The sequence below is a fragment of the Nomascus leucogenys genome, chromosome 2 (assembly GCF_006542625.1).
Source record: "Nomascus leucogenys isolate Asia chromosome 2, Asia_NLE_v1, whole genome shotgun sequence".
Classification (NCBI taxonomy): domain Eukaryota; kingdom Metazoa; phylum Chordata; class Mammalia; order Primates; family Hylobatidae; genus Nomascus; species Nomascus leucogenys.
In genome coordinates, this window is record NC_044382.1 from 29,714,734 (window position 1) to 30,003,091 (window position 288,358).

At 40.7% G+C, this 288,358-nt stretch overlaps 1 protein-coding gene across 1 annotated transcript; it reads right to left on the reverse strand.

Annotated features, from left to right (window-relative positions):
• Nucleotides 1-138,695: 138,695 nt before the first annotated feature.
• ADRB2 (adrenoceptor beta 2) lies at nt 138,696-140,726 on the reverse strand. The gene has a single exon (XM_003266361.3). It carries the CDS (start codon nt 140,491-140,493, stop codon nt 139,246-139,248), a length of 1,248 nt encoding a protein of 415 aa, XP_003266409.3. The 5' UTR covers nt 140,494-140,726; the 3' UTR covers nt 138,696-139,245.
• Nucleotides 140,727-288,358: the final 147,632 nt, after the last annotated feature.

Below are 288,358 nucleotides of genomic sequence, written 5' to 3' on the forward strand. Positions count from 1 at the left end.
CACAGAAATTTTAACTTTTTTAGTGGTGGAATAAGTTTTTCAAACAATAGTTTCATGCAGGACTATGGTATACAAAACAGATCCGAGCTGTTCTTCTGAAGTCACCTCTGATATACAGCATCCCCCTTAACCCTCCTACCTGGGTCCCTGAAAAACCTGAAAAAAATCACAAGACTTGAGGAGCCATTAGAGAACTACTGGCTCAGCACCTAGTTTGAACAGAATAGGATTCAGTGGACATGGAGTGAACATCATAGGATTCAGTGGACATGGGATGAACATCATAGGATTCAGTGGACATGGGATGAACATCATAGGATTCAGTGGACATGGGATGAACATCATTTGTGGTAGGAAGTTTGCATTTTTTTTTCTCTCTCTCTTTCTTTCTCTCATCCCTCCCTTTCTCCACCCCCAAATATAGCTGAGGGAATCAAAAGAGTGGTTTTCGGTGATCTTCAGAGACGAGGTGAGAGGGAATCTTTGCAACACAAATAGGTGGCACTTAGGTTGATGTCTTCACTAGCAAGTTATGGATGTGGGTGTAGAGTCCTTGGTAAAATGAGCAGACATCAAACTAGCTCCTTAAAAAAGAGGAGGCCTTGCACAGGGTGGGCTGGAGCCTGATGCTGGTGGTCCCAGTGGAGCTGAGGGTCTGAAGGTGGAGCATGTCCAGAGACATCAGAAAAGGCAGGTCAGTGCAACCTTTGAAGTGGAGGACCTAGGCAAATAGGGCAGAAGGCAGGAAGGTATAGAGCTGAACCAAGTGAGAGAGAAGCTCAAGGCAAATACTGAGGATGCTGTAGATTTACAGGAACTGGAGAGAGAGGCAAAGAAGTCAGTGAACAGGTGAGAACACAGGCTGAAAGACAGCCAAGGACAGAATGTCCCAAGCTGAGCTGTCTGTAGCCCGGGGCCTTTCAGTGGCGCCTGGGCTTCCACAGGGCAGCATTGGACACAGCTTAAGGGCCTTTGTACCAGGAGGAAATCTGGTTGAGAGTCCTTCTGCTTTGTGTCTGTCCTGTTTGTCATGCTTCTGGGGTTTTTTGGATCTCTCTAAAGAATATGCTTATTATTGGAGGATATGAGTTCGTGTTTGGGGCTGGGGAAGCCAGAAACCAATCTAGTTGATGTCTGTGTGGTTTCATGGCTTGTTAAGTCCCTTTCATATGATCTCATTGCTTCTCTGAAGTATGTCAGGAGGGTCCATATGATGAATATTACATGGCATCTGATGTCACAGGGCACTGATTATGCCAACACTGCTTATAGAAAGCAGAGGACTAGTGAGGCAGGGAGAGAATTACAGTCCAGACTTGGAGTGGCTGTGCACATGCAGCTCATTGCAGTCATGCATTCGAATGGCCTCCCACATACTCAGCCACTGGGCAGGACAGCGGCAGTTATGCATTCCATTAGCAATAGGTCAGACTGGCGTTGGGCTAAGTTTCCTGGATCATGCCACTCAAATGTGTCATGTGTACTCCGTTGTCATAGCACATTGCTCAGGAAGGGTGATCTAGGCCAGAGGACACACACTGGCTGCCCCTAAACTGTGCTGGCCCCCAGATGTTTTTTTTTCAATTAGGTCTGCACCAGGTTTAAAATTTTGAATGCGTGCCAATATTTAAAAATGAGAAGATGCCCTCAATATTTGCATTTCTGGTTTTCCTAAAATACTGGAGGGTCTTATTACATTGGTTTTTGCAACTGCCTCCTTTCCATGAGTCATATGTTCTCCACATGTCAAAGTCCCCACCCAGCCTACTTTACTTCTTTACCTCTCCAGCCCTATGGGCACTAGAGTTTGAGTCCCTTGGCTTAGGTTGTTGTCTTATGTAACTTGCCATGTAGAACCAGGGTTGGCAAACTGCTGTCCGTGGGCCCAATGTGGCCCTCCACCTGTTTCTATAAATAAAGTATTATGGCCGGGCACGGTGGCTCATGCCTGTAATCCCAGCACTTTGGGAGGCCAAGGCAGGTGGATCTCGAGGTCAGGAGTTCGCGACTAGCCTGACCAACATGGTGAAACCCCATCTCTACTAAAAATACAAAAATCAGGGGGCGGTTGAGAAGCGGAGTGACAAACAGGGGAAACTGGGAAGGGAGCGTGCCTGTATTCCCAGCTACTCGGGAGGCTGAGGCAGGAGAATTGCTTGAACCCGGGAGATGGAGGTTGCAGTGAGCTGAGATCATGCCACTGCACTCCGGCCTGGGTGACAGAGCGAGACTCCTTCTCAAAAGTAAAAAATGAAAAATTAAAAAAATAAAGTTTTACCGGAATGCAGCCACACTCATTTGTTGACACACTGTCATTGCCTATACTACCCAGAGTAGAGTAGTTGTGGCAGGGGCCATATTGCCTGAAAATTCTACAGTATTTATTATGTGGCCCTTTAGAGAAAATGTTTGCTGAGCTCAGATCTAGACTATGGCCAGAGGGCTGACTTTTCACTACAGAATGGCCCACAAGGTATTTTCTAAATAAAGGTTTTCTGCTTTCAGAGGAATCCTTTTTTTTTGAGACAGAGTCTGGCTCTTTCACCCAGGCCAGACTGCAGTGGTGCTATCTGGGATCATTGCAAGCTCTGCCTCCCGGGTTCATGCCCTTCTCCTGCCTCAGCCTCCCAAGTAGCTGGGACTACAGGCGCCTGCCACAGCACCCGGCTAATTTTTTGTATTTTTAGTAGAGACGGGGTTTTACCGTGTTAGCCAGGATGGTCTCGATCTCCTGACCTCATGATCCGCCCGCCTCGGCCTTCCAAAGTGCTGGGATTACAGGCGTGAGCCACTGCGCCTGGCCAGAGGAATCCTATCACTATTCTTAAACTAATTTCATTACTTTCCCTCCAGGCTTTATTTATAATCCACCAAAATGAGAGGGGAAGTTGGTGATCTATTGTTTTCCAGGCCTGGGTTATTATGAGGCCATACAATGTCAGTTTCAGTGTCAGGGCAGTTGGTTTCCTTTTATTTTTCCCTTGCCTGCCATATCCATGGGGAAAGAACAGGACAACCTAGAATTATTGGCGTCCTGCATTTCTATTTTTGTTTGTTTGAGACGGAGTATTTCTCTGTCACCCAGGCTGGAGTGCAATGGCGTGATCTCAGCTCATTGCAACCTCCACCTCCCAGGTTCAAGCAATTCTCCTGCCTCAGCCTCCCAAGTAACTGGGATTACAGGTGCATGCCGCCACGCCCAGCTAATTTTTTTGTATTTTAGTAGAGACGGGGCATCCTGCATTTCTATAGACTCTACCTCTAACCCATAGGGAGAAACATTGCTATTGATATGATTATTTCTGAGAACAATATCTTACATAGGTACAGTGGAAGTGGTTAACTCTTTCACAGTGTTCCTGCACTTTTCCCCACATTTCCTTCTTAAGACTGTCTTGCAAGGCTTGCTGATTGCCTATTCAACTACTCTTCTTCCTCCCATCTTCTTTGCTGTGGAGCCCAGCTCTATATTATGACAGAAATGCCAGGATATTGCTTTGCTAGCCTTCTACAGGGCCTGGAGGTGGTCACATGACCCTGTTCTGGCTAATGACAGAAAAAGGAAGTCTTCAGAGAGGCTTCTAGGAAATAGTTTCTCTTTCATAAGACAGCCATAGTGCAAGAGATTCCCTATTCCTTACTTTCTGTTTCTAGATGTAGCTTTGTGACATTTGGATGTGATACTTGGCTTTGTGGTAATGAGATGTGATATTTGGAGCCATGGCAGCCATCTTGGGCCAGGATGGGAAATGATTTGTGGAAGACCATCAAAGGGAGGGTGAGAGATAAGAAGATCCTGAGCTCCTGGGACCTCCCTGAGCCTGGAACCATCTCCATTTGGAGGATTCTCATTACACTAATGAGAAACGAATACTAAAAACTTTCTATTAAAACCACTTAGGATCAGATATTCTGTTACTTTGCAGCCAAAAGCATCTTTTTTTTTTTTTTTTTTTTCTTTGAGACGGAGTCTCGCTCTGTCGCCCAGGCTGGAGTGCAGTGGCGCAATCTCGGCTCACTGCAAGCTCCGCCTCCCGGGTTCACGCCATTCTCCTGCCTCAGCCTCTCTGAATAGCTGGGACTACAGGCGCCCGCCACCATGCCCGGCTAATTTTTTTTTGTATTTTTAGTAGAGACGGGGTTTCACCGTGGTCTCGATCTCCTGACTTCGTGATCCGCCCGCCTCGGCCTCCCAAAGTGCTGGGATTACAAGCGTGAGCCACCGCGCCCGGCCTGCCAAAAGCATCTTAATTCAAACAGTTGGGTACTACAACCTCTAGTTTACATAATTTTTAAACATTTAGCAAAAATGCATATAGTTCTTACTATGTGTTAGGTACTGTCCTGAGGGTATTCTGTGTGTTAACTCATTTAGTTTTCATAATGATACTATGAGACAGGTATTATTATGCCCATTTTACAGAAGAGGAAGCTAATGCCTAGTATGCTAAATACTGTATGAAGTCACACACCTGGTAAGAGGCAGAGCTAGGGTTTCATCCTGGGTTGTCTGGCTTCAGAGGCTATGGGCTTAATTGTTATGCCGTGCTCCCTCTCTAGTAGATAGGAAATGGTTTGCCCCAGGTCACATGACACAGGTATTCTTCTAGCACCTGGTGCCACCCTTCATTTGGAGCAGACACTGGAACAGTCTGTAGACCCACCCATCCATCTCTTCACCAGTGTGCTCTCCACTGCTGTCTTTCTTCATCATCCTTAAGCTCATTATAGTCCTGGATTTTAGTGGGTGCTAAAGCCAAGGACTAGATTTGAAGCCTCTTTTCTGCCCACCTGCTGCTCTTTCTTCCTCCCTCCTAGCTGCAGGCATCAAACTGTTTCTGGCCAGGTAAGCACAGGAGGAGGGTACAGGAGGGCGGGTCCCCTGTGCTGTGCGTCCCACCGAGGGGATATTGTGTGGTGGCCATGTGCACTGGGTTTGGAGTCAGATAAAGTTAAGTTCTGCAACTTCTAGCTGTGTTAACATGGGAAAATCCCTTCTCCTCTCTGAACCTCAGTGTCCTCTTCTGTACAATGGGATAATAATGACCTAACCAATAATGTTCTTTGAATGTTAGATGAGGCATACCATATAAAATGTTTAACGAAGAATCTGACACCCAGAAATCACCCAGTAAGTGAAAGATACTGTTATGAGTGATACTACTTTTTCAGTTCTCATTATCACTATGTTTTAAGTCATTTGTGAGCTAAAATATCTGGAGACCACCTGCTCTGTGTGAAGTGGAGGAAATCTTGGGGCATCTAGGAGGGAGGGAGAGGTGCAGATCTAGGGCAGGATCTTAGCTCAGCTGTGAGATCTCAGTGGCTGTAAAGGGTGTGTGTTGCCCGAGACAATCCCCAAGTGCCTTTCCCAGCTGGAACAGACCACATTGTGATATGCATCAAACAGATGGCCTGCATTCTCTGTAGGAGCCTGCACAGCCCAGGTGCAGCTACCGTCATTGAGGGCCCTGATTCGGTTGTTTCTCCAAAACTGGCCAAAGCTGCTAGCAGGTTTCTGTCCCATTAGCCACCAGCATGACCAGTGCCTGGTGTCTGGCATGAGGTGAATGGTTAATAAGCCTGAGCTGGATGAATGAATGAACTCCAGTATGTGAGGGAGTGGTGCCTGTGACCCCTGAAGGTGGAGCAGGTTTGGTTTCTTTTAGTATAAATATTTAGAATATGACCATGATTGCAGTTTTTGGCAAGAGTGAATCACTTACTCATGGTCATGGCCTTGAACCTAACCAAACCACCAGCCAGCACCAGAATAAACTGCACAGAACCGCAGGCCTCAGGAGCCAAAAGGAAATTGAATTTCTATTGACCCATGAGACAGGTCCAGTTTTTTTTTTTTTCTTTTAAATTTTTTACAAACAGTACAATGTCTAGTAAATCTGACCAAACCAGATACCTCTATTTATTTTTTTCTAAAACCTTGAACTGGAGCAAAATTAGACCCCACATAATCCTTATTTATAATATTACTCAATATGTGCAAATAGTAATGATGTTAACTAACATTCATAGGGCAATGCTATGTGTATTATCTCATGTATTCCTCAAACACACCTATGAAGTAGGTGCTATTTTAATTCCCATTTTACAAGCAAGGAAAATTTGACAGCTAAATAACTTTTGCCAAGGTCACGCAGCCATTAGAAGGCAAAGTGAGCATTTTAATCATTTGAATCCAGGTCCACTTGATTCCCAAGCTGGTGCTCTCGGCTCTCTGGCTCTCCTGTGTTCTCAGTATCAGCGACAGCTGCAGTTTATTTGGCATACATTGTGAGGCAGTCACAGGGCTAAGCATTCTTCACACATGAGCTTGGTCAGTCCCTCCACAGTACTATCAGGAGTTCACCATTGTTAGCTCCATTTTAGCGATGAGGAAACAGGCATTTCATGAGATTATGTAACCTGCCTGCCTTCTGTGGATGGTGGTGCTAAGCTCTACATGTGGAGTGATGGAGCTCAGCAAGCTCCAGGGCAACAAAGAGTGGGAGACTTTTCCAGTGTCACACAGTGAATCAGTGGTTGAGCTGGAACAGAACTTCATTGAAGACTTTTCATTCACTGCTAGGAGAATGTTGTAGTTAACAGTGGGAGGGGGACCAGCTATAAGGTCAATCTGCTGTGTCACTTGCTCTGGTGGCAGGAAAGAGTTTAGTGGATTAGAGCATATACTTTGGATCATACAGACGTGTGCTCAGGGCCACCATGGGAAAGAGCCTTCCTCTCCCTGAGCCTCTGTTTCTTCTTCTGTAGAATGGAACAATAACCATAGGCCTGCCTCTTGGGTTTGCTGGAGAAGAAAATGAGAGAACACACATTAAATGTCTGGCACAATGACTGCCATGCAGTTAATATGGAATAGCTGTTGTTGTTATGTTGTTAATTGAAATGATACATGATCCAAAAGAGGCTTGGAAACACTGCACCATATGGAGAAGGCTTGAAATCCACTTCGCAATGACTGACTTGTGATAGGAAGGAGATGTAAAGGCTGAAGAGTGTCTATAAGCGGTACACAGGCACTTGGGACACATGAACACATACACACATACATGCTTCTGAAACCTGCACACACATGTACTTGTGGCATATGTACACTCATATACACGTGCACACACATGTACACACAATATACTTGTACACACATGCTCACATACATGCACCTGCATATGCTCTCACATGGACACACACATATATGGACAATATACTCATGGCATCTATGTTTTCATACATGCATCTGCAACCCGCACACACATGCACACACAACATACTTGTGGCATACAGATGCTCTTACACATGCACACACATGCATGGATACATGTGTCACACACAATACACTTGTAGCATACACATGTTCACATGCATATGCACACACATACGTGCACACACACATGCACGTGCACACACATGCATGTGCACACACACATTGCATCTGCACACACTGTCTCCCTTCCTTAGCCTAGGGAACACCTACACATCCTTTAGCTCTCAGCCCAAAGGTCACAGCTTTAGGGCAGCCACTTTGACCCAGGCCAGGACACTCAGGCTGAGCTATCTTGGCACCTAGCCCTCCACCTCTCATCCAAACTGTCCTCTCTCAGCCCATGGGTACTTCAGTCCCAGGCTCTGTTGCCGTCACTCTAGGGAGCTTCAGGGTGCTCAGGGATCCTCCTCAGTTTGCATCTCATTGCATGTCACTGAATAATTGTAATAAGTTGCTTAATTCTACAATTTCTGCTAGAAGGCCAGTTCTGTGAAAGGCAGGAATAAAGCTGACTCTTCTCTACAGATCAGAATCATTTGATGCAGACTGGCACATAGTATGTCTTCAATACATAGATGCCATTGATTGAACAGAACCACCAGGATCTCATTTGCATGCAAGCTGAAGAATAAGCTTATTCATATTGGGGTTACCCTGCACAAGATGTCTCATATGGGGTTTTTAGCCACGGGGTCTCTAATGATTTGGAGGCTCACTCAGAGGAAGCCAAGCTTCAGAATGTTGTATAAATTGGTAAAAAAACAAAAAAAAATCTAACTTTCAAATGTTTTCCTAGTCGCCAGGAAAACACATTTTGGGGGAGAGAATGTCTAACAAGTCTGAAATGTAGACAACTCCTTATTGCTTCTGACTGCACTTTCTCCTGGGAGGTTAGGGGACACCAGCAGTTGCCATGAGTAAGACTGACCAGTCACTGTCTGGGCTGAGGCAGACTGCTTTCTTTATTTTACAGCAGTAGGGAGGCCCTTGTTAGACATAATGAAGGCAGAGGTTGATGGGCAGATGGAGATGAGAAAGACAATGCATGGTGGTAAAAAGCAGGTGGCTCAGCTTAGAGTCATTTATTTTAATTCATTCATTTATTTAAGAAATAGGTCTGGGCACTTTCTAAGTGCCCAGGCACCGTGTTAGCTGCTTGGGATATAGGAGAAAATGGGATAGACGTAGTCCTTGACCTGGGGGTGCTCAAGTTTAGCTGGGGAGGTGGACAAGGAAATAGGAAACCAATATGCAGTGTGATCAGTGCTCCAGGGGGATTCAGAAGAGGAGCTCCAGGGAGAGTGGTGCTGGCTTCTGGAAGAAGGGATGTCTAAGCCAAGATCTGGAGGATAAGCCAGGCTAGGAGATGGGGAAATGTGGTATGAAGAAGGAGAACAGTCAGTGGGCAGACCTCAAAAGGAGAGACATGGCAGGAGTTCAGAGTGGCAGCAGCAGGGTGGGCGTGGTGGCAGGGAGGGCAGGGTCCCGTCATGCACAGCTCATTCCTGAGGACTGCTCCCTCGGGTGATGGCAACAGAGCCTGGGACTGAAGAGCGCATGGGCTGAGAGAGGACAGTTTGGATGAGAGATGGAGGTGCTCACGGGAACTGGAGCTTTGCATGAGGCTGTGGGAGCCTGGTGGGAGTGTCTCTGGGGAGCAGTGATGCGGACCCAGCTGCTGCAGGCCTGGCTACTGGGGATGTGGGTGAAGGAGATTTGCTGTTCACTGCTTTCTCCCCTGGCAAATGGACAAGGAGGCCTAGATGACTGCTGAGTCCCTCCCAGAACTGCTGTCTGAACACTGGGAACTGTGTGTCTCCCTCCCTCCCACAAACCACCCCATGCCTCTGTCTCCCCAGCCCAGCTCTTTCCATCCTGCAGTATCCACTTTGGCTGCACCAGGCCCCCTTTTCTCTATCACTACCCAGAAGCTGCATCACCATGACCAGCTCATGTCACATCTCCGGGCCTCAGTTTCCACATTAGTGAGAAACTGATGGGAATAATAACACCACCTACTTCTTCAGCCTTGTCTTCTGCTCGTTACCCAGGCAACCCTGGCCCGCTCTCACTACCTCAAGCTCACGGGGCTCTTTCTTGCCTAGAGTTCTTTGCCTTTTCCTTCCTTCCAATCCCTCTCCCACTTTTGCCTTGGTAATTATTCCTCATGTTTCAAACCCAAGCTGAAATGTTGTTTCTTCAGAGAAGCCTTCCTGAAGAGGGGCCACCACTCATATTCTTCATGAATGCTCTGCATATTTCCTTCCTGACTCTCACCCCAGTGGTGTACACCTTACTTTTGCATAATTTCTGAATGTCTCCTTCCCTCCTTAGGATATAAGCACCATGGGCAGTGAAGATCCCTGACATGCTCATTGCTATATCCTTTCACCTGGCACTGTCCCAGGTATAGATTAGGCACTGGGCCATGAGTTGCTGAATTAATAAACGACAATCTCAATGGGTTTAATACTCTCCACATGTATGTAAGTTACTAATTATACTCAAGCCAGACCTCTAAACTAACTTAAGCTCAGTTTAATAACACTCAGTTATTAACTCAGCTAAATAACTGATTGCAGCTCAATTTGATAAGCAAAGACCATCACAAAAGTATAGTGAAACATGGCCCTGGCCACTAGAGGGAGCTGTGAAGCCATAAAGCCGGGTGGCCTCTAGGACCCCAACCCCCTGTAGAGAGGTGGAAGTCTAATGTTCAGTCATTTTCTATTCAATCCATTCTCTAAAGTCTATAGACTGTTATGAGTTGGAACGCTAGGGAGAGCCTGTTTAGTTCAATCTGGACACTGAGGCCCGAGGGAGAGCGAGTTCCTTCTGCCTCCCAGGGCTTCATGGCATAGACTTGTTTCTAGCCATGGCAAAACTCTCTCTCTTTTTTTTTTTTTCAATATTTCTATTTTCTATTATGTAGAAGAGATCATTGTAACTTCTGTCTGTCCATATGTATTGACTTTCTACTATGCGCTGGGCGCTGTGTTAGGTGCTAGACACTCTGGTGTACAAAACAGGCCCCTGTCTCAATAAGTCCATCGTCTAGTTGGAAAGACAAATGTCAAAAAATACTACATAGCTACCAACTGTGACTGGTGTGAAGTAGAAAGACAATGTTTGGAGACAGATAATAACAGGAACACCTGATTCATTCTCAAGTTCATCCTGAGAGGAAGAGCCATGTAGCAGAAACCTGGAGGCTGTGCAGGGCTGGCAGAGGGACCAGAAGAGCAGGCCTTCTGCCCCACATGGCTCTCTGGCTTGCCCACTGCTGCTGGGTGAGTCCTGCCTCACCTGTGGCCTTCTGCTTTGCCATCTGTGTAATTGTGCACGCATTTCAAGCCTGAGGTTTTGATTAGGAGGGGCTTGTACCTTAGCTATCTGGGGCAGCTGGTGTGTGGCTTTTGCAGCTGGTGTCAAAGGAGCCTGGGGTCCAGCTCTTGAGTGGAAGGGGGCTTCTGCATGGATGGCCTCACACTGAGCAATGGGCCAGGAGCTGTGGGGCGGCTTTGTTCCAGGCATAGGAATACTGCAGCTTTAAGACCTAGCACAGGTGTGGCTCTTGGACTGCCTGCATCCAGTCACCTGGAGAGTTGCTTAAGTAGAGAGATTACTGGGCTCCACCCCCACAGATAATGATAAGGCAGCTCTGGAGGAGGGCCCAGGAATCTGCATGTTAATGAGCTCTCTAGGTGACTCTGATGCATACTGAGGTCTGGGAACCATTTCCTTGGATCGTCTTGTAGAAAGGATCTGTGACACTCAGGCTTTGAACTGACCTTCATTGTGTGCTCTATGTGTATTCCAAAAGAGTTGTGGTTAAGCAAAGATATTTTACAATTCAAATCATATCCTGAGTATACTTAGGGCTCTCACTTAAAAGAAGCTCCGTTTGTAATGTGAATTTCTATACCAAAGTATAGTTCTTTGGTTCTTGTGTGTTAATTTTCCTAAATGATGGGCATACCTAACTATATACTTCGCGGACTGATTAATTAAATAATGAATTGAAAACACCTGGAATCCAGCTTTGTAGGTTGCGGGAAGTCAGGGACCCCGAACGGAGGGACCGACTGAAGCCATGGGAGAAGAACGTGGATTGTGAAGATTTCATGGACATTTATTAGTTCCCCAAATTAATACTTTTATAATTTCTTATGCCTGTCTTTACTGCAGTCTCTAAACATAAATTGTGAAGATTTCATGGGCACTTATCACTTCCCCAATCAATACCCTTGTGATTTCCTATGCCTGTCTTTACTTTAATCTCCTAATCCTGTCAGCTGAGGATGATGTATGTCGCCTCAGGACCCTGTGATAATTGCATTAACTGCACAAATTGTAGAGCATGTGTGTTTGAACAATATGAAATCTGGGCACCTTAAAAAAAGAACAGGATAACAGCAATTGTTCAGGGAATAAGAGAGGTAACCTTAAACCCTGACCGCCGGTGAGCCGGGTGGAACAGAGCTATATTTCTCTTTTTTCAAAAGCAAATGGAGAAATATCACTGAATTCTTCTTCTCAGCAAGGAACATCCCTGAGAAAGAGAATGTGCCCCTGAGGGTGGGTCTCTAAAATGGCCCCCTTGGGTGTGGCCGTCTTCTATGGTCGAAACTATAGGGATGAAATAAATCCCAGTCTCCCATAGCACTCCCAGGCTTATTAGGAAGAGGAAATTCCTGCCTAATAAATTTTGGTCAGACTGGTTGCTCTCAAACCCTGTCTCCTGATAAGATGTTATCAATGACAATGGTGCCCGAAACTTCATTAGCAATTTTAATTTCACCCCAGTCCTGTGGTCCTATGATCTTGCCCTGCCTCCATTTGCCTTGTGATATTCTATTACCTTGTGAAGTACGTGATCTTTGTGACCCATACCATATTCATACATGCCCTCCCTTTTTGAAAGTCCCTAATAAAAACTTGCTGGTTTTACGGCTCAGGGGGCATCACGGAACCTACTGACATGTGCTGTCTCCCCTGGATGCCCAGCTTTAAAATTTATCTCTTTTGTACTCTGTCCCTTTATTTCTCAACCCGGCCGATGCTTAGGGAAAATAGAAAAGAACCTACATGACTATTGGGGCGGGTTCCCTGATATTGTAGAAAATCTACAGCCTTCATTTCCAGAGAGGGGAGAGGAGAAGATCTGTGGCAGAGGCACAAAGAATTAAATTTCAAAGCTCAGAGTTAAGCTCCTTCAGGATAAAGCATTTATTTATTGTCAGATTTATAATCACTGCCCATCTGGGACAGGTGAGCCCTGGCCCAGTGTCCCCCAAATGCAGCTAAAAGTCTAATGCCCTTGAATTTGCCATTGCTGAGGAGGCTTCAATCCCATGGCTCCTGCCAAGGACAACAATCTCTGGGGTTGGGAACACTCTGATCCCCCTCATTCTGGGTTGCAAAAGAGCTCAGGTGGAGATATCTTGAATCATGGAAAAGTCTTGGCCCTTGGCAAGGAATATTTCATTCAGAGCCCTTATCTCCTTGATCTACTGCTCCAGTCTCCTGGCTCATCTATAATTTTCCCATTTGTAGGGCAGTTGCAGGCTGGCCCAGGGCAGACCCAGCTGAGGGCAATGGTCCTTAGAGCTATGGCCACCCTGATGAGGATGCCTGGTGAGAGGCTTGTGAATAGAGAAGACTAACTGTGGAGATGCTGACCCATTTAGCTTTTACCTGTCCCAAGATGGCTGGAGATCTCTGGGAGAGAGAGAGAGGTAATGACCAAGGAAAGGTTTTGATCAAGGAAAGGTAAGTAAGAACTAAGGTGACAGGTCTCTTTTCTCTGGTGGCTATTCCAAGTCATGCCAAATCACTGACCCAACCTGTTGGATCAGAGAGAACAAGCCACTGGATTTAGGGCCTAAAGATGCCCTATAATTTGCACTAGTGGAGAGAAAGGAGATGGAATTCAGAGGGACTTGGGAGACAAAATAAAAATGACAGAAATAGGAGATCAGTAATAATGGAAGAAAGGACCCATGGAAGAGAAGAATGGAGAAGAAGTAGTTATAAATGCTAGAGAAAGCATTGCTTTTAGTGTAATTCTTCATTGTACATATGAATTTTGTTGACATGTACACTTCACGTATGCTTCATGTGTGTGCATGAATATTATTCACTCTCTCTCCTTTGACCTCCACTAGAGCTGTAAGACAGGCTGATCATTTCCAAGTTATCGACTGTATAATAAAGATGAAGCAGACTCCCTCTCTTGGTATGGCTGTCTCCTTGAAGCCCCACTGTGGAACTCCATTAAGAAGCCACCAAGTTTGCTTTTGGCATAGGTCACCCAGAACCACTGCCACTCCTTGGCAGGAGAAGGGGTACTGGCTCCCTGTGACAAAATGAAGACTGTGGCCAGGGTACATTAATCTACTGATGCATTCATGAGGCATCAGAAGGAAAAGATAGGAGGGGAGAAGACTGAAAAGGAAGTTGACAGTTGCAAGAGAGCTAAGGCCTGTGCTGTGAATGTCTTATCAGGAATCTTATTCAGTTGGTCATAGGACAAGCGACAGAGCCTGTGGAGCAGACTGGGCAGCTAGCTCAGGGCCTGCAGGAGTAGTGATCACGGAACCTGTTTCAGGAACTCCCTGCCATCGGGGATGAGAACATGGTTCCTGGAGTCAGACAGACTTGAGTTCAAGTCCCTGCTCTGCCACTTTCTAGTTGTGTTCTTGGACAAGACACATCATCTCAATGGACTGTAACTTCCTCTTGTGTAAAGTGGGAATAATAATGACTGTGAGGACTAAATAAAATCAAGCTTAAAAAGCACTTCACACAATAGTAACCACTAAATAAGTATCAGCTAGAGTCATTATAAACATACTGAGTGCCATGAGTGGGTGGCTTCTTTCCTTTTGCTTTTAAACATGCTCCTCTCCTCCAATTGGCAAATTCTTCCCTTGACTCCAACATTTCTGGGCCACCATTTTACATCTCTTCTGCCTTCCCCACTCAAGTGAATTTTGACATTTTTTTTTGGTTTTGAGATTCCATTTACTGAAGAACAATTAACCTCATTTTTGTGGACAAAGGAACTGAGTCTTAGAGATGTGAAGTAACATTGTTAAGTGGCTCACTGTGCCAGCACCGTTACTCAAACCCAGTGACGGGCAATATGCTCAGCCACTGCCTTTACCAGGGATGACAGACTTCACTAGGGTTACAGAAAAGCACTGTAAATGCCTTGATAGGAACATGCAGAGGGAGCTAGTCTCATGCACAGTGTCAGAAAACTTCCCCAGGGGTTATCCAGGCTGCCAGGGATCTGGGATTTTCACAGTGGAATGCCAGGGCTGGAGGGCCTTCAGGGATCATCTAGGCTAAGAGTTTCCCTATGAGAGTCTGAGGGATGCTTGAAGGAGCCTGGCACGTGAGAGTTTTTTCAGTTGCAAGAACTATGTATTCATTATAATAAATTATGAACCCCAAAGGTTGTGCTTTCACATTTATGAGGTGATCATTTCCTTTTACAATAAATACCTGCAAAAAAGCAATATTATGTTAAAAATAGCAGCTGTGGTGCTTATGTATGGCAGCTCATGATCCCAGAAATCTCCTACCTGAAGTTTGGGAAACTCTGATTTTGTACAACTTTGTTATTTTGAGGAAGAGAAACAGATGCTCAGAGAGGCTCCATGACTTGCTCAACATTATAGAGTCAGTTAGTGGCTGAATTTTGTCATATAAAAATGTATTTCATTTCCCCCAAATCCTAAGATAAGAGGAAAAGTGATACATTAAGTTTGAGTTTCAGGAGGCATTTGATAAATGACTTGCAGTTCTGCCAGCAGCCCGATTCTCTGATTAGGATCTGGCTGATGCTTTCCTGTTCTTTCAAATTAATTTCTCCTTCCAGTCTTTATCTGTCTCCCAGTTCTCCGTGGTGGTGAGACACTCAACTTTGGAGGGAGAGTTTGTGGCTGATGTCCTTTTGCTCTGCTGGCCCCTCGATCAGGAGGTTAAGTTCTGAACGTCAGCACCCTTACCTTCTGGTGAGGAGGACAGATGCTGGACTTCGAGTCTCATGGGCTCTGCTCTGCCTCCAACTTGTGGTGTAGACATGAGGATCCCCCTCTCTCTGGGTTGCCTCCCTTGGAGGGCTATTATGAAGGGAAAATGAGACTGGGTATTTCAGAACCTGAAAGCAGTGCCATCAAAGTGGTTGTGATCAGATCAATGCTCTCCTGTTTAGCAGCGTGAGGCACATGAGCCGTGGCTGTGAACCATCTGCACTGACCCCATAGCACTGCCAGGACTGACCCTGCTCCGACCCGAGCCCAGAAACAGCTTCTATTCACTCCTCAGCTTTGCCTGGTCTTTCTTCGAGGAAAACACTGCCACTCAGAAAATACTATCCCATGTGGGATTTTATTTTGATTTTTACAATAAGCCTCAGAATAATGACTATTATTGCTTTTTTAGTACATAAGAAACTAAAGTTTAGACTGTGAAAGAGATCTGGCCCAGGTTACCCACCTGGTGGGTGGCTTGCAATCCTGGCTTTCAGACAGGTGCTCTTTTGCAGCTACCTGCAAGGTCGCCAGCCATCCTGCTCAGACTGAGAGTGCACTCCTCCTTCATTCCTGCATTTATCATGCAAACATCCTGAGGTCTTCAATTTGTGCATGGGGAAATAGATTACCATCCTCAGAAATGGTGATGCATGCCTGTAAGCCCAGCTACTTTGGAGGATGAGGCGAGAGAATCACTTGAACCCAGGAGTTCGAGGCCACAGTGAGCTGCGTTTGCACTACTGCACTCTAGTCTGGGCAATAGCGAGACTGTCTGAAAAAAAAATATGGATCTTGCAACTATATTAGGAAAATCAGCTCTTTTCATACAAGGGGACCTGTTTGTGACAGTTGTAGGCAATATCATAGTTAATATTTTTCATTAGAAGCTGGATTTCTAGAAGAATTCAGGCAGTATACATTCTTTGCATCTAATATAGACATTCCTTTTATCTGCTCATCCAGTTATTATTATTATTATGAATATATATTTGTAGTAGTGAAGCTTCTGACAACAGAACCAACAGGATGTATATCTACAGGCTACAGATATCTCTATCTCTGCCTCTATTTTTATCTCTACCTCTACACACAGAGAGAGATTTTAGGGAATTTGGTCACTTGATTGTGGAGTTGACAAACCCAAAACCTGCCAGGTTAACTGGCATGCTAGAGACCCAGGGAAGAGCTGATATTGCAGTTTGAATCTGAAGGTGGTCGGCTGGCAGAATTCCCTCTTCCTTGGGAGACCTCATCCTTTTTCTCTGAAGGCCCTTAGCTGATTAGATAAAGCCCTTCCACATGACTAAAGGCAAATTGCTTCACTCAAAGTCTACAGATTGAAGTGTTGTTCTCATCTAAAGAATCCTTTCACTGCAACATCCAGTTATGTTTGACCAAATAGCTGAGAACTGTGGCCTAGATGAGCTGGCACCTAGATTAACCATCACAATGTTTAAATATATAATATGTAGAATAACACAAACTAATCTGTACTGAATATTTATTATCAGCAAGGAACCATTATTTCATTGAATAATTCCTAATTATGATTATTGTACAGTACCTGATACATAAATAGAAATAAATTCTGGTTTCAAGTTTAGAAGGTAATTCAGAGTGGAGGGAAGGAAGGGGGGTTGGCATCAGGTAGACTTGAGTTCAAGTTCTAACTGCCAATGTCTAAGTTGGGCAAGTTACTTAATCCCTCTAAATCTCTTTTTCCTCATCTGTGAAACAGAGTTAAAAATAGTGCTCACTTCATCAACACAGCGTGTGCTTGATACATATTTGTTGACCAAATGAATGCTGAGGGAATCTCTAGAGTTGTTAAAAGATTTAAAGGAGATAATTTATCTAAAGCTCCCATAAGCTGCCAGGCACATGAGGAGAAGACAGTTGAGCTACCTTTATATTACGGTTATTTTTCCTCCTAACATCTGCAAACAACAGAGTCATGGCTCGCTGCTGCTGGGATTCACCTAACAGGGACTCAGGGACAGGAGTGGTTTTCTGGGAGGTCTTGCTTCTAAAGGCCAGGATTAAACAGAAATCTCCCTGGCCTGAGTCAAGGGCTGTTTTTTTCTTACTTCCTTGGCATCCCTCTCAGGGCAGCCGGTTCTCACTGCTCCAGAACTCCTTTCTTGGAGCTCTGGCTGTGACTGGGCTTGGCAGGGAGCAGTCTCTGAAGAACCAGGTAATGTGGTCTGGAGCCTGGTGAGTTTCCTACATCTCTGCCAGCACACTCTGCTTCTCTTTTGCAACTCTGCCATCAGCCCTGCTTCACAAAGCTCAATTTACTGCCTCTCCATAGAAAATAGCTGCCTCCTCCTCCTAAGGTATACGACCTACCATTAGAGACTCTATCAGTTAGGCTAATCACTCCCATTTATTCTGAAACAACTTGTACTGTGTATGGGATTAATTAATTATGAGGACATCAAGAGTACTATAAAGTGCTTTGTATTCATAATTGATTCATCATTCAATAAGTATTATGGTGTACTAATGGGTGGAATCCAAGCTCTGACACTTACTGGCTGTGATCTTGGTCAAATTTCTATTTTTCTTATTCATAAGTTTCTTTATCTGTAAAATAAGAATAATACTAATGCCATCTTAAAAGGGTTATTAGGATGCTGGAGTGAATTAGTATATATAAAGCACATAAAAACATATCTGCACACAGTAAGTGCTCAATAAATAGTAGCAATTCCTATTCTCCCCAGACTTTATTACAGATTGAGACAAGTGTTCTACAAAAGCCAACAGGATGCTTTGACATAGACACACATAGTGGGCCAGGGAAACAACTTAGAAGTGCAGGTAAGGGAAAGGCTCACTGAGCTGGTAATATTAATTTGAACACTGAAGGATGAGAAAGAGAGGGAAAAAAGAAATAATAAGGAACAGTATGCGTGAAAACTTTGAGGCCTCAAATAACTTGGCATATTTATGAGATTAAAAAAAGGCTCATGTGGCTGGAGCAAAGGGAAGGAAACAATAGCAGTAGTTAACACTTACAAAGTACTCACCATATGTCAAATGCTGTCTGGGTGGTTTATTTATGTTTACTTACCCGATCCTCAATGACAACCATAGGAGAAGGCACTATCATAGCCTAGACTGGGTCATGTCATGACCGTTCACACTTCATACCTTCTTGCTGCCTATAGAATTAAGTGCAAACTCTTATCTTGGTACATCAGATGCCTCGAAATGTAGTTTCAACATAACTTTCCCATTCCATGTCTTTTCTTTGTTTTGCTGTCTACCTTGAAATTAATTTTTACTTACACAAGTAATACATAAATATACTTTTCTTGTAAAAACTTAAAACAATATAGTAAAATTAAGGTTCTCCTACTCCACTTCTATCTTAGGTACCTCACAAAGGAAATAATGCAATTAGTTTGCCATAAATCCTTCCAGATATTTCTATACATGTATCGATTTATATATAAACCTAAAGATTATATAAAACTATAGAAAACATATGCAATTGGTTTATTATTTTTAAAGAATAAACATTAATCAAACACTACAGGACATATTGGTCTGCAACTTCCTTTTTTCCATCAATATATATTCCATGTTGCAGATTTATGTCAACTTAAAAAATTGCTGCAGAGTATTCTGTACTATTTCTCAAATAGTGAACATCTGAGATATTTCTAACTTTTTGCTCTTACCACTAATGCTGAAACAAACACTGTTATCAGTTAGGGTCTAGTCAGGAAAACAGAAAACCTTCTTAGGCACTTCAAACAGAGGAGATTTAATGCAGAGAATTGGTCACCAAGGGGATAAGAGACTTGAGAAGCCAAGTAGGAAGGTGAGGCTATTTAGAGACTAGGAACAACAGGAAGATGTGACCCCCCCTACAGCTGGAGGGCACTCCTAGGAGGAAGTGGTCTTGGCAGAGCACAGAAGTCAGGGCAGGCGCTGTGTTGGGAGCTAGGACTGTGAAAGGTGCTCTGGGACAGAAGGGAAGAAACACCTTAGTTTCTCTTTTCCTCCCTCTAGCTTTTCGCCAGTGCCTCCCATTGGCCAAATCTGCCCAGAAGCCAGTGGGCAAGGAATCCTGGGAATATAGTTCCCAGCAATGAACAGAGCAGGGAGTGCATTTGACAGCAAAGTGGCAACAGATAGCTTTATGAATACCTCTTGGTACAATTGTTTGTGTTTTTCTAGCACAGGCAATGCCAGGAGTGGGGTTACTGAATCATAGGATCATATACCTTTTAATTTAGTACATGCTGCCAAATTGCTCTTCAAAGTGGTTGTACAAATGTACCTTCCCACTAGCATTGTATGTGTGTACCCATTTTCCAACCTTTGCCAGCACTCAATATTAACAAATGTGTTCATTTTTGCTAATATGATTAGTATCTACACTTATTTCACCCTCCACACAGCCAATTGTCCAGGCAGGTCAAGGCCCTGGGGGTGCTTGCATTACTCTATTCCAGTCCTAGGAAAGAGTCAAGACAGGGCTTTAGAAGCTTCTTTTCAAAAACCCAACCCTAGGGGCTCTGGAGCTTTCACCAGCTCCTTTTGTCTCAGCCTATTTTTGTCCCCAAAGGATTTATGAATTAGATCTCTGTTTATTTTCATGATGTCCCAGGGCCTTGGAGGAGGTGAGGACTAGGTGTCCTTGGCACACCTCAGGACTTAGGCAGGTTCTCTGAAGTCCTCATTGTGATGTGGCATCTCACCTCTCTGGGAGCAGGCCACAGTAGTTTTTCAGTGGCCACCAGAGAGTGGCCAGTATAAGAAGGAGAGGGTGGAGGCAGGTATAAGGAGTGGAGGAGGGTCGTCGGTGTATTGAGGAATTACCAGTCAAAAGATGTGGGCTCTGCTCTAGTTTCTGCCATTAAGTAATCCTTGAGAACCTCTTGCTTTGGGTTACATGTGCCCTTTAGGGGCATGGAGGAGACCTCCTACTATCCAGGGAACTCCTACTGCCAAAGTTGGAAGAACCCTCTGGAATCATCTCTTGCAGACCCTCTCATTTTGCCAGAGGGAAACCTAGGCTCAGAGAGGTAAATGAACTTGCCTAAGAGGTCAGCTCAAGCTGGTGGTAGACCTTGAACTAGACTTTCCATGGTAGGCTGAAGAATGCACACATCCCCACCCCATCCACCAACCTATCCATGTCCTAATCTCAGGAACCTGTAAATGTTACCTTATCTGAAAAAATGGTCTTTGCTGATGTGATGAAATTCCCAAGAGTGTGAGAATTAAGAGATTATTTTAGATTATCCAGGCAGGCCTTATATGCTACCCCAGTATCCTTACCAAATAGAGGCAGTTAGAGATTACTGAAGCAGACAGTTGAGCGAAGCAGTCACAAGTCAAGGAGTGCTCACAGCCACCAGAAGCTGGAAGAGGCAAGGAAGAGTTTCTTCCCTTGAGCCAGTCCTGCCAACGCCTTTGGGCCCAGGGATAGTGATTTCAGATTTCTAAGATGGTGAGAGAATAAGCTACCAAGTTTGTCGGAATATGTTACAGCAGCCACAGGAAACTAATTCATTCTCCATCTCCTGGTTTCTCCTTCACTATACTAGCTGTTTCTTTATGTTTTCTTTAATTACCCACTTCCACAGTTCTCTGCACAAATGATATCAGAGTGGACTTTGTATTTGCCTTTGAGTTTCCTGACCTCAGGATCCCATCCCTGACCATTCCTTTCAGCAACCCCCTACATGTCATGTTAGGAGCCTGGGTTTCTGCAGTAATACCATGAGCTGAATTGGGGATGTATAGCTGCTGAAAGACTGAAGGTTGTTGGGTGTTGGGAAAATAAGTGCCCATGATCAGGGCTTGTGGGAGACCTGGGTTCTTGTCTGAGTTCTGCCTCTAATTTGCTGTGTAACCATGGACAAGGACATTCACAGTTCTGGACCACAGCTTTCCACAAACACAAGACAAAGAGGTTGATCCGATCAATTTTCCCAAAGGGTGGCTCACATAACCCTAGTGGTATCTGAGATGATTTCAGGCAGTAAAATGCTGAGTCACTGAATAGCACTGATTAGCAGAGTCAATATTCCCTTTCCAATTCTGAGTCAGTTCTTCCTCAAGGAAAAAGTCTTAGTTAATGCTAACATCTCCTTAACCACATTTTAAAATGTGCTGATCTCCCCTTTTACTGAAATTTGAGTAGACTCCAGGCTGAAAGCCTTTAGCAGGTGATAACCGTCAAATTTAATAGAACTATTTTTATGATGTTTGTACTTTACAGTTACCTTCTATTTTTGGCAAAGTATACTTGTTTTTCATTTCTAGTAGTGTATCAGTCAGGATAAGCTAGGTTATATCCTGGTGACAAACACTCCAGCTATCTCAATGGCTTAATACAACAAAGTTTTTTTCTTGCTCATACAAAGTCTGTTGTAGGGCCACATGACCCTATAGACCTTAGAAAACTTAGGCCATTGCTTTCATCAGAATCCCCTGTCCAAACACAGATTGCTGCCTCCTCCTGCCCGGAGTTTCTGATTCAGTAGCTCTTGGGTGGGGCCAGAAAATCTGCATCTGTAACAAGTTCCCAGGTGATAATGATGCTGCTGATTTGGGAACCACACTTTGAAAAACTACAGCTCTACAGCAACTACTCTCAGCTGGTGACTTAGCAATCCAGGTTCAAGGTGAATCCTTGAGCATCTCCACCTGGAACATGCAGCCTGCTTGTCAGAAGCAGTAGCACTGGAAAGATTCCCAGTAGTAATTAATTGCTCTGGCTGGCTGGGAAGTGACACAAGTCTCTTCTTCCCAGCCAGAATCATCATGAGGCGCCACCTAACTCAAGGCAGAGTTCAAGGAGGAGGCAGGAGGTATAGGGAGTTATCATCCTCCCAGGTGTCTAGAGAGACAAGAGGACCGAAGAGGGTGAGCAACTGGGGAGAAATCTCATCTAAAACTAGGCATTTTAATAACAGATAATGATTAAAAATTTCCTTTAAAGAAAAAGTTCTTAAAGCAAAATGTCACTTAAAGAAAAATTTAAGGTAAAGAATGGTAGAGAGGGTACATGCTATGGCAAAAATAAAAAAGGGGGTATGAAAATGGGCAGTCGGAAAGGTCTGTCATCCTGTGCTCCTATTGCACTGTCATAGTCAGTGACAGAGACTATAGAAATCACCCTGCAGAGATGTTCAGGCCACGCACTGCTGCCAGGAATCCCCGCCTGAGCTTTCCAGGAGTTACAGCCTGGAGGGATGCTGACCTCGTATCTCCTCCCTTTTTGTGCTCAGAACTTTCTATTCTCTCTTTCTCTTCTTATACCCCATCCTCTATTGTCTATTTCAACATGTTGGAAAAAACAAAAACAAAGACAAAGGATGATTGAATACTTTTGTCCCCTAGGTAACAGCCTTTTGCTAGTCACCACCAGCCTTCATACCTGGCTGACTCCTTTTCCCTCAGTCTCCCATGGCTCCTGAAAATATAAAATGAGACTATGCTTTGGACAGAAGAGGCTCAAGTGTATTGGAATAAAGCCAGAATGTGGATCAGCTGGGGATAGAGTTGGGAGAAAGAGATAGACACAGAGAGAGAGAGAGAGAGAGGGATAAAGAGACAGAGAGAGAGAAAGAGAGAACCCTGACTCTTGTTCTTGGTGCTTCATGTTTCTTTCCATTTTTCATATTTTAAAATAGCCGCTTTGAACAGTGTCTGTCAAGCAGCATGAACAAGGCAGCTTCATAATGGTAAATGGTGTTAGGCTCAAAGCCTGCCAGTCTGCGGCGGACTCTAGGCCTGGAGAGGGGTCTGGGGGAGATGACTGGTGCCTGGGGAGCTGAGAGTAGCAGAAGCAGTTTTGTTTGGGTGGAGGTGGGCATGTGCTGAGATTCTGGCTCTGCGCCCTGTTATATTCCAGGAACAACTGCTTGTCATTTATTTCTGTGCTCTTTCCCATGCTTTAGAAGAACCATTTATTAGTAAATAGTAAAAAACTATTTATTAGTAAAGATGTCATAGGTACAAAAGCCGTAGAAATCAACTTCAAGCCCAATTCCTTCATTTGACAAACAGGTGCATAGTGTATTGGCTTTCTATCACTGTTGTAACATATTACCATAAACTAATGGCTTGAAGCATGCAAATTTATTATCTTGCACCTCTGTATGTCAGAAGTCCAATATGCATCGCATTGGACTAAAATCAAGATGCTAGCAGGGCTGCCTTCCTTTCTAGAGGCTACTTGCATTCCTTGGCTCATGGCCTCTTTTTTCCGTTTTCAAAGTGAGCAATGCAGAGTGAGTCTGTCTCACGTCACATCACTGTGACCTCCTCTTCTGCTGCCCTCTTCTGCTTTTAGGGACCCTTTTGATTCAGGTAGACCTACTTGGATAATTTGGGATACTCTATCTTAAGGTCAGCTGCTTAACAACGGTAATCCATCTGCAACCTGAATTCTGCTTTGGCATGTGTCATACCATATTCATAGGTTCCAGAGATTAGGGTGTGGATATCTTTGGAGGCCGTTATTATGTCTTCCACACATGGGATCCCGGAGAGTGTCAATGACTCACTTGAGGCAGAGCTAGGAATACATCTAATGCTCAGTATTCTTCCCAGTCTACAACAATGTTTTTAATATATAAGGCATAGAGCAGAGTGGTTAAAAGCACAGGCCTTGGGGTCAGATAATCAGGGATCCGGGCTCAAGATCTAGCTCACCCTTACTAGTTGTGAGAACCTGGGATAATTACTTAAACTCTCAGCACCTCAGATTCCTCATCTGTTAAGCAGAGAAAATAATATGAGCTGCTTAAGGTGAAAGATCAAGTATGAAAGTCCATGAAAAATGCTTAGCAATGTTTACAGGACACAGCACCAGCCAATGATATCACTTAGTATGATCTATAATGAAACATTATACTTGGTTCTCCTAACACCCCTTGTGATAACATATAAGTTATCGTAGCCATTTGACAGATGTGGAAACTGAAGCTGAATATGTTAAAATGACTGGAGAGAGGTCATTTAGCCAATTGGTGTTGGTGAATCAGGTCAGGAACAAGGTCTATGGCCCTTCAAACCATGACATCCTGCCTCTGTTTAACTTCCAGTATGTGATCGAAAAAAGAGGCTTGTCTGATTTTTTTCTAAACCTATACTAGAGGAAAAGACCCTTTAATCTTTTTAGAAATGTCTTATAGTCCTCACACTCAAAATATTCAGCTGCATTCCTAACACAAAATACACCGACGTTAAGTTCATTAGCTTCTCCCTTGTATAAACATGCTCTGGCATACTGTGAAGGCAATATTCTTTCATGCAGTTTAAAGCAGTTTTTAAGTCACTTTGTTCATGGCCTCATGCCCATAGCTCCTTCCCATTGTCCCTGGTGAGCTTCAGTGAAGCCTTCCATAGAATATATATACCTAATTCTTATTGGTGGGAGTCTATCTTTTAGATAGAGAAATATGCATTTATTTGACCATTTCTGTATGCAATGGCAGTTGCTGATATTCTTGAGTACTGAGAAACTGATACATTAAGACACTGTAAGCTTTTGGATTCTGAGTGTTAGGTTATTTTGGAGGCCTTGAAAAATAACATTTCTCTTCCCTGCCCAAGTTCAGAACTAACTGAGTGTCAGGTAGGATAGTGGAGTTAGATTGACAAAGATCAAAATGTCATCATTCTTGCTGATTCAAGCTAGATTGGGGGATGTTGCTTAGCTGTGGGGCTAAATGGGCTTGGAAATGCTCCCTACCCAGTCCTGGAAGGCAAGTCCACCAATGTCTTCCTGGAGGGGACAGCATTGGCCCCAACAAGCTTTCTGCATGGCTCTGAGCATAGACCAAATGGTGGTCTCATTTCCTTTGGGAGGCCATCCTGAGAGAAGAGAGGGTGCCCAGAATCTCAGATCTCTTCTCTTAAACTGATCAGTCAGATAACTCCCTCTTCCTCCTATGAGAAGGGCTATTTGAAGAGATGTGACAAGTGTTTTCTAGATGAAGTTCTTCCACTTAGAGATATGGGTAATGAGGAAGACAAATTCTCATCTAAAAGTGGGAAAGGAGTAAAAGAATGTTCTGTATAACTAACTGGTTACAGCCAGTTCTCTGGGAATTGTTCCCAGTCCATGGCCTAGGTAACCACTATATACTGAAGAATGTTAGAATCTGGGCAGACCACATCTGGAGTGCCTGTGTTGCAAAGGAACAATAACTGAACACTGAGAGTGAAAAAACACATCCCAAACCCTGGTTTGGCATCCAAGGCTGGTGCAAGCTGGGTTCACAGAAGTGGATGTGAAGATGGGGCTTGTAGTGGAAAATGTTTACACAAATCAATACCTATGAAAGGACTGGGGAGGACACAGAACTGGGCAGATGAAGAAGTTGAAGCAGGCCCAACAAACCCTCAGACAACCCAGTAAGGAGTGAATATTGTCCTTCAGTGTCACCCACAGAGGGGCAAAATGGCCAGGCCCTCAGGGCACCAGCTCATTCAGTTGCTGGAGGGGACTCAGGCCAGGCCAGGGGCTCCCTGCAGCAGATACAGACCCTGAAGGAGAGGCAGTGGGGCAGCAGAATCCTGGCAGTTCCCTCCAGTGCCCAGCCCTGACTGTGTCTGCTTTCTCATCCTCTGCCTCTTCCTACCTTTTTCTTGACATTTTAGTCATGCCCAGTTGCCTGCAGTTCCCAGCAGGTCATATGCCTTTTCATGTCTCTGGTCGTTGTCTAGGATATCTTTTATGCTAACTCATTCCCATTTTTCATGACTCAGCTCAGGCATCATCTCTTCTAGGAAGGTTTCCCTAAGTCCCAGGCTGGGCTGAGTATCACCCTGCTGCATACACATAGGATTCTCTCAGCACTTATCAAGTGATATTACATTTTTTTGTGAACGGACCTGTCTCCACCAGGTCTCAGTTTTTTTTGCAGGATTATATCTTGTTCCCCTTTGTACCTAGATGCCTAATAAGGTCCTAGTACGTGGCAGGTGTTCAACAGATGCTTGTCTTCTCATCTCTCCTTTTAGGGCCATGTCCTCATTCAACAAACATATATTGATCACTTTTGTGCAGGTGCTACAAGAACTCACAGATCAGTGGGCCTAGTATTTTTGTAGCCATTGCAGGGCCCAGAACAGAATCTCGTACATTATCATTTCTCAGGAAATACTCTTTTTAAAATCAGAGCCAATCTTCTCCTGCCAAAATTGCATCAACACAGGATCTAGAGGCAGTAGGGGACTTAAGTAGGTATTGCCAGGCACAGGGGCAAGCAAGGTCTTTAAAGTATTTGAAATAATTTCTTAGGAAAGGAAACTTCTAAGGCCAATGCCCTTCTGATTTGCTTTTATCTCTCCCATGGAGGAATTTCTCAGGGCTCAAAGATAAATGAACCCCGGACTGTTAGATCTGTAAGGACTTTAAGGGTGATGAGGTGGGGACAGATAGAGAGAAAGAATAACAAAGGGGCTGGAGAAAGTTGGACTTGGTCTCTCTGCTTAAACTCAGTTCTATGGGGATAGGAACTATCCTAGTTCCACTGAGTTCCCAGAAATAACCAGAGAGGCAACAAAGTGTCAACCTGCTCACCCTAGATCAGCAGGGAAATATGGAAATAAATGCCCTTTGGTCCACTGGCTGGGCCACAAAGGCTGAACAGAGGTGAAATCTGTTATGCAAAAGAATCAGGAGTTTCACATCAGCCAAATAGGAAGAGGAAAGGCCCTTGCAATTGTTCAGAGGAGAATAGGAAGACCAATGGCAATATAATCTTTCATCAGCCACCTTGTCGGGGGAATAAGCTTTCATGCAGCCTTCTCCCTTCTCTTAGCAGGGCAGCACAGAGACTAGAATTGCCTGGGGTCAAATCAAAGTCACAGTCATTTACTTGGCATTGGTTGCCTTCTCTGTCCATCCAGTCTGTGTGGGGACTTATTAGATTTCACTGCAGAGGTTTACCAGGTTTGTAAGGTGTCTTGGCTTCTGTGCTGTGAGCTGGGGGTATAAATCTGGTGTCTTAGTTGATTTGTGTTGCTATAAAAGAATACCTGAGGTTGAGTAATTAATAAAGAAAAGAGGTCTATTTGGCATACAGTTCTATAGACTGTACAAGAAACATGGCATCAGCATCTGCTCCTGGTGAGGCCTCAGGAAGCTTCCAATCATAGAAGAAGGTGAAGGGGAGCCAGCATGTCACATGGTAAGAGGTGAAAGAAGAGAGAGGGAGGGAAGAGGTGCCATGCCCTTTTAAACAACCAGCTCTTACCTGAACTGCAGAGTGAGAACTCATTCATTACCTCAGGAAGGCACAAAGTCATTCATGAGGAATCTGCTCCCATGACCCAGACACCTCTCACCCTCTCATGAGGCCCCAACTCCAACTCTGGGGGTCAACATTCAAACTGAAGTTTGGAGGGGTCAAATATCCAAACTATAGCATGTGATTATGGGCCAGTTCCTGTTCCCAAAGGGCTAGTGGCCAGTTGGAGAGACATATGTGATGATAATAGTGTCAGCAATAATCACCGTGTTATTGAGAACTTACTATGGACTGGTTGCTATCTCATTTATTCCTCTAACAACACTACAAGATGATGTTGATAACATCCCCATTTCACCTATGAGGAAACGGAGGCTCAGAGAGCTTAGTTTCTTATTCAAAATCACGATGGCAAGTAAATAAATGAGGGGAGACTCAAACCCAAATCTATGCAACAGCAAAGCCCATACTCTATGCCAGGGCTTCCCAGCTGGAGATGATTGGCCCTCTCATGCTCTCCCAGGGACATTAACAATGTCTTGGAGACATTTTGGATTGTTGCAGTGTGGTTGGGGATGGCTACTAGCATTTGGGGGGCAGAGGCCAGGGATGCTGCTAAATGTCATTCAATGCACAAGACAGTCCCTCCATACTCCAGCAAATAAGTATTAGGCCAAAATGTGGATAGCACTGGGGCTATCTCTAAGCCAATGCAGCTCTAAGCCATCTCTGTGCACCATATTGAAATAGGTATCTCTACTTTCTCCCACCTTGTTATTGCTTAGCCTAGCTCCTGAATGTTTTATTCATAGTACTCATCACAACTTATTATTTTTGTTTGTTTGCTTGTAATTTCAGTTGTTAGATATCTCCTCCACTCTAAGCTGCTTGTGGGCAAGGGCTATGCCTGCCTTGTTCACCACTTCATCTCTGATAACTAGCACAGCATCTGGAATGTTGTAGAGGCTCAATGAATATTTGTTGAGTGAGCAAATAGGCAAATGGACATAGTGAAATTAAATAATCTGTGCAAGGTCATAAGAACAAAGTGCCAAAGGCAGTATTTAAATCTAGGTCCTTTTGAATCCAAATTCTCTGAGTTAAGGCATCTCAGGGTAATTAAAGGATTGTAAACATGTCCCTGCTCATGTCCCTGAGAGTTCAGAGTTCAGCAGAGGAGCGAGAAAATTCTGTGGGTGTCAGGGCGTGATGCCAAATTCAGGCTGGGAAAGAAACAAGGGACAGAAGAAGGATGAGAAGAACTTCAGGACTCAGCTGAGTCCTCATGCTAGTAGATTGAGAGAGGACTTAGTGGAGAGTTGCCCAGATATTAAAAGAACTGTTTAAAATGGCCAGAATCAATCTTGCTCACTTTTAAGCAAAGATGGGCAATACAACATTTATCTTCTCTCAGTCCTCAGGGACTTTGGGCCTCTTAGAGTTCCCAAAAATAATGGCTAGTGGCTCCACAAATGTAATTTAAGTCCTAGAAATACCCTAAAGTCAAGTACTGGTTTAGCTAATAGATCCCAGCCCTGGGAGCAGCTAAGACTGAGTCTGTTCCTGCAGGGGAGCCACTGTGGGAGCCAACTCCATATGGGCTCAGGCCTGGGGAGGCTGTCAGGGTAAGGGGAGGTAGGGACTGAGGTACATGCAGGCAAGGGCAAGGGAGTGAGGGGAGACAGAAAGAAGAGAGAGTGAAAGGCAAGGAGGAAGTAAGGGTTAGTGGCAGAGCAGGGAGGAAGGAAGCAAGGGAGGAAATGAGGGGAGGAGAAAGAGAGGGAAGGAAAGAGGGAAGGAAAAAGAGAAAGGAAGAGCAGGTGGGAAGGAGGGAGGGAGAAAGAGGAAAGGAGGGAGAGAGAAGGGAAAGAAAAGGAGAAAGAGAGGGAGGAAGGAAAACAAGGGGTGAGGAAGGAGAAAGGGAGAGAAAGAGAGAGGGAGGGAGGGAAGAAAGAAAGAAGAGAAAGAGAGGAGGAAGGAAGTAGGTAGGAAGGAGGGAGGGAGAAAGAAAAGGAGGGAGGGAGGAAGGGAAAAAGAAGGGGAAGAGAGAAGAAGGGAAGAAGGAAAGAAGGAAGGGAGGAGGAAAGAAGGAAAAATTGGTAATAGTAACAATAGGAAATACTTCCTAAGTATTTATAATTGCCTCAAATTGTGTGAAATCCTTAAAATGAATAACAACCTTTACTGCTGAAAACAATCCTGTGGGGGTAGATTCTTTCATCATGTCCTTTTTATGGATTAAAATAATCCCAAGTACATACAGTGAGGTAGAATAAATAACTTCGAATGTTCGATAGCAGAGTAGGGTGACTATAGTTAGCAACAATGTATTGCATATTTCAAAATAGCTAGAAGAGAGGATTTAAAATATTCCTAACACATAGAAATGCTAAATACTCAAAGTTATGGATATTCTAAATACCTTGACTTGATCATTCCCATTCTATGCATGTAACGAAATATTATGTGTACCCCAAAATATAGGTACCACAAATATTTTGTATCTATAGAAATTTTAAGAAACAAAGCACAGAGACCTTAACCAACATGACTGAGGACACACTGAGGCAATAAGTGGTGAATTCAGATGTGAAAAAAGTGTGGTCTGGGGAAGAGCTGCTGTGGTGGGGATGGGAGAGAGGACAGTGGGAAGGGCAGAGCCGGGCTCTATCATGGGGTCTATGGGAATAAACTGAAAGCTCCTAGGTGTCTAGGGATAGACAGTAGGGGTCTGGAGGCTGGACTGTAGATCAGAATGGCTGTCTTTGACAGGAGAGAGCCCAGCCTGCTCTTTTTGGATCTTAGGGCAGCCCAAAGAGGCTCTTTGTTTGAATGGGCTTTGCTGACAGATTGTATTGGACATTCCTTGGTGACACTATGAGCCCAAAAGAATTGTAATGCCATTGTTAGATACTTATCCTTTTTTCTTGAAAGGAAAGAAACAGGAGCGATGAAAATGATCCAGTTATTATCATTTTATTATGCATGGGGACAAGAAAAACAAAGAAACAGAGAAAGGAGGTTATTAAAATAAATACAAATGGCTTATATATGCTGTAACATCTACAGGTTGTGTTCCCACCCGTTATTTCATAGGATATTCCCGTTTTGTGGTGGGTGTCAGATCTGCCCTCCCCAGTTTTACCAAAGAAGAAACTGGTTCAGAGAGAGGAAGTTCAATTAGTAAGAAGCTGGCATTCAAACTCAGGTCTTCTTATTCAAATCGTTAGCTCTTTCCTGTGTACCATACTCAAGTCACGCTCAGTTTCCTTTAAATGAAATTGTCTTTTTTTTTTTTTTCAAATTAACTTCCCAGAATGAATGTTGTGTGAAACAAGATTCTGGTCTATTAATCATAAAGAGAAGATTAATTCTAGAATGAGTTTAAGATTTGCTTATGACAAATGTCCCTTCAATAATTGTTTATGTAAGAGCTTATTTTTTAAAAAGTTGGTGCCCAAAAAACTAGTATGTGTCCTCTTTGGAGCAAATTAATGGAAGCAAACAATAGTGTTCTTGGAAATCTCTTGGATAAATAACTTGTACATGCTGTTCTCTGTACCCACCTCACCTGAGATTACACGCTTATTCCTCTCTTGAATCCAGCTCTGCTGAAGTCTTGACTTTTCATCCCTACTCCACCTTCCTAATCCTTGGCACCTGTGGATCTTCCCTTCCATGTCATTTCCAGGGCCCTTTCTACCTCTACCCCATACAAAGCAAGCTCCGCAGGGCTGGGGCTTGGTGTTTCTTTTTTTCTGAGGCAGAGTCTTGCTCAGTCGCCAAGGCTGGGGTGCAGTGGCGCGATCTCGGCTCACTGCAATCTCCGCCTCCTGGGTTCATGCCATTCTCCTGCCTCAGCCTCCTGAGTAGCTGGGACTACAGGCACCCGCCACCACTAATTTTTTGTATTTTTAGTAGAGATGGGATTTCACTGTGTTAGCCAGGATGGTCTCGATCTCCTGACCTCGTGATCCTCCCGCCTCAGCCTCCCAAAGTGGTGTTTCTTGACTGTGGCTGCATCCTTAGCATACTGTGTGGCTCACAGTCAATGCACAATATTTGCAGGATGAATGACTGCATGGGTCACCAGCCACAAAACATAGACTGGTATCATTATTGTGAGTTCTCTAGGCTCAACTTATATTCCTAGCCTCAACCCTGGCACACAGAATGAGAGCTCTGTAAATGTTTGCCAAATAAATCAAGGAGTGACCGAAATATTGTTTTATAAAACACATGCTTTCAGTAGAAACAGAATTTGCCCATCTTGTGAAATAACATGTTATTCTGAACTGTGTCCGTGAAGATGATGGAGTGGGGTGGTGAGTGGTGGGGGCAATTAACAATCTCCGTGCATTTGCGTGTTTTCATGGTGCCTCTAAAGGTCACAGGTACCTAATGCTTGTGGCTGGCAGACACCTTAATCAAGTGGCAGCAGTAATAACAGTGACACCCAACAGTTACTGAGCACTTATGTTAGGCCAGGCACTGTGCCAAGGGCTTTATCTATATTAACTCATTTTATTTTTCTTTGAATTAGAATTAGTTATTATCCTCTTTCAACAGGTAAGGAATAAGGCACAAAGAGGTTACTTAAATGGAACTCTATGAAGCCTTATGGATGTGCATGGGAGCTTCCAGGCTGCCCTGGGGATGAGAGGAAGGGGCAAGACCAGGAGAAGATGAGAAAGGGCATCAGGCACAAGTCTGTCCTCCCCTCCTATAGTTGTAGCAGATTGTATTTGGTTAAATATTTTATATATTGTCTTTTGCAAAAGATTTATTAGAGGGAAAGAGTTTTGTCTAGCTAGAATAAAAGGTTTATACATTTTTAGAATTAATGTTTTAGTTCTACGGCTAGGAAGCCTAAAGGCTTGGCAATTGTCATAGTGGCACAGCCAGGTCTAAAAAAATCTCAGCCTCCAATGGTCCAGGCATCTATTTCTTTGGCACCTATTGCTTAGATGCCCAGGTGTCTCTGTAATGGCACTTGAATTTAGTATACTTGTTGACCAAGAGACTTCCTTTTCCAGAACTTTTGCTTGCAGAGCTATGTCCTGAGGAATATTAAGTAAAATAAGGTAAATGTGAAAGTATCTGTCTTGTAGAATTGTTGGAGAAAGGAAAACAAGATGAGCAAGGCAAGGGTTAGACAAGGCAGGAAGTGGAAAGAATGCCCAGGGAATTTGGACAAGGCTAGGTTGGGTGGGGGGTATGGCTTCTGGCTCTGGAATACAAAGGGCAATAACAATAACATGACTTTTTGAATGCCTAACCTGTTGCATGCACACTAAGCTACATGCTTCACATGCATCGACACTTTTCATACTGAGGGCAGTGAATTCTATTTCTCTGAAGAGAAAACAGAAACTCACACAGCTGGTAAGTGGCAGAGAGAAACTCAACCAAGGCCTGTCTGGCATCAAAGTACATTCTCGGAACCCCTCAGCTACCCTGCTACTTTAAACCTTTTTAGGCCACGGGGCCTAAAAGACTTTCTTGAACCTGGTAGCAAATTTTGGGACTAAGTCTGGTTTAAAGTTATGGTTCCTGACCCAAACTCAGGAACATATAGAAGTCTTGAATTAGATCTGCCTTTAGGGCCAGTCCAGGGCGATTCAACCACCTGCTACCCAGATGCCTGAGACTTTTTGACCTGAGGACCAAACTTTTCATTCTCCAATTAGAGATAAAATAGAAACTCCAGGTGGCCTCTTGAGTAACCCTTTAGTTAGTGAACAAGTCGGAAATAATGGCCAAAAGCAATCCGTGCATTTGTATGGCCCTTTAAGGTTTAAAAAATGTTTCCTCTGTGTGTTTTCTCAATGTCATTAGAGGCCAGCTATAACCCCTATGCAACAGAGCTGAGAATATGGATCACAAGGAAGGAAATATTTATGGAGAGTTACACACATTTCAGCGGTGGCTGACCTAGAACTCAGTCCCTGGTCTTCTCAGGGCATTTCCTTTTTGTAAGGCACTAGAAAACAGAAAGGCACTAGAAGGGAATCGAAGTTCGAAGGGTGGGAGAGAAGGGCCCATTGAGGGGCCCTGTACAGAAAGAAAATTCTGACCACTGATTTTTCAGAAGGCCCAGTGCTGGCTGGCCCTGTTTCTGTTAAGCTGGGTGGGGAGAGGAACAGTGCCCAGAGGTATTTTTGTCTTGTTGCTTCAACCCAGGCAGCTCCACTTGGAATGATTTATGATGATTTCTTGGGTTTATTATGTAAACACGGCCCACACCAAGGAGGGGACTTACATTCCCAGGGTCTTCCTTCCTGAGTGGCATTGCTCTAAAATTATTTTGCTTTAGGCTGAAGCTATACCATAAGTGTCCTCAAGTTGTCAAACCTGGAACATTAGAATCATGAGAGAACTCAGAGGTTACTCAGCCCAGCTGTCTTATTTTGCAGTTGGGGAAACTGAGGCCGAGATGTCAGAAGGGAGTTGTTTGAGGCACAGAACTGACTAGAGTAAGTGGCTGGGCTAGAACACCTACATAACTCTGAACTATGTCCTCCATGATTACTACAGCTCTTGGGAGAGAATGGTGAGCACATCAGATATACCTGTGTGGAGCTTAGATTCTATCAGGGAAGATAAACTTTAAACAAATAATTGGAAGTGGGTAGTGAAGGAATAGAGGTGCTTTATGGGCCTATAACCAGGGACCACAACCTGGCCTGGGGCTAAGGGATAGCTTCACTGAGGTAATGAGGTTTAGATGGAGACTCAAAGGAGGAGCAAGAGTTGGTCCCCGTGGAGCATAGGAAAGAATACATTCTGGATAGAAGGACTAGCATGCACCTGAGGCAGGCAGGAGGGAGGCTCTGAAAATTGGCCAGTGCAGGAATGAAGGGGCATGAAATGAGGCTGGGAAGGTGGTGGTGGGGGGAGGTCTGGTGGACCTCACAGGAGTTTAGATTATATTTTATATGCAAGGGAGAGCCGTGAGAGTTTCAAGCGGAACAGAAAGTGGTGAAATTGATTTGCTTTTTAAGTAAGATCTCTCTGGCTGCTTTGAAAAGAATGGCTGGTGAGCACAGGTCTGATGTAAACATTGGCTCCTTACCCAGTCCAACATGGCCTCTGTGGCTCAGTGTCCCCATTAGCATGCACACACCTGGGATATTGGAATCCGGCTGTGATTTCTTTTGGTGTAGGTGTTACTCATGAAGCTGGGCACAGGAAATGTGCCCTGTAAAGCCCTTGTGGCCTGCATTGGGATAAAACCAGACAACGGTGCTCTTGCTAGTGTTCAAAGGGCACAGTGGAAGTGGGAAGGGCCTAGAAGAAATGCCAGGGTTGGAGGAAGCGAATGCCAAGAAGCCAGGGTGCCCAATGGAACTGGTCTAGAGGGTCCTCCTTCCACACAGACAGGCCTCAATGCTTCCTGTAACAGAAAATTTCACAGTTCACAAAGCTATCTTATAATACATGCATTTTCTTTTTCCAGTCACTTTGTCTTTCTGTCTGCATCCTGTCTATTTTTCCTTGTTTCCTTCACGAGATATTGTGATGCTTTTGAAAGCATGGGCTTTAGAGAAAGGCAAGTCTGGGTTTGAATCATGGCTTTTCCACTTACTAACTGAGTCACTTTGGGCAAGTTTCTTAACCTCTCAGATTCTCAGTTACCTCATCTGTAAAATGGGTATGTTCATATTTTAATCATGAAGTTGTAAGGTTTGAATAAGGACGTATGTACCTTAAGTACTTAATATGTACCTTAAGTAGAACATACTTAAGTACTTGGAACTTAGTAGGTGCACCATAAGTTTCTCTTGCTCATTCATTTGTTCAGTGTTTATCGGGTAGCTATTGTGGGCCAGGCTCTGGCTAGGTACTGATGTCATAATGGTAATCCCCAAAACTCCTCTTTCAAGTCTGGGGCAGCGATCAATGTTCCCCAACTTTAGCATGTGGGGAAAATACCTCTTGCCGTGGAGGATCTGGAAAAGGGGCCCAGATCATGAGATAGATGTAGATGCTGCCTAAGCAATGCTGTCAAGGGCCCAGGTTACCAATTTTCCCATATTTTCCTCTTGCAGTTTCTGAGTTCAATTCAAATAATCACACTGTGTTTGTAACTGTGTGGCAGGCCTCTGACTAGGTCCCATAAACAACACCATGGTCAGTGAGTTGTAGGCCTTGGCCAGTATGATAATGCCAACAGGATGGTGACTGAGATGGTGAAGGGACAAAACTTGTCACAAGGAAGTTTAAATTGGCCATAAAAGACTCAATTAGTCTTCTAATTTCTGATTCCTGTCATAGGAAAGGGGGTCAAATGGCATTTTCAGGTTTTTTGGAGGCGGATCAAGGACCTTTGGTAAAAATCACCATAAGGCATATTTTGTCTCGTTAAAAGAAACATAGCTTTCTAATATCTTTAGGTGTCCAGCAATAAAACAGGCTGTCTAATATGTAGAGCAAACTGTATCTCTGGGAATCTATAGGAAAAGGCTGGATAAACACCCACAGGGTGTTATAAAGGGAGTGCCTTGTTTGGGTGAAAGGTTTGATGGAATGACCTCTAGGTTTCCTAGTAGTTCAGAGACACAGGATTCTAAGTTTCCATTGTCAGGCTCACACCACCTTCCCTTGGCTGCCTGCCAGTTTCCTCCCTCTGGGACTCACCCTGAAGCTTACCTCACTCTTTCCTGAACCCAACTCGGGAAACTTGCTGTGCCAACTCACCAACCCTGGGATCCACATGTCAGGCTCCAGGGGCACACATGAAATAGATTCCCGTCTGTGTTCTGGCTGAACAATTTAATTTTGCTATTATAACCTGACCCTTTAGAAGTCTTGCCCCTTTAGGTGTTTATATTTCCTTTCTTAGATTTGTATTTCACACACATTTCATATCATAACAAGATATGCACACCAGCATCTGTTACAAAATTTTTAAGCTTAGTATTTTGGAAAATCAACAGTGTAGTGGCGCTAGATTCAGACAGCTGGATTAAAATCCCAGCTCTATTACTTACTAACAGTGTTGTGTTGGCTAAGCCACTTAATCTTTCTAAACCTCAGTGTCCTTATCTATAAAACAAGGTAATAATAACACCTAGCTTATAGGGATGCTGTAAGACTAAACAGATAATAAATACAAAGTCTTGGAAAAATGTCGGGTACTTTGTAACATTTCCAATAAATGTTAATGGTAAATAAATAGTTATTCAATATTGATTTTGTTAATAATCCTTCACTTCCTCTTTTATGTATTAGTTTTAAAATTATTTCTTGCATCTTTTAGAAGTGAGAATAATATTAGCATTGAAAGGATTCTAAAGGGTACTGAATCTAACCCATTTTTTACTGCTAAGGAAATTGAGCCTCAGGGCTCATTGAACAGTAGAGCCAGTAATAGGATCCATGGGCCTTTGCTTTTGTCTGATGCCCTTTTATTTATCATAATTTTCCTAATGAGTATTAATTAAGAGTTATCTTGTTTTTCTGATCGATGGCTTCAAAAAAATAACAAATGCCTTGGCAATGATTTCTTGGACATAATACCAAAAGCACAGGCAACAAAAGCAAAAACAGATGAGTAACACTACATCAAACTAAAAACTTCTGCACAGCAAAGGAAACAACCAACAAAATGAGAAGGCAACTTACAGAATGGAAAAAAGTATTTGAAAACCATATATCTGATAAAGGGTTAATATCCAAAATATACAAGAAATCTCTAGAACTCAATAGCAAAAAAGTAAATAATGTGATTTAAAAAATGGTCAAAGGAACTTGCCAGAGTTTGAATATTTGTCCCCTCTAAAACTCATGTTGAGCTGATGTAACTTAATGTCTAATATAACAATATTGAGAGGATGGATTAATGGAGTATTACAAGAGTGGGTTTGTTATAAAAGCCATTTTGGCTCTCAGTGTGCCTCTCTCACCCAGTGATGCCTTTTGCTATGTTATCACATAGCAAAAGACTCCCACCGGAAGCCAACCAGATGTGGCTGCCTAATCTTGGACTTCCAAGTCTCCAGAACTGTAAGAAATAAATTTCTTTTCCTTATAAACTACCCAGTCTGAGAGATGCTGTTACAGCAATGCAGAACGGACTAAGACAGAAAATTGGTACTGAGAGCTGACACTGTTGCTAGTAACAAATACCTCAAAATGTGGAAGAAACTTTGGAACTGGTAGGGGTAGAGGCTGAAACAGTTTTGAAGTTAATCCTGGAAAAAGTCTATATTGACATGAATGGAATGTTAAAGGTGATTCTGGTGAGGGCTCAGAAGAAAAGACTAGAGAAAGTCTGGAACTTCTTAGAGATTACCAAAAATGTCGACAGAAATATAGACCATAAAGGCCATTCTGATGTATCTTGGATGGAAACGAGAAGCAAGATGTTGAATCCTGGAATAAAGGCCATCCTTGTTAATAAAGTAGCAAAGAATTTGTCTACATTATGTCATGCTTTAGGGCTTTGTGGGAGGTTGGGAGTGATGAACCAGGATTCCTGGTGGAAGAAATACCTTAGCAGCAAATCATTCAAGATGCTTTGTGGTTACCTTTGGCTGCTCACAATGAGATGCAGGAGGAAAGGGATGATTAAAAGACAGAAATTTATAATTAAAAGGGAAGTAGACCATAATTATTTGGAAAATTTGCAGCTTGGCCATGAAAAGAACAAAAAAGCATGTATGCAAGAACAAAATAAGGATGTGGCTGAGTTACCAGTTACTAAAAAGATTACTATGACTAGAAGGGAGCCAAGTGTTCTTCATCAGGACTATGGGAGAAAGGCCACACAGCCATTTCAGAGGTCCTAGAAGCTGCTTCCAAGATACAATGGCCTAGGCCCAGAAGTGTAAGACGGCAGAATGGTTTTGCAAGATGGCCCCAGGAACCCTCCACAGCCTAATTGCCCATGGCCATGCTGGGACTCTGTTCCCTGAATCCTAGTGCAGAACAATTTGGCAACTCCAGCTGTGGCTCAAGCAGTCTCAGGTGAAGATAGACTTTCCACTCCAAAAGGCTTAAGCTGTAAACCTTGGCATCACACTGTAGCTAAAGTGGGCCCAGATGTGGTTTACACCACTGCTCTAGAGGGTGCAAGCAATAAGCCTTGGCAGTGTCCCTGTGGTACTAATTCTGCAGGCATGCAGAATGCAAGAGCTGTGGCGCTATGGTGGCCACCACGTACATTTTAGAGTTTGTATTGAGAAGCCTGGGAGCCCAGGCAGAAATGACTGGAGGCACAGAGCCACCACAGAGTATCTACCAGGGCAGTGCCTTGTGCAGCTGTGGGAGTAGGGCTGCCACTGGGACCCTGGAACTGTCAAGCCACCAGCAGCATGCAACATCTACCTGGGAAAGCCACAGGTACTGGACTGCAACCTGGGAGAGCAGCCATATGGGCTGCACCAGCAAAGCCAGAGGGGTGGGGCTGCCCAAAACCTCAGGGGCTTAACCCCTATCCCAGAGTCCACAGGATATTGGATATAAGGTCAAAAGATATTATTCTCTAGCTTTAAGATTTAATGTCTGCCCTGCTGGGTCTGGGACTTGCTTGGGGCCTGTTACTCCTTTCTTCTGGCTTATTTCTTCCTTTTGTAATGGGAATGCGCACCCTTTGCCTGTGCCACCATTTGTCTGGGAAGTAGATAACTTGTAGTTTCACAGGCTAACAGAGGAGACTCTGTACTTTGGATTTTTGAGTTGGTGCTGAAATAAGTTAAGACTCTGGGGCTATGGGAATGGAATGAATGCTATTTATATGTGAGAAAGACATGGGGTTTGGGAGTCCACAGTCAGAATTCTATGGTTTGAATATGTGTCCCCTCCGAAACTCATGTTGAAACTTAATCTTCAATGTAATAGTATTAAGAGATGGGCCTTTAATAGGTGAATAGACCATGAGGGATTTTGCCTAATAAATGGATTAATCCATTTAATAGGTCAATGGATTAATGAATTAATGGGTCATCATGAGAGTGGGTCTGTTATGAAAGCCAGTTTGGCTCTCAGTGTGCCCCTTGCCCAGTGATGCCCAGTGATGGTCACCAGAAGCTGACCAGATAAGGCTGCCTGATCTGGGATTGCTCAGCCTCCAAAACTATAAGAAAAAAGGTTATTTTCTTTATAAATTATCCAGTCTGTGATATTTTGTTATAGCAATGCAGAACAGACCAAGACAGCACTGAATAAACATTTCTCCAATGAAGACATACACATATCCAACAGGTATATGACAAGGTGCTCAATATCACTAATCATCAGGGAAATGTAAATCAAAACCACAGTGAGATATCATCTCACACCTGTTAGATGGCTATTATCAAAAAAATTAAAACAGTTCCACACTTAATTTCTAATAGAAAGAAAAGATAGCAAATATTGTCAAGAGTGTGGAAGAAAGGGAACTCTTGTATGCTGTTGGTGAGAATGTAAATTGGTGTAGCCAGTATGGAAAAACACTATGGAGATTCTTCAAAAAATTAAAAATAAAACTACACATCATCCAGCAATTCCACTTCTGGGTGCATATCCAAAGAGATTAAAATCAGGATCTCTAAGAGATCTACATTCCCATGTTCATTGCAGCATTATTCATAATAGCTAAGACATGGAAGCAAGTTAAATATCTATAGACTGATAAATGGACAAAAAAATTTGGTATCTACATACAATGAAATATTTTCAGTCTCAAAAAAGAAGGATATCCTGCTCTTCGCAACAAAATGGATGAACCTTGAGGACATTATGGTAGTGAAATAAGCTAGGCATAGAAAGAAAAACACTACATGATACCACTTATGTGATGCATCTAAAATAGGTTCATAGAAGCAGAAAGCGGAATGGTGGTTACCAGAGGCAGGAGAGAAGGGGGACTGGAGTGGTATCAGTTAAAGCATACAATGTTTTAGTTACACAACATGAATAAATCCTGGAAATTTATACTGCCTATAGTTAACAATACTTATTTTATACTTTAAAATTTGCTGAGGATAGAGCTTATGTTAAGTGTTCTTATCAAACACACATACACAGACACACACACATGCAATAGATTGGGAGGGAACTTTTGGGGGTGATGGATAGGTTTATGGCATAGATTTGTGGTGATGATTTTATAGGTAGATGCTTATCTCCAAAATCATCAAGTTGTATATATTAAATATGTACGGCTTTTTGTATGTCAATCATAATCAATAAAGTGATTAAAAACAATCATGCAATTAAATAAGCATTTTCCCATTTCAGTTAAATTTGTATAGATAATTGAAAACAAGGAAATGAGATTTATAAGCTACTTTGTATCTCTGTGTTTCAGAGGACTTTGAACACCAACTTCCAGGGGTCCAGCAGCCCTACACCACTCCTTCCTGCAGCCTCCCAGCCTCTTGAGAAGCAAAGCTGGCCCTGAGCTTGCTTCACACAAATGCCTGTTTTTAACAGTCCTCCTGGTTTACTTCTTGGAATACCAGTTCCAGGGTGGGTGCTCTCAACCGGTGTGGTTTAAATTGTTTACAGATGTGCTGCCAAACATTTTTCCGTGTGTGTAAAATTTATTTTTGCTTCAGCTGCAGATCACACTGTTGCCATGTTGCCTGCTGGGGAGAACTCTGGGCTGAGTGGGTGGCATGATGTTGCCCAAGTGGGGTCAACTGGCTGCCAAGAGGTGTGCTGTGATGCCATGGCATTCCAAGGAAGAGGAGATTTTTCTGGAATGGGTGGCAACTTGGATTTGGGAGTTTATAAGAAAGAATGGCCATGGAGGAGCCAAGTTCAAGTCAACCTTCAAGCAGTACTGAAGGGCACTGAGTAAACCATGTAGTTCTGACTGTCCCATCAAGAGAACTTGTTAAACAGTAGACTTGTTTAAACAGTGATATGCACATTGTACATATCACTGGTTTCAAGTGTGCTGCCCCAACTTCCAGGATTTATGTACTGTAAGCAAAAAAATCTGAGAGCTATTGTCCTAAGTGTGGCATGGAACAAGTGTTCTCTAGGGACATAATTTTGTGCAATACTGGGTTGAACAAAGTTCAACTGGTTTTCTCACTGCAGGATTTCTCAGTGCCTTTAGTGTGCTAATGCACATGGTGAGTCCCCTAAAGGAAGTATAGAATGTAGCATTCATCCATCTTTCTTGGCCACAGAGCCATGTTTTTCTTTCCAAGAACATATGTGGGCACTAGTGTTCTGAGAAAACATTTTGGCAAATACTGTTGCAGAAGGAGTTCACCTTCTCTGTTTTCATCTGAGGAAAGTCCAGAGACTGTTATACAAAGGGTTAATCTAAAGATTCATCCTTTTTAGTTCCTGATACACAACTCAGCCTCTCACCTCGGCACTGGCACCAAGCCTTACTCAAGGTACTTTCTGAACACATCTGAGAAGGCTCAAAGGGCTCATTACTCCCCTTAGAGAGGAGATGGGGGCTTTTCTTCATGCAAAACTGAAAAATGGTGATTCATACACTCTACCACAGGGTTAGAGTCAGAAACTGGTAATTTTTTTCTGCTTACAACATTCAGCAAAAGCTTACATTCCAAAACCTAGCTCCCAAGTTGCCTCTGCACAGGACATGCTGTGTGATGGAAGTGATTTCTCTCCATCTCCCTGGACACTGTGGAAAACCTTCGTGTTTTCACCTGAACACAACAGGCTGAGCTAAGCCTTTGGTCAGTGTATTGTTAGGCTGAGCAAGTTAGTAGCTTGGAATGTCTCTTCAGGTGTTTGGACTATTTTTTACTCATCAGTAAAATGAGAGGGTAAGATAGGAGGTAACAAACACAAACATCCACTAAACCTGTTCTGTGCTAGATGCCATGCTTTGACAATGCAACAGTGGAGAAAATATGTTTTTTTGATAGATGCATGGCAATAAATTACAATACATCATGCTATCTTCAAAAAGTGCTACAGAGACAGAGGAGGAAGCGATGAATTGTGTTTCGATGATCTTTAAGATTCCTTTCACCGGGCGCTGTGGCTCACGCCTATATTCCCAGCACTTTGGGAGGCTAAGGCAGGTGGATCGCTTGAGGTCAGGAGTATGAGACCAGCCTGGCCAACATGGTGAAACTCCGTCTGTACTAAAAATACAAAAATTAGCTGGGTGTGGTGGCAGGAACCTGTAATCCCAGTTAATTGGGAGGCCGAGGCAGGAGAATCACTTGAATTAGGGAGGCAGAGGTTGCAGTGAGCCGAGATCGCGCCACTCTACTCCAGACTGGGTGACAGAGTGAGCAAGGCTCCATCTCAAAAAAATAAATTCTTTTCAGCTCTCATATTCTTAGATACCAAGCCTTCTTTTCTTAGTATCTTAGATCTTTTCTTCTTGTTGCAGCTGGCCCAGAGCCTTCTGAATCTCAACACAGCAATAGAGAAGATTCAACCTTGCCATCACCAGGTACTGGTCTGCTTCTGACTGAATTTCATCTGGTGTAGATGTCATTTTAGTCTAGTTCGGCAGAGTTATCCTGACTCACGTTTTAAAATTCAGGTGGATGCTCCTGCTAAACATAAGTCTACCTTAGAAGCCTGGGCTAGGGCAGAGGAGGAACTGGGTGCAGGTCAGTCATTCTCCTGAGCCAGCCTCCAAGTATGAGGGGAAGAAGATGGGTCCTTAGTAGCAAAAATCGTAGGCTCCTACCACTTCTTATTGCTTAAAGTAAATAACTAAAGTGCTTCACTCTGTACTCTAAACCCTCTGGCTCCAGGGCACACATTCAGTTTATCATCTCCCTCTCTTTACTTCCTTCTGAAATTTGTGCTTGCAGTACTGGATACTGCTAATCTCTCTCTCCCCCATTTTTCGATACTTCTCACCTCCTCCTTTTTTGTTCTCATGTCTTCTCCCTCCTCCTTTTCCTCCTTCTCTCCTTCCACATTCCAAATGCCATTTCCTGAGGATGATTTCGGCAATAATAAAATCATCAATACTAGTGAGTTACTGGTTAGTTTCAGACAGAAAACCCAGATGCATGGTCTGATAATCTCCAGCTGACCCAGGGTGTGAGGAAAGATGGGCTCTGAGGACCTTCAGGCACTTCTAGCCCACTCTACTGAGCCTTACCCATTCTCCTTCCCTTAACAAAATGTCCCATTCCACTAGGGACAAAATACTCGGAAGCAGCATTGTTAGCAGTAGCAGCCACAGGCCACCCACCCTCTTGCCCCTCCTTACCTTCACATCCCCAGGGATACTATAGAAAACAAAAAGCCGTGGCTGCAGGGTGCCAAAGGTGGCTGGCACAACGAGGTCTGGAAACCTGGACTGTGGAGTCCAGGAATGGGAGGACCACCCAGTTCTGCTAGTGGGAAGAGCCTTAGCTGGGGGTTAATGAGGAGAAACTCCCTCCCACACTTTCTGAGCACAGTCAGAAGTCAAGCACTCTAATCTTCTCCAGCCTCCAGCCCAAGCCCACCACTACCCCACTCCACATCACCTGATCTCAGGAAATAACCTCCTGCCCACTTTACTGATAAGTCTGAGGCCACCCATCAATCTCTCAGAACTCTCTGGACTGTCATCCACCATCTCCCTGCCTTCCTTCCTTCACTACTAAATGTGCCCTTCCACTGGATTGATTTTATCTTTCCCTTCCTCCTCCCCAGACCTCCCTTCAAGGGCTTTTGCAGTACCCCTCAATCTCTTCTCTTCCCTGGCTCCCTCTCTTCCATCTGACATACAAGCACAGAGGAGCCACCACTTGCTAATTCCACTGTCACCTCCCTCCTGTGTTCCTCTTCTCTGAGCTGCCACTTTGCCACTGACTCTGCTTTTTGATAAGTAGCCAAAGACCTCCCAATCGCCTCTTTTTTTTTAAATATCCCATTCCACATCTTTGGGGCATTAACATTTAATAAAAATTTTATTATAAACATAATATAAAAATAACTCTTGTTATACATAATTCAAACGTTGGAGATGTGATGTATCTCAAAATAATAAGAGCTATTTATGACAAACCCACAGCCAATATCATACTGAAGGGGCAAATACTGGAAGCATTCCCTTTGAAAACTGGCACAAGACAGGGATGCCCTCTCTCACCACTCCTATTCAACATAGTGTTGGAAGTTCTGGCCAGGGCAATCAGGCAGGAGAAATAAATAAAGGGTATTCAATTAGGAAAGGAGGAAGTCAAATTGTCCCTGTTTGCAGATGACATGATTGTATATTTAGAAAACCCTGTCGTCTCAGCCCAAAATCTCCTTAAGCTGATAAGCAACTTCAGCAAAGTCTCAGGATACAAAATCAATGTGCAAAAATCACAAGCATTCCTATACACCAATCACAGACAGACAGAGAGCCAAATCATGAGTGAACTCCTATTCACAATTGGTTCAAAGAGAATAAAATACCTAGGAATCCAACTTACAAGGGACGTGAAGGACCTCTTCAAGGAGAACTACAAACCACTGCTCAACGAAATAAAAGAGGACACAAACAAATGGAAGAACATTCCATGCTCATGGATAGGAGGAATCAATATCGTGAAAATGGCCATACTGCCCAAGGTAATTTATAGATTCAATGCCATCCCCGTCAAGCTACCAATGACTTTCTTCACAGAATTGGAAAAAACTACTTTAAAGTTCATGGAACTTTTCATGGAACCAAAAAAGAGCCTGCATTGCCAAGACAATCCTAAGCCAAAAGAACAAAGCTAGAGGCATCGCACTACCTGACTTCAAATTATACTGCAAGGCTACAGTAACCAAAACAGCATGGTACTGGTACCAAAACAGAGATATAGACCAATGGAACAGAACAGAGCCTCAGAAATAATACCACACATCTACAACCATCTGATCTTTGACAAACCTGACAAAAACAAAAAATTGGGAAAGGATTCCCTATTTAATAAATGGTGCTGGGAAAACTGGCTAGCCATATGTAGAAAGCTGAAACTGGATCCCTTCCCTACACCTTATACAACAATTAATTCCAGATGGAGTAAAGACTTAAACATTAGACATAAAACCATAAAACCCCTAGAAGAAAACCTAGTCAATACCACTCAGGACATAGGCATGGGCAAGGACTTCATGACTAACACACCAAAAGCAATGGCAACAAAAGCCAGAATTGACAAATGGTGTCTAATTAAACTAAAGAGCTTCTGCACAGCAAAAGAAAGTACCATCAGAGTGAACAGGCAACCTACAGAATGGGAGAAAATTTTTACAATCTACCCATCTGACAAAGGGCTAATATCCAGAATCTACAAAGAACTTAAACAAATTTACAAGAAAAAAGTCAAACAACCCCATCAAAAAGTGGGCAAAGGATATGAACAGAAGCTCCACAAAAGAAGACATTTATGCAGCCAACAAACACATGAAAAAATGCTCATCATCACTGGCCATCAGAGAAATGCAAATCAAAACCACAAAGAGATACCATCTCGCACCAGTTAGAATGGCAATCATTAAAAAGTCAGGAAACAACAGGTGCTGGAGAGGATGTGGACAAATAGGAACACTTTTACACTGTTGGTGGGACTGTAAACTAGTTTAACCATTGTGGAAGTCAGTGTGGTGATTCCTCAGGGATCTAGAACTAGAAATACCATTTGACCCAGCCATCCCATTACTGGGTATATACCCAAAGGATTATAAATCATGCTGCTATAAAGACACATGCACACGTATGTTTATTGTGGCACTATTCACAATAGCAAAGACTTGGAACCAACTCAAATGTCCATCAGTGATAGACTGGATTAAGAAAATGTGGCACATATACACTATGGAATACTAGGCAGCCATAAAAAAGGATGAGTTCACGTCCTTTGTAGGGACATGGATGAAGCTGGAAACCATCATTCTGAGCAAACTATCGCAAGGACAGAAAACCAAACACCACATGTTCTCACTCCTAGGTGGGAATTGAACAATGAGAACACTTGGTCACAGGGTGGGGAACATCACACACTGGGGCCTGTCATGGGGTGGGAGGATCGGGGAGGGATAGCATCAGAAGATATACCTAATGTAGATGACAAGTGAATGGGTGCAGCACACCAACATGGCATATGTATATATATGTAACAAACCTGCACGTTGTGCATGTTACCCTAGAACTTAAAGTATAATTTAAAAAAAAAAAGAAAGTGAAATATCACCAATACCCTTTTGCCTCAATGCCAATCCCTAGAGGTAACCACTATAAAGAGTTTGGTAAAAATTTTTCTGCACCATTGCTTACGTATTTAAAAATTTGAGGTCATTTTAATATGCCGTTTTGCAACTGGCATTTTTACTTAACACTACGCTGCCCATGTCTTTCCATGTAAGTCTATATAGACATATCTCATTTTTCAAATATCCAAATAGTTTTATTCCACGATGATGTGGCTATATCATAATTTATTTAGCCAATCTCCTTTGGATGTTGAGGTTGTTTCTACTTATTTATGTATTCAATCATGTATTCATTCATTTCTGTTTCAAACAACACTGCAATCAATTCCTAGCACATATATCTTTGCATACCTGTGCTTGGAGTACTGGATACCACTAATCTCTCTCTCCTCCATTTCTTTTCTTTTTCAACATTTCTTGCATCTCCAGCTTCTGTCTTGGCTCTTTTCTGAAATAGCAAACCACTTTCTTCCCTGAGCACACAGATACAGATGCACATTCACCCCTTCTTGCTTCTGTCCAAAGTTTTTCCTCCTGAAACGATCACTTCCTACTTACGTTTCTGCCCAAGTCTTGTGTAGACCCATCTCTGGTTTCCCAGACTAGTCTTCCTTGATGGCTTCCTATAACAGCAGGGCGAGGTATAGACCATATTGCTGTCAGCATTTAAAAAGTGATAAAAACTGAAGCTTAGAAGATTAAGGAACTTGTTCGGCTTGTCTAGCTAGTTAAATGATGGAGCCGGGATTTGCTCTCAGGCCTGATTTTCTGTAGAGTCTATGAACTTAAATAACTACCATGTTACATTGTTCCTTTGGTCCTGGTCCTCAAAGGACCTTGCACGCACACCTACAACCACAGCTACCCAACGGAATGGTGGTAACTGATTAACAAGTCAGTTCCCTCTACTAGACTGGGAAATCTCGGAGGGTAGCCCCTTTGTCTTTTCTTTCCACATACCCTATATTTAGTACAGATCCTATTCTGGGTGCTGATATGGATTTGAATGAATGAACCTATGTTTGCGGAATGAAGAATGCCAGCACTCCCCGAACCAGATTCAGAGACAAATTTCATCACTCAGCAACACACAATGAGCTTAAAATTTAGTCCCTGCTAGTTTGTGAAAATAAAAAACCCCTCTCTTCCAGTGCCCTAATGCACTCAATTATAAGAGGCTCTTAAAACTGGCAGGGGGTAGAACATAATGGTTTAAAAAACACAGGCTGTGAAGTTGGAAGGCATAGGTTCTGATCCCAGAGTAGCCGCTCTGCTACTTACTAGGCAAGTTATTCAAGTTCCATAATCCTTAATTCCCTCTCCAGTAATTTGGAGCTAATAACAATTACCTGCTCACAGAGTTACCCTGAGGATTTAATAAGATAGCCAAAATGAAGCACTTAGCACAGTGTCTGGCATACAGGAGGCACTCAATAAATGTTAGTTGCATTATGGTGCTTAGGATCAGTAGTAGCCACTTTCAGTCTGTTGAAAGTCAATTTAGATCAGACATTCATTTCTCCTACACGTCTCCAAGCTTTGAACAGGATGAGTTTTTAGTTTAAATTGCATAAAAAGCTCACTTTCTTGCCCTTATTTGTAACACAAAACATTTACTGAGTGATTTCTGTGTATTCAACCCTTTCCTGGTAGTACCTTGTTGGTCCTTTACCATTGCGGAGAGTCTACAATAGGAAGAATAATCTTGCTTGGGTTAGAGTTTGGGGAGGACAAAATTTTCCTGCTGTTTGTAGTTTAGAACATTGCATAATCTTCTGAAAAGCACACCTTTCTTTTTCTTTTTAAACTTCAAGGATTCGTTTTAAAACATTTTCTCACAAAAGTCTGAAGTTTTCATACCTTGATTCATGAAGGGACGGGTAGTAGCTTCTGGAGCCTGATTCATGGAGGTGCCTGTGCTATTCTTTGTCTTTGAGACAAAAAGCTTTCCTATACCAGCAGCTCCTGAAGGTGACTTTAGGAAACAGCACTTGTTTTGTTATTTTGTGCTCAGTTTTGACCCACATCCAAGTATTAATTTTTTGAAGGGGAGGGGTGGTGGCTGTTGTTTGTGTCTAAGTGGGTCTTTCCAAGGACTATATATTAGGGTAAGACTCCACTCCTGGCAAACAAAACAAAAAACTTCTCTGACTCCAATTCAAATCTCAACAGAAGCAAATGACTCAGTTCAAGCAAACTTTATAGATTATTCAATTCTGGAACTATATGTTCTCGGAGAACCATACCCAACATTGAAATTAAACTACTCTCTAAAGAAGGAAATTCCTTAGTAACGTCACTCAGCTCCAAAACTTGGGACTGTCTTTCCTTGCATCTAACTTACATGTCTCCAATCACAAATTAAGCTGTTCATTCTCCAGCTGACATATCTGGGCAGGAGATCCAGCTTCAGATGCTGGGAGGCGTGAAGAGGAGAAAAGCTCATTTCTGGTTTTGGTGGGTGTGTGTTTGATGTAGGCGTGGTTTCGTGTTATGTAAGCATCTGGCTCTAGGCACTAGGATACCTGCACCGTCAGGGGACAGGGACTTCTGGGTGCCAGGTGCTCCTAGAAGCTCAGTCACTAAGGGGCTGCTTGGTGCCTCTTCTCTCTGCTCACTGTCCTGGAGCTCTGGCTTCTTTGTCACATGCTCTGTTATCTGAACTCCTCAGGCTACCACTTTAGGATCAAAGGAGATTGTGGGCCAAAGGAACAAAATTCTCACTTTTCGAGCCCGCAGTGTGACCTCGGACAAGCCCCTTCCTCTTCCTGGGCCTTAGTTCCTGCAGCTGAGAGGTATGGAGTTTCATCAGAACGTGTCTGAGCTCCTGCCCAGCACTGACAATCTGGGGCTCCAGAATCTGTCGTCCAGCCAGGCCAGTGACCTAGGTGGGAAGGGCAGTGAGAACGGAGCCGCTGTTTGGAATTCACAGGCTTGTTTGGTGGGACAACTCCTAATAGATTTGATTGGGGATCAGAGCAACCTATTTCTCCGAACCTCTGGTGAGAGCTGATCCAGGTCTGCCACTCCTCGGTCAGGGCTGCAGAGGCATGTAAAATGCACTTGTCAGAGAGCATTGGCTCAGAAGCCTGACATTTCCACCATCTGAATACCAAAAAAGACAAAAATTGCACAAGAAATGGGGCCCAGATGATCTGCTGATCAAATCAGTATTTCAACTCTGGTGTCCTCAGGAGTTCTTATCTGAGGGAACACCCTCCTCTGCCATTTCGAAAGACTTAATACATTTTACTCCCTGAGTGATTTTGTCCGCAAGAGGACCTATGGGAGGGACCATGTGGATTTTGAAAGCTTAGTGCTGAACTAATTCTGTACCCTAATGATTTTGAAAGCCTGTGTAAATAGGGAGGCAGTGGCAGGGAGCCTGGGGCTGGAAGTCAGGAGGCTTGAATTCCAGTTCTGGCTTTGCCACTCTCTGGCTGTGCAGCTTTAAGAAAATTGCTTCACCTCTCTGGGCCTCGGTGTTCTCATAGAGCAGCATCTCTCTACGGTCTCTAAGACAGAAACCTCTCATCTTGATGGTAGAATGGGGCCAGATATACCTGTGTGTGTGTGTGGTGTGTGTGTGTGTGTGTGTGTGTTAGCCCAATTCTCCCCTTGTGTGGAGACATAGCTCTTATGGAGGTTACATTCCTTCCCCAAGTTCCTCTTCTTTGAAGGCCTTTGGGATGCATCCAAGAGAGTAGGTGAACTCATGGATTCTTGAGGATTGGAAGGGGCTTTGAGGATAATTACCCAGCTATTGCAAGAATGCCTCTCACCCCAATTATCTGGTGGGAGGTGCTTGGCATGTTTGAGAACCAGCATTCCATGAAAGTTAAGAGCCCCAGCTCTGGAGTTATTCAGTCTTTGTTTTATATCCCAGCCTTGCCAGTCATCTCAGTTTGTCATTCAGCAAATATTTATCAAGTGCCTATTTTCTGCCAAGTACTTAGATAAGCTATTTTGCATATATTATCACACTTAGTCCTCACAACCCTATGAAACAGGTAGAGGTTTTGTCTCCATGTCACAGATGAGGAAACTGAAACTCAGAGAGGTGATGTGACTTATTGCTAGCAAGAGGCAAACCTGGGGTTTGAATCCAGGTCTACTGACACCAGCGCTGTAGCTCTCAGCCACTACACTGTACTGTCTCCAAGACCTCATCTTCTTAATGTAAACATCTATGATGTAGGCATTATTGTATCTATTTTAAAACTAGATATTGATGGTCAGAGTTTAAGTAGCATCATTTGGTCAAAGTCAATGAAAGCAGAGCCAGGACTCAGCTGGGAGCTACTCAACCCCCACATCAGTGCCTCTGACTGCTGTGTGCAATGCCTCTACCTCAGCCTTTTGGAAAAACCTCTGTGCATTTGCCAGTCTACATTACAGACTAAGCAGCATGCCCACTTCTGAAGGAAGGACATGGACCATGCAATGGGAAGAGCCCTGAAGTCTGCATGATGCCAACATCTCAGCTGCTGGTCCTGTCTTCTCCTTACCAGGCACAAGGCCTGAGGCATTTCCAGCCTCTGCACTTTACCAGCCTTGCTTTCCTCGCAAGGATATTTATTGTACCAATAATTGAGAGCCTGGCTATGAAAGGACTTTATAAATTAGAAGGTGATGAAAGTGAAATTATTATTGTTGTAGTCCCACTTCTCTGTTTTTCTCCATCAAACTGGACAGTAAATTGCATGTTGCCTTCGGGAATCTTGAAATGCACCATCTAATAGCCTGAGCCCCGTAATCCCAGGATGAAGCAGCACAAGGCAGGCTTTCCTCTCTCACAGCCGGCACTCCTGCCTGACTCATTCAGGGATGCCACATTCCAGGATGTGAGGCATTACAATGGCTGCCACTGTCACATGTAGTCATCCCAGAAAGGCTGGGATGTAACATTCCTGAGCAGATTCAGGCATGAGAAGAGAGAGGAGAGAAAATTTGTAAACAGGCAGCCTGGGGCTTAGGAGAGGCAGGAGAAGTTGCTCATTTTCTGTGCTCTTGTTTTGAAAGTCTTTGGAGGTGTAGCTGTCCGTCCATCACGCTGATCTTATCATCCTTTGGGAAGCATGCATCTCCAGATGCCTGTGGACTCCTCACACCAGGGCCTTGCACTCTCGGACCACCGATTCCAGGAGGGCTGGGTCAGAAATCATTTGCCGACTTCACTACTCACTCCTCTAAGGAGTGAGAGGAAAGGAAAACCAGAGGTGCCATCTGCAGGTGGTTGGAGGAGCTCCGGATGATTTGTCCCTGAGTTTTTCCACTTAAGTATTTGCTCTCTCCCCTCTCACCCTATTGTGCTAAGGGTGGCACAGAAAAAGAATTTTATTTATTTTGGGTCTTTCTTTGTACCTGTTTGCAGCCCAAGGGAAAGAGAGAGGCAAACTCTCTGGTTCAGGCTTGGGTGAGAGCCTTCTTTTACTCAAAGAGACTGTGGAGGATGCCAGAGAGCAAGTCAAGGAGTTGAGAGGTGCAGCCTGCCTTGGGCAGGGCAGCAGGGGCTTGTGGGATGAGCTATGGCTCCCTTAGGACTCTCCTCATCTGGAAACAGGACTGTGGGAGACATTGCCATCCCTCCTATCTAACAATTCGATGTTGGAAAACTCCCTGCTTTGGGTAGCACCAAGAAATTAGTGGTAATTATGGAAATGAAGAAGGTGGCACTGAAAGAAAGCACCACCAGGGGAAAGGGCCCTGCAGGTGGAGGTGGAGACCGGGGCTCCAGGTGTAGCCTTGCCACAGGCTCTGTGTGAACGTGGACTCTCTCCGGGGCTGTATTTATGAAAAAGGGGGTTGGGCAATGATCTCTAAGGTCCCTTCCAACTAGGCCAGTTTATGAAAGACTTTCCTTGATTTCAGTATTGAAAGTTTTGTGTCCAGAAATCCTTGCTTCCAATAGGAAGCTTCCCTTTCTGGTTGTTCTAGTAACTTCCCTCTGGGATCTCAATCCCTTTTCTCTCTGTATTGCAGAAGCCTTTTCTCTGGATTAGGAAATCATTGTGATAACTCCTGCTAAAGGGTGGTGGGCAGGGGTGATACTCAAAACATGAACATCCTCTATGGTAAGGGCACAAACCCATCAGAATGAACCAGGCCATAAACCCCAGACCATTCTGGGAGTGCCATCCACTCCCCGTCCCCAGGAGTGGGCAACCCCACATTGAAACTGGGCCTCTATCTCCAGGTCTATGACAATTCCACCTGTTTCTATTCCACCTCTTCAGTCGGTGACGTGAAGTCATGTCAATCACTTCAGCACCAGTAGAACTGAAGGATTTTCCAGCTTCTCTTTTACTGCTTGTTCTCAGATTAAAGGTGGTGACTTCCCCTTCACTGGTCAGTTCCAGCCTCAGTCCAGTTTCCTATGGTTTTTTAGGGTGAGACTGCTCTGAGTGATGCTGCCCAAATCCGGACAATAGTGTCTTTGCGGATGGGTTGACAGTTGTGTTTTTATTCAGAGAGCAGCTGCTAAACTGTCTGGGATGACAGAAGTTCAGTTTCAAATAATAGTAAACATACATGTATCACGGGGCGGAGAAAAGCAGAGTCCGTGTGACCTCTGGCTCCCATTCACCTCCACACCAGCTGAGCCCATTTCACATGACCTTTCTGCCTTTGTTTGTCTTTCCTTCGATGTGCTCCATCCTCACTTGTTTATGTTGCTTCCTGAGCACAGTGACTTGCATCAGGCACTGTGCTAAAGGTTGGTGAATGCAAGCTGGATCCAACCCCTATGGTGAACCTGTATTGTGGGAGGGCAGACGGATGCATAAGCAGCTGCTTTGTGATGGGACATGTGTGCTGTGATACATTTGAGTGTCATGGCCACATACAGCAGGGCCTGGCTCCTTCTGCAGTGATATCAAGGCTGGGCCTGGGTGAGGAGGAGTCACAGGTAGACAATGGGTGGGAGGAAGCTCGCATGCCAGGCATGGGGAAATGGCATGCACAAAGACACCCCTCTGTTTGTCTCCCTTTGTCATCCACTGTGGGTGGTGCTGTGGGCAGCAGTGGGTCAGGGATTGCTGGGCAGGAGGCCAAGGCAGGCAGAGTCAGCCCTAAGGAACCACCAGGTCGGGGAGCACTGGCACGCCCAAGAACCCACTTCCTATTTCCCAGAGCAGATGGAGGCCCTAGACTCAAGTTTTTCTCCCCATTTTCCCCCTTATTCCTCAGAATACCTGCCCCTTCCTATGTCACAGGCCAGCTCTGACCTGGTCTCCATCCCCCAGGCCCCTGACAAGTCACCAGTCATTGTTGACCCTTCCTTTCCTCATCTTCTGCCTTCCATTTCCTCCTGTTCACAGCTTCTGCTATGGTTCAAATCCCGGTCACCCATCTCCCACCTGGTTGGTTGCATCAACCGCCTCATCAGTCTCCGGGATTCAAGTCTGTTTGTGCCCCACCATCCTTGGTGTGCTGCCAGATGAGTCTTTCCAAAACAGTGTTTTGTCAGCCTCCTGTGCCTGTTCTGAAATCTTTCTAAGCACATTTCCTCAGCCCCCACCACCCGCTGTGTACAAACAGGACCACATCCATAATCATGACCCACTTGTCTTTGGCTTCTGCCTCTGTTTGCTTACATGGCACCTTGGTCTCTTCCAGAGTGCACCCCCAGTAGTTCCAGGAACCCCCAGGGCAGTGTTGCTGAAAGTGTGTTCTGTGCACCAGCGCCAGTCTGTGCACGTTGCTGATGATCTGTGATGAGATTAAGACATACATGGAGAATAAGTTGAACTTTCATAGCAATTCATTTCTGTGACCTCTAGCAGATGGGATTTTTTTTTTTTTTTTTTTTAGTTTTACAAAACAAATAAACAAACAAGCAACAGAAACAAAAGGCACCTGGCCCTTCACAGATCATTTGAGCCCTGCCCTAGGGTGTGTCATACCCAATCAAGTCTGGCTTCGCCACACACTCCTGCCTCACCTCCCTGCTATCCACTGGCAGCTCTTGGAGCTGTTTTTTCAGGAAATCAGTCCCTACTGCCTCTCTTCCTGGAGCACAGCTATCCAGAGTGTTCATGTGAGAAACAGTTTGCTTTAAAAATACTGCTGCAATCCAGAATATCCACTCTTTTGACATTAAATTAGGACTCATATTTAAAATCACTATTTACCTTCTTTGTTTAAAGCATTTTTTTCTTGGTTTAGTTTGGTAATTTTTCAAAAGAACTTTAAAAGTCAACTTTATTAAAATGTAAATTACATACAATAAAATGCACTTATTTTCACTGTACAGTGATGAGTTTTGACCAAGGTATACATTTGTTAGATCACCACCCCAATTAAGATACAGAACAATTCTATCATTCTAGAAAGTTCCCTTGTGCCCCTCTGCAGTCAGTCCCACTCCACCTGCAGCCACAGGCAACCACTGACCTGCTTTCTATTTCTACAGATGGGTTTGGCTGTTTCTAGGATCTATAAATGGGATCATCCAGGATGTACTCTGACATCCATAAAATTTTTGAGATTTATCTACAATGCTGTATGTATTAGTAGTTCAATCCTTTTAATTGCTGAGAAGCATTCCATTGCGTGTACCGTATGACAATTTGTTTATCCATTCTCTTGCTGATAGACATCTGGGTTATTTCCAGTTTTTGGTTACTTGAATAAAGTTCTCTGAACATTCATGTACAGCTCTTTGTTTGGACAAATATTTTCATTTCCTTTGGGCAAATACCTAGTAGTAGAATTGCTGGGTAATATGGTGGAGATTATGTTTAACTTTGTAAGATGCCAAAGTTAGTGCACAGGCCATGCCACTTTTGATGGGAATCGCATGATTTACTTATTCATTTATTTTTAGAGACAGGGATTCGCTCTGTCACCCAGGCTGGAGTGCAGTGACACGATCATAGCTTACTGCAGCCTCGATCTCCTGGGCTCAAGGGATCAGCCTCCGGAGTAGCTAGGATTATAGTAGCGCACCACTATGCCTGGCTAATTTTAAAAGTTTTTGTAGAGGTCTCACTATGTTGCCCAGGTTTGTCTTGAGCTCCTGATCTCAAGTGATCCTCCTGCCTATGCCTCCCAAAGTGCTGGCATTACTGGTATGAACCACTGTGCCCGGCTAAGGAATCACATGATTTCCAACTGGACCCCAGTTCCAGCTGCTCTGGAGAGGCAGCTGTCCTCAGCTTCATGGAGTTACCAATTTGTGTTATATACAGCGTTGTCTACCTTAGTGTCATGACACAAATGATGCTATGATCTGTTGTCACTTGTGTTGCAAGTGAATGTGAAAATATTTGAAAGTACAGATATTTGTGAAAATTTTACCTTAAAAATGTATATGTAAAATGGGTTCAAGGCTTTTTAATACATACCTTCTAATTCATTTACATTACAATAGGCTTATTTTATTCATTGCTACAACTTGTAAGAAGTGACTATATTAGTTAGCATCCAGCTTTAGATGTGTTTAACAAAGACTTAGAAGAACAGTGGCTTAAACAGAGAGAAGTCTACTTCTCTGCCATGTAAAACTCTTCATGTAGACAGTTCATGGCTGGTATGGAGCCTCCACAGGTATCCAGGATCCAGCCTTCGTCCAATTCTCTATTATCCTCAGGTGTGTCCCCCCATTTCACCATCCTGAGTGGAAACCCAACCATCAGATCCATAATCCAGATAGCAGGGAGAAGATGTAGGGGAATAAAGGATACGCCTCCTCCCTTAAGGACACAACCCAGAACCTGACTTTTCTACTTCTGCTTACAACATCCCATTGGCCAGAACTTAGTCACATGGCTGAGCCTAGCTACAGGGAATCCTGGGAAATGTAGCTGTGTTTCAACTTGAAATTTGACAGCCGTATTACAGGGGAAGAATGAAAGAGTGGATATTGGAGGACAGGAAGCAATTTCTGCCGTATTTGCCATTTTTAAAGTGTTATAAATAGTTATTCACAAACTATTGCGGTTTCTTACCCCCCCTCCCCCACAGCATTTTGGTGGGTAATAATAAAAAGTGTGGTTGTAATAATAAAAGTAATAAAACTTGTGGATAAGCCAGTAGGAGTGTGCTGTGCCTGGGAACAATGTCTTGTATGTGACATTGGAAAACACGTAGAGAACTTATCTCACCTCTTTACCCTGACATTCAAGTTTCTCTACAATGGGGCCACAGCCTACTTTTCCAAATATTTAATTCTTCACTTCTGTGCTTGAGAGCTCTATTTTGGCCAAAGGATACTTAAAGGAAACTTAACTTTCTTCCCTCCCTGTCATTTGTCATGTTGCTCCTGTCACTTAGAAGCTTTCCTTGGATTCCTAGAACATGAACTTATGCTCTACCTCAGGTCTTGCTTCTTCCTTTCTCTGGGATGTGTTTTTCCCAGACAGCTTTTTATATAGCCCTCTCCTTTTTGTCATTCAGATCTCAGTTCAAGTACCAAATGGTCAGAGAGCCCATCTCTGATAAACTTTATAAGTACCGTCTCTTCCCCAAACCCTCACCCCACTCTATCACATTACTCTGCTTTATTTTCTTCATAGCATTGTTCAACATCTGAAATTACCTTGTTTTGTTACATGCTTATGCTGCTTCTGCATTTTTTCCCATAGAACGCTCTAGAAAAGCCAAGGCCTGTCAGTTTTCTCACTGCTGCAAATTTAGCTTGATGGCTCATGTTAGAGACTCAATAGCACATTAGTTAAATCAAGAAATGACTGCATACCTGTTTCTCCCTTTCTAACCTACTTAGGCTCTGAGCCAAGCCCACAGCCTCAACTTGCTCTGTCAAGTATGTTTTGATCCTTTTGCCCCATTTGCATCATGCCTGACTTCTTTTCATCTTTCAAACTGAAACTTAAATGTCACTTCCTTGGAAAGCCCATCACTGTTGACCCCAGAGCAGACATGTGTCCCCCTTACTTCATCAGAGAACCCTGCTCCTCATTTCCTTCAGGGTTCTTTTCACAACATGTAATTCTATATTTACTTACATCTACACTTACTTTTTTTTTCTCTCTGTCTCCCCACTAGAGGTTAAGCCATAGAGGTGGAGAGGTCAGACTTTCTTGCCCATATGGTGAATCCCAGGGCACAGTATGGTGTCTGTATGTAGTGGGTGGTCCAGAAACTTGTGGATAAACCAATGAAAGCACAACACGTGCTGCCTATACCGCTTACCTGGATAATAATGATCCCCTCTCTATCTTTAACTGTTCTTTAATACCCATAAGATTCTTCATCTAGGCAATTCTCATCTCTCTTTTGTAAGCTCCTTACAGACAGGGACCAGTTTCCTCTTTATACCTCTTCACTCCAGCATACTGGGTTTCTTTAGATCAGTTTTTCTGACACTGTATTCCAGGAATGTTGGTAAGCATTGCAAGAAAACTGGATTCCATGATCAAAAAGTTTGCTTAGACTAGGTTAAGCTTAAATGGTTGTTTTTTTTGTTTTGTTTTGCTTTTTTAAATCACAGAACTTTACAAGGATTTTGATGTGCTATTACAGGATATAAATTTCCAAGAGGTGAGATAAAGTAGTCAGTATTGTCCAAACGTTTTGGAAACTTTATTTTCTTTTTTCAGAGACTAATTTGAGGTATTCTAAGTGTTTCATGGTACATACTCTCATTCCCTCTAGCTTTTTCTTTATTTCTCTTCTACCTTCTTATTTTTTTCCCTACTTTTTCTCCACTGAGCCTCTCCTCTTTTTAAAACTCCCTTGCAAATGATCTTAACACTGACTGTCATTTGTAGGGTGCAGAGCACAGGTGCAACTACTCAACCTCACTTGTGAAGAGCCTGCATCCAAGGCCTGCAAACCTCAGAATCTGGTGTGCCCAATCTCACAGAAGCCCTCATGCCCCTGGGTCTTAATTTTCCACTGGTATGATTTAGGAAGTAATGCGCTAAATAATAACTTTGCTGGCAAGTACTTGGGGGGACACCAACTAGATTTCAGACTACTGTGGGTTTCATTTCCAATCTGGAAGATGGGATTGGCCATTGATCAGGAGATGTACACAGGATGTCGAATCTACTACACTCCAACCTCATGGTAGAGCAACTGACTCAGACCACTCTGTGAGCCTTCTCCAGCCTCGGTCTCCTGATCTAATAAACTTGAGCAGCAGATCCACCTAATGGGATGTGCTGACCTGACAGGGAGAAATGTTTCCTGGCTTACTGTCTGCTTGTAGTGTTGACTTCACTGGCAGTAGCAGGGTAAGCAAACAACAAAACAAAACAAAACTTCACTCAAATCCACCACGAAAAGCCCCACACAGCTTGAGAAGACTTATTCTACATAACGTAATTCCAGAATAGCAGAGCCAAGAAGAACTTATAGATACCATTGTAAAAAGGGCAAAACTGAGGTCAAGTTGAGGAGATGCCTGCCCAAGGCCACATGATTGAGGCTGGGCCTGAGCAGAGAACAGCATCTGGCTTCCTGATCTTTAAGCTGGTGCTCTTTTAATTTCACCAATCTGTCTCAGTAAAGGATATTTTTAGTACATTGTACTTATTAAATAGTTTTATGATCTATGATCCTGTCTTAAAAGCTTGCAAGCCAAATGTTTAATATTCCTCTAAGAAACAGAAATTAAATGGTTTATTCTGTGTTCCCTAATTTGTCTCACAGATCTGTTTGGGAGCCCAACTCAGGCAGTGGTGAAAGAGCGATATAAAATAACTATAATGAAAGGTGAAGACAGAGGCATTCCCATTGTCATGATTCCTTTGGGTGTCAGGGACAACCTTCATAGTTGTCAGAGAATTTGAGTATTGCAGCCCAGGGGCTATCGGAGAACACTCCTATTTCACAGGTGTGGAAACTGAGGCACAGAAAGGGGCAGAGCCATTTTTAGAGTCACATTATGAGTGAGTTATTTGGCAAGGCAGGTAGGACTTGGGCCTTGGTCCTCCCAGAGTGAAGCACTTCCGTCTATCACACCATTCAGCCTTTTTAAAGTTCCAGACCTGGAGGGAGATAGCTTGTTCTAAACTTGTTTAAGCCATTGTGGGTTAAGCACAGATAAAATAGTCCCACAGGGGTTAGGAAATGCTGTGCCTGGAGCCAGTGGCTGTGTATTTAAGACATTAGGCCTCTCCTTGAGAAGAACAGGCTCCATGGGCCCAGAGAACTGAAGCTGTATTTATCTGGGACTTGGCTTCAGGCATATATCCCCAGGCAACACCCCAGGCCTCCTTTCACACAGGCTCCCTATTGCTGATGAGTGAAGTTCACATTTCCTCAGAATGTTCCTGTAAGTTCCCAGCAGGTCTCCCAGCCAAGCTGGCAGTGGACTCAAAGTGAGAGGCTGGCAGCCAGAAGTTGGGCCTGTCAGTGCTGCCAACACAGTGCTGTGGCTCAGGGCTCTGGGTCTCTCTCTGCCTTGCCATATAGGGCCTAGCCGATATAGGGCTCCCTAGTGCATAAGGACAGAAAGGAAATCTGGAAAGCCCTTTTGGGAGCTGATCCAGTGCTTTTCCTTTACAGATGGAGAACCTGGCCCAAGAAAGAGAGAGGTGACTTTATTACCAGAATTAATCCTAGAATTAATCCTAGAATTAATGACAGACCTAGGAGCTGTCCTAAGCCTCTGGACCCTAATCAATAAATAATGAATGAATGCCAGGTATGCGGCAGGTGCTGTGCTAAGTGCTTTACCACCCATTCATTCATTTCTTCCTAATAAGCCCTTGGAATACATGAGGCAGTCTGTAGGCTATATGCCTACAATGAAAAACACAGGCAATGGTCCTTGCCTACACATAGCTATAGACAGACAAGTGATTGGGCAGTTACAATCCAAGGTGGTACTTGCTGTAATTGGGGAGCTATAAGGTGCTATGGAAAACTTGGGAGGAACATTTAATCTGGGTTGGATTGTGGGAAGAATTACTAGCAGCTTCCTCCAAAGTATAACATCAATGCTAGGACCAAAGGTGAAGTAGGAATTTTGTGAGCCAAAGGTGGATGGGTAAAAGCATTCTGGAAGGGCAGATTGCATATGCAAGGCCTTGGAAACAGAAGCCTGGTACAGTGAGGATTTGGAAGACATGTAGTGTGGCTGGAATGTGGAGCATAAGGTGTGGGAAGAGATGAGGCTGGAGAGAGAAGCAGGACTAGACCACAAAGGCCCATGTAAATAGTACAAGAGGTTTAGACACTTGAGGACAAGATCCTGGGGAGGTGTTATTAGATGGTATCCAGAAGGAAAAAAAAATGGGCTAACTCATAAACTGCTGGGCTGCCCTGCTCCAACAGGTCTCCAGACAAGGCTAGATGACCACTCACTGAGAAGGTATAAAGGGGCTTTGGATATTGAATATAAGGGGCAGCTGATGTCAGCCAGGTAGGAGGAAGCAAGTCTTTGAGCCCCTTGTCTCCCTCACTGGCTCCTGATTCATGTCTATGACATCCTAAGATTTATTTATTTTTTTCAAAAATTCATTTTAGAACCACTGCTCAAGCCAACTTGGTGGTCTCGTGACCACGGCCCCAATCCAATACTTGGAGGGCAGAGATAAAAGCCAGTATTTGGAGCCCCTTGCAAATATGAGCCAATATTTCTTTTCTTTCTTTCTCCTGCCCCCAACCCCTGCCACCTGGACTGGATTCCTCTACCGAGCATAGACACTGAGGGAATGTGGTCACAGGACAGAGAGGCCTTTCTGTTATTGGATCTTTCAATTCTAAAATATGCTTTTGATTTCATTTTATAGATTTCAATTCTGTGGTGAAATTCTCTGCGTGTCATCTACTTTTTTGAACAAATTCATCACAGTTATTTGAAAGTCTGTGTTTGATAACTCATATTTGGAATACCTCAGGATTGCTTTCTGTTGTCTGTTTTTCTTTTTGGTACTGTTTCTTGATATATGAGTTGTATTTGGTATATGCAAGATGACAGATTTTCTTTTCTGGCAGGCATTTAGAGTCATTCAATCCAATTAGGACTCAGCTGAGTAAAGGTTGATTTTGGCCTTTGTTAAGACTGCCTTATCTCTGCCTAATTTCTGTGGTGAGCCTATAGCCTTCCAGGGGTTCTAAGTGAGATCTTAGGTGTTTATCAGGACACTTTCTTACTTGGTTGCTCCTGAATTCCAATTTTTGTTTCCAGAGCACTGTGAGTCTGCTAAAACTTCTCCTGAGCTCTTCCAACACTTTCTGTTTGGCCTTTTAGCCTCTTGCTCTGACAGCTTAAGACTCAGCAAATGCTCCAAGGGGGAAAACAGAAGTGGGGCTCATATCCTCTTTAGAATCTTGTCTCTTAAGTCCTAGTTGCTCTTTGATGGCTTCAAACAGATTTTTAAAATTTTGTATTTTATCCAGGTTTCTCACTGGTTCTTGTGGAAGCTACAAGCTACTCTATCGCAGATAGAGGCAGAGGAATGGAACATTACATCTTGAAGGCTGGGGACAACTATTCTAACTGGGAAGTTGCAATGGTTCTCAGGAGGCGTTCAGAATCGCTTACCAACTGGGCTTTACCAGCTGTTGGTCTTGATCCCAGGGCAGAACTTTGCTGTATCACCTTTCCCCAGACCCCCGATCCCTTTCTCAGTTTAAAAATCCCTTTACTTGGCCCTGAGACTTTGTCTCCAGTGCTGGGGACAAGCAAGAAAGAGGGACCAGATAGAAAATTGTTAGTTGGTACTCAATGGAGCAGTATTGTATCCCACATGAAGTATTTGGAAGTATGTAGGGATTTTTTTCTTTGTTGTCACATGGCTTGCGGAAGAAGATGATTGCTAGAGCCAAGCACACTTGGAAAAGTCCTGTACAATATGATTTTTTTTTTTTTTGCTAAAAATATTACTTTTCCACTACGAAAAATGAAGCCCCTTCCACTATCACTCTGGATTCCATCTACTCTTATATTCTCAATGGCTTTTTTCCCTCTCAAGGGCAAAAAAATCCCTCCTGTATCTCATTTTTTCTTCTCTGTTGGATTAATCCCATAAACATTAAAAACAGGCACAAAATGTCTCCAATTAAAAGCAATATCAAACAGAAAGAAGAACTTCCTTGATTTTACATCATCCTCTAGACTACCATCTAATTTCTCGGCTTTCTTCCATAGAAAACCTTCTTGAAAGTGATCCAGGGTAGGCAAGCTCCAAAATTGGAGCTTAGCCCATGGAGGTTCTTGGTTTCACCCAGTAATGAATTCAAGGGTAAGCCAGTGGTGTTAGAGAGCAACTTTTATTGAAGTGGCAGTGTATAGTAACAGCAGTTACTGCTCCTTGTGGAGCAGAGCTACCCCATAGGCCATGTGCCTAGAGTGGCAGCTCAGAGGCAATTCTGAGTGCCTTCTGCATAGTCTTCTCTTTGATTTGCATATAATTAAAAGTATTTATATGTTTAATGTATGCAAATTTATACTTTAATATATGCAAATTTGCATATATTAAAGTATGAATACTCTTAACTATAAGCAAATTAAAGAGAAGAGTATGCAGACATTTCTAGAAATAGGGAAGTAACTTCTGGGTTGTCAGGTCGTTGCCATTGGAAAGGGGCAGCAACTTCTGGGTGTTGCCATGGCAATGGTAAACTGATATAGCACTGGTGGACGTGTCTCATGGAGTGGTGTTTTTGCCTCTTCCCTGTTTCAGCTAGTCCTCAATCTGGTCTGGTGTCTGAGCCTCACCTCTGGAGTTGAGTCCCACCTCCTACTTCAAAAGGGTCATCTATAATCTTTCTCTACTTCCTTATCTCACATTTGCTCCTCCACCCACTGCAGTCGGTCCCCCCATTCCACTGAGTATGCTTGGAGTGCTAAATCCAAATCACTTCTCTCTTCTCATCTTACTTGACGTCTTAGTAGTATTTATCATGGGTCATCATTCCCTTTTCTGGAAACATTTTTCTGGCTGCTATGAAATCATGCTCTCCTTGGTTGTTTCTTCTCTGGCCATGCCTTCTCTGATATCTCTGTTGGCTCCTGCTTCATTCTCTCTCTTGATGTTTGAATGCCTCAGATCACTGCTCAGTTTCTCTATCTCCTCTTCATCCAGGTAACCTCATCTGGCTCCATGGTTTTACTTATCATACATATGTGAGAATTCCTAAAATTAAACCCAATCTTAACTTCTCCTTTGGACACCATTTGTATCCCATTGGATGTTCAACTTCTCTCATGTATGTCTAATGGGCATCATAAATTTGACCTGCTGAAATGGGAATTCTTGGTTTATCTTCCCAACATACATGCTTTTTCCTAGTGTTCCAAGATCCCTAAGTTGTTCAAATCAAAAGTCTTGGAATTTTCATGAAATTCTCTTTCCCTTTTTCCTCTATATCTGATCCATAAACAAATACCTCCAAATTATATCCCTAGTATTCCCAGTCTTCTCTAGTTCACGCCACTGTTATCTCTGGTCTGGATTTAGGCACTTGTTTTCTAACAGATCTTCCTGCTTCCATGCTTGCTTTGCTATGATCCATTCTCTTCACAGCAGGCAGAGTGAGTTTCTCAAAACGTAATCATGTCATGTCACTTTCCTCACCTGCCTAAAAATTCTCTAGTGGCTTTCCTACTCAACTTACAAAAAATTCAAATTCCTTCCCAGTTTAGCAATCCCTCTATGTTCTGGGTGCCTCCTACCCCTCTGAATTTAATTTGTACCACTCTTTCTCTGGCTCACTCTGCTCCACCATACTGACCAAGTGCCGTTCCACAACCAGAAAAAGTTCCTTCACACCTTAGGGCCTCGGCGCTTTGTTCCTTCTGCTTGGAACATGTTCCTTGTCATGTGGCTGGCCACTTCTTGTCCCTCAGGTCTTAGCTTGAAAGTCACCTCTTTCTGATCATCTAATCTGAACTAGCCAGATAGTCACTTGTAATCTCTTAACTATTTTAATTCTCTACATTTTACTTATCACTATCTGATATTTTCTTAATTGATTTATTCATGTATTCATTCATTTTCTTACAGCCAATATCCCCCAACTAGAATACAGACAACATGAGAATATGAGCTTATCTTTTTTATTTACTTTTGAGTGCTCAGGGTCTAGAAGAGCACCTAGCACCTAGCAAGCAGAAAGATTTCAGTAAATATTTGCAAGAAATTGGGTATTTGTAAAAATACTGTAGGAGATGGAAACTTTGAATTCAACTTGACTCTAAATCAAATATTAAGTCATTTCCCTTATCAGACTTTTGTTTTCTTACTTTTTAAAATAAGAGATGCTCTCAAAGCTAGTCAGTCATCCTCGTGTCCTCTGTCACCATAGATTGGGTTTACCAGTTTCTGAAATTTCTTATAATGAAAACGAACATTAGATACTCTTTTATATCTAGCTTTTTGACTTGATGTTCTGTGAAATTCATTTATTTGTTTCATGTAGGAATAGTGCATCTTTTCCATTGCTATGTACTTTTGGCGTTTGAATATATCAAAATATATGTAGTCATTCAAAAAAAAAAAAAAAAAAAGGAGGGTGATGGTGATGACAGACAAGACCAGTGGTTTAAAGACTGTGTTCTACAGAAGCTCCTCTTCCTCTCCAGGACTGGCATAGTTGGAGGGCCAAGAAAGTGAGGCTTCAGTATCCTCTCCTCTTCCCTTTTTCCCCTCCAACCAGAATGGTAGTTGGGCCATTCTGGTTTTGTTTATTTTATAGATGAACCTTTGGTCATCCGGGTGTTAAGTCAGATTGCATTTATAAAAAAAATTTATAAAAATGTTTCTGCTGTCTAAAAGAATATCCTTTAACTCAGCTATTAATGCCAGACATTGGATTTTGAGCTCTTCTACCTTTGAGCTGTATGACTTAAGTGAATTAATCACTCTGTGCCTGTATTTCCACAAATGTACACATGTGGTATCAATAATAATGTTAGGTTAGGTTACATGAGCTAATGCATGTAAAATGCAATAAATTCTAGCTGCTATTATTATTATTATTATTATTATTATATTATTTTGTCATTGTCATCATCTACTTCACCATCCTTGCCTGGGGCACTTTCCCCTCTAATGATCTATGTTAATTTGAGGCTTTGTTGTAGTCACTCAGCCTGGGCTCCCATTCAGTGGAAAACTGGATGCCTCCTACTTCTATTCCTAGCAGAAGGATGGGGTATCCTAGTTGGGTCTCCTGGCTTATCCCACCCACTGCACCAGAAATAAACCAACTCAAGCTTGAATGCCTGGGAAAAAGCTGCTCTGCTCCTTGCCAGACCGCATTTCTCAAAGAGAAGAGGGAAGGAAAAAAGAAGACACAGTCTCAGTTAAGGTCAAGTACATTGTGAACCTGACACTCCTAAGGTGTCCAAGTCAGGTTCCAAAAACTAATGGGTTATCCACAGATGTCAGTACAGACACCAAGCTTGAGTTTCATTTTTCATTTCATCACAGGATGACCTTGGCCAAGTCATTATGTCATCATCACAGGTTCTCTGGATTCATTGACATCGTATTTCCCCACTAAGCATTACCTGGGTAGATTGAAGTATTGTGCATTTGCCAACAGGCAGTTGGGAGATGGGATAACTGCGTAGCAATGTGCAAAACGCAGATGTTAGGTAGAAGAATGAGGCTTGTATGATGTATCCCTGAGGGTCCAGGATCCACAGGGAAATCTCAGGGCATAAAGGAAGTACACTAGATTATGAAAAGTAATGCCCCAGGATGTTTTCCTAGGCCGCTAGAGAAGTAGGTAGTTAGAGTCATTCTCAGTTGCTCTGGTATCTGTTTCACTGCTTGCCTTGGAAAATCCATCACCCCTTTCTCCCTTCTTTCTGGTGCTGGCTTCAAATAAGCAATTCGGTGAGGTCTCGCCATCAGAAATCAAGGCATACTGGCTTGCTGCACTTTTATTTGAGACTCATGTCAAACACTGACGTACTTACTGCCTAATGACTTTGGGCATTTTGCCATGCTGGGAATGGTAGTGGGGGTAGTGGTGGTTAAAAATTATGCTGTTTACAAGAGTAGTTTCCCACTGGTACTGTGAGGCATGCACATCTTTCAGAAACGCTGAATTCCATATGCATTATGTTTCATTTGTGTCTGGCTAGGAGGGCCATTACAGGATTAGACTAGACATTAAAACAACGGGTCAATTGTCTCTAAGTAAAGACGATACTGTTGTATAGCTTTCCTAATAAATGACAAAATCTATGTTTGAATCCAGATCTATTCTTCAATTCCACCTTTTTTATTCAAGAGGTAGGACTGAATCTCTGCTCCACCACATAGCTCTGGGACCTTGGGCAAGTTTTTTCACTTTAGTTTCCTAATTTGTAAACCAGGGATAATAAAACCTACCTCATAGAATTATTATGAGTATTTTATTATCATTATTTTATTTCAATGCATTTTTGGGCAATAAGTGGTGTTTGGTTACATGGATAAGTTATTTAGTGGTGATTTCTGAGATTTCGGTGCACCTCCCACTTGAGCAGTGTACACTCTACCCAATGTGTAGTCTTTTATTCCTCCCCGACCTCCCACCCTTTCCCTCAAGTCCCCAAAGTCCATTATATTGTTCTTATGTCTTTGCATCCTCACAGCTTAGCTCTCACTTATGAGTGAGAACATAAGATGTTTGGTTTTCCATTCCTGAGTTAACTTCACTTAGAATAATGGTCTCCAATTCCATCCAGGTTGCTGAAAATACCATGATTTTGTTCTTTTATATGGCCGAGTAGTATTCGATGGTATATGTGTGTGTGTATAAATATATATTTATATATATATACACTATATACTATATGTATATATACTGTATACTATATATGTAAAATATCACATTTTCTTTATCCACTTGATTGATATTGTTTTGTATAATGACTTCTTTGCCTTTGGGTAGATACCCAACAGTGGGATTGCTGAATCAAATGGTAGATCTACTTTTAGTTCTTTAAGGAATCTCCACACTGTTTTCCATAGTGGTTGTATTAGTTTATATTCCCACTAGCAGTGTGAAAGTGTCCCCTTTTCACCACATCCATGCCAACATCTATTATTTTTTGATTTTGTAATTATGGCCATTCTTGCAGGAGTAAGGTGATATTGCATTGTGGTTTTGATTTGCATTTCCTTGATAACTAGTAATGTTGAGCATTTTTTCATATGTTTATTGGCCATTTGTATATCTTCTTTTGAGAATTGTCTATTCATGTCCTTAGCCCACTTTTTGATGGGTTTTTTTTTCTTGCTGATTTGTTTGAATTATTTGTAGATTCTGGACATTAGTTCTTTGTCAGATGCAAAGTTTGCAAACTCTATAGGTTGTCTGTTTACTCTGCTGATTATTTCTTTTGCTGTGCAGAGCTTTTTAGTTTAATTAAGTCCCGTCAATTTATCTTTGTTTTTGTTGCATTTGCTTTTGAGTTCTTGGTCGTGAAGTCTTTGCCTGAGCCAGTGTCTAGAAGGGTTCTTCTGATGTTATCTTCTAGAATTTTTGTAGTTTCAGGTCTTAGGTTTAAGTCTTTGATCTATCTTGAGTTGATTTTTATATAAGGTGAGAGATGAGGATCCAGTTTTATTCTACATGTAGCTTGCCAATTATCCCAGCAGCATGTGTTGAATAGGGTGTCCTTTCCCCACTTTATGTTTTTGTTTGCTTTGTTGAAAATCAGTTGGCTGTAAGTATTTGGCTTTATTTTGGGGTTCTCTATTCTGTTCCATTGGTCTATGTGCCTGCTTTATACGAGTACCATGCTGTTTTGATGACTATGGCCTATGGTACAGTTTGAAGTCAAGTAATGTAATGTCTCCAGATTTGTTCTTTTTGCTTAGTTTGCTTTGGCTATTCGGGCTCTTTTTTGGTTCCAATATTTAGCCATGGTTCCTAAAATTCCATGACTTTGGGGATTGTTTTTCTTCTAGTTGTGTGAAGAATTATGATGGTATTTTGTTGAACATTGCATTGAATTTGTAGGTTGCTTTTGGTAGTATGGTCATTTTCACAGTATTGATTCTACCCATCCATGAGCATGGGACGTGTTTCTATTTATTTGTGTTGTCTGTGATTTCTTTCAGCAGTGTTTTGTAGTTTTTCTTGTAGGAGTGTTTCACCTCCTTGGTTAGGTATATTCCCAAGAATTTTATTTTATTTTATTTTATTTTTTGCAGCTATTGTAAAAGGGGTTGAGTTATTGATTTGATTCTCAACTTGGTTGCTGTTGGTGTAGGGCAGAGCTACTGATTTGTATACATTGATTTTGCATCTTGAAACTTTACTGAATTCATTCATCAGATCTAGGAGCTTTTTGGATGAGGCTTTAGGGTTTTCTAGGTATACAATCATATCCTCTGTGCACAGTGACAGTTTGACTTCCTCTTTACTAATTTGGATGCCCTTTATTTCTTTCTGTTGTCTGATTGCTCTGGCTAGGACTTCCAGTACTATGTTGAATAGAAGTGGTGAAAGTGCACATCCTTTTCTTGTTCCAGTTCTTATAGAGAATGCTTACAACTTTTCCCATTCAATATAAGGTTGGCTGTGGGTTTGTCATAGATGGCTTTTATTACCTTAAGATATGTCCCTTTTATGCTGATTTTGCCAAAAGTTTTAATCATAAAGGGATGCTGGGTTTTGTCAAATGTCTTTTCTGAATCTATTTAGATGATCATGTGATTTTTGTTTTTCATTCTGTTTATGTGGTGTATCACATTTATTGTCTTACATATGTTAAACCATTCTGGCATCCTTGGTATGAAATCCACTTGATCATGGTGGATTATCTTTTCAATATATTATTGGATTTGGTTCACTAATATTTTGCTGAGGATTTTTGCATCTATTTTCATTAGGGATATTGGTCTGTAGTTTTCTTTTTTTTTTTTATGTCCTTCCCTGGTTTTGATATTAGGGTGATAACACTGGCTTTGTAGAATGACTAGGGGAGGATTCCCTCTTTCTATATCTTGTGGAATAGTGTCAATAGGATTGATACCAATTCTTCTTTGAATGTCTGATCGAATTCAGCTGTGAATTATCTTGTCTTGGATTTTTGTTGTTGTTGTTAGCAGTTTAAAAATTACCATTTCAATCTCATTGCTTGTTTTTGGTCTGCTCAGAGATTCTATGTTTTCCTGGTTTAATCTAGGAGGGTAATATATTGTCAGGAATTTGTCCATCTCCTGTAGGTTTTCTAGTTTGTGTGCCTAAATGTGTTCATAGTAGCTTTGAATGATCTTTTGTATTTCTGTGGTATCAGTTGATATCTCCCATTTTGTTTCTAATTGAGCTAATTTTGATCTTCTGTCTTCTTTTCTTGGCTAATCTCACTAATGGTCTATCAATTTTGTTTATCTTTTCAAAGAGCCAGCTTTTCATTTTATTTATATTTTGTATTTTTTGTTGTTGTTTCAATTTCATTTAGTTCTGATCCTTGTTATTTCTTTTCTTCTGCTGGATTTGGGTTTGGTTTGTTCTTTTTTCTGTATTTCCTTGAGATGTGACCTCAGATTGCCTATTAGCACTCTTTCAGACTTTTTGGTGTAGGCATTTAATGCTATGAATTTTCCTCTTAGCACCACTTTTGCTCTATCCCAGAGGTTTTGATAGGTTGTGTCACTATTATTGTTCAGTTTGAATAATTTTTTAATTTTCATCTTGATTGTATTGTTGACCCAATGATCATTCAGGAGCAGGTTATTAACTTTCCATGAATTTGTACAGTTTTGAGAGTTTCTTTTGGAGTTGATTTCCGATTTTATTCCATTGTGGTCTGAAAGAGTACTTGATATAATTTCTATTTTCTTAAATTTGTTCAGACTTGTTTTGTGGCCTACCATATGGTTTATCTTGGAGAATGTTCCCTGTGCTGATGAATATGTATATTCTGCAGTTGTTGGATAGAATGTTCTGTAAATATCTGCCAAGTCCGTTTGTTCTGGGGTGTAGTTCAAGTCCATTGTTTCTTTGTTAGCTGCCTTGATGACCTGTCTAGTGCTGTCAGTGGAGTATTGAAGTGCCCCATTATCATTTTCTTGCCATCTATCTCATTTCTTATTACCCCATGGGGTGTAATAGTAATAGGTTTATAAATTTGGGAGCTCCAGTGTTAGGTGCATGTGTATTTAGGATTGTGATATTTTCCTGTTAGACCATTCCTTCTATCATTGTATAATGTCCCTCTATCTTTTTAAACCATTGTTGTTGCTTTAAAGTCTGTTTTGGCTGATATAAGAATAGCTACTCCTGCTAACTTTGGGTATACACTTGAATGGAATATACTTTTCCACCCCTTTACCTTAAGTTTATGTGAGTCATGTGTTAGGTGAGTCTTTCTGAAGACAGCATATACTTGGTTGGTGAATTCTTATCCATTCTGCTGTTTTGTATTTTTTAAGTGGAGCATTTAGGCCATTTACATTCAATGTTAGTATTGATATGTGAAGTACTACTATTCTATCCTTCATGCTGTTGCCTGAATATCTTTTATTTTTCATGTTGTTATTGTTTTATAGGTCCTGTGAGATTTATGCTTTAAGGAGGTTCTATTTTGGTGTATTTCAAGGATTTATTTCCAGATTTTGAGCTCCTTTTTGCAGTTCTTGTAGTGTTGGCTTGATAGTGGCAACATCTTTCAGCATTTGTTTGTCTGAAAAAGACTGTATCATTCCTTCATTCGTGAAGCTTAGTTTTGACAGATACAAAATTCTTGGCTGATAATTATTTTGTTTCAGTAGGCTAATGATAGGACCCCAATCCCCTCTAGTTTGTAGGGTTTCTGCTGAGAAATCTGCTGTTAATGCGATAGGTTTTCCTTTATAGGTTACTTGATGCTTTTGCCTCACAGCTCTTAAGAGTCTTTCCTTCATCTTGACTTTAGGTAACCTGATAACTATGTGCCTAGGCGATGATCCTTTTGTGGTGAATTTGCTGAGTGTTCTTTGAGCTTCTTGTATTTGGATGGCTAGGTCTCTAGCAAGGTCAGGGAAGTTTTCCTTGATTATTCTCTCAAATATGCCTTCCAAACTTTTAGATTTATCTTCTTCCTTGCGAACACCAATTATTCTTAGGTTGGTTGTTTAACATAATCCAAAACTTCTTGGGGGCTTGGTTCATTTTCTTAAAATTATTTTTTCTTTGTCTTTGTTGGATTGGGTTAATTTGAAAGCCTTGTCTTCAGGATCTGAAGTTCTTTCTTCTACTTGTTCGATTCTATTGCTGAGACTCTTCAGTGTATTTTGCATTTCTCCAAACATGTCCTTTGTTTCTGGAAGTTGTGATTGTTTTTTATTTATTGTCTCTATTTCTCTGGAGATTTATCCATCCATATCCTGTATTATTTTTAAAATTTATTTAAGTTGGTATTCACCTTTCTCTGGCCTCCTTGAGTAGTTTAATAATTGACCTTCTGAATTCTTTTTCTGGCAATTAAGAGATTTCTTCTTGGTTTAGATCCATTGCTGGTGAGCTAGGGTGATCTTTTGAGGATGTTAAAGAATGTTGTTTTGTCGTATTACTGGAATTGTTTCTCTGTTTCCTTCTCATTTAGGTAGACTGTGTCAGAGGGACGCTCTGGGACTCAAGGGCTGCTGTTCAGATTCTTTTGTCCCATGGTGTGTTCCCTTGATGTGGCACTGTCCCGCTTCCCCTAGGGATGAGGTTTCCTGAGAGCTGAAATGCAGTAATTATTATTTCTCTTCTGGGTCTAGCCACCCAGTGGAGCTACCAGGCTCTGGGCTGGCACTGGGGAGTGTAAGCAAAGAGTCCTGTGATCTGTGTTCAGGTCTCTGAGTCATGGATACCAGCATCTGCTCTGGTGGAGGTAGCAGGGGAGTGAAGTGGACTGTGTTACGGTCCTTGATTGTAGTTTTGTTTAGCACCCTAGTTTTGTGTTGGTTGGCCTCCAGTCCGGAGGTGGTGTTTTCAAAAAGGCATCAGCTGCAGTAGTATAGGAAAGATGCAAGCTTGCCTTAAGGTCCTCTGGATAAGTATCTGGGTTTCTCAGGTGGTGGGTGGGACGGTGGAGCTCCCAAGAGATTATGTCCTTTATCTTTGGAATTCAGTAGTTCTTGGAGCACAAGTTCATGATGTGAGTTCCACATGATGCTCTATCCATCTGAGTGGGAGCTGCAAGCTAGTCCTGCCTCCTATCTGCCATTTTGTTCTCTCTGTTCTATTATAAGTATTAAATGTGATAATATATGGAAATATTTAGCATAGCACCTGACACAGAGTGAGTACTCAATATATGTTAAATGCTACTGCTATCACTACTAGTAACTGGGAAACACGAATAAGAAAAATAGGAAGATGAGAATTGAGCTCAGGCACATAACCTAGGCAGAGAAATGTCACCAAACTATAAAATATATACCCTGCAATCCAGCTGGCAGACTACATAAGTCTCTTTGCTCAAGTACTGAAACACAGAGGCCCATGTGCTGTCTAACACAGTGTCACCAAACCTTTTTGATCATGCACTGTATCAGTGAACCAATTTTAAGCTCTCCCCCACCATATATATTTGTTTATTCATTTATAAGTTGCAAACATTCACTAATGTACTATTGTGTATATTATAAAATATCCAAAATATAAATTTTTAAAAGCTGAGAGACAAATAAATATCAAGGGGTCCTCTAATAGTTCCTCCTTTTTTTTTTTTTTTTTTTTTTTTTTTGAGACTTGTCTGCTGGTCTATCTGTGGCACTGGCTTTGAAAGAGGCCATTGTGAACCAAAAGACCATATAGACAAGATAATCCTAAGCAAAACAGAACAAAGCTGGAGGCATCATGCTACCTGACTTCAAACTATACTATAAAGCTACAGTAACCAAAACAGCATGGTAGTGGTTACCAAAACAGATATATAGACCAATGGAACAGAACAGAGCCTCAGAAATAGTACCACACATCTACAACCATCTGATCTTTGACAAACCTGACAAAAACAAGAAATGGGGAAAGGATTCCCTATTTAATAAATGGTGTTGGGAAAACTGGCTAACCATATGAAGAAAACTGAAACTGGACCCCTTCCTTACACCTTATACAAAAATTAACTCAAGATGGATTAAAGACTTAAACATAAGATGTAAAACCTTAAAAACCCTGGAAGGAAACCTAGGCAATACCATTCAGTACATAGGCATGGGCAAAGACTTCATGACTAAAACACCAAAAGCAATGTCAACAAAAGCCAAAATTGACAAATGGGATCTAATTAAACTAAAGAGCTTCTGCACAGCAAAAGAAACTATCATCGGGGTGAACAGGTAACCTACAGAATGGGAGAACATTTTGCAATCTATCCATCTGACAAAGGGCTAATATCCAGAATCTACAAGGAACTTAAATTTACAGGAAAAAAAACCAACCTCTTCAAAAAGTGGGCAAAGGATATGAACAGACACTTCTCAAAAGAAGGCATTTATGCGGCCAAGAAACATATGAAAAAAAGCTCATCAGCACTGGTCATTAGAGAAATGCAAATCAAAACCACAATGAGATACTATCTTATGCTAATTAGAATGGTGATCATTAAAAAGTCAGGAAACAACAGATGCTGGAAAGGAGGTGGAGAAATAGGAACACTTTTACACCGTTGGTGGGAATGTAAATTAGTTCAACCATTGTGGAAGACAGTGTGGTGATTCCTCAAGGATCTAGAACCAGAAATACCATTTGACCCAGCAATCTCATTACTGGGTATATACACAAAGGATTATAATTCATTCTATTATAAAGACACGTGCACACATATGTTTATTGCAGCACTGTTCACAACAGCAAAGACTTGGAACCAACCCAAATGCCCAACAATGATAGACTGGATAAAGGAAAATGTGGCACATATACACTAGGGAATACTATGCAGCCATAAAAAAGGATGAGTTCATGTCCTTTGCAGGGACATGGATGAAGCTGGAAACCATCATTCTCAGCAAACTAACTCAGAAACAGAAAACCAAACACTGCATGTTCTCACTCATAAGTGGGAGTTGAACAGTGAGAATCCATGGACAAAGGGAGGGAAACGTAACTTACTGGGGACTGTCACGGGATTGGGGGTTAGGGGAGGGATAGCATTAGGAGAAATATCTAATGTAGATGATAGGATTATGGGTGCAGCAAATCACCATGGTACGTATATACCTATGTAACAAACCTGCACGTTTTGCACATATATCTCAGAACTTGAAGTATAATAAAAATTTTAAAAATAAAATAAATAAATAAAATAATAAAAAAAATCCATCTCAAAAAAAGAAAAGAAAGAGGCCATTCTACCAGGCTTTCTGTTGCAAGGATCAAATGAAATAACACCCTCCATAAAGCAGTTACAAAGTTTTAGTTATGCTTATCATCATAGTTAAACCATGTATGCACACAACAGTAAGAATGATTTAAAAAAGTCTCTTGAAAGTTACAGTTCAGTGATAACACATAGAGTTATGCTTTGAAGAGTGTGTTTATCAAAACCTTCTTGAGAATCTATCACATGCCAAATGCCATTGTAAGAATCAGGGATTGAGATAGACAAGACAAAATCCTGGCCACTTGAGTATCTGGACTTTTAGTAGGAAAGCTACACCATTGTGAATAAATACAGAACCCTGTAACATGTACAGTGAAAGAAAACAGAAAATCAGAATGAGAGGAAGGAGTAGGGGCTCTCAGGGAAGGCTTCCCAAAATAAATGATGCCTAGGTGTGGTTTTTCAAAGGTAAATAAGTATTCAACAGGAAAACAAAGAAGAAAGGGTGTTTGGGCTAAAAGCACAGAAGTGTAAAACGACCTCCACATTCAGCATTCTACCTGGTCTCTGGGATGTTGGGCATGGCTGATGTGTTGGATTGTGAGGGAACAAGGAGGCCAGAGATGATGTTAGAAAATGTGGTCAAGGGCTAAGTCATGAGGCCTTTTGCTTCTTGATGAAGTTCGGGCTGAAACTCAAGATGGAGGATGTATTAAAGTTCGTAGGAAGGAGAGTGGCATGATCAATCAGATTTGCATGTTAAAAGAATTCTTCTGAATATTCTGTGGAAGGAGGGTTGTCAGCCATGAAGCAGGGAGGCTAGAGACTCCTTGAACTCCAGGAGAAGGGAGGTGAGCCTGAACTGACTCTGTAGGAAGGATAGTTAATGGCACTGGAAAAGATGTGAAGAAATTGGAATTTAGGAGTTCATGGAATATACATAGCCCTCTCTGCCTCTTTCATCTATTCTGCAGGAAATTAAGTGAAATTCCTTCTTCTTCAGAGGCAATGAGACTTAGTTGGAGAATTTTCAAGTCTGAGGTCTGAAGAAATGAATGCCTCTGTCTGTTTTTCCCACAAGACTCTCCAAAGTTCACTGAAACAATTCCCAAAAAGCAGTGTCCAAACTTATCAGGGATCCTAGCCTATCAGATCAACAAGGCTGCATCTCCCACAGCTGCCAACTGTAGGACAAGGGCTGGATTCTTAGAGAGGACAGCAGGCAGCTCCCTTTGATTGGTCTTGCTTTGCCCTATCAGGGAAGGGTCAACATGGGGCTCCCCAGCATTAAGGAGAGGAATCTCTTAAGGGAAGGTCACCCATTTCTATGTTCATTTAGTCTCTCCCGTTTCCTGGATTCCAAAATTTGAAGATGCTAGACATGAAACCCACTTTCAGCTCTCCAGCCTCCTTTCCAGCTTTACTCCACTGGTTAATGGCTTCTAATATCCACATTTTTATTTTTTGAAGTTTTAGTGGGGTATAGAAAATATTCAGAAAAGTGTACAAATGGTAGGTAAAATTTTACAAAGAGATCACACTTGTGCAACCAGAGCTCATATTAAGAAATAAGAAGTTACCAGCATCCCAGACAGTCCCCCCGCCATTGCTCCTTCCAGAGACCACCTTCCCAAAGGCTAATGAATATTCTGACTTATAGCACCATAAATTTTTTCTGCCTGGTTTTGAGCTTTGTGGTTCATTAATTTTCATTGTTGTATAGTATTTTGTTGAGAAAATACACCACAATTTTTTCTATGGTTGAGTAGAATTTGAGTAGTGTACAGTTTGAATCTATTACAAGTAGACCTGCAATGAACATTTTTGTACATCTTATGGTGCTTACATGCATATATTTCTGTTGGTTATACATCTAGTATCACAGGGTATGCATACATTCAGCTTGAGCAGTAAACTGATACTGCCAATCAGTTTTCCAATGTGGTTGCATAGACTTACAATACCACTGGCAGTGTGTAAGAATTCTAACTAGTTCACATCGTTGCCAATACTTGAAATTGTCTTTTTTTTGGTTCTAGTCATTCTGGTAGATGTGTGATGGTGTCACATTACGATATTATTTTCATTTTTCTGATGACTAATAAAGTGTGAGATGACCACAATTTTTTGATTGGTTTAGGCATTTCATTTCTATTTCTCCCACTTCCAATTGTGCCTCAATTCACTCCAATTTATGCTCAACCCTAACTTCTCTCTATAGTCACCAATATCTTAGTCAGCTGTAACACAATACCTGTTCTCTTCCAGTTTTCCCTTGCATCACTAATGTGTAGGCTGTTTCAAGTGCAAGTGTTCATCAACCCAAGTCAAACTGGCGTATGTGAAAGAAAAAAAGCAAAAAAAAAAAGAAATCCTTTAGCTCATATAACTAAAAGGTCTTGTGGTATATCTCAAGTGGTATAGCTTGAAACAGAGCTCAAACAATGCCATCACCTCTAGTTTTTCTCTTTTTGCGCAGTGTTGGCTCTATGGTCAGATGTAAGATGACTGCAGTAGTTCTAGTTTTATATATTAATAGTTACAGGCTTGAGTTCCAAAGTAAAGATAGATTCCTTTTCCAAACTCAAACAAATAAAATGCCCTACAATTGAGTCTTGTTGGCTCTGATTGGTCTGTTTGGGTCATGTGCCAATCCCGGAACCACTTGCCTGGGAAATTGGCTAAGGCTTGGGTAATATGTCTAACCTGAAGGAGGAAGTGGAGTGGATCCACTCTGCTCAAACCAAATGGATTAAGAGTGGAGGCAGGTTGATTTCTCAGAAGTACAGTGGGGAAAAATTACCTGCAGGGTGAAAAGATGTTGGAAAGCAAATTCAGCAGTTATCTGCTACACTTGTTAGCCCAGTTCCAAGGCCAGAATCCTTCAGTTATTCTTGAGTTTTTATTCTCCCTCAGCTTCCACATCCATTAATTATGGCTTCCCATCATTTCTACATCCTAAATAACTCCCTAATCCATCCATTTTATCACTACTTTTGCTATTCTAGTCCGAGTGACCAATAACTTATCCTTTGACTCCTGGAATAATTTTACATCATCCTTTCCTCTAAACTCTAAAAATAACAATAATAAGTAACACTTCTTGAATCTTATTCAATACCCAACACTGTGCAAGCACTTTACTTTTACTATATTATTCAGTCCTCAGAGCAACTCTATAAATTAAAAAACTGTGATATACTCCATTATATGAAGAGAAAACTATAATGAGAAACAAACTTCTTAAAAACTCAACATTCTTCAATGGCTTCTCATTTACCTATATTTTTGATATCTATTACTATTTAACAAAGTACTCCCAGTTTTATTGTCTTGAAAATAATAACAATCATTTATCTACATTAAGAATCTACAATTTAGGTGGGATTCAGCAGGGAAGGCTCATCTCTGCTTCTTACAGCATCAGCTGAAGTGGCTTGACTAGGGAATGGAGAATCCACATCCAAGATGGCTCACTCATATGGCTGATAAGTTAATGCTGCTATTGTCTGCAAGTTCAGAGTCAGAGACCTTAGTTCCCATCCACTTGGCCTCCCATAGGCTGCCTGGGCTTCCTAGAAACATGATGGCTAAGTTCCAAAAGTGTCCCCAAAGCCAGGAAGTAGAAGATGCCATTTCTTAAGACCTGCCCGAGGCCAGAATCTGACACAGCACCACAAGGCCCAAATTCAAGGAGAGGGAAGCAAAGCTCTTCTTAATAGGAGGAGTATCAGAGAATATTTGGACCAAGTTTTAAAACTGCCATTTCCTAATTATAAAAATTCATAAAATAAACTAAAAGGCTCTCCACAATTTGAACCTGCTAACCAATCCATTATCCCATTTCACTGTAATATTTCCCTATGCATAGTGGCCTTCATTCAGTTCCTCCAAAGTATTATGTTCTCTCTCACCTCAGGGCCATTCCATTACAGCTGCTATTTGTACCTGCCTGGAATGTTTTCTCTGTTTTTACCCAATCTCCTAGCTTCAGATCTCAGAGAAAACTCCTCTCCTTGGGAGAGGAGTTGATATGGTTAGGTTTTGTGTCCCCACCCAAATCTCATCTTGAATTGTAATCTCCATAATCCCAAAGTGTCAAGGGAGAGACCAGGTAGAGGTAATTGGATCATAGGGATGGTTTCCTCCATGCTGTTCTCATGATCTAATGAGTGAGTTCTCACAGATCTAATGGTTTTATAAGGGGATCTTCCCCCTTTGCTCGGCACTTCTCCTTTCTGCCGTTCTGTGAAGATGGTGACTTGCTTCCCCTTCACCTTCCTCCATGATTGTAAGTTTCTTGAGGCCTCCCAAACCATGCTGAACTGTGAGTCAATTAAACCTCTTTCTTTTATAAATTACCCAGTCTTGGGCAGTTCATTACAGCAGTATAAAAATGGACTAATACAGGAGTTTCCTCTGAGATGCTAGCCTAGGTTAAGCCCTTCTGTTTTAAGTTCTCATACAAAGTGTGGCTCATAGTAGGTGCATCATACATATGTTTTGACAAGAGAAATAATTGAATGAGTGAAAAAAAATCATTGTCTCTTTAGTCTGAAACCCTCTTGCCACCTCTCTTCTTTCTTGCGCTATACCCCAGCCCCACTCAACTTCCAGTCTCCAGGTAGATGCGCTCCAGCTCTTATAGCATTTCAGCTCTTCTTGAATTTCTCACTCCTCCAGGAAGGTGACAATTCCCCAGGATCCACTTAGGTTAAACATTCAACTTCCAGAACTCACCAGCTCCAGTGCTTGTATAAATAGAAAGTCTTCAGAGCTTGTTTTCTTGGAACCTTTGTCTAATGGTCACAGCATTCCTATCAGTAAAGTCTTTATTTGCTCTGAAGCTCCTGGAAGATAGTTATGATGTGTCTCTGACTCAAAATCTCTCATATTCTTAGAAAACAGAAAACAGACGTCCTCAGGACCGGCAGAATAAAGTTGAATTTTAATAGGCAAAGGGTACAGCATGAGAAAAGACTGAGTGGGCTGGGTGTGTTCCCTGTTGTCTAATGGGCAAGCCTTGGCTCTCATCTAGGTTAAATTTTTGGTGAGAAAAGAAGACAGATTTTATAATGAAAACACACTGGACACCAAGCCATAGTCCTGGTTTACCACAATCAAGTGCTGCCACTTAGCCTTCCTGGGAATTGTTATTTGTATCCATTAAGTGAGGGCTGTGAGACAAGATGGTAACTTGAGGCCAGTCCAGCTCTAGCAGCTGGTGATTCTAACTAGGAGTGGTGTTGCATAGTGGCTAGTTGCTCCAACCTGGAGGCAAACAAACCAGGGTTCAATTTCCCGGTTTTCTCCCTTTTGAAATGTGTGGCCTAGAGTAAGTTACTTTACGTCTTTGAGTCTCACTTTTGTTATCTGTAATCTGGGAATAATAATAGCTTCTCTCTCATAAAGCTGTTGTGTGAATGCTAATGAGATAAGCTATACAAAGTATGTAGGTTATATTAGTCACCTAGTTAATTAAATAATTCAACAAATGGTTATTGAAAACTTCTTGCAGGAAGATACGGTAAAGTGGAATGGTTATAGCCTTGACTTTGGATAATACATGAATTTAAATACTGGTTTCATCACCTACTAGTTATGTGATTTTGGCCAAGTAACTTAGGGCAAGTGACTTATCTTTTCTGAACTTTGGTTTTCTCATCTTTAAAATAAGGGTAAGAGATGAAAGCCTCACAAAATTATTTTAATAATTCAGTAAGATAGATAAAATATATCCTACAATGAGTAACATATAGTATATGCTAAATAAATAAAAGTTGTTTTTTGAAATTATTATTGCAAATAATTACTCTTCTTCAGAGAACAATTTGTTGATAAGTTTGGTTAAAGTATGGAGGATACTTATGGAAGAATCCTGGGAGACGTTTAGAAAAGGTAGGCTGGGGCCGGGTGCGGTGGCTCACGCCTGTAATCCCAGCACTTTGGGAGGCTGTGGCGGGTGGATCACGAGGTCAGGAGTTCGAGACCAGCCTGGTCAAAATGGTGAAACTCCATCTCTACTAAAAATACAAAAATTAGCTGGGTGTGGTGATGGGTGCCTGTAACCCCAGCTACTCAGGAAGTTGAGGCAGGAGAATCGCTTGCACCCGACAGGCAGAGGTTGCAGTGAACCGAGACCGTGCCACTGCACTCTAGCCTGGGCAACAGAGACAGGCACCATCTCAAGAAAAAAAAAGAAAAAGTAGGCTGAGACTATATGTGGTAGCTCTTCAATGCACAGATGAGGAGTCTGCATTTTATCTACTGGCAATGACAAACCACTGAAGAATTCCAGGCTTTCAAAAAGATAATTTCAGTGTAGAATGTAGAAGATATTACAGAGAATACACACTGGAAATGGAAAGACTTTTTCACTCATCCATCCATTCATTCATTCTGTCAATCACTTGACAATTATTGAACCCCTACGTGTCAGGCCCTAGTTGGTGGGAATGGAGAGGAACACAGACAACTAAATAAGACCTAAAATGTAATAAGTACTAGAATAGAGAAGCAAATCAGTGTGGTATCTAACTCAGATTTTTTGAGAGACCCAAAATGCTTCCAAAATAGTTATCTTTAAACTAAGACCTAAAGTATAAAGGATGGAAGAGCATTCCAGGCAGAAGAAAGATCAAGCACAAAAGATGAAGAGGCCAGAGAGAGCAGGGTGAGTGGAGGACTCAAAAGACATTCAGTCTTCAAGATGAGAGGTGAGGAGAATCTGAACAGGGTTAATGACCATGGGGAGAAGAGGGGATACATGCACATGCCATTGTGGAGATAATGGTACAGTGTTAGAAAATGTGCTGACACACTGGGCGTGCAGGAGGTGTAAGAAAAGGCAAGGTGACTCTAAGTTGACATCCCATCTCATGTTAGTCAGACATCCCTTCTCGTGTTAGTCAACCCTTACTTTAGTTTGTCTTTTACTTCTCATTGGTAAAGGAGATTTACCAATTGGATAAATTGGATTTTACTGTGTCAGCTTGGTTTAATCAGAAACTAGGTATGGTTTCCTTTATGGTCTCAAGCCAGAGTTGTACAAGAGAGAGACTTGCATAAGATTTGGAAGGCAGAGGTGAAGCAGCAGCCATTATCACTCTCTGAAGGTCATGTGATCAGATGGAGTGACAGGCATAGCAGTACCTGGTAGCTTCCAGCTCTTCCAGCTCTTCCTCTTTACAAACAGCAGCTCCAGGCCCATCATCTCCTCTGCAACACCCAGAGCAGTTGCCTCTGAGAGGCAATGGTTTCCCACAGACGTCTCCTGCACTACCCCTTTATGAGCCCACTTGTGTTGCTGTATGTGCTTGACTTTTGACTTTTCAGATTTACTATGAACCCTTTCCTGATCCTTTAAATACCACTTTTAGAATTTCACTTTCCTAGTTTCTGCCATAATTGCATAGTGTCTAATTCATATCACAACTCTCTTGTTTCATAACCATCATAATAAATCTACCCTGACTGAATCTGACTACTACAAGGCTCATAAACTTGGGTGTCACTTATCCTTGAATATTTCTGATGTGCCCAGGCAGCTGGTGAAGAGTTAAAATTGGTGTTTCTTCCTCCTAAGAAGAGACATAGATCATTATCTCATTTAGTTCAAAACCAAATAAAAATATATTTTTAAGATTCTTACTACTCTCCTTCCTTTTAACCCAGTAAAACAAGAAATAGGGAATGATAAGCCAGATGCCAACCAATCACATAAGAAAAATAGAGAGGAGAAAGAATGTTTCAAAAAGAGAGAAGACATGTAAAGATCCAGGGTTCACAGCTCCTCCCTAGGTTTGCCTCCCTTAGGCTTGTCATGAAGACAAAATGACATAATGGTAGGTAGGCCCTCAACAAATGGTAGAAAGCTGTGCAGATATGGAATCAAGCTGGGATGACCACTTACAAGAAGGATTTTGTGCTTTCCACTCTTCAGTAGTCCTTTTAGGATATTCAGCTCACCTCTGTGCTCCAGCCTTCAGACAACTAGAATTTCAAAGAACATATTTACATGGTTGGTGCCAGCAAGGCCTAGAGCATTTGGCTCAGGAAATACCATTGTCTGCTCCTGACCCACTAGGGAAAAGTAGCTGAGAGTACCTACAGACCAGTTTGTTCTTCTTTCATGCCAGGACTTTTCTGGAATGGAAGTGTTCTGGCAACCTCAGAATTATTTCACCTTTTCTGCCCCAGATCCTTTCAATTTTTTTTTTTCTCCTCTGTCCCTGGGATAAGTCAGGGAGAAGCACCCTTAAGGAATCCTGACTCCAATACTTGCTTGCCATGCGATTGTGACTGTGAACCAGTTACTTCAACTCTCTCCCAATTTCTGCATCTGTAAAATGATGATAATGATTTATCTCATGGTGTTGTGAGGATCAAACTAGTTATATGCGTAGCATTTAGAACAGTGCATGGCATATAGTGAGTGATCCACAAATGTTAGCTGATGTCATTATAATCAAAATAATAATAAAATTTTATGATTACATAGAATCAAAGGGTTAATTGCAGCTTTCTTGAATCCAAATCAAATGTTGTGAGGTTGTACATGATCTTTATTTTTGGTATCTTCCTAGAGAAATCAGGTGATTTAGAAGCTCAGTGGTTCCTGATTGATAGTAATGCCACTTATCAGTCTTAGTGCATGCAAAGAGAAATTGGTCTAGTTCATCTATCAAATCATGATAACTGTGAAGTGGAAAGGAACCAATATTTAGCCGTTTTGCCACCAGCTACTGCTTCCTCTTTCTCCTTGCTTTCCAGCCATGCTTCCAGGTGCTTGCATGTGCTGTCTCCACTTCTTCCTACCTACTTGCCTGCTGGACAGCTACCCCCCAGTCTGGCTTCTACCCTCACTTTGCAACTGAAGCTGGCTTCCCAAAGGTGACTGACAACTTCCTTGTTTCTAAATCCTTTTAACATTTCTTTGCTTGCTGACCACTTCTGCCTTCCAGAAAAATTTTCTTTGCAGCTTACATGACACCGCGCTTGTCCTCTTTAGGCATTTTTTTTTTTCTACCTTCCTGGCGGCTGCTTATTTCCTGTTTCTTTCTTTCTTTTTTTTTTTCTGTTGTTGTTGTTTGTTTGTTTTGACTTATTTTTTTTCCCCGACTTTACATGCTGATGTTTTTCAGATTTGATCGTAAGCCTTCTTGTCTTCTCATTACACACCTTTCTCAAGGGAATTTCTTCCATTTCCAAGGCTCAACCATTAGATAGATGGACTGCTAGCCCAGCTCCTTCTCCTGAGCTTCAGACTCTTATATCTGCCTTCTTACTGGGCATTGCCAACTAAATGTCACAATGGTGATTCAAATCCAGCTTGTCCTAAAGTGAACTGATTTTACTCCACAGAATGGTCAGCCTCCTCCCATGTCCCCTTTCTCAACGACTGGCACTTCTATTGGCACACTATTAGAGAAACATCTTGGCATTCTATTTCTGCCTTTGTCTCACTTCCTCTACATCTGCCAATTTTACTTCCAAAATACCTCTGGGACCAGACATCTTATCTCTCTCCTTGTTGCTTCTATCCTGCTTTGGGCCACCATCATCTTTCTGCTGATTGATGACTATAGCCTCCTAATTGGCCTCTTGGCCTTCAGTCTTGGTTCATCCAAATTATTCTCCAAGTTGCCAGAATTGTATTTTGTAAGTGGAAAACTGACTCTGATGTTTTCCTGCTTAAAACACTTTAGTGATTCCCAACATTTTTGAGGATAAAGATGAAATGTCCTAACTGAGTTTTCAAGGACCTATATGATTTGTTCCTTGCTTATTCTGTGGCCTCATTTCTGCCTTCCCCCTAATCCCCTGCAGTATTCCACATGCTAGTCCTACTGAGCTTTCATTTTCCAGAATCAGTCCGCAGGCCCTTGTCTGCAACCCTGGAGGTCTCAGGTACAGGTTGCTTCTTCCAGGAAGATTCCCCTCATACTTAGGTCTGGGCTAGGTCCTCTCCCTTGTGGGACCTTGAACAGCTTAACTCACAGCTCTGTCTTCTTCCTGGTGATTTACTTAGGGCTTGGGCTTTGGAGTCAGGCCATGGGAATCTGAATTCCAGCTCTGCCAGCTGCAAGATATTATTTAACTTCAGTGAGCCTCAGTTTCTCCATCTGTAAAATGGGTCTAAACCCAGACTCTATTCTATAGTTTGCAGTGAAGAGTAAATGAGATGAGGCACATGGAGCGCTCAGCATAGTGCCCAGTAACGGTTGCACTGGTTACCCGTCTGTTCCTGTCTTCACATTTTGAATTCCATAAGAAAAGGGCCAGTCTTTTGCCTTGTTGCATACCTGACACCTCAGACTCTGTTTGTCTAGCACTTTTTTCAAAAAGAATGAAGGCCACTGCCTGTTTTGGTTTTCTAGGTAGGTCATAGAGGTGGAAGGTGTCATTGGTGTCTAATGATGTAAAGGAGAAAGGAAGGGAGGCTGAAGGTTAGAAATTAATTGCAAGAGTGTGTTCCTTAGATATTTTTTCTTATTTAACATTGACATTTAAGATGATTTTAAAAGTAATATATTCTTATTCTAGGAAATTTGGAAAATCTGTAACTTGCAAGGAATATATCAAGCACCTACAGCTTTAGATCTAAAAACCCACCATTAATATTTTATCATTCCTTATAGCTTTTCACAAATTCATGTCTCTTTATTGAAACAGGGAACAAAAGGCATGCAACTAATTATTTGTCTAATTAATTATTTAAAATCTATATTTTTTATTTGAATTTAAACTGCATAAAGGCAGGGATTATGCACAACACTAAATGTCCAATATCTGCTATAGTGCAAGTAGCAGCTCAATAAAAATATATTGACTAAATTACTACATATATTTAATTTGGTATCTTCATCATTTTTAAAATTTCAACATTATCTTGTATTTCCCCATGCCATTATTTATTTCTCTATTAATTATTTTTATTGATTGCTTAATAGTCTTAATTTACATTTGTATCTCAGAAATAATTTAATCATTTATTGTTGTACACTTAGGATATATCAGTTCTTCATTATTTTAATTAATACTGTGACAGACATTCTTGTGCATAGTTTCATGCCTATATGTTAATTTCCTTAAGCTCCTTTCCTAGAGGAGGAATCTTATTACAAGTCTTTTAAAAATATTCTAAAATTCTCTATTCTATTTGCCTCACATTGTCTGTAAAACATTCACACTCACTGTTTTGTGACTAATGAACCTGAGATAAATAACACCCAAAGCCCAAGGCTCAGCCTTACTCACCCTCCTGCTCTCCACGCTGGGAGGAAATGCTCTTGCTCCTGCCCTGGGAACCACCATCATTCACACCTTTGTCTTATTAAATACATCAGGTTACAGAGGGGGAACAAAAACAGATCATTATTTTTATTTATTTATTTTTTTGAGACGGAGTCTTGCTCTGTCGCCCAGGCTGGAGTGCAGTGGCGCAATCTAGGCTAACTGCAAGCTCCGCCTCCCGGGTTCACGCCATTCTCCTGCCTCAGCCTCTCCGAGTAGCTGGGACTACAGGCGCCCGCCACCACGCCCGGCTAATTTTTCGTATTTTTAGTAGAGACGGGGTTTCACCGTGGTCTCGATCTCCTGACCTCGTGATCCGCCTGCCTCGGCCTCCCAAAGTGCTGGGATTACAAGCGTGAGCCACCGCACCCAGCCCAGATCATTATTTTTTATTCTTCCTCTCCCTCCTCTTTACTCTCTTTTCCCCCATCGCCTCCCCCTGGGCCCTCCCCTCTTCCTCCCTCCTCCTCTTCCTGATTCTCCTCCTACTCACACCTTTTTAAGAAAAAAAAGAAACAAAACTTTTTGAAAAAAATATATTTATTATATATTGTGGATAATTAAGGAAGAAATTTAATGAAAGGAAGGGAAGGAGAGAAAGGGGTCAGAGAGAAAAAGAAAGCAAGCTAGAAAAAGAAAGAGAAAAAGAGAAGGGAATGAGAAGAGACTAGAAACAACATTTTAGAGCAGGGAGAATCATTACAGAATGACAGAGGAGAAAACAGAAGAAAAAATATTGGTGTACCAAAATATATATTTGAGGCCATTCTTATACAACCCTTTGGTCAACATTTTTCTGACAGCCTTTCAGAGATTTGAAGAAGCTATTATAGTTCTATAAATTTTATTTTATTTTTATTTTTGCCTTTTTTTCCCAGAGTAAGTTTGTTTGTTTATTTATTTATTTATTTATTTTTAAATTTTACCTTGATTTCTGGGATACATGTGCAGAACATACAGGTTTTTACATAGGTATACATGTGCCATAGTGGTTTGCTGCACCTATCAACCCATCATCTAAGTTTTAAGCCCCGCATGCATTAGGTATTGGTCCTAATGCTCTCCTTCCCCTTTCCCCCCACCCCCCGACAGGCCCTGGTTGTGTGATGTTCCTCTTCCTGTGTCCATGTGTTCTCATTGTTCAACTCCCACTTATGAGTGAGAGCATGCGGTGTTCGGTTTTCTGTTCCTCTGTTGGTTTGCTGAGAATGATGGTTTCCGGCTTCATTCATGTCCCTGCAAAGGACATGAACTTATTCTTTTTTTATGGCTACATAGTATTCCATGGTATATATGTGCCTATTTATTTATTTATTTGAGACAGAGTGTTGCTCTGTTGCCCAGGCTGGAGTGCAGTGGCGCGATCTTGGCTCACTGCAACCTCCACCTCCCATGTTCAAGCGATTTTCCTGCTTCAGCCTCCCGAGTAGCTGGGATTACAGGTGCCCACCACCACACCCAGCTAATATTTTGTATTTTTAGTAGAGATGGGGTTTCACTGTGTTAGCCAGGATGGTCGCCATCTCCTGACCTCGTGATCTGCCCACCTCAGCCTCCCAAAGTGCTGGGATTACAGGCATGAGCCACTGCGCCCAGCCTATTTATTTATTTTTGGAGACAGAGTCTCACTCTGTCACCCAGACTGGAGTGCAGTGGCATGATATTGGCTCACATCAACCTCCGCCTCCCAGGTTCAAGCGATTCTTCTGCCTCAGCCTCCCTAATAGCTGGGACTACAGGTGTATGCCATCACCGCTGGCTAATTTTTGTATTTTTTAGTAGAGATGGGGTTTCTCCATGTTGATCAGACTGGTCTGGGACTCCTGACCCCAAGTGATCTGCCTGCCTTGGCCTCCCAAAGTGCTGGGATTACAGGAGTTAGCCACTGCCCTCGGCCTCAAGGTGTTTATCTACTTATTTCTATTGTTCCTCCGGGGACATGATTTTTATCCTCCAGTTACCCTTTTTGGAATAATGTTCAGTTTGTCAGTATCCCTGCTAAAATGTGAGGCTCTATGTTGGACAGGGAACTCCAGAGTGTTCCTGGTGTGAGCTGAGGAACAGAGCACACAACAGGCCTGTCACTTCCTATGCTTAGCATGGGAACTTCTCTTTACCCTCTTTTGCTCTCTGTCTCTCTCTCAAACATTTACAGCTGTGGTTCTAAAGCTTCTTGGTCTTAGACTTCTTTACCCTCCTAAAAAGATGATTGAGAACTACACATAGATTTCATTTATGTAGATTCCATCTAGTGATATTTACCAAATAAGAAGTTAAAACATAAAATTTAAAGTTATTGCTTTAATTCATATAAAAGTAACAAAAATACACCCATGACATGGGAACATAATTGATGTTTCTTTATGAAAATGTTTCAGAATTAAAAAATTATATTCAGGAAATGGCATTATTTTATGTTTGCTTATCTCTTCAACATCTGGCTTAATAGAGGATAGCTTGATTCTCATCTGATTCTTCATTTAGTCTGTTACAATGTGATGTTTGGTTGAAGCATATAAATAAAATCTGGCCTCACTCAGAGGCATAGTTGGAAAAAGGGGGAATGTTTTAATGGCCATCTCAGGTAGTCATGGATATTCTTCTTTGATATTACACAAAAACTTGTGTGGCAGTTTCTGAAAGGTTAGTTGCAATGCAAAATCTGAAACCTTATCAATGAACTTTTCCTTAGTTGATTACATATAATCCATTGGTCCAGCTTACGCTTTCAAAGGATCTTTTACCCATGCGTGATTTTGTAACATCGTACATTAATCATTGGGCAAATATTAGTTATGCAGGTCTTCTAAATGTTGACACATTTCATTCTACAATACAAAAAAATCACATTAATTACTATTACTATAAATCTTATAGTATTGGGATGCTGACAAGTTTGCGGTGGCAGATATAAGCTTTCCAAAATTTACTTATAAGCTTGAATTTTATCATTAGCAACAAATACTGGTAGTGATTTTTCTTGAAGTGACAGGCTTACCTCATTCATTTCTGTGGAAATGTCTGCTACATGCCCACATCTAAATAATCATAGTTTGTCTGTTAGTCATTCTTTCAAGTAAAAATGGGGTCAAAATTTAATAAAAATAACAATATTTACTGCTTAATAAAAGACATTGTTAAGTGAAACTGGCATTCCCCCCCTCTCTGGGCATGCACGGTGGTAAAGAATACAATGACCACTTGCACAGTTGGGCATCATTGCTTTTGCACCATCAGTGCAAATGTCAACACAGTGAAAAACGCCAAGTAGTATGACTCTGAAAATAATTTTGGCATTGTGGACCTCTTGAAAGGATCTGGAGGACTGCCAAAGTTCTGTGGACCACACCTCGAGAGAGCTGCCAGTGTTCAGGACGCCTACTAGTCACAATAGTTATATTCAGTCTCCCACCGATCCTATTAGTGGTAACAGGCTGTGGATCTTCAAAGAAGTAACACTAATAGCAGCAGGAATGAATGTATTGTAGGTGCTGTGCCAGGTGCATTTCAAACATTATCTCACAGCAACCCTCGAGGTAGGTTCTGTTTTATCCCTACTTTCAGATGAGAAAACTGAAGATCAGAGAGGTGAGTTAACATGCCTAAGGTCACACAGCTGGTAAGATTAGAGCCAGTGGGAAACACCCAGCAGCCTGACTCCAGAGCCCATGCTGTGAGCTGCTCTGTTACTGCTGGAGAGGCTACCAGGGTGGGTGAAGTAAAGAGATAGCATGCCAGAGAGGTAGGAGGTCAAAGCAGTGGCTGAGAGTCTTGGACTCAAGGATCAAAATAGCAAATCAAAGTTTTCCCCAGAACCTCTTTTCTCATCTGATTCCCATAAAGTCCTCTGAGATGGACAGGATTCTTCTCATTTCCATTTTCTAAGCAAGGAAACTGACAGTGCTCAGCAGGCAAGCATCCCCTTGTAGCCTAAGTCATATGCTAGGAGAGCGCCACCTTCTCGCCCAATGCCAAAGACTCAGGGCCCTTCTTGGCAGCTTTTCTCCCTTGGGGCATCATGCTGTCACATGCCATGGAGGGGAACTTGGCAAAACAGGCAGTGGTGTCAAAAGAGACAGGAATGGCAACCCAAAGTCCAGGCATTTGTCTGACCAGCAGTGAGAGTCCTCCTGGGTGTCTATGACTGAGACTCAGAGCTTTTCTGCATTCTGGGGTTCAATTCCACATTAAGCCAGGAACAGTTTCTCTGCAAACAGAAAAGCAAGAGTAGAGGATGAAAAGGGCAGGTCAGGAAAATACACTGTAGCCTTGGATGCCGTGGACAATAAGGTTTGAAGGAACAGAGAAAAAGGAGCTCAAATGCTGTCTGGATTTCTTTCTCAATGGAGGGAGAAATTGAGGCCTGCAGAGGGGAAGGAATTGCGAAATGTCATGCAGCCCATAAAGTAAAAATGCCAAACACCATGCTGGCCCCAGGACCCCTTGCTTGATTCACCATACTCTCAGAAAAGAGACTATATTTAGACAAATCAAAGCCAGCTTGCCTGGAGTCTCCCTTCTGATATCTCAAAGCAAACAGAGGCAACTGGCAGCGGGGTTGCTACGCCAGAAGCTCAAGCTCTGGAGACTTGTTCCCCTTCTGTGAAATTTTTATGAACAGGGACTGAGAACCAGGATGGAATTGCTTCGGTTTATCGGGACCTCTTCCCAGAGTTTGTAATCATGTTCCTCCTACATACCACTCTGGTGTTTAAATTCCAAGTGGGTTTTATATTCAGTTCAATCTGAGATTGCTCCTCTTCTAATGAGCCAACTTTGCCTTTGTTCTTTTGTTTATATTCCCTAGACAATTGACAGTTCCTGAAAGTTGCAGTCCTGCTGGATGCGGAAGAGGGGAAATTTCAGGACAGTTCCTGAATATTCAGGCCTTCAAAGCCCCATTCAAGGTCAGCACAGCGCCTCCCGAATAAAGGGGGAGATAATTCACAGGTTACAATCTGCTGCAGATGAGAACGCCTGTTCTCAGCTCAGATCCTCACATGGTGTCCCCTGCCCAGGGCAGTTCCCCTGCTGATCTTCCACATTGGGAAGTGTAGAGGAGAAATTTTTCTGTAATAAGGGGATGATTGTCTGCTCCTCCATTTTCTTTCCTCATCAACAGGTTGGGTTCTGAATTTTTACAATTAGAAATGAAGTGTTTAATTTCAGGTTCTGTTCACCAGGACAAAGAATATTATACTGACTGTAGAACTTCTTTTTTTTTTTTTTTGCGGGGAGAGGTCCACAAATATTTATGGAGAATCTGCTATGTTCAAAGCCCTTTTTAAGAACTGAAGATTCAGCAGTTGAAGCAAACAAATGTTCTGCTCTGGTGGAGCTGACATTCCCTGGAGTGAGTCAGACATCATATGATGGTCTGTAGGGCAGTGTGAAAGGCAAACGCAGGTAAAGGCCTAGAGAGTGACAGAGGTGGCATTTTAGACTGGCATTAGAGACAGGCATTGAGTTAGGGTGAGGGTTAGGAGTAGAGACCTGAGGAGCTGATACTTGAATAGAAACCTGAATGAAGCTAGAGAATATATTCTGAAGCATGAGAGGAAGACTCCTCTACTTGTCAGATTGGTCATCTCTGAAATGGGGTGGGGTCTGCCTTGCAACCTTAGATCACACAGAACCAGCTTAACCCTGCTTCCAGATGCACATCCCCTCCATGTTCTTGAAGACCATCCTTGGGTCCCACCTGAACCTCCTTATCCCAGCAAATCTGACTGATTTTCCAGGCTAAATTTACCTTTCAGAGTGCATTTACCCCAAACAAAACAAAGCAAAAAAACCCAGCCCTTCTAGAATCTGGAGTCAGTTACTAAATCTTTGATTCTTCTTCTTCTGCCATTCTTGATCCTTATGAGATTCTGGAGCTTCAGAGATAGACATGCCCTCTGAGGTCAGATGGTCCAACCCCCTCATTTTATAAATGGGGAAAGTGAAGCCCAGGCATAGGAAGGGCCCTGTTTTTGGCTGCTTACAGAGTTAGTTACAGAAGTGACAGAGTGGGGACACATGTCCAGGTTTCCTACTGATCTCATGCTCTTTTTCCTTCCAGCCTCCAACACCCCAAATGCCACCTTTAATCCACATCTACTTTATGTACTTGGAGAATAACAACAATAGTTCATGTTTCCGCAGAATTTGGGTTTCCTCTTGCAATGTTGTTCTGTTCTTCTCCGAGGATGTATTCTGAGAAAAGAAACTCTCTGTAGGTTTCCTTTTTTCTCTTTTAAACTAAATATTGTCTTTTATTTTACTCCAGGCTTTGTGCTAAAGGCTTTATACTCAGTATTTCATTTAACTCTCAAAACCCCTTTGTGAGACATTATAATCATTTTTATTGAAAGACTGGGAAGCTCAAGTTCAGAGAGGCTGAGTAATTTACCCAAGGTCACACAGCCAGAGAATGGTGGAGCTGGGATAAGAACTAGGACCTGCAGACTCACCCACTAGGCTGGTCGGTTCTCCATGTCTAGCATCTGTCACCAGCCAAAGTATCATGCTCCTATTGGGACATTTGTCTCTTCATATTCATGGGCCTTCTTTCTCTTTGGCTACTTTGGTTACCTTTCTTCACCCTGATATCGTAGCAGTTGGCCATGCCAGGAGTCTACCATCCTCTAGCCTTTCTCTGCGAGGTTCCTGACCCAGGGCTTGGGATGTTTAGCATCACCTGACCTTGGAATCCTGGCCACAGCTGATACAATACAGAATAACTTGACCCAAAGCCTACTAGCTATGGGCTGGTCAGCAGCCTCTGAGGTGTTGATGCTCTGTCCATAGGAACACTGTGCTCTGGCAGGTGATTGGCTGAACCAATCAGACCTTTTCTCTTGGAGAGCAGTAAGATAGGGTAAGGCATAAGAATAGTGCTCATAATCAGAAGAGGCAGAAACACAGAAGTCCAAGGCTTATGGACAGATTAGACAAGAGTGAAAAACATTCCAGTGGTGGAACAATATCGTGGACTCCATGGGGTTTGACTCTGCAGCTCGGATGGTTTCTGCAGCTCAGATGGTTTCCTTACTTCCCTGTGAATTTTTAAAATAAACTTCTAGTAAGTGAGTAACGCGAGTGTGTCTCTGTCCATGCTCCCCAGAAGAGGCAAATCAGCATTCTTCAGTCTGTTCCCCTTCAGTGCAGCAATTGGTTCAGCTGATCACCCTCCAGCACTGAGTCTCCACATTGGGCAGAACTTCTACAGTCATTGGCCCCTGGTTAGACCTGAGATAAGTTTCCCCAAGGGAGGCTGAGAAACCATCTGGGAAGATTCCTGAGGCCCCCTTCAGACTTGATGGAGCAGAATTCCTGTGGGTGGCTCCTGAGACATCTTACCCAAACTCCCCAGATGATTTTATTCCCAAGTGATTTCTACAGATCTTACAGTTTGAAAACAGTGGCCATGGAGAGCTGTTTGTGGGTCAGATACTCACTCTGGTCCTACCAATTGTGGTGAGCATGTATGTTCTGGAATGAATATCCTGCATTCTCTTTGGTCTAAGGACTTGCCTGTGGATCCTCCTTTTTGGGGGGTAGAGGTAGGGAACATTGGACCCCATCATGCAACCCTGGTGATATGTTTTAGGAACTGCTCATATCTGAAATGGCAAAATGCTCCCATGAACTGGTCATACCTGAAATGGCAAATTGCTCCCCATGAACTTTAAAATATTTTGAATTATTTGCTGTCTCTTAATGACCCCAAGATTTCATGTACACAGAAATCTGATTTCCATCTTTTCTTGAAAATCTGTGATATTTAGTAGCACTGGGCCTTCATTCTGTTTTGGCAACAATAAACTATTGCTGAATACAGATGCCATCTTCAGATGGGGCTTAAGTGCCCCATTTACTTCAGGGTCCCCCCTCTCCTGATAGTGTCTCCAAATTTGAGGCTGTCAGTGGTTCAAGAAAAATGGGAGTGATCACATTTTTTTGTGGATATGAAGAATATTCTTTCATATTTACTAGGTCAATTTTGTAACTGTCTTGAGAAAAATACAACTCAAGATGGTCATACTACTCTGATGATGCCGGATGTCTGATCCTAAAGACATTTGAGTTGTGGTGCTTGACACTGATTCCCACATCCCTCCATAGGCTGTAACTGGAAGGCGAGAGTCCGAATCTGATTGTGGAGTGCAACATCTTTCTTGTACAGATGGAGAGACTTTGGCTCAGAAACATAAGAGCACTCCTGGATGTCACCCAGGATGTGGGGCATAGCCAGAGTGAAAGCTGAGTCCTCATTCTTGAGCTGGGCTCTTCTTCATCTATAGCTGGCACTATTTCCTTCGAGGTTTCTTTACACTTGGCCACATCATTTTTTTTGGCAGGGGGTGGGGGGGGTGGGGGTGTTCACTATATCACAAGTACAGTTCTAACTAAAGTTTCTTACAAATATTATTTGATTTAATAATTATCCTTATTTGACAAATGAGAAAATTGACGTTTACAAAGTACTTTGCTTATTTGTGAAAGAAAAGGAATTTGAATCCAGGTCTGGGCACAGTCAAAGCCTGAGGGCTTCCCCATGTTGCTGTGTAAATCAGCTAACCTACCAAACTGGGAGGTTGGTGCCATGCTGTTTCCATTTTATTATGGAGAAGGCAAGAAGTTAAGTGGCTTGCCTGGGATCACACAGCCAGTAGTTGATACAGTCAGGACTAAAATCTAGGGCTGGCTCCAGGCTGGCACTTGTAACTGTGGCCACATTTGCTACTCTTCTGTACTTCATGTAACCACTAGAAACCTTCCAACAGTTCATTTCCATTGTTTTGTATGGAATCACTCTGTACAACTTAGTATCAATACATAAATTTGGGTGTATAGAGGGGATCCGTCTATTTTGTGGCACACTGAATGTTCCTGTACAGTTTTGTGATAGTACAGCATTTTGGGCCAACACATTGAGCAGTAGCCTAGACATTCAGGTGAGATGATGCCTACAGATGGAGAATCTGCATCCACAGACTAGAAGGGCCTTCTCCAGTGGAACATGTTGAGTGCCAATTCTCAAACGATTAGAGCCAACACTCTCTATAGCCAGAACTAGAACACAGGGCCCTGACTTTTTTTTTTTCTGCATGATTCTTTCTCTTTCCAACACACAAAGTTGCTTACCTCCTATTGAAATGTTATCAGTAAAATGCCATGAAATGCTGTGATTCCCTTCTGTCATCTTCATTTCACATTGTTAAAGATGAGAGGTATGACTTCTCCTCACTTAGAACTCCAATACCTCAGAAAGTGAGGACTATATCAGTGGTTTTTACAACATACTCCAAAGAATCCTAAAGTTTCGTGTTAGGCCCTTGTAAGATCTTGAAAATAACAAAGTCTTTACCACCAAGAATAAAGATTCAGATTGACTAAAGAATATGTTAATCACTCAATTACAAAACATATTTTATATATTGGGTTTAGTGTAATATATCATTTTAAAGAAAGAGTTCCGTTGCTAAAAATATCTTGAAAACCTCTTTTTGTAAATATCATTTGTCACAGAGTCACAGGATACATCTACCCAGAGGTAGAAAGTAAACATGGATTCAAAGTCAAATATTCCAGTAAGGTAGAGGAAACCAAACTTTCACTTTGGGTTAACCAGGCACTTTGCTGAAAAATGATCTTGCCTTCTTAGCATCAATCAGCTGGGACAATGGCAGTGTTTCTTTTGTCCCCGCTGGGCATGCATTGACCTGCCCATCTTTGCAATGCAGGTGCTGGAATAGCAGCCATCCTTTGGCAGGAGAGTCTGAGCCTGCATGAGGCTCTAACACTCAGGCTTGTTTGTAGGATTCTCTACATCTCCACTCTGGGTTCTAGAACCCAGAAGCCTGGCTGCAGATTCAGACCCTGAAAACCTGGGGGTAAGGGTTCAGGTGCAAGGAGGGGTGTGGTGGAAGTGGTGCTATGAAGGTTTCTGGAAATATCAGCTGTAGCTTTGTGAGTACAAGAGGTTAGAACGTTCTGTCACATAGGAACAAACTTGAGAAAAGCAAGCAGAAAAAGCAGATACACACTCAGGCCCGTTCTCCTCTATCGCCCCAGCTCAGGTGGGTTGTACACACACACACACACACACAGGATCATATTCAGATTTGATTTGATTCAGCTGCAGTTCTTAGTAAAGTGTTTAACTAGTCAGGTCAGATACCCTGCTTCTCATCTCTAGCTAGCCTCAACACTTCTCCTGTCTTTATCCACAGCGGGTAAACACCTACAGGCTTCTCCCTGCTGCAGTATACAAGGCTGCCACCAGGCCTGGCCTTCCTGGCCGTCTCACTCAACCCTCGAGCCTTCCCCAACTGATCTCTTCATGCCATCAAGGCCAGACTGGACATCCTCGGACACTAGCGATCTCAAAACCTCAGGCATAGAGGGCATCGGGTCATCCACTGCATGCCTGTTGTTTGACATGTAGAGATATTGGAGCCTAATATCTCAGGAGAATAAAGGGGCAGCTTTATCTTCCAAAAGGGCTCCCAGGATCTCTGCATCAAGCTGGAAGCCTGTCTTAAATCAGATTTCACAGATGGCAGCCCATGGGCTATACCAGCCCCACACACATTTTGTTCAGTTCATACACTGTTGGATGCCACAATATTATCTTGTAATTTAAATTTAGAGTAAACATTTTAAAACGGAAAATTTTATCCCTCCAAAGTTCAGATTTCCAACTTCTCTTAAAAAAATTGCACAGTGTGACAACCTCATCAAAACTCCCAAGTGGAGTAATTTGCTGAAGGTGAATAGCCATGTTCCTTTTAGGCGGAGAATTAGCTTAATTCATTTCTCTCCAGTTGGCCTATAAAGGCATTTGTATTTGCAGCCTCTGCCTCAAATAAAAATAAGATAATATTAATAATTGTTGATGCATATTGAGTATTTTACCAGTACTAAATACCATTCATATGTTAATTCTCAATAAAACTCTATAAGGTAGATTTATTATCATTCTCATTTTACAGATGAGAAAGCAGGGTCTTGGTTGAGTTAAGAGAGTTGCCCAAGGTCATACACATAAGAAGAGGAAGAGCTTGGATTAGATTTACCCAATTCTAGAAACTATGCTGATCCCAAGGCCTAGGTAGTCTTCTTCCATGGAGGTGACTCTCGAAATTTGTCCATTCCTTATCTACATTTGGAGTTTTGGTCTTTGTTTCCAACAGTCAGTGAGACTTTGGTGCTTTTATGCCTACAAGCATTCACCAAATGGGGAATGTGGGTCATGACAAGATGAGACTGCACTCTTCTCCTTTCCATACTCCCAAGCCCCTCTGCTCCTCCTTCCGGCTTCTCTCCTCAGGCTGCAGCAGCACCATCCTTCTTTCAGTCAGCATGCAGTCTCTTCAATTTCATCTCTGACTCTCCTCTTCCCTGCTTATGTGTTAAATCAACATCTGGTGTTACACTGAGCCTTATTTATACTTTATCCATGTTTTTGGCTTCAGATCTTTGTTTTCTGTCTCCCTTCCACCTCAGAACCGCTCTTCAAGACATTGCCGTATTAATCTTCTTAAAGCATCGGTCAGCCCACATTACTCACCTCCTTAAAAACCACCATTGACTTTCCGCTGCTTGAGGGAGCCAGGCCCCTGCTCTTTGGCATGGCCTTTGAGACCCTTTATAATACTGGGGAAGCTTCTCCAGGTGTAGATTCTTGGAATTCCTCTTTATATTTCCAGTCTGCCAGCCAAACTGAGCTATTCTCAATTTCTGAAATGTCCCCAGTGCTTTCCATGTCTAAACACCTGTCATTTTTGTTTGGAATGCCCGACTACTAAGCCTTCATCCATCTTTTACTCCATCTTTTAAGGCTAGCTCAAATGTGACATCCAGAGAAGCATCCCTGAACAAAATGCTCCCCATTTATACCACCCTCATCCCTGTTTCCTGGACAGAGAGGCAAATGCTATTTTACAACAATTTATGTTGTAAAATATCTATTATGTGCCTGGCACTGTGGGATACTCATTGATGCACTTTTACAACTTTCAGCAAATACTAAGTGCTTACTATATGGCACACACTGTCTTAATATAAGAGGTGCAAAACTCACAACTGTAATATAATATCGGGCAGTGATAAGTGTAGTGAAGAAAATATGAAGCAACTGAATCTGATTCACATGGGGTGATAAGAAATGGATAAGGAATCAATAAGGCCCACCAGGACTCATGGCACCAAGAGATGCCTGCTGCAGAGATGTGCAGGACTAACTGGCCCCATCTAGGAGCAAAAGTTCAGCAACAGCCTCTGGCAATTCTGTGGCTCTTCCTGCACCCTGACCCCATCGTTGAGGTTGATTGGCACTGCGGCTGCTGGGTGTCCTTATGAGCTCTCTTCAAGAGAAATGCAGCCACAAGGAGGATCTGCTTCCAGGGTCTGTAGATGCGGGGGTTCTCCACTGATGCATTCTGGAGGCTGAGTTCCAGAGTGAGCGCCCCCACTGTTGGAGGAGGAAATGCACAGCCAGACCACTGGGCAGTATGGGTTAATGCAGCCAATCAGAACAGAGCCTGCCGATGAGGGCAAGGGGCTGATCATTCCTGCTGCAACACTCCGCAGAAGCCACTGAAGTCTGTTAGCAGGATTGGAAACTTTAGCTGAGAATAGCTCAGGTGAGTTGGTCCTGTGGAAATCGTAGGCAAACTGGCTGCCTCCTGGGTGCTCCACTCCTCAAGTCCCTGCCTGTGGAATGTCCTCTCCACTGTCCTCGACAGTGATGATTGGTATGATGACGATTGCTATGATGATGATGATGATGATGATGATGATGATGATGATGACGACGACGACGATGTGACCACAAGGCTTAATTACTGAGGGTCTCTGCTAAGTGCTTTATGTGCTTTCTCTCACTTAATGCTCACATATAGTCCTTGAGGTAGGTACCGTCATTATCCCTACTTTACAGATGAGAAATGTGAGGTGTAGAGAAGTTAAGAATTTTGCACAGAGACACACCTTGTACATGAAGGGTGTTAGAATTTCAAACCCAATCAGATGCTGGACTCCAGAGCCCCTGTGTGTTTAACTCTGTAACGGTATAGTCTCCTGTGCTGTTGAAATTTTATCTGACCCCAAGGCCTCATTCAAAAAACATCTCTACCACAAAGCATCTTTGATTATCTTTTTCGTGTCTGTGTATGGCACACATGACTGACCTCAGCAGTAGTTGTCATTCATCCATTCAACATTTATTGCATATTCATTAGGTGGTACACGGACAAATGCCATTTTTAATTTTAATTCCTGAGTATTTTAATATGTACTTAAATAATAGTTAACACATCATACCTGTGGGCTTGTAAATGTTTCCGCTTGGACCGAACTAAAACATTATGCTAGAATTGAAGTCATTTTAATGAGGACCATTAATTACATGATTAATGGGTCAGGGGATCTCTAGAAAAAGTTATGCAAAAGTGTCTTATGTCTTGGATGCACTGCTGTCATTTGTGGAATCTCTAATCTGATTCAACAATCTCATTGCACAATGAGAAAACTGAGGCCCACAGTGTCAGGTGACCCACCTATGAGCTCCTAATAGTCAGAGGCAGATTGAAGGAAAACTCCAGGGTACCAGATCCCCAGGCCAGCATTTGTTTCTATAATGCCATTAGTTTTCTTGCTTTCTACCTGTACAATTTTAACCTCAAAGGGCGAAACAATTAAAACAGTTCATCTGAGTTCATTCTGGTAGCAGAGAGAACCAGCAGTAACTTCATACACCAGTTAGATTGCTGTCATTTAACAAGGACTTTTACAAGTATTTTCCTTAGAGTCCTGTCTCTGTTTATACTTACAAACAGAAAATTTTTTTTTCAAGATGCTTGTCATTCCTCCCACATTGTTAGAGATCTGCTTGTATATAGTCTCAGGAAATGATTTGATGCTTTCCCCTGGGAGTTTATTCTACTTTGCTAGAATCATAAGAGAGAATCAACTTTGTATGTTATGAGGCCTCTTTCGATTTGGGTTGACATGGTGTGTGCTGCTCTGATTGCCAAGTTGAAATTGAGTGGTGTATAAATATAAAATGACTTGCTTTAACTTTTCCACCTAGGTCAGCCCACTGGGGGAGCACATTGCTTGAATCTGAATGCATCCCTTTCAGAGGGACACAGTCTAGAAAGAGGGTGACAGGACAGGAGGAGACCACAGCCCTATCAAGGGAGCAGCAGCTGACGGGACTGGGGTTAGCTGGCCTGCAGACTCGAGAGGCCATCCCAAGGTCACTGTTAGCAGCTTGTTGAAAAGCTGTCATGAGGCAGGGCAGGGCAGGCACACTGTGCTGCATGTCTTCAAAGCCCTGGGCTGCAGACACCACCTGCTACTCAGGAGTTGGGGTTGGGAACAGAGTAAGCAGGTGGGCACCTGAGGAATGTGAGGAGGGGAAGGCAGCAGCTCCAGGGAATTGTTGTCAGGTAGGAATGCAGGCTAGAACTTTTTTAAAAATATGAAATCTAAGTTTTTAATGGTGGCAATAAATTTTAAACACATTTCAATAGATTGTGTGGCCAAACAAAACACATCTGTGGGTTAGATCCAGCCTGCAGACTACCATTTTGTAACTTGTGCTTCTATGGGTCATGAGTAACTTTAGTATTTCCAGCTGCTGATTCAGTACTTTGAGTCCATGCATAGATTCCCCCCTTTCTTATGTGGCAGTTCCTGGGGTGTGGTCCTGTGCTCAGGGTTCAGCGACTTTGGAGAGTATTTTCACCACTCTTTAGGGGATTGTGTGAGACTTGGACAAGAACTCTGAAGCTCCAAGAGCTGGGGACTCCTTGTGGGGTAAAGGGAGGGTCAGGCGATTCCAGGCAATGTGGCGAGGTACCATGGTACCTGGGAACATAACTGAGACAGAGGCAAGAGATCTAAGTTTTCACACTACCTTTGCGATCCCCTAGTTGTGTGTTCTGGGATAAGTAACTTCTCTGGGTCTGTTTCCTCTCCTTTAAAATGAGAGGCGGGATTGGATGGGTTTCTGTGATTTTATTACAGTCACCCTTCCTCACTCTCAACCCCAACTCTATAGGACTTCCAAGACCCTACATCCAGTATGCCTGTCTGAGGTGTGTTTGCAGCAACCTGAAGAACCCACTCTGCAGAGCCAGCTGGGTCAAGTTGCCCTCTCCCTGTTACCCTAGGGTTCTCTCTGCCTCAACTGCCTTCCTACTTTCTCTACCCATGTAACCCCTACCCATTCAATCATTCAGCAAGCCTCTCCTGACCCAGATCAGGTCTATTTCCCAATCATATGCACCATTCCATCAGAGTACTCACTATAGGCACACTACTCATTTATTTGTGTGATCATCAGATTAATGTTTCACTGGGTTAGATTATCCTGATGGTCTCTTCTCACCCTGATAATCAGTGATTCTGAGATAGTCAACCAATGAACAGCAGTGCACAGAACAGTGGCTCTCAAGCTCTATTATTTCCCCATGCACTCAAGAGAGTACAGCACACATCCAGCACGAATCTACTGGGTTGAGAAGCTCATATAGAGGTTAAGAGCACAAACCTGGTCTTGACATTTCCGTCTGCTGCTTTCTAGCTTTGTGACTCTTTCCATAAGATGCACTGACACCCAGCTTAACCACAGAGTGATGGTTTATTTTTGTTGTTGTTGTTGTTTTTGAGACGGAGTCTTGCTCTTGTCACCCAGGCTGGAGTGCAATGGTGCGATCTCGGCTCACTGCAACCTCCGGCTCCCGAGTTGAAGCTATTCTCTTGCCTCAGCCTCCTGAGTAGCTGTGATTACAGGCACCTGCCACCATGGCCAATAATTTTTGTACTTTTAGTAGAGACGGGGTTTCACCATATTGGCCAGGCTGGTCTTGAACTCCTCTTACTTATATAATTCTTGAAAAGTTATTTAAAATTAAAACTACATGTCTCAATAGGCTGATATAAGGTTAGATAAGATGTTGTTTGAATAGTCTCTGACAAAGAGTAATGCTTATTAATACATGGAAGCGACTATCATTATAATTATTATTAGGTGGTGATGGTGGGAGTTGCAATGGTGAACACACAAAAAATAAGATTAAAAATTGGTCTTTACAATAAAAGAATTTACAGAGAAGGCTTTGATTGATGGAGAAAGTAGAGTAGAGTGGGACATTCAGGATACATTGGGAAACCACTTCTCCTAAAATTTTTTCTAGATTCTAAGTGCTCACCTCTTTACATTCCTAAGCAACCTCAGGTGATCCACCCACCCAAAGTGCTGGGATAACAGATGTGAGCCACAGTGCCCAGCCAAGTGATGGTTAATTTTATGCATCAACTTGACTGTTCTATTGGGTGCCCAGACATTTGGTCAGACATTATTCTAAGGTTGTGTGTGCTGGTATTTCTGGATGAGATTAACATTTGATTTGGGAGACTAAGTAAAGCAGATTGCCCTCCCTAATTTGGGTGGTTCCCGTCCAGTCCATTGAGGACCTGAATAGGAAAAAAAGGCTGACCTTCCTCCCAATAGTAGAAAATTCCCATGCTTGACTGCCTTTGAGCTGGAACATTGGTTTCTTTTTACTGTCAGACTTAAACTAAAACATTGGCTCTTTCCGGGTCTCAAGTCTGCCAATTTTTGGACTTGTACTACATTATCAGTTTTTCTGGGTTTCCAGCTTGCAAACTGCTGATCTTGGGACTTGTCAGCTTCCATAATCGCATAAGCCGATTCTTTATAATAAATCTCTTTTAAAACACACACACGTGTGCACACACACACACATCCTATTGGTTTTGTTTCTCTGGAGAACCCTAATGAATACATATGGAAACAATGATAGCTGTCCTGCAGGATTCTTGTGTGGAAAAATTGAGTTAAAACACTTAGCTGCTGTTGGATGCATAGCAGGCATGCAGGGATGCAATAGATGGAAACCATACAAGTATTTTGAAATCCCAGACACAGCATCCTTAGAATAAAGATTCTAGCTGGAGTTTTGGATATTTGCTCTCTTCACCAATTAGCATTTCCTTCCTCACCAAAGTACTCAGAGGAAGATGAGACCAAATCAACCAGAGGTCCTGATATGGTTTGACTGTATCTTCATCCAAATCTCATCTCGAATTGTAATCCGAATTGTAATACCCACATGTCAAAGGAGGGAGGGACCTGGTGGGAGGTGATTGGATCATGGGGGCGGTTTCCTCTATAATGCTTTTGTGATAGTGCCTGAGTTCTCACGAGATACGGTTGTTTGATAAGTGCCTGGTGCTTCCCTCTTCACTCTCTCTCTCTCTCCTGCCACCTTGTGAAGAAAGTTCCTTGCTTCCCCTTTGCCTTCCACCATTATTATAAATTTCCTGAGGCTTCCCCAGCCAGGCAGAAGTGTGAATCAATTAAACCTCTCTTGTTTAAAAATTATCCAGTCTCAGGTATTTCTTTATAGCAGTGTGAAAACAGACGAATACAGGTGCTTTCTCCCCCAAGGGATATTTTGCAATGTCTTAAAACATTTTCAGTTGTGATAACTGGGGGAAGAGAGGTGCTACTGGCATCTAGTGAGTAGAAGCCTGGGATGCTATACAACATCTTAGAATGCACAAGGCAGGCCCAATGGCAAAGAATTATCTGGTATAAACAGTCAATGGTAGGCCAAACAGTAAGCGATGATATGTATATATCATCTGTATATCCTAAAGTCCATATACATATAATCAACTGACAACCTGCACAAAGGCAAAGCCATGACACAGACTCCCAGCCACGAGCCAACCTGACTCACCCACTGGAGGCTGACTTACTGGAAAGGGAAAGCCAGCATCTCATTTAAGCACAACTTTTCAGGAAAGTAAAACTTCAGGGAAGCTGGGTGTCCCTGGTGTCCTATACAGTGTGATCATGCAGCATGATACACGTTTTTGCCCACACCTTCTTCCTGCCTAAGCTTTCCAATACTGAGCAATTCCTGTCCTGCATATCATATTATAAACTCTTTAGGAAAGTGAGAGGCCTAACAAGAGGTTGGAGGCAGCAGGGGAAATGGGCTGAGGCTGGGTGTTATGCTGAGCTACCCAGCGTCTGGGCAACCTACGTTTGGCTCACTTTTTCCCCTTTGGCTTAAAACCTTCATCAGTGAAACGAGAGGGTGGGATGAAATGACCTTTTAATTGTTTTTTTTTTTTTGTTTTCAGATGGTGCCGAATCTTAGTAAGACAAAAGTGGAATTTCCTCATGGAGGGCTTTTTCTCTCACCCACCGCGCTTGGCAGAATATCACAGAACTTGGAAACACCAGGTTGGGAATTAAAGAATGTGACAAACCTGAGTTGGAAATCCTAGCTCCGCCTCTTACTTATATAATTCTTGGAAAGTTATTTAAAAGTAACACTACATGTCTCAATAGGCTGATGTAAGATTAGATAAGATGTTGTTTGAATAGTCTCTGACAAAGAGTAACGCTTAATACACGGAAGCGGCTATCATTGTGATTGTTATTAGGTGGTGATGATGGGAGCTGCAATGGTGAACACACAAAAAATACGATTAAAAATTAGTCTTTACAATAAAAGAATTTACAATCCAAGAAAACTAGGTCAGTGACACAGAGAAGGAATAAGTGCTCAAAAGAAGTATGGTCAATGGGTTGCAAGATAGAGTTTGCATTTAGAAAAGAGAAGTTAATTCCAACTAGAGATACACAGAAGGCTTTGATTGATGGAGAAAGTAGAGTACAGAGTGGGACATTCAGGATACACTGGGAAACCACTTCTCCTAAAACTTTTTCTAGATTCTAAATGCTCACTTCTTTACATTCCTAAGCAACAGTTAAATGGGACAAGCGAGTTCTTTCTGTGGTCCCCGTTCAGTCTAGATGTCTGTGGAACTGTTGAATTCTTCAAATGCTTTTTGTTCTGCCTGACTCCCTACCAAAAAAAAAAAAAAAAAAAAAGGAAGAGAAAGAAAACAAAAACACAGCAAATGTGTACATCCCATGTCCAAAAGGAGTACTTGGTAGCAAGGCACAAGTACACAGATGAAGGAAAAATAAAAGAACAGAAAAGAGCAGGAAAATTTCTGTTGCCTCTTCTAACCAGGAATTCAGATGGGGAGTTTAAAGAGTGAATGCCTTCTAATTAGTCCTCTGCTCTGTGAGGCTCTCACATATGCTGTGTGTGCCCAGCTACCCCCAGGGCTGTCAGAGAGCAAAGCTACTTTCATAGGAAGAGAGGGAAAGAGAGGAGTGAAGAAGAGGAGGCAAGGAAATGAAGCAGGTTCTACATGGCAAATTAGAGACACAGCCCATCCTCCTCATTTAAATGAAAGAGACAGCTAATGGACAGGGCAAAATTTCCTGCTCACTCTTGGCATGTGCAGACCTGGGCTGTTGTCCTAGCTCTGCATGTTATGGGCCCGTCGTAGTATCCCCTATTTCACAGGCTGTAACGGAGATTAAACGGGAAGCCACCGGTAAAGGGACTATTGTGAAAAGCAAAGTGGTTCACATAAAACAAAGATACTATTATTGTTGTTGTTTTCACAGATAAGGAAATTGATGTGTAGAAGAGAAGGTCTTTGCTCAGGGGGTCCTGAACAGATGGCAGAACTGGAAGTTTCCATCCTCTCAGGCCGAATGGGCAGGTTGCTTTCAGCGATAGGCTGCAGGCAGGCTGGGGCCACCTGAATAGTCAAAGCCCTCTGCTTCAGCCACCTTCAGCCAAGGGAGCCTGGGCTGGGGCTGATAAACACAGCCAAAGGCATATCCGGTATGAATTTCAGCAGCCCCTCCTACTAAGACGCCAAAGCACGCAGGTTTGTTGTGGGAAGCCCTGGGGAGTGGAGAGGAAGAGCTTGGGAGAACATGTGGGAAATTGAGCCAGACAAGAGAAATGAAAAACACATTAGCTGGTGTGAAGGGAAGAGGATGCAGAGACACAATCCATAACTTTAAATGTTTCCGTCCTCTGTGGCATCAAGGTGCAAGTGACCTGCTACAGGGCAAGCCCAGTTCCAAAGCCCAGGCTGCTAAGGCAAAATGCCTCCAAACATCTCTATCAAAACTTTTACAAGGATAGTGACTGTGACAAAATCATTCCAATGCAAACATGCAGAATTTCCACAGCTTGACTCCCAGGTTGGTCTGCAGAAGGAAGAATATTAGCTAGGGACAATTTTTTTTTTCATGCCAGGTGGCTTCCATACCAGCTGCCTATGATTTGTTGAGCAAAGCACTTGCCCTTCTTGAGTCTCTGATTCACTAGCAAGGCATCTAGATGGGAAGAGTGATGAGGTCTTTTCTAGGTTTCAAAATGTGAAGTATGTGAGAGAGGACAAGAATGGCACAAACCTTTATTGTGTACCACTAGTTGCCAAGTACTCTTACATATTTTACATATATCACATCCTTGGGCCTTTATGGTTTTTCTTTGAGGAATGTATTATTATTTCTAGTTTAAGTATGGGAAATATGATGCCCAGAGAGGTTTGAGACTCATTCAGCATCACACAGTCGTTAGTCACAAAGTTGAAATTCAAAATTATGTCTATTGCTTTTCAAAGATAATGGTAGAATAGCAGTAATCGATGTTGTTGTCCCCTGAAAATGATGTTATAGAGCATGCACTCCTTGTTACTGTCATGAGCCTGACCCACATCCCAGCTCTGGATATTTTAGGGGAAAGATCACCATCTTCGAAGATGAGACCCAAAAGATGCATGCTGAAGCTGGCTCAGACTATCTCAAAAGAGCTAATTGTATGCACCTCTTCTCAACTCCATCTTCAGTGATGTCACCCCAGTACTTTGAAATTGGCCATGACCCCAGTAGTTACACCATAGAAATAGACAAATACTACAAGTTAGGGATCCCCCCTCATGGAGAGCTGGCTGACTAGCACACGACTGGATGTCGCCTCAGCTCTATCACTGGCTGAGAGGAGAAATATTTAGACCCACGTAGTAACTTGACATTGCTGTGACATCCAAGCACTGTGTAAGTGGGCTTGTCTTGTTGACCTGGGTTAGACCTGTTGGGGTATTGGTGATGATCAGAATCACCTGGAGTGAGTGCTGATAGCGTGAAGGAGACACAGGCTCCTTTCTTCTAATCGGATAGGGTCTGCTGTGTTTTTACCAAGTTTCCCAGGTAACTCTGATGCCCACCACAGTTTGGGAACTGCTAGTCTAATCTACACACCGAGAATAGGAATACCTCCCTTGACCTTCATCATGTGGATGGTGAAAGTAAGCATGAACAAATAAACTCAGATCTTGAAAGGGCAGAAGCCAGAGGCTGGGTGCGGTGGCTCATGCCTGTAATCCCAGCACTTTGGGAGGCTGAGGCGGGTGGATCACAAGGTCAGGAGATCGAGACCATCCTGGCTAACAGAGTGAAACACTATCTCTAATAAAAATACAAAAAATTAGCTGGCGTGGTGGTGGGTGCTTGTAGTCCCAGCTACTCGGGAGGCTGAGGTAGGAGAATGGCGTGAACCCGGGAGGCGGAGCTTGCAGTGAGCTGAGATTGCGCCACTGCACTCCAGCCTGGATGAAAGAGTGAGACTGTATCTCAAAAAAAAAAAAAAAAAAAAAGAAAAAGATAGGGTAGGCGCCAGATAAGCATGAACCTGAGGCTCCATTTCCCTGCCTGTAAAATAGGGATAATTCTCCCCTTGCCTGGCACTTCTTGAGAAGGTGATCCTGTTGTAATGGTTTTACAAACAGTGAAACTCTGTACAGTGTGTGGCATTGTGATGACAAAAATATGAAGATGATTTTTCTTTTGGCTCTATTTCCTTGGAGTGTTGGGGACACCCTCCTTTCACCTTTTACTCCCACATCCTATTTTTGAACTTGGCATATTTTGGCCTAGGGATTAAATGACCCACGGAGCCAACAAATCTGCGCAGCTGCCCTGACTCCAGCATGTCCCAGCACCTCTGCTCCTTGCTGCAGCTGATCTGCCCCCTCCCGGTACCAGCCACTGGCCCCTGGTCCAGGCGGAAGATATCACAGTCCCCATTTCCTTTCAAGTTGCTTCTCAAAACCTGGCACTTAGCTTTTTAACATAATGGCTGTCCCACCTCAAGAGGCTACTTGGCTTTAATTTTAAAATATCTCTTTTTCTCCTGTGTTTTGGAGTATGGCCAACTCAGCTCTGCCAGTGACCCCTCCTTATGGGGGCAGATGAAAATTCTTAAGCCCTTGGGGCAGAGGCCAAAGTTCTAGAGTGTACTTGCCATGATCGTGCCAGATGATGTTCCCTCTCTTGGGTCTCCACTTCCACATCTGGTGTTTCCCAGCAGGGAGTGATTGGCATTTTGTGTAGGGTAATTATTGTCTTGGACATTGCAGGAAGTTTAGTATCCCTGGCTGCCAGCCACTGAGTGCCAGGTAGTGCCAACTTTGTCATTGAGACAACTCCAAAGGTCCCCACACATATTTCTAAGTGGCCCTGCGGGACAGGTGCTGCTCCAGGACTGTATTATGAAGACTTCAGTTTTCTCATCTGGCAAATGGACCAGAGAAGTTCCCAAGAACCAGATGGTCTCAGGAGCAGCATTAAGAACTGCCTTGGGCTGGAAGGAGAGGCTGAGTGTGTCTCTGTCCTGCTCTAAACCAAGGTTCTGGTTAAGTTTATTTAATTTATAACAGTTCTACAAAACAAGTTGTTTGGAGAAAACCTCTTGTGGTTAAAAAAAAGTGTGAAAACCACTGGGCTGGGTCAGAGGTTGCTAGATGACAGCCCAGAGGCCCAATATGTGCTCTGCAGACATGTTTTGTTTGGCATGGGATTTTAAAATATTTAGAGCCAACATTTAAAAAATCTGGATTTTAGGCTTCTCAGAAAAAAAAACAAAAACAAAACAAAACAAAAAACCCAAGAAGACAGGAAGATTTGGCAACACAGCGCCGATTTCTACAAGGCAAGAGCAGGCAACGGCTGAGCAGAGGCTGCCCACTTAGGCAGGGCCTACCCTGTCCCTCTTTTCCTTTACTTGTTTGGCCCCATAGGCATCAGAGTGTACAATGCTTAGAAGGGTAGTTCTCAACCCAGAATACACGGAGTAGCTTTTAAAATTCCAGTGCTGGGGCCCTAAGCCAGACTAATTCAATCACAGCCTCTGGGGTGGGGCCCAGCTGGAGCATTAGTACATTGAAAATCTCCCCAGGTGATTTTACTATGTAGGCAGGCATGAGAACTAATAGACTCCAGATGACTTCTAATTTGAACACCTGCCCCAAGAAGCCTGGATTCAAACAGGAGTTCCCGTTCCCTCTCCCCAGGTCCCTCAGGATTCCCATGCTCCTTTTCTTCCCCTGGAAACCCTTGATTTTGCCCAGACTCACGGCCATCGATCCTCTTGCTTAGTTGAGTTCTCACTAGACGGCATATCCACCTCATCTCCCACTGCGTCCAGGGCCTTCTAATTGAATTCAATCAATGTTCTGTTCTTTCCAAGGCCCCAGAGGGTTCAGACCCTCTTCCGGAGACTGTTCCACTCACAGGAAAACTCTGCAAACCCCATAACTCACCAGCTCCCACCAGCCTCCACCACAGAGGTTAATCCAGGCAGTGACACCTTCCAGAATCATCTTCTCTGGGACTTCATTTGCATAAATGCCAAAAAGACAACCTGTAAGGTAAGGATTCCCAACCTCAGCCCTATTGATATTTTTGGCCAGATAACTCTTTGTTGTGAGAGTTGTGTCATGCATTGGAGGATATTTAGCAGCATCCCTGGTGTCTATGTCCCTTAGGGGCAAAGTCATACCTATTGAATACCATTGCTGTAAATTCAAAGTTTCACATTCTTTTAAGGCATGAATGAGATGTGCTGTTATTCCAGTTCTTATGCTGCCAACATACCTGTCCACTCCCCATTTCCTTTTAAAGCAAATAGGTCTTTCTGATCCCACCCACCTCCAAGGTTCGTTACATCAATAACAATACATCCATTCATCCAATTTCTCCAAAATCTAGAAGTCTTCTATACCTCTAATTCTCTCAGTTTATATATGCAAGTAATCAGCATGTCTTATAGGCTCTGCTTCCTAAACATATCTCAAACTCCTCTACTTCTTCCCAGCTCCACTGATTCCAATTTTGTATCTATATAGATATAAATCGATGTATAGATATCTATGGCACACTGAGCTTGTGCCATGTGCCCCTATTCCTTCTCCCCTCTGGTCCTCTTTGAAATTCATCTATATAGATACAGATATCTGTACCTATATCTATATATCTATCGATAGATATAGATATAGATAACTATATCTATATATCTATCGATAGATATAGATAGATATATAGATATAGATAACTATATCTATATATCTATATCTCTATATCTATCGATAGATATAGATATCTAGATAGATCTAGATAGATATCGATATCTATCTAGAGATATAGATATCGGTATCTATATACAGAGATATAGATAGATATAGATGTATGGATAGATATAGATAGATAGTTTTGGTCTGGATTATTGCAATAGCCTCATTCTCTCTCCTACAGATCATTTTCCTTACTGCACTCAGAGGTGTCTTTAAGAAATGTAGACCAGGTCATGACACTTACCTGCAGAAAAGGCTTCAGTCTTCCCACTCTTAGAATGAAACCAAAACTCCTTACTAGGGCCTATGAGGTTGACTTGGCTCCAGCCAACTCCTCCAGCCACTCCTCATACTAATTTTCTTCTATTTAATTCTAGCCAGATTGGCTGCCCGTCCACTCCTTAAATATACCAAGCTCTTTCCTGCCTCTGAGACTTTGCATATCTCATTTTCTCTGCCTTTTTTTTTTTTTTTAAACCCTGGTTTCCACAGCTGGTTTCTTCTCAAAGTTCAGATCTCGTCTTAAGAGTCACTTCTGCAGTCATCTCCCTCCCCCCAAGTTATTCACTGTCCATTGAACACAATAAATCCATGATATTATTTATATCTTTTAAACAAATATTACAAACTTTATTATCTTTTCCTTGTTATCGTGCATTTTGCCTCACTGGTATATGTGAAGTCAGGTACCTCATCTATCTTATTTGTTACTGCACCTCAGGACCTAGTGCAATGCCTGGCATGTGGCATGAGAACAATAAAAATAAATCTCTGTTGAAGGATTCAGTGAGTAGATACCGATAAGCTTCAGGTCCCAGACTCCTGAATGCACTGGTAGCAGATAATGACTGACGCTCCTCCAGCTCTGACATTTTAAGATGCCACAGTCTCTGTACCCATAAAATGTCAATTCACAGTGGACCACTGGGAATTCCATGAGTCACTCAGGGGATCATTACTATCTTAGGGCTTTTGTGACCATAATAGGCTTTCTTTGGTGGAATAATACTGATTTCTTAAATGTCAGAGCTAAAAGGAAACTTAGAGGCAATCAAAATAGTCTTTCCACAGTGAGGAATACACCCTAAACTTTATTGTTCACTTAACAACTGCCCCTGAAACTCATAAAAAGTTAAAGAAGACAGAATCACTTTTGCCTAGAGGGTCAAACCACATTGTATCAGATAGAATTACTGGGCCAGGTGTGAGTACCCCAGCATTTAGTCAACAGTTCTGGCTGGGGCCTGGACTTTGTGCCAGTAGAAAGAAAAAGATCAGGCTGGGTGTGGTGGCTCATGCCTCTAATTCCAGCACTTTGGGCGGCCAAGGTGAGTGGATCAGCTGAGGTCAGGAGTTTGAGACCACCCAGGCCAACATGGTGAAACCCCATCTCTCCTAAAAATACAAAAAATTAACCAGGCTTTGTGGCAGGCATCTGTAATCCCAGCTACTTGGGAGGCTGAGGCAGGAGAATTGCTTGAACCTAGGAGGTGGAAGTTGCAGTGAGTCGAGATCACACCATTGCACTCCAGCATGGGTGACAGAGAGAGATTCTGTCTCAAAAAAAAAAAAAAAGAAATAATACTTTATGATTTTCACTGTAAACCCTGGGGTTGGGAGAAAAGCTAGTCTCAAAGAGTGTGTCATACTTTCTAATCTAATACAAAGGGGAATTGAGTTATTGAGGAAAATCTTGCACTCTCTCAAATTAAAATAGAAATAGCTTAATGCTAAGCTTTCATTGTCCATTAACATAGTATATAGGAAAAAGTCCATGAAATTGAGGAGTCAAGTCAAAGTGATTAGAAAGAAGAGATAAAAGACTAAAAGGAAAGAAAGGAAGCCTAAATATGATGAAACAGAAAGAAGGAAAAGTTGAAAGTACAAACTATTATATAAGACTGATTTGAAACCCTAAAGTCCAAGGAAGAGAGGGCCAGTCAGGGAAGGAGTGAGGGTCTTCCAGGGCTCTGTGTCTCTCTCAGCAAAGAAATTGGCATGTGTCATTGTGTACATTCCTTTAAGAGAGATTTACTGAGCTTGTGCTGTGTGCCTGTATCCCTTCTCCCCACTGGTCCTTTTTGAAATTAAAAGAGTGGAATAAATGGTCTTGAAGTAATTTCTAGAATCCTATTTCTTGTCACTTTTTGACTCAAAGCCATGGACATATCTCCAAATAGGACCGACAGTATACTCTGACATCCTTTCAGTTATGTGCCAGTTTCCTCAAAATCACTCAGTGGTCTTCACAGATGGACAAGAGAGACAGAGTGAGATAACAAGCAGTACAATTAAAGGATATTTTCCTCTACTTATATAATTATCTAGGCATTATGAAGTTCCTGGTGACATCCAAACACCATTCACTTCTTTTTTTCCCCAGAACCTAAAATCTAAAACATTGAATTAAAATGAAGAATTAAAGTCCTTACATTTGTATACATGCTTTTTGAAGCTTATAAAATGCCTACACATACTTTATTTCACATTAGTTTCATAACAAACTTGAGTGATGTTATTCTTCTCAAATTATCAACAAGGAAACTCAGACTGAGAGACTAAGTGCTTTGCCCAAGCTCACCTGGTGTGCCATGCAGCTGCCACTTGCTCTCCCTGGGATGTTGAGCAGAGCTGGAGAATCATGAGGCTCCCTTCCTTCCTCATGATTCTTCAGCTCTGCTCAACATCCCAGGGACCTGCACACTACAGGATCTCTTACCCTGTTGCTTCAAGGCAGGTTTGGCTGATGGGAGTCAGTGATAAAAGACCGAAGGAGGGGAGGGGAGAAGCTGGGTGTTTCTTCTCTTCTCTCTCTGCCTCTGGTGGCATCTCCAGCAATGGCTTCATGTGCTCAGTGCTCAGTGCTTCATGTACTCCTGACAGATGTCCTGGCCTCCCAAATCTGGTAACACTACCTGTTCTTGTGTCCCTCCAGGCTCAGAGGCAGTAGCATCTTCCTGCTGTTGCTAATCTCTGTGGTGCTTTACCATCTCGTTTGGCTTCTCAGCTTTTTCATTACCTGTGCATCCAGTTCCTTATATTCCTTATTTTGAAAGACTTAGAGTGGTTTACACTTTCCTGGTTGGACCCAGAATGAGTCACCCAGCTAGGGAATCACTACTCTGAGGAGCCTTAAGACAGCATATCAGATGTGTGTGTATGTGGATGTATGTGCATTTTACTACTAAAGAGTGAAAGCCTTTTCATCTGGAAGTGAGCTCATATATCTTTGGATCTTGGAACTCTAACATAGTGCCTGGCATATACCAGACACCAGCAAATGTTTGCGGACTTGGTATGTTTGTTTGGTAAAACAAACCCAGCCAGAGTGGCTGTTTAGTTTTTCTCCATATCTGTACATATCTGTTAGACCTAAACAGAAGAAATACAGGTACTTCTAGTCTATAAAATGTACCTGTGAGCCATTCTGCCACATACAACTGAGCCACACAGGAAGACTGCATCATTAGCAATTTCTATAAAATCATTCTGGCTTTGAACCATAGTAGTTATTTTAGGTGGGAAGATAGTAATTAGCTGAAACTTAGGAAAAAGTTTAATCACCTAAAAAAACGGGGGGTCAAAACTGGGTGAAAGACATGGGAAAACATGGAAAGAGGCATTCTTTTAAATTATTTCAGTTTTCATACACTTATGCAGGAATTGTTTAACAGAGTTGGATGGTACTAGCCATGGGAGACCTGGTTGCTGGCCCCAGTTTTGCCACTAACTTGCTTTGTAGTCTTGGGCAAGTCATTTCTCTCTGGCCCTCAGTTTCTTGATTGGCAAAATGAGGAGGTAAGATTAAATGATCTGTCACTGCAAGATCATTAGCTCACCAGCATTTAGAGAATCCAGCCCAATTTTATATTCACATCAAATGAGACCTCACTTATTCTGGCCCCAGCTTACCTTTCCATCCTCATCTTACTGGCCAGCTCACCTTACTCACCAGCCCTCTATGCCACCTGCTCAGCCAGATGCTTACGAACCTGGACCTATGCCATCCTGTTTTCTCTGTGTCTCTTCTCTGTGTTCTCTTTACCCCACTTTGCAGCTCTGCTTAATTTCTCTCCTCTCTGCTATGATCTCAGATCCCTTCTCCTTTTGGGATTAAAAAAAAATAAGACTTCCTGCTATTGAGGAGAAGTATGGGGTTCCAGTTAAAAGAGTGGACTTTGAAGCCAGAATAATGGGTTTAAGCCTTGGAGCAGCAATCTACTAGCTGTGTGAATTGAACAGTTACTTACTGGCTATTCCTCAGTTTCTTCACCTGCGAAGTGTTGATATTAATATTACCTACATTAAATTTCTGATGTTGAAAGACCTAGAATGATTCCTATTTTCCTAATTGGAAACCAACTAAATTACCTGGCTGAGGAACAAATATTATGAGAGCCATAAACCTGGCAGAAATGGGCAGAGACAGCATACCACTGGTGTGTGTGTGTTTGAGTGTGTGTGCATCTGCATTTTCCTATTAAGCAGTGAGAGTCTTTCCACTATGATATAACTTTAGCACAGTGATTGACATTGCAGGCACTAGCAATATTTGTGGACATTTAATACCGGCAAGGATTATCTGAGGCAATACATTCTATGCCTAGAACAATACATGGTACATGGTGATGCCCAGTGATGCAGCTATTATAATTATAGCATAAAGCTGGTACAGAGGAAAGACTGATGAATGAGGAGGAAGAGGAAGTGGGTTCTCACCTTACCTCTGCCACAGGCTAGTGGTGACCTGGTGCATATATGCAACCATTACATGTGTCTCAACAGGCTTTTTTCTTTCTTACTAGAGCAGTTATTGTGCTGTCTTATTATGTTTTTGTGTGCTACAGTGAGCTAGTTAAGGCTAGGAGGCTGTTATGGATCGAATTAATTGTATTCCCTCCAAATTCATATGTTAAAGCCCTAACCCATAGTATCTCACAATGTGACCATATTTAAAGGTAGGGCCTTTAAAGAGGTGATTAAGTTAAGACAATGCTGCTAGGGTGGGCCCTAATCCATTCTGACTTGTGTCCTCATAAGAAGAGGATATTAGGGCATACAGAGAGATACCAGGAGTGTGTGCACACACACAGAAAAATCCATATGAAGAGGCAGCCAGAGGTTGCCACCTGCAAGCCAAGGAGAGGGGTCTCAGAGGAAACAACCCTACAGGCACCTTGATCTTGGACTTCCAGCCTCCAAGACCATGAGAAAATAAAATTCCATTGTGTAAGCCACCCAGGCTGTGGTATTTTGTTATGGAAGCCCTAGCGAACTAATACGGGTACTATGTATTTATTTGTTTATTCAACCATTACTTATGGAGCATCTATTATGTGCCAGGTCCTGATTTGTGCAATAGGATATGGATTGCTGAGAAAACAATAAAAGAAAAAGGGTTTCTGCTCTCAGGAGGTTTGTAGTTCAGTGGGAGAGACTGACAGTCAAAAGATGACACAAGTCAATGTGATAAGAGCACAGAATGAGGCATCCCTGTGCCCTGAGAGTACATAAAGCAGTGTGGGGGTGGGGGCTGATGCCCTGGTGTCTGTGTTGTTTTATCCCCAGCACTGTTACAGCACTGTGCTGACAGACAATACACTGTAAATGTTGGTTGGCATTTATTGAAGGCTCCGATCTCTCAATTCTTTATGTGGATTAACATGAATTCTTAGTATTCAAGGAAAGAAAGTCCAGGGGCAGACTCTGTTAAGTGTGGACTTTTTATAGGGCAGCATAAAGCTAGTACAGAGGAAAGACTGATGGATGAGGAGGAAGAGGAAGTGGGTTCTCACCTTAGCTGTGACACAAGCTGATGGTGACACCCTTCCCTTGTCTGGACCTCCATTTCCTCGTCTTCAAAAATGAAGTGGTTGAAGTAGGTCATCTCTAAGATCTCCCGTAGCTCCATGAAATCTTTCCCAAAATCTAGTTCATGAAAAACCAATACTTAATGGAGGATAGAAGAGACAGAGAGAAGGAAGGAGGAGGAAGAAAGGTGGAAAGAGGAAAGCTGGCAGGCAAGAACAGAAAAGGAAGGAGGAAGGAAGGAAGGACAGAAGGAAGGAAGGAAGGAAGGAAGGAAGGAAGGAAGGAAGGAAGGAAAGAAGGAAGAAGGAAGGAAGGGCTAACAAACTAGGTTGGCAGAGGTGGAACTTGACCTGTGGTCCTAGACAGTCCTTTGCAGTTACTTGGGCAGCAGGTCTCCTGGTGGTTCAGCAGCACCTGTGGATTCAGCTGCCTAAATCCTGCCTGTACTGGGCCATATAAACTTGTGCAAGTTATTTATTTATTTATTTATTTATTTATTTTTTGAGACGGAGTCTCATTCTGTCGCCCAGGCTGGAGTGCAGTGGTGCGATCTGGGCTCACTGCAAGCTCCGCCTCCCAGGTTCATGCCATTCTCCTGCCTCAGCTTCCCGAGTAGTTGGGACTACAGGTGCCCACCACCACGCCCGGCTAATTTTTTGTATTTTTAGTAGAGATAGGGTTTCACCGTGTTAGCCAGGATGGTCTCAATCTCCTGACCTCGTGATCTGAAACTTGGGCAAGTTATTTAACCTACGCCACAGTTTGATCACTTACATGATGATCACTTACATGATGTATTACATGATGTGTGTAGGAATATCTTTATCATAGTGATGTCGTGTGGATTAAATTTGAAGATGGGTGTTGAGGATAGAGATTATGGAAGTAATATAAGAATATCCAATTGCTGATTTGGGTGGATTTGCACTTTACAGAGCCACCCAGTATGCCACCTCCCCCCATCCAAACCACACATACACACATTCCCACAAGCACAGTCATGCATGGCATAATGACGTTTCAGTCAACAATGGGCCGCATATACCATGGTGGCTCCATAAGATTATGATGGAGTTGAAAAATTCCTATCACCTCATGATATCTTGATGATCCTGACCCTGTGTAGGTCTAGACTAATGTGTGTGGTTGTGTCTTAGTTTTTAACAAAAAAATTTTAAAAGTAAAAAAATAATTAAAAATAGAAAAAAGTTTATAGAATAAGGCTATAAAGAAATAATATACTTTTGTACAGCTGCGCAATGTGTTTTTATACAACACAAAACAATTTGTGTTTTAAACTGATTACGAAAGAGTCAAAATTTTTTAAGAAGTCAAAAAGTTTATAAAGTAAAAATGTTATAATAAGCTGTTTAATTTATTATTGAAGAAAGGAAAATATTTCTTTATAAGTTTAGTGTACAAATTTAGTGTATACATTTAGTACAGTGTTTATAAAGTCTTCAGCAGTGTACAGTAATGCCCTAGGCCTTCACATTCACTCAATGACTCACCCAGAGCAACGTATAGACTGGCAAGCTCTCTTGATGGTAAGTGCCCTGTAAAGATATACCATTTTTAATCTTTTATTCTGTATTTCTACTGTGCCTTTTCTGTGTCTACATATGTTTAGCTACACAAATACTTACCATTGTGTTACAATTGCCTACAGTGTTCAGGACAGTAACATGCTGTACAGGTTTGTAGCTTGGGAGCAATAGGCTATCCCATGTAGTCTAGGTGTGTAGTAGGCTATGCCATCTAGGTTCCTGTAAATATTAAATACAATGTACAACATATCCCTGTCATTCAGTGACACATGATTGTAATTGAAAAAATGTGCCATAAACAACAGTCATCCTTACCATCTGTAATCAACTTATTATTTTTTATCTGTTGTATGATAATTCATTTAAAATACGGTGGCTGCAACTTGCTGAACTGATTTCACACCTCACTAATAAGTCATGACCCTTTGTGTGAAAAAGAATGATGTTGTGCAGCAGTTTCCAAAATGTGTTGCGGGCCCCTCAGGGAGCAGAAAAGACAACTTACTGATATAAAGGAAAAATAATAAAACAACTATTTGTTTTGTTTTTCTTGATTCTGGTGAAATGTTTATTTTTGTATGTTTAAAAATATACATAGTATATTATTACAGTGGTATGTGTATAATCTGGGCACAACACATACACAGATACTAAGGGTATGTTAACAAATGTTTACTAATGGGGTGCATCTTCAGAAAAATTTGGAGACTAGGATGAAGGGTATCCCAATTAAGTGAGCTTAATAATTGGACAATCAACTACAATTCTTCTTCAATAGATTTTTCTAAGACATTATAATTTAAATTTTTGTCTTTTAACTTGGTCATCTACAGCCTAAAACTCATTATGCAGCAAAATCTCAGTTCATCTGTGTGGATATGACTCTGGCCTGAGGTGTGAAGAGCTTTGCTGTCTCTTCTTGGGCTGGCTCCACCATTATTTGCTATAGGACTCTGGGCAACATGGTGCCCCCTTCTGTCTTAGTTTCCTGCTTAAAAGTGAGGGAGTTAGTTAGTTACCTTTAATATGCCTTTCAGTTTGCTAAGATTTTATAAGTCTATGAGGATTTGGAAACTCTTTACTTTTCTGTTCCTGAGTATTGATTAATTTCAACAGGAAAATGTTCCTGGTTAAAAGTCTGCATTAGATGTGATTGGGACTTACCTCTACCCCTCCATTCATGTTAGTTTATTTTTCAACCAGGAAATGTTAGAAACTCAGCTCGTTGCTAACCACAAATCTTTGACTTAATAACTGGGTCATCAACCAAGTCAATCCCCACTGAAAGAGACCACAGAAAACATACAAAATTAAGGACAGGTCTATTGGTATTTCCTGGAAAGAAATGAATGTCTTTTACCAAACTACTCACAGCTAGGAACAGTTACCACAAGTATCATAAAAGCCAAGTGCTATTAGAATGGTTTGGAGAGGGAAGATCAATTAGAAAAAAAAGTTAAATTAGCAGGGTCCAACAATAGGGAAATGCTTAATTTTGAAAAATGTATATGAAATACTCTGCAACACTTAAAATAGCATTTAAAAACATTATTTCCTAACACATGCAAATACCATACAATAAGTGGAAAAAAGCAAGAGACAAACTGTAATTTAGCATAGTCTCAATTTTATTAAATGCATACTGAATATCATATGTATACAAACAGAAAAGAGACCTGAAAAAAAGAAATACTAAAAAATTTTAACAAAAGTAATACCAGAACGAGGAGTTATAGGTGATTTTTATTTGTATTTTTATACTATCCTGCATTTTTGAATTTCTTTCAATATGTATTTGTTTGTTTAGTCATTCAACAAATATTTTTTCTGCATCAACTATGAACCAATTATGTTCTAGACACTGGAAATAGAGACAAATCCTAGCCTTCCAGCAGCTTCCTCTCCAGTGATTGGACACAAACAATAAACATGAACAATGAATAAATGAGCAGTGATACAGATAGTGGTACATGCTTTAGAGGCATCCAATCAGGGTGATGGGAAAGAGTGACGAGTGTTGTGCATCTAGTTTGGGTGTCTGGTAGGGGTGGGGCAGCCCAGAGGAAGTGCCCTTTGAGCTGAGTGAGACTGAATGACACAAAGAAGCCTGAAGATCTGGGAGAATTTTCCCCTCCAAGACAACGGGAAGGGTTAAAGCTTAGTGTGTTCACATAGCAGAGAGAAGGCCAGGGTAGCAGAAGCACAGTGTGCCATGAACACAAGCTGAGGTTGCAGGGATCTGACCATGCTGACATCACAGGCTTCAGTCTAGCTGCATTGGAGGGCACAGAGAGTTTTTTCGTGGGGAGTGATGGATGGCACACCCCTTAGAAAGATGTCTGGGCGCAGAGGCTCCTGGTGGTGGAGGCAGAGTGAAGGCAGGGAGACCTACCAGGAAACACATTTTTCTTCGTAATTTACCAATTCTATGACCTCGGTTTCCACAAGTGTAAAATGGGGCAGTTGGGCAAAGTCAATGATTTCTAAGGTACTTCCAATACTTAAACAAATAAAAAACATTATTATTTTTGTATACTCGCTTACCTTTAAAAGGATGTAAGCCTCTCAGACACAGGGGCCAAGTCTTATTCCTCCCTTTATTCTCAGAACACTGCCTTCCACCTTATAGATTCAAATAAATGGATCTAGGCTGTACACTGGCATGTGTTTGGGTGTGCTATTAGTTTTCTGTGTCAGTTTTCACTGTGCTTCCTTTTGAACTCATTTGCTGAAACCTTCCTACTGAAGGTAGCAGCAGGGCACCGAAGGCTTTTTAGCCAAGGCTGCCTGTGCATTTTAGAAAGGTCACACAGACAGTAATGAAGGGGCCCTGGAGGGGACCAGGAGTGGAAGCCGGGAGACAGAGAGATGCATTGCTTTATTAGAGAATCCCCCTGGGCCCTGACAGTCAAGGGAATCCACCTTGGAAGGCAGGATGTGCCAGTGAGAAAGGAGCCCTTGGTCTGCACAAAGCCACCTCCATGGAGAGCCCTCCAACACTGGCAGATGAGAAAGTGCGAGACTCCACTTATTTATAGATGGGGGAAATGAGGCACAAAGAGACAAAGTGACTCATGTGCCGAGGATTTCTGACTTCAGGGCCTCCTCTCAGCTAATGTGAAAACCAGACTCCATTTAGGGAGGGATCTAGGGAGGGGGAAGGCTTTTACTTGGGCCAAAGTGGAAAGTCTCACCAGGGAGGGTGGGGGCAGAGGAGACAAGTATCCTTGACTGAAACCATGACAAATTCTTCAATATCTTAATTTTGACACTCTTATAATCCAAGAAGGGCTAAAATTGGCCTTAGAGCTTACGTTATGAAACCCAAGCAGATCAAACAAAAGAAGTAAGCAAAACTCGAGTCAGCCAGATGATAATCCATGTAGAGAACATGCAAATTCAAACGAAAATAGATCAGAGACACTTTCCCAAGAGACAAAGAACTGGGAGATCCTGGAACCAAATCCTTTCCATGAAAGATGGGGAGGGAAAGGTGGGGAGGGAAACAAGGGGCTCTCTTCAGTTCTGCACCCCCAGAGACAGAAAGCAAACTTTGCCAGCACAGTCAGGATTGGGACTTGAATTTAATTTTCCCCATTCTGAGTCAGTGGTCATCTCACTCCCTCACAACGAATTTGGGGTCTATTTGCCAAACCTGCATTCAGGCATAATAGCAGGGGACAATCTAAGTGATGTCAAAGCATCTTGTGCATTCTGTGTATTGCCATACACGTGCACACGTGTGTGCCCGTCCACACTCATGCAAGCATGCACATGCGTGTGCACACACACACACTGTTTTAGGTTTGGCGTGGTCTTTACTGATAATAGTGGACCGATAGCATTGCTAGATATCTGCGTTTACCACCCAATTCAAAGGCACAGCTCATGGGACCCAGAACAAACCAGAATCCAACCCCTTAATTTTAATTTTCTTTTTTTTTTTTTTGAGAAGTCTTATTCTGTAGCCCAAGCTGGAGTGCAGTGGCACAATCTTCAGCTCACTGCAAGCTCCGCCTCCTGGGTTCATGCCATTCTCCTGCCTCAGCCTCCAGAGTAGCTGGGACTACTCCAGCCCCTTAATTTTATAGATGAGGACTGGAGTCCAGAATGGATGAGGTTGTAGAGTTACTTAAGGCAAGAGCTGAAGCAACCTGACCCCAGTTCCAGTGCTCTTTCTAGACAGCAGGAAGGAAAACTCTGTTCTTTTATACACATGTGCTAGTTTCTGTTCTCAAGAATGTATTATCAAAAGGAAAGTTATCTAAATACTTTCCAGCTTATTACTTTGTCAGGGGCCTGAAATCTTGGCACACTAATTAGTGGATTTCTTTTTTTTTTTTTTATTATACTTTAGGTTTTAGGGTACATGTGCACAATGTGCAGGTTTGTTACATATGTATCCATGTGCCATGTTGATTTCCTGCACCCATTAACTCGTCATTTAGCATTAGGTATATCTCCTAATGCTGTCCCTCCCACCTCCCCCCACCCCACAACAGTCCCCGGAGTGTGATGTTCCCCTTCCTGTGTCCATGAGTTCTCATTGTTCAATTCCCACCTATGAGTGAGAACATGCGGTGTTTGGTTTTTTGTCCTTGTGATAGTTTACTGAGAATGATGTTTTCCAGTTTCATCCGTGTCCCCACAAAGGACATGAACTCATCATTTTTTATGGCTGCATAGTATTCCATGGTGTATATGTGCCACATTTTCTTAATCCAGTCTATTGTTGTTGGACATTTGGGTTGGTTCCAACTCTTTGCTATTGTGAATAGTGCCGCAATAAACATACGTGTGCATGTGTCTTTATAGCAGCATGATTTATAGTCCTTTGGGTATATACCCAGTAATAGGATGGCTGGGTCAAATGATATTTCTAGTTCTAGATCCCTGAGGAACCGCCACACTGACTTCCACAATGGTTGAACTAGTTTACAGTCCCACCAACAGTGTAAAAGTGTTCCTATTTCTCCACATCCTCCCCAGCACCTGTTGTTTCCTGCTTTTTTAATGATGGCCATTCTAACTGGTGTGAGATGGTATCTCACTGTGGTTTTGATTTGCATTTCTCTGATGGCCAGTGATGATGAGCATTTCTTCATGTGTTTTTTGGCTGCATAAATGTCTTCTTTTGAGAAGTGTCTGTTCATGTCCTTTGCCCACTTTTTGATGGGGTTGTTTGTTTTTTTCTTGTAAATTTGTTTGAGTTCATTGTAGATTCTGGATATTAGCCCTTTGTCAGATGAGTAGGTTGCAAAAATTTTCTCCCATTCTGTAGGTTGCCTGTTCACTCTGATGGTAGTTTCTTTTGCTGTGCAGAAGCTCTTTAGTTTAATTAGATCCCATTTGTCAATTTTGGCTTTTGTTGCCATTGCTTTTGGTGTTTTAGACATGAAGTCCTTGCCCACGCCTATGTCCTGAATGGTGTTGCCTAGGTTTTCTTGTAGGATTTTAATGGTTTTAGGTCTAACATTTAAGTCTTTAATCCATCTTGAATTAATTTTTGTATAAGGTGTAAGGAAGGGATCCAGTTTCAGCTTTCTACATATGGCTAGCCAGTTTTCCCAGCACCATTTATTAAATAGGGAATCCTTTCCCCATTTCTTGTTTTTGTCAGGTTTGTCAAAGATCAGATAGTTGTAGATATGTGGCATCATTTCTAAGGGCTCTGTTCTGTTCCATTGATCTATGTCTCTGTTGTGGTACCAGTACCATGCTGTTTTGGTTACTGTAGCCTTGTAGTATAGTTTAAAGTCAGGTAGCGTGATGCCTCCAGCTTTGTTCTTTTGGCTTAGGATTGACTTGGCGATGCGGGCTCTTTTTTGGTTCCATATGAACTTTAAAGTAGTTTTTTCCAATTCTGTGAAGAAAGTCATTGGTAGCTTGATGGAGATGGCATTGAATCTATAAATTACCTTGGGCAGTATGGCCATTTTCACGATATTGATTCTTCCAACCCATGAGCATAGAATGTTCTTCCATTTGTTTGTATCCTCTTTTATTTCATTGAGCAGTGGTTTGTAGTTCACCTTGAAGAGGTCCTTCACATCCCTTATAAGTTGGATTCCTAGGTATTTTATTCTCTTTGAAGCAATTGTGAATGGGAGTTCACTCATGATTTGGCTCTCTGTTTGTCTGTGATTGGTGTACAAGAATGCTTGTGATTTTGTACATTGATTTTGTATCCTGAGACTTCGCTGAAGTTGCTAATCAGCTTAAGGAGATTTTGGGCTGAGACAATGGGGTTTTCTAGATATACAATCATGTCATCTGCAAACAGGGACAATTTGACTTCCTCTTTTCCTAATTGAATACCCTTTATTTCCTTCTCCTGCCTGATTGCTCTGGCCAGAACTTCCAGCACTATGTTGAATAGGAGTGGTGAGAGAGGGCATCCCTGTCTTGTGCCAGTTTTCAGAGGGAATGCTTCCAGTTTTTGCCCATTCAGTATGATATTGGCTGTGGGTTTGTCGTAGATAGCTCTTATTATTTTGAGATACGTCCCATCAATACCTAATTTATTGAGAGTTTTTAGCATGAAGGGCTGTTGAATTTTGTCAAAGGCCTTTTCTGCATCTATTGAGATAATCATGTGGTTTTTGTCTTTGGTTCTGTTTATATGCTGGATTACATTGATTGATTTGCGTATGTTGAACCAGCCTTGCATCCCAGGGATGAAGCCCACTTGATTATGGTGGATAAGCTTTTTGATGTGCTGCTGGATTCGGTTTGCCAGTATTTTATTGAGGATTTTTGCATCAATGTTCATCAAGGATATTGGTCTGAAATTCTCTGTTTTGGTTATGTCTCTGCCAGGCTTTGGTATTAGTGGATTTCTAAAAGAAGTCTTTCAACTTCTTTGGATGTTTGCTGCTATGATACTGGTAACAATCACATTCATACATTAAATAAACATTTAGTGAATGTCCACTATGTACTGGGACCTCTGGCAGGATCCTTGATGTCCTCTTAATCTCTTTTAATTTTCATAATACTGTGATGCAGGTATCATTATCCCCCCTCTCCGCTACCTTGTTTTATTCCAGAGGGAAATAAAGCTCAGAGAGGCTAAGACACTTTCTCCAGGTAACAGACTCTGGAAGGGGCAAGGTTAGGATTTGATTCTCTGTCAGATTCCATTATGCTGTGTGCCTCAAATACCTGGTGATCCTATACTCTACCATGGGCACTATGTGGGGCAGTGCCACTAAGCTCTGCTGTGACCTCTAGGTTACCGCTGAAGTTTATGAGCCACTGCCACAAGCTCAGGGTGGATGATCCAAGATAGCTGGGCTAGGGTATAAAAAGGGCCCTATCAGAACAAAGATCATTCACTTTTGAAGTCTAATCTCCTTGGGTTCTAGATGGGAAAGAAACATATTAAAGGTGGATGAAGGAGGGAGGTACTTAGACTGCAGAAGGGATATAGAACATTGGGCATAGTTTTAAAGAAGTTTGCTGGTGGAGGCCCCGTCCATGTTTTTTATGAAGGTGCTTTTCACAGCAGACCCGGAGAACTTTCTACACAGCAAGAATTTCTTCCAGTGTCCCTGACAGCATTCTGTTTCTGCTTGAATGTCTCCAGGAACAGGGAACTCATTATCTTTCAGACTCTTCTAATTGTTAGAAAGTTCTAGTCTTCATATGGAGCCAAATCTGCCTCCCAGATATGTCCATGATTTAGGCCTAGCTCTACCCTTTGGTTTACAAGACCAAGTCCACTTCCTCCCTAACCGGCAACACTCTAGACATTTGAAGACACCTTTCATTTTTTATACCAGCGTTCCCCAAAGTGTGCTGAGCAGAGTAGTAAGTTTGCACGATGTTACTAGGTGTCCTTATAAAACAAACATACCAAAACAAACAGACAAAAACCCATAAATAGAACTCTGTGGGCAAGCCAGGTTAAATCAGGTCAACCAGGTATGCTTCCTACAAAACTTCTCAGCACTTTTAGGATGCTACTGCCTAATGTGAACTCTGAAAGGGAAATACCGGTTGTGCAATTTATTTTCCAAACTTCTGTCCTCTCAAACTTTTGACCTCAATTTTTGTTTTCCTCCCGCTGTACCTTTTACTATTTTCCATATATACTATTGGGAACAATGCTCGGAAAATGCTTCCCTATATAAATCTAGGTTTTTACTATCATCGTTTCTAATCCAAAAAGCCAGGCTCCTCTAACTATTCATTTTGAGACATAGAATTGAGGTTTTCTCACTGTCTTCTCTATAGTTCTTCATTAGGGCTGTCAGATTAAAATATAAGATGCCCAGTTACATTTAAATTTCTTATAAACAAATAATATTTTTTCTATACATATGTTCCATGCAATATTTGGGACATACTTATATGAAAAATATATTCACTGCTTGCCTGAAATTCAAATTTAACTGGGTGTTCTATATTTTTATTTGCTAAATCTGGCAACCTTAGAAGGGAGATAAATGCATTTTTCCATTGAAAAATGTGACCCTCAGAATTGGGCATAATATTCTGGAAGTGGACCACAACTGAGACATTGAGAATCCTGGGAGCCACCTTCAACTCTTCTTTTTCCTGAGGCATCTTTAAAGAGAAAATAATCATATTTTTATGCAATAAATAGAGACCAGTTCAAGGTTGACAGATATCAGATATCTTCCTCAATCTACTGGCAAAATCCAGAAGCCAATTTCTCATTCCTCAACCTGTTTCCCTGAATGTTAGGATTAGGGAAGAAGATCCACATATTCTTTATAATTCCCTTTTTATTGTCCATCTTCTCCATAAGACCATAAGAAATTCAAAGGCAGGAATTAACCATGCCTATTTTGATGACTGCAATATCCCCAGAAGTGAGCACAGGTTCTGGCATATGTAAGTGTTCAAAATTTCTAAATGAATGAATGAGTCACAACATTGCATGGAAAGCTAAGCAAAATAGACAAGCTGACACTCAGAGGAGAAGAGATTATCAACAGAATCCTTTCTTATGGTTGGTATATGTCATTCACCCCAAGCTTTCCCAAATCCATTATATGCTGTTCACGTATGCTGAAGGCAATTCTTTTGGAAGATGTGTGTGCAAAACAAGAACATTTAATTGCTATGACTAAAATAAAACATTTCAACCAAACACTAGTGATTTTCAAAAAGTTGAATAACTTCCCAGAGCCTGCAATTTTTACTGAGGTGTGGAACTTGGCCCTTAAGACTGGCTGGGCTGTTTCAAGTGGGTGTGAGATGGAGGCAAATCACACTGAGTCTTCCCACAGAAATACCTTGACCCAAGAGGAGTTAGGCAAAGTGAACAAAAACAGCCTCAGAAGAGCCTAAGCTGCCAGGAGGACAGGTGTGGGAGGAGCACATGGTCCACAGCTTGGACTTGATGATGGTGCATCTGGTGGCTGGCACAAGGACCGTGAAAGGCTCAGAGCTTTCGTTCTAAGCCACAGTTGATAGAGTCACTGTTGCTTACCAACCACATGAGCTCACCCAAGCTTGGGGCTTGTCAACAGTAAAAGCATCCTGGGGCTGTCTCTGGAGCAGGCAATTGCTTGTCTGCAACTTGGGAGCTGTTAGCTTCAGTGCTGGGGAGGGTTAACCCTGACTTTATAAGATAAGAATGCACCAGGAAGTAGAGGAATACATTGAGAAGAGCCCTAAGTCTTAGGAGGGTAGGAGAGTGTAGTAAAGCTTGTGTTATTTTCTGAGCCTGAACATGAAGAACTGAATTCAGGTTCTCACCCAGCCATGTATTATAATTGCTCCATGTCCTTCGGCAGGTCTTCTAACTTCAGTCTTTGTATCTGTGAAATGGGAACAACCAAGCTGACCTCAGAGTTGTGGTGAGGATTAAACAAGATGGCAGATATAAAAGCCCTTTACAAACTGCCCTCTGTAAATTCTGGGTCAATATGAGGAAATGTTATCATACAGTGTCCCCTTGAGTGTTATGATCTTCAGCAGTGTGGTGGATCTGGTCCCTTGCTAGCATAAAAGGGCAACCAACAAAGAGAAAAGAAGCATGTCTCCTACCCAGCCTAAAGCAAAATGAAAAGAACTTCAACTTACATTATCAGATTCCTTTTAATTTTGGAAGGAAACATTTTCTAAGCTCACGTTGGAAAACAAAATCTCAGTGGGTAGAAATCTTTAGAATATAAACAAATTATAATCCCAACACTTTGGGAGGCGGAGGCAGGAGGATCGCTTGAGAACAGGAGTGGTGAGACCAGCCTGGGCAACATAGATAGACCCTGTCTCTACAAAAAATAAAAAATAAACTAAAAAAAAGAAAAAAACTAGCTGGGTATGATGGTGTGAGCTTGTAGTCGCAGCTACTCAGGAGGCTGAGGTGGGAGGACTGCTTGAGCCCAGGAGTTTGGGGCTGCAGTGAGCTATGATTGTGCCACTGCACTCTAGCCTGGGTGAGACAGTGAGCTGTCTATAAAAATAAATAAATGAATTAACGAAAAAATCATTTGGGACCATATTTATGGCCTGTAAGGCTTTAGATGAGCCTTTGCTTCTGCATGAATGTCTCTATTGATCTCCTGGAGACTATCACTGGCTCTGGTTAAAGCCCTTGCTGACTCTGCTAGTAAACAGGAGCAAAATGTACATAAATATAGTTCTATTTCATTGGCGGGAAAATAATTCAGAGTGTCGTGGCTCATAAATTACTTGATGCTTCCTCTCCTGTGAGATGCTACACCCACTGAAGGGAAAATTGCTAATGTGTAAATATGTGTGTACGTGTGTTTATTATGCCAAGGCAATGAGGAAAACAGACAGATATCTTGCCTTGAATAGGCTTTCCTACCGGGCTTTGTCTGTGTCTTCCTCCAGTGTAGCATGCAGTGGTTGCTTATGGGATGCACTACTTCTAGTCCCACTACAGTCCCCACCAGGACCTGAAGACCTCTATTTTTCCCCATTGTTACTTGTGTTTAGTTCTCAGTATTGCCAACTCTATGCAAAGAGTATTCCAGGCTTGGAGCTGGGCAAAGGCTTTGCTTATAACTCTGAGAGGGCACAAGGCAATCTTTATGAAACCCAGCCTGCCCATCCTCCCCTCCTTGCCCAGGCCAAGAATAGTCAATGATCGTGTTCTGGAAGAAACCCCACCTTGTCCCTGGGTACTCTGAGCCAAGAGGAGGGGGAGCAGAGCTGGAGGCACATGTGTGAGGCCAAGCAGCAAAGCCAAGGGAAGCTCCAAAGGCAGAGTGTTGAGGCTGGATATATCATTTCCCTAGTCCCACCACCACCCCACCCCCAAGACTGGCTTAGGCCTAATGATACCCCGTGAGGATGGTGTTCCTTGCCTCCCAACACATACCAGGTTTATATACATTGTGCATGTAAATACAGAGAGGTGTATTCTGAGAGGCAGAGCTTGTGAGTGAATACTTATATGCATTTCTAAGAAAACACACAACTGGACGCGGTGGTTCACGCCTGTAATCCCAGCACTTTGGGAGGCCAGGCAGGCGGATCACCTGAGGTCAGGAGTTTGAGACCAGCCTGACCAACATGGTGAAACCCTGCCTGTACTAAAAATACAAAAAATTAGCCAGGCGTGGTGGCGCATGCCTGTAATCCTGGCTACTCAGGAGGCTGAGACAGGAGAATCGTTTGAACCCGGGAGGCAGAGGTTGCAGTGAGTGGAGATTGCTCCTCTGCCTTCCAGCTTAGGCAACAAGAGCGAAACTCTACCTCAAAAAAAAAAAAAAAAAGAAAAAGAAAAAGAAAACACACACAAGTGCACACATGGGCACACATGGCGCCATCTGTGTGCACTTACCTATATGAGAATGCTTTTGTGTAAGTAAGCATATCCTGAACTCTGCTGCAAATACATCAATAGCTTCTAAATGCTCTAAGGCTAAAGATCCAAATTCTTAGTGCAGCTTAAAAAGCTCTTCACAGTGTAACCCTGTCTGCCTCCTGCAGGCTCGTCCTGTGCCCAAATATGCCCTTCCTTTCTCTGCACAGCAGCTACACTGACCTTTGCTTAATCTTTCTTACTCAGAGCTCTCCTTTCACCACAGGCCATTTGCATGTGCTTTTCTCCCTAAGCACCATGTTCTTCCCTCTTCTGTTTTTCTAGGCATCAGATAGCCATTCTTCAGGTATTTGTTGATACTTTACTTCTTTGGGAGAACAGTTATTGACCTCCCAGAATTAGCTGGATTCCCTCAAAACATCCTACATTTTCTTCATAGCACTTACCATATTTGCCCTTTTTGTATGCACTTTAAAAATGTACCTCTTCAGTTATATGCAGACTTAGTAAGGGCAAGGATCAACTGCTTTTGTTCACCCACTGATCTTCAGCACCAAACAGTTCCTGGCATATAATGAGTACTCAACAGACATGAGTATTAGTCCATTTTCACACTGCTGTTAAAGACATACTCAAGACTGGGTAATTTATAAAGAAAAAGAGGTTTAATGGACTCACAGTTCCAAGTGGCTGGGGGTGCTTCACAATCGTGCAGAAGGCAAAAGGCATGTCTTACTTGGCAGCAGGCGAGAGAGAGAGTAAGAACCAAACGAAAGGGGTATCCCCTTATAAAACCATCAGATCTCATGAGACTTATTCACTACCACGAGAACAGTATGGGGCAAACTGCCCCCATAATTTAACTGTATCCCACCGGGTCCCTCCCACAATACGTGGGAATTATGGGAGCTATGATTAGAGATGAGATTTGGGTGGAGACACAGTCAAGCCTTATCGACAGGTATTGAATGAAAGGTGTATACACTTACGTAGGGAGAGGGGTCAGCATATGAATCTGCATGTACTTAGGTACCAGCATGACCATGATGACATGACATGGCATATTTGCTCATTTGGAGCACAGAGAAGTCTGCTTAAGGATGCCTATGCCAGTATATATCTAAGGAAGAGTGTTCTATCTAAGGACAATATATACTGAGTATGTCTACAACCTACATTTATTTAAGCAATCATATGGAAGTGTACAAAAAAGAACCTAGATTTGTACAAATATCTATGCGAATATGCATGTGTGTGCATTTTGATGATATGGGTATAGGCATCAATGTAAGTCTATGTTTGTGTTTATTTGGGTGTGTGCATCTGTGGAAGTGTATATATACATGTGTGTGAGTCATATTCTTCTTTGCAGCTGGGTGGGTCCCCTTTTAGATTTCTAAGAAGGAGGGTTTATGTGCATTAGGTGAACTGATTCAAATGCACCTTAGTATGATTTGACTTAACCCAAGGCAGGGTGTTTTGGAGGAAGGAGCACTGGACTAGAAACCTATCACTGGAGCAAAATTCTTTTTTCTTCCTGGGCTGCTACCCCCCCCATTTACATGCAGAGGGCCAGGGTCTAGGTGACAGTGATGCTATTGGGAGGTTGGAGGTATCACTGGTTAAATGCCATGTCAGTGACAAAACACCATTTTAATTAAGTGCCTAGTTGCTCAAGGCGTTTTATTATCACCTTCCTCTTTTACGTTTTCATCTTCTTTTTTAAATTTGATAACACAGGAAAATTCGACTTCTGCTTATCTGACCGAATGGTTATTTGTGTGCATGCATACAGCCATATATGATCAGCTTTTACATGCCTACTTTCTGTGCTGTAGAGCAGGAAGGGAAGAAGAAGACAGTGAGATCTCCCATGGCCCCAAATTGAGATCCTTGGACCACTCGCTTTACCATCCTCTGGGAAAGTAGCTCAGAATCTTAGAATGGGTGTCAGGAATGTGCATTTTCTCAGAAGTTTCCCCAAATCATTTCTGTGTTCTGTAACTGCCATAAAATAAAATAATATCAAGAAATTCATACATAAACTGACACAACTAACCCCTTCACAATTCTATAAAAAAAAGATTTCTAAGGCTGGCACCACTCTGTCCTTCAGATTAACCCTCTATTCTTTTGAATTGAGGATGCTGGGTGAACGTTTGGATTTGTACACATTGTGGAAAATGAAACAAGAAACTCAGTTTGGATGTTTGTGAGCAACATTGTGAGCAGAACAGACTTATTTTTGCAATACATATCACAAGAACCATGAGGACCTCTCAGACAAACAAAACAAAATAAAACAACAGCAACAAAAACCCACCAACAGACCATGAGGGTTGTCTGTAATATTTAGAAATATCTAAATGGATTTTTATAAAAAGAAAACTAGGCAGTAGTTTTAGAGACAGAATTGAAGAAATGAAGAAAAATCCCCCTACAAAGAGTTGTGGCTTTGGGACACAAGCCTTAGGTTGTAAAATCAGTATGGTATGCTTGAAAAAAATGCAAGAGTTCCCTAGAATTCCACTTTTGCTTTGTCATGGGTGTTGCTGTTATGATTTTAAAAACGGTTTTCTTTTCCTGGATATACGAACACATTTCAAAACTCCTGTCTTCCCCTCACAGCACTGGAAAAAATAAAATAAAATAAACCAAGCCAGCAGAGAGCATGCTCCCTGGGGCCCTGTCCTACTTTGCCCAGTGACCCCAGCCACCTTGAGCCCAGGTTTTACAGCCAGTGCACTAAGGAATAAGGAGTTACAGGCTCTGTCATGGCCCATCTCACCCTGATATTCTGTAATGAGAAACCTCAGATGCTGTCACAGACCTTGTCAGAGACATGGCAAGAGCACCCAATTTCCAGATGTCAAGAGCTTCCTGGCCTGAAAGTGGTGATTTGACTCAGTGCAAACCATTGTGCTATGACCAGGTGCCTCCTTCTTCCCTCCTATCTGGAGGGGGAAGCTCACTTAAGCTGTGTCTGAATAATGGTGAAAGACAGAGATGCCGACTCTAAGTACGATCCTGTTTCCTAGTTTACACTTAATCACAACCTGCCTAGACAGTAGGGCATGCTCCTTGGTCTCAAGGGGCATACATTAATCAGGCCCCTCTGAGACGATTCCATGGAGAATTAGAACAAAATGCACCCATTAAAAATACCCTCTCATAATCTTCTCCTTCCTTCTTTCTTACCTGATCCCCAACTGAGAAAAGACAGACGGCCTATTCTAGTGGCAAAACACACACATAGACTCTGGTTCAGAATACCTGGGTTTCACTCCAGTGGGTTGTGTGATCTTGGACAACTTAGTTTACCTCTGAAAGTCTTAGTTTTCCTATTTATAAAATGAAGACAAACATAATAGCATATTATTGTGTGAATACTAAATGAGAGCATGAACCAGAATTGCCAACTATAATGCTTGGCTCATAAGAAGCACTTTGTAGCTATTAACAGTTACTATTATCAAAAGAGGCTCTCTATGAGAATAGAAACCTACTGTTGCACTTTTCCAAACAGAAGTTATTGGTCACTGTGTGACTTGAATAGACTTATTTTCACACAAATCAACATGCTGGGTAGGAGGCATTCAACAATGTCAAAAGAACTCTGTCCTGGGTATTCAGTGGTTAGTTTCCTCTGCTCTGAAAGCAGATTAGAACCCAGGTGCAGAAAGTGTGCTTTCAGCAAGGCAAGTACGGAGACATTTTTTTCGTCCACTAGCAAGGGGCAGGGGGAGGGATTCTCTCTGATTTATACAAAGTTTATATCTTTGTAACCTTATTTCTCAAAATGTGGCCCATGGACAATCTGTGTTGGAAAAACCTGGAGAAACTTGCTAAAATGCAGATTCTTAGACCCCAACTCAGACCTTGTGATACAGACTGTCCAGGAGTGGTGATTCTTTTGTACCTGAACACTCTATAAAATCAGGCCAATGGGCGAACAGGAATTACAACATATGTATCACAGTATACATAAAAGTAAGTTCAAGGGAGCATTTGTAAAAGTATCAGCAGTGGATCCAAAACAGTATAAATAATATAATTCTATTTTCATTTACAAATATATTTACATACATTTGTATAGCTAGGCTTAGAACAAAGACTGGAAGCGTATACATCATCAAATTTATTGATGGTTATCTTTAGGTGGTGACATTAAGTGTGATTTATCTCATTTTATCCTTTCATATACTTTTAAATGTCCTATAATAATTATCCATTATCCTTTTAAAAAGAAAAAAATATGCTTTTAAAAATAAAAGCAATGCAGTCAGATGTGTGGTGCTGAAGACTTCCTAATATCTTACAGAATTTTAGAGGAAGAAGGAAACAGAGGACCCATATAAACCAAAGCATCTCTCTTTAGAGGTGATGAAACGGGTCTAGAGAAGGGAAGTGGCCTGCCTGAGGTTACCCAGACTCTTAGTGGCTGGGCTATGACAGACCCCAGGTCTCCAGGCTTTGGGGCTAGAAGTTTTGAAGTGTTCCAGTGGTGGCCAGGGACCTGGCTCTATTCCTTCCTGCCCTGTAGGGGTGACAAAAAGCCAGAGGAAGTGCAATGATTCCGAGGGTGGAGAAGGATGTAATAGTCTTTGCAGAGAGGACTTTGCAGCTCTCATTATTCTAGCTCTGGGAGTTAGTAGGTCATTTGCAAAAGGCATGGGAAGAGCAGCTGATGAAAAGGTCTAATAGTTTGGAAAACTGCTTAACCTTATTGCTCTATTTCTGGATTTCTCCCCATGGCCAAAGGCTGTTGAGATACTGATTTCCCCCGGAGGTTTCCCATTTAGGAATGCAGTGAAACCTCTGAAATCCAGAGGAATTGGGGAGAAGGCCAGCTGGAATTAGGGAACAGTTTGAATACACTTTAAGAACATTCAGGTCTGCTGTTTTCAAGGATGTAGGATCACAGATTTGGAAGAGCCTAGCCCAGCCTCCTGCTCAGTGCAGGCCTTGTGCTTCATCCTGAACAGAGTTTCATCTGGGCTTCTCTTGAATGCTTCCAAAAACGGGAGGTTCACGATTCTGATAGATCATTTATCTCACTCTTTGGAAAGTCTTCCTACACCCGAGCTGGAATCTGCCTTTCTGTAAAGTACCGCTTGCCTTCTTGTATTCATGCAGAACCGAGAAATCTGTTTTTTTTCCCCCCAGATCACACTCAAAAGCAATTATCATGCACCAAATAGTACTTCACAGCATTCTCTTCTGCAGGCTGACAACCTTCAGAATATTCAACCATGGTTTATATGGCAAATGTCATCAACTCTAATTAGAAATATAAATGATTACCTCTAGCCTCTAAATTAACAACTGTATAAATTCAGATTGGAGCAGAGCTTAGATACCACCTGTACTGGCCTCAAATTATGGATGAGTAAACGGAAGTCGGCTGAAGAAAACCGCCTCACCCAACTTCAGAGACAGAGAGAGAGAGAGTGGGGGTGGGTGGGAGGTTGGAGGGGGGCTCTTTTCACCTCACCCTGCCTCCTATTATTCACAAAACACCAGAATTTCTCAAGTTCTTGAAAGTGCTTAGGAAGTTTGTTCTCTTACGCATTTAGAAAAATCTCTCCCTCAAATTATATTTGCACTGTCAGTGAAGTATGGATTAGCACAGACTGAATTTAGTAGAGGTTATACTGTCAATGAAAAGTATCATTCAAAGCATATTAACCTTCCTTGCTCTCTGCTGTCAGAAAATCATCTCCTTTGCTCTAGAATGCTAGCTCAAAATGGACAACATACCTATATGGCTACCCAGGCCTATCAAATTTCCATAAGGTCTGGCTACCCACTCAATTTAGGAGACCTTCCCAACTTTGGAGCTGAGAAAGAGTTTGCCAGGACGTAGGGCAGCCTGTTTCTGCTTTACTCTGTTGCGTTCGTTTTAGAGTTTCACATCCTCTTTCCATTTTGGTCTGATTCTCTGATGAGAAGACAAAACAAAGACTCGGAGAAGCAAACTAGGCACTTCAGTGATTGGTTTTTTGTCTCAGTCCCCAGAAACTCTGCAGTCACATGCTTGGAAGGGAACATTCCTCCCTGCCTCAACCCACAGCAGTCTCCCTCTTCTCTCAACAAAGTATTGCATTTCCAGTTCTTACACTTGTTCTGGCACAGATTCTAAGCTACCTCGTGCTGCTTCCTGGTTTGCCTGGGTGCTAGGCTCCATGGATCCTGGAATCACAGAGACCTGGGTTCTCGTCCTGACTCTGCAACTAGTTGGTTGTATGGCTTTGGAAAGTTACCAAAGCTTTCTGAGCCTCAGCTCCCTCATTTGTAAGATGAGGACAATTATGCTACCTACATCATACAGTTGTGAAGAGGACATAATGCCTAACAGGTGTCTAACATAGTCACTAACATTTAGTAAGATTCCATAAAAGGAATCTGCTTAGTATCCTTAATATCATGCTCCAAAAGGCAGAAACGGAAACCTATACTTTTCTCATGCTGCATACAGTAGGTGCTCCATAAATACTTTCTGATTGATTCCGGTTTAGGCTCCATTTGGCAGTAGGTTCACCATGAGAAACATTCTAAGAATCATGTAAAGACAGTTCCTATTCTCAAGCTCCCCTTTCTCCAGATTCCTTATCCCATTAATTATTGCAGTGGGGAGGCTCACCCTGTCCTGCCACTGTTCACACATCTCAGCTTGCATCTTAGAAAAAAGTTCTGATTTGATAGACTCTGAGAACTTGCTGTCCAGGCAAAAAGAAACTTCACAATGAGGAATACAACACAAACCTTAGGTGGCCAGCATGTCAGCAAACAGAGAGATGAAGGGACACTGACAAAAGCCAACCCCTCAAAAGAAACAAAGCAACACACCAAAGAGGTAGAAAGCAAAGGATTAAGATATGCCTAGAATACTCTTGCTTATCAGGACCCTTAAAACTAATCAAGATTCTTGTGTTTACAGTATTCCTAAAGGGACATGAATATGGCTAAACTCTCCTTTTAGCTGGGAATCTGAATTAACATTAATACCTGAATTTTAACAGTAATTACATTAGACATTCCTTTAAGCAAAAGAGTATATATACAACACTGGCATCTGGTTATAAAGAGCTAAGGAATCTCCCAGCTTTCCTAAATGCAGAAGATATCCTAGTGGACTCTTGTTGAGTTAAATGAACAATTATTTCTTTTGTCTGTATTGCAGATTATTTGTTTATGCTCTAAATTTTGTGTTAAGGACAAAAGAAAAATAATTGGCTGAAATGAATGTGTTATGTTACAGCCCCAGTTGAGGGTGAGGAAAGAACTCAATGCTAATGTGGTGGAGAGAATGCAGCAGTTCCTGGAATAGCAGTTGGGTTCCCTGGCTTGAGTCCCACTCTGACATCCTTGGCTGCTTACCTTGGGCAAGCCCTTCACCTCACAGCGTTTCAGTCTTTTCAGATGTTAAATACTTTCTATGGGCTCTTCCATGTCTGAGATCTTATGAGGCTGCGGAGAGCATGAAGATTAGCCAAAGAAGCTGCCCAAATCTCTGACTGTGGGGACCACAGCAGTAGAAAGAGAATGTGATAATAGGTATGAAAACCCTTGGAAAAAAGTAAAAGCACTGAATGACACACATTCTCCAATGTGCCACGGCATGTTCCAAAATCACAGGCGCCTAACATTCTCCTGATTGCTCAGTGCTCACCCAAATGTCCCATCATTGAGCTGACAGGAAGCAGAGAAGGCCAATGCTTTTCTGGTTGGGGACCTTGGCTGGGACAGAAAGGAAGAGGGGAGTGGAGTCAGCTTCATGAGCCAGTGAAATGGCAATGAACCCTGCAGGCTGATCTGCTCTAGCCTGGCGTTGCCAAGGAGGACGATCCACTTCATCAAACCTGGGCCAAGCTCTGGCTCAGACACACAGGCAAAAATAGAAAGGGGCTGGGAGAAGAAATGTGTTTACTTTTGTGATTTCCCCTAACGTGCCTCTTGACAGTATTATAATCTCTTCTCAAACAGGAGTCATGGCCCACAGGCCTCACCTCCATTGATAAACCCTTTCAAACAATTCATGTACAGACCTAAAGCCTTCTTAACATTTCGTGGTCACTATTTGGGCAGCTAGAAAACAAGTTTAGAAGGCAGCATGATGGAATGGAAAGAGTGCTGGCAAGGGTCTGTTACTGCCTAGGTGAACTGTGAAAATCCCTCTATGAGGCTCTGCACAATCAAGCACTTGCATTATAAAGAACGTATATATCTGCTGAGATTTTTACAGTTTCTACCAGTGACTCTCAACCAGGGGCTAATTCACACCTCAGGGGCTCTTTTGCAAAGTCTGGAAACATTTTTGCTTGTTATAAGCAGGGGGTGCTATTGACATCTAATGAACAGAGGCCAGAGGTGCTAAACATACAATGATGCAGCCCCCACAACAAAGAGTTATCTGGTCCAAAATGCTAACAGTGCTAAGACTCAGAAACTTGGTTTATACTGAATCGAGGAGAGTCAGTGGGAGAAGAAAACAGGGACCAAAGGAAAGAAGGAAAAGGGATTAAAATTCTGTTTCTAGGTCATGAGGTATCCATCAGTTATGTGTTCTCCAGCTTTTCTCCCCATGAACAATGTCTTTTGATTTTCCCTCAGAATTACAGGGTCATGTTTGAGTAGCTTCCTTGTAAGAACATCTTCCTTATCCCTAAAATTCCAAGCCCTGCTGCAGTACAAAGAGCTCCACTATAACACATGGCCAAGACATAAATATAAACAGTTTTGAAACAAGTAGAACTGGAAGGTGGGTGGTGGGGGTGCGTGGAGAGAAAAAAACATATCCCCTTAACTCTGCTTCTGTGAGTCAGTGTTTCTGAGGTAACAACACAGAACAATAACCATAGGGAGAGTTGAGCTATACAAAGAGCAGGTAGAACTGATTTGGGGCACAAGTGTCAGGAGAGATGCAGCTTTGCAGCAGCAGATTCAAAGGCAAATGAAAGAGTTAAGCAATCTGTGCATGGCATTCTTGTATCATTCTACATTAAGTCATGGGCAGTAATTACAAGTAGTTACCTGTGGTTTCCAGTGGGGGAGGAAACAGCACTCCAGTCAAGGGGTTTTGGAGAAACAGGTGCAATGAAGGCATGGTCAAACAATTTATTTACTGTAAACTTTAGACTTTGCTCAGGAAAACAACTGAAGCTGCTCCTCAAATCCCTGCCTAAAATACCCCGTGTGAGCAAATAAGAGGAGCGGGGAAGAGTCCATGTTCACAGCTGAAAGGTCCGAGATACTCAAAATCCTCAAGTCCAAGGGTGTAGGAAGGAAAATCTCCTTCAGATACAAATTATCAGCAGCAGTATATTACCCCTAATACTTGAATAGTGAGGTAGATACATGGAAAAGTCATGAAAACATAGCAGACTCAGGTCCTCTAGGACTAAAGCTCTTTAGACATAAACTTACAAATTCCATGCAGAGAGGAACTGAACTGTACAAATAACAAATAATCACTCAAATAAGTTTTCTCTCTTTTTACAGCTTAAAAAAATAAAAAAGGCAGAAGGATGCCCCTCCTCCTGCATATCTCTATACAATTTTATTCTAAGTTTATTACCCTCAAGTTAAATAGTCTGTTTAGTGTTCTGTTGGGGGGGGGTCTTAAAAAGTAGAAAAACTGCTTTACAGCAGTGAGTCATTTGTACTACAATTCCTCCCTTGTGAATCAATGTTATCACTAGGCACAGTACCTTGATGGCCCACAAAGTCTTCCGTGCCTGGGAGGTCTTCACACAGCAGTTTATTCTCTTTCTCCTGTTCCAGGTGATATCCACTCTGCTCCCCTGTGTTGCCATTGCTGTTGCTGGAGTAGCCATTCCCAAAGGCCTTCAAAGAAGACCTGCGCAGGCACAGAAGCTCCTGGAAGGCAATCCTGAAATCTGGGCTCCGGCAGTAGATAAGGGGATTGAAACCAGAATTGACATAGCCTATCCAATTTAGGAGGATGTAAACTTCCTTACGGATGAGGTTATCCTGGATCACATGCACAATGTTAACGATGAAGAAGGGCAGCCAGCAGAGGGTGAAAGTGCCCATGATGATGCCTAACGTCTTGAGGGCTTTGTGCTCCTTCAAGCAGAACTTGGAAGATCTGCGGAGTCCATGCCCCGTCCGCCCATCCTGCTCCACCTGGCTAAGGTTCTGGGCATGGAAGCGGCCCTCAGATTTGTCAATCTTCTTGAGCTGCCTTTTGGCCTCCTGAAAGACCCTGGAGTAGACGAAGACCATGATCACCAGGGGAACGTAGAAGGACACGATGGAAGAGGCAATGGCATAGGCTTGGTTCGTGAAGAAGTCACAGCAGGTCTCATTGGCATAGCAGTTGATGGCTTCCTGGTGGGTGGCCCGGTACCAGTGCATCTGAATGGGCAAGAAGGAGGTAAGGCCTGACACGATCCACACCATCAGAATGATCACCCGGGCCTTATTCTTGGTCAGCAGGCTCTGGTACTTGAAGGGTGAAGTAATGGCAAAGTAGCGATCCACTGCGATCACGCACAGGGTCTCAATGCTGGCCGTGACGCACAGCACATCAATGGAAGTCCAAAACTCGCACCAGAAGTTGCCAAAAGTCCACATTTTCATAAGAATGTGGGCGGCCCCAAAGGGCACCACTGCCAGGCCCATGACCAAGTCAGCACAGGCCAGTGAAGTGATGAAGTAGTTGGTGACCGTCTGCAGACGCTCGAACTTGGCAATGGCTGTGATGACCAGCACATTGCCAAACACGATGGCCAGGACGATGAGAGACATGACGATGCCCATGCCCACCACCCACGCCTCGTCCCTTTCCTGCGTGACGTCGTGGTCCGGCGCATGGCTTCCATTGGGTGCCAGCAAGAAGGCGCTGCCGTTCCCGGGTTGCCCCATAGCGCGCAGTCTGGCAGGTGAGCGCACTGGCTGGGGGCGCCTCAGCGGGCGGACCCAAGGCGGGGCTCTGCGGGCCGCGAGCAGATGCCTGGAAGCCTCATTCAGCGGCCGTGGGGTGGGTGTGGTGGGGACACGTCCTGCACACTCAGCTTGTTGGGTGCTAGGGGCTCGCGGTGGCTGCCAGTTCCAGCCCGTGCTCTGGAGAAGCCGCTTCGGAGTGCGCTCTGCCCGTTATGTGCACAGGACTTTAGGGGAACTGCCCTCGCTGTGACGTACGGGAACTTTCGGCCAATGGCACGCCGGCAGCCGCGAAGGGGCGAGGCACTTCTCCCCTTTCCTCCCCTCCCCTCGCCCTCCCTCTCCTGGGGCTGGCCCGGGCGCGGCCCAGCTGCTCCCTGGCGGGCGGGCCACCACTGCTTCCCGGCTACCCTGGCTGGCCCCAGAGGGCTAAAGCTGGAGCTGGTGTGCTTACCAGCCAACCCGGGAGCTTTTGGCTCTTCTGTGGCCCCTATCTGCCTGCCCTGGGCGCCTGCGCGGCTTGAGGTCTCAGGGCAGAGGGCAGCACACCGGCACTGCCCCACATTCGGAAGGAAACGAGAGTGCCCACCGAGGCACGCACATACAGGCACAAATACACCCCGGCAAACATGCTCAGACTTATACCGAACCACAGCCATAGACACTGAGACACACCCTCCCAGCTCACCGACATGCACACTCGAGCGCGCTCTCACACAGAAGCCATCCGGCACAAAGTCACCCCTGTCCAACATAGAAAAGCAGCCAGAAACAAACACAGAAGCACCCAGAAGCACAAAGACATGGTGACATACACAGAAAGTAAACACACATGCTGGCTTGGAGGCATCCAGAGCGACACAGACACGGATGTCTCCATCTGGGTACTCACAAACTTGCCTCACCCGAGCACTGATAATGCCCCTCTCCCAACATACACCCGGTAACCCAGTATATTCCCTTTCAAACATTTGGCAAGAGCACAGGAGGTGACCTCAACAGCTGCCGATTTCCTCAGCACACTCGCTGTCAAGTACTTTCGGTGCCCTCCTTGGGAATTTGCAGGCATGAAGAGAGTTTTACCCTTTGGATTTCATCTGAAGCGGGGGTATACATGTATGTATTTGGGGACGGAGAGAGAAAGTTGTGTGCTTTTGTTTTAATTTTTTTGTTTTTTTGTTTTTAACTCTTGAGAGTGTAGCATCACTCACTCATTATCTGTTGAACTGAAGATGCAATGAGAATTCAAACAATTTCTTCAGTAAACCCAGTGCAACTAAAAAAATCCTTTCATCTGCTGGATAGTTTGTTAATCTTTCGGGTTGCGCCATATGAAATTGCCACCATCTGGCGTCTGTGACTTACCAAAATGGCAAATTCATATGGTTCAGAGTATTAAGAATGTCTTAACATTAAGAACATTTTGAAGCTATAGAAAGCAAAAGATCCTGGCCAATATGGTGTAACTCTGTCTCTACTAAAAATACAAAAATTAGCCGGGTGTAGTGGCACGTACCTGTAGTCCCAGTTACTCTGGAGGCTGAGACAGGAGAATCGCTTGAACCCGGGAGGTGGAGGCTGCAGTGAGCTGAGATTGCGCCACTGCGCTCCAGCCTGGGTGACAGAACAAGACTCCATCTCAAACAAAACAAAACAAAACAAAAACAACAACAAAAAAACATAAGATAATTCTCCCTTAAGAAAAAGAAAAAAGTAAGACCAAACCTCAAAAGTAAGATCTTTGTTCATGAAATACTATCCTTTGCATCTGGCATGTGACTTTACTGCTAAAGTGAAATTAATTTTCAGGGTTTGATTTCCCATGTATTAGTGGTGTCTTTGAAAAACTGAAAGTATTTCATGAAGTGTAACTAAACGTACTTTGTAGATTACATAATAACATAACAATGGCTAACATTTATGGACCATTCTGCTATGTGCTTTTCATGCATTATTCTATTTAATCCTTCCCACAGTCCCATGGGGGTGGGGACTATTTTTAGCTTAATTCACAAATGAGGTTCACAAATGAGGTTCAAAGAGGAAAATGGCTTGCCCAGGGGCAATGGCTGGGCAGTGCCGGAATCTGGATTTGACCCAGGTCTGCCTGAGTCCAAGACCCATCTTTGAATCTTTTCAATGTATTGCATAATTACATGCAGACAGGAGTGATGGATAGGGAGGAAGCACTACAACTGGAATTGGAATACCCAGGTTCCAGATTCACCAGACTTGGAGCTTTCTAGTTCATTTTTTTTTTTTTTAAGAGAAATCACGAAGTACCTAATTTCCATTATCTCTAAAGGGGCATAAAGTCACTTCCATTGGGGTGAGCAAGAATTGAATGATATAGTAAGAAGTATGAAAATGCTTTTGCTCATATACGTGTCACACAAGTATAGTTTGTAAGCGAAGTTTATATAAATTACTTAGTGGTTTAGAATATGTTGTTAGTCTTCTCTACTAGAACAATAAAATACTTTAGGGGAAAAGTAAGTTGGGTGTTTACTCTGGAAGCAAAGCTCAGAAACAGAATTTAACCTACATATCCCCTTTAACATCCTTCATAGCAGAAACTGACTTTTTGCAAGACAGATGCCTTAGAAAACAAGTATTTCCCATAAAATCCACAAATATGAATTAAGGATCTATTATATTCACATAGTTTTCAAAATATACTCACCTCATATTTGTGTTTCCCAAAATTGGCTCTGGCATGATGCATTTTAGGAAAAGGCAGTATTTGCTATGCAACAATGTTTCTTTAAATATGCGTCTACTCAAATTGTGGAACTAAACCATTTAAAACATCCTTCCTGTTTGTGAAGCTATGGCATAAATAAGCATATTGTTTAACCTTCCTATAATAAGAAAAGAACAAAGAAAACCCCTTTAAGACAAATATTAACTGATCATGTATTTAGATATACACATAAGTCACTTAAAAGTTTAACTGAATATTTGGGGAAACTCCTTTTTAAAAACCCACAAATACTAAATCAAGAAGGACTGGCTAGCCATATGCAGAAAACTGAAACTGGACCCCTTCCTTACACCTTATACAAGAATTAACTCAAGATGAATGAAAGACTTAAATGTAAGACCTAAAACTATAAAAACCCTAGAAGAAAATCTAGGCAATACCATTCAGGACATAGGCATGGGCAAAGATTTCATGACTAAAACATCAAAAGCAATGGCAACAAAAGCCGAAATTGACAAATGGGATCTAATTAAACTAAAGAGCTTCTGCACAGCAAAAAAAACTATCATCAGAGTGAACAGGCAACCTACAGAATGGGAGAAAAATTTTGCAATCTATCCATCTGACAAAGGGCTAATATCCAGAATCTACAAAAAACTTAAACAAATTTCCAAGAAAAAACAAACAGCCCCATCAAAAAGTGGGCAAAGGATATGAACAGACACTTCTCAAAAGAAGACATTAATGCAGCCAACAAACATATGAAAAAAAGCTCATCAACACTGGTTATTAGTGAAATGCAAATCAAAACCACAATGAAATACCATCTCACACCAGATACAATGGCGATCATTAACACATCAGGAAACAGGCCAGGCGCAGTGGCTCAAGCCTGTAATCCCAGCACTTTGGGAGGCTGAGGTGGGTGGATCACCTGAGGTCAGGAGTTCGAGAGCAGCCTGACCAACATGGTGAAACCTCGTCTCTAATAAAAATATAAAAATTAGCCAGAAGTTGTGGCACGCCTGTAGTCTCAGCTACTCTGGGGGCTGAAACAGGAGAATCGCTTGAACCTGGGAGGTGGAGGTTGCAGTGAGCCGAGATTGTGCCACTGCACTCCATCCTGGGTGACACAGTGAGACTCTGTCTCAAAAAAAAAAACAACAAAAAGCAAAAAACAAGAAGTCAGGAAACAACAGATGCTGGAAAGGATGTGGAGAAATAGGAACACTTTTACAATGTTGGTGGGAATGTAAATTAGTTCAAACATTGTGGAAGGCAGTGTGGCAATTCCTCAGGGATCTAGAACTAGAAATACCATTTGACCCAGCAATTCCATTACTGGGTATATACCCTAAGGATTATAAATCATTCTACTATAAAGACACATGGATACGTATGTTTATTGCAGCACTGTTCACAATAGCAAAGACTTGGAACCAACCCAAATGCCCATCAATAATAGACTTGATAAAGAAAATGTGGCACATATACACCATGGAATACTATGCAGCCATAAAAAAGGATGAGTTCATGTCTTTTGCAGGGACATGGATGAAGCTGGAAACCATCATTCTCAGCAAACTAACACAGGAACAGAAAACCAAATACCTCATGTTCTCACTCATAAGTGGGAGTTGAACAATGAGAACACATGGACACAGGGAGAGGAACATCACACACAAGGGCCTGTTTGGGGGTGGGGGCCTAGGGGAGGGATAGCATTAACAGAAATACTTGAAGTAGATGACAGGTTGATGGGTGCAGCAAACCACCATGGCACGTGTATACCTATGTAAGAAACCTGCAAGTTCGGCACATGTATCCCAGAACTTAGTATAATAATAATAAAAAAAGAAGGAGAATCTGCTTATATCAAATAGGAAGTTTTGGGCCTTTGCCCTCCAGCCTTGACGAATGGATGTGCGCTCTTTCCCTGCTGCTTCACCAAGCTGGTAGAAATGTCAAGATGTAGTCTGCTAACTAAGAGTCTTTTCTCCTGACCTCCTTTTGTGATTTTAGGTTTAGAGAAAGTTAGACTGGGAAAGAGCTGAATATATCACTTAATTTATTTCCCCCAAGTTTGCAAATGAGGTTACTGAAGTGAAAAAACAAGAAGTGTCCAGGCCAAAGTGTTAAGGAAAATTAGGAGTCCAGGTCTGCTCATGGCCTCACAAGTTTTCCCTGCCTAATGCTGTTATTTTATTTCCCAGCAGAGGAGTTCGAGTAGCACTGCTTACTGTTCATGTGACCTTAGAGAGTTAATGCTTCATTTGAACTGGAAAGTTCTTAGTAGACTAAACGCACCTTTATCTGATGTAAGAGAAAGCAGGCTCTTTTATGGTGATTGATAGCATCTAATTACATATTTTGTCAATCCCTTAAGACATTGATTTGTTGTTTCCTGCCTGTCAAACAGGAATAAAACCTCATATTTGGATTTACCTAATGAATGTCTGAATAGGAGTAAGGTTCCATGGTACCAGAGCATGCCCTCACAACAATAGCTGGATGCTTAGGAAAATCTTATACTGGGTCTTGGCTTAGACAAGAGTCCTTTCTTGTATATGATCCTGGAGCACAGAAACATCTGTAGATTTCTTTTCAAACAATAGTTTAAAATGCTTGTCTTTAAAAATGTCTCTGTACAGCATTATCCCATTAAATTTACATTAAATGAGATTAAATGCATGTCAAGTGCTTAGCATGCTGCCATAGAAGAAAAATCTTACTTGTTAGTATCTTATCTTCGAATCAAAAAATATATATAGAATGCGTATTGGTCCTATCTAATCATATGTATGAAATGTATGAAAGGATACTTTGAACATGGATACTTGCTAATTTACCTTTAATTTGGATTTCTGTGAAAAACAATTGAAAAAACAGACAAAACTTGGTTCTTTAGAAAGAAGAATGATTCTGAAAATTACTATTATTATTGAGTAATATAGCTAGATGGGATGTCAGCCTTTTTTGAATGAAGCATCTCACAATCTAGTCAGCTCCTTACACAATGCACCAACCAAAACTCAGAGCTATCTCTAGTGAGAGCAAGCTCACCAACCCCTTTTGCAGGTGCATATTTCTCTAGCTATCCCAATGTTGAGCTGAAATCCATCTTCTCACTTCTACCCATGGATCTTAAGTCTGCCCCCTTGAGGCCACTGAAAACAAGTCTCTTCTCTGTTCTAGCTTTTGGGAGAATCCCTTAAAGTTCTCCTTAGCAAACGAAACCTCTTCAGGTTAAACATTCCTTGTTCCCTTGGTTCTAGAGTCCCTTTTACCATCATGGCAGGCCTCTTTTATTCCTGCTTAGGTTTGTCTATGTCTAAACTTAACATCAGTACCTGGAAAGATGCTAGAACAAGTCGTCAAACAATCAATTTGCAATCACCTTGGCAACCACAACTTAGAGCAGAGCAACCAGCAAAGCTTTCCAAACAGCTGATTATACCAGATGAATTTAATTTCCTGCTATGCTAGAGTTTTATGAGACATGCTAATAAATTCTCCACATCTTAGAAGCACTGAACAAAAGGAGATGGCATTAAATTAAAGCAGAGGAGACTTCAGTTGGCCGTTCAAAAGACTCCTTGGTCTGAAGAGAATCAGCATTCAAAGAGGTTCAACTCTAGCAGCTTTTCTCAAATTGGGATTTTGCAAGAGAATTAAGCCCTACAGAAAATTATTTTTCCCAAAGCTGGGACATATCTCTTACCCTCCTAGGGACATAAGAGAGAAATTAAGTCACTACATACAATGCAATGGATGACTTAGGGTACAGTGCTTAACTAAATCTTCTTTTGCTGAATCTGAGAGGAATTGCTTGAGTCTCCTTCAGGTATAAGAATGAACACTGTGTGATGGTGAATGTGTGTGTATATATATATATATATATACACACATTCAGATATACATATATGTACATATACACATACATACACATACACACACACATATATATATACATTTATATATTATATATGATGGAAGCAGTTTGGTTCAGTGGAGAGGGCATGGATGGGGGATTAGAGACCTAGGTGCTAGTCCCAAAACAGCTATCATGTTCTATTGTAACCTTAAGCAAGTTACCTTCTTTCTTCGAGCCTCAATCTTCATTTATGAAATGGGAAGTTGGGCTTGGTAACATCTAAGGACCTGTCTACTCTAAACTGAACAAGCCTGTAGTGGGAAGAAAGTGCTTTGAGGGCCATTGAGGAGATAAATTTTTGATTCGGAAGAAGTACCACGGAGTTGACAAGCAAAAATTGCCAATATCCTACACAACAACTTGATTATGTTTCTTTTATTCTCCATATTTCAGCTATTCACATTTCATCTTTGTGATTTATGCTATTCTGAAGAGCAGGTGTTCTACAATTTTCTAAATTATTGATTCACTTTTAAAACTTTTATGAGTTTTAAAATAATTGACTCATTTTTAAAACTCAATGCATTTATTTTTAAAGAAAATTTTATATGACTGCCATTACCACACATGGAAAACTCGTGTCATTTGCCATAAATAGAAAGTAACCATGAAGACAAAACAATGTTAGTAAATGCTAGCTAGATTTTGTTGCTTGCCAAAGTTCTGAGCCTTAGGCCTGCTCTCTCTTTATTGAAAAGGAAGATTTGCAATACCATTAGTATTCTAGTATCAAATGGGATTTTCTCCATTTATTTTAAAAGATTGAAAGAAAATTGAAAAGGGAGTAACTCCTAAGTAGTACACTGTTATTTAAAGTACTGTTAGTAAATTATTTAAAATAATTTCTGATTACACCTGCAGGTATCTCAGTCCTGGACTTGTGCTAATGGGATACGCTTCAGTGATAGAAAGAGCATGGGCTTTGGAGCCAGAGGAAGGAATGTGGGTTCCAGTCATGACACAGTCCTTAATCAGCTGTGTGCTTCAGGCAATATGCTTTAGGCTTCTGGGCCTCAGGGGGCTCATGTGTAAAATGAGGGTAAAATGCCTTGGATAGTTGGAAGAAATAGACGGAATATATAAAACACTAGATTTGAAAAGGAAGGGAAAGAACCAAGAGACATGACAAAAAACCGAATCAGCATAACTCGGATTGGCTGGGGGGTAAGGGGGATAAGTCAAGAGAGTGGAGGAGGCCATTATCAAGCAGGGTACAAGGAGAGCAGTGGACTGAGTGTGGCTGTAGGACAGGAAGGGGTAATGAATTCAGATATGACCATACTGAATTTGAGGTTTTGGTTGGACATCAGAATGGAAGTTAAAAATATCATAATGATTAGGAGATAAGAAACTGAAGTGATGTGTTTGTGGGTGGTCACGATTATGGTGGAAGCATTCCCTGAATAGCAGTACTCTCAGAGGATGTTTTGGAACGTTAAATGAAATAATGCATTTAAGGAACTTAGCATGTTGTTTCAAAAAAAATTGTTTATCATTATTACCATCATCATCATTATCATCATCTTGGATTTCCTGGGACAACCCCAATTTCTGGAAATTACACTAGTTTCTCTAAGGGCAGTCCTTCGAATGAATAAATAAATTGATCTAAGAGGGAAAAAATCCTTTTATATATTAACCTACGAACAGCGGTAACATTTGGGGTGGATTTGGAGGGATGTCCAAATGTTGGATTCTCTAGCAGCTGCCTTTGAGATGATTTGTGTGCAAGTGATTGAGGAAGGAAAGCTCCCAAAAGAAAAGTCAGGGAGTGGGAGAAACAGCTCAGAGAAGGGAAGAAGCAAAGGCAAAGACCCAGTGTAGCCTGATCCTAGGAACAGCTCTGGAGCCTACTGCTTGGTTTCCTCCTTTCTCCAAGTCTTAGTTATAAAATCCTAGACAAGTCACTTAATCTTTCTGTGTCTCACTTTCCTTTTCTGTAAATTGGGGCTGTTGATATTATCTCACAACCTCATGAGATTATTATGAAGATCAAATGAATTAAGGTCTGTAAAGTGGTTAGGACTGACGTGGCCCATACTTAGTGCTCAATTAATTATTGATATGAAACCTAGGGGAGCTCTGTTGGCTGTGGCACTCAGGAAACCTTCCACAGGGAAGAGATAGTACCTACAACTTCTTGCATTTAAGAACCCTCTAAGTGCAAACTGCCCAGTGCTAGAGCTTAGGAAAGGGAATTACACAGTATTTTTTAGGCCCTGGAGGAAAGAAGAAGTGGAATGGTTGTGGAGATCAAGCAGCATCTGCCACAGAAGAGGAGGTCAAGGAGCAGGGCTGAAGGGGAAAAAATGGGAAGAGATAAAACAGATGATGGCTGAAGGACAGAGGAAGGAAAGGAGACAGGGCAGCCTCTCTCCAAAGCAATGCCTTTTCTTGGGAGGCACAGAGGGAGAAATCTCACTGGGTCAAGGAGAGAAGGTCAAGGTACCCCAGCTAAGTCTAATCGCTATGAGGTGGTGGAACATGCCCTGGGCCTGGAGAAAGGAGAGTCTTGTCCTGGCCTTCTCACCTGCTGTGTGACTGCCTGTCTCTGGGACTCAATTTCCTCATCTGTAAAGTGATAAAGTCAAATCAAGTGATCTTTAAGATCAGTGCCTGGCACATCGTAGTTAATTGGTGGTGGTTAAGGGGTCTGAAAAACAATAAGCCTGTTTTTTTTGTTTATCATGCGTGTATTATATACCAGGAGCTGGGCTTGGCCCCTTATGTACATATTCCCTTCTTTTATTCTTATTTCTGTGCAGCTTTACAAAATAGACACAGTTATTCCCATTTTACAGATGAGAAAACTGAAGTTTAAAGAAATTAAGCAGCCTGCCTCAGGTTACATAGTAGGTAATAGGAAGAGAAGGAACCCAGCTCTGTCTAAACAAAAGTCTCACTCTGCACCACTAACACAGGATTCAGACGCAGCAGTCCAAGCTCAGTCAAGCCTGCATGCTCAGGCTGCTGAAAAGGAAATTCCCTGGTTGTCAGGGTCTCACAGCTGAGTTTTACCAGATTACTGAAGCAAAGAGGCAGAAGTTTCCTATCACTTATGGGAAAAATGCCAAATGATCAAGATTTAGGGCCAGCTACCCTGGTCACAATTTCTAAAAAGAGAGGGAGGATGTTAGGGCTTGGATATCGTTGGCCATGAGCCTCTGGGCTTTGCTTGTGCCCCTTCCTCCATTCACAGCACTTTCCTTCTTTCCTCATTTCCTGCACAAATCCCCACTCCCAATACACACACACACACACTCTCACACACACAATAACCTAAACTTCCTAAAGACTGTGTAAGGGGCTACAACATATAAAAAAAATGAACACGGAGGCAGGGTCCTTGCCTGTAAGAAACTCACAGGCTAGTAATGGAGATTAGCACATAAACTTGACTTCCATGTAACATAGTAAATTCTATGATTGAGGTAGGAACTTGAGTTTCTTAGTTCCTTAAATGTCAGGTGTGTATGTAAAGATATTGTTTCAATTTTAGTTGTAATAAAGATTAAGGAAAATTAATTGTTCAGAAAGAGGAAACGGCTAGGAACTTGAATTTATGGGCAACAGAGGACTAATTTAGTACCCCATCTCCCCATGTAAACACTGGGGAGGAGGCATGGAGAAGCCTTCCAAGAAGAGCAGGTGAACATTGAATAACAAGGAATCTTCAGCCAAGAGATGAATGGGGTTGCAAAAATAAATAAATAATATAAAATAAATTGGCACAGTTGTTTGGGTAGCGATTTGGCAAAACTTATTAAAATGTAAAATGTATGTATCTTTTCACCTAAAAATTTCATTGCTGGCAATTAGTTCCTTAAATGTCAGGTGTGTATGTGAAGATATTGTTTCAGTTTTGTTTGTAATAAAGAAAGATTAAGGAAAATTAATTGTTCAGGAAGAGGAAATGGCTAATAAATTAGTAGAAACTCATATATTGTGATGTGCAGTTATTAAAAAGAATTAAATAGCTCTAAATGCACTGACTCAGGAAGTTGCCCTTGCTTTATAATTAAAATTAAAAAGTAAATTGCATATAAAATTATAGAAAATGATTCAATTTTTGCTATGTTGGAAAAATATATGTATGAGAGTTTTGAAACACCACTAAGCCACTATTTCTAGGTCCTCGTAAGCTCAAGGGGGCATGGTTAGCAGTTCCATGTTGTAGCACTTTTCAAAGATTTACAGTAACATGGCAAAGATAAAAAGGGTAATTGTGGACAAGATGTGTGATAAAGGCTACAAAAGAGGTATAAAAAGGGGATCTTCACTCAACAGACAGCTAGTCTTGTTAGTGCTGTCAGGGAAGATGAAGAGACATCATAAAAAGTTTCATTCTGCTGGTGGCTGTTGAGCAGAGCTTGAAGGATACCTGTGATTTTTGGTAGTAGGGCATGGAAAGAGGGAATGCCAGGGAGAAGGAGCAGCATGAACTGAGGCACAGAAGTGGGAACTTTTGAACTATGCTTGAGAAACAGCAAGTATTCCAGGAGACCTAGGGCACCAGGTATGTGAGGAGGAGAACAGTAAAATAACAGTAATAGTGAGTTGGGCCAGATATTTTTAAAGTCCCTAATATTGAGGGGAGTAGTTGAGGTTCAAGACAAATCATGAAGGGGGGTGGAAAGGCCTTGGAAAGCTTTAATCTGGGAAACAGCCAACAATTAGATAAATGAGGCTATTTCACAGAGATGTTTTCAGCAGCCCTGTGCCAAGCAAGTGGATGAGAAGAAGCAAATTTGGTGAGGGGAGGGACATGGTGCTGCACCCATGGGTCTGTGCTGTGTGTCAGGCCTTTGTTTCCTCATTTGTAAAGCAAATTTATACTCCTCTCCTGCCAGCACCCAGACTGGTGGTGAGAATCAAATGAACAAATGTGTGTAAGACTTCGGGACTGACTGCAGGAGAAGAGCTGTGTTCCTATAGGGATTTGTGATTGTTATTACTAGAAAATATAGGACAGACCTCAGACAAGTGCAGCATTCAGGAGACACAGGGAAGGGTGTGTGACAAGCTGTGTGAGCTCATGGAGTGGTTGTCTGGGCAGTGAAGGATAAAAAGGAGTGAATGGATCAACATTCAAAATCCACAAACAACAAGAAACTTTTCTGTTTTTAAATATAGAATACTGGCAAATTTAATATCTTACAAAAACTTAAAAGTTGGAAACAGACACTGGTAGACCTTATTAGTGTTCCATCAAAATTTGTAGCGCACATACCCTTTGACTCAGCAATTCCAATGCTAGGAATTTCTCTTTCAGTTGCATGCACACAAATACATAAACAATATACATAAAGGATGTTCATTGCAATATTGTTTAACATAACAACAACAAAAACCAAAAACTGGAACTAACCTAAATGTATGTCAAAGGAGCATGCCTAAATAAATTAATGTATTGACATACTATAGATTGTTATGCAAAAATGGATGTTTATAGCAGTTTTATTCATACTTGCCAAAACTTGGAAGCAAGCAAGATGCCCTTCAGTAGGTGAATGGATTAATAAACTGTGGTACAGCCAGACAATGGAATCCCACTCAGCACTAAAAAGAAATGTGCTATTAAGACATGAAAAGACATGGAGGAACCGTAATGTATATCACAAACTGAATGAAACCAATCTGAAAAGGTGACAAACTGTACAATTTCAGCTACTGTCATGCCCTGCATAATGATGTTTCAGTCAACTGGACCTCATATACTATGGTGTTCCCATAAGATTATAATGGAGCTAAAAAATCCCTGTCACTGGCCGGGCACGGTGGCTCACACCTGTAATTCCAGCACTTTGGGAGGCCAAGGCTGGCAGATCACGAGGTCAGGAGATCGAGACCATCCTGGCTAACACGGTGAAACCCCCTCTCTACTAAAAAAAATACAAAAAAATTAGCTGGGTGTGGTGGCCGGCACCTGTAGTCCCAACTATTTGGGAGGCTGAGGCAGGAAAATGGCGTGAATCTGGGAGACAGAGCTTGCAGTGAGCGGATATCATGCCACTGCACTCCAGCCTGGGTGACAGAGCGAGACTCCTCCAAAAAAAACAAAAAAGAAAATCCCCATCACCTAGTGACATCATAGACATCATACTGTTATAGCACAATGCATTACTCACCCATTTGTGGTGATGCTGGTGTAAACAAACCAACTGCACTACCAGTCTATAAAAGTATAGCACATAAAATTATGTACCATGCATAATACTTGATAATGATAATAAAAACTCATGTTTACCACACTGTATTTTAATCCTTATTTTAGAGTGTACTCCCTATAAAGAAAAAGTTTATTGCAGAACAATATGTCGTGTTACATCGGCAGCAGCCTCACACATGTCTTATTTTACATGTCTCTTAATTGCTTAATTTTCTCTTGATCTTGATTTAATCTCATGTTGTTTTGTTCATCATGGCCTCTAAGTGTACAAAACCCACTGTTAGTGTTGTCAGTAAGAGGCCATGTTGAAGGATTGACCTGGAAACAAAATTAAAAGCAACTAAGGGCCACAGAGGTGGAAAATCAGTCTTGATTTTCACTTGCCAGTCAGGCATGTCCCATTCCACCAATGCTGCAATCTTATTTGAGATATGGAAATAAAAGGCTGACTCCAACCATGATGTTCAATTTACTACTAGCTATGGATGGCCTAAATGAGCAGTGTCCAATCTTTTGGCTTCCCATATTGGAATAAGAATTGTCTTGGGCCACACTGGAAGGAGAATTGTCTTGGGCCACACATACAATACACTAATACTAATGGTAGCTGATGAGCTGAAAAAATAATCGCAAAAAATCTCATAATGTTTTAAGAAAGTTTGAAAGTTTGTGTTGGGCCACATTCAAAGCCTTCCTGGGTTGCAGGCAGCCCGCGGGCAGCAGGTTGGACAAGCTTGACTTAAACAATTCAAGAATTCTTACGTATTACATAATGTGAAAGTGAGTGGTGAATCTGCGAGTGCTGAAGTGAAGGCAACTGAATAATTTTTGGAAACTCTTAATAAGATGATTGTGGAGCAAAACTACTTGCCAGAGCAAATATGGATGAAATTTTTCTGTTCTGGAAACATGCCTGAAAGGATCTTCATCCAAAAGGATGCCAAGTCAATGCCAAGTTTCAAGGCTTTTCCTTAAAAGGAACAGCCCTGGCCGGGCACGGTGGTTCATGCCTGTAATCCCTGCACTTTGGGAGGCTAGGGCAGGCGGATCACGAGGTCAGGAGATCGAGACCATCCTGGCTAACACGGTGAAACCCCATCTCTACTAAAAATACAACAGATTAGCCTAGCGTGGTGGCAGGCGCCTGTAGTCTCAGCTACTTGGGAGGCTGAGGCAGGAGAATGGCGTGAACCCGGGAGACGGAGCTTGCAGTGAGCCGAGATCGTGCCACTGCACTCCAGCCTGGGCAACAGAGCGAGACTCTGTCTCAAAAAAAAAAAAAAAAAAAAAAGGAACAGCCCTATTTGGGGGCTATGTTTCAGGCTACAAATTGAAATCTCTGTGATCTGGCACAGTGAAAACCCCAGGGCCTTCAAGCATATCAGTAAGCACACACTGCAGTGTACTACAGGAATAATAAGTCATGAATGATCCAGCTCCTCTTCCAAGATGTCCTCCTTAAACTTTGCCAGTGAAATGGAGAAGTACTGTTTGGGGAATAATATACCTTTCAAGGTTTTGCCTATTTTTGATAATGCTCCTGCACATCCTTCTTTTTTTGGTTATCTTCATTCAATGTCACACTGGTGTCTCTCTCTCCAAGCACCACCTCTTTGTTCCAACTAATGGATCCAAGAGTTATAGCAGCTTTTAAGGCCTACTTACTACCTGAGGAGGATCTTTGCCTAGGCTATTGCTGCAAATAAGGAAGATCCTTTTTAAAGACACTGGTGCAATTCTAGAAGGATTACAACATCTATGGCAGCATCAACAACCTTGGTGAAGTTGGGAGTGAAGTCACCAAGAAGTGTCTAAATGGTATCTGGGAAGAGACATTTAAGACATTTGTCCACGACTTCAAAACATTGCTAAGGATGAGGATGTTGCAAAAAAAAAAAATTCACAAGGCTTTAGTTGAAAAGGCAAACATCTTTAACCTTGATGTGGAGGAGGATGATATTGAGGAGGTCACAGATGTGGTCACTGAGGAATTGACTAATGAGGAGTTACTGGAACCAGAACAGAAACGCATAGCAGGAGGAAAGGAAACTACAGGAGAAAAAAAAGAAAAGCCCCCAAGGATATTCACAGTGATGGGTTTAGGCAGAAGCTTTTGAAAAACTCAACAAACTCCTTAAAACGTTTGAAAATGTTGACTCCAACGTAAAATGATTTTCATTAGTAGAGAGGAATGTTCATGGTGCATTATCTATTTACAAGCAAATCTATGATGAATAAAAGAAACAAACCAAGTAAACCACCATGAACACATTTCTGAAAAGAGTGACATCTCAAGAAGAGCCTCAGGCAGGTCGTTCAGGAGGTATCCCAGAAGAAGGCATTGTTATCATAGGAGATGACAGCTCCCTGGGTGTTATTGCCCCTAAAGACCTTCCAGTAGGATAAGGCGTGGAGATGGAAGGTGCCGATTTTATGATCCTGACCCTACATAGGTCTCGGCTAATGGGTAATGGTGTGTTTGTGTATTAGTTTTTAACGAAAAATGTAAAAAGCAAAAAATAAAAATAACATTAAATAGGTAAAAGCTTATAGAATAAGGATATAAGGAGAGAAAAAAATTGTCTTCCTCTGTATTTGTGTTTCAAGCTGTGTTACTACAAAAGAATAAAAAAGTTAAAAGAAATTAAGTTTTTAAAGTAAAAAAGTTACAATAATCTAAGTTTATTGTTGAAGAGAGAAAAATTATTTTATTTATAAATTCAGTATAGCCTAAGCAAACAGTATTTATACTGTCTATAGTAGTGTACAGTAATGTCCTGGGTCTTTACATTCACTAACCACTTCCTCATCGATTCACCCAGAGCAACTTCCACTCCTGCAAGTGCCATTGACGCAAAGTGCCCTAAAAGGTGTACCATTTGTTATATTTTATACCACATTTTTACTGTACCTTTTCTGTGTTTAGCTACACAAATTCTTACCATTGTGTTGCAGTTGTCTACAGTATTCAGGACAGTGACAAACTGTACAGGTTTATAGCCTAGGAGCAATAGGCTATAGCATACAGCCTAGGTGTGCAGTAGGCTATATCATCTAGGTTTGCATAAGTACACTCTATGATGTTTGCACAATGATGAAATCAACTAATGATGCATTTCCCAGAATGTATCCCAGTCACTAATTGGCACATGACTACATATGATATTCTGGAAGGGGCAAAACTATGGATACAGTAAAAACATCAGTGGTTGCCTGGGCTTGGGGAGAGGGAGGGATGAGTACATGGAGCACAGAAGAGCAGTGAAACTATTTTTAGGGCAGTGAAACTACTCTGTAGGATACCATAATGTTAGATATAAGATATGTCACTCTACATTTGTCAAAACCGTTGGCATGTACATCAAGAATGAACCTTAACATAAACTGTGGAGTTTGGGTGATTATGATTTGACTGTATAGGTTCGTCGATTGTAACAAATGTACCTCTTTGGTGTGGGATGTTGCTAGTAGGGAAGGCTGTGTGTGTGTGTGTGTGTGTATGTGTGTGTGTGTGGGTGTGTGTGTGAGGGCAGTGAGTGTACGGAAAATCTCTGTATTTTCTACTCAGTTTTACTGTGAACCTGTGCTTTAAAAAATAAAATCTAATATTATTATTATTTGAGACAGGGTCTCACTCTGTCACCAGGCTGGAGTGCAGTGGTGAGATCTTGACTCACTGCAACATTTGCCTCCCGGCTCAAGTGATCCTTCCACCCCAGGCTCCTGAGTAGCTGGGACCACCGCATCCAGCTAATTTTGTATTTTTTGTAGAGGCGGGGTTTCACCGTATTGCTCAGGCTGGAAGTCTATTATTTTTTTAGAAACGTGGCTCTGTACCAGCTGATCTGAAGCAATATTTAAAATACATCAAGAAGTAAAAAAGTGAATTGTACAAGTGTGAGTAGCATGTCTCCATTTGTGTAAACAGTTGTATGTGGCATCTATCCAACATAAATGCTCACCATAGGAATATGCGTATATAAATTCAATAAATTAGTCTAACGTACAATGAAATTTTATGCTGTTGTTCAAAGAATGAACTAGATGTATGTGCTGATACATAAAGATCTCCCAGATATGAAGTAAGAAAGGTTGAAACAAAACTACGTAAAATATCGCCTTTTAGTATAAGTAACACATGTTTATATTCACAAACATATTTTGGAAAGTAGAAGCAATTAACAACGTATGTATAACATAGGGGACTAGGGACTGGGGCCTGGGACTGTGGAGTGGCCCCAACAGTATGCTTTTACTTTCATTTTAGTACTCACCTGTTTTGTTCGAGTTTTTACTATGACTACTATTAAAAAGTGCAATTCAGTAAAAACAAAACCGAAAATCAAAACTAATGCTCCACAGATTTCTAGAATATAGTGTCATGGCCACAAGAGTCCTTTCCTTCATCTCCTTTTTTTTTGGGGTGGAGAAATTGAGAAGCAAAAGTTAACAAACTCTATAATAAATCTGTGACTATAGCGACCAAGAGTGGGGGTGGAGCGGCAATGTGCCACAGATAACAGCAAAGAAGTAAAAGTAGAAATTGTTAGAATTTTTAGTAACTTGGAGGGGGAAAGAGGAAGGATGTGAGAAGAAACCAGGAAATGAAAATAAATATGGCAAAAACTTGAACAAATGAGGAAGGTGCTAGAGAAAAGCTTGAGCTTGCTCAAGCAGTTTCTGGGGCTTATTTTTTGTCCTGAGTGTGTGTGACTGCATGTCTCTGTATGTCTGCTGATGTGGCCGTTTTTGACAGCCTGGTGGATTAACAGGGCTATAAATCATTCTGTCTCAGAGTTGGAGTGCCCTGAGAGATTACTTTGCTCAGCAGAGCGCCACTTTAGCAGAAGGACCTCAAAGGCAGCCAGACACCAAGGAGGGTGGGAGGCCTTTGTCCCCACCGCAGCCGGTGCTGCTCCACCTCTGGCTGCTTTCTGTATCCTGATTCTGCGTAAATTTGTATTTGTGCAAATCTTCCATTGCTGAAAAATATCCACAGACATACCAACCCTTTCTCGATACAAACAGGGAAACAAGTCCTTAGTGAGGAAAGAATTTGAGAAATATCGCAGAGGTAGTAGGAGAAACAGGTCTAGAATATATGGTTTCTGATTCTCAATCTCTGTTACTGATTTATTTTACCTTTTAGCTGAGCCAGAAAAGAAAAGGAAAAGGCCTGAAGGCAAGTTTAAATTTCAGTGGCTTAAGTGGAAAAGGGGATATTCCTAGGGAAAAACAATATTAGATGCACAAAAACCAATAAGGAGAAAAATTATCAGTAACTATAATAGAATAGACAAAAGAGGAAAATTGCGTTCAAATATTTTCACGGGTGAATTGAACCATAAAATTGATATTTAAAGATTCAAATGTCAGGGATTTAAATAAATTTTGCTGATGCAACCAAGAAGTGTAACAGTTTGATTACCTCTTCTGGGTCAGTCACTTTGCAAGGTGCTGTTGATACAATGGTGAGTAATTCAGACACAATTGCTGTCCTCAATGGTCTGCAGTCGTGTGTACAGTTTGTTGGTTTGAACAAAACAAGAACATGCAATTGCTTATATGAATGATCCTTCAATTCACTCTTGAGCTACCAATTATTTGCAAAGCTCAGCAAATACTGATATGCACGGACTCATAAAAAGATGTTGGTCTCAGCCTCTGTGAAGTTCAGAGTCAAGATTAAAATCAGCTACTCAGGGGAGCCTGTTGAGGAGGAGAGACCTAAGGTACTTCTTACTGGTTACTGGAAAATGGAGGAGAGACTGGGTAAACAGAGCAGCCACGGGAGCAAAGCAGAGCGTTGCTAAGAGGGAAGGGAAAGAGGAAGAACAGAAGCTCCTGCCCCTTGCAGGGCGCTGACATGCTGATACGCTTCACTCAGCTGACATGCTGAGTGAAGCAGCCAGTCAGTGACCAACAAGCCCTGAGGATGCAGCACAGACCCTCAAAACCCCAGAATCCTAAAGCTGGGACTGCCATGCAAGACCCAGGAGCCCAATTCTCCCTGCACAGATGAGAAGCCTGAGGACCACAGGTGGGAAGTGGCTTATAATTGTCACACACAAATTGGAGGCAGCGCAGGGATCAGAACCCAGGACTCTCAGCCGAGGACTTTTCTCATGGCCCCATCCTATCCTGTGAAAGGAACATGACAGTAACTAAAGACAGGAGGTTTTGAAGTCAGATAGACCTGGATTTGCATCCCAATTCTGCTACTTGCTGCTAACTGTATGATCTTGGGAAAGTTTGTCTATCAACCTTGGTCCCTTCATCTGTAGAATGGGGATCGTATAAAGGCTTATTGCCATGATAGCCATCCTGGATTCCTTGTATCCTGCATGCACATGCCATTGCCCCATCAAGAAGTGGAGTTTATTCTTCCACCTCTTCAAATCTGGTCTGACCTGTGACTGCTATGTCCAGTGAATTCAGTGAAAGTGAGGCTTCCAGTTATGGAGCTAGGCTTTTAGGGGACTGACAACTTCTGCCTGTCTCACCAGAACTGCTTGCTCTGGGGAAAGTCCTCCACTATGTAAGAAGTATCCAGAGACCTCCATGCTATGAAGAAGCCCAAACTAGCCATGCGATGGAGCAGCTGCATGGAGAGAGATCCCCCACCCAACCTACTCCAGCCCCCAGCTCTTTTAAGATTGTTTGTAAAACAGCAGTAGGTAATGGGAGCACTTACCACCTGAGACTATTGTGTGGATTCATGAGACAACTATTTAGACAGGGTCTGGCACACGGTGAAACTGAGTAAATGCTAGCTTTTTATTTTCATGAATTTAAAATAAAGAAACTCCAAGCACCTCCACCATAAGTCTCTTAGAATAACTGTCTGCAGCACCCCTAATGGATGCATTTGCAGACCACACAGAACAAGCCCCGTCGCTCCTCTGTCCCACAGCCCACGGGCCTCTGGAGACAGCCCTGCCATGTCCCTCACAGCGTGCTACAGCCATGCTGATCTTCTCAGCCCTTCCTGTGAGTCAGGTATTTGCACATGCTGTTCCCAATGTCTAAAAGTCTTTCCTTTCCTTCTGTTTATCTCATACTTTCTTGCTCATCTCTTAGCTCTCAGTGTTATCAACATTTCCTCTGGAAGTCTATGTCCCCACCCTCTGGGACATGCTCTCAAAACACTGGGCCCTTCTTCTTCCCAGCAGTTATCTCAGTCTTGCACCTTCGCCTTTATTTGTGAGATCATTCCATTAATATATTTTCCAAACACTCCCTCAGGGCAGAAACAACATAGACTTTACTTGCTGTTGCTTATCATTGTATCCCCCAATTCTAGCACCAACTGGAACTCCTGAATGTGTTGATGCTCAATAAATAATCTTTGCAAGCAAGCTCCATTTTCCTTGTGTCTTTTCTTCCTCAGACTGAGCATCTGCAGTCCATTCAAGGTGTAGGACTTCATATCAAATTTGTTCCCTTCTCTTCCATTGACCTCTGGTTGAGGCTGCTCAGCCCACATTTCCTTCGGTGTTCACAACCTCCAAGGCCCTGCCCTCAAGTTCCACAATCAGTGGCTTGTTTCATCTTTTAGCTATTTTTGGAGAAGGCCCTCCCCAATACCAAGCAATTTCTCCTTTCCGCTTGTCTGTTATGAAACAAGTTTGTTCCTCAAACTTGAATTGTGGGTCTCCAGGGCTCTAGGCAAAACTGCTACATGGGCACCCCCTTGGGCTCCCAGCCCCTCCCTGCATCAACTCTCCAACACCACACCCCTCCCCCTCCCACTCCAGCTTCTTTCCACAGCCCTAGTTGAGCCACCAATCATCACTCACTCAGAGAAATATATTTATATCACCTCCAGTCTCTCCCCACTCCAGTCCCTCCTTCCTACCAGCTACCCCAGGAATTTTCTGAACTGCAAACGTGCTACTCTTACTTCCCAGCCCAAGACCTTCAGTGAACTTCCCCCACCTCCACACTGCCTTTGCCATTAGCAGCAGTTGCAAGCTGGCATTCACAGCCCACATCTGGCCTATGGATGTCTTTGGCGTGGCCTGCAAAGTGTAAAAAATTAATTAGGCTTTAATATTTAAAATTTGAGTATCTTCACATAGCATTCCAGATTGCCAGTTTCTCTCAATAATGTCAATGACCCAGCCACACTGGAAATATGAAAGGAGCGAGCTGAAGCTGAGAAGAGCCTGCTCCCTTGGAGCACAGGGCTTGGAGTTTGCCAGTCTCCACCTCTCCCTGAAGTCCCCTGGCTTTCAGGCTGAGTGGGCAGCTGTCATTTGTCATTGCATTTGCGGTGACTCATCCCACTGTTCCACTTGTTTGTGCTACCTTCCTGCCTTCTGCAGGCCCCTGCGTTGCTGCCCCATCTGGCTTATAATAATTCTCAACTTCTAAGCATGTCAAGAAGTAGAGGAGGAGAAAATGAATAACGAAATAACATTTTCGTCAGCTAGTTGAGTAGCGCTTACAATTCAGATTACTTTTTTTTTTGTATATGGGCTGAGATTATGGTTACTTTTTACTTTCCTTGTTTTGTTGTCCTATAGATCCCAAATTTTCTACAATGACCATAGGTTTCTTTTGCAAAGCTAGAATTTAAATAAAGGCTATACCTACAGAATTTTAGCTATGTATATAAAATTTAGAGCACTTTTCTCCCCTTGTATATTAACTCATACTATTGCCTATGTTATCCAAATCGGTCACTTTTCACATGTTACTACCATTAGTTCATATATTAAATAAATTTAAGCCACCATTTACTTCTCATAGTTTTACCTTTTTTGTAATTATTTTATTGAAGTATAACATACAAATAAGTACAAAAATCTTAAGTACACTCAATGCATTTTTGTGTGTATTTTAATGTCTAATGCATTTTTAAAAAATGACTACACTTTTATAAATAGCACCCAGATTGAGGAAGCACTTCCACACATATTAGCTCATTTAATTTTCATGATCTTGAGAGGCAGGCAGAATTGCAGGTGAGGAAATTGAGGCTGACAGGAGGCAAAAATAAATGCCTTGTTTTAGGTCTCTCAGCTCGCATGTGGCTGAATTGAGACTTGAACCCAGTCTCTGTGCATTATAACCAACTTTCAAAAAGAGCCATGGCTGTTGAAAGGCAGAGAGGCAATGTCAGGAAGACAGAACTGGAGAATACAATGCTGCTGTGAATCATATGCGTGGCAAATTTAGGATCTGTGTGTCTAAAAATCACATGCTCTCTTTACTCACCTCCCAACTTGCTCCTCTTTCCCCTTGACCCCTCCTCCTCCCGCTGTCATTTTGGTTATTTTTCCATTTACTGCTCCAAGTTCAGTGAAACATTCCTCTTAATGGCACATTTTGGAATCAGTTTGGCCAAGAGAATCACCACATTGAAGAAATTCAGCCCTGGCTTCCTTCCTCTGCCTTTATTGGAGCACGTAAACAGTAGCTGCAGAACCAGAAACAGGAAATGCCCTATTTGTTTGATGGCTAAAGCCTGAGATAGGAGCCTCTAGAGTGATGTCATTCAGAAATCCCCAGCAGCTCCCTGGTGCTGCTTCTGTCAAATCCCAGCTCCTACTTGGAAAGGCCCTTCGATCATCTAGCTCTTTCCCTCGCCATGGATGGGGAATTTAAAGCTCAGAGGAAGAAAGATGTTTGCCCAAGGACAAGGTCAACCAGTGACAGGGCTAGAGTTAGAAACCCATCAGCAGCACTGTTTCCTAATTATGTGAAACCTGTATACCTTTATATCAAGTTCTTGTGTTGGTTATGTACCTATCGCGTCTCAGCTTCAATTCCACCTTCCTATCTGTTTTATGATGCTAGTGCTGGAAGTCTACTAACTATATTTCATAGAATTTCTTGCCGGGTATCTTGATGTTTCTTTCTGGCAACAAAGGAGAGTTAGTGTTCTATCTCTAGCTCCTTTTGGCACCCCCACTATAAGCTGTGGGTATTTCCCAACTAAGAAGTCTGAGATCCAGCCACATGGTTTCTCCTCCTCCTGAGGTGTAAGCATCAGATAGGCATGGCAACCCCCTATAAATTTTAGTTTCTTGTAGCCTTTCCATTTCCTTTCTCTTCTTTCAATGCTGTACGTGGTAGCTACTTTCTGCAGTTACTCATATCTAAATTTCTTCATCATTTTCTTTTTGTTTGTATAAACTTCCAAGAACTGTGCAATGAACTCCCTGTATTTAATACCTTTTATTTGAAATACCTAGCATGGTTTCTCATCTTCAAAGTAAACTCTAATGATATGTTACTTAAAAACTTTTACTCTCTAATTTTTGTAGTTTCTACTTCTAAACATTCATAGAATTATAAAATACGTGATGTCTAGAATACGGGAAGGGACATTAACATTTATTTATTCAGCAAATATCTACTTGAGATGCATCTGGGTTATGGAACACAGTATTAAACAGTTCTTGGGTGCAAAGTGTTTGAAGTCTTGTGGGGAGACAGGTTAGTAAACAGTCAAGTATAAAGCAAAGTAAAAACTGTTATGAGGGGTGTAACTACATGGGGGAATTGGGAGGATATGAGACCCAAATCTAAAATGGGAGATGGCAAAATATTAAGGAGGACTTCTCTGACAAAGTAAGATCTAACTTAAACCTGAGAGACAAATAGGAATTAGTTTGCCAAACAAATGGGTGGGTATGTGAGGTTGCTGGAAGAGATATTATGGGTAGAGATGATAAGAGAACCTGTCAGGGCATATTACAAGTTGAATTAGGTAACCCCCCTGCCCCACTAAATTTATATGTTAAAATCCTAGCCCCTAGTACCTCAGAATGTGACCTTACGTGGAAATAAGGTCGTTGTAGATATGACTGGTTGAAATGAGATCATACCTGGAGTAGGGTGGGCTCCTAGACCCACTGTAACTTGTACCCTTATAAAAAGGGGAAAATTTGAAGATAGGCATACAGGGAGAAGACCACAAGAAGACAAAGACAAAGGTCAGAGTGATGCACTACAAGCTAAAGAACACTAGATATTGCCAGCACACTATACCAGAAGCTAGAAGAAAGACATGGAACAGATTAGATTCTTAATAACAGCCCTCAGAAGTTATGAAACCTTGAATCTCAGACTTCTAGCCTCCAGAACTGTAAAGCAATAAACTTGTCATTGAAGTCACCTGGTTTGTGGTACTTTATTATGACAGCAATGAATACAAACTAGCAAACTAGTATGGGGAATAATCATGAAGGACATTATTATTGTAAGCCTTGTTAGTAATACTGTACATTTAATAAGCACTTATTAAACATCAGGCTCCAAACGCCTTATAGGTATTAACTAATTTAATCTTCATGACAACTCTAAAATGTGTGTACTATTATGATCTTTACAAAAAAGGAGAATGAGTATGGAGAGTTCAGGTGACTTGGTCAAAGTTACCTATTTAATAAGAGATGTGAAACTGAGCTTTGAATCCAGACTGAGAATAAATATCAGTTACATAATACCACTGCCTGTGAAAGGTTAGATTTTTATCTCAAGATCAGTGCCTATCACTGGAGATTTTTTGAAAGTCAGGTTTACTGATGTATAATTTGCAAACAGTAAAATGTGTTCTTTAGTGTGCAGTTCTGTGGATTTTGACAAATGCATATGGTTGTGTAACCACCACCATCATGAGTTGGGTAACTATCATCAACAGTTTTAAGAGTTTTAAGGACAGCAGTGACACAGCACATTTTTCATTTTGGAACTATCCTCCTGACTTCATTATGGGGAATGGATCAGAAGGGGCTGAGAATAAAGATGGGAATGGAAGATGGTGGCGGCCTTGACTGGAGCAGCAGGATTGGACACGGAGAAAAGTGAATAGCTATGAGACATACAGGAGTAGTAAAAGCTATGGACCTTAGAAACTATTGCTTCTTGAGGCTTCTAACATGTAAACATGGGTCAAGTCTGAGTGACTCTCTGATCATCTGAGATTTTTAGCAAAGACTTAAAAAAATTCTAATTAGGCAGAACACAATATTAAATATCACCAATAACATGTACTCCCTGATTGCAGCTCTTTTTCTGTAACCTGCTCTGGCCAGGAGTCACTCCATTAGTCTTAGAACAATGCTTAGTTATAACTGAACCTGAAAGAGTTATTTAATTTTGAGGCTACATCATGAAATTGGGCTTATGATGAAAGATTTCTTGAAAAAAAGTGGTGAAGATGGGTGTGCTTAAACAAATCTTCTGTGTGCATCTGAGAAATTTGGATCATTTTCAGTAGTTATTTACTGACTGTGGACCCTCTTGAGGCATTAGTGCCATTAGTACTGATTCCACATAGCCTGTGTATGTTCATTTCTTAAGACTTACTTCTCATCATTTTGTTCTTTGCTCAAAGGTCCTCTCTTCAGAGTGGCTTTTCCTGACCATCCTGTATGAAGTAGTAACCATCTTATATCTGTCATTTTCAATCTTTTATCTTGCTTTATTTTCTTCATGAGGTTTTCTGATTTTGAAACTTTTAACCTGTGTATTCTGTGTTCTTTACTTCTACCACTCCTAAAATACAAGCTCCATGAGTGCAGGGACTTTGTTTGTACTGGTTATTGCTCTGTTATCAGTGTCTGGAATGGTACATGGCACATAATGGGCACTCAATAAATATTTGTGGAATGAATGGATGAATGAAGCTATGGTCCACCGTTATAAAACTTCAGTATCCATGATCTAATCTCTAATCCAGCCACTTCAATTTGCAGATAAGGAAAGGCCAATGTAGATGAAGAAATATGCTTAAAGTCCCAGAGCAGGTTGGTGGCTAAGGCCAGATGGTACCCAAGTTCCCCGGTTTATAGTTCAGACAGACCTCTTTCACCTGCTTCATGTAGCCTCTCAAAGTTGTCCAATCCCAGCACAGCAGAGTGGATTAAGAACATGGACCATCATACCTGGGTTTAAATCTGAACTCCACCACTTGGGCAGGTTGCTCTACTTCTCAAAGTCTGTTTTGTTCATTTATAAAACAAAGATAAAACCTACATAGTAGCATTTCTGTGAGCTTAAATGAGATAGTTCAGTTGAAGCGCTTTGTGTGGGCAGCCCAGCAAAAAATAAAATTTTCCCAAATACTAGATATTGCTATTCCCCCGTGAGAACCACAAGTGGGTTTCATATCTTTTCTGACTTCTGGTAGGCTTGAATAATTTCTCAATTGCATTTTAAGCTGTGGGTGACAGCAAAATATATGGAGTCTGTTAATGTATGATGGAAAAAAAGAGGAAGGGGTTCCCCCGTATGAGAGGGAAACACATATATATGAAAAAAACCTGTCCTGTTCCTCATTAAGTTCCATTATTTTTATCTGCAGATTGGATGATTGAATTTATAATCTCTATGATGCTGTCTATACCTGACATCTTATGATTCATCCTCTGAAAATAGAATGAGGTTAAAGTGGCTCATGCTTTGTATAAGGGATAAGTTGAAGGAACATAATCTAGCTTATCAACTTCTTTTCTGTTTCTCTAGCAGTAGTGGATTGCTTTGAAATTCATTTCTTTCTTAAATGAGTAGTCAGCCGGGTGTGGTGGCTCATGCCTGTAATCCCCGCACTCTGGGAGGTCGAGGCAGACAGATTACTTGAGGTCAGGAGTTTGAGATCAGCCTGGCCAACATGGTGAAACCCAGTCTCTACTAAAAATACAAAAATTAGCCGGGCGTGGTGGCGGGCACTGGGCAGCAGAGTGAGACTCCGTCTCAAAAAAAACAAAAACAAAAACAAAAAAAACCAAGTAGTCACTGCATATCTGCTATTTGCACCATGATAGGCATGGAGATGGTTTTGTCTGAGAATCAGAATATTAGATGGGTCATCTGTGCTTCTTTTAGGCACAAATGCTAGGCCAAATGCTCTCTGCTCTACTGTATTAGATCCAAAATCAAGGTGTCAGCAGGGTTGGTTCTGAGGGCTATGAGAGATCATCTGTTCTATGCCTCTCTCCTAGCTTCTGGTGGTTGGCTGGCAATCTTCAGTGTTTTTGGCTTTCAGATGCATCACCATGATCTCTTCCTTTATCTTCACACGGCATCCTACCTGTGTGTGTGGCTGTCCCTATGTCTACATTTCCACTTTTTATAAGGTCACCAGTGATATTGGATACAAATGACTTCAGCTCAACTTAAATATCTGCAAAGACCTTGTTTCCAAATAAGGTCCTATTTCCAGGTACTGGGGTTTTGAACTTCAACATCATTTTGGAGGACACAATTCAACCTATCCTTCAGCAAGCATCCTTCCAGACTCAAATAACAACCTTGAGCTCTCCCTACAGACAGGACAGACTATTTGTTTGGCCTTGGCTTCCCATGGAATTAGGCTCACAGCTTCTAAATACTACGAGCCCATGGGTACAGCCCAAGATTCCGTTTGTGTTTCTGAGTCACCTCCCATAATGGGCTCATGTTAAGTTTGTTTTCAGTTAAAGGACCAGATTTTTTCCCTTTAATTGACAAACCAGTTCATCCATCCAGTGCTTAAGTATCTGATTTTATGAAACTAAGTACTGAGCAATATATGAATTCCTAAATGATTAATCTTTGAATGGCTCAAGCTAGTATCATGAGAACTTGAGTTATTAGCAACTTTAGCTCCATACACAATTTATTTTGTTGCCACTTCTCCATGGTCTCAGGACCCAGTTGGAGGACTCTTCTGTCCAAGTGGTCAGCCTCATTAGTCATAAGCATGGCCAGGTCTCTTGCCTGTAGCTCCTTGTGAGCAATCTGTCCCATCCCTAACACCTTACTGATAAGGTCTCCTCAGGCCCAGACACTGGAGGCCCCTGGACAAGGCTGGAGTTAGGGTGATGTAAGTAAAGCACCTGCCTCAAGGATGTAAAAATTAATACAAAAATATCCATTATGAACAAAATATCAAAATCTTGAGTAAGTATAGAATCTGACAGGGCCAGGATCAGGGTGAGGGGAGTGAGTAGAGTCACAGAGTAAGTGCAGAGTTGTATTTCATGACATGAGAACTCTTCAGTTTAAATTGCGCTTTCAGTTATACCTTACTTGATTTCCACAGTAACCAACCCCATGAGCAGCCCTCCTTTTCCCTATTTCACAGGTGAAAAGGAATCCAAAATAGTTATAAGCCTTTTTCAAGTTTATAGTACACTGACACTGAGCTGCCATGATCCCTCTTTCCAGGTCACTAGATGGATTGCCAATGTATTAATGAAAAACACCAGTCCCTTGATCCACACTTTTTTTCAACAGAAATACATAAGCACAAGTTTCTAATGAGGGTGTCTCAAAATTAAACAACAGTTAGATATTGCCTGCTTGACACTGAATTCTCTGTCCTCGGAAAGAAGGCTTCCTAACATCTTGCCAAATCATTAACTTTGCTCTTAAGTCCCTTTGTTAAAATCTGGTTGCTTATAACAAGACACTTGGCTTCTACTCATTATGGTATTGGGATATTCTTTGGCTTCAAGTAGGAAAAGAATCAGAAACATATAAAGCTCAAAAGAACCTTGTAGACTATTTTGATTTCACCCCAGCTAGTGGAGATAAGGAAGCCTGTCTGTGTCTAATTGGGAAGCGATTTACCCAAGGTTACATAGTTAGTAAATGACAGAGGTAGTATCAGGAAGAAAGTCTCCGGATCTCTAGCTACAACTCTAATTAGCATCATGGAATTTGTGCAATTAATTTGTGCTTTAAAATCTAGAGTTCATCCACATAATTTTACATTTGGGGAAACGGAGGCCCAGAAAGGGGAAATAACTGAAAAATGCATAGGTAATTAATGGTAGAGCTTAGATGAGGGCTCAGGTGTCGTTACTCTCAGCCATGAAGCTGATCCCATACTCCACTCTGCCCCACCAAAATCCACACTAAAAGGCCAGGAATAGGGTGGGGTTACTTTGTAGCCAAGTGCAAAATTTAAGGGGTGGCAAAGATAAATAATATCTTAATGCAATATTTTAAAAACCAAAACTAATACATAACCTCCATAATGAATAACATTTTAATAAAGACAGGATCCAACTCTGCATTTATCGTGTGACCTACTCACTCTCCTCACCCTAATCTTGGCCCTGTCAGGTCCTATATTTATTTAAAACTTTGACATTTTGCTCATTATGGATATTTTTGCATTAATTTTTATTCCCAAGGCAGGTGTTTTACTTACCTCACCGTAACTCCAGCCTTGATTGGGGCCTCCAGTGTCTGGGCCTGGGGAGAACTTATCAGTAAGGTGCCAGGGATGGGCAGATGGCACACAAGGAGCTACAGGCAAGAGACCTGGCCATGCTTATGACTAATGGGGCTGATCACATGGACACAAGAGTCCTCCAACTGGGTCCTGAGGCCATGGAGAAATGGCAACTAAAAAAATGAATGTAACTGAGTAGTAATTACAAAATAGTTTTTAAAATATAAGCTCATTTTTGTAAATATATATCTGTGTTATCTCTGGATGGTGGTATGATAAATTTTGCACCCACCCCCGCTTTTTTTTTGCTTCTTTGTATTTTCTGATTTTTCTACAATGTACATGTATGACACAACATTTTCTTTTCTTTTCTTTTTTTTTTTTGAGACAGATTCTTACTCTGTCATGCAGGCTGGAGTGCAGCAGTGCAATCTCCACTCACTGCAACCTCTGCCTCCCAGGCCCAAGCCATGCTCCCACCTCAGCCTCCCAAGTAGCTGGGACTACAGGTGTGCACCGCCACACCTGGCTAATTTTTATATTTTTTTAGAGATGGGGTTTCACCATGTTGCCCAGGCTAGTCTCAAACTTCTGGGCTCAAACAATCCACCTGCCTCAGCCTCCCAAAGTGCTGGGATTGCAGACGTGAGTCACCATGCCCGGCCAACATAACATTTTTAAAAAGTCTATCATAAAAATATGTATGGATATATCCAATAAATTCTCTTTTGAAAATACTTTGGTCTAATGTCAAAAACAAACTAATATCAGGGGTTGTTATACTTTTTTTTGTTTGTTTTTAGGAAATAACATTTTGTGGAATCTTGGTCAGGTCATTTTCATTTTGCCCACATTTTCTTACTCCGCATTGCTTTGCTAAGCCCTGTGCATTTATTCATTCATTAATTCATTCACTTACTCATTTGTTCTTCTTAAGAACATTTGTTGAACAGATATTATGTCCCAGATACCGGACTACAATTGGTGCTGCAATGTGAATGCATTATAACTGCTTGGGCCCCCTATTCATTCTCAAATTCTGCAGCAAACTTAAACCTATCTCCAGAACTCCTGGCCTTGCAGTCATCATCCATTTTTCATAGCCACTCCACAGACATTTTTCATAGTTGCTGCTGATGACACCTCCACTTCCCCAAAACTCTTTTCTCTAACTCCCACCCCATCGGTTCTTTGATTTTATTCCTTCCTCTACGTTTCCACAACCACAGCTTGGTGCATGCACTAGACATTTCCTTCTATGGGTCACCTAATCCAGCAATCTCCAGGCTTTTCTTTACCATGCATCCCTTCTTATAACATTTTTGAACATCCAAGCCAAGTATATATATTTATAAGTCATACTGTGTCACTTTTAATCCACATAATCCATGTAAATATTAGAATATTAATTTCTTTATGAGTTTTGAAACAACATAAACATAAATAGACATCATAACATTTCCTTCCCACACTGTAGATAAATCATCTTACAGAATCCCTAGAATGTTTGAAGACCTCTACTTTATCAGTTCTAAACAGGACAGCAAAAGTGACATTCTCATGTGATTATCTGTTATGAATTTTATCAAACTGGTAAGCTTACACTGGCCTCATAATAATCAAAAATGCCCCATTCCTGCCTTCAAGGTCTATTACTCATTATGTCCCTATTTTCATCTTGAACAGTCTTAGCTGGTTTTAGGATGAAATCCTTACACTGGGATTTCCTGATGTGTGTTTTATGTGAAAAGAGTCTTGTGGTCAAATAAAGTTGGGGAACTCTGCCAACTTCAGTCTTGTCTTAAAGAGACCAGACGCAAATAATCATCCTGAAGACTCTGAGAAGTCCTCCGTTAAAGAGGTCTGGTTACCTTTGTTGAACAGACCATTTCCCATGCTGAGTCAATGTTTCGTTGTGTAACATTTATTCACACACCTTGAAATAAATGTTAATGGAATAAACTTTGGGAAATACTACCTTTCACAACTTCCTGACTTCTCCATTCATCATCACACATGTATTTACCATCATCAAGAATGGCTTCCCCCTTCCTGGGAGCCAAACTGTCTTATTTTCCCTCAGAACCACATTTGCCCCTTAATGAAATCATCCCAGATGAACCATGTCTAGCCACAAAACTTCAGTTATTTCAAAAACCACTTGGTCTCTCATAAACAGCTCTGTGCAACAATCGGTTAGACAGTAATATTTTAAAAGCACAAATCATATATATCATTCCTCTGCTCAGAACTCTCCAGGGGCTTCCCAAAATATGCAAAAAGAAGACAGACTCTTAGGGTCCTGTGATCTGCCCCCTTCTACTTCGTCAACATAATTTTCTGCCACTCCACCCCTTGGTAACCTTTCTGCCTTTCTCACAGATGCCAAGCTAATTCCTGCTGCAGGGTCTTTTTCACGTGCTCTCTCTTTCACAGGGGATGCTCAGAGCCCACATCCTCCCATGCTCACACTTCTCTTCACTCAGGTCTCTCATTTGTCACCTGCCCAGTGAGGTCTTCCTGGACCTCTGGACCTGAAGCCCCCACGTCTTCCACTAACTACTTTCTGATCCCACATGCTGTTGCCTTTATTTCATAGTCTTTGCACTACCCACATTATGTTATATATTCATTAGATTACTTATTTCTTGTTTTCCTCTCTCACCAGAATGTAAGACCCAAGAGGGAAGGGAATGTGCTTGTCTTTTTCACAATTCTATCTCCGGAGCTTGGAAGAATGCCTGGCACATGGTAGGAATTCAAGAAATATTTATTGCATAAGTGAAAAAAAGATGTTTCATCAAGGTTCAAATTCTGGTTGTTTGCATGACTTAGTGGAATAGCTGAGCCTCTGTTTATGTTCTTCTCCCACAGAGCTAATTGCTTTAATGACTGACACTGCAAAATGAGCATAATAATAGTACTTCCTGCATATAGCTATGGTGAAGATTAAATGAACAATGCATTTAAGATATTTGACACAATGGTAGATACTATTCTTTCATTTTATTTTCTCATTACTGAGTCCGTTGCCTAGGACATAGCAAGAACTGAGCAACTGTTAGCTAATATAATTCTTAACTCAGATGTCTTTTTTTTCTAAAGCTTGCAGACTGATTTTTAAATCAATTGATCAATGCATGTTTTCAGAGACATTTTCTGTATCTGGCATTCTATTAGGACTTGTAAAGAGATACACAGACATGTGAGATATGCCCTTGAGATGCTTGTAATTTATTTAGGAGCAAAGCATAAACATATAATAATATAATTTGAAAACTGGGCAGACTATGAAAATTGAAACCTAACTGGAAATGATGAGAAGCACCTGGATAAGTTGTGCTTTGAAGGATAAGCCCTCCCTTCCCTGCAGGGAGAGAAAAGGGCTCTCCAAGGATGGGGAACAGAAGAACCAAGGGGCAAGGTTGGGAAGGGAGTGTTGTGGTGAGGAAGGCTGTGGGGTGAGCAATAGGGAGGACAATGACATGTAGCAAGGAAAGGTGAAGCCAGGGAGGCAGCTTAGGAAGAGTCCAAAGCCCATGGTCACGATGACAGGGTGGCATAGAGGCCTAGGAAAAGACAGACTGCTAGATGTCCTGCCTTGGATCCCAGGGGTGGAGGTGTCTGTAACAGAGATGGGGGGTCTACAAGGAGGTGGGTAGGGTGGAAGAGGAATTAGATTATGTCATAGACAGGAAGAAGAGTCCTGGGACTAGGTTCCTGGGGGAGGTTGAAATGGATGAGTAAGAGGAAAATTTGGCTTAAGAAAAGATGTTTTTTCAGAGATTGGAGGTGGGGTGGTAGAAGGGTAACACCAGTGATGAAACCAGTCATGCATGCAAATCCACTGATAATAGCTGCTCTGTAACATGCCCTTGGCAAAAGCATAATCTCCTCTAACCCCCATAGTGATTCCTTGAGACGGGTCTCTCTGAAGCTTAAATAAAGGCCAACTTGCTTGCTTAGGCCCACACGGCCCTGAGAGCAGAGCCTGGATTTGGACCCAGAGAGTCGGTCTAGAGGGCCCACTCCCTAGGCCTTTATGCTGCTCCCTTGTCCAAGACTGGGGACGGCAACCACATATGCAGGAGACAGGTTAGGGTCACCCTCTCCAGTTAACTCACAGAATGAATCACAGGCATAGAGGAAAATTGGGAAGTGGGGTTAGGGAGAAAGGAGGTGGTAGGGTCCCTCAGGGTGAGTTGGGGATTTCAGGAAAGAAGAAGTTCAGAAAAAGCACTATGGGAAAATATGTTAGGAAGAAAAATGAGAAACAAGAAGCCTGACTCAGAGCAGCATGGGGAGCTGCTCACAGGGGCCAGAGAAAGTCGTATGAGGTGAACCCTGGAGACCCATAGCAAGGCTCATGTCCTCCTTGCCATGGCAGCTCTTTCAAGTTCCAGGAAGGAGGTTTCAGGTCTCACACCTCAGGCTGCATGTGGCTGTTTCCTCGGCTGCACATGGCTGTTTCCTGAGTGGATAACACTCTGCTTTGGGGCCTGCTGAGGGTGCATTGAGTTGTGGTGTTCTGGGAAAGTGTGCACTGTGGGTTCCTGAAAGTCAGGCCAGGCCTAGGTTCAAAGCTCAGCTTCTCCTCTCATTAGCTGTGGAGCGGCACCTACTTCCGAAGAATTTTGTTAGAATTATATATGATTTCTAACATAGGCTGCCACAACTTACCTAGCATATATATTATAGCTTCACCATGTAAATGGCTATACCAAACACATTTTTTAGAAAAGACTCAAATCATGGCCATTGGTTATTGATTTGAAGAGAATTGTGTTCTTAAAAACTCTATATAAACTATAAAGCTGTAGGCATTATGTAGATATATCACTATTATTTCTTGTTATGTGGCAAGTAATGGTTTTATACTAGACCCAGTTCATTGGGTTAGCATTTTGCTTGTCCTTTTGGCATCTCTCTGATTCTCTTTTCACTGAATGACACTTAGCAGTTTACACAAAGTGCTTTTCACTTATGTTATCTCACTTCATCCTTAGAGAAAACCTATCAGGTAGACGCTCTAATTATCCCCATATTACAGATGAAGAAGACTGAGGCTCCTACACAGAAAATGGTTGTCTCAAGGCTATGTGGGATTTCTACTTCTGAAATCTGTTGGTTTTTGTTGCTGTTGTTTATCTGACAAATCCTCTGCCAACCCTCCACAGAACTGTTGTGGTGATTAAATCACAGAGGTCTCTGTGCCTTTGAGGTAGGAGACTGGCAGCTTGCCTCTGCTGTATCACCTTGGCCATGTGAAAGATGCCTCAGTGGGGTGTGGGTTTGGGAAGCAAGGGTATGGAGCAGAGGAAACCAGGACAACTTGGCTTGAATCCTGGCTCTGCCAACTCAGACAAGTCACCTAACCTCTCCCAAACTTCATTTCCAGTTACTTATCATCTCTGATTCTTAGCTTCTAGATACATTGAATAATTGTCTTTACCAATGGGGTTGTTATGGGGATGTAAGAGGATAGTATGTCTGGCATTGATCCTAGTTTAATGTATACTGAATTAATTACATATTACATTGCCTTTTATTTCATAATACCTACCACTGATGGATAAACCACCTATTTATCTTTTATGCAAGGGAATCCCCTCTCATTCAGCTTGTTGATTGATATAGTGAAACCTCCTTAAGTCATGAGGAGCTTAGTCTAGTGGTTAGAGAGCAGAACTGAGTCACAAAGTCTATTTCCCAAAGTGAGTCACTTTGTAGCTAGCATTTTGCTTTAGTAAGACTCAGAGATGGAAAAAGGGGGACCCATTGGCGGGATAGGGCTGTGGATGTGGGTGGGGGATGGGACCCCTCCTTCTTGTGGTGAGCAGCTCTGGAGTCTGGCTTGACCGCCTCTCTTCCTTCAAGACCAAGTGGCGTTTCACTGGATGAATTATTTCAGTTTATCATTGCTCCTGATGTTTACATGTTTCCAGTTTCTTTTTACTACTCCAAAAATCTACTTTTGGAAACACCAGTCATACTTGCTGTGTGACCTTAGCCAGGTCTCTTCCCTCTCTGGTCCTCATTCTAATAATCTACTAAGTGGTGGGATTGTGTCTGGTGTCTCTAAAGTTCATTTTGCTTTGGCATTCAGACCTCCTAGAATGGAGATTAGAGTTCTGGGTGTGTTCTCTTGTGCCAAGGAGAAAGAATGACCCACTCATTGCATCCATCATTTCCTAGATCCTGACACATCATCCTGTAATTTCAGACTGGCTCCTAGGGCACCTCATGCCAGCTGGTTATTTTCCATCCCACCTATAGTGCTGCCATCTTCTAAGCACAAGAAAAATGGTGCTGGCACTGGAGAGGGTTAGCATTTTTAAAGGAGCCCAAATAGCCTTAGGGCCACTTGTTTCTTCAAGGCCCCAGGTGACAGTTCAAGAACAAGTGGGATGGTATTAACTTCACACAAAACCATTTATCAGGGAGTCACTTCCCATTTATGGCTGGTTGTTGTGGTTACCAAACAGACATACATACATGGAATTGTATTTCTCCCTCTCTCTCGTGTTTTTAATACTGAGGTGGGGCCATTGAGGGATTAGCTTAGAGACATGAGTCATTGGGTGCAGGGCATGTTTCTATTTGTCATAGCATTTTATTATTATTATTGAAGCGTCTACAACCGTGTGGGTACTGGAGCCCAGCTTGATCACCTCTCTTCCTTCAGATGGCCTCTACATTCCTACATATGTCATAAGCAGCGTGAGCAACAGCTACACACTCATTCTACAATGGAGGACATGCCGGTTGAAGTTGGGTCCAGAATTCTGCATACCTGACCAGCCTGTGGGCATATAATGGTTAAAATTACTGGAGAAATTTCAGTGAAGGGGGGAAAAAAAAGAGAGAGAGAGCACTGATTTGGGAATCAGGAATTTAAGCTTGATTAGTAAGCATTACATAAATTTGGGTCAATGATTTTACCCCTTTAGGGGAGTAGGGTGATTGGGGCAAAAAAAGGAAATAAAGTTTGTCTAGTTTTCCAGACCAATTAATTGGTAGTAGCTGTCTGATGCGGTGTGTTGAGAATTACGGAGCATCATTTGGATCCTTGGGAAGAAGACCCTTGGAAAACGAGGAGCACTGGAGCTCTGTGAGAAGAATCCTGAGTCCCATAGTAATGTCTGCCAAGGGCTCTGGAGGAGGAGAGAGATCAGGGGAGTGGGGAGTGTTTGCCATTCTGGCACTAGATGATCTTCAAAGTCCCATACAGATCCAAATATTTCATGGTTAGAAATTAAAGAAAATAAACTTGCTCAAATTTGTTACCACTTCAGTTTTTCTCATTGGAACTTTGTTACCAGAGCATATAATTTTCAGACCTAGCTTCACTCCTGGCAAAGGGAATATCTCTGGAACTTTTGTTATGTGCACCACAGATATTAGTGCTGCTTAAAATTTCTAAGTAAGAACTATGAGAACTCCAAGTTGTCATAAAAGAAATGTCTTCTACAATTTTTAAGGGGGCTGAACATAGGATGGTTGAACAGTTTGTGCAGTTTTGGAAAAATTGTGTTCCATATAACTTACTGTTTTTATACTATAAACTGCAAAAAACAACCTCCCACCTCCCCGTCCCTTCAGCTTCTTTCAGATCTGTGCTCATATTTGGTGCATGTGTTTAAAAAGCTAAGAAATACTGCCAGCCATAAAGTGTAGGCAGTTCTTCAAGGATAGTAAATGATGTTTGGATGCAGGGAGAGGTAGCTGGCTCAACAGAAGGAAATGTAGGAGTCTTTGTTGAACATAGGCTCCAATAAACCAACAGGATTTTGGAGCTTCTAAAAACTTCATCTACTGTTCAGGTAAATTAAGAAGTTCAGTGAGTGTAAAATCCCCCCATACTCTAGTCTAGCAGGTCCAGCCTTGGACAATTATATTCAGGCCTGAGCATCACATTATCAAAATGGTGAGCTATTTAGAACTATGTATAATTATGCACAATCAGAAGATTTAAGAGAGTCAGGATTCCATATGGGTGTCTCTCATCTCTATTGTCTCTGTTCAGCCCTGTTTCCTCCTTCAGCAGATGGGTTTCTTCCATAATGACATAAGTTAGGTTCTCTGGGAAAATAAACTCTCAGATGGAGATCTGCTTGGACACCAGCTCTGAGAGAATGAAGGAAGCAAGAGGGGAAAGAGGGAGAAGTTGGGCTATAGTGCCTTCACAGAAATTGCCTCATCCGATCCCATGTGGATCTCTGGAGCTGCGATAGCTCTTCAAGATTTTCCCAAATTGAAACAGAGGAATCAGGTCTTTATACCTCTATATTAGCCAATTATTGGATGTGGCTGGCTGGGAAATCAAGGGCAAGGCAGCTTCCTTGTGCAGAAAAAGATTCAGCTGTGAGTCGTACTAGTGGCATTTGGGGTAGTCAGTGTCAATACATCAGTCCTGATCTGGTGGCATATCTAGTGTCCCATCACGGGACCCACTACGATGAAGATATGACCACTAGTGGCCGTAGATTAACATTTGTCTAGCTCCATTACTTCAAAGAGAAAAGATTCTATATTCCAGCTTTAATCTTTAAAAGTCGTGGAGGAGTACTCTGAGTGAATCAGCTTGGGTCAAAAACTCTAGCCAGAAGTTGAGGAATTATGATTGAATAACTTTTAATCTTGTTGACTCTTATGGCAAGGTGGATGAAGCTGGGTAACAGAAAAGAGGTGAAGCTCTATGGTGAGGGGGCAGCCACCCAGGTGTAAACCCCCTCATCTATCCTGGGAATGAGGGAGGTCGCTGGGACTAGGTAGCATAAGAGGGCAGAAAGAGCTAGTCAGCTCCATGGACAGGGTGTTCTCTCTTAGTAATTACAAATGCCTTCTGTGGGGGAGAAGCTCCCACAATAAGAAACATTTCAGCAGAGGTCATACGTCTCCTTGTTTCCAGTCCTCTGTAGAAAAGTTTCCCTTATTTGGATTGCATCAGAATTAAATGAGAAGCTTTAAACTGATACCGATCATTGGGCTCCATTACTAGAGATGCCGATTCGATAGGTCTGGTGTGCGGCCCAGGACTCAACGTTTTAAAGACTCCTCATTTGACTTTTATATGCTGTTATGTTTGGAAACACTAGCCTATGAAGCCAATATTTTACCAAAGCTGCTCTGGTTGAATTGCTCATGCATTTTGGAGCTCCAGGGGGAGTGTGGGAGGAGAGACAAAGGAATTGTGCTTACTTTCCCACCTTGTCACCCCTTATCCCAAAGGTGATCCCTGAGTCATCTCTGTAGAACAGAATTGAAGATTACTAGTCTAGATTTCTAGATTATCTTTCAGTTACAAAAACTTATTGATACCATGGATATTCCAGGTAAAATAAAGCAATAAATTTATGCATTATTCTTTGCTGTTTCAGACATCTGCTGGCATTTCTGAACTGGGATTTATTTGGTGAAAAGAAGAGATTTATTAAACTGTCTTTTATTTATAAATGCTTTCTCAGTTCAGCATAGGGACATAACTAATTGTGGGTCCAAGAGTAAAGAAAGAGAAGTGAGCTAACTGTGGAATCTCTGGAGTCCTGACAGGTGTTTTCTGATTCAGCAAAGGAGATAATTTGGGAGTAACTGAAGATAGTCTTCCTTTTAAAAAAAGTACATGCTTATAGAACTGCCATGTTTTGAATGCGTCCCCTGCAAAGTTCAGGTGTTGCCAGTGTTGCAGTTAAGTGGTGGAGGCTTAATGAAATAATTAGGCCCTGGGGCTGCTCCCTCACTAATGGGATGAAGGCCCTTTTAAAATTAGAGGCTTTGCATAGGCGTTTAGCCGGCTAGCTTCTGCCCTGTGAAGACTCAGCAAGAAGGCCCTCAATGGTCATCAGAAGCCAGAGCTTTAATCTTAGACTTTCCAGCCTCCAGAACTGTAAGAAATAAATTTCTGTTCTTTATAAATTACCCAGTCTCAGATATTTTCGTTATAGCAGCAGGAATGAACTAAGACAAGAACACTACCAAAGAAACAAAAATAGAACTTTTTTGAAGCTATTAACCCAGTCTATAATTTCTTTTTATTTCTGTCAATGTGCAAGCAGAGATTTTGCTCAGCTCTAATACTTGGGTTTATTTTTTCCACTTAGCATAATTTATGTGTACATCTTTATGTATCCTTATGGCCTTTGTAGTTTTACAATTTTATGGCTACACAGTAGTTGATTGCTTTAAGGGTACCATCGTCGGCTTTATCTCACTCTCAGCTGGGGCATTTGGGTGATTTCCATTTTGCTATTAAGCATTGCATTGTGGTTTGGTACCTATCCTTGCCTGTAACTGCACTTCCAGAATCCCCAATGCCAAAATTCCTTTCCCTGACTACAAGCTTCTCTCTCAGTTTCCTCAATTCCCTCACATGTGATCCAATGGCCTGCCAGTCTGGCTCAACCCCCCTACTGCTTTTTCTATTCCAGCTGAGGAGCTACTGGTCACCATTACTGTGTAAAGTTTCCAGCTTTATCACGTAAGTGCTCAAGAAATGTTATCTATTTATGATAACGACTGTGATCAGGATATGATTATTCTTAAATTCATGTCAGTCTCTTACTCATCTTATCCAACCCTTACCCAAGAGTGTCTGGCTCACAGGTCTTCCAAAGATATTTGCTCAAACAGTGGATGATTTTAAGTCATTATTTTTGTCAAGTGTTCTTTTGAATGTTAAATAAGTATTTCTTCTACTTTTTTTTATTATGAAAATACTACACCGTGAATTCCTGGAGGACATAACACATATTTTATCTTTTATTGTATTTCTAGTATTAGTCTGGTTTATGTCAAAGATTTATAATTTTATTCAAGTCTTTTTAATGATTTTTGCTTAGAATTATTAAGTAATTTATTTTTTCTAGTTTTGCAATAATAGTATAAACTGTGATTAGTCACAAAGAATATATCTTAGCATATGGATAAATTCTATTTGCTTAGATTCTGTTTAGAATAATCTCATAATAAAATAAATTACTTACCATATAAAATTTTTCTTTTTATTTTAAAACACAGATTTTGGAAGTAAATATTCAAAAAAACATTACCTGTAATTCCAATTATATTTGTTGTGGTAGTAACAAGACTTACTTTAATTTTTTTTCCAATTTCTTTCTTGGTTCATTAGTGAGTTTACATCTCTTTTTCTTTGGGGTCAATTTTGGTCATTTATATTGCTGCAAAGGCTAAGCTATGTCACTGAAAATTCAGTGTATATTAGCATGACACTGAATAATAATAACTTTTAAAGGCATTTTTCAAATTAATAATGTATATAGTTAAAGATGTTGAACTATATAGTACACAATAAAAAATGGCAATCCTCTATCCACTTCTATTTTAGCTTCAATCCCGAGGCAACCACTGTCAACTTTTTAAACTGTGTCCTCTATTATTTATCTTAGTAATTCTGAACAACCTGTCTATACCGTCATTACTTTTTAAAGTAGTATACTCCCGTGTTTTGGCTATGCTCTTTATCCCACTCTTGGAAATCTTGGAGCCCCAGTTTCTGGGTAAGGGATTCTATATCTTCCCCCTTTCAAAGATTTTGTTGGTATCAGGTCTGAGACTGTCTTATCTTTCCTTTCTTTAGTCCTTGTTGAATTACAATGTTTTTTGCAAAAATATTCTTTACTGTCTGTTTGGTGGGTTTCAGAAAGAAGTAGAGATAAATCATTTTTACAACCTGCCACGATTAACTGGTAGTCTCTAATTCTTTTCAAAGAATTCAAAAAATGAATACATGAATCATGATAGGTAAATATTTTCAGTGTTCAAAATCCAAAAGGTACACAATGTTTTAAAGTAAAAACATTCTCTTCTACCATGGTCCCTGGCCAAACAGTTCTCTGCAACCAATGCCAACAGTTTCTTAGCAGTCTTCTAGATATATGTTAGGCATGTATGTACAAATTCATATGCATTGAGTTCTGTACACCTTTTCCACCCTCACATAATAATGTATCTTGGAGAATGTTACTTATCTTTATATACGAAGCTTTTTAATTTAATGTTTTAGTGCTTGTATAATATACCATGGTTTATTTAAACATTTCTGTGTAAATGACCACTCATATATTTTCTAATATTTTGTAATTAAGCTTTTTTTCTGCCATTTTGTATGCTTATTAATTGACTTGTAGGATAAATTCACAGAAGTGCAATTGCTGGATCAAAGAGTACATGAATGTCTAATTTTGTTAGATACTATCAAATGCCCTCCAAAGAAGTAGTCCAACTTACATTGTTCCTTTTGGAATACTTTAATATATATTTCTCTCATTGTAAGTGCTGTTGATCATATTTTCATATATTTAAAAGCCATCTGATTTTTTTTCTTAAAATATTTCATCTACATCTTGCCCATTTTTCAAATGGATGTTGGTCTTATTTGATCATGCTTCAGAGGCTCTTTATATTTTAAGGAAACAACATGCAGTTTATTCTATAAGTTGCGTTTTTCCTAATATGTCATTTGTCTTTTAATTTTGCTTATGGTTTATTATCTATGCATTCTTATTTTTATGTAGTCAAATTTCTCAAACTTTAAGCCACCGAAGATTATTCCCAGGCCTTGAAACTCAATAGAATTTGCTGGGGTTTCAGGCTTACTTGGACCAGAGATCCCTTTATTTCTTTCTATTTCTCACTATGGGAATGAGAATGTCTCTCCTATACCTTTGCCTGCATGATAGAAGCAGATAATTTGTTTTTTAGTGTCATAGGGCCACAGATAGAAAGGAATTTTGCCCCCAGAATGGAGAAAACCTAGAGTGTCACACATACCTGGTTTAGATGATTTAGGTGATAAGATTTGAGACTTTTTGAGCTGATGGTATTTACATGAGATTGGAGACTTACAGTTGATGCTGGAATAAATTGAGACTTTAAGAAATGTTGGGATGGGGTGAATATATTTTGCATATGGGATGCATATGAATATTGAGGGGCCAACATGTAGACTGTAGTGGGTTGAATAGTGCCCCCTCCAAATTTATTTCTGTCTGGAAGCTCAGAATATGACTTTATTTGGAATAAGGAGTTTTGCAGATATAATTAAGATGAGGACTGTGATGAAATTATACTGGATTAAGGTCAGCCCTAAATCCAATGAGAGTTATAGAAGACATAAAAGGAGACAGAGACACAGACAAGTTAAAGTGAAGATGTAGGCAGAGATTCGGGTGATGCATCTGCAAGCCAAGAAATATGTTGGCAACCACCAGAAGGAAAGGGGTGGGGATTGTTTCTGTCCCTAGAGCCTCTAAAAGAAACCAACTCTGCTAACATCTTTATTTTGGACTCTTGGCCTCCTGAATGTTGAGAGAATAAATTTCTGTTACTTTAAGCCACCTAATTTGTGATACTTTATCACAGTAGCTCTAGGAAACTAACAAATTTATCAATTTAAAGTATAGAAGAGGTAGAGACTGGCAGTATAGATGGGAGTATTAAGAGGTAATGGTTGAAGCCATGGATATTTATAGGATCACCCATTCAACGAATATTTACCTGCTAAACATTTGAACTCCCATTGGGATGAAGTAGACGTATTTGTTGAAATATACTCATGGTCTAGGATGCCTAGCTTGAAAAGGGCAAAAAGATGAGACCTAGGGAATATTATATATAGGGGAAGCCTGGGGAAGAGATGAGGAGGAAAACAGAGAAGTGGTTGGAGTTACAAGGAAAGGATTAAGAAAGGGCGTTATCACCAAGGCCAAGAGGAGAAAGTCCCACAGGAAAGTTGCGGGGGTGGGTCAGCAGTGGAAACTGCAGAGGCGACAAAAAGAATCAAGACTGACATTTGAGTTTGGAAGCCTTTTGAATTAGCCTATTGAAGTCATAGATGACATGCAAGAATGGTGAGAGCACTGCAAATTATGGTAACCATGTTAAAGTGTCATTTGGCAAAATCTCAGAACGAATACTGCATCTTCCTCACAAGTTATTGTCTTTTATTATCTATTATTTATTCAAAAAGCATTAACTTTAGCTAGTACCGAGCCAAGTGCAGAGGTACAATGAGGAACAGGAAAGGCACAGTTCCTATCCTCTTGGAGCTTAAAATGTTTTGAAAGAAACAAATATTAACTAACAAAAATATTGAAAATATTATTTTATTCTACCTGCCTTCATGAAGGAAGAAGTAGAACTAACATTTGAAAGACCAATCTAACATAGTTTTCAGGGAGAGTTGAATTATATACTTACAAGGTAACAGCTGACACTAAAGGAAGTCTAACATTTTTTGCCTTAAAGCTGAGCAAACTGAGGTTCAAAAAGTTCGATGACGTGCAGTATACTATTAGAGAAGCCAGGATTATACTCTAATTCTGAATCCTATGTCGGTGCTCTTTTCTAAACTATGCTATCATAACACATGCACACACACACACACACACACGCACGCACACACACACACATATTTGTATAGTCATCCCTTGATATTCTTGAGGGATAAGTTCCAGGACTCCCAAGGATATCAAAATCCACAGATGCTCAAGTCCCTGATATAGAATGATTTATTATTTAATATTTATATATAACCTATGCACATCCTCCCATATACTTTAAATCATTTCTACATTACTTATAATATCTACTACAGTGTAAATACTATATAAATAGTTGTTACACAGCATTTAAAAATTTAATTCAATTTTTAAAAATTGACAGAAAAAATTGTACATATTCATGGGGTACATGGTGATGTTTTGATACATGTAATGAATAGTGATTAGATCAGGAAAATCAGCATATCCATCATCTCAAACATTTATTATCTCTTTATGTTGGGAATATTGTCTTTTAATTTAATCATATTATTTTGTATTTTTTTTGTTGGTTTTAAAAAAACTTTTATTTTAGGTTCAGGGTTACATGTGAAGGCTTGTTACATGGGCAAACTCATGTTTCAGGGGTTTGTTGTACAGGTTATTTTTAATTAAACTCAGTACCCAATAGTTATCTTTTCTGCTCCTCTCCCTCTTCCCACCCTTCTCTCTCAAGTAGACCCCAGTGTCTGTTGTTTCCTTCTTTGTGTTCATAAGTTCTCATCATTCAGCTCCCACTTATAAGTGAGAAGCTTTGGGGTATGATCCAGTAGGTGGCACTTAGGCTTACTGGTCAGACAGTAGACTCTTGCTCAGTTGTATGGCTCCCCTATGTTTCCTCACAGTTGCAGCTGTGTTCCCTCTCCATGCTCTGAAAGTGTGGGTTCTTCTCCCCTTGAGTGCTGGCTGTAGATTGTGGCTTGGCACTCCTTGGCTGCCCACGGCTGCTGTGGGGTATCTCAGTGTTTATGTTTCTTCCCCATCTTGGAGGCAGCAGAGGAACGGACCTTAGTAGTGGTTGTGGCCAAGGATCTTTTGCTTGTCTCCTGGGGGCTCCACCCCAGAGAGATGCAGGTCAGCAATCACCCAGTGCAATCATCCCAGGAGGCAGAGTCTGTGTTGTGGTCCCAAGCCAGGGGCTCCCTGTCTGGTGATGAGCACTGGGGTGTGTATTTGACCTGTGGGAGATGGACTAGCTTCCTATCCTTGGGTTGACTGCAGCTTGTTGGAGGTATGAATAAAGCTCTCAGGGTCTTTGCTCATTTGTTAGCCTGAGGGTAGCAAGGGCAGTTCCAATGCAGAGGCAGTGGCAGAGAGGCTTTCAGTTGCCCATGGAGGCTCTTTCCAGGGAGTTGCCAAGTTGCTACTGACTCAATAGCTCTGGCAGGGGGTGGCTGGAGGCCCAGGCTTGGAGGACCTGTCTGCCGAGGAGATATGGGAAAGGCCCCCCATGTAACAGGTTGGCCACTTTTCCATAAGGCTGCTGTGGTATGCTGAAGGCCCACTCCAGTCTCTAGTCACCTCAGATTTTCTAGTACATGGAGGTATCACCAGTGAAAGCTGCAAAACAGCAAAGACAGCAGCCTGCTTTCTCCTCTGAGACCTCCATCCCAGGGAGATACAGACTTTGTTGCCAGCCCAAATGCATCTGTGGGAGGTGGCTGAAGACCCTGGTTGGGAGCTCCTGCCCACTGAAGAGGAACGAAAACAAGAACCTGCTTTAAGAAGCAGTCTGGCCATGTTTTTGCAGAGCAGGTGTGCTATGCTGGAGGCCCGCTCCAGCCCCTGCTCTCCTTGGACACTCCTCAGCCCAAAGGACACAATAGCTAAGTCACAAAAGCAGCAAAGATGGCAGCCTGCCCCTCCCTCTGGGAGCTCCAACTCAGCGAGGTTTGAAACCTGTCAACACAGAGAACACTGTCTGGGGTAGCTGGAGACCCCAATTGGGAGGTCTCCCCTGGTGGTGAGGGATGCGATCAGGGACCAACTTTAAAAAGCAGTCTGGTGACATTTTTGTAGGGCAGCTGTGCTGTGCTGGGGGCCCACTTCAGCCCCTGGTCGCCTTGGACTCTCCAAAGTTCGAAGTCCACAATAGCTAATTCACCCAAACAACAAAGATGGCAGCCTACTCCTCCCTCTAGGAGCTCCATCCTAGTTTTAAATCTCTGTTCACCATAGAGCACTGGCAGAGGTGGCTGGAGATCCTCATTGGAAGGTCCCATCCAGTGAGGAGGAATGGGATCGGGGACCTACTTTAAAACAGCTATGCTGTGCTGGGCAACCACCTTTGCTCCCGGTTAGCTCCGACTCTCAAAAACCCCAAGACTGCAGTGGCTAAGTAGCCCAAACATCAAAGATGGCGGCTGCCCTTCTCCTTAGGAGCTCCGTCCCAGGCAGGTTTCAAATCTCTGTCAGCCAGAGAACACAGCAGGGGTGGCTGGAGGCCCCAGCTGGGAGATCCCACCCAGTGAGGAGGAACAGGATCAGGGACCCACTTAAGCAGTCTGGCCATGCTTTTGTAGAGCAGCTGTGCTGTGCTGGGGGATCCTTTCCACCCCCAGTAGGCTTGGACCCTACAAAACTTGAAGGCTGCATTGGCTAAATAGACCAAACAGCAAAGATGGTGGCCTGCCCCTCCTCCTGGGAGCTCTTTCCCGGGGAGGTGCGATGCTGCTACCAGTGGCTGGCTGGAATTCCAAATCAGTGGGTCTTATTCTGTGAGGTGCTGTGGAAGTGGGACATAGAGACTGTCGCTGTTCGGCTCCCTGAATTCAGCCTCTTTCCTAGGGGTATGTTCCGGGATCTGACCTCCTACTTTGCCAGAGTCACAGCTGCTTTTGCTGGGAAACCCAGAGGGCCTGAGTATCTAAGGTTCCCAGATTGCCACATGTGCCTGAGTAGTTACTCTGCTGAGACTCTATGCAGCTCTGAAGGCCCTGGTGGAGTGGGTTCATGAGGGGATTTCCTGACCTGAGGGTGGCAAAGATCCATGGGAGAAGCGTAGGTTCCCAGGATTGCACATTCACTCACTGCTTCTCTGGGCGGGAGAGGTTCCCTTGGCTCTCTGTGGCTCCATGTGGGCCGTAGTTCTTCCTTGCTTTTCCCATTCTCCATAGGTTAGGTTGTTTGCTTGCTTAGTCCCAGTGCAAGTACCTGGATGTTTCAGTACAAGATGCTGTATTTACTCACTCCTTCTGTTTTTCTTGGTGAGAGCCACACACACTAGCTTCTTCTAGTCAGCCATCTTGACCACCTCCCCACTGGATGTTTTTTTTTTAATATTTCTGATCTGCTGTGAATGAATCCACAAATATGGAACTTGTGAATATAGAAGGCCGATATGCACATATTTATCTTTATGAATATCTATACATATATAATATATAACAAATTATTAAAAAGGACGTTTTATAATATATGAATCAATTTAAATTTGATGTTGCATCTATGTATTAAGAACACATTGTATATAATCTGTTTTTTTACTTTTATTATCATGGGTCACACAAATTCTTTTTTGGAAATGAAGGAATTGTACATCAATTCTGGATTGATTATTTCACCTACAATCTGGGGAGTCTCAGCTCCTGAATCTTTAGGAAATGCTTCACTGATGCTGTTACCTTTTTTGGGAAATCTGTGTCACAGTCTTCCCTGAAGGGCCTGAGAAAATTTTCATGGTGGGAAAGCTATATTTACTTGCACAACCTGGGGACTGTCATGGCTCAATTGCCAGGATCCCAGTGATGACTCTTTTCTGCATGCAACATTGAGGCTGCCTCATGCTCAACCACAGGCTTTGCTCTTTATGGGACTTAGCAGCCTCTCTTCTGAGTTGGGGTCACTCGGAAAATCTGTATTTGTGCATAAATTCCTCTTTTTACTAGAATGCTTTCCTGGAAACTGTGTTAAGAAGCAGATTATCAAACAGCAGGTTTAATTTTCCCAATAATGTTATCACTGATTCTTTGTTGGTAACCAAGGATTCCACATTAAACCAGTCAAGATAGTACCAACAGTAGGTATGAAAACCAAAGGTCAATTATCAACCACCACTAACGCTCAAGGTTAGTACATCAAGCTTACTCAAAAACTAGAAAAACAGTTATAAATAAATAGATCTGTTGATTTTTTTTTTAAAGGACATCATATGCTGTAAATAATGTACAGGACATGAAACTTAATTATGTTGTTGGGCTGACATTTGATGACTTATGTTTTGCTGACTGTGGAAAGGAGAAAGCAAATGAGTTTTGGGACCAGGTACATCTGGGTGCGAATTTTGGCTTCATCACTTCTAGACAGTGGGAAGTTGGGAAGTTTGGGAAAGTTGGAAAGTTAAATAATCTCTTCTGAGACTTAGTTTCCTCCTCTGTCAGATGGGAGTGATATCTACATAAAGGATATGTTATGAGGATGAAAGAAAGTGAAGAAACACCTATTACTCTGCTTGGTATTGTTGACACTCAATAAATGGTAACTCACCTATCTCTGCCTTTTCCTTTAATTTATCAAATATAGACAGAGTGGAAGATGGTTTGAATGACTCAGCTCTCTAAGTAAAACTACCTTGATAATATTGGATGTTTTGTAGGTGTAGTATTTAGAAAAATAGTACACCAGTTGTTTTTCTCCCAAATAACCCGATAGTTCCTAGAGTTTGTATAGCTTGTGAACAATATATAATCTGATAGGAAATGTTGCTAATTTGCTAAAGAAAAAAAAAGAACACCAACTTTATTGAAAGAGAGAAAGAGAGAAAAAAAAAGATTTCTCGAATTTTGGCTTTATAGGTTTATCTATGAAGAGCCAAGCCAGGAAAGCCACAGCACAGATTTTGCATTGACCATGATTGACCATGGATTGAGAAAGGATGAGGATATAAAAATAAGGGGAACTCCTACAAGATGGGGTGGTCATCAAAACCTGGGGTGATGGTGGGGCATGTGGTAGCACCTCCAAAGGTTTAGAGATACTCCAGAGCAGGGAGTAAATCCCAGGAAGCAGCACCAGCAAGTTGTAAGCTTCATATTTGGTGTGGCTCATGCCAACAGGACTGGAGAGCATTGGAAGAGTAATGCCTGACTGAGGGGGATGACTGAGTGGGTTGGAGTAGAAGTTGGGGGACCCTAATGACTCTAGCATGGTAAGAATTCCCTGGGCCCAAAAAGATGTGGTTCGACCAAGAAGGTCCTAGGTTGTTGTCAACTTGGCCCCAGTCAATGGGCTTCAATAGTGGATTCCAGTGTCATGCTCCAAAGCCCAAGGCAGGGGAGTCACATCCAGCTGATACCCATGGAGGGTGTCCAGACTGTGTGGAGCCCGAAGGTCAGTGAGGTTCTGAAGTCCAGCCCGTGGATTTGACACTCCTCATTCCCAACTCTGTGACACTATGCTTGTTGTCTCCTGCCCAGATGCCACTGCAGGGCAGGATTGGAGTGGAGAACGCTGAGTGGGACAGAAGGGCCCTGCTATGGAGTTTGAATTATACATTGTTTCAGCTTATATACTGGAGGGAGGAGCCTAAGTTTTAACCAAAATTAGCTGCATTTCTGTAACAATTCTTTCAGGAGAGTGGGAAGAGGAGCACTCAGAAAGGAAAAATGGGAGTTCTGTTAGAAAAATAAAGAAATGGCCATTTCTGCCCATCTGATTTGTTGAGTACAACAGGTCCTTGAATAATGTCATTTTATTCAATGTTGTTTTGTTATTCCATTGATGAGAAAAAAGTAGCTTCCCAGCCAGACTGTCTGCACGTGTGGAGTTAGAATGTCCTACCCATGTCTGCCTGGGTTTTCTCTAGGTATTCTGGTTTCCTCCCACATCTCAAAGATGTGCATATTAAGTGAACTAGTGGGTCTACATGGCCCTGGTGTGAGTCACTGTGGGTGTATGTGAGTCACCCTGCAATGGGATGGCATCCAGTACAGGGCTGGTTCCTGCCTGGTTCCCTGAGCTGCAGGACAGGCTCTGGCCACCCAAATCCTGAACTGGAGTAAGTGAGTAAGTAATTCTCTTATTTGTCTTTATTAATCTTTCTTAAATGTATGTATGGCTCATAATTACTTCAGTGTTTAATATTAAAGTGCTTTAGTCTTATTTAGAAGTTTGGTGATATTTTTGTCACCAGAAATATACTATAGGAACTTAACTTTTATTTATATCAATTAGCTTGTGGTAGGCCAGGTGCAGCATCTCATGCCTGTAATCTCAACACTTTGGGAGGCTGAAGAGGGAGGATTGCTTGAGGTCTGGAGTTCCAGAGCAACCTGGGCAACATAGTGAAATGCTGTATCTACAAAAAATAAAAAATTAGTGGGGCATGGTAGCACATTCCTTTGGTACCAGCTACTTGGGAGGCTGAGGAGAGAGAATCCACTTGAGCCCAGGAGGTTGATGCTGCAATGAGCCATGATCATGCCACTGCATTCCAGCCTGGGTGACAGAGCAAGACATTGTCTCAAAAAAAAAAAAATAGCCTATGGTAAAACTGATTTTCTTATACCATCTCGTTTTGCTTATAGTTGCAGTTTCCAAGAACCTATTGAGGATGTTGAGTGAGAACTTACTGTATAATGTTTATACCTGCTCCTAACACAGGCTTTCCTTCCCCTCAGCTGATCAGCAAAAAGAGACATGCTAAACCCATCCTTCATATGACACTTAGCACCTTGTATTGTGAGTGTCTGTTTACTTGTCTTTTTCCCCACTAAAACTAAGGAACATGAGGCCAAGACTGTATGCCTCTTACTTTCTTTAGCTTAGGTAGAATTTGGCATGTGATAGGTGCTCAATAAATATTTATAAGAACATTAATGCCAGTGACTTTATTTCTGACACATGAGATGTGCCTTTTCAAAAATAACTGGGAAAATTTTTTTTTGCACAGCCAAATGGTACACAAAGGCATCTATCAGCAAATAGATAAAAGAGAGATAATAGCATTAAAATAGAGCAGATGCCCATATTAGGAAGGCTGAACTGAATGAGGCAAAGTGACCATCTTGCTTAGGTGATAAAGTTCCTAGAAATCATAGTGTACTTCATAAAACAGAATTGCATATTACTGTTAAATTTTTAAAAAGCGAGCTGTGCTGAATCATATATCAACTTATACACAATTCTAGTAGAGACTAGAATTGTAGGAGCTGACAGTTTAAATTAATTGATTCTTAATATTCAGTAAACTCTGTTCACTAAATGAGTGCTTTCCAAAATATGATAGGCATATCGTAGGTAGAATATTGGTAGTTTTAGAGGTACATAGATATATATTTTAATGGTTATTTGTGTATTTTAATAAATTTTAGAGAGAATATAACTAGCATACAGGCTCCATGACATCACAAATCTTACTGCTTTGGGTAAGGCTAAAGTAGAGATATCTGACAGTAAAAAATGAATTGACTTGAAGAACACTGAGATAAATAATAGTACAGATAGTACAGTGTCATGGAAAAAAAAAACACAAAGGTAATACTGGGATTACTGAGGTTAGGGAACCCAACACCAACTCAATTTTTAGAAAAAATATTTAGTCTTTTACTGGTTTGTTTATTTTGGGGTGGAACATCTGGATCCAGATCCAGTGGATTAGACAGAGGTGATGGATCATCTGCTGTGGAGTTTCCTTGCTCTCATCAGGCCTTGATTTTCCCTACTGGAGCAAGTCATGGGGGCTAATCCAGCTGTCAAGTTAGTAGAGAGGCATGATGAACTGTTGTCCTCCAGCTCAGGAGTCCTGAATTCTGGCCCTAGCTTTGGTACTGAGTCACTGTGTGACTTTGGGCAAGTTCTTTCCCCTAGAGTCCTCATCCCTTACATGCAGAGTTTGGACCGAGCCAACAGTTTTCATACTATATTCCTTAAAACTAGGATTCCATGCTTTCTGATTTATTTAGGACAGTCCCAGTTTACACCTGTTGTTGCAGCATAATTATTAACAGGGTCTCCTTATATGCTCAAAACTGTCACAGTTTTAACAATAGATTATATGACTCCTTTATTTTAAGCCATCTCAAAACACAACAAGGCACAGATGTAGGGGTTGGGCATTAGGGAACATGAGCAGGCACTGCCTAGGAGACCCCCATTTCATCCAGAGCAGTTATCCTTTATCTGCTTTATATGGTAAAATTCTACATAAGATCTCGTTTGGAAAAAGAAAAGAAGGGGAATTCTGATCCTTTTAAAGATAAGAAAAAGAAAGAAAGAAAACCTCTGAACTAGATAAACTTCAAATTCCTTTCTAGCTCCAGTTTATATAGTTTGACGTTCAATGTATTCACTCTCTGTGGGAATCAGTCTTAAGATACATAAGTGAATGAAAGTGCAGCCATTTACATAGCTACGTGCAAAGTCTCAGGGCACGGGGAGCTAACTTTCCATTTCACCATCAAAGAGATGTCGTAGAGCATTAGGACGGAGGCTCTACTCTCTTAACCTCACTCCTGATTCTAGGTGTCACCAGCACCGATAGGCTGAGAACTTCTGCAGGAAATGAGTTTTTCTTCTTTCATAGTTAAAATTCAGGTAATTCTGCTTTGTAGGAATTGAGATAATCCTATTCTTATGACTTGGGGGAAGGGAGCCCCTGCTTTGACATTTCTTATTTCCTTTAAACGTTATTATGTAAAATTGTTTCCCAGGCCACTGGGAATAAAAATAGTATCATGGTAATAACCACAATACAGCATTTCTCTGGCTCTGCCCCTCTGTTCTCTCAGTTACTCTCAGTTCTTTCCAGTTAGTTTTGAGACTTCTCAAAGTATCTCACGTGTAATCCAAAAACTGGCTCTCCAGGTGGCCAAGTGGGATCTGCCATTTTTCCTGCTGGGTAGATGTCAGATTTTTGCTGTCCTTGTCGGAGGTAGTTACGCTATCAAGACAGCTGGGGTGGAAAGAGAATCTGCATATCAGATAGGGTGCCCCACTCACATGGAGTTAGAACACACAAGTAAATAATTTGGGCTCTGGCTTTAGGTTGCCTGGAATTAAATCTCAACTTTGCCATTTGCTAGTTATTCAAACTCTCAGAGCCTCAATTTCCACAGGAATAATAATGGCACCTGCTTCACTGGACTGTTTAAATGAGATTATCCGTGTAAAGAATCTAGTATTTTGCCTTCATTAAATGTTACTTATTTCTCTTATTACCGCTATTATTCTGAATCACTCCCTCCATCCTTCTCTTATCCACTTATCAGGAGACTTTTTAGTGTTCCATGTAAATAAACTTCTGGTAGAACTGCCCCACAATTTCTCCTCTAGAATCCTAAAGAAAACACATCTGGATCTCAAGCTGGGTCTCTACATAGGATTGATTCAAATTCCAGTCCTTTAAAATTTGTGCCAAATATTTAAAAATAAATTTTCATTACATTTATTATATAAATTAGCTTTTTTATATTGTTATACAAATAATACATATACATGATGTAACATTTAGACATTATAAAAACATTTCCAATGAAAAACACACCTCCCCTTCCCCATAAATCCTTAATTCTTCTACGTTGAGGCAACCACCTTCAGCAGTTTCTTGCATGTTCTCCCAGAAAGTTTTCATGCACATACACTGATATACGTATGTAATCACAACAGGTACAGATCTGCTCCATGATTTTGGCATACTAAAGTTTTCAGCCTCCATATATGAAAGTTGATAGTAAGTAAAATCTGTCATGCTTGAAGGATTCACTTCTTAGGAGCTTAAAGGGTATGGACGATGGAGAAGGCTAGGGTCCTGATGAAAGCCCAAGATGCTCATCACTGTCATTTCTGTTGTTCCCAGAATGTGATGCTGCTGGGCATCATTGGTCCTCCAGATGGGCTCGGAGATGGTCCCCATACTCTTCCTCTGCACTGAACCCAAGCTCAGCTACAGAAACCCTCCATGTTTTTCTTAAGAATACATGGTTTTAGGTCCATGGTCCAGTGACATTTAGCAGTCAGTACTCCAGAAAGTTTTCTATAAAAATCCTGAAACACCACAACACTACTTCATATCAGGGGAGCTGCCTCCTATGTTGTACAATTTCTTCTCCTTAATGCAGCATCTGAGCTCCTAACCCTTCTGGGAACACCCAGAGGAATTAATTCTCTCAATTCCTAGAAAGGGCTGGGTGGGGTTTGCCATCTCCTCACCCAGTAATTTTTGATTTTGGCCATAAAACCAAGAGCTATTGACAATCCTCTGGAGCAAGAGTGTCCTAAACACTCATATTTGAGAAGAGAGGTGTGGTAGGAGAAAGGCATGTGAACATAAAGAGACACAGTCCTTGCCTTCAAGTAGCTTACAAACTAGAGTGAAAGAAAGACAAATGGAAGATTTTAAACAGTGTGCTAAGCATTAGCATAAAACCATGCACAGGATACAATGAAACACAGTGGAGAACCCTAAATCAGATGTAGAGGACATCCTAGAGGGCTTCAGGGAAGCGGTGATTAACAGATGCAAAAATTTAAAAACATAATTTTAAAAATAAGGCAGTATTGTATAGTGTGATGAGCTCAGGCATTACCGTTTTACAACTTTGGGCTGGGATTTGGGCTCTCCATTAGATCATGTGTGACACTGGGTCAGTGATCCATGTATCCAAGTTTAGTTTCATTAGCTACACAAAGGTGAAAAAATAATACCAATCTCCTAGAGTTATTGTGAGATGTAAATAGGATAAAATACATACAGCTCTTAGTCTAGTGTTAGAACATATTTATTATTAAGTAGCTATTTGTGATTATTTTTTATTGTTGTTACTGTTTCACACACCAGTCAGTGTGTGTGGGTCTATACAAGCTTTCGAAACATTTGGTCGTCTCTATATTTTCATAGATTGCAGAAAAGCTGTACCCCTTCATCAGAGAATATTGTGGAGGAGAGGTCACAGACACACTTGGGTATGTGAGGCATCTATGAGAAGGTGCCAGAGAGGAGGCTGTGTGAGACTTGGGGTGAATGCCAGTCAATCAGGATTTTTATCTGGAAAACACCCTGTAATTTGGAAATGCAGCTGGAAGCCAAGGTGGGAAAGGGTGGGACTGTTTTGCGCCTTCAGCATCCCTAACCACTTCAAATCTCTTCTTAGCCTGAGTGCATGGCAGCATCAACAATGAAGCAGACACCCACCCACCTTCTCTGGACTATCATTTCCATCTCCAGAAAAACACAAACAAAATGAAAGGAAGGAAAAGACACAATGGACAAAATGTTAGGGAACATTTGCCTTTTGGCATTCCTGGCAGCAAGCAAGCTTTTCTGTTTTGCAGTACAATTATTTGGACATTTATTAATATAATACCATAGGATCATAGGATCAAAGCTTTATGGAGGTCACATGAGACCAGTCCACCTATCCATTTTCTAAATGAGGAAGCTGAGACCAAGGCAAATCCACACACACAAAAAAGAGAAAAGAATCAAAGTTGAGAACCAAAATAATCTGAGAGGTTGTTAGAGAGAAGAGGTGAAAGGCTGAGCTAGGATCAATGAGTGGTAATGTCAGGAGGGAAATTTCACTCAATAAAAGAAGGTTATTAATCCTCATATTAACTTCAAAGCTGCTCAGGGATAAGGTGGGCTACTGTATTAGTCAAGGTTCTCCAGAGAAACAGAATCAATAGAATATATATATGTGTGTGTGTGTGTGTATATCTATATCTGTATTTATATGCATGTATACATGTATGCATACATGATGAGGCTTATTATATGATTTCTATTATAATATAATACAGGTATAATTGAATTATAGTATGTTACAAGATATTATAATATATATTATAAATATTATAAGATACTTATTATAACATAGTGGCCCACATGACTCTGGAGGCTGGTAAGTCCCATGTTCTCCTGCCTATAAGCTGGAGACCCAGGAAACCCAAAGGTGTAGTTCACAGGCCTGAAAGCCAGAGAGCAAATGATATAGATTCTAATCAGGTCTGAAGGCCTGAGAGGCAGGATCACCAAAGGCAATAGAAGATTGATATCCCAGCTCAGGCAATGAGAACTCAAACAGAGATAATTCACCTTCTCTTGCCTTTTTGTTCTATTCAGGCCCTCCATGGATTGGGTGATGCCCACACACATTGTACATTGGGGAAGGCCATCTGCTTTGCTAGTGCACTAATCCAAATGCTAATTTCTTCCAGAAACACCACAGATACATCCAGAAATAATGTTTAGCCAGCTACTTGGGCGAGCTGTGGCCCAGACAAGTTGACACGTAAAATTAACCATCACAGCTATCTTTGGAGGCTGGACTACAAGCTATTAAAGGTACTCCATGGCCGGGTGTGGTGGCTCACACCTGTAATCCCAGCAATTTGGGAGACCAAGGCGGGTGGATCACCTGAGGTCAGGAGTTCAAAACCAGCCTGACCAATATGGAGAAACCCTGTCTCTACTAAAAATACAAAATTAGCTGGGTGTGGTGGCACATGCCTGTAATTCTAGCTACTCAGGAGGCTGAGGCAGGAGAATTGCTTGAACCTGGGAGGTCGAGGTTGCAGTGAGTTGAGATTGGCCATTGCACTCCAGCCTGAGCAACAAGAGCAAAACTCCATCTCAAAACAAAAACAAACAAACAACAAAAACAAACAAACAAAAAAAGGTACTCCAAAAAGTGGAGGATGAAATTGGTGAAGTAAGAGGAGGAATGGTGAATTCAATGATCTAAACTTTGCAACCTAAGCTTCTAAAGTGCAGCAAAGCAGTCAGCCAAAGGAAGTCGGGATTCTTATTACTTGATGATTCACATAAATTTACCTGTATCTGTGGCCAACCATATTTTGGAGATGGGAAGATTGCAAAGAAGAGATTTTGAAGTTCAAACACCAATGTAACCACTTATTATCTGTGTGCTTTTGAGAAAATCACAGAGTAAGTCTGTCTTTTCATCCAAAACAAGCAATTGTATTGACTGTGAAAGAAATATATGCGAAAGTGCTTTGCTAACTTGCTCATATGATTAATAATATATAAAGATAAAAAATAGCAGTGAAATATAGAACCATGCAGATAAGACCTCTGTGTACTGAATCTATTTTTAAAAATAATGATTTACCATCACAGCCAATTGAGAATCTCAAATGATCCATGTGTTTTTTGTGTGTGCAAACCAGAGATAATGGCTAGGCTTCCCAGGTGAGAAATTCTCCCCCGCTGGGAGGAAGCTGGGTGCATAGGTCACTTTAAAAGAGAGATGGTTACTCTTGTAATAAGCCCTAGGATGTCCAAGGTTTGTTGTGGCAGAAACTCCTTTAAGGTCTTTATAGTTAAATTGGAATTTGGATTGTCTAGTCCAACATCCTGGGGCAAGATTCCTAGCTTCATCACTAACTAGTTATGTAACCTTGGCCAAGTTACTTCAACTCTTTGAAAGTAGGTATCCTCATCTGTAAAACATAAAGGTTTTAGAATAGTACTTAGAAAAGATTAATGATTTAATAAATATAAGTGGTTACTATTGATAATGCTGTGTATCTTATTATTAGAATTGCTACCCAGAAAAAAGACAGGACTATTCCAAGACCACAGAGTGAAGTGTGCATTAGGAATAGAATTCAGGGTTTTGCTCTTGCATGTTAGTACTCGTTCACCACAGCCCCTTTGCTTTTTATTTAGTAACCTGCATTCATAGATTCAGCTGACAGAGGTCATTAAACTACTGACCAAATTCCTCAGTCCCAGGTCAACTTCCACCAGCTTCCACTTGTATATCCACAATCCCAAATCCTAGTCAAACTTGTCAGCTCATCTTAAGTCCTGTCACTTCCACGAAACCTTCCAGTACATTACTCAGAGAAATATTGACAACCCCCTACTTAGAAACAGTAATCTTAAAATAACTCCAAGAACTTTCGCAAGACTTGTCACTTCCCTTCTTGGCATTTTTATTTTCCCATTTGTAGAATGAGAAGGCTTTAAAAGAGTCGATAAACAATTGATTGTTGACTGGGGCTGGGCCATGTTGTAGATGACAGAACAACAACAAAAATGAACAGATCAGCTTCCTGCTCTCAAATATTTTTTTGTTTACTGCAAGAGACAAGAGGAGAAATGGTGAAATGTGAAGTTTTAAATACAGTTACAAAAGTATCTGCTCACCAAGCAATAGATTCTTGATAGAAATTTGAAATAATAAGTAAAAAAAAAAAGATGTACCATGTGTATGGGGGTTAGAAAAAGTGGTATTAAAATTGTGTCTTCTTAACAAGAAGAGAAGGAGGAAAAAAGAGTAAACAGCATATGCAAAGGCTCAGAGATACCAAGAAATAGAACAAAGTGATTAATGATGACAAAAATTCTATGTGCTGAAGAAAATTTAAGAAGACCAGTGTAGGTAGAGAAAGAAGTAGAGGAAGATGAATTTGAAACTGGCCTCTGTCTCCCCCATTAGACTAATGGCAATATGAGTACAAGGATCTCTGTCAACATTTCCTCCTTTTTCTCCAGCAAATAGAAGGTGCATAAAAATATCTGCTGAAAGATGGAAAGGAAAGATCCATGTGTCATGAGCATCATGTCGTGCTAGGGAATGTGAACTTTCTCCATACCAAATAGGGGTCCTGAAAGATTGTTAAGCACAGATAACATATGAGATTGGGTCTTTAGAAAAGATGGTATTGGATCTGGTTGGAGGACAAATAAGAAAATGTTGAGACTGGAAATAGGGATATCTGTTAGGAAGCTGTTTCACTCGCTTCGGTGAGTAAGGGCAAGGCTCTGCAATCAGTGGCAGTAGATAAATGCAGGAGGGCTTAGGGGAAGAATTGCTATGACTTGGGGGACAGTTCACTTTGGGGAGTAACAAAGCAAGAAGCACCAGGAATTACTGAAATTTCTGTCACTGAAAGTTGGCAAATGGTATTCTGTTTTGGCCTATTGAGTTAAAGATGTCTATGGATCATCTCGGAGAATGTGGCCCTGTATCTAGGTCCCTTCTGGGTCTCTCATTCCAACCTGTTCTATGTAATTCCATCTTTGCATTGCCACCCTTTCACCCCCTGCCTAGACTCCTACAGCCGTCTTCCATCGTTCCACCCACATCCATTTCATTCTCCACACAGTGGCAAGAAACTTTTTTTTCTGAAACAAAAATATGATCATTTTACCTCTTTCCTTAAAGCACATCTGTGGCTCCTCATTACTGCTGAGATGAAAACTAAACTATTCAGCATGGCTACAATCTCCAAAAGGTCTGACCTCCTGACCTCCACTCACTCCAGCATTCTTTCCTATGCTCCCCTCACCCACTCCATGCCAACCATGCTGGCCTTTACTGCCTCCTTTGTGTCTGTTCTCAGCTACTGCAAGGTTTCTGCATGTGCTTTTTTCTACACCAAGAAAACTCTTTTCTCCTTCTTTGACCACATTGACTCCTACTCCTCTTTAGAGCTAAGTCAGATACCCCTTTCCCAGAGAAGACTTCCCTGATCATCCTAATAAAAATAAAAATAATATAATAGCTAACATTTATTGAGTGCTAACTGTGTCCCCCAGGTACATTAATGGATCGTACATGTATGTATTCATTTTATCATCAAAGTAACTCAATGAAGAATTGACTAACTCTATCAGTGAATCAAAATATGAACTCTTATCAACACCATGTACCTCTCTTTCTTAGCACTTTAGCATGATTGCAATTTTTATCTTTATCTGAGTAGCGATTTGATTTATGCTTGTCTTATCCACTAGAATGAAGCTTAGCTCTGAATAATTGAGAAGTAATTTCTATCAGCCCAACCCTCCTGCAGATAACATTTCCAAACTCTGGACAAAATATAAAAGGTATGTACCTGAAAACACTGGAAAGTGAACAAAAGCCAGCAGAAACTGAGCAGCAGTTCATACTGGGAGAGCAAAGGGCACTGGATGAGCTACCTACTTTTTGAGGCTTTTTCCTAAGGGCAGACTCCAACAGGCAGAGACTGGATGTTAAAACTCAGAAAAAACTTTTTAATCTTGACGGTTTCAGACAGAGATTGGTGTTACCACAGGAGTAAGAAGGGAGAGAGGAAATGTGGAAATGAGAGAGCCACAGAGAATGCTACATTCTGCATAAAAACATTGTCTTAATCTCTGGTTGAGCCTGAAATATGCCTATGCAAGACTGAATCTAAGTTAACAGATTGGAAATTGAAAGTGCTGCCTGCTACTAGAAGGACAGAATTTAGAGTCTGAGCTTAAACAAGCTTACTGCCTATTAAAATTAAAAATCAATACTAATAGAGGTTCATAACAGAATCCAGATTCACTAATATGTCATTCATAATATTCTAGATTCGATACAAATTTCTAGACGTATGAAGAAACAGGAAACTGTTACCCACACTTGAAAGAAAAGCAGACTGACTCTGAGATGACTCAAATGTTAGAATTAGTAGACAAAAAGTTTCAAGCTACTATAACCATGCTAAGGGATATAAGGAAAAATAATGGTCTCTGCCAGGCACAGTGGCTCAGACCTGTTACCCCAGAACTTTGGGAGGCTGAGGCAGATGGATCACTTGAGGTCAGGAATTCGAGACCAGCCTGGGCAACATGATGAAACCCCATCTCTACCAAAAATTACAAAATTAGCCTGGTGTGGTGGCACATGAGTGTAATCTCAGTTACTCGGGAGGCTGAGGCAGGAGAATCCCTTGAACCTGGGAGGTGGAGGTTGCAGTGAGCCAGAGATCATGCCAGTGCACTTAAGCCTGGGTGACAGAGTGAGATGCTGCCACAAAAAAGAAAGAAAGAAAGAGAAAAAGAAAGAAAGAAAGAAAGGAGGAAAGAAAGAAAGGAAGAGAGAGAGAGAGGAAAGAAAGAAAGAAAGAAAGAAAGAAAGAAAGAAAGAAAGAAAGAAAGAAAGAAAACTATCTTAATAAACAATCTCACAAAAGAAAAATGAATTAAGAAAAACTGGAAATTCTAGAGCAGAAAAATACAATATTGTAAATAAAATATTGTTGGATGAAATTAACAGCAGTTGGGAGATGACAGAAGGAGCAGCCAGTGAAAACTTGAAGACAGAGCAAAAGAAATAATACACCCTAAAGAAAAGAGAGCAGAAAAGACTAAACATAATTAAATACAGCCTTTGCGACTTGTGGGACCACATAAAAAAGATAAGAAAATGTGGCCAGGCACAGTGGCTCATGCCTATAATCCCAGCACTTTGAGAGGCCGAGGTGGGAAGGTTGCTTGAGGCTAGGAAGTCAAAACCAAGACCAGCCTGACCAACATAGTGAGACTTCTTTGCTGCAATTTTTTTTTAATAGCCAGATGTGTTGGTATGCACCTGCAGTCCCAACTACTTGTGAGGCTGAGATGGGAGGATTGCTTGAACCTGGGAGGTCAAGGCTGCAGTAAGCCATGATTGTGCCAAATTGGAATCCCAGAGAAAAGGGACTGATAGCTTGGAAGAGAAAAAAATCTTTGAAGAAATAAATTTACAGGTTCAAAAATCTTGCATTTAGCCTGAGAAAAATGGCAGATTTCATGGCAGAACATTATAAATTTTCTCTGACATCTCATTAGAACTAATAGATGCCAGAAGAGAATGGAACTATGTCTTGAAAGTGCTAAAAGTAAAATGAGAGAGGAGAGGAAGAGGGGAAGGGGAGGGAAGGGAAGAGAAAGAGAGAAAGAAAGAAAAAAAAGAAAGAAAGAAAGAAAAAAAGAAAGAAAGAAAGAAAGAAAAAAGAAAGAAAGAAAGAAGAAAGAAAGGAAAGAAAGAAAAAGAGAGAGAGGAAGGAAGGAAGGAAGGAAGGGAGGGAGGGAGGAAGGGAGGGAGAGAGAGAGGAAGAAAGAAAGGAGGAAAGAGAAAAAAGGGGAAAGAAAGAAAATAGAAAAATTAAACTTTTAAATTTAGAATTCTGTATTCCATAAAATCATCCTTTAAGAATTAAGATGAAACAGAGATATTTTCAGGTAAAATAAAACTAGAGAATTCATCACCAGCAGACAATACCATAAGAAATTCAAAAGTTCTCCAGGCTGAAGATAAATCACACCAGATTGAAACATGTTTCTTCTGTAAGAAATGAAGAATATCAGAAATGATAAATGTGTAGGTAAATATTTTTTAAAACAATTTTGTCTCTTAATTTTCTTAAAAGACATATGGCTATGTAAAGCAAATGTTGCAAGATTGAATTGTGGGGCTAATAACATTTCTATACATAAAAATTAACTATAGCATAAAGACCAGTCAGTGTTGGGAAGTAAGTGAACTTATATGATTGCAAGTTTTGTTCATTTAACATTAAGTGGCACACTAATAACTTTAAGGAGATTGAAACATTAAAAATGTATGTTGAAATTCTCTATAGCTACCACTTGAATAACAACAACAACAAGGAGAGCAACAATAATAACACAAAAGGGACAGCTGAAAAGGCAATAGAAAAATTAAAATGAAACTCTAAAAAATATTAAACTAACTCAAAAGCAGGAAAGGAAAAACAGAAGGACAAAAAATTAATGGAACAAACAGAAAATTAATTGTAACATGGTAACCCTAAATCTCCATCGGAATGTAGGCTCCATATAGGCAGAGATCATATTCATTTTTGTTCAGGGTTTATCTGAAATGTCAAATGAATGAATGAATGAGTGATTAAAAGAATGCTACTGCACACTAACTCCTGAAGGTCCTGGGTGTCTTCTTGATGACTTCTTCTGGTAAATATGACTGTATTTTACATTGCTGTTATTTTACTTGCTAGAAAGTTTTCAGCATTCTTTTGTGTAATTTTTTCTGTGACTCCCTGAAATGTGTGGAAAGACCTAGGTCAAAAGGTGAATTGAATAATTCTTCATGTTGAAATTGTACAAATCCACTTGTCAGGAAAATAAGCTCTGCTTCTTCACATGCCAGCCAAGGCAAAACCTGAGAGTTGCCTCCGGAGGTCTCACAGGATTTGGTGGCTTACTTTAGCTTTTGCTGTGAGATATGGCTGTTGAAAAACTAATAAGAAATACTTTTGATCATATAATCAATTTTGAATCTCAGGGGATTTCAACTGTAAGAAAAAGTACAAAAAAATCTCCAACCACGTTCAAAAGTTTGAAGGTATAAGAATGAGAGTAGATCCTTTTGAAAATCAAAATTCTCTATTTTTTTGAAATAATATTTAAATATTAATGTTTGTGGACCAATATAGTAACCCAAGAGACTCTTCTTTTGAAGACAAATTCTAATTGATAACTTCCCACTGAAGATACTGTTTTTCCATAAAAAGTGGGAGGTGGACTGAAGGACTAATTCATTTAGCAGCTATTTATTGAATATTGACTGTCACAACTTAAGATTTATTTTTTCTCAGGTGAAAAATGATGCCTAATTAAGGATCTTGTAAGGAAACTCACTTTAATAGAAGCCAGGTATACTAGAAAGTGGAATAGATTGGGAGACTGTCATTCATGAGTAATTTATGCGATGGCTGATTTCTAAAAGAAATCTTGGAATTCAACAAGAAACCTAAAATCAGAAAGTCTCATTTTAACTCCTAGCTCTGCTACTTACCATCAGGTTTCCTGAAACAAACCACAAAGCCTCTCTGAGACCCGTTTCCCTCATCTGTAAGATAGAGAAATAGCAGCACTTTCCTAAGATGAAATGAGAAAATAGATGTGAAATAGTGTTGGATAAGTAAAAGAGTAATCAGAACCAAGAAGAAATATGTAAAGAAAAAAACATATATTTGAAAATTTGTTTGCCTTTCTACTTTTACGGCACTTGAAGCAATGTTGACTTGCTTGTACATTTTACTTTGATGTTTTCTACACTACCTTTATTAATGATAGGACTGTATTAAATAGCAAACCACTAAATAATACACCCAAATATATTAGTAATTAAATATACAATAAACATAGTATTTACAATCAGTGGAAAAGGAAGAATTATACCATGAACAGTTTGAGGAGACATAAAATTCAATTCTTTTCTTATCCACGTAAATTCCATCACGATAAAAATTTTAAATATACAAATGAACTAATAAAAGTACTAAAAGAAAATGTGGATATACTGTGTTTATTTTAAGTCTTGCTTGGAGTGAGGAAATTCTTTCAAAACAAGGCACAAAACTGCAGCTATAAAAAGAGTGATACATTTACAGATATAAAAATTAAGAACTAGCCAGGTGGATGGCTCATACCTGTAATCCCAGCACTTTGGGAGGCTGAGGCAGGCAAATCACTTGAACCCAAGAGTTCGAGACAAGCCTGGGCAACATGGCAAAATCCAACTCTACAAAAAATGCAAAAGATTATCTGCGTGTGGTGACATGCACCTGTAGTCACAGCTACCTAGGAGCCTGAGGTGGGAGGTTCATCTGAGCCTGGAAGGTCACACCACTGCACTCCAGCCTGGGCGACCAGAGTGAGACCCTGTCACAAAAATAAAAACAAAAACTGTGATGTAGAAAATTATACCATACACATAGTAAATAAATAAACAAAGCAAGAGCATATTGCAACACATAAAAATGAACAGAGGGAACTTGTTTTCAATATTAAAGAGCTATGACAAGTTTGGAAGAAAAACAATGAAATTACATAAATAATATGAACAGGCAATTTACAGAAAAATAAATGAAATGGCTTCCAAATTTGTAAAAATAATCAGGTTCGTGAATAATTTTAAAAATGTAAATGAGAACATTGAAATATCTTTTTTCATCCATAAGATGGATGAAGATTTTAAAAATGACAATACAGCATAGCCAAGGGTGCAGAGATTCACTTTCATACACAGTGAGTGTGAGTACAATTTGGTAAAACGTCTTTGAGCAAGAATTAGGCAAAATCTGCTCAACTTCTAAATGCCCAACTTTTTGGACAGCAAAGATATACCTACATGACCATTTATCATAATTACTTTTGTGTAGTAGCAAGAAACTAAAAATAATGGTTTTCCATTCATAGACAACTATTAAAATATAAAACATTTATTTAGTAGTAAAATAAAAAGCCATAAAGGAAGAATGAAGTAGAGTTTTATTGTAGCTCTAAAATAAGTGACTAGAAAAAATCCTAAATATTATATATGGTATATGCCTTTTATGTAAAAAAAAAAAGTGGCATGTTTGTTCTAGTAGACTCAAAAGAATGAAAAGATAACTGCTCAATAAATATTCTTCAAGTGGATTAACTCACCTGCTTCATTGAATGACATGATAGGCCCTGTTTATCTATGAAGCTATACTTTTCAAGGCTTAAAGCTCCCCTTAGAATCCCTCTTCACCTGCTTCTAATGTGCTCAGAAGAAAGCACATACATATACCTATACATATATACATATACATAGACACACGTGTTTTCTTTTAAATAATAAGTAAGCACTAGGAAAAAATTCTTTAATAAACATTCACAGGCAACAATTAATAATCCAAAGAAGCTGCTAATGTTTGTTAATTGCAAATGACATGAGGTTAAACCCGAACTAGCTTATGCAAAATATGGCATTTATTAGGTTTGGCTTTAAGCACAGCCATATTGAGGGGCTCAGATGATATCCTAGAGACATTTCTTTTCTCCTCTTCTTTCATGTCTCCTTTTCCCCCCTGAGGGTTGATTTCATTCTTTACAAATGTAGTGGACATCTTTCATCTCTTGGACAACAAGGCAGCAAGCAAATTTAGGCTCACATTTTTTCTGTTCCTTGAACCTAGAGGGTGAAGTAAAAACTCTCATTCTGCTCCCAAGCAGAAAATCTCAAAGAAGAGCTCTGATTGGCCCAGAAGAGGTTACGTGCACTCCTGTGAAACCAACACTGTGGACAAGAACACTATGTGTGGTTAGAGCCTGGCTTACCCACTGATCTTTGTGCTGGCATTAAAGAAGATGGGAGGACTACTGTGACTGGTAGGCCAATCAGAATCAGGTGATTCAAATCACATAATTACTTTCTTACAGTGGCTCCATTTGAGAGGGAATCACTGCATATCTTTTAGCATTGCTGATTAGGGTATTGCCCACTTCTTATAGATGCATGATAAATGCTGACCCACAATTCTTTCTTTTTTTGAAGGCCAAGAATTAAACAGGAATTGCTATGAGTTGAGACATAAATAGGAGGCATTGTTTTTCTCTCTCTCTTAACAGTCTTTTTCTTATATTAGCTGAAAATTAAAGACTTGAGGTTTTGATTGGTCAACGTATACAGCTGGGTTTTTCAACAGGCGTGCTTATTTGACTATGAATTTATTAGGACAGGGATTATGTCCAATAGGCTTGCTGTTATATCAGCAACACCTAGTACATAGCCTGAAATATGGCGATTGCTCAATAAATATTTGTTGAGAGAAGGAACGAAGGAAGGAAGGAAGGAAGGAAGGAAGGAAGGAAGGAAGGAAGGAAGGAAAGAAGGAGGGAGGGAGGGAAGGAAGGAAAGGAGGGAGGGAGGGAGGAAGGGAGGGAAGGAGGCAGGGAGTTGGTTTAGCCTCATACTGTTAGATCCTTAAGGCACCAGATATAAGTATGCCAAAGAAAAACTTTGACTCTAAGATGAAAATTCAGTTGAGAGTCTTATCAAATCATGTAATACAGAGGAAATCATGTTTTGTTTTTGTTTTTTTTTATTAGCAGGGATGGCAGTTAAGACCAGAGATAAACAAAAAGTATAATTCACATATTTACTCCATTAAATATTTTGTGGCTTAAGACAGTTTTCTTTTTATGATGGTTATGACATTTTTGAAATTACACACACGTACCCACTCAACAAAATGTGTTATCTCATTTTTGCTTACCTGTACCTTCAGGAACTCTCTTCATCTCTCTGGAAAATAAAGCTGAATGCAAGGCATCCTGCCTACCTTACTCAGAGTTAAAATGCACAGGTGGAAATCCTGAGACTTTTTAGAACAGAACTTGCAGTTGAAACATTAGATAATATTAGCAGACAACATACACATTGAAGAAAATCAAATATAGAAATATGGACAACTCCTACTAAGTATTATGAAAAGAAAAATAGAATATAGATTGCTATGGGCTGAAATTATTATGGAGTGGCTTTTTGTAGATTATTTGGTAATGTAAGTAGGACTTGAAGTAGCTTAGAATAATTTAAAGAGATGAATGACAATGGAGAGGCGATGTCAAGAGCAAGGGCAAAGACGAAAGAACAGGAAGGCGCAGAGTTTTCTCTGGGTCTCAATAAGAGAATCCAAATGACCAGGGTACAAACAGTAGGTGAGGAAAGCAGAGCAGGTGTGATAGCCCAGTGGCAGGACCTGGAATGTCAGAAAGAGAGGTTTGAACTTATATTTGATAGTCATATTAAAGCTATCAGAAGTTCTTGAGTCTAGGACTGACATGAAGAAAGTATGTAGGTAAGATTAGTTCTTACCTGGAATGATTAAGAGGTAGAGAGACCCCAAACAGGAAGCCCCATTGGAAAGGTATTATAGAGTGATGTTAGCAAGATGATGGAATAGAAGTTTCCAGCCCTTATTCCTTTACAGAAACGTGGACTTAACAGCCACCCACAGTCAAGAATACCTTCCTGAGATCTCTAGATTTCAGTTAAGACATTACAGCACTGAGGTGAAGAATAGAAAAAGAAAGGACACATTTCAGAGAGTAAGAATAGTTGCACTTTACCCACACCACTTCTCTTGCAAGCCAACACAGCACAGCACTGAGGAAGATTCCATCAGCCTGTGGGTTATTTCATAAGGGAAAGGGAGAGTGATGTAAGTATCTGACTTTGCCATGGACCCTGGCAGCAGGTTTGCCTTAGACCGAGACATTAGGCTCACCTGCCCATGGACTCAGGCATCACACCTATCAATCTGTAGACTCTAGCAGTAGGCCCATCCATGGACTCTGCCACTAGGTCTGCCCAGCCATGGACCCTGCCAGTTGGTCTGCTTAGAGTCTCTAACCAGGGTGGTGAAAGGCTTTAATGAAGCAACAAATCTGTAAAGACTGGAAGAGATGACCACTTCTTCAAAAGCATAGACATCAATGCAGGGCTACAGGGATCATAAAGAATCAGGAAACTATGATGCTGCCAAAGGAAAAAAAAACTTCAGTAAATGAACCTAAAGAAATGGATATCTATGAATTACCTGACAAATAATTTAAAATAAGTATCTTAAAGAATTTCGGTGAGCTACAAGAGAACATGATAGACGACTAAATAAAATCACAAAGCAATACATGAACAAAATGAGAAGTTCAACAAAGGGATAGAAACAATAAAAAAGCATCAAACAAATTTTGTAAATGAAGGACACAGTTACTGCGCTAAAAAAATTCAATAGACAGCTTCAACATCAGACTCAATCAAGCAGAAAAATCAGTGAGCTCAAAGACAGTTTACTTGAAATAACACAGTTAGAAGAACAAAACAAAGAAAATGAGTGAAAAAAAGCCTATAGGACTTAAGGGACACCATCAAGCAAAACTCTATATGCATTACAGTAGTTTAAAAAAGAGAGGAAGGAGAAAACGAAGAAGAAAGTTTATTTCAAGAAATAATGGCTGAAAACTTCACATTTCTAAGGATGAAAATGAACTTTCAAATTCATTAAGCTTAAAGGATCTTAAGTAGTTTGAACCTAAAGATGTCTACACTTGAGACACATTATAATTAAATTGTTGAAATTCGAAGATAAAGAGAGACTTTCGAAAGCAGCAAAGAAAGAGTGACTGGTCACATACAAGAGAACCTTTAGAAGATGATCAGTATATTTCTCATTAGAAACCTTCCTGAAGGTGAGGAGGAAGGTGGGTAATACATTAAAAATACTGAAAGAAAAAAAAAAACCCTGCCAACCCTGGCAAAACTATTATTTAAAAATGAAGGCGATAAAGACTTTCCTAGACAAACAAACACTTGAAGCAGTTTATCACCGTTAGAATCTGCCTTACAAGAAGTGCTAAATAGAGTCCTTCAAGTTGAAATGAGAGAACACTAAACAACACAAAAGCACATGAAAGTACAAATCTCACTGGTAAATGTAAATATATGGACAAATACAGAATAATGTAATGCCATCATAGTAGTACAAAAATCACTTTTAACCTTGGAGTAAACATTAAGAGACAAAAGTATTAAGAATGACTATAACCACAAAAAATAGTTAATTAATACAAAATATAAAAAGAAGTAAACTCTGACATTAATAACATAAAGTGTGTGTGGGGAGGAAGTAAAATTGTAGCTTTCATATGCAGCTGAAGTTGTTATCACCTCAAAAAATCCTGTTATAACAATAAGAAATTTTATACATGCCACATGGTAACCACACAAAAAAAATCCTGTAGCAGATTCAGAAAAGATAAAGAGAAAAAAGTCAAAGTTTATCACTATAAAAAAACATCAAACAAAGGAAAATAGCAAGAGAAATAGAAATGAACAAAAACACTACAAAGCAGACAGAACATTACCAACAAAATGGCAATAGTAAGCTCTTACCCATAAACAATTACTTTAAATGTAAATAGACTCACCCACCAAAAGATAGAGTGGCTAAATGAAATTTTTTTAAGATCCAACTATATATTGTCTGCAAGAGACCAACTTTAGATGTAATGACACACATAAGCTGAAAGTGAAAGGATGAAAAATATATTATTTTAAGACAACCGGTCATAAGAGACAAAGAAGGTTATTACATAATGATAAAATCAATTGGACAGGAAGATATAACAATTATAAATATATATGCACACTATATCAGAATATCTAAACATATAAAGCAAACATTGACAAACCTGAATGGAGAAATAGACAGCAATACAATAAATAGTAGGGGACTCCAATACCCCACTTACAGTAATGGACAAATCATTCAGACAGAAAATCAATAAGGAAACAGTGGAATTGAACAATACTATAGACCAAATGGACCTAATGGCAATATACAGAACATTCTATCCAACAGCATCAGAAAACACATTCTTCTCAAGTGAGCATGGAAAATTATCCACCATAGATCACAAGCTAGATCATAAGACAATGCTTAAAAAATTTAAGATTCAAATCATTCTAAATATTTTTTCAGCCACAATAGGATGAAATGTGAAATTAATAACAAAAGGAACACTGAAAAATTTATAGGTACATGAAAATTCAAAAAAACACATTCTTTGACAATCATTGGATCAAAGAATAAATTAAAGGGAAATTAGACAATATTTTGAGACAAATGAAAATGATAATACAACATATCCAAACTTATGGAGTGCAGCAAAAGCAGTACTAAGAGGGAAGATTTATAATAATAAACACCTAGATTAAAAATAAAGACCTGAAATAAATAACTAACATTATACCTCAATAAATTAGAAAAATAACAAACTAAGCCAAAAGTTAACAGGAGGAAGAGAATAGAGATTACAGAAAAAATAAGTGAAATATAGCATAAAAAAGCATTGGAAAACATTAATAAAAGTAAGAGTTGGTTATTTAAAAAGATAAGCAAAATCAACAAAAGCTTAATTAGGCTAAGAGAAAAAGAGATAAGACTTACCTAAATAACATGTTCCAGAAATGGAATAGGAGACAACTACAACCAGTAATGAAATGAAAAAGATAAAGAAATAAGAAAGCTTATAGAAAACTACTAGTGAGAATTATATGCCAACGAATTGGACAACATAGGAGAAATGGATAAATTTCTAGAAACATACAACCTACCAAGACTAAATCAAAAAGAAATAAAAAGCTTAAACAGACCAATAACTGTTTCTATTTAACTGTTCATTCAATATAAGGAGATTGAATCAGTAATCAAAATCTTCCAGCAAAGAAAAGCCCAGGACCAGATGGCTTCACAAATAAATTCTACCAAACATTAAAAAAATTAACACAAATTTTTATTACACTCTTTAAAAAACAGAAGTAGAGGGAACACTTCCAAATTCTTTGTGATGTCAGCATCACCCTAATACAAAAGCTGACAAAAATATCAGATAAAAAGGAAACTACAGGGCAATATCCTCAAAGAACATGAGTGCAAAAATCCTCAAATAAATAATAACAAACCAAATTTTTCAGCATATTAAAAGGACCATACATTGTGACCAAGAAGAAATTATCCCTGGAATGCAAAGATGGTTCACATATGCAAATCAAACAATATGATACATCACATTAACAGAATAAAGGATAAAAATCACATGATCATTTCATTAGATGCAGAAAAAGCATTTGGTAAAATTCAACATCCTTTCATGATGAAAACACTCAAAAAGTTAGGTATAAAAGGAACTTACGTTAACACAATAAAGTCCATATATGCAAAGTCCATATATACAGCTAACATTATAGTCAATGGTGAAAAACTGAAAGATTTTCTTCTAAGATCAGGAACAAGACAAGGATACTCACTCCCACCACTTCTATTTACCATAGTATTGGAAGTTCTAGCCAGAGAAATTAAGCAAGAAACAGAAATAAAACATACCCAAATTGAAAAGGATAGCATAAAATTAACTGTTTGCAGATGACATAATCTTATATGTAGAAAAACCTAAAGATTACACAGACAAACAAACACACACACAACCTATTAGAACCAATAAACAATTTGGCACAGTTGTAGAATACAAAATCAACACATATTTCTATACACTAACAAAAATCAACTGCATTTCTATAGATTAACAATGAATTATTCAAAAAGAAAATTAAGAAAACAATCTCATTTACAATAACATCAAAAATAATGTAATACTCTGAAATAAACTTAACCAAGGAGGTGAAAGGCTTATATACTGAAAGCCATTAAGCACCAATGAAAGAAATTAAAGGAGATACAAATAAATGTAAAGGCATCCTATGTTTATGTATTAGAAGAATCAATATTGTTAAAATGTCTACACTACTCAAAGCAATCTATAGATTCAGTGCAATCTCTATTAACATTCCAATGACATTTTTTGGAGAAACAGGAAAAGTAATCCTAACATTCATATGAAACCAGGGAAGACCTGAAGAGTCAAAGCAATTTTGAGTAAGAACAAAGCTGGAAGTTCCTGATTTCAAAATATGTTACAAAGCTACAGCAATCAAAATAGTATGGTACTGTGGCATAAAAAACAAAAACATATAGACCAGTGGGATAGAATCGAGACCCCAGAATAAACCCATGTATATTTGATCAATTGATCTTTGACAAGGACGTCAAGAATACACAATGGGAAAGGATAGTCTCTTCAACAAATTGTGCTGGGAAAATTGAATATCCACATGAAAAAGAATAAAATTGGACCTTTATCTTACACCATACACAAAAATCAATTCAAAATGGGTTAACTACTTAAATGTAACACCTGAAAACATAAAACTTCTAGAAGAAAACACAGAGGAAAAACTTCCAGATATCAATCTTGGCAATAATTTATTGAATATGACACCAAATACACAGGGAACAAAAGCAATATTAGACAATTGGGATTACATCACCCTGAAAAGCTTATGTACAGCAAAGGAAACAATTAACAAATTGTTAACAAATTGTTAAATGTAGCCTACAGATGGGAGAAAATATTTGCAAGCCATATATCTTATAAAGAGTTAATGTCAAAAACATATAAGGAACTCCTACAACTCAATAGCAACAAACAAACAAAAAAATAACTCAATTAAAAATTGGACAAAGGGCCTGAATAGACATTTCTCCAGGGAAGGCATACAAATTGCCAACAGGTATATGAAAATACTTCCAACATTTCTAATCAGGGACATGTAAATCAAAGCCACAATAAAATATCACCTCAAACTAGTATTTTCAGAAAACCAACAGATAACAACTGTTGGTGAGGATGTGTAATAGACAATAAAGAACCTTGTACAATGTTCTTAAAGCCACTATGTAAAAGAGTATAAACTTTTCTTTAAAAATTAAAAATGAAGATACCATTATTATCTAGCAATCCCACTTCAGGGTATGCATCCAAAGGATTTGAAATCAAGATCTTGAAGAGATATCTGCTCTCCCATGTTCATTCCATTATTATTCACAATAGCCAAGACATGAAAAGAACCTAACAGTCCATCAACAAATGAATGAATAAAGAAAATGTGACATTCCATGCTCATGGATAGGAAGAATCAATATTGTGAAAATGGCCACACTGCCCAAAGTAATTTATAGATTCAATGCTATCCCCATCAAGCTACCAATGACTTTCTTCAAAGAAGTGGAAAAAACTACTTTAAATTTCATATGGAACCAAAAAAGAGCCCACATAGCCAAGACAATCCTAAGCAAAAAGAACAAAGCTGGAGGCATCACGCTACATGACTTCAAACTATACTACAAGCCTACAGTAACCAAAACAGCATGGTACTGGTACCAAAACAGATATATAGACCAATGGAACAGAACAGAGGCCTCAGAAATAACACCACACATCTACAACCATCTGATCTTTGACAAACCTGACAGAAACAAGCAATGGGGAAAGGATTCCCTATTTAATAAATGGTGTTGGGAAAATTGGCTAGCCATATGCAGAAAGCTGAAACTGGATCCCTTCCTTACACCTTATACAAAAATTAACTCAAGATGGATTAAATACTTAAACATAAGACCTAAAACCATAAAAACCCTAGAAGAAAATCTAGGCAATACCATTCAGGACATAGGAATGGGCAAAGACTTCGTGACTAAAACACCAAAAGCAATGACAACAAAAGCCCAAATTGACAAATGGGATCCAATTAAACTACAGAGCTTCTGCACAGCAAAATAAACTACTATCAGAGTGAACAGGCAACTTAGAGAATGGGAGAACATTTTTGCAATCTACCCATCTGACAAAGGGCTAATACCAAGAATCTACAAAGAACTTAAACAAATTTACACACACACACACACACACACACAGAACACAAACAACCCCATCAAAAAGTGGGTGAAGGATATGAACAGACACTTCTCAAAAGAAGACATTTATGCAGCCAACAAACATATGAAAAAAAGCTCATCATCACTTGGTCATTAGAGAAATGCAAATCAAAACCACAATGAGATACCATCTCATGCCAGTTAGAATGGCAATCACTAAAAAGTCAGGAAACAACAGATGCTGGAGAGGATGTGGAGAAATGGGAACGCTTTTACACTGTTGGTGGGAATGTAAATTAGTTTAACTATTGTGGAAGACAGTGTGGTGATTCCTCAAGGATCTAGAACCAGAAATACCATTTTACCCAGCAATCCCATTACTGGGTGTATACCCATAGGATTATAAATCATTCTACTATAAAGACACATGCACATGTATATTTGTTGTGTCACTGTTCACAATAGTAAAGACTTGGAACCAACCCAAATGCCCCTTAATGATAGACTGGATAAAGAAAATGTGCACATATACACCATGGAATACTATGCAGCCATAAAAAAGGAGGAGTTCATGTCCTTTTCAGGGACATGGATGATGCTGGAAGCCATCATGCTCATCAAACTAACACAGGAGCAGAAAACCAAATACCACATGTTCTCACTCATAAGCGGGAGCTGATCAATGAGAATACGTGGACACAGGGAGGGGAACATCACACACTGGGGCCTGTTGGGGGGTGGGGGGGGCTAGGGGAGGGATAGCATTAGGAGAAATACCTAATGTAGATGACGGGTTGATGGGTGCAGCAAACCACCATGGCACATGTATACTTACATAACAAACCTGCACATTCTGCACATGTACCCCAGAACTTAAAGTATAATAAAAAATGTATGTAAAAAAAAGAAAATGTGATGTATGTATACAATGGGATATTATTCAGCCTTAAAATGGAAAGGAAATCCTGCCATTTGCAAAAGTATAGATGTACTTGGAGGATATTATGCCAAGTATTATAAGCCAGACACAGAACGACAAATACAACATGACACTATTTAAGAAATATAAAATAGTCAAACTTTTAGAAGCAGAGAATGAATGGTGGTTGCCAGGGACTGAGGAGTGGACATATTAGAAGGTGTTAGTTGAAAGTTTCAAAGGTTTGGTGATAGATAATGAATAAGTTCTAAAGGTTTACTGCACAACAAAGTGCTTATAGTTAACAATACTGTATAGTATACTTGAAAATTTGCTGAATGTGTAGATGTTATGTGAAGTGAGCTTATCACATACACACACACATACATACAAATAATATATAAGAGGAGAAGAGAAAAATTTTGCTTTATATTTATCTCCAAACTCGTCAAGTTGTACATGTTAAATATGTGTAGCTTTTTGCATGTCAATCCTACCTTAATAAAGTGGCTTAAAAGAAGAAGAGTATTATAAGGTTCAAACCACAAGAAGAAAGCCAGAAGAAAGCAGGTAGTCCTGGGAGAGACACTATACCACTGTGGTTTTCAAGTCTGAGACACTGACCAGCCCCTTTAAGAAAAAAGAAATTTCTCATAGTCCCCATCATTGATATGTCCCTTTTATTATAATGTTATTTATACATACACAAACATAAAAGTAGGAATAAATCATTCATTTTATAGTTGTATATAACCAAAGTAGCAAAAACAAACTTTTTAGTTAAATGTACTATAAATAAAATTATAAAACAACTAAAATTGAAGTGGCCAAATTAATTGTGATGGATAATCCCACATGGCTAAAAGGAATTCTCTGCTCACATCTAGTCTAGTGAGGTTCTTTGGAGTTTGACTTGTCTATTCACTCTTGAGCCTCAGTTCTTTCATCACACTTTCTCTATGGGCATTGTTGCAAAGCTTTAGTCCCATGAAGATCCATGATGTCATCTGACTTTCACTTGATGCACGTATATCACTTTTTCATTAAGATTGCCTCCATTTTTTTCATTAACTCATGACAACTGAGTACTATTACTTGGATACAATTTGTTTGCAAATACAACAAATACAAGCACTGAAATCTCATAAGGTAGTCATGCAGGTAACCCAAGCATGAGAAACATTTGAATGATAAATTCAAATGCAAAATTGTAGCATTATCATACGATGCCTAAGAATTTGTGGATATCTGAGGCTGCACTGAGAAGCACTAGTGCTATAGAAAGATTTACTGTGCCTACAGCCTCTTTCTAAGGGAGCTGACCTTTCTAAGCTTCTGCTGCTCAAGTGGCTATATCCTGTGCCTTATCACCCATTGGCCTTTCCCCATCTCTGCACTCTGGCCTCCCATTCTGGCCACTGTGGTTGGGGCAGGAAGGGGGTGTGCACTTGAACCATGAACATGCAATCTACTGGCTGGCTAGTGGCCAGAAATTTTTAGATGCAAAAAAAGAAGTTGGAAACATTTCCACCCTCTCACTTTTCTCCCCAAAACATGGAGGAAAGTTACCAATTGACAACACACATGAATGCAGAAAGGTGATGCCAAATAAGAGCGAGAGCTATGTCACTCATGAGTAAAGTGAAGTTATGCGGCCGTGGACACCATAACCACTTTGAGTCACTCTTCAGTTTTAGATGCCTATAAACCTAGTTCAAGTTAACCTCAGAAAAAAAAAAAAAAAAAAAAAAAAGGTTGGGCGCAGTGGCTCATGCCTGTAATCCCAGCACTTTGGGAGGCCGAAGCAGGCGGATCAGGAGGTCAGGAGATCAAGACCATCTTGGCTAACACGGTGAAACCCTGTCTCTACTAAAAATACAAAAAATTAGCCGGGCCTGGTGGTGGGCTCTGTAGTCCCAGCTACTCGGAAGCCTGAGGCAGGAGAATGGCATGAACCCGGGCGGCGGAGCTTGCAGTGAGCCAAGATTGCACCACTGCACTCCAGCCTGGGTGACAGAGGAAGACTCCATCTCAAAAAAATAAATAAATAAATAAAAGGAAATGTAGGCCCAGTGCGGTGGCTCACGCCTGTAATCTCAGCACTTTGGGAGGCTGAGGTGAGTGGATCACCTGAGGTTGGGAGTTCAAGACCAGCCTGGCCAACATGGTGAAACTCCATCTCTACTAATAACACAAAAACTAGCCAGACATGGTGGTGCACGCCTGTAATCCCAGCTGCTCGGGAGGCCGAGGCAGGCGAATTGCTTGAACTGGGGACGTAGAGTTTGCAGTGAGCCAAGATCACGCCATTGTACTCCAGCCTGGGCAACAAGAGCGAAACTCCATCTCGAAAAATATATAAATAAATAAAAATAAAAAAGGAAATGTAATTGCTCCAAGATGGGAAAATCAATGATTTCATCTGAACCAAGCCTTTCTCTTTCTACTAGTTCTATTATCCTATATGTTTACTTTATTCCAAGACATCACATGAGGGTAAGAAGGAAAGTGGACACATCACTCTATCAACAAATAAAAGTCTTGCATCTCATTAGCTCTAACCAAGTCTATGGGCCCATCCCTGGAGAAATTTGTGAGACCTAAAGGGTTTAAGGCTCTGATTCACATGCCCCATCCTTAGAGTAATAAATTATGTTGTTACATCTTCTATAAGCACATGGACTCAAAACAAGAGCAGGTGTTCCCCGGACGTGAACTTGGAGAAGGGTAAAGGGGCATTTGGCAGCAACAGCATCACATATCTACTACACATCCCTGTAGGCCCCAGTTTCTTTGTAGATTGGTTATAATAATAATCCTTCTCTGCCTCTCTCTTAAGACTGCTGTGAGAATCAAATGATGAATTGGATGTAAAAATGTTTCTGAGCTACAAAATGCACACAGCATAAGGTATTATTGCTTAAAGGGCTCACTATCTCCCCCTTTCGAGTGCACAAGCTCATAATCAAGCTGAATGGGCAGTTTCCACCCTACTGACTGTAACAAGTTTCCTGGGATCAGTTCCTCTTGCAGGATTCAAGAGTGTACTCCTAATTTTATTTTGGGCAGCACATGTAGTTCACAAAATGCAAACATTTCTCATTTTAATTACCTTCACTGGAGCTTTATGGAGTCATTCATTTTCATGATACTAAGGCTTTCCCATTATCCATATCTTCTTTTACTTCATAAGCTTAGAAGGCATGGACAACTTGCATTTTTACCAGAATGTAGAATGGAAGAGAATGGTTGTAGCTCAAAAGAGGAAGGGGCCAAGAAAGCTAACAACTTCTGCATACTGAAGGCTTCCTTGATTTTGAAATGCATATGTTTCAACAACCGGAGAACATTGCATTCCTTGCATGTCTTCTTTGGGACAGTGCACAGTTTGAAGTAAGATTTGTTAGGTTAGATTGGTGTTTAGATAAGCAACCCTTCAGGAGGGATGGCCAGTGATGAGAGAAGCGGCAGATTTGGCAACAATAATAGTGAAACAATGGGGCCCGCTTGCTGGGTGTCTTTGATGTAAAACTGAGCCTGGGTATTCCTGAAAGAAGCTGAAAACTAAGGCACATATGGAAAGGTTCTGATGAGAATTTTGAGTTATAAATTGGAAAAGCATACGTGAACTTCTGGATTTTTATAACTGTATTGGATATCAATACCATCCTTAGTTCCAAGCAAATTCAATACATACTTGTGTCAACTTTTTATATACAACTTGTGTCAACATAAGGGTTATATTTTTTTAAGGTAATCTTTGGAGAAAGATGGCTTGGAAATCTATCAATTCCTTGGTAATCTGCAGGCCACTGTAGCATAGAGTGCCTTTTTGGGAATAACAAAATGGCACCTGCTCCAAATGGATAAGTACAAGAAGGTCAGTTCTCCTCCAGGCTAAGGCAGTGCCTTATCAAGGCTCTTGCCTGGCTCAGGATGGAATCCCAGGTACCGGCACAGATGATAATACACTCACGAAATAAAAACTTGACAACCTCTGCATCCTAGTTTATTTGAATTTGGGGATACAGAAAGGACAAAAGAGACATACCTGTTGTTTTAGGCAGTGTTTTAGGGGACAGCTCCTTAGAGCAGAAGTTAAGGAAGGGCCTGAAAGAGAATTAACTAAAAAGACATTTTAAAACTTGGGTGCATGATCTTCAACCCAAGGAATTTCTGTGTAGGATGTCAGGGGTAAGAGCTAGATGTGCATTTTGAAAATGCTCCCTGTGATATGCTGATGCCCAGTCCTGGCTGCATCAGTTAGTTCCTGGCCGGCTTACTGAGATCATTGGATATCTCTTTTTTCCTTCCTCCTTGAATTTATTGGGTTCCTCAACATGCGGTCAGAAATAGCTTTCTGAGACACCCCTTCTCCCTCCTTACGAACCCCACTGTTCAGTAATCCCTCCCTCCTCTGAATTCTTTTAGCACTTTATCTTGCTCACACAACACTTATCACCATGTTCTGTATTGTAGTTATTTATGAACGTGTCTTATCTTCCAACACATAAGCCCCAAAAAGGCTGAGACTCTGCGACATCCAGACTCAGGGGCCCTTGGATTGCTTTCTGCCTGGGTCTGTAGGCGTATTTTACTTGGCTTTGCAGCATGTTTAAAACTTTTCTGATACTTGCCAGCTTTTAAAAATCAAGGTATATTCCCCCTACTCTCCAATTCTCCCCTAAACATAATGACCATTGTGCAATGATTTTTCAGTTAAAATATTTGAAGACCTGTCAACACATGCCCCACATTCCTGGGATTGCTACTGTTGAGTGGAGCTGAGCAGCCATTTCCCCTTTCAATTGGGGGTGGTAGTCTTCAGTTCTCGGTAGCCTCCACCACTCTGTATTGTCTTACTGGGCTGCTGTGTCATTCACATTTCCCTCCTGGCACTTGTTGGACATTTGAATTTGACATCCCATTAAGTAATTTTGATTTCTACACAGTATCTGACTTTCTATAGGGGCTTCATAAATATTTTTCAAGTGGCAAAACCAAAGTCTAAATGCTCCAGGGGATGGGTACTTAAGTTCATGTCTTTCTCTAAGCTGCCAGATATGAGTTCATAAGAAGAACCAAAAAAAAAGTCTATTAGATTTTGTATTGTGGCTTTCCCCAGTTAAGAATTATGAGCTAGTTCCTCATTTTCAAGAGCTTTATCTAAATCTCTTTACTCCCCAGCTGCCAAGTAGCTAAGCCATCCTTCTCATGCTGGAGGAAATGATACTAAACTTGGGAATTTCAGTGAGCAGGTTGTCCTTAACCCGTCTCTCTGAATTTTTGTGTTGCAGCTTGCTATTCATCAGGGCTTTCAAAGTTGGCTTCATGTAACTCTCCACTGGAAAGTCCCTTAGGGAAAAAGTTTTTGTCTGGAAATACTTTTATTTATTTATTTTTTTGACTGCCAGGATAATCATCACTTCTTAGTAGGAGATATAAATAGGAGAGTGCTTTCAACACTGATTTCTGAAATTTAAACTCATGTCCTCGGTCATCTAATTAAAGTCCCTCAATGCTCTCCATCCCCATACCCTCAAGTCTAGGATGGAACCAGTCATGAAAATTTTAGGAGACATGTGTGATATTTTAAAATTTTATTTGTCTTGTATTTATATTTTGTGGTTACCTGCTATTAATGGTAAATATTACAATTTTTTTCTCTATATAGTACAGTGATAATATTTCCCTTAAAAATATTTTAAGTATAACATTAAATTCATTGTAAGAAAAATAAGGAAGTAATAGCCTTGATGGAATGAAGATAGGGCAGAAGTGGTGAGGTTGCTCCAAGTGTGACACTTGTTAGGAAAACACTGAACTTTAAGGTAAAGTCAGAGGCCATCCCTTCACAGGCCATCGCCCTCTCTTTGATCTCAGCTCTCACCATTTTTTGTCTCCCTTTCCATTGTACATCCTAATGAAACAGGGACTTTTTACAGTTCCTCAGATATACCAGGAGATTCCCCAACTTCTCACAAATGGTTCCACAAATTCTAGGTCTTCTTCCTGGAGAGTATTTGCTATGCCTTCCTCTAAGTATCCCCACTCCCACTGCCCCCTCAGCCCTTTCTTCCCCCATCTGGCTTATGTGACTGGCTCCCTCTCATCCTTCAGTAATGCTGCCTCTTCAGAGAGGATCACCTGGACCATCCTGTAGGAGATGGGTTTTGTCTCCCGTTTTCCTATTACAGCATCCTGCCTCCTTCCTTCCACAAGATTGTGTTGTTACCACAATCTGTTAATCTTTTAAAATGTATTTATTTTCACTATGCAGCCATAAAAAGGAACAAGATCATGTCCTTTGCAGGGACATGAATGGAGCTGGAGCCATTATCCTCAGCAAACTAACACAGGAACAGAAAACCAAACACCCCTTGTTCTCATGTACAAATGGGAGCTGACCAATGTGAACACATAGACACAGGGAGGGGAACTACACACTGGAACCAGTTGGATGGGGTGCGGGGGGAGGGAAAGCATCAGGAAAAATAGCTAATGCATGATGGGCTTAATATTATGCCTAGGTGATGGGTTGATAGGTGCAGCAAACCACCATGGCACATGCTTACCTATGTAACAAACCTGCACATCCTGCACACGTACCTCGGAACTTAAAATAAAATTTTTTAAAAATGTATTTATTCTCAGCCAGGCACAGTGGCTCACACCTGTAATCCCAGCACTTTGGGAGGCTGAGGTGGGCGGATCACAAGGTCAGGAGATCGAGACCATCCTGGCTAACACGGTGAAACCTTGTCCGTACTAAAAATACAAAAATTAGCCGGGTGTGGTGGCGGGTGCCTGTAGTCCCAGCGACTGGCGAGGCTGAGGCAGGAGAACGGTGTGAACCCAGGAGGCAGAGCTTGCAGTGAGCGGAAATTGCGCCACTGCACTCCAGCCTGGGCGACAGAGCGAGACTCTGTCTCAAAAAAAAAAAAAAAGTATTTATTCTCTTGATTATTTTATGTATCTCTCACTGCATTGTGAGTTCCTTGAGAACAGAGCCCTTGTGTCCTGTTCACTGCCATATTTCCAATGGCCAGCAGAGTGCTGGGCAATATGGGTGCTCAGTAGATATCTGATGAATGAGTGAATGTTCTTCCTGCCCTCGTACCTTGGTGGGTTTCCTCTCATTATTCAAGGCCCATCCAGTGCATGAGGTGCTCCTCTGAGAAGACTTCCTGCCCCTTCCTCAACCAACATAGGTAGTCATTCTCTTTTGGGTTCACAAAGCATCATCTACACACCACCATTATAGTATCAAATACAATAAACTGTAACCAGGTTGAAGGTCTCTTTGCCCCACAAGACCATGAGCTCCTTGAATACCCAGCCCTTCCCACTCTGCCCCATACAGACATCATCTAGTATTCATCCTCTATTTTTTTAACGTTTAGGGGTACATGTGCAGGTTGGTTCTATGGATAAATTGCATGTTGCAGGAGTTTGGTTGCAGGGTATTATTTCATCACCCAGGTAATAAGCATAATATCCAACAGGCTGTTTTTCAATCCTCACCCTCCTCCCACTCTCCACCGTCAAGTCTTCCCTGGTGCCTATTGTTCCCTTCTTTGTGTCCATGTGTACTCAGTGTTTAGCTCCCACTTATAAGTGAGAACGTGTGGTGTTTGGTTTTCTGTTCCCGTGTTATTTTGTTGAGGATAAAGGCCTCCAGCTTCATCCATGTTGCTGCAAAGGACATGATCTCCTTTGTATGGCTGCATATTATTCCATGGTGTATATGCACCACATTTTCCAAATTTTCTTTTAACTTGTATTTTAGGTTTAGGTGTACATGTGCAGGTTTGTTTTATAGGTAAACTCATGTCATGGGGCTCTGGTGTACAGATTATTTTATCACTCATGTAGTAAGCATAGTACCTGATAGCCATTTTTTCTGATCCCCTCCTTCCTCCCACCCTCTACCCTCAAGTAGGTCCCAGTGTCTGTTGTTCCTTTTTTTGTGTCCATGTGCTCTTGTTATTTAGCTCCCACTTATAAGTGAGAACATGCAGTGTTTGGTTTTCTGTTCCTGCATTAGTTTGCTAAGGATAATGGTCTCTAGTTCTATCCATGTTGCTACAAAGGACATCAGTTCATTCTTTCTTATGGCTGCATAGTAGTCCATGGTGTATATGTACCACATTTTCTTTATCTAGTCTACCGTTGATGGGCATTTAGGTTGTTCCATGTCTTTGCTATTGTGAATAGTGCTGCAATGAACATAATGCATGCATGTCTTTATGGTGGAATAATTTATATTTCTTTGGGTATATATACAATAATAGCATTGCTGGGTCTAATAGTAATTCTGTATTTATTTAATAGTTCTTTGAGGAATGGCCACACTGCTTTCCACAATGGCTGAACCAATTTACACTCCCACCAGCAGTGGGTAAGCATTCCCTTCTCTCTGCAGTCTCACCAGCACACTTTTTTTCTATTTTTTAATGATAGCCATTCTGGTGGGTGTTAGACAGTTCAGCTCATTGCAGTTTTGATTTGCATTTCTCTAATGATTGGTGATGTGGAGCATTTTTTCATATGCTTATTGGTCATGTATATATCTTCTTTTGAAAAATGTCTGCTACTGTCCTTCACCCTTATTAATGGGGTAATTTTTTGCTTGTTAATTTGAGTTTCTTATAGATACTGGATATTAGACCTTTGCAGATGCATAGTTTGCAAATATTTTCTGACATTCTGTGGGCTGTTAACTCTTTCTTTTGCTGCGCAGAAGCTCTTAGTTTAATTAGGTTCCATTTGTCAATTTTTGTTTTTCTTGCAACTGCTTTTGGCATCTTCATCATAAAATCTTTGCCAGGTCCTATGTCTAGAATGGTATTTTCTATGTTTTCTTCAAGAGTTTTTATAGTTTTAGGTTTTATATGTAAGTATTTAATCTGTCTTGCATTAATTTTTATATGGTGTAAGGAAGCAGTCCAGTTTTAATCTTCTGCACATGGATAGCCAATTATCCCAGCACCATTTATTGAATAGGGAGTCCTTTCTCCATTGCTTGTTTTTGTCAACTTTGTCAAAGATCAGATAACTGTAGGTTTGTGGATTTACTTCTGGGCTGTCCATTCTGTTCCACTGGTCTGTGTGTCTGTATTTGTATCAGTGTCATGCTGTTTTGTTTACTGGAGCCTTGTAGTATACTATGAAGTCAGGTAATGTGATGCCTCCAACTTTGTTCTTTTGCCTTAGGAGTGTTTGGCTATTTGGGCTATTCTTTGTTTCCATATAAATTTTAGAATAACTTTTTCTAGTTGTGTTAAGAATGTCATTGGTAGTTTGTTAGGAATAGCATTGAATCTGTACATTGCTTTGGGTAGTATGGCCATATTAGCAATATTGATTCTTCCTATCCATGAGCATGGAATGCTTTTCCATTTGTTTATGTCATCTCTGATTTCTTTCAGCAGTGTTTTGTAATTCTTGTTGCAGAAGTCTTTCCACCTCCCTGGTTAGCTGTATTCCTAGGTATTTTATCTTTTTGTAGCTATTGTGAATTCAATCACATTCTTTTTTTTTTTTTTTGAGATGGAGTCTCTCTCTCTCGCCCAGGCTGGAGTGCAGTGGCGCAATCTCGGCTCACTGCAAGCTCTGCCTCCTGGGTTCAGACCATTCTCCTGCCTCAGCCTCCCGAGTAGCTGGGACTACAGGTGCCCACCACCACGCCCGGCTAAATTTTTGTATTTTTTAGTAGAGACAGGGTTTCACCATGTTAGCCAGGGTGGTCTCAATCTCCTGACCTCGTGATCCGCCCGCCTCAGCCTCCCAAAGTGCTGGGATTACAGGCGTGAGCCACCGCTCTCGGCCTCAATTGCATTCTTGATTTGGCACTCACCTTAGGAATTATTGGTATATAAAAATATGACTAATTTTTGTACATAGATTTTTTATCTTGAAAATTTGCTGAAGTTGGTTATCAGAGCTAGGAGCTTTTGGGGCGAGACTATGGGGTTTTCTAAGGATAAAATAATATTGTCTGCAAACAGAGATCATTTGACTTTCTGTCTTCTTATTTGGAACCCTTTTATTTCCTTCTCTTGGTTTGCTAGTATTTTGTTGCCTGATTATGCTGGCTGAGACTTCTAGTGTTATATTGAATAGGAGTGGTGAGAGAGGGCATCCTTGTCTTGTTCTGGTTCTCAAGGGAAATTCTCCCAGCTTTTGCCCATTCAGTGTGATGTTGGCTGTGGGTTTGTAATAGATGGCTCTTATTATTTTGAGGTATGTTCCTCCAATGCTTAGTTTGTTGAGGGTTTTTAACATGAAGGGATGCTGAATTTTATCAAAAGCCCTTTCTGCATCTATTGAGATTATCTATGGCTTTTGTTTTTAGTTCTGTTTATGTGATGAATCACATTTATTAATTTGTGTATGTTGAACCAACCTTGCATCCCAGGGATAAAGCCTACTTGATCATGGTGGATTAGCTTTTTGATGTGCTTTTGAATTTGGTTTGCTAGTATTTTGCTGAGGATTTTTGCATGGATATCCATCAAGAATATTGGCTTGAAGTTTCTTTTTTGTTGTTGTTGTTGTTGAGTCTTTGCAAGGTTTTGGAATCAGGACGATGCTGGCATCATAGAATGAATTAGAGAGGAGTCCTTCTCCTCCATTTTTTGCAAAGTTTCAATAGGAATAGTACTGGCTCTTCTTTATATGTCTGGTAGAATTCGGCTGTGAATCTGTCTGGTCCTGGGTTTTTACTTGTTGGTAGGATTTTTATTACTGATTCAATTTAGGAACTCGTAATTTGTTCAGAGTTTGAATTTTTTCCTGGCTCAGTCTTGGGAGGTTGTATAATTCTAGTAATCCTCTATTTCTAGCATGGTCCTTCTCATATCAAGGAAAGCCAGCTACTTCTAATGACTTTATTTGTATCCAGAGCTGACTGGAGTTGGAAGTGAGGAGGAATAGTGAAGACGATATGAAAACAGCTGTTAGCATTTGTGAGATATCCGAGCTATGTATTCATGGTTTGTAGATGTACCCACAAAACTATCTTAGTATTTTATTTCTCGATGCTTACATCTGCAGAAAAAAACAAACTTCACCATCTAGTGGTACAAACCTTGAACTGCAGACATACATCCACCATTCCCTTATTCTTGATCCCATTTAACAGATATTTATTGACTGAGCACCCACTTACTATGTGCCAATAACTGACCCAGACAAACTTCTGTTCTTCTTTAGTCCCTCATGTATTGATCACTTTCTACAGGTGGATCATGTTGTTTGGAGCTTTGGCGCTTGCAGTTTGGTGTTGACGGTTTTCGATAAACAGAGCCACGGGAGGTCAGGTTTCCTGGTGCAAAGGTCAAACGCTGGCATCTCTGGGACTCATACAATTTGCTGTTTTGGCCTGATTAGTAATTATTAAAAATGTAAACAAGCTAGGGAGATTTAGAACCCAGAGGATTTCACACATGCAGAGGTACACACCCCACAAGGACTTGAGGCCTCTCTGGGACAGTCACAAGATTTGGCTGCTGCTGCTGGTATTCTTGCATTTCAGCAATTGGCTGGAGCTGAGGAGCAGCTGCCCCTTTAGACGCGGCTACTCTGTCAGGCCCACATTGGCTGTTCTGTCCACTCACTTATTTCAGTTTGATCTCTTTTCCGAGATATCCAGGCATTTGGTGGATTTTGATTCTCCATGTTTATTCCTAAGGAAACTTATCTCCAAATCTCTCCAATCTTTCTTCCAACAAAGCCCAGTTTCCAGAAGAAGTAATTATAACTGCACAATTATCAAGGGCATAATATACTTCTTGATAACCCTGAGATAAATTAAGGGCCATTTATTTGTCTGGGTTTCTGTTCCTGGTAAAAATAATCTCTTTGCTCAATGTCCCACACTTGGTTATTTTCCTTCCTCTTTGCTTGGTGAAACAGAAGTCTCTTTTAGAGATTTTTGACTGTCTCTCCTTATTATTTATCCAACAGATATTTAATGAGCACTTCCTAAGTGCCCGGACCTCTGCTTCATGTGAGAGATGTATCTGAGAAGCGGACGGACATGCCCCTAACGATGCCAGTGATGTGGCCATTATGAAAGATTGTGATGTTGTGGGAACATACAGAAGGAACACTGTGCCTAATATGGGGATGGGAATAGGATTGAGGGGATGTTCCTGGAGAAATTAATGTTGAAGCTTAGACCTTGAGATAAGTAGTGATTTGCCAAGGAGGGAGAACCTTGCACAAATGCCCAGACCAGATTCGAGAGAGTCGTGGGGCATGGAGAGGAACTGAATAGTGTCCTTGAGCTCTGCTGAGGAGCACAGACTTTATCTGGAGGGTAACAAGGAGCAAAGAGAGCTTATGAGCAAGGGAGTGAATATTTAGGTCTGTGTTTTCAGAACATCACTCCATCTCTTAAAACTTATTTTAGTAGACTTGGCTGAGAGCTAGGGCTCTCGTTCCTTTAGACACTTTCTAGTTCAGTTTTATAAGGGACAAGTTTATTTTGAAGGACTCCAGGAGAGGCACCTTCAACATCCTCATGGTGCCGCTGTGCTGGCTGTTGCTCCGCCCCTGGGGCCTCTCTTGTTTTGCCCTTTAGATTCTTGTTGTTTTAGCTCCACTTTCCTTGTAAATATCTCTTGTTTTCTCTGTAGTTCCCTCATCGTTTTCCACGTAATTCAGGCATCTTCCTGGAGCTACTGAGGGTTTGTGGTTGCCTGGAGAACCATAGCAACAATGTCATGATCTCCCCCACCCATCCCAGGGAGCCCTGGGATCAAAAAGGCTGCTTCAAAGCCTAGTTGGAAGTAGTCAATGCAAAGCCAAAAGTCAACAAACATTTCTCCAGAGTCTTGGCACCAGAAGGCCTTTCTCTTGTTCCTTTTACTCAATTCCCAGCTGGTTAGCAGCCTGAACTTCTGCCTACCATCCCCTTCCGTGGCAGCTCCCAACTGTGCCGTAAGATTATTGAGGGAGGCTAGGAATAGAGACTTAATACTGAGAAGACACTTAAGCACTTGATCCAATCCAATTCCCCATTTTATCAAGAAGACCATCCTTCTTCCTGACTTCCTGACTTTTGAAATAAGCTAGTATGGGTGCCTGACACTCCTGGTTCTGGTTTGAGCACATACAGTCACTGACTACGTGGACTCAGGAAACTATTTCACTTCTTTGGGCCCTGGTTTCCTTTTCTGTAAAGTGAGAATAATAATCCCTGCACTGCCTACTTCACAGGATTATTTTGAGGAGGAGAAAATTACTCTATAGTTGCATTTAATCATTTACGAAAACATATATTGATTACTCAGCCATGTGCCAGCTAAAGGGGGATGAAAGCTCCTGTTAAACTGTAACATGTTACACAAATATCACATTCTCAGATGTAGAAAACTCATTATCAGCTGGGTCAGACTGGGCGTGTTTGTCCTGCTTGCCTCACCTGTCTTGCCTCCAGTTAGGTTCTTGGGTATTGCCCGCATGTAAACATTCAAGGCAAAGCTTTAGCAAGAGACCTAACACATAGAAAGTATTGACTAGCATTAGAAAGAGCTATGGTGACAAGGCATCTGTGTATTTGAAAGCTTCATTAGGTCCTGCTGCAGAAGGCCATATGTGATAGGATGGTCCATCACACTTTTCCTATTATTCCAGTATTGACAAGTAGAACCCCAAACAATGGACAAAGAGGAGCTAGTGCCACATTCTAAAGATTGCCAGCAATAGCTGGAGCCAGAACACTATTCCCCCAACAAATCCCCAGGGCTTCTTAAAAGTCAAAACTGGCCCTGCTACCATGAGCCTTTCCGCTTTCTCCTCCCTCCTTCTTTCTAGGCTGTGTAAGCAGACATCTAGGAAAGGAGGAAAGGGAGGGAGAAGGAGTCATTACAGGAGTCAGACTGTAGGGAGGAAAGTGTTCATGGAAGGATCTACAGGGTTTAAAATCCCAATGGGAAAGAGATGGGATCCTCAAATTAGAACAGTTCGGTGATGGTTTGCTTGTAAGGAGGAGGCACAAAGGCTGATGCAGTCACCCAGGGGTAGTGGCAGCAGAGGTGTTCCTACTTTTAAGCCCAAAGGGATGAAAGGAGGGAACTGCATTAAGAACCAGAAGGAGAGAGCCATCTTCAAATCTTTTAGAAATATTTTCCAGTGGTCAGGCAAGAGACAATGGTGGCCCTAATATAGAAGTGTCAGGAGAGTTGGAGAAAAAGGTGAAAGTATGAGAGCTATTTTGAAAACAGTCTTACCACGGCTTGTGGATGGAATGAATTAAAAAGAAAGAGAGAGAGGAGAAAAGGGCAACTAGTAGGTTTCAGGCTTGGGAAGCTGGGTTTTGCTTGGGAACATGACAGCAGTTTGGGGTTGGGTGGGAAGAACCACACTCAATTTTGGACCTGCCAGGTTGAGATGCAAATATCTAGGTGGAGGTGTCCAGCATTCAGATGGATATGGCATCTGAGGCTCAGAAGAGAGACATCAGCTGGGGATGCAGAATTACATGTGAACAATAATAATTACATGTATTAAAGGCTGTCATGTAAGATGTCCAAGATGCTGAAAATATGATGCTTAGTGAGTGAAGAAACCAGATCTTGGCATTTTGAAAAATTGTCCTTGCTACCTTGGAATTATGGCCACTCCTGAAAGAGATAATACCGTTATGCTCTCTTATGCTAATTACTACCCACAAAATAGCTGTTTTGCCGTAGAGGGAATTAAGGTTCAGAGATGTGAGTATAGTAGCTAGGATTATTATCCTTGCAAGTGACAAAAAGTCCTGTTTAAACCAGTTTAAATGAGCAAAGGAATTTATTGGCTTAAATCCAGGGGTGGCTTTTGGTTTGGGGCACAGTTTGATCTAGGAGTTCAGAGAATGTCATTGAGACACAGTGTGTCTACTTTTATATTTGTTCTGCTTTTCTCCATTCATGTATTGGCTTTACTTCAAAGCTGGCTGTTTCATGACAGCAAGATGGTTAGAGCAGCTCCAAACCTCACATGCTCATGACCTCAAATCTATTGAACAGATAACCTTTCTCCCTCAGAAGTCCAGTTACAGGTCTCAAGTCTTTTCATTGGCTCTAACTGGGTCCTGTTCTCAGCCATGGCCCATCACTGTGGCCAGAGGGATGGGATCTGCCAACTGGGGAAAGGGTCAGTCCCACCTAAACATTATGATTTCATAATAGAGGAGAGGCATATCCACAAGCGAAAAACAGGGTGCTATCACTTGAGAATTCACTTCACTCAAGTGAAGGAAAAAGACAAAATCCAGTGATCCAGGAAGAAAAGGATCTGTTTGAGGTCACTCAATTTGTTAATATCAGGCCAAAGCTAGATCTCAGGAGTTCACCCCACTTACTTTCTTCCACACTCTATTGCTACTTGTTTGATTTGTTTCCACCAATGTTTCCAGAGACTTAAGGTGGTCAGAATCCAGGAATGTGTTAACAGCAATAAGAGTAGTGATAAAAACATTCAAGAGGTCCCAAGTCATTCAGGATCTTTCTCGGGCCCAGGGTCACCAGTTGGCCAAAGTTGGACTAGAGAGTGGCAGGGGGAAGGCACTGGGCAGGCTAGTGGGCAGGAGGACAGGTGAGCTGGAGAAGCTGCTGGAGACCCTGCCCAGGCCATACTCTTCTGGTCGGGCAGAAGTCAGACCTCAACATCCAGGGGACTTAGAAGACCTGCAAAGGGAACCAGCCCACAGAGGTTTCTAAAAGCGTCCTCAGTTCATTATTCACTGCCAAGTTGTTCCATGTGACTTTGTCATTTTTTTTTCTCTCTGCCTTCTCTGTCAGAAAGTTTTCCTGGTTTTGGTTATTTTTAGCCCAGTGTGGGCCCTTGGGGACCATCAAATCCAACTTTCTTGTTTCACAAAAGAGAGAAATGAGACTCTGTGTTTGAAAGCGAGTTGATTAAGTTCACACACTTACTGTCAGAGTCATCCTCCCACCCATGTCTCCCGGCTTCCAGCCCAGGGATCCCACTGTACCTGATTGCCTCCACCTATCTCTTAATGGTCTCAGTAAGGTGCCTGACTGGCCTCTGCCTTGTTAAGAGCTAAATGGCCTCCCAGGACTCCCAGGTGCAAATAGTTTTTGCCTAGAAATAGAGTGGGTTCCCAAAGAAGATTTGCAAGTGGGTCTTTGGAAACTCAGAAACACAATTTCCCTAGGAAGATGGTTTTATGTGTTTATACGTTCTCAGTCTCACTTGCAAATCCCATAGAACCTGAGATAATACGTGCCAACGTGAAAATCAATAGCACATGACTGTTAATTCCTGTGTCTCCTGCTAAGGGTTGGGTACTGAACCACACTTTGGCACTTCTCTATAGAAAGGCTTTAGGGACCTCCACAGGATATTTATTCTTTGGGAATTAGCTTGCAAGCAGTCTGGGACCCATTTACTTTGCTCTTTGAAGGATGGCTTCACTTTTCTTCGGGGCTGGCTCCAAGAGCTCATGATTTGTGCGCGTTGCACAGGGACCCACACTCAGAGGGCCACGCATGTGGTTTAATGCTCTGCTGTAGCCGTCTTGAAATCCTGAATAATTTTTTCTTTGAACTTGTGTTCTATAGGTAAAGTCCAATGAGACAATGGAGCATGCATGGGACCAGAGGAAACACGTGTAATCTATGAATCCACTGCCATTCCTTGCCTCCCCACTCACATATAACATTAGAATGCCCTGGACACAGAAGTCAACTGTACCCAGGACACATGGAGTGCAGTGAGAATCACAGTGAATACAGAGTAAGTGTGTTACATCTACTGGGTAAATGGGGACACTGACAGCCCCCAGGGGCCATGCTTTCTGTTCAGTGGCATTCTGAGAAACACAAATGACCAAGGATCCCTTTCACATCCTTTCTTACTCATGTTACTTCCCTGTGTTACCCACCCACTGAGGCTGAAAATGGTGACACAGAAGGAAAGGGAAATGTGGATGGCCTATAGTTTCTTCTCATTTTGCTCCTTCCTTCCTCGCCAGTAAGCTGCAGATAGAGAGTGTTGGTAGAATATGCACATGTCAAGAAGTAAAATAAACACAGTTGAATTCGTTTTTCTCGGCAGCATTTCCACAGTTCTGATGAGGAGGCAATACCTATGCATGTGTGAGCTACAAGATACAGAAGATGTAATTTCAGTGCTTCTACGTCAAGCTAAATGCTCTGACATTTAAACTAATATTTAAATGTTATATTTTAAAACTAATATTCTACAATATAAAGATGAGTGGTAAAATTGATGCTGATAATTTTAAATTGTTTTTAGAGCTACATCAAACAGCAAAGTAAAAACACCATGATGAGTGGGGAAAGAAGCCATGGAATAAAGAGAAAGCTTTATATTTTGTATCTTTAACGGCACTTTTTTCCTGCCTTTTGAACAAGTAACTCCACATTTTGATTTTGTCCTGTACTCTGCAAAATATGTAGTCATCCCTGACTCTCCAGCTTCAGGATTTACCTTCTCAAATTCTGTTCCTTCAATGGAATAGCTGTAACATAACTTGCCATTTCAATCCACCATTAATGCCTAATCATTGCTCTTTCAAATATTAAGTTGTCGCTTTTGCTTACTACTATTTGATTTATAAAGGTGTGTATTAGTTTGCTTGGGCTGCCATCACAAAGTACCACAGAGTGGGTGGCTTAAACAACAGAAATTTATTTTCACACAGCTGTGGGGGCTGGAAGTCTAAGAGCAAGGTGTGAGCAGGTTTGGCTTTTTTGAGAATTATTTCCTTGGCTTGAAGTCAGCAGCCTCATGTGGTCTTTTCTCTGTGCTTGTGCACCCCTGGTGTCTCTTTGTGTGTCCGCATTTGCTCTTCTTATAAAAACACCAGTTAAATTGGATTAGGGTGCACCAATATGACCTCATTTTACCTTAACCGCCACATTAAAGGCCCTATCTCCAAATACAATCACATTCTGAAGTACTGGGGGTTAGGCCTGCAGCATATAAATTTGGAGAGAAATACAATTTGACCCACCACAAGAACTTTCTCACTTTTTCTTTTTTATAATAGCCTTGAGAGAGCAGCAAGGACACACATTTTGCAAGTCTATTCATTCATTCAACAAATATTTATGAGTACTTACTAAGTGCTAGATGCTGAAGATGTAACAATGAAGAAGACAGGCAGCTTCCTGCTCTTGTGGAAATCAGGTACTAGTGGGAGAGACAGACAAAACATAATAACAAATAAAACAATCACAGACTGTAAGAAGTACTAGTAAGATAATATAAATAGTGCTGTGATAGAAAATAAAGTGGGTGAGATTTTTGGTAGGGTCATCACGGAGGGCCTCTCTGAGGAGGTGGCAAACATTGAGAAAGATTCCATAATGCAAAGAGCTCGGGAGAGGAAATTGCTCAGCTGAGGAAACAGCAAATGCAAAGGCCCAGAGATGGGAAAGAGCTGAATATGGTCTAGACACTGACTAAATGCCAGCGTAGTTGAGGTATCAAGTGTAATGTGGAGCATGGAGTGAGATGACGGGAGCAGGATCGTGTGGGGGCCTCCTCTGCCTTAGTTAAGGAGTTGAGAATTTATTCTGAGTGCAAAGGGAAATCACAGATGGGTTGCTGTCAGAGAGCGGCATGATCTGTTCTGCAGTGTGGGGGATGTTGGCAGAAGGAAGGAGTGGGAGATGGGGAAACTGAGTCTTGCAGGCGATCACTTACCGGCTTTCATTCACACAAGTTCCAAGCTGCAGGACTGGCCAGGTGCATTACGTTCCTATAAACATGGAGCAGGGCGCCCTCTGCTGTTCCAAGTAATTCTTAATCCACGTTGATGGCAAATCCAGGAAATGAGGAAAGAAAACTTCCCGACGCTTAATTATGGAATATACAGGAATTCTCCAATTACATTTCCAAAATGCACACCAAAACTTTGAGGTGAAGAGAAAGGGGCATGAGGAAGCTCCCAAATAACATGTTGACTGTTCTTAGGAAAGCTGGGTTGAAGATGAAATAGACTGGCCTTTTTATTTTTAAGAGTAATTAACCACTTGAATTACTCTTACTGTTTTCTAAAGAATTATACATGCTCATTACAAAAAAATCAGACACTACACCAACACAAAAGCAACACATTACTCCATATTTTACCATGTGGAAGTAACAAGTACTTTTGATGAATATTACTTTAGACATCTCTCTGTGCCTGTATATGAACACATACTGTTGGATAAAAACGTCCTCAGTAGAGATCCCTCTAAAGTTAAAGACATTACTGAAGCAATTTTAAAAACAGACTCATTTTTTTTAGCCACGCATTTCAATTTTAGTTATTATAGATTGTCTCAGTGTTGTAAAATAGTGTTACAAAACATAACCCATTGTTTCGTTTTTCCGTTTTTCTTAGCTCTGCAATGCCTTCTTCCATCTTCTTTACTTTATAATTTATCTTAGAGGTATTGTTTTACTGAATTCATATTCTTAATGAACTCTTCTTTCTTGGCAAATGTTTTCTGCAAAGGGTCAAGTAGTAAATATTTTAGGCTTTGTGGGCTAAAAGAACTTGGTCACAACTGTTCAGCTCTGCTATTACAGCATGAAAGCAGCCAGAGACAATACGTAAATGAATGAATGTAGTTGTGTTTCAATAAATATTTATTTGCAAAAACAGGAAGTGGGCCACATTTGGCCCACAGGCTGTCATTTGCTGACCCCTGTTACAAAAAATGAGATAATTACTGTTTACTCTTCATCTCACTCTTTTCCAGGTTTCGCTTATATTATTTTCACTGTTAGGACTTAATGATACATTCCCTTATACTACCTTCAAGGCCACACAGGATTAGCCTTAGCTGTGAAATTAAATAAACATGGTATTCCACATGAATTCTTTTCATCACAGCTTTTTCACTCAAGTTCTTTATTATTTTTCATCTCTTGTTCGATGGAATTACTTGCCAGTTGTGTGTAGTTTGGTTTTGTTTCAAAAAGAGTTCATGAGTATTATATTTCCTGAGCCCTTGCATGTCAAAAATATCTGCCCTTTATCTCCATGCTTGATGACACCCTAGCTTGGTATAATATTTTTGAATCATGTTGTTTCTCTCAGAAGTTTGTGGTCATTACTCCATGTCTCTTGGACCGGAGTTGCCATGGCAAAGCCGTGAAACCACCTGACTTTTTCCCCCTCTAGGGGCTGACTTGCCTTTTTCTGCCTAAATGTCGAATTTTTTTCTTGATTCTTAACATTTAACAGTTTAACCAGGAAATTTCCCAATTTAGACCATTCTGTATCAATTTTTCTTGACATAATTGTCCTCTTTTTTATTCACTAATACCGTTCTTTTCAGAAAACTTTTTAGGTTATATCTTTGAATTCTCTTTTTTTTTCCTTATACTCTAAGGATGTCAGTTGTCTTCATGTTGGATGATTTTTTCTCTCTGTATCTATCTTTATTTTTATTGCTTTGTCTTTTCATCCTGCATTTTCTATGACTATCCCCAGCCATCTCTCCATGCCATTTGCAGCTACATTTTTCTCTCCTTTACAATTTATAACTTATTACATTTATAATTCATTGTTTTGTTTTTCAATTTTTCTTAGCTCCACAATGTCTTCTTCCATCTTCTTTATTTTATAATTTATCTTAGAGGTATTGTTTTACTGAATTGATATTCTTAATGAACTCTTCTCTGTAATTAAACGTTCAAAAAGAACTTGCACTTCACCTTTGAGTTTTATTTTCTTCCTGAGGGTTTTTGGTTTGGGTTTTGGTTTGCCTTTTTCTTGCTTACTACTTATTTTGTAGTAGCAGATTTGCGTAATTTTGTACGGTTTCTTTTAATTTTGCTCATGCTTAACAGGGAGCAGTTTTGTTTGTAGTTTCTGTAAAATGACACAGATGGATTCTGCTTGATGTCTTTCTCACTTTATCTGGAACTATCGTGTCTTCCCCTCACCAAAGAATCAGTATCAGAGGTGGGTGTGGCTTTCTATTTATTTTTTAATTAAAGTATATTCTTTTGAATTCTCAGTATTTCGTTGACTACCTTTGATTTTGGGAGAAGGACTGGCCTTAGGAGTTGTACCAGTCATATCAGAATCTTTCTTTTCATGGATGCCAAACCTTATGATTCAAGCAGTACCCTTTCTTCTCTAGCTGCTAATGTATTATTTGGCTTAAAAAATAACCATTTCATCAGATGGGGAAAGAAGTTTCTGTGATCTTGTTTTGCTTTGCTATCTTTACGTGGAGTTGGGCTTAAAGCAAGAGCTCTTAAAGCAAGAGCCAGGTGCATTTTTGGAAGGACTTAGTTATGAAAAGAAACAGACCAGATAGATGATTTTTGGGTTTTGTTTTGTTTTTTTTGAGACAGAGTCTTGCTCTGTCGCCCAGGCTGGAGTGCAGTGGCGCAATCTCGGCTCACTGCAAGCTCCGCCTCCCGGGTTCACGCCATTCTCCTGCCTCAGCCTCTCCGAGTAGCTGGGACCACAGGCGCCCGCCACCACCCCCGGCTAATTTTTTGTATTTTTAGTAGAGACGGGGTTTCACCGTGGTCTCGATCTCCTGACCTCGTGATCCGCCCGCCTCGGCCTCCCAAAGTGCTGGGATTACAAGCGTGAGCCACCGCGCCCGGCCTGATTTTTGGTTTCTTTTAGCTCAACATACTCAGATACGACTATTATGACAACAGGGGTCGCCCGACCATTGAAAATTACCAAGTTCAACAATGTAATAGTAAGAGGCATTGCAATTTCCACCACTAGAGGGCAGATCTTGGCCACAATTGGAAGTAGTCACAGTAAATAGTTACTATTGTCAAATGAGTTGTGCTGGAGCTCCTTTAAACTTTTACAAAAAAGTCTGAAAAGGACAAACTGTAGGGAAACGGAGCTCAAGTTATCTGACAGTTGGGGGCTACTCATTTGTAAGAGGGGTCCCGTGATTCTCTGTCTTGCCATCTGTATCCATCTCCCCTTAGATGTTCACTTTTGCCAATTCTCCCGTCATCCATGCTTGAAAACTATTAAAGCATGCCCAGATCCTCCATTCGCTGTGCTGTTTTCCAGCTGGCAGGTAGAAATTTGAAACACCTTGCCCAGAGTTACAGCCACCCAGCTCATAAATGGTGAAGACCTGAAATAGATCCCACCTTGCTGGCTCCTTCTGAACACCTCTCCAGGAGAGCAAGCTATTGTCACTGATACTTCACTTCTAGCATTGAAGCCACAAGAGAAGCAATACCAGTAAGAGATGAATCAAAGTCCTCCCTTCAGCCCTTGCTGTTGGCAGCTCCCTATGGCATTCTGCATCATTACCCTGGACAGACTTTTGTGACCCAAGGATAAGCCTCCTTACAACAAAGATAATAGAAACCTGCCTTTGCTGCCAAGGATGTTCCATTTGTCTCTCATACTGGGTCTTGCTGCCGAAGGTAACATTTGCCAGCATAAACTTTCAGCCTGCTGCTTACCAAATTCCTCTTTACATCACTCTTCATGCTTCACCAGGGAATTCAAGGCTTATTTTTCCCTCCTAGACTGCTTTCCTAGCCTTAAGTCTTTGGCGAGACATTACATCACATACATGTAAGACAGATGCCTGCGTTTCCCTCTACTCAGGGAAGCTCTGAACCCACGATGTCAGTGAAACCCTGCTAAAGTTTTCGGATCCGGATGTGAGTTATGTGCTCTGTTAGTACAAATTGGGAGTATCTTTAATATGTCTGTGTCCTTACAAGAAGAGACATTTTATTTTCTTCATGTAGATCTAGTTTGCGCTATCCCAGAAAAATCACTGTTTTCTCTTGGGAAATATGTTGGCTTAAATATTGATCTTCCTAAGACCTGATTCCTCCCAACAGGCAGCAGGCAGATCTGATGTTTCGTTTCAGCTGAGCTGTAAACATGATCTGTAGCTGGTGTGGTTTAGTTCACTGCGGATTAAAGTGTTCAGTGTCCTCCAGTCAGATAAACATATGTAGAGAACTATACTTTCTAGTGGCCTTGTCTGGAGCCCAGAATAGTGGAAAGGATATGTTTTTATTGTGATTTATCCTATCAAAGAACTAAATTGGGTCCTAAATTAGGGAAGGGGGTGGGTTTGCTTGTTCATTCCTCTGGGGCTGAAGGGGGTAAGAGTTTGGACTCAATGGGCAAAAAAGACAATAAAATTCTCATGGCGGAGATGAGCCAGCCCTTGAAAGGAAGGAAGGAGGAAAAACACTCTCAGATCTATGGATCACAGGAGTGGTGCTATCTCATATCAGTTAAAAATTTTCCTTTTCCTTGCATTATTATCAATATTTCAGTAGACATCAGACCTCACAGCTTAGCATGTGCTGGGCTAAGGAGAATTAGGAAAAGGCCTGTGTTCTGGCATGGGCTATACCAAGACAGGGGCTATGTCCCTTGGGCTGTGTTCTTTGAGAACATGTTGCAAAAAGATCCTGAGAAACAGTCGTGCGAGGTGACCAGCAGAGGGGCCTAGAGCAGTGGTTCAGAGTAAGAGATGTCCAATGATAATCAAGGTGGATTTGTTACTGTGTGGAACTATTTCCTGACAATCCTCGGGAGTAAGAAGGAGGATAAATTATAGCTATTATACAATAAATTGATAAAATATTGAATGGGGGCTTAGATGGAATTATTTGGCTATTAAGCAGAAAGCCTCCCTTGAATGCTAAAGAACCTTGAGAAATTATGGGTACATATTGCTAGAGCTTTCCTCTTTGGTTTTCTGTGGCTTTATATCTCCTAAAATAAACTTGCATGAAGAAGATTGGGATCGCTGTTATTGAGAAGTTCAAAGAAGAAAATTTTTAATTGCATGATTGATTTCTGCATGGATTATACCTAAAGAGAGGGAAAAAAAGCAGAGTGAGTTCCATTGCTAAACAAACATACTTTTAGTCCTAGAGGGAAATGCAAGATGCCTGCAATTCAAAGAATAAGGTTATTAAAACTAGAAGCATATTTGGAGAAAATGAAACCAAGTAGGTAGCACAAGGAACAGCCTATTTAATCTTTTAATGGTTTCTAAAAGGTAATGGGAAAACCTGGTATCTTAAATGAAGTGAATTTAATGTTATTAACCTCCAGTTCCAGGTGTATGGAATAAAATACAAATCTCAATATAGATGTAACTGGGTGTTGCCATGTAACCCATGTTAAGTAAAGTACTCAATATAAGAAATATTGAAAAATTAATGAATGAATAAGCGATTGGGGGAATAATTGGCAAACCATTTGGGAAAAAATTATCTTAGAGCCATATTTTATACCATGATACCCTAGATAATTGTTTTTAACCCAGTGAAAATGTTTCTTCCTTCCTGTGGTGATAAATTTAATTTCCTTTGGGAGACAACCTCTTCTGTATATGCAGTGTGGGTGCGACTATAAATTCTCTGCCCTTTTCTGGTCACAAGGTGGCTGTTGCCCAAGTCAAGACAATTGGAGACAGTTTCAAGGGGCTGTGAATGGAGCAACAACAAGAAAAAACACTCATTCAGCACCTGCTCTGGCAGAGATCCCTGTTCCCATGGAGCTTACATCCTGAGGAGTGGGGGTGGAGGTGGGTCGAGGACAGTGAGTGTTCCTTCATTTTACTCCTATATTCTTTTCAGGCCTGCCGGAGCTGCGTGATCTTTTTATCTCTGAGCCAAGCTCCTCAGGTTTTACTTCAATTACATCCACTCTCCCAATTTTTCCAACAAATATTATTTTTGCTTAAGTTATCTCAAGTCAACTTATTGCTTGAAAACAAAGATGTCTAGTAATTTCATATGGCTTAAAGAAGTGATTTTCAAGCTTCAGATGCAGAAGAATCACCTAGAAGGTGGTTAAAAATACATGTTTTCATGGTCGTCTGGAATAACTTTGATTAATAAGGTCTGCCCAGGGTAATGGGGATGGGCATTAAAACAAACAAACAAACAAAACAGGTAATCTGGTGCAAGTGATGCTCAAACTACCCTTTGAGAATCACTAGATTAAGGAGTTAATTGATTTTTCTTAAGCATAGACAAGTAGAAAATAAAACTTTTATGAGATGAATACAGGGATGACAAATTTCTATTGCTTTGAAGTAAATAGACACAATTACAAAGGAAATAATATTGATAGACTCATGTGAATAAACATTAAACATCTGTAAGTTAAAAATTAAAATTAAGGGATAAGAAGCAAGACAGAAAATGTTTTTCATCAAATATGACAGATAGTCTAATATCTATAATAATCTGTGATGAGCTCATTTAAAATTAAAGATAAATGGATAAAGTGTTTTTTTTTATATGAAGGGGAGAGCAAATAGAAAAGAAACAGAAGAGCGCAAATGGTAAAGAAACACAAATAGTAAAGAAACACGGAAATCAATCATGAATTAAAATTATTTTATATTAGCTCATAAAATAATCAAGAAAGTGAAACCGAAGTAAAATGAATCATTTTACACCTGCTAAATTAATAACAACAAACAATTCCCAGAAATGCCAACACATCTAGCTAGGTTAGGCTACAGTTGCTATACCCAGGCCCTTTTGTAGCAGTTTAATTGGGGTTGAGAAAACTCTCAAAAAGCTGTATTTCCAGAAATAATGAAGGTGGTCTTCTCTATTCTTAAGGTTTATGAAACCTAGAAGTCAAGACTTCTATTTTAGGACTTATTAATATAAAGGGTTAAATCCCAATTTACCCAAAACTTTAGGAACCCATCAGCCCCTCAGATCTAAGGCCAGCTGTTCCTTAGAGGACTAAAGGCCCATGTTCAACACCTCCCTATGATGGGGCCGTCAGATTTAGCTCATCATCATCATCATCATCATCATCATCCTCAAACACATTTAAATGTGTTGCAAGGCACACTTATAATGAAAAATTACTCACTGTTTATCTGACATTCAAATTTAACTGGGAACCCTGTATTTTATCTGACAACCTTACCCCAAGCACACATACCTCAGCCTTTCTTTCTAGGAAGCTTTCATAAAGACACCCATTGAATGGTTCATGAAAACCTCCAGCTTCAGGCATTAGTGGTGCAAAAGCTCAGATCTTTGATTTCTTAGCACCACAGGAAAGGGGAATGGTATTTTTCAGGCCTTCCAATTTGCTAACTCATCAGCAACTCTAAATTCAGAATCTACAGTGACTCTCAGCTGTGTCCCTTGATCCTTGATCTTCAGGCTGGATCCTGTTGCCAGCAGCAACTCCAGGAGTAGGAGGATTCTGCATCAGCCACAGACCAGCCCAGAGGAAGAAACAGTTAATTTATCTGAACTTTGGTTTCCCTGTGAGTACAGAGCATGGATAATACTACTGCTCCTGGGTAAAAATAAGACTATATAATTTCATTTGTTTGTATCTACAAAAACAAAACAAACAAATTTAAAAAAAAATCAGCTGGGTGCAGTGGCTCACGCCTGCAATCCCAGCACTCTGGGAGGCCGAGGCAGGCGGATCCCCTGAGGTCAGGAGTTCGAGACCAGCCTGGCCAACATGAAGAAACCCCGTCCCTACTAAAAATACAAAAATTAGCTGGGCGTGGTGGCTCATGCCTGTAATCCCAGCTACTCGGGAGGCTGAGGCAGGAGAATCACTTGAACCCAGGAGGCGGAGGTTGTGGTGAGCCAAGATCATGCCATCGCACTCCAGCCTGGGCAACAAGAGTGAAACTCCGTCTCAAAAAAAAAAAAAAAAAAAAGAATCAGAGGGATAAATGGGGGACAAATCAAAATGGCTCCCATTAAAGGTTAAGCATGGGAATGGGGTTAGACAGGGACAAAGACAGGAAAGATACTTCTCAGTGTATAGCCATTTGTGTCATTTTTATTTAGGAGCCACTTTGGCAGTGCTCTTGTGAGAACGACATGAGAGTGATGCATGCCCAGCATCTTGCATACTCTGGGCTACTTGTAAAATGCTAGTACTTCCACTGCAGCACCTTGAGCCTCCCACAGGGACCTGCTCCTTATCTGCACCTGCTGGTCTATATGCTGAGAAATGACAGAAGTAATCACCTGTGTCCTTAGCGAGCTGCTCTAATATTTATTCACATGAAAACTATGGTGACTCTTCTTCCTGTGCCTTCTGCCCTCTTTTCTTCCTGTCTTCTTCCAGCCATGTCCAGTCCAATTTGGAGCTTCATAAATAGTGCCGGCTCACTACTGCCCACCCCTTTTTCTTTCCACCAGTTAAATGCTACCTCTTCTTCTATAGCAGAGCAGTAATTTACTGTCTTAGATCAAGCAGCTCTTAAGACTACCAGGTGTCACGAATTGTGCTAAGGAAAGGAGCTGGCTCTAAGCCAATGTGGTCATGTGGGAAAACAATGAAGTGAGGAAATTTAGGAGGAATTTGATTAATACAAGTAATTTAGAGATTCATTTGCCCTTACTGTCTTCCCGAAACCTCCCAGGCTGACTTCACTGAGTTTCAGGGAGTACCTCTCTGGATTAAGGTTTATATGTGATGAGATTCACTTGCTAGTAATGGGGAGAGAAGAAAGGAAGAATGACAGAAAAAAGTTGTTTTCTAGATTTTATGAGATGGCCAGAAAATGAAAGAGGTAACCAGAGGCAAAAACTGAGAGACTTGTGCAGCAGATGAGGAAACCTTTTAGTGTAAGTAGCCCATCCTTACCTTTGAGCTGGGAACACACAAATTCACTGTGCCCTTGGCACTTTCTTAATGGGTGACCCAAGGCAAGATCTTTCTGGGTTGATTAAATGAGGACACCAGAATGTCCTGGATGTCCTTGGAAAATCATGCAGCCTCAGTGAGTCTATTTCATCAACTGTAAATTGCATATAGCAAGAGCTACTCCTAGGGGTTCAATGAGATCATGAGGCAGTGATTGGGACTCTAGATTCAGGATGCCTGGATTAAAATCCCAGCTATGTCACTTGTTCATCTGTGTGACCTGGGAGCAAGATACTGAATCAGGGACAAGTTAGTTATTTATCGGAATTTCTTTATATAAGAATTGAAATACGAAATATTTAGCACATACAGTTGTTGTAAGGACTAAATTAGATAATGCACATAAAATACATAGAAAAATACTTGGCACATAACATATGTTCAGTAAATGTTTCATAGTTTGTGGTGGTAATGTTAATAGTAAAAGATAATTCATATAAAGATCCAGTGCAAAGGCTGGCACATAGTAGACCCTCAGCAGATGTTAGCTATTACTACTCTGGGTTTCCCTGATTTTAGGACTTGCTCACAACTACATCTATCCCCAATACCTGCCTCAGTTCTAGCCTCTCAGTGTAACAGGAACTCCATCCTCACCAGCTGTGTGGGCTGTAAGTGGTTTTGCTACCTTGTGCCAAAGTGAATAATGTCAATGGGCGTTTCTTGTTCACGTGGGTCATGAATTTCAAGTCATCAGGACTGCACTTGTGCCTTGCTTTTCTGAGCTTGTTACTGCAACTCTACCAGATACGGAGCCTGGCGGTGAGTTCCAATCTGTTTGTGACCCTGATTCCTCATACATTTGGCTCATTTGATCCTACTGGAGTCATGCCTCAAACTTAATAGATAAGACTGTGATGCTACCATTCTCATGACACAGAATAGCTGCTGTGCACACGCTCCTGCTGTCCTTGGATATCTGAGCCTGCCAAGGCTGGATTGAATTAGCTGCAAGCCTTCTGCCCAGTTCTGGGGGACCAACTCCTCACCTGGCCTAGGATGCTCCTCTTTATTGGCCATTCTTGCCTTACGTTTCCTGTCTTCCTGGCCCCAGGTCAAATTGTTCATGATATTTTCGACTATGAGATTCTGTTATTCCTTGTTGAACTGCAGAAGTGTATTATAACTTCAAAAATACTCTTCTGTTTTCCAGAGAAGGAGCAAATGTCAAAATACTTCAGGAGTGGTCTTGAGCCAGAATTGCTTTGTGGCTCCATGATGTAGAGGTATCTGGAGGGATAGACTTACTTTTTTATTCATTTCACTTTTCTTTTAGAAGACATTCTTGAGTAAGCATGTCCTGGCACAGTCTGGGTGCTTCTCTCTGTCACGTTTTTTTTTACTTTTCTTGGGGAAAAAAAATGCAGCGAACTCAGCTATCATAATGAAAAGCCTCAGAATATAGCATTTTTGAAACAAATGTTGAATACTACTGCAAGTTATATTTCTGATACTGATGTATTATGCTTCAGCAAGAAGTGTTATCTTGCTAATTCCATTCTCCAAGTGACATTTTGAGAGGTTTAATTGACTCTATCTATTAAATTAGGACCTGAACTTGAAAACATTGAAAGTTTTTAGCTTTTAAGTGAGGGATGTAACTCTCAGGATAGAAATTTGATTTTATATCATGAGATCACTCTATCTTTGGTTCATGCATAAATGCATTTTTGAATTGCTCAAAATTTTTGTTGTTGAATATGAAAATGCCAGTTAAAATAGAAACTGGGTTATTTGAGCTGCAGCCATTATCTCTACTAGTTATATGTTTGAAAACTATCAGCATAAAAAGCTAAACATGCATGTTGTGCAATACCATCAGAGATTCTGATGAACACTCTTCTTGTCTGCTTCCAATAAGCATTCAGTCTAGTGAGGAGAGAAGCTAGAAATAAGACAATTACACTAATTCTTGCAATTTGCATTTCCTACTAACACGAAAACACTTTTAAATAAGTAATATATGTACAGAAATGAACAAAATAAACTACAGGCTTGTATTGAATTTACATTCTTACTTAATGTGATCCAGAGTTCTAGGGTTTAGTGGTATGGGCCAGAGAACTTCTTTTTCCATCTGGGAGTTGGTAGTTGAGAAAGATTTTAACATGTGGTATGAGAAGGGTTCAAGACTTAAGGAAGAGTCTGAGTAAAGGCACGATAATGTGACTATGCAATATGTGCCCAGGCACTGTGGCATTAGTAAAGGCGATTTATCACTGGAATACTAGGTACAAGTATGGTTAGAATATGGAAAAGTCACATGTCTAATTTTCCTTTCTGTAGTACTAAATCAAATATTTTAATGAAGTTACTGAGTAGAGGCAACACCTACCCATGGGTTTTAAAGATCTCAAGAATGAAATTTTACAACCATTGGCCAACACATCTAGTTTCACTGGCAATTTTGTAAGTATAGAAGAAAGTGGAAATGTTAATAAAGAGAAAGAAGCCAGTTGGCTATCCCCCACTTGATGAGATTAACTCATTCTTAATTGAAAATGAGCTTGGCAAACACAATGACACTGATTACATTCCCCCAAAAACTGGCTTGTAGACCAGAATTCTTTCCTTGACAGGTTCAATAGGAATTCTACCAGTCAGGACAAATAACCTGTGTCATGACGTGAGGTTTTCCTTATTGATGAAAGGGAAAAATCCAGACAGAAGACAGCTTGGTCAGTACAGGATTAAAATAAAAGGAACCTGGTATTGTTAAGCATCAAACTGGAACATTTGGATGTTTGGCCATCTTTTGCCTGAGTAAAATTCTGCCTCACTCTCTGACAAAGGTGAAAGTCCTATTGATCATTTTAAATCAGAATTTTCCACTTTTCTAGACCAGTTTTGTTGGGCTACCACAAAACTACATATCATAGATTGCTCAGGTTGTATTTTAATCTCTTCTATCATATGTGAGAGGCATCCTAGTCTAATCAGCAACATATTCTTAGAGCTAATTACTTCTGCAGTTGGTAATCTCATCTGTTTCACTTGGCTTTAGGAGGGTTGACTCATTAAAAAAGAAAATTTTATTGTTTAATTTCTTAGTATAAAATTCATACACATTTAAAGTCATATACATCTGATGTAGAAAATTTGAGTATAAACATAAACAAAAATTTAAAAAACCCAAGTCTTCTATTATTGCATAGATATAAAAGGAAACGTATTGCATATACCATTTAATAACTCACATTTGCCAGAATAATTTTTTAAAATCTTTCTATGTAATTAACTATCCAGGCATGAAGTTCTTTTTTAATAGCATATAGTCCTTTGTTGAATGCATATTTCTTGGTTTACTTAACAAATCCCACGGTTTTGAATATTTAGATTGTTTAAATTTTTGTTTCATTGAACACCTTGTGGTTTATTTTTATTTTTATTTTGTTTCCCCACGCATCCATGGTTATTTGCATGAGATAAATTCCTAGATGTGGAATTACTGAGTGAATCTATGAGCACATTTAAAGGCTTTTGCTTTGAGTGATACAGTACTGCCAGACTGATCTTAAGGAATTTTGTACAATATATATTCTATACTGTATTGTATGAGAATGCCTGTTTTCCTAGATGAAATATGCCATTTTCTGATTTTTTTTTCTCCAATTGACGTGGCTTTTCAAATTTGGGACCTATGAATGATTTTAAAGATGGTGATTGTCCAAAAATAATAGTAAATTTCCAATATGATCTTTACCTATGTTGAATTTGTTGGTCAAACGAGTCAGGTAAGGAGATTGCTTTTAGATATAGTAGTAACAATTTCAAAGTCTTTAGTATAATGGAAATAATTAGCTATAAATTTAAGTGACCTGGCTTTAATTCTGGCTCTGAAGTCTCAAGCATTGATGGCTCAAGGATTGAAGTCTCAATCCTTTAAGTTCCAGGTTTCTTATGTTTAAAAGGTGTATCCAATATGCCCTATCTATTGGTACGTAAATTAGACCAGGTGGTTTAAGTATGATTCATCTCATTCTCGCTTAGAGGAGTAGACCTTGATTGATGTAAACTCAAAGGAATAATCCCATCTCCCTCACCTGGTAATTGATTTAGGGATGAGCAACCCAGTTTAAGCCAATCAACATATAGCATTTGCAGTAGATTGCATTATGTTCAAAATATTTCAAACTCATCCTATCTGGATTTTCTTCCAGAAAGATTTTATTTTCATCCCATTGACAAAAGCTTAGGCAATGATTTTATTTATTTATTTATTTATTTATTTATTTATTTATTATACTTTAGGGTTTTAGGGTACATGTGCACAATGTGCATGTTTGTTACATATGTATCCATGTGCCATGTTGATTTCCTGCACCCATTAACTCGTCATTTAGCATTAGGTGTATCTCCTAATGCTGTCCCTCCCCCCTCCCCCCACCCCATAACAGTCCCCGGAGTGTGATGATCCCCTTCCTGTGTCCATGAGTTCTCATTGTTCAATTCCCACCTATGAGTGAGAACATGCGGTGTTTGGTTTTTTGTCCTTGCGATAGTTTACTGAGAATGATGTTTTCCAGTTTCATCCATGTCCCTACAAAGGACACAAACTCATCATTTTTTATGGCTGCATAGTATTCCATGGTGTATATGTGCCACATTTTCTTAATCCAGTCTATCGTTGTTGGACATTTGGGTTGGTTCCAACTCTTTGCTATTGTGAATAGTGCCGCAATAAACATACGTGTGCATGTGTCTTTATAGCAGCATGATTTATAGTCCTTTGGGTATATACCCAGTAATGGGATGGCTGGGTCAAATGGTATTTCTAGTTCGAGATCCCTGAGGAATCGCCACACTGACTTGCACAATGGTTGAACTAGTTTACAGTCCCACCAACAGTGTAAAAGTGTTCCTATTTCTCCACATCCTCCCCAGCACCTGTTGTTTCCTGATTTTTTAATGATGGCCATTCTAACTGGTGTGAGATGGTATCTCACTGTGGTTTTGATTTGCATTTCTCTGATGGCCAGTGATGATGAGCATTTCTTCATGTGTTTTTTGTCTGCATAAATGTCTTCTTTTGAGAAGTGTCTGTTCATGTCCTCTGCCCACTTTTTGATGGGGTTGTTTGTTTTTTTCTTGTAAATTTGTTTGAGTTCATTGTAGATTCTGGATATTAACCCTTTGTCAGATGAGTAGGTTGCAAAAATTTTCTCCCATTCTGTAGGTTGCCTGTTCACTCTGATGATAGTTTCTTTTGCTGTGCAGAAGCTCTTTAGTTTAATGAGATCCCATTTGTCGATTTTGGCTTTTGTTGCCATTGCTTTTGGTGTTTTAGACATGAAGTCCTTTCCCATGCCTATGTCCTGAATGGTATTGCCTAGGTTTTCTTGGCAATGATTTTCTTTGCCCTACAAAATGTGAGTGGAAGTTATCTGTGCCATTTTCAAGCAGAAGTTTTAAGAGTCACCATATAATTCTGCTATTACTCGTTTACTTCTGCTACAAGATTAATATGTCCTAGACAGTGACTTCATCTTCAATTTCGGTTTCAAAATGAAGAGGACATGGCTCAAGTCTCAGCTGATATGCGGCTGCCAACATGCAAGTTGAATGAGAATAAACCTTTGTTGCTTTGCAAGCCACTGACAGTTTGGGGTCATTTGCTATCCCAGTACCACTTAGCCTAAACTGACTCATTCACCATTCTTTGGGTCGGAGTTAATATTTTTCCAGAGTGGGTGCCTAACCTAATTTTGTCTATTAGTGATGAAGCTCAAAGCATTTGTTTGGTATCTGAGCAAAGAAACTCTTCCTTTGAATGCTCTGATATATAGCAGTGTCACCAGACACCTCACCAAATGCAGTAGCATTTTGTTACTGATAGAATTCAGCCAGAGGAATGAGCAAACAGATGAGAATAGCACCAAGAGAAATGCAGGGAAATAGAGTGAGTACCCTAATCTTAAATCAGTGCCTGAAGCTGACATACCTTTGAACTCATCAGTTAAGTGAACCAGAAAAAATAAATTCCCTTTATACTTTAAGCCACTTTGAGTTGAACTTTCTTTTATTTGCAGCCAAAAGTATTGTGGCTGATTCAAATGCCTTCTGTAACATGATTCAGCAGAACACAATTTAGGAAGCATGAAAACAGGACAATACCATGAGATGATAATTTCTAGCAAATGTGTGTGTTGTTAATGAGCAATTGAAAGAACACAAAGGTGAAACTTGGAAGAGTTTTTGAAGACAAAGAATGCTCAGATTGGGGTGCAATGTGCTTATTTTAGCTTGAAGTAGAAGTTGAAAACTGCGTGGAGAAGAGGGCAAAGAGGTCATTGCTGATTTCACATGTTGCTCCAAGTTCTCAATTCTGTACTTTTCTTTGGTTAGTGCTTCTCACTGCCTTAACTGACCTTTCAGGACTTCAACAACTGCCTGCTTGTAACTACATGTCCATTACCAGCCCCCTGTGTTCTCTTAAAGTCCAAACCTGTATCACAGAGGCCTCTTCCTACAGTCATCATTTGACTGGTAGGGGGCTTAATTACTTAGCATTTGTAAGATGTCTCCAGCTCATTAGTGGATTAGAGGTAATTAGGAAAGCAGCGCCAAGAGCTTTCTATTACGTTCCTCTCTGCTGGTCTCTTTTCCTGCTTCTGGAGCAACTGGCATTGATGTTGACTCAAATGAACTTAAACTTGTTATCCTGTCTCATTTGATTTTTCATTAAATAGATTCCAAAGTATCCCAGAAACACTTTACAAGGATCAGTCATTTCTCCTACAGACTAAACAAATTCAATGTTAATGAAAAATGCAGTTTTATAATTGCCACAAACGGCGAAGTGTTTGAAACCACAAATAAAATATCTTGGATTCTTAGAGTTTTCTTTTATAAAAACCCTTCTCCTGTAGCCAACTTGGACGTCATAGCTCTCCCATGACCACCACCTAGTAATTCCTTCCTCACACTTAATGAACCCTTCCTTGACAGTCATAGAATTTAAATGTTTTGTTCTTTTTATCATACCTTGATTCAATATGTTTTTGTTCTGTTCTTATTTAGCCACACAGAGAATGATGCAATTAGGAAATACATTTGGGGGCTAGTAAGGAAAGCTTGAACCAACACGGTTTAACAAGATGAAGGTTTGTTTTTTGTCATATATATGTAGTCTGTAGGTTGACTTTCTATAGTTGTTGCAGTGGTTCTAGGATACCGCCTATGTCCTAGACTGCTATGTTTTTATTCTGTCATCATTAACATGTGACTTCCAACTTCAAGGAGCAAGAGAGCCAAGGTAGCTCCAGATATCAAGTCTTTATTCCGGGCAGGAAGAGGCAGGAAATATGGAAAAAGGAAAAAGGGCCTCTTACCCTTCCTGAAAGCCTTATCCAGAACTTAGTTACCTGGCCACTGCTATCTTGAAGTGAGGCTGAAAAAAGTAGTTTTGTATCAGTGCAGACTGATATCCCTGACAAAACAAGGTTTCTATTCTGAAGGAGGAAGGGATAATGGGCATAAAATAGGTAATTATCAGCTTTTGCCACACAGCACTTTTTGACAGTATGTCTTAATAATCCTTAAGTCAATAATAAGTTACAAAAATAAATGAGATACCCGCCTACCCCAGTGGTCACGGGCCTTTTGGGGTACTGTATTACTTAATAGAGTACAGAGATCATTTTATCTGGAAGAATATTAATAAATCTTTATTTACCACGTGGTACCCAGCAATGACAGAAAGTAGATGCAGAGGGAGAAAACTTTTTAAAATCTTTATTAGCAGAAATACTAACTTTCCTAGGCTTCTTCCTACAATTGCACCATGCACTAGGAAAAGGTTCACCTGCAATTACTCTGAAGCAAAAGGGACTGGTGTTCCTTGTCCAAGAGCCCTGTCTAATCTATTATTCTTCTAGTTGGATTTTTGTTACCTACAATATGTTCTGTACCATATTTTTAAAGGTAGGTTGTTTCATGAGTTAAATATAAACAGGACGGCACCCCAACAGGGGAAGCAGAAGGCCACAGTGGGATTCTAAATTTGTGTCAACAACAACAACAATAACAAAACAAATGATACTTGTTGTGCAACTATCTGGCCACTGGCCATTTTCAAAATCTTTCTGCTTTAGGGAAATAATGACAGATTATTTGTGGTTGGAGGCAGTGTAGGTAAGAGACGGGTAGGAAAAGGCTAGACAATTTTCTGAGTTTAGTGTAAGAAAAATGCCCAGTAGATAGAAGCTTAGCAGGTATTCAGTCAATGCTCATTTCCTGTACCCTTTGTGATTCTGGAGCTAAGAAGTTTAGAAACTACCAGGGACTTAAGTTCACAAAAGCATTTCATCTCCACTAAATTTTATATCATCATCCAGAAATAATGAAGCAAAATTGCTGAGATCTTTTTCACACCAAGGATTAGAAAACCTTTTCTCTGCCATCCTTTAGTGGCTTACTATGTAGCATTTGTGGCTTAGATCTTACCCAGAAACTACTTCCATCAGCAAAATACAGCATCCTGCGATCCTATCACCTACTTTTTGCCTTCTCTTGGCTCTAACAGATGTTGTTTTCAGGGAGCCAGAAACAGAACCAATGTATCCTTTGATTCACTTCTGGTGTCTACTTAAAGATTGCGGTTCAAGTTTGCAGAGATGCCATTTTTCCAGTAAGGTCCCTTCATTTGTTTTAGTCTGTTCTCACACTGCTATAAAGAACTACCTGAGGTTGGGTAATTTATGAAAAAAAGAGATTTAATTGACTCATAGTTCTGCAGGTTTAACAGGAAGCATGACTGGGAGGCCTTGGGAAATTTACAATCATGGCAGAAGGTGAAGGGGAAGCAAGCACCTTCTTCACATGGCAGAGCAGGAGAGGCAGAAGGTGAAGGAGGAAGTGTCACATACTTTTAAACCATCTGATCTCCTGAAAACCCACTATCACAAGAACAGCAAGGGGGAAATCGCCCTCATGATCCAGTTACCTCTAACCAGGTCCTTCCTTCAGTTTGACATGAGATTTGTGCAGGGGCACAAATCCAAACCATATAATTCTACCCCTTGCTTCTCCCAAATCTTATGTCCTTCTCACATTGCAAAATACAATTATCCCTTTTCAGCAGTTGCCAGTCTTAACTCATTTTAGCATTAACTCATTTTAGCATTAACTCAAAAGTCCATAGTCCAAAGTCTCATCTGAGACAAAGTAAGTCCCTCCCACCTATGAGCCTGTAAAATCAAAAGCAAGTTAGTTACTTCCAAGATACAATAGGGGTACAGGCATTGGGTAAATGCTCCCATTTCAAATGAAAGAAATTGGCCAAAACAAAGGAGCTACAGGCCCCATGCAAGTCTGAAATCCAGCAGGCAAGTCACTAAATCTTAAAGCTCCATAAAAATCCCCTTTCACTTCATGTCTCATACCCAGGGCATGCAGATGCAAGGGATGGGCTCCTAAGGCCTTGGATAGCTCCACCCCTGTGGCTCTGCAGGGTACAGCCCGGGGTGGCTGTTTTCACAGGTTGGTATTGAGTGCTTGTGGCTTTTCCAGGTGCATGGTGCAAGTTGTCAGTGGACCTACCATTCTGGGGTCTGGAAGGTGATGGCCCTCTTCTCACAGCTCCACTAGGCAGTGACCCAGTGGGGACTCCCACCTGCCAGTCTCTTTGCTAAAGCATAGCAAGAGTGACCTTTACTCCAGTTCCCAATAAGTTCCTTATCTCCATCTGAGACCACCTCAGCCTGGATTTCATTGTCCATATAACTATCAGTGTTTTAGTCAAAACTATTTAACAAGTCTCTAGGAAGTTCCAAACTTTCTCACGTCTTCCTATGCCTCTGTGCCTGTGATGGGAGGGGTTGCCTTGAAGGTCTTTGAAAGACCCCGGAGACATTTTTCCCATTGTCTTGGCTATTAATATTTGGCTCCTCTTTACTTATTCTGCAACAGGCTTGAATTTCTTCCCCCAAAATGGGCTCTAATGGGTTTTTCCTTTCTACCTCATGGCCAGGCTACAAATTTTTCTTTCTTTTCTTTCCTTTTTTTTTTTTTTTTGAGACTCACCTTGTCACCCAGGCTGGAGTGCAGTGGCACAATCTTGGCTCACCGCAACCTCCACCTCCTGGGTTCAAGGGATTCTCCTGCCCCAGCCTCCTGAGGAGCTGGGATTACAGGTGCACACCACCACACTCAGCTAATTTTTTGTATCTTCAGTAGAGACAGGGTTTCACCATGTGATCAGGCTGGTCTTAAACTCCCGACCTCATGATCCGACCGTCTTAGCCTCCAGAAGTGCTGGGATTATAGGTGTGAGCTACTGCGACCGGCCTGGGCTGCAAAATTTTTCAAACTTTTATGATGTGCTCCCCCCGTACCCACACCACAGACACTTTTTTTTTTTTTTGAGATGGAGTCTCACTCTGTCACACAGGTTGGAGGGCAGTGGCACAATCTTGGCTCACTGTAACCTCCGCCTCCCAGGTTCAAGTGATTCTCATGCCTCAGACTCCCTAGTAGCTGGGACTACAGGCACACACCACCATACCCAGCTAATTTTTGTATTTTTAGTAGAGACAGGGTTTCATCATTTTGCCCAGGCTGGTCTCAAACTCCTAGCCTCAAGTGATCTGCCCACATTGGCCTCTCAAAGTGCTGGGACTGCAGGCATGAGCTACCATGCCTGGTCCTCTGCTTCCCTTTTAAATGTAAGTTCTAGTTTCAGATAATCTCTTTGCTCATGCATATGACTGTACACTTTTACAAACAGCCAGGTCACATCTTGAAGGCTTTGCTGCTTAGAAATTTCTCCTGCCAGATGCCCTAAATCATCTGTCTCAAGTTCAAAGTTCCACAAATCTCTAGGGCAGGGGCACATTGCTGCCAGTCTCTTTCCTAAAGCATAGCAAGAATGACCTTTACTTCAGTTCCCTACAAGTTCCTCATCTCCATCTGAGACCACCTCAACCTGGACTTCATTGTCCATATTACTCACTATTAGCATTTTGGTCTAAACCATTTAACAAGTCCCTAGGACGTTCTAAACTTTCCCACATCTTCCTATTTTCTTCTGAGCCTTCCAAATTGTTCCAACCTCTGCCCATTATCCAGTTCCAAAGTCACTTCCACATTTGTAGGTATCTTTATAGCAATATCCCACTCCTGATACCAATTTTCTGTGTTATTCCGTTCTCACACTGCTATAAGGAACTACCTGAGACTGGGTAATTTATGAATAAAAGATGTTTAATTGACTCACAGTTTCACAGGCTTAACAGGAAACATGACTGGGTGGGGGGGCTCAGGAAACTTACAGTCATGGCAGAAGGCAAAGGGGGAGCAAGCACCTTTTCACATGGCAAAGCAGGAGAGAGAGAGGGTGAAGGGGCAAGTGCCACACACTTTTAAACCATCAGATATCATGAGAACTCACTCACTATCATAAGAATGCCAAGAGGGAAAATGCCCCCATGATCCAATCACCTCCCACCAGGCTCCTCCTCCAATTCAACATGAAATTTGGGCAGGGACACAAATCCAAACTGTATTACCATTCTTGTCTTCTGCTTATGCTATCTTAGAGCAGCTATCAGTATACAAAGTTCAGAAACAGTGTCATTGTCTGGGGAGAGCTTATGGAACTGAAACTTTATTTTTTCCCAGAAACATATGCTGTTAATTAAAGGTAGAGTCTAAAAATTGTACTCAGTGTATGCATTGTCACACTGGAGAAAATGGAAAAATCCACTAAATATATTCCAGCTTTACGTCAATCATTGCATATGTGAGGGTAAGTAGTAAGCTATTTGTTCTATACTGTATTTAACGTGGGGGATTAATATTTGCTTAAAATCCTTCAGTGCTTCTCCAACTCTTTGGAGAAATTCTAAATTCTCTAGCATACCCTCCAAGACCTTTTGTGACCTGGCCTCTGGTTACTCACCTTTTCAGCCTCATATTTTACCACCATGTACCTTATAATCTAGTCAGACCAAGCCAATCATAATAAAAGTCATATTTTCAGCCAGCTGCTATACAAAAACTTCGCCGTAAACCCCATTTAGCTCAAAGCGAGACTTCCTGGAAATGGAGTTGCTGACTGAGTAATTTTTAAAGAAGATCTGTGGGGCATAGATACTTCTGAACATTGTTCATTTTTAAGTGTGGTTCTATTCTTTTCAAATTCCTTGATCCTATCATATGTCTTTAATCACAGTTTCTACCAATTTTTCTTAATTCAATTTCTGGTTGATCCTCCTGTGTTGCAGCAATGTCCTTCATCCTGTCTGCAATCAACCTGTGGTTGAAACTCCCATTTGTACCCTCTGAGCTGCAGTCATTTCCTTGGAGTCTCTGGAGCTGCTGTGACACTTGCATTTCAGATTGACACCTGCAGATTGACACTTTTCCCTAGTCATCATTAGGGAGGTCCATCTGTCTGTCACCTTACTCAATCTTATGGGTCAATGCTGCTTGCTAGAATGCAAAAATAAATGACAGAAGGGAAACTAATAGCTCACTAAATTACACATGTGGATGGATAACCTCTATGCAGTCTGTTTTTGAGCTTTCATTGGCTAAGAACAAATACATATGTGTATAAAGAATGCTGCAATGAATTCATTATATGTAGTGTACCATTATGATTTATATGTATATGCAGTATATTTTAATAAAAATATCTCACAAACCTTATAGCAGAGCAGCAACTTTAAATAGGGCATAGCTGTACATACATTTTCTCATTTAGTTCTCACAAAAATCCTGTGATTTAAATAAATGAAATTAAATAATGTTAGTATTGTACATAAGGAAAGTGAGGCTTAAGATTACTTAAGTGATTTATTTAAGGTAATACATGGTCAAGGAGCTCAACCACTATATTAGGAATACAAAACTGACAGCTTTGGCTTTGAAACTAGTCATGGTTTTATTGTTGTTGTTGTTTGGGGGAAGAATGCAGTAGATTTAATTTTTGTGATTTTAAAATATTTGAATTAACCAATAATTTCATGCATATAAACCTCAATACAAATCTGGATTTCCTTTGAAAAATCAGAAAATATGGGACACAAGGTCCTGCCTACCACCGATCACAGAAGCTATGGAGAGGTTGCCCTTTCCAGTGGGACATGTTCTACTCGCTTAACTATAGTCTAAGTTACTCTCACTTGTCTTTCCCAGGATTCAGCCTACTTCACTCATTCATATAACCTGCCTGGCTCCTGCGGCCATTTGAAGTTAAGACGGCTGAATAACTCTCTGTCTGTTTCTCTCTCTCTCTCTCTGTAGTTCTTCCAAACCACTATACTTTGCCATTTCCCCCCTTCTCAGTCGCTCAACTGTCCATTCTATTATTTATATTCAACTAATACAGTCCACCTCGTTTCCTGCCTCTCTATCACTATCACTCCCTCTCTCCAACACTTTCCACCCCTGCTAACTCTGGGTCTGCCTCTACTAGCAAACCTCTAGGCAAAACTCTCTCTTAGTCCTTCCTGCAGTGTACTCTAACTGTCCCCTAAATTTATTATTCACACAGCCTACTGATAGCATTTCCGTTGCTCGCTTACTGTAGCTCAGTAAGAATTTGAATGAATGGATGAATAAATGCATAGATGGACGAATGGGCAAATGTATGATTTGTTGACTTGAACTCAGGTGGAAACCACTTTCTACTTTCCCTTTCCAGAATAGAAGGAAGTGAATATTAAAAGCTATTTCTAGTGACCTGCCCTTGACTTTTGACCAGAGCATAGCATATGCCTGAACTGTTGTTGTTGGTCTACTCAGCAAATGTTTCTAAACCAAAAATATCCAGGATGAAAGGATACAATATTTTTTTTTCCTTACCAAAGGATTTCAAAGCAATAATATTATGATAATTTAATATTAAAATGATATTAAAAAACAGATACAGCTGAATGGTCATTTAGTTTTTCAGAATTAAAAAGAGCAAGCTCTAGGATATTAATCACTAAGTACAGCTGAGTGCCAAATTTAGCACTGAACTTCTAGTAGTGATGACAATTTTATTACACTGAAGAGAAACATTTATTAAACAAAACATTACACTAACCAGTAAGTTAAAAAATGTCTCTTTATGTAAAATATTTTCAGTGACTCTTGTTTTAACTAGGCATTCTGCCATCTGCAAATAATGATATTTTACATACACTTACACAACAGTTAGACATCTTTCTTCCTTTTTAACTTCTTGCAATTGCACAATTCACCAACTCAAAATTGATTATCAAGTTAAATGCTGCCCTTTTTTGTCACATCCTTTAAAAAATAACTATGAAAGCAATTAATTCATATCATTAATAAAATGAAGTGAAAGGCTTGTAATAGAAAACAGCTGTCTCTTGTCCCTCTTCCCCAGTTTCTCCCTCTTATGGCAATTGTTTCAAACCATTTTAGCTGTCTGTTCTTTTAATTAAAAATATTTCTAAATGCTATGTTTTTACTGCTTTTTCTTTACTTATTAATTTTAAATATTACCTACTTGACTCATTATTATGGTAAATGATGGTTCAACTCTCTTATACCATCCTTGCTTCCCTTCATTCCCTCACCTTCTCAATATTTACAGTATTTTTCACTATTTTTAAAATAAAATTTGAGTCCAGTCTTTTTCACTTTTGCATACAATAGCCCCTAAAAGTCTCCCTGCTTCTACCTTTGTCTCTCAACATTCTAGTCTCAACACAGTAGCCACAGGGCTTCTTTTAAAATGCAAGGAAGATCTTGTACTTCTCTGATCATAACCTTGCAATGGCTCTTCATCTTTACTCAGAGTAAAAGGCCAAGTCCTCACAATGTCTTTCAGGGCCTGCATGCTCTGGCTCTCATTGCAATCTAATATAGTCTCCTCCTACTCTCTCCTTTGCCCACATCCTTTCAGTCCTGTTTGTTTTCTTGCTATTTGTTAAGCAGTTCAGTCATACTCTTCCCTTAGGGCCTCTACAGAAGCTGTAGCATCAGAATGAAATACTCTTCTCCCAGATATCTATAAGGCCAACACCCTTACTCTCTCTCAGGTGGACTCTCAGACAGTCCTCCTGTCTCTCAGTCTGTTAAGCCTTTTTTTTTTTTCAATAGCACTTGCCGCCTTTTGTATTAGTTTATTTTCACACTGCTACAAAGATACTATACTATCCAAGACTGGGTAATTTATGAGCAAAGGAGGTTTATTTGACTTAGAGTTCCTCATGGCTGGGAAGGCCTACAATCATGGAGGAAGGTGAAGCAGGCACCTTCAAAAAAAAGGAAGGAAGAACTTCCAAACACTTATAAAACCATCAAATCTCAGGAGAACTCATTCACTATCATGAAAACAGCATGGGGGAAACCGCCACCATGATCCAATCATCTTCCTCCCTTGACACTTGAGGATTACAATTTGAGATGAGATTTGGGTGGGGACACAGAGCCAAACCATACCACCTTCTAACATACTGAATTTACTTAAATACATCTTTAGTTTATTGTCTGTATCCTTACTCTTAGTGGAGTACAAGCTGTATGAAAGTAGGATCTTCATTTTGTTTACCAAAGTATGCCACACATCAGCCTAGCATATAGTAGCTGCTCAAAAAACTGGATACATGAATGGATCAATATGATAATTTAATGTGACAGTCTGTAGGGCCAACTGTAATATTATGCCAATTTCATCTCCTCTCTTGCAGTTTACTTTTTCTCCAAGAGTTTGTAATTATCTCTTTCTTCTCCTGTATCTGTCTGCTATCCATATATTCTTCATTATAAATGTTTTATAATATCAGGGTTTTGTTTTTAAGGAGAATGACTGATGCATCTCTAAGTTTAATTTCGGCTTTTAGTAAAAGTTTGTTATTGTGTTAAGAGAATATTCTTAAACTATTTTTAAACAGCTTCATTGAGATATAACTCACAGATCATACAATTCTCCCATTTAAAGTGTACAATTCAATGGTGTTATGAGTTGAATCATGACCCCCCCTCCCAAATTCTTGTGTTGAAGTTTCAACCCCTAGTACCTCAGAATGTAACCATATTTGGAGATAAATTCTATAAAGAGGTGATTAGGTTAAAGTAAGGTCAGTAGGGTGGGGCCCTGATCCAATATGACTGTTGTCCTTCTAATAAGAGAAAGTGACACCAGTTACTCATGTGCACAAAGGGATGACTATATGAAAACAAAGTGTTAAGAAGGTGGCCAGCTGCAAGTCCAGAAGAGAGGCCTCAGAGGAGCCCAACCTTGCCAGCACCTTGATTTTGGACTTCCAGCCTTCAGAACTGTGAAAGATCAATTTCTGTTGATTAAGCCACCCAGTCTGTGGTATTTTGTTACAGCAGGCTTAACACAGTAATACAGATGGTTTTTAGTGTGTTTATAGATACATGTTACCATCATTAAAGTTGATTTTAGAACAATTTTATTACCTCAGAAAGAAGCCCCAACCCTTAAGCTATCGCCACCTTCCATCCTCCCTATCTACTTCAACCCTGAACCTCCACTACTCTACTTTCTATCTCCATGAATTTGCCTATTCTGGACATTTCATGTACATATAGAAGGTGGTATTTTTTAACTGACTTCTTTTACCTTCGCATGTTTTCAAGATTCATTCATGTTGTAGCATGTATAGTACTTCATTCTTTTTCATGGCCTAATAATATCCTGTGTATGAAGATAATATATTTTGTTTATCCATTCATCAGTTCATGGATATTTGAACTGTTTCCACCTTTTGGCTATTATGAATCATTCAACTACCAACTGTACAAGCTTTTGTGTGCACATATGTTTGCATTCTCCTATTCAGTCATGCATCTCTTAATGATGGGTATATGTTCTGAGAAATGCATCTTTGGGCAATTTTGTTATTGTGGAAACATCATAGAGGACACTTATAGAAACCAAATGGTATAGCTGACTACCCCTAGGCTCTGTGGTATAGCCTATTGCTCCTGGGCTACAAAGCTGTGCAGCATGTTATAATACTGAGTACTGTAGGCAATTTAACACCATGGTAAGTGTTTCTGTATCTTAATAATAAATGTATCAAACATAGAAATGGTATAGTAAAAATACGGTATTATAATCTTATGGGAGAACCCCTGTATAAGTGGTCCATCATTGACCAAAACATTATTATGTGGCATATGACTGTACACCTAAGAGTGGAATTACTGGGTCATAAGGTAATTCTATGATAAATTGTCTTAGCAACTCCCACACTATTTTTCACAGTGGCTGCACAACTGACAGTGTATGAGGGTTCCATTTCTCCACATCTTCACCCACACTTGTTATGATCTGACATTTTGATTGTAGCCATCTTAGTGAGTGTGAAATGTGATTTCACTGTGGTTTTGATTCACATTTCCTTGATGACTAATGTCAACTATCTTTTTGTGTGCTTATGAAACATTTGTAAATCTTCCTTTAAGAAGTGTCTGTTCAAGTCCTTTGTTCATTTTTAAATTGCTCTATTTGTCTTCTTTATTGAGTTGTAAAACTTCTTTATGTATTTTGAATACAAGTTTCTAATCAGATACTGACTTGCAAATATTGTCTCCAGTTTTGTGGGTTGTCTTTTCGCTTTCTTGATAGTGTACTTTGCACCACAAAAGTTTGAATTTTGATGAAGTCCAACTTATCTATGTTTTCTTCTGCTGCTTGTAATTTTAGTGTCATCTTTAAAAATCTATTATCAAATCTGAGGTCATAAAGATTTACCCTTATTTTTTCTTCTAAGAATTTTATGATAATTTAAGTTCTTAAATGTAGGCTTTTAATCCATTTCGCGTTAATTTTTGTATATGGTATTGTGTCCAGAATTGGTGGGTTCTTGGTCTCACTGACTTCAAGAATGAAGCCGCGGACCCTCGCGGTGAGTGTTACAGCTCTTAAGGTGGCGCGTCTGGAGTTGTTTGTTCCTTTTGATGTTCGGATGTGTTCGGAGTTCCTTCCTTCTGGTGGGCTCGTGGTCTCGCTGGCTTCAGGAGTGAAGCTGCAGACCTTCGTGGTGAGTGTTACAGCTCTTAAGGCAGCGCATCTGGAGTTGTTCGTTCCTCCCAGTGGGCTCGTGGTCTCGCTGGCTTCAGGAGTGAAGCTGCAGAGCTTCGCAGTGAGTGTTACAGCTCATAAAGCAGCATGGACCCAAAGAGTGAGCAGTAGCAAGATTTATTGCAAAGAGCGAAAGAACAAAGCTTCCACGGTGTGGGAGGGGACCCGAGCGGGTTACCACTGCTAGCTTGGGCAGCCTGCTTTTATTCTCTTATCTGGCCCCACCCACGTCCTGCTGATTGGTAGAGCCCAGTGATCTGTTTTGACAGGGCGCTGATTAGTGCGTTTACAATCCCTGAGCAAGACACAAAGGTTCTCCACGTCCCCACCAGATTAGTTAGATACAGAGTATCGACACAAAGGTTCTCCAAGGCCCCACCAGAGCAGCTAGATACAGTGTCGATTGGTGCACTCACAAACCCTGAGCTAGACACAGGGTGCTGATTGGTGTGTTTACAAACCCTGAGCTAGATACAGAGTGCCGATTGGTGTATTTACAATCCCTGAGCTAGACATAAAGGTTCTCCAAGGCCCCACCAGAGTAGCTAGATACAGAGTGTTGATTGGTGCATTCACAAACCCTGAGCTAGACACAGGGTGCTGATTGGTGTATTTACAATCCCTGAGCTAGACATAAAGGTTCTCCACGTCTCCACCAGACTCAGGAGCCCAGCTGACTTCACCTGGTGGATCCCGCACCAGGGCTGCAGGTGGAGCTGCCTGCCAGTCCCGTGCGGTGCGCTTGCACTCCTCAGCCCTTGGGTGGTCGATGGGACTGGGCGCCGTGGAGCAGGGGTGGCGCTCGTCAGGGAGGCTCAGGCCGCACAGGAGCCCATGGAGGGGGTGGGAGGCTCGGGCACCATGGGCTGCAGGTCCTAAGCCCTGCCCCGCGGGAAGGCAGCTAGGGTAAGAAATCGAGCGTGGCGCCGGTGGGCTGGTACTGCTGGGGGACCCAGTATATCCTCCGCAGCCGCTGGCCCGGGTGCTAAGTCCCTCATTGCCCACTGGCTGCTCCGAGTGCAGGGCCCGCCAAGCCCACACCCATCCGGAACTCCAGCTGGCCCGCAAGCACCGCGCGCAGCCCCGGTTCCCGCTCGCGCCTCTCCCTCCACACCTCCCTGCAAGCTGAGGGAGCCGGCTCCCGCCTTGGCCAGCCCAGAAAGGGGCTCCCACAGTGCAGCGGTGGGCTGAAGGGCTCCTCAAGTGCCGCCAAAGTGGGAGCCCAGGCAGAGGAGGCACCGAGAGTGAGCGAAGGCTGTGAGGACTGCCAGCACGCTGTCGCCTCAGTATGAGGTAGGAGTCCAGCTTTATTTCTTTGCATTTGGCTATCCAGTTGTCCCAACAGTATTTGTTGAAAGACTATTCTTTCCTGCACTGAATGGCTTTGGTAGCTGTGTCTAAAATCACAGACAAGAGCTTATTTCCTGTGTTCAATTCTATTCTGCTGATCTGTATGTGTATCCTTATGCCAGTATCACTCTGCCTTGATTATTACTGTTTTCTACTAAGTGTTAAGGTAGTATAGATCCTCTTAGTTTGTTATGTTTCAATATTGTTTTAATATCTTGGATTCATCACAATTTTATATGAATTTTGGAATCAGCTTAATTTCTACAAAGAAGTTAGGTGAGATTTTGGTGAGGTTTATTTCCTATTTATTTGTGAGTCAGTTTTGGTTGTTTGTGTCTTTCCAGAAATTTGTCTATTTCATCTAAATTATTTTATTGGCATGTAAGTAATCATAGTATTTCTCTATAACCCTTTTTACTTCTGTAAGGAAGGTAGTAATGTCCCTTCTTTCATTTCTGATTCTAGTACTTTGAGCCTTCTCTCTTCTTTTTCTTGGTCAATAAATGCTAAAGGTTTATCAATTTTGTCAGTCACTTCACAGAACCAGCTTTTGATTTCATCGATTTTCTCTATTGTTTATATATTCTCAATTTCATTAATTTCTACTCTAATGCTTATTATTTCCTTACTTCTGATGGCTATAGGTTTAGTTTGCTCTTCTTTTTCCAGTGCCATAAGATGGAAGGTTGGGTTACTGAATTGAGATTATTCTTTTGCTTGAATGTAAGGATTAACAGCTATATTTCCCCTTTAAAATACTTTAGCTACATCTTGTAAGCTTTGGTATATTGTATGTTAATTGTCATTCATCTTAAAGTATTTTATGATTTCCCTTTTGGTTTATTCATTGGTCCATTACCGATTTAGGACCATGCTATTAATTTCTACATTTTTCCCAATTATAGTCAGAGAATGTATTCTGTATTATTTATATTCTTTAAATGTATTGAGGTCTATTTTATGTCCTGGCATGTAATCTATCCTGGAGAATGTTGCATGTGCACTCAAGAAGATTATATACTCCTAATTTGTTGGGTGTCCTACAAATAGCTATTAGGTCTAGCTAGTTAATAGTGTATTTCAAGTCTGTTTCTTTGTTGATCTTCAGCCTAGTTGTTATAGTCAATTTTTAAAATGGGATATTAAAGTCTACAACTATTATAGTTGAATTGTGTATTTCTCTCTTCATTCTTGTCAGCTTTTGCTTCATGTGTTTGGGTGCTGTTATTAGTTGCATTCATTTATACTTGTAAATGTATAGATTTACAATTCTTCCTGATGGGTTGATTCTTTTATCTTTATAAAACATCTCTCATTACTTCCAATTACAAAAAAACACATTTTTTTGTTTTCAAGTTTATTTAGTCTGATATCAATATAGCCACTTTTGCTTTCTCGTGATTTCTGTTTGCATATATCTTTTTTTCGTCCTTTTACTTTCAATCTATTTATATCATTAAATCTAAAGTGTGTCTTCTGTAGACAGTGTATTATAGGTCTTGTTTTTAAAACCCAGTCTGACAACATCTTCCTTTTGATTTGGTTGGATTGTTTAATGCATCCACATTTAATGCTATCATTAATATACTTGGATTCTGTCTGCCATTTTAAATTTTGTCCTCTGTATGACTCATGTTGTTTTTGTTCTTCTGTATTTTCTTCACAGGTTTATTTTACATTGAGTAAATATTTTCTAATGTACCATTTAAATAGCTTTAATGACTCTTCATGCATTTTATTATTTCCTTGGTGGTTGCTTTAGAGATTATCATATACATCTTATAAGAAACAGCTTCAGATTTATAAGTAGTTTAATTCCAGTGAGATATAGAAACATTACTTCTATATAGTTCTATTTACCTTTCCTTCTTCTTGTGGTTTTATGGTTTTTTTTTTTTTTTTTTTTTGTTTTTTTTTTTTTTTTTTGAGACGGAGTCTCGCTCTTTCACCCAGGCTGGAGTGCAGTGGTGTGATCTCGGCTCACTGCAGGCTCCGCCCCCCGGGGTTCACACCATTCTTCTGCCTCAGCCTCCCGCGTAGCTGGGACTACAGGCGCCCACCACCTCGCCCGGCTAGTTTTTTGTATTTTTAGTAGAGACGGGGTTTCACCGTGTTAGCCAGGATGGTCTCGATCTCCTGACCTCGTGATCCGCCCGCCTCGGCCTCCCAAAGTGCTGGGATTACAGGCGTGAGCCACCGTGCCCGGCCGGTTTTATTGTTATAGATATTACATCTATAAATGTAACAAACCCAACAGTATATTTTTATAATTATTAATTTATATAACTTTGTGTGTTTTAAAGAAGCTGAAAAGAGACAGGTGTATATTTATAGCAAGTTTGTCCAACCTGCAGCTCGCAAGACACATGTGTCCCAGGATGGCTTTGAATTAAGCCCAACACAAATTAGTAAACTTTCTTTAAACATTATGAGATTTTTTTTCGCAATTTTTTTAAGCTCATCAGTTATCATTAGTGTTAGTGTATTGTATGTGTGGCCCGAGACAATTCTTCTTATTCCAGTGTGGCCCAGGGAAGCAAAAAGATTGGACACCCCTGATTTATAGCTTTTCTTATATTAACCTTCTTATTTATCATTCCTGCTTCTCTTCAATTGTTCTTATGGATTCAAATTAACATGTGCAGTCATTCCCTTAACCCATTACAACTTTGATTCCATCTACTTCCTTTGTGGTCTTTATAGGCAAATGTATCATATTTCTATAAGTTATAGGCCAAACAATACATGCTACCCACATTGTTTTATACAATTGCCTTTTTTCAAATTTTTAATTTTTTTATTTCAATAAGTTTTTGGGGAACAGGTGGTGTTTGGTTACATGAATAAGTTTGTTAGTGGTGATTTCTGAGATTTTGGTGCACCCATCACCCAAGCAGTGTACACTGTAGCCAATGTGCAGTCTTTTATCCCTTGCCGCACCCCACCCTTTCCCCTGTGTCCCCAAAGTCCAATGTATCATTCTTATGCCTTTGCATCTTCATAGCTTAGCTCCCACTTATGAGTGAGAACATATGATGTTTGGTTTTCCATTCCTGAGTTACTTCATTTAGAATAATAGTTTCCAATTCCATCCGGGTTGCTGCAACCACCATTATTTCAATCCTTTTTATGACTGAATAGTAGTTCATGGTGTGTGTGTGTATATATATATATATATATGGTGATATATATATAGAACAAATTTTATTTATCCATTCGTTGATTGATGGGCATTTGGGCTGGTTCCATATTTTTGGAGTTGCAAATTGTGCTGCTGTAAATGTGCATATGCAAGTGTCTTTTTCGTGGAATGACTACTTTTTTTTTCTGGGTAGATAACTTAGTGGGATTGCTGGATCAAGTGGTAGATCTATTTTTAGTTTTTTAAGGTATCTCCACACTGTATTGCATAGTGGTTGTACTAGTTTACAGTCCCACCAACAGTGTAAAAGTGTTCCCTTTTCACCACACCCATGAACATCTTTTATTATTATTATCATTATTCTTATGGCCATTCTTGCAGGAGTGAGGAGTATTGCATTGTGGTTTTGATTTGCAATTCCCTGATAATTAGTGATGGTGAGCATTTTTCTGCATGCTTGTTGGTCATTTGTACATCTTCTTTTGAGGATTGCCTATTCATGTCCTTAGCCCACTTTTTTATAGGATTGTTTTTTTTCTTGCTGATTTGTTTGAGTCCTTTCTGGATATTAGTCATTTGTCAGATGTATAGATTGTGAAGATTTTCTCCCACTCTGTGCATTTGCCGTTAACTCTGCTATTTCTTTTGCTGTGCAAAAGCTTTTTAGTTTAATTAAGTCCTATCTATTTACCTTTGTTTTTGTTGTATTTGCTTTTGGGGTATTGGTCATGAAGTCTTAGTCTAAGCCAGTGTCTAGAAGGGTTCTTTTGATGTTATCTTCTAGAAACTTTATGGTTTCAGGTCTCAGATTTAAGTCTTTGATTCATCTTGAGTTGATTTTTGTATAAGGTGACAGATGAGGATCCAGTTTTATTCTTCTACATGTGGCTTGCCAATTATCCCAGCACCACGTGTTAAATAGGGTGTCCTTTCCACACTTTATGTTTTTGTTTGCTTTGTTGGAGATCAGTCGGTTTTAAGTATTTGGCTTTATTTCTGGGTTCTATATTCTGTTCCATTGGTCTATGTGCCTATTTTCATGCCAGTACCATGCTATTTTGGTGACAGTGGTCTTATAGTATTGTTTGAAGTCAAGTAATGAGATGCTTCCAGATTTATTCTTTTTACTTAGTCTCGCTTTGGCTATGTGGGCCCTTTTTCTGGTTCCATATGAATTTTAGGATTGTTTTTTCTAGATTTGTGAAGAATGATGGTGGTATTTTGATGAAAATTGCATTGAATTTGCAGATTGCTTTTGGCTATATGGCCATTTTCACAATATTGATTCTACCCATTCGAGAGGAAAATTCATAGCATTAAATGCCTACATCAAAAAGTCTGAAAGGGCACGAATAGACAAACTAAAGTCACACCTCATGGAACTGGAGAAACAAGAAGAATCCAAACCAAACCCAGCAGAAGGAAAGAAATAACAAAGATCAGAACAGAACTAAATTAAATGGAAACAAAAAAAAATACAAGGATAAATGAAACAAAAAGCTGGTTCTTTGAAAAGATAAATAAAATTGATAGATTAATCAATAAAATAAGAGAGAAGATCCAAATAGGCTCAATTCGAAATGAAATGGGGGATATTACAACTGATACCACAGAAATACAGAAGATTATTCAAGGATGCTATGAATACCTTTATGTGCATAAACTAGAAAACCTAGAGGAGATAGATACATTCCTGACAATATACAACCTTCCTAGCTTAAACCAGGAAGATATAGAATCTTCAAACAGACCAATAACAAGCAGCAAGATTGAAATGGTAATAAAAAAATTGCCAACAAAAAAGAAAAACTCCAGGACTAGATGGATTCACTGCTGAATTCTATCAGACACTTAAATAATTAGTACTAATTTTATTGACACTATTCCAAAAGATAAAGAGGGAATCCTCCCTAAATCAGTCAAATGAAGCCAGTATCACCTTAATACCAAAACAAGGGAAGGACATAACAAAAAAAGAAAACTACAGACCAATGTCCCTGATGAACATAGATGCAAAAATCCTCAACAAAATACTAGTAAACTGAATCCAACAGCATATCAAAAAGATAACACACCATGATCAAGTGCGTTGCATACCAGGAATGCAGAGATGGTTTAACATATGTAGCTCAATAAATGTAATACACCACATAAACAGAATTAAAAACAAAAAATCACATGATCATCTCAACAGATGCAGAAAAAGCATTTGATGAAATCCAGCATCCCTTTATGATTAAAACCCTCAGCAAAATCAGCATAGAAAGGACATACTTTAAGGTAATAAAAGCTATCTACAACAAACCCACAGCCAACACTATACTGAATGGGGAAACGTGGAAAGCATTCCTCCTGAGAACTGGAACAAGACAAAGATGCCCACTATTACCACTGCTATTCAACATAGTACTGGAAGTCCTAGCCAGGACAATCGGAAAAGAGAAAGAAATAAAGGGCATCCAAATTGGCAAAGAGAAGTCAAACTGTCACTGTTTGCTGATAAGATTGTATACCTAGAAAACCCTAAAGGCTCACCCAAAAAGCTACTAGAACTGATAAATGAATTCAGCAAAGTTTCAGGATACAAAATTAATGTACACAAATTAGTAGCTTTGCTATACACCAACGGTGACCAAGCTGAGAATCAAATAGAAAACTCAACCTCTTTCACTATAGCTGCCAAAAAATAAAAATAAAATAAAATACTTAGGAATATACCTAACCAAGGATGTGAAAGATCTCTACAAGGAAAACTATAAAACACTGCTGAAAGAAATCATAGACAACACAATCAATTGCTTTTTAAATCAGTTAAGAGAAGAAGAAATATGAATTTATACTATCTCTTATATAATTACCTTTATTGATGATCTCTTTTTGTGTGGATTTGAATTACTGTCCAGGGTTGCTTGCCTTCAGCCTGAAGAACTTCTTTTATTATTGCTTGTAAAATGGCTGCAAGCAGCAATTTTTCTCTGTTTTTGATTATTTGGAAAATTCTTCATTGTACTTAAAATTTTGAAATATAGCTTTTATGAAATAGGATTCTTGGTTGGTCAGCAGCCTTTTTTTGAGCACTTTGAATATGTTATTCTACTGTCTTCTAGTCTCCTTTGTTTCTGGTGAGAAGTCATCTGCAAATTGTATTTGGGTTGCCTTTTAAGTGATGAGTCATTCTTTTCTTAATGCTCTCAAGATTTGCTCCTTGTCTATGACTTTCACTATTTTGACAGTGCTGTATCTGTAGATCTCACATTTATCCTACTCATTCTACATGTAGGTTTGTGTACTTAATAATGCCTAAATTTCTCTGAGGCTCTGTTCTTTCTTCATTCTTTTTGCTTTCTGTTCTTTGGATTGTATCATCTCTATAGGTTTATCTTCATGTAGGCTAAGTCTTTATTCTGCCAGTTCAAATCTACTGTTGAGCTCCTCTAGTGAATTTTTTATGTCCGTTTTTGTACCTTCAGCTTCAGAATTTCCATTGGTTTCCTTTTAAAAAATTTCTATGACCTTATCAATACTGATATTTTTCTATTTGATGAAAAGTTGTCATTATATCCTTCTTTATTTCTATAATTATAATTTTCTTTAGTTTTTTTGGACATATTTCTAATGGCTACTTTGAATACTTTGTTAAATCTGATATCTGGTTGCTATCACAGGCAGTTTCTTCTGCCCTCTTTCTTCCTCCAGTATATGTTTTATTTTCCTGTTTCTTTGAATGTTTTTGCAGTTGGGTTGGAAACTAAATATTTTAGATAATATATTGTAGAAACTATAGATTCTAATCTTCCTCCCTTGTGGCTTTTTATTACTATTTGCTTAGTGACTAGCTGGATTATTTTAGTGAAGTCTATTTCTCTTCCCCACAGTGCTTAGCTTCTGATGTTGCAGATCTGTGAAGCTCCTCATGCTGTCATGTTGCCTTCCTATTTTTAAACCTTCAAAACATTAGAAATGGGCCCCAGATTCTTTCAAGTGACTTACTGCTTTTGTTGATGTGATTTTGTCATGAATAAGCTTTTGAAATAGAAAGATTAAACAGAATATGTTTTCCTTTTAGAAAGAAATAGAATATGTTGTATTCTTATAGCATGCCATATTCTTGTAGCATGGAATAACTTTTATTTGATTGCTTTATTCAATTTTTTATTTTTATTAAAAGCTTTGTATCTATAAGAGGAAAGCTCACTATAGTTGTGTGTGTGTTCATACTTTAATAACAATTAGGATTAAGACCACTTCTTTCTTTTATAGTAGGAAATTTGCTATTATTTTCTCTTTCAAGAAATGAAATGGGTAGTTAGGTTACTTTTTGCTATTTGAATGTTTGGAGAAATTTTGATCTAAACAAGCATGTTCAAGTCTTATTTTAATAATGGTGTATGAATACTTTTTAGTGCTGTATATTCAAATTTCCTCTTCCTTTTATGACCATTTTGATGTTTTATATTTTTAGGTGAAAACTTGGAAAAATAAAAATAGCATAGGCCTTGTAGATCTGAATTTAAATTCCAGCTGCATCTCTTAGTAGCTGGGTGACCTTGGACATACACCTTCATCTCTGTAAGCTTCAGTTTCTGCTATAAAAGGAAGAAAAAATATTTATAAAATGGCTTATTATACCAACAAAAAAAGGATGTGTATAAAACACTCAGCACTGCGACAAAGTCAGTACCTAGTGTTAATTCCCTTGCTTTGAGAAAATAATTTATTTCACACAGAATTTAAAATATATTAGCATTTAACTGTGCCAAATGTTTCTTCATACAATTTTTTCTATTATCCTGTGTGCTCTATTTTCTGTCTTATTTATATTTTTATTAGTTTTTTAAATTAGATTTTGCTGTTTTTTGGGCATTTCTTAGTCTTTTTCAAGTAGTAATCTTTGGTTATATTAATTACTTGTTTTAGTTTTCTTTGTTATATAATCACCTTATTTATTTTATCATGTTTATAGTTTCCAATTCTTCTGTAGTTTTTCAAAAACTAATTTTCTTATCTTATATGATGTGGGAACATAGTGAATGTTCTTTCATTTTATTAAGAATAAAGACAAGTAAAGCTCTAAATTTTTTTCCAAATATTGTTTTGACCATTTCCTATAGATTTTGACATATCATTATTATTCTTTTAATATTCTTCTCTTAACTTCTGAGCATGTGATCTTCAGGGATGGACTGGAAGCAGAGGGACTAGTTGAAGAAGCCATCATAACCATCATCTGAAAGGGTATAGCTAACTATCTCAACTGAAAATACTAATTGGGTGTCAGAATGTCTGGGGCCTAGAAATAACATCAACCAATACTAATCGAATGCCTATATGTGCTGAACACTGTCCTCCTCATAGTATTTTTTGCATATCTCCTTAATTGTCACAATAGTGTTGTGACATTTGTCCCATTTCTTCCTATCTGCAATTGAAGATATTGAAGTAGTCAAATGACTTAGCCAAGAGCACAGAACAAGTAAAATCTATTTCTTAGGAATCCTAGCTGGCTATTCGCGCCACTGCTATGCTATGCCACCTTTTGTAAGTCTCTTACAGACTTACTTAGAGCCCAAATCTTATCACCTGAAGTATCAGTGGTGGGCGTTGTTACCTTTTAATTAACTTTGTGGGGACAGGAGTGGATTGTCTTGTTGATATGGTTTGGCTGTGTCCCCACCCAATCTCAACTTGAATTGTATCTCCCAGAATTCCCATGTATTGTGGGAGGGACCCAGGGGGAGGTAATTGAGTCATGGGGGCCGGTCTTTCCCATGCTATTTTCATGATAGTGAATAAGTCTCATGAGATCTGTTGGGTTTATCAGGGGTTTCCGCTTTTGCTTCCTCCTCATTTTTCTCTTGCTGCCACGATGTAAGAAATGCCTTTCTGAGGCCTCCCCAGCCATGTGGAACTGTAAGTCCAGTTAAACCTCTTTCTTCCCAGTCTCGGGTATGTCTTTATCAGCAGCGTGAAAACAGACTAATACACTTGTCTTTAAAATATTACTTGTGCTTATTTAACTTAAGAGAACACATGGATGTCATTGAGAGCAGTTTTCCAATACAGGAAAAGGCTCACATGTGAACATAAGAGCTCACTCATCTATTTCACATTACTCCATAAGACCATGTCTGATAAGACCAGTGTATAGAATATCAATAGTAGTTACAGTTAATGATATAACTGCTATGTGACAAACACTGTGCCATCAGAACATTATATATGTTATTTTAAGGAATCTTTATCACAGTCAGAAGAGGTGGGTATTATTATTATTTTTCTCCCTTGTTTATAGATTGGGATGCTGACACCCCAAAGTGTTAAGTAATTCATCTAAAGTTGCAGAAACAGGAAGTGGCACAGCTGGTATTTAATTAAGCTATCTGGCTTCAAAACCCAAGATTCTATCAATCATTTTTGCTTAATTGTGTCTTCTGAAAGCTATAATAAGGCAGAATATTAATCAATATAAAGGAAAATACTAAGAATGTGGAGCTTCAGGAGGTATTGGATGGACTGATCCACGTAGAAGCTTGTGATCTTCTGCCCACAAAAGAAAGGGGGACTCTGTGAACTGAAGTCCACTCATACTAATCCTGAATACTACTCTAGAATAATATTTTTAGAAATAGAATAGTGTGCGATAGAAAAGTCAGACTGCCTTGTGTCAATGGGTCAAGTGGTGTATATGAAATATCTTCTTACAGATAGAGTCTTAAATTTAGATGGACAGTCTAACTCTATGCCCTTTTAATTCTTTTTCAGTAGCCTTTAAAAACTTTTTGAAATCAAATATCTTAAATATTAATTTTTATTTTGTCAGAAATAGAAATTAGAACAAGAGATCTCAGGTTTTTTCCATGTGTAGTTCACATTCATACACTAGAAATTTAGAGTTCCCCTCAAGATAGTAAGAGATTCAAGAACAGGAAAAGATAATTACAACGCAAATGCTAATCTCATACACAGGTGTCTTGAAGATTCTATAGACACATCTATAGTTGTATGCTATAAAAATGTATCACCCATCAGCACTGTGGGGCTCCTTGAGGAAAGCCCTGACTGCCCTGTGCGACCCCTGTTATACATACATACATACATATGGCCATGTGCAGGAGATGTGTACTCTTTTTTAGATGCCAGCTTGATATTAATCTATACCAATTATTCAAAATAAGTTACACCAACTCTACAGCATTTTGATGATCCACTCAATTCAATGCTATACCTAACAAACTTTGCCATAACAGTGTTTTACAGTGAACACCATGGAACAGTTGTATGTATCAACAGTTAAGACAAAATGAATTTTATACATTGGCCAATCGTAGGACACCTGTGATGAATCCATAGTACAACTATTATATGATAGACACTATGAAAACTATTGTATTTTAACCACTAATGCTCCCTGGGAGAAGCTAGTGGCTGAATTAAGAATATTTTTATTATCACTGTTCATGAACTGAACTTTGTGTCAATAAATCTGAAGCATATCTTAATTTACAGGGAAGATCTTCCCCCTATTTCATCATTGGGTGGAATAACCCCTAACTGAAGTCTTCAGACTGTATGGGAAAGTCTCGCTGTGACTCAGTGGCCACTATTGCCAGAGGAACAAACTCCATGAGCTCCTTTTTCTGACCATTGATTTATTGCTATGAAATTTAGGCAAGTTATTAAACTTTTGTGAGTTTCAATTTATTTACCTATAAAATGCTGATATTGATAATATCTTCTCTGTGAGATCATGCTATAAAAATAAAATGAAATAAAGACTGCGAAAGATTGTCATACATTGTAAAGTGCCGTGGAGGAAAAAAAGTTATTACTGTTTTAACAGTGATGTTCTGGCAGAGCCTGGACTATAGCCGAAACAGGCTGACTCAGAAGGAGGTTTGTAGGGGAGCTGGAGGCTTGCTGAGGCATTGCTAAGGAAACCAGTAGAGAAATATACGTCACTCAGCCCCATCCTTATCTTCCTACTGCAGAGTATCTACCAAGAGCACAAACAGTGCAAGGGATCAGTCATGGATAATTTGGGAAAAAACACATCAGATTCCATTTAAGGAAGGAGAGAAAGTGGGAGCAAGCTCCAAAGAAGGAAAATGTTTCTCTTGGTTGCAAAGAGAAAGCACTTCCTGAACATTTCTAATCGACATGTGTAATGCCATCTGGAAGGCAGAGGGAGAAAACTGGCTCTTAGGTTTCCTTTCAGAAGGGGAAGCCTTTGTCCCTGGCATCACTGGAATATCTGTAAGGAGATGTAGTTTAGTAGCCCTGGGAGTCCCTCTGGGCTAAGCTAATGGATTTCACTGTCAGCTTCTTTGCTGAGTATAAGAAACAAGTTGGGGTAAAAATGAGTTTTGTGACCCTGGGAACTAACATTATGGAGAGTCCCCTGTGTTTCTTTATATCTCAGCAATGTCTCTCATATAATCTCATGCTTTGCCATTAATGCTTTTCCTACCCTAGTCCTGACTGCTGTGAGGGGTTATTCTTTTTGTTCCTTTTATACTTGAAATGGTGGATACCAAGTAAATATTCTGGCCTCAACTTTTCTGAATAGAACTCCTTATTGCCATTCTCACCCTCAAGAGTACTCCTCCCCCTGCATTAGAACTTCATTCCCAGGTGTCTCTATTTCTATTATCTCTATGCTATTACAAAAAGCCACAAACATTGAGGTTGTTTTTGACCCTTCTCTTTCTCTTACCTAGCATACTGTCAATAAATCCTACTGATTTTATCTCCCTGGATCTACCCAGACCTCTTCGTCCCACTAGGACTTCCCTGGTTTGAACTTTATTATGTACTGCTTGGACCATGGGTTTGGGCATCACCTCTAGCTTTCAGTCACTTTATTACCTCTTCCTAAACCAGCTAAAAACATCTTTCCAAAGGGCAGACCAACGTGTGCCATTTCCTTGCTTGAAAGTTTCTAACTCCCTGTTACCTACAGAAGAGCATACTCCTCTGTGGCATTTGAGTGAGTTCCTTTTAGGGGAAATACTGCATGACCAAACAAATAACTGTAGTGTTAAATGGGGCTTAATGCAGTGTGGTTTTGAGCTAAGCTCTTGACATGATCAAGATTCCTCAACAGACAAGGAATGGTTGTAGAGAATACAGAGAAGACTAGATATGTAATCAAAGTTGTGTTTAAAATATTTGTCTCATAATTCCGTTGGTCATTAGCAGCTATTTAGATTTCCGAATTACTTTTGGCTTGGATAACTGGGACTAGCAGAGATGCCATGTGATAAATGAGGGATGTGTTAAATAAACAGGCTTAGAAAGTCTGTTCCCTTGCAGGTTTGTAAGCATGAAAATTGGACTTGGGATCATCATTGAGAATAAGTAGGTGGGGTTTGTTGAAGAAAGCTGTTTATGGCCTATTTTTAAAAGTATATCACCTAAAAAATATTTGTGTTTTGCTTAGTAGCCTGTATATTCTTGTTTTAAGCGGTGTCTGTTATTTGTAGCTTTAAAAAAGATTTAAAAGACAAAAAGTCTGGCTCTTTAAGAAATAGAAATCTTTTGCTGGACTCTATTTTTAGCCACTCTTTTACATAGGGAATGCCTTAGAAATCAAACTAGATGATCTGTGGTTGATAGTTCAGATAACCACATGGGGAGAGGAAAGAGAAGAAATTGAGGCCACAATAACTAATCTTGGTTAAGACTAATAAAAAGTAGAAATAAGATATGCTCTCATATGCTTCAAATATTCAAAGCGATATAGTAGTTAGTTCTGGGAATGTACTTCTGCAACAGTATGAGATATTTTTACTTTTAATCATATGTCTTTATATATGAAATTTGTTTAACCATGAGGATATATTATTTTATTAAAAAGTAATCAGACAGGTTTATATGTACTGCCATGGAAAGAATCCTAACTATATTGTTAATTGAAGAAAAGTGATAAATGTTATGTATTGCATAATTTCACCTTGTAAGTAAATGTTTACATATATTCACGTACATGTATTGCTATTATAAATTTGTTAGCAGGAGTATATGTATGGAGAAAAAAGTATATTGAGGAGTAGGTGCACTAAATTGTTAGTTGTGTTTGTCTTTCCAGTGTGAGAGATTTCAGACACATTAACTTTTTGGGAAACGTAGGCCTATTATGTTTTAATTTTAGATAATGAGCTAATCTTATATAATCAGAAAAAATAATAAAGTATACTTCTTATCAACTTCCAAGAAACACCCCACATTTGATATGGTCTATTATAATAAATTTAAAAAAATAGTATTAAAAAGAAGGCAGAAAAGTACCATGGAAAGGTTTAATTCCATAAGATGACATACAAAAATAGGGACTTATAAAAAACTTGGCGATAGCCTATGTTGACCCTATGGATTAGATAATCACTGGTCATTGTCATGTGTGCTATAATCCTACCATTTAGAACTTAATTGTTTGTTTTTCACACTTGTTTTAAGGTCTTATTACATGTAAATTGGTGTGTTACATTTTGTTCGGAGTTAAACATATTTTTCGTAAGAATATATTTAAATATATGATGATGGCATTTTTATGAAGTCCAGTGATCCTACCACATCAGTGAAAGCTGCTTTGCCACTTAACTTTGCAAATCACTTATCTCGCTGCATTTGGTTTTTTCATCTGTAGAATGGGGATAGTAAAAGGAGCTTGTTCAGAGGGTTGTTGTGTGGAATAAATAAGATAATACATTTAAGTGCTTAGAATAGTGTCTGCAATAAATCACTAGCTGTTATGATGATAATAACAATGATGATGATGACCATGTTGATAATAGAGACAATGACAACAATGATGGTAATGAGGATAGTAAAATGGTCCTAAAGGATCTTTGCACGAGGCAGTACTGCAGGGAGGATCCAAAATGCATCCTGAAGGCAAAGCCTGTTATTTTCCCAACATTTTCCACAGGAAACAATGGCCAAGGCTCCACCTTTGGACCAGCAAATATGATACCAATCCACACTTTCCCAGCTCACTAACACTTTCCACTTACATGGAAGTAGTATGTTTTTAGCCTCAAATAATTTCACTTGAAACTTGCAAAATCTGAGAAATATGAATTATCTGTCTCATGTAGCTAGTCCATATGAATCTCATTCCTCACACCTGAGTGTAAAAGAAATGTCAGTTTATTTCTGTGAATGAAATGAAATCTGGCTCCAAATCGTCATCTTGACAGGAGGACAGTGAATTTAATTTTCATCATTTTGGGGGAGATTTTTCCTTCTCTAGAACAAATCATCATTTTGCGAGAGCTTTTCCCTTCTCTACATAACAAATTCTCTTACCCCAGTCTTCCATAGTGGCCACTGATACTCATTCTGTCCACACTTGTCTGGTTCCTTAGCTGGGCAGCAAGGTACCTAACATGATAAGCCTAAAGGGAGAATCTTTATCAAGAATAAACTTTCCCTCCAAGACATCCCTTCAAGGTCCTGGCTCTTCCTTAGGGGTGGCTCTGGGAATTAGAGCCCATGTTCCTATTATATTACTTGTGGAACCCACAGATGCATCCTCTCTTGCCCATATTGAGAACTCTCCTTTTAGTATCACCCTCCCCAGCACAAATGACTCCAGGAGCTCAGAGTGTGAGAAAACAAGGCCTAGAAGAGGTTTCGTCTTCAGGGCATCTCCTTTTGGCCCTAAATTAAAGAGGCAAAAAGGCCTGGCTATGTTTTCAAAATCTGTGTGTGCATAAAGAGAACTGAAAAGAAAAACCACAGAATCATCTCAATAGATGCAGAAAAGGCTTTCAATAAAATTCAACATCCCTTTCTGTTAAAAACCCTCAACAAACTAGGAATTGAAGGAACATACCTGAAAATAATAAGAACCATCTATGACAAACCCATAGTCAACATCATACTGAATGGGCAACAAGACAAAGATGCCCACTGTCACCACTCCTGTTCCACAGAGTACTGGAGTCCTAACCAAAACAGTCAGGCAAGAGAAAGACATAAAAGGGATCCAAATAGGAAGAGAGGAAGTCAAACTATCTCTGTTTGCAGATGACATGATTCTATACCTAGTAAACACCATAGTCTCTGCTCCAAGGCTCCTAGATCTGATAAATAACATGTGGTATTTTATTTTCTGTTTCTGAGTTATTTCACATAGGATAATGGCCTCCAGCTTTATCCATATTGCTACAAAAGACATGATTTGATTATTTTTATGTCTGCATAGTATTCCATTATGTATATGTGCCACCCTATTTTCTTTCTTTTTTTTTGAGACAGAGTCTCCCTCTGTTACCCAGGCTGAAGTGCAGTGGTGCGATCTCGGCTCACTGCAACCTCCGCCTCCCAGGTTCAAACAATTCTCCTGCCTCAGCCTTCTGAGTAGCTGGGACTACAGGTGTGCACCACCACGCCTGGCTAATTTTTGCATTTTTAGTAGAGACCATGTTGGCCAGGCTGGTCTCAAACTCCTGACCTCAAGTGATACCCCTGCCTTGGCCTCCCAAAGTGATGGGATTACAGGCATGAGCCACCACGCCAGACCTGTAGCATGTTTTCTTTATCCAATCATCTGTTGATGGACATTTAGCTTTAGGCCATGACTGCTGTTGTGAATAGTGCTGTGATGAACATACAAGTTCTAGTATCTTTCTTATATGATTATTTCTTTTCCCTTGTGTAGATACCCAGTAGTGGGACTGCTGGGTTGAACAGTAGTTTTATTTATTTATTTATTTATTTATTGAGACAGCGCCTTGCTCTGTCACCCAGGCTGGAGTGCAGTAGCATGGTCAGGGCTCACTGCAGCCTCAACCTCTTGAGCTCAAGTGATCCCTCCACTTCATCCCCCCGAGAAGCTAGGACTGCAAGCATGTGCCACCATGCTTGGTTATTTTTAAAACAATTTTAATAGAGATGAGGTCTCACTGTGTTGCCCAGGCTGGTCTTGAACTCTTGAGCTTAAACAATTCTACCGCCTTGGCCTCCCAAAGTGTTGGGATTACAGGCATGAGCCACTGTACCCAGCAAAATGGTAGTTTTATGTTTAGTTCATTGAGAAATCTCCATACTATTTTGCATAACGGTAGTACTAATTTACATTCCTACCAAGAGTTTATAAGCATTCTCTTTTCTTCACATCCTCACCAACATCTGGTTGTTTTTTTTTTTTTTTTACTTTTTAATAATAGCCATTCTGACTGGTATAAGATGGTATCTCAATGTGATTTTTACCTTGCATTTCTCTGATTAATGATGTTGAGAAATTTATGTTTCTTGGTCATTTGTATGTCTTCTTTTGAAAAATTTCTGTTCATGTCCTTGCCCACTTTTTAATGGGGTTATTGTTTATTTTCTTCTTGAGTTGAGTTCCTTGCAGACTCAGGGTATTAGTCCTTTGTTGGATGCATAGTTTGCAAATATTTTCTCCCATTCCGCAGGTTGTCTTTTTACTTTGTTGATTATTTATTTTGCTGTGCAAATGCTTTTTAGTTTAATTAAGTACCATTTGTCTATTTTTTTGTTGCATTAGCTTTTGAGGCTTTTGTCATAAATTCCTTGCCTAGGCTAACATCCAGAAAAGTTCTCCTAGGTTGTCTTCTAGGATATTTATTGTTTCGGTCTTATATTTAAGCCTTTAATCCATGTGGAGTTAATTTTTGTATGTGATGAGAGATAGGGGTTCAGTTTCCTTCCTTAGCATACGGCTATCCAATTTTTCCAGAGCCATTTATTGAATAGAAGGTCCTTTCCCGATTTCATGTTTTTGTCAACTTTGTTGAAGATAGTTGCTTGTAGGTCTATGGCTTTATTTCTGGGACCTCTATCATATTCTATTGCTCTATGTGTCTATTTTTTGTACAAGTACCATGTTCTTTTGGTTGCTATAGCCTTGTAGTATAATTTGAAGTCAGGCAATATAATTCCTCTAGCTTTGTTTTGTTCAGAAATGCTTTGGCTATTCAGTATGTTTTCTTGGTTCTATATACGTTTTAGGATTTTTTTTTAATTCTGTGAAAAATAACATTAGTAATTTGATAGGAATTGCATTGAATCTGTATATGGTTTTAGGCAATACGGTCATTTTAATGATATTGATTCTTTTAATTCCATAAGCGTAGATGTTTTTCCATTTGTTTGTGTCATCTCTGATTTATTTATCAGTGTTTTGTAGTTCTTCTTGTAGAGATCTTGTACCTCTTTGGTTAAATGTCTTCCTAGGTAACTTATTTTTTGTGTGGCTTTTGTAAGTGGTTCTTGATTTGGTTCTCAGATCAAACATTATTGATGCATAGAAATGCTACTGATTTTTGTCTGTTGACTTTTTATTCTAAAACCTTACTGAAGTCATTTATCAAATCTCAGAGTCTTGGAGGAGTCTTTAGGGTTTTCTAAGTATCAGATTACGTCGTTAGTGAACAGAGGTAATTTGACTTCCTCTTTTTCCAATTTGATTGCCTTTTATTTCTTTTTCTTGCCTGATTGCTCTGGCTAGGACTTCCAGTATTATGTTGAATAGGAGTGATGAGAGTGGGAATCTTTATCTTGTTCCGATTCTTAAAGGAAATGCATTCAGTGTTTCTTCATTGAGTATAATGTTGGCTATGGGTTTGTTGTATATGGCTTTTATTATTTTGAGGTGTGTTCCTTCAGTGTCTAGTTTGCTGACGAGTTTTATCATGAAGGGACGTTGGATTTTATTGAATGCTTTTTCTGCATTTCTATTGTGACAATCGTATGGCTTTTGTTTTTAATTTTGTTTTGTGGTGAATCACATTTATTGATTTATGTATGTTGAATCATCCTTGCATCCCTGGAATAAAACCCACTCGATCATGGGTCACATTTTTATGTGCTGTTGGATTCAATTTGCTAGTAATTTGTTGAAGATTTTTGCATCTATATTCATCAGGGATATTGGCCGGTATCCTCACCTGATTCCGGTATCAGGGTGATACTGGTTTCATAGAATGAGTTAAGGAGGACTCTCTCCTCCTGAATTTTTTGGGAATAATTTCCATAAGATTGGTACCAGCTCTTTTTTGTATGCTAGTATAATTTCACTGTGAATCCATCTGGTCCTGGGCTTTTTTAAAGGAGGTTTATATTACTTATTCAATTTCACTACTCATTATTGGTTTGTTCAAGATTTCTACTTCTTCGTGATTTAATCTTGGGAAATTGTGTGTTTCCAGGAATTCATCCACTTCCTCTAGGTTTTCTAGTTTGTGTGTGTAGAGATACCCAAAGTAGACTCTGATGATATTTTGCATTTCTGTGGTATCAGTTGTAATTTTACCTTTATCATTTCTGATTGTACTTATTCGAGTCTCCTCTTTATTCCTTGATTAATCTATGTAGTGTGCATAAATTTTATTTTATCTTTTGAAGTAATTTTTTGTTTTGTTAATCCTTTGTATTATTGTTTTGGTCTCAATATCATTTGTTTCTTTTCTGGTCTTTGTTATTTCTTTTCTTTGGCTAGCTTTGGGTTTGATTTATTCTTGATTTTCTAGTTTTTTGAAGTGTGACAATGGGATGTTAATTTGAGACCTATCTTTTTGATGTAGGCATTTAACACTATAAACTTCCTTCTTAGCACTACTTTTGTTGTATTACAGAGGTTTTGGTATATTGTATGTCTATATTAATTTACTTAAGAAAATATTTTTATTTCTACCTTAATTTCATTGTTTACTAAAAGATCATTCAGGGGCAAGTTGTTTAATTTCCATGTATTTGTATGGTTTTGAGAATTCCTTTTGATATGGATTTCTAATTTTATTTCACTGTGGTTCGAGAAGATACTTGATATAATTTTGATTTTTTAAAATTTATTGTGATTTGCTTTGTGGCCAAGCATATGGTCTATTTTGGAGAAGGTTCCATACTCAGATGAGACAAATGTATATTCTGCAGTTGGTGGGTAGAATGTTCTGTAAATGTCTACTAGGTCCATTTGGTCTGGAGCCCAGTTTAAGTTCGGAGTTTCTTTGTTGATTTTCTTTCTCGGTGATCTGTCTAGTTCTGTCAGTGGGATGTTGAAGACCCTCACTATTATTGTGTTGCTGTTGATCTCTTTTCTTAGGTTTAGTAATATTTTTTAAAATGAATCTGTGTGCTCCAGAGATGGGTGCATACATATTTAGAATAGTTATGTCTTCTTGTTCAATTGAACCCTTTATTATCATACAATGACCTTTTTGTGTTCTTTTTTATATTGCTATGGATTTAAAGTCTATTTTATTTGATATACGTATAGTTACTCCTGCTTGTTTGTGTTTTCTGTTTGTGTGGCATATCTATTTCTACCCTTTTACTTTGAGTCTGTGAATATCTTTACCGGTTAGGTGGATTTCTTGTACTCAGAATATGGTTGGGTCTTGTTTTTAAATTTAATTTGCCAGTCTATATACTTTAAATGGGGCATTTAGGCCATTTACATTGAAAGTTATATTGATATGTGATGTTTTTGTTCCTGTCATAATGTTGTTACCTAGTTTCTTTGTAGTTTCAGTTGTGCAATTGCTTTATAGGATTTACGAGCTTTGTACTTTCATGTGCTTTTATGATCGTAAGCATTTTTCTTTTGCTTTCATTTTAGAACTCTTTTGAGCATTTCTTGTAGAACTAGTCTAGTGGCAAGAAATTCCTGTAGTACATGCTTGTATGAGAAGGGTTTTATTTCTTCTTCATATGTAAAGCTTAGTTTGGCAGGATATAAGATTCTTGGCTGGCACTTTTTTTTAAGAATGCCAAAAATAGACCCCAAATCTCTCCTGGCTTATAAGATTTCTGCTGAGAAGGCCACTGTTAGTCTGATGGAATTTCCTTTATAGGTAATTATATGCTTATCTTTTGCTGCTTTTAGGATTTTTTCCTTGGTATTGACTTTGGATAGTCTGAAGACTGTATGCCTTGGTGGTGTTTATCTAGCAAACTATTCCTCAGGTGGTCTCTGATCTTGTAACTGAATGTCCACATTTCTAGCAAGACCAGTGAAAATTTCCTGAATTATTTCCTCAGATAGGTTTTCCAAGCTCTTTACTTTGTCTTCTTCTCCCTCAGGAATGTCTACATCTCATAGATTTGGCCACTTTACACAATTCTATTTTTTCCTCAGAGGCTTGGTTCTTTTTTTTTTTTTTTATTTTGTTTACTTTTGTCTGACTGGGTTAATTTAAAAGACCTATCTTCAGCCTCTGAAATTATTTTTTTCTGCATGTTCTACTTATCTTTAAAGCTTTCAACTGTATGTTGTAACTCCTTCAGTGAAATTTTCATTTCCAAAAGTTCGGTTTGTTTGTTTGTTTTAGATGTCTATCTCTTTTCTATACTGAAATGTTTTTCTGATTTCTTTGTGTTGGTTTTCAACTTTCTCTTGGATCTCACTGAGCTTATTTACAATCTATATTTTGAATTCTTTATCTGTAATTTCAGAGTTTTCAATTTGGTTAGGATCCATTGCTACAGAGGGCTAGTGTGATCGTTTGAGGGGTATTGCAACACTGTTTTTTATAGTGTCAGGGTCCTTGGGCTGATTATTTCTCATCTGGAGAAGATTCCACTTCTTATTTTTGAATTTACTTTCATTGGAATGGAATTTTTTTTCTCCTTGAGGGTGTGACTGTTGTATATATTGGTTAGGGTCCTTTGGATTTACTTCTATATGCTTTTAGGAGACAAGGCTCTGTGTGAACTCCTTGGTATAGACAGCCTTAGTGTAGTGGTTTTCTCAACTGCCAGTTGTTTCTAGATTATAGTGGTGTACTGTTTATATGAGCAGGCTTACTGTCTCCTGCAGAGATTGGCCCTAGCACTAGTACTGTGTACTTCTGTCTGCAGAAATTATGTTGGGTTGTGCAGTTCACCCTACAGTCCAGTATGTGGTGCTTGTGGGTAAGAGATGTTTAAGCACTATACATTGGTGTCAGCAGAAGTTATAATGGGCCAATCAGGTTGACCTCCCAGCCAGTAGGCAGTGTGATTTATTCATTTATTTTGTTGCATTTGGAAACATATAGAGGACCCTGGAAGCACAGCTGAGAGAGAAGGTGAATGGAGTGGAGTCCCGAGAATACTGGCATGACTTAGTCCGAGATTCTCCTGCTCTGTACGCTCTACATATTAGAGCTTCAGGGACACAGAATTCAACCCAGAGTGGCAGGAGGGCCCCTTACAATCACATTGTTATAGTAACTATAAAGACTGAAAAATTCAGTCAAACTTCCCCAGATTTTCAGCTACTTAGTATTTAAAAACTTGAGAATAAATGCCAAATTCCTTGAATTTTTTTCTTTCCTTTCAGCCTAAATATGAAGGTTTGCTATGGTAGACAAACATCTTTAAATCCTTGGATAACTATAATACAAAAACCATGAAGGTCTAGGATTGGAGGAGATTTTAGCATCTGTCTACTTTGCAGTTTTTTGTTTTTTGTTTTTTGTTTCTCCTGAAAAGCACTGTGCTGGGCTATTTGGTTTTAAGCAACAAAAACTCACTCTTCATAATGTATGCCAATGAGGAATTTTTTGAGAAGATCTGGGGTAACTCACAGATCCCAAAGAAAATTGACATACCAGGCCTTAGAAAAGGCTGGCCTGGCCATCTGGGGAACAAAGCTAGGCAATTTTTGAGTCATCTTGGGCTGACATAACAGAATATCACACACTGGGAGGATTAAACAACAGAAATGTATTTTCTCAGAGTCTGGAGGCTAGAAGTCTAAGATCAAGGAGCTGGCAGAGTTGATTTGTGGTGACGTCTCTTTTCTTGCATTGTAGACAGCCACTTTCTCATTGTATCCTCACATGGCCTTTTCTCTGTGTTCTCACTTCTAGTGTCCCTTTCTCTTCCTATAAGGACACTAGTCCTATTGGATTAGGGCTCCCATTTATGGCCTTGTTGGGCATTAATTACCCACTTAAAGGCCCTATCCCCAAATATAGTTCCATTAGGAGTTAGGACTTCAACATATGAATTGGGGTTGGGCAGGGATACAATTCAGTCTTTCACACCAGTCTTCTCAAGTGCCTTTGAGGGGATGAATCTGCTCCAATTTTGTTCTGTTTTTTGGCTTCCACACTTTAAACTTGTGTTCTCAGAGGATCTGTTTGCTCTGACTTGAGCCATGGAACCACCGCTAGGTCCAGAGTATTTAGGGCCCCTTGACTGACATCCCCATTGGTCCATGGAAAGTGGGAATGAAGGTAGTTTCTTAAAGAAAAATTGAGGAACATTATGAGAAGAAAGAAGACTATGCAGAGGAGTGACTAAGCAAAAGCAACATTTGGCTATTTTTTTAATTGACAATGTAATCAGAGCCCAAGTATATAAAATAACTGGATGTGTTCTGTTTTCTGTGGGAACAGGTAAACCTGAATTTGGCTTATTCCTCCTCTGCTACCTCCTAGGGGTGGCCCTAAAACCATCTATGAGGTATAAAGCTTAAAAGCTCTTATCCTACTACCATTCGCTCATTTCACAAATGCGGAAAGCAGCGTCCAGAGTGGAAAGGAGCTTTGCCCAAAGCTGCCCAACAGATCCGGGCAGAGTAACAATCATGACCTCGTCCTTCCAGCTTTAGTCCTGGGCAGCCCCTACTTTTGATAGCATGATCACTGTGCATTCCATTCTAAGCAAATTCAAATTAGAAACTACATTACATAGCTCCCTGGGGTATTTTTAGCTGCTAAGCACTTTTCAAGGGTTTTTTTAAAACAACAATATCCAGACAGTCAAAAAGAGAAATTGCAAACATTGTGGGCAGTGCTTATCATTCATCAACAAAGATAAGATATCCTTTAAAACTGTATTGTGTGTGGCTGATCTGCTGCCTGATTAGAACTGAATGAAGCCTGGAAGGCTTTACCCATCAGTTCTCAAGCTTGGCTTCACATCAGAGTCAAGTGTGGGTTCTATTAAGTGCTGGCTCTGGAGTTGTTTAACATGGATTGGATCCCAGCTTTGCCACTGCCCAGCTGTATGACCCTCTGAAGATTGCTGAAGGTCTCCAAGCCTCAGTTTCTTCATCTTCAAAAGGGGAACAAGTTTATTTTCAAACTTATAAAATTGGGAGAATTAAACAAGCAACTGTCGTTTGTGAACAGTGTAGCATAGTAGCCTGGCTCTGATGAATGCTCGAAAATGTTAGTAGTGGTACAGAGTCAGCTAGGTTCTTCTTCCCTTAACGTGGTTTTTAGGCTTTCCAAAACCCTTTCACATATATCCCTCACCAATTGACAACAGCTCAATAAGGTCTGCTACAATCCCATAAGACACAAAATAAGTTATTTCATGAAAGCAGAATTTCAGAAGTTAATGGGAATTGATCTGCTCTTAGAAATGAAAAGTATTCAATCTGGAAGGCTTGCTGTTATATTTAAATCAAACAGTGCTTAAAAGAGCAGCAGAGGACCCTGTTGAAAGCAGAGTAAGGTGCTTTCCCCTTTGAGGGTAATCATTCCCTTCCAGTGGGAAACGATAGTCACCAGGGCTCACACTCTCTACTTGTTCCTCTTTGCAAATGAAGAATCTTCAAAGCTGGAGGCCAAGAATCAGAGCACGGAGACAGTTTGTTGCCTTCCTCTTGCCTTCTCTTAACCTCCTCCATATGGTCTGAGGGCAAGAAGTATTGATAAGGTGGTGGGTAAGGAAATCTGTGACTCGTAGGAGGCACCCACAGAGCAATTCCCTGCCAGTACTTGGGGAAACCTTAAAATTGACGTCAAACTTCCTGTTCTCCCAGGAGGGATCTGTTTCCAAGAAAACAGGTTATGATGAGTAAGAAAGCAGTGTTCTGATCAAATTTGCATGCAGATTGAATTGTGAATCATGCTGGAGTTTGTGAGAAAGGTGACAATTTGTGAACAGGTTTTCATTTCTCCCAAGTTTTTCTGCAACCAAGTAAAACTAGATTTGCATGTGATATTCCTTTCTTTTTTAATCTTCTTTAGATGCTAACAGTGACTTTGGCTTGCCAGGGTTTTGCCCCTTCCCTTAAAGGACCTATACCTCTGAAGAGAAGGAAGATAAAATTACAAATTCTGTTAAAATGCCTTATTCGAATGCCTTCTCAGATTACATTCTGAGTTTATAGATTCTGTAAAAGAATTGAACATGTGAGCTGAGGCCACTGCAGCAGAATTGGTTGAGGAATTAGGCGCCAGAGTGGGGGATTGGTAAGGTCGGAAAGAATCCTATGTGGAGTTAGGTTAAATAACAAAGGGAACTATTACCAGTAGGTATTCTAAAAAAAAATTTTTTTAAAGGAAGTGAATAGACAAGAATGGGTTTCAGTAATCCTAAAATTTGGAGCTGTGAGCCTCTTGTTCTGGTTATCTATTTCTGTGCACCCTAATTCTCTGGCCTTTGCAAAGTAGTGGCATAAAACACCACCAATAATTTTATTATACTCATGGACTCTGTGGGTTGGGAAACCAGTGGAAGCTTGCCTCTGCTTCAGTGCTTTGGACTTTAGCTGGGAACACTGGAAGTCTTGGGGTGACTCAACAGCTGGGGGCTAGAATTATCTCAACACTTGCTCATTTATACATCGGGGGGTTAATGCCCTCTGTCCAGTGGTGTGGGGAAAAGAAAGAGAGATCAGATCGTTACTATGTCTTTTTCTTTTCCCCACAAGTGGGGCCTCAGCGAGGGTTGTTGGTTGGAACCTCTCATGTGGCCTTTCCACATAATCTCTCTGCTTCCTCCCAGTATGATGATTGAGTTCCAAGAATAAGCATCTTCAAAGGACAAGGTAGAAGATGCATCTCTTCTTATGACCTGGCTTAGGAAGTCATGAGTGTCACTTGTCATCACGCTCCTTCCAGATTCAAGGGGAGGGAAAAAGACCACGTATCCCAAAGGAGTATCTAATTCACATTGAAAGAAGAGCACATGGCATGGGATATTTGGTGTGGCTAGTTTTGGAAAAGATGATGGGCCACATCTCCCAACAGCATCAGTTAAGAACTTAAAACTTTTCTGCAATTTCTGATGGTGACATCAATAGCCCAGCATGATCTGACTCCAGCCTCTCTCTGACCCCACCACTCTCCTTTGCTCTCTGAGTTTCAGCCACACCAGTCTTCATTCTGTTCTTGATCACATCAACATTTTTCTCACGTTGGAACCTTCAAGCACACTGCTTTCTCTGCCTGGAATACTCTTCCCCTCTTAGTATTGTTCCTCCCAAAAGGAAGATCAAAGCAGGCGATATGATTTGGCTCTGTGTCCCCACCAAATCTCAGCACAGATTGTAATCCCCACATGTCAAGGGAGGGACCTGGTGGGAGGTAATTGGATCATGGGGACAGATTTCCTCCTTGCTGTTCTCATGATAGTAAGTGAGTTCTCATGAGATCTGATGGTTTAAAAGTGTTGGGCAGATCCCCCCTCATTCTCCCCCTCTCTGCTGCTGCCATGTAAGAAGTGCCTTGCTTCTGCTTTGCCTTCTGCCATGATTGTAAGTTTTCTAAGGCCTCCCCAGCCATGTGGAACTGTGAGTCAATTCAGCCTCTTCCCTTTTTAAATTACCCAGTCTCAGGTAGCTCCTTATAGCAGTGTGAAACAGACTAGCGCAGTTGGTGTATCTTTTGTTTTAATATTCCTTGACCTTGTTTCCACAAGCTGTCATGTTAGCATGGAGAAAGCAGGCAATCAAGCACATACGCTTTTATTTGCTTACACCCTGCCTCTTTGAGTCACTGACCCTAAGAGAGGTGTATGGAGAATTTTAGCAGGCCAAACCATACAAACTCTTTTTTAACCTTCCTATGTCTGTGCAGCCGGAGAAGAGAAATGAGGGTCACAAGCCTTGGCAGCCTTGGTGTCATCAGATGCTAGGTGTCTGCTGCTAACTCAGGAGATGACAGGTCCCACAGGCTGTTTTTGGTTTTTTGTTTTCTCTCTCTTTTTTTTTAAATAAATGGGCCCCTGCAACTGAAACTCAAATCCTCCCACCCTTGAAAGTGACTGCCTCATCTTAGCAGGGGCAAAATGGCTGTATTCTATGGAAAAGAAGCCGTCCACTCAAGCCTCAGTTATCTCTTAGGGACACCGGGGGCCAAAGAGCAGGCCAATCACTTTTACAAATACTGAAAGCATGTTTCCTGGAACCGATATAATTCCACTACTGTAAACATTTAAACCCTTCCCTCAAGCAGCAACCTCAACACTGACAATTTTATCTTCTGAAAAGAAACACTTTCTTATAATCCAGAGGTTGGTAAACTTTTTCTGCAAAGGGGTAGATAGCAAATATTTTAGGCTTTGCAGAGCCGTGTTGCAGCAATTCAATTCTGCAGCTGTAGCACAAAGGGAGCTATATAGTACATAAAGAAGTGGCTGCGTCTGTGTTGCAATGAAACTTTATTTATGGGCACTGAAATTTTCTCATATTTCACATAATTTTCATATGTTATGAAATATTATTCTGCTTTTGATCTTTTTTTCAGCCATTTAAAAAGTAAAAACCAATCCTATCTCATGAGCTGTACAAAAATAGGCAGCAGGGCTGGATTTGGCTCGCTGGCCCTAGCAATTTAATTCATTACTCTGGAATACTCAATACCCTCCAATTCACAGTTTAAAGGTCACACAATTTGCCAGGAACAACCTGGCCAGTGGTAG

Coding starts and splice junctions, on each gene's coding strand:
- ADRB2 (XM_003266361.3), bottom strand. CDS start 140,493: ATGGGGCAACCCGGGAACGGCAGCGCCTTCTTGCTGGCACCCAATGGA.